Source organism: Dipodomys merriami, unplaced genomic scaffold (assembly GCF_024711535.1).
Source record: "Dipodomys merriami isolate MVZ:Mamm:240054 unplaced genomic scaffold, mDipMer1.0.p SCAF_51, whole genome shotgun sequence".
Classification (NCBI taxonomy): Eukaryota; Metazoa; Chordata; class Mammalia; order Rodentia; family Heteromyidae; genus Dipodomys; species Dipodomys merriami.
This window is the reverse complement of record NW_027206080.1, coordinates 8,060,705-8,349,062: the sequence shown is the minus strand read 5'-3', so window position 1 is coordinate 8,349,062 and position 288,358 is coordinate 8,060,705. Positions and strand designations below refer to the sequence as shown.

At 39.2% G+C, this 288,358-nt stretch overlaps 1 protein-coding gene and 1 long non-coding RNA gene across 14 annotated transcripts; both read left to right on the top strand.

Moving 5' to 3' along the window:
• The first annotated feature begins 93,938 nt into the window (after nt 1–93,938).
• Nucleotides 93,939–240,511, top strand: Znf438 (zinc finger protein 438). Of its 13 annotated transcripts, none has more exons than XM_069998241.1 (9): nt 93,939–94,042; nt 121,146–121,199; nt 155,721–155,797; nt 156,311–156,441; nt 187,386–187,481; nt 194,309–194,397; nt 208,726–208,793; nt 235,417–237,262; nt 239,733–240,511. In XM_069998241.1, exons 7-9 carry the CDS (start codon nt 208,757–208,759, stop codon nt 240,322–240,324), a joined length of 2,475 nt encoding a protein of 824 aa, XP_069854342.1. In that variant the 5' UTR covers nt 93,939–94,042; nt 121,146–121,199; nt 155,721–155,797; nt 156,311–156,441; nt 187,386–187,481; nt 194,309–194,397; nt 208,726–208,756; the 3' UTR covers nt 240,325–240,511. The 13 variants fall into 13 exon arrangements, with proteins under 13 accessions (XP_069854342.1, XP_069854347.1, XP_069854341.1 ...); XM_069998246.1 differs by lacking the exon at nt 187,386–187,481 and adding an exon at nt 205,487–205,576 and having other exon boundaries at nt 156,311–156,463; XM_069998240.1 differs by having other exon boundaries at nt 156,311–156,463.
• Nucleotides 240,512–268,775: 28,264 nt separating this feature from the next.
• LOC138810911 (uncharacterized) lies at nt 268,776–280,058 on the top strand. Its single transcript, XR_011367265.1, has 3 exons — nt 268,776–268,836; nt 279,267–279,356; nt 279,912–280,058. It is a non-coding gene; the product is annotated as an uncharacterized lncRNA (long non-coding RNA).
• The last annotated feature ends 8,300 nt before the right edge of the window (nt 280,059–288,358 follow it).

Genomic DNA, 288,358 nt, shown 5'->3' with positions numbered 1-288,358 from the left:
CGTGTTCTAGGATGGACTCATCACACCCAGCGTGGGGCCTTGCCCACCAAGTTCTTTAGTATTTGTTGAACTGATGGATAATCAGATTTTTCTGCAGTTAATAGAAACCCAGCCATACATTTTACATTTGCAGTATGAGGCCAGACTGTGACTGCTCCACTCCAGGTATCAGCAGGAACTACTTGGAAGAAAGTGGTTTAGAATTTTTTATTTTGTGATGTGTCTTCTGCAGAATGAACATGACTTTACTGCTTGTGAGAAAGGGACACCCTGGCAAACAGATTCTTAGCTGCAGCTTTCACAGAGCCCCAAATGCACTCAAATCACTCCATAATGTCTAAACATAGTTTTGTGTTCAAGTAGCTGGGGATATGTATAGGCTAAATAGTCATGTTGCCTCCCCAATTCTCTCAATTCCTCCCGGATTCTGGATGGAACTTGTAGGAAAGAGTTCAGTAAAACCTATTGGCCAGAAAGTTGGCTCTCTCCTCCTCAGTTTCTGTTACACAGTGGGACACTATTTTTTTTAACAATAAGAATGAGTAGAGGGTATAGGTTGAGGAGGCATTGTTGACAACAGTAGCCCCCCTTTTCTCCATAGGGAATCCATTTCAAGCCCCCTTCCCCCCACCGTGGATGCTTAAAAATCTGACAGTACCAAACCCTATATGTGCTAAGTCTTTTCCTATGCCCAATACCTATGATAATATTCAAGATTCAGTAAAAATTATTAGTAACTCATAATAGACTAGAACAATTGTAATGCTATACTTAATAAATATTGTTCAAAACTTATGGACTGTTTACTTCTGGAATTTCCCATTTAGTAACATAACCAGACTGGAATTAACTGAAAGGGAAGAAAGAGAAGGCTTGGAAAAGGCCCGACATTTTGATGTTGTCTGAGTTTGAATCTAACTCTACCACTTCTTAGCTTAAATATTTTGAAGGAGCTCCTTAGCTTCTCTGGAATTTAGGGACTTTGTGCATAGAGATGATTGAATCTTGGGGTAGGGATGTAGCACAGTGGTAGAGTGCTTGTCTAGCATGGATGTAACTCTGGGTTCAATCCCAGCATAGCAAATGGAGGGGGGAGGAATAATAGGATCAAACTTACAGTGTAAGCATTTTTTCAAATTCTTGTATCTAATTAGAATTCACATGATAATTATAAATGTTATTTAAATGCCAATAATTGGTTAATTAATTAAAATTAAATACCCAGCCTTTAATAGGTTAATTTATCTAATTAAGTCTGACAGTCATAGAGAGGCATTGCAGAGGACTATGGCCAGAGGATTAGTTTTCCTCTGCTTGCTGCTTTTGAGTTCCAAAGAGGTATTCTGTATCTTTCATATTCATGGTTTTTCCAGCTAACAGGATTCCAATTCTTTAACAGCATTTTGGAACTCTTCCTCTCAATGTAGGTTGGGAGTGCAGCAGCTATATATCAAGATTTAAAGAGAGAAAGACAGACAGACAGAGAGAAAGAGAGAGAGAGAGAGAGAGAGAGAGAGGGAGAGGGAGAGGGAGAGAGAGAGAGAGAGAGAGAGAGAGAGAGAGAGAGAGAGAGAGAGAGAGAGAGAGAGAGAGAATGTCTCTTTTCAATCATTTTCCCAAGACTGGTTTAGTAGCCAGGGTGTCTCCTCAGTAACAGGTTTATGATCCAGAAGGCCATATTATTTTAAACAATAGAGACCTGCTTTCAATGAAAGAGTGTATTAGAAGGAAAACCTCATTTGCCACAGCTTATTTTAACTATAAAAGAATATATAGTGGTACAACTACTTAAAGAAAAGAAAACATATAATTTATAAAAGAAGTAATAGTAGACTTACAGGAAAGAAAATTTTCAGAAGCTTCCTGTTAGAGCGCAGTGTAAAAAATTCATATTGCTTCATGTAAACTACTCTACATGAAAGAAAACAGTTGGAAATGAGTATGGAAATTATTTCTTACCCATGGCATAGAAGTTTCATTTCTTTATTTTGTGCATAAGGCTTCAACTTGGGCAGAGTTTGCTAGAGTAGATACTGAGACTAAATCCATTTTCAGACATAATCTCCAATCATACTTTGTCAAAAGAAGCAAATAACACACTTTAAAATGTCAGCAGTCTTCATGTGTAGATTGAATGTCCAGGACAACACTTGGCACAAGTAATTCTGATATCATTTAACCCTTATAGGGCATTGGTATTCAGAGATCAACCATTTACTATTATCTGAAGATTCTAAAAAAATAAGATGCTTTTACAGCAACAAACAATTTTCCACCTGATCATGCATCGGGCACCTCTTGGGTACCACCTGGGTGACTTTGGGCATCCTTATCACTTAGTCCAATCTCTGATACAGACTCTCGGTAGCCTTCTATAGGTGCAGCCCATTAGGACCGTGCCTGGTATCCATGCCTCACACCCTTGCTGGAAACTCCAGAATCCCCGCTGGAACTTCTTTGAACCCTATGGACTCAGTGTGTTGTTCATCCTAGAAGTGTGAGGGTAAGTTCAGGGACAGACGTTTGACTGATAGAGAATAAATACTCATGGATAAATGTTTTTCTCACTCCTCCCAGACAGACAGTCCTGAAACAATTCATACAATAGCTCAGGCAGTCTGAAAGGAGCCAGGAGCCATTCGCCAGGAGCTATGGCCAACTTCATAACTCATTCTCATATTGGTTTTCCATCCTTCTGTGCTTCATCTTTTTTTTCTATTCATCCTGCTTGCTGGATCACACTTCCCAGTAAATATTTGCACTCAAGCTTTTGTCTCAACATCTGCTGTCTGAGATGGGAGGTGGAGGTTAGGCTAAGTCCGAGTAATTTTGACTGTTTACAAAAAAAAACAAAAAACAACAAAAAAAAAAACACCAAAGAACACCTAAAGGGAATTGGAGTGTCTAAGCTGTCTTCATACCCCCTCATCTAAGTCAGTTTTCTAAACGCAAAAGAATTCACCCTTCTTTTCCTTGTGAATCCCCACCTAGTTCTGCGTATGAAACCACTTATAGGGTGTGTTATTCAGTTTCTGATTGCTGTAATGAAGTTATTGAGGTCATTGATTTATAGGGGAGAAAGGATTTTCTTTTTTACTCTTGGTGTTGGAGATTGCAGTCTATGATCAGAAGACATTACTTTTAGGACTGTGGAAAGAACACTTCATAGTGGAAGTGTGTGGTGAAGCAAAGCTATTCACCTCATGGCCAGGAATTAAATGAGAGGAAGAGGGAAAGACTGGGGTCCCATAGTCCCTTTGAGGACATGCTCCCCCCACCAATGACCAAAAGACCTTGCTCTAGGCCCCACCTCATAAAAGTTCCACCATCTTCTAATAGGGCCTTTAAACATAGGCTTTAGGGGATCTTTAAGATCCAAACTATAGCATAAAACTTATTATCTCTTGGTAGACCTTAGTAAGAGAGACAAATCATGAAGTGTTTCAGTTACAGAGAGACTTGTGAGTGTGCAGTACAGATCTGGCAACAGGTTCAAACTTTGGCCCCGAGCTTTTGTCTGTTGACTTTGATTTGGTTTCATTTTACCAAGCCATATTTTTAGGTTCTTAAGTTTTTATTCATTCATTTTGTCCTGCTCTGTTTATGTATTTGAAGGGTATGAAAAAGCAAAAATTTGTGTGAGTAGGCATTTCAAAATAAACGTATTTAATGACACATAAGTAAGTATTCCTTTTAAATAAATCATAAAGCCTAAATCATAAATCCCCAGTCACATATAATACCTTTGCCATGTGACAAAGCCATAAAAAATGATTAGACCATTATGAGTTTTAAAAACAACAGTATTAAACCTTTATTATCTTCATTTGGAGACCATTGATTAAATTTCTGAATTCAATAATGAATTTATGAATTCAGAGGCTCTCTGGATGTGTCTGTGAATTTATTACTATTTTCTTGATATTAAAGAGGTAGGCAAGAAATGGAGAAGATAAAAAAAAACCATAACAAAACACGCCTGCCATAAATCTACAGTTTGAGTTTAGGCTGGTAAATTCATCTTTTTATCTCTCTCTTTTTATTTTCAACTGAAACATAAGATTGTGATTAGGGATGTAGTTCAGTGATAGAACACTTAACTAGTATGAACAAGGTCTTAGGTTCCATCTCGAGCACCACAAAAATGACCAAACAAATAAGTAAATAAAAAAATATGGAGGTTGGTTTGGGCTTGTGTTCATAATAGGCTACCTAATCTGTATTCACAAGTGTGAGACACATAAACTCTTTAAAGGATAATCACATAGACCCATGATTAGTAATAGTAAAAACATTTAATGTAGTAATAGAAGATCAGCCCAAAACAACAAGCAGAAAATAAGAGCTAGATCTTAATTGGTGACCAACTGGGTGACCAATTGGGGAATGAACTGGTGGGCAGCCATAGGATCCAAGAGGAAATGAGAATGGAAGCACTGAGGATTTGGGGGACTGAGAGGGCTGGTTTTCAGAAGGGCTCTGAGCACAGATGAAAGGAAGATGGTGTCACTGTGCAAGTGTAACTGGCTGGCACATAGCATAAAATCTATATTAGGCCTTGGCCAAGGGCTCCTCTCTTGGCTCATCTGTGGCCCTCAAGGATACAATCTGTGAAGGTAATAGGGCACTGGGCTGAGTAAGATCTACTCTAGGGCTGGGTTGGGGCTCATACAGGTAACTGAGCTGCACCACCTTTTTGGTGCTCCTCCATCTTCCAGGATTCTAATTGCCAAAGAACATCAATAGGGAATGCAATGCATTCTTAAAAATAATAGCCTAGAGTTCCATCATACCACTTGGGGTGTCAATAGAGAGGTGATTTCCAAGGAGATTTCCAAGGAGGAGAGAGCTACACTAAGCAAGGGGAATCAAGAGCCAATTTACTGGACTATCTAAATCTCACATCAGGAGAGAAGAGCTTACTCTAGCTTCCAAGAACGCCTTCAACTGTCAATACTCTTTGATAATTGCTTAACAGAGGGAAGTTTTCCTCCTCAAGGCCGGGTCTTCTTCCAGGGACCAGCCACATCCCCTCATATCATAGTACAGTTCTTATGGGTGCCAGGGTTGGGGGCATGCCAGGACCTTATATCCAAAGGTGGCAAATATTGGCATCCGGTACTCTCAGCACAAAAAAAAGGAAATTCAGAACCTCACAGAGACATTAGAGTTCCAGAAACACCATATTCTACACCTGGAAACACTACTTGAATCTGAATGTTGTTTGAAGGTCAGTAGCTTTGAGACCAGACCAAGAAAAGAAGGGTCTATGTCTTTGTAACAAGTCTAGGCTGTGGTGCAAGTGGTCATGCTACTTAGATACTGAGCCTACAGACATTCCAGCATCTGACATATCAGCAATAGGAAAGATGCCATGAAGAATACTTAACCAACCCCAGTGCAGGGAGAAAATCACAATAGAGACAAATTCTGAAGATTCTGAAACAAGACTATATTCTCTGCAGTAGAGAAGTCTACAACCTTGAACACCAGCTCTGTTACACCATGGGTACCTAATAGAGGCAGAATACCTTGTCCTAAACACCAAGTGACCACATGGCCAGAGCAACCCACCATGAACTGAATCCTATCAGAACCCACTGTATCATATTATTGGATAGGTCACAGAACCAGATTAACCTGGAACGGCTGGGACTATTCTAAACCAGACCAAGGGGAGAGATCAAGCTGCACAAAGCTTACGCCTGGCTCTTGATGGGCTAACTCTAAATATGGGTATCCACTGAAAAAGATATGGCCACTGAACTACATCTACATTCAATGGTGGCCTTGAAAACAGAGTGGACAGTGGCCTGGCTTCAAACTGTGATCCTCAGATCTCAGCCTCCTGAGTAGGTAGGATTACAGGTGTGAGCCAATGGCACCTGGAAAGTGTGAATATCTTTGTATTACAAGAGGGGAATACTAAAGATGCAGAAAGATAAGACTGATGGCATGCAGCCTCTGTCATCAGGAACATTAAGGTTGCCATAACAGCATGTGAATAGAATAGCCACAGTGGAAGGGACAGAGGCTATGTAAGGGCCCATTATCACAGCTGCTCAACTACCAGAGCTTTTTCAGCTGGTACTACTGCCAGATGTTTCATATTCCAGCAACAGAGAGTGCTGGAATATACAACCCAATATAGCACTGTCCCTCAAAAACTCACTTTATTGGGCATTTTCCAGTTAATTCTAACATAAATGGATATGCATTCTAGGTATCCATTTATATTTCTTGCTTTGGCCACAAGCTGAGGGCTCTCTAGTGTTAAGTCCACTTTCATGGAGTCTATATGCCATCACATCAGAGCGAGAAAACCACTTTTCAGCACAAGAATTGTTGGAATAGGCAGGTGACCATGAACTCTACTGGTTCTGTCACATGCTTTTACAACCAGCAGCTGCCAGTATGAGAGAGAAATGGCATAGATAGACCTATTGAAGGTCTATCTGGCCGACAGGCCAGCTCAAGGCAATTTGTTTTAAGAATGAAGTACCTTTTCCAGGAGGCAGCATGCACCTTAAATCAAAGACCTTTCTTTATATACTGGGTAGAATATATGAGTATAGGAACCAAGAAGTAGAGCCAGGAGTTTTTTGCTGTCATTTCCAGTATCCTACTGAAATGATCCCTAAAAAACTAAGCTCTTGTGTGGATTCTGAGGTCTTAAATCCTAAGGGATGGGGGAGGAGTAATGGTTATACCTCCATGGAATGGTATAGGAGGCTGATCCACAGGCGTTCCTTGTAATACAAAGCAATAGGAAAACAAAAGTAGCCATCAGTTTTGAAGGGAATCTTTATTGAGATGTTTATTAAGAGTGAAGGAACTCAACAGGCAATGCGGGGGAAGAATATCAGTTGTCACCCCAAACCCAGGTAAAACACTATAGTGTTCCTCTTCTAAATTCCTAGTAGGAACAAAGATTCACTGGTGTCTTAGGAAAACAATCCCTACAACCTACAAGAAGAGGAGGATCTAGGTGCTGCAACAGGTGGACTGTAATGGATGCTTTGCTATACTGTCCAGATTCTTACTCAAGAAAATTCTTGTTTTCATTCCTGTTATTTCCCAGATGTTTGGAATGCTGTCAGAAGATGGCCTTCTGCTGTAAACAGAGGCCGGGGGTTGGTGTCATCTATAGCGTACAATCTGTATAATGGGAAGGTCACATCTCCCAACCATGTGTGCTGAATGGCTGATTGATATGGAAGTGAGAAGTCCTGCCCTCCTTGTTCTAATTTGAAAACACTCTAAAAGGGTGCTTGTGGATTGGCTGGTGTTTTTTTTGGGACTGCATTATGTCTTAATTTCCCCCTCATCCTGCTTGTCCCTTTCCCTTCCACAGGTATTGATTGCGAAGAGCATTCTTTCATCAACTATTTCCTAGGAACATGGCCTGCAGAATCCAGTAAAACTCATCATTACCAAATGAGATAATTTATGTTCATAGGTTGGTGAGGCTTAGGAAAAAAACCCACAACTTTGGTTATTTTTTTAAAGTAGTTCATTTTACTAATGCCAAATACTATCATTAGAAGGATCTTGCTAGTTGTTGATTGATTTTGATCACAGTGTACATATATGTGAGCAAAGTAAAAATTCCTGAATACGTTCCATCTGGGCATATCTCACTTCAGATGACTGATTTCCATTTTCAGGTTGGATCTTGGCCATTTCATGAAAGGAAATATGCTTTCACAAAGCTGAGGAGATACAGACGTGCCTTGGAGTTTTGACGCATGGTCAGAAACTTTATGAGAGCTTGTGGATTCATATATTTGTTTCTAGACTCATAAATGTTTTGTACCTCCTTTTATATGCCTGGCTTGTTTCTCAGCCCAATCAGTTCTTGAAACTGAACCACACTGATAAAACAAATATTTAATAATTAAGATACATGCTGAGATTTTCATGCCATGGTCAACTGCAAAAACTACAAAGCATAATTCAATTTTATCTAACCCTGTGAATCTTTTCTTGAATGATAGACTCCATGTCCACCCAATAGTAGCTCTTTAAACTGGGGAGGTTTGGGGAGCTCCAGAGAAGTCAGAATAAACATGGTCTGTGGGCATATGCTTGCTCACATATCCACTTACATTGGGGGCCTGGACAAGTCACTAATATCAGTCTTCCAGTATTTCTGAGGTAAAGCCAGTCTCATTAATACGTACACACCTTTCTAAGAACCTATGCCATGGAGGGGAAACAAAGAGGTTCTCCTCAGTTCTTTCAGGAGACAAATTTACTGACCTGAAGAGGTAGTTCAGGAAACAACGTCTCCAACAAATGTGTACAAATTCTCCAGCTAAAGCAGTGAAAGTTGGACAGGATCACTTTATCTTTTGACTTGGGTAAATAAGAGATTATTTTTTACCTCCATTTTTGGTGTTTTATTTTTTAATTTTATTTTATTGTAGAGCTGCTGTACAGAGGGGATACAGTTACATGAGTAAGGCAATGAGGACATTTCTTGTCAAGTGTTGCTATCCCTTCCCTTGTTTTCCCACTATCCTTTCCCTTCCCCACCTCCATCACTCCTTCCCTGCCCCTGAAGTTGTAAAGTTCATTTCCAGTATAGTGTCTTGTGAGTATCATTGTTGCAATAGGTTATCCTGTGTCCTTGTTTCAGCAGTTTGTTATTCCTCTTCCCCTCCCCAAATTAGCGTTTGCAATAATTAGTATATATCTAGGCTAATTGTTATCAGATGAGCAGAAAAGCTCAAGAGCTATGTACATATGACCATATAAGATGATGCTAAGTGAAATGAACCCCAAGATATGGACACAAGAGGTCTTTCTTTGTTTTGTTGTTTTAAATGTACTATGTGATTTTTTTTGTTTCATTTGTATGTTCTTTCCCCTATGGTATATCCTCTGTTGTCACTGTACTTGATTTTGGTACCCTGCATCTTGTCTTTACCTCCATTTTTATATGATCCTTCTAAGGCCTGCAAACTAACTTTTCATGTAGATCAAAGCCATCAACACTTTCACTGGACAAGCTAATTCATTTGAGGATGAATTGTCATGGTCCCAGGCAGACCACAACTCAAGTAAGGCTGGCTGTTTTTGAAACTCTGCCCTCACTGTTGGGATAGCCCTATCTGCTTCAGTAAGCCTTGTTTTAAAGAACTGTGATAACAAATACCTTCATTTCTCCAGCCCCTGAAAGTAAGAGATAGTGTGCCATGCTTCTTTCTACCTTAATGATGGAAGGTGGCAGAGGCTGAGAGCATGTGGGTGTGTGGAATAGAGGGGAGATGGAAAATTGGCAGCGAGCGTAAGCAATTTAGCCCTGGCTCTGTCACAATCGCAGTCCGAATTCAGTCTCCTGGGCCCACGTGTTTTCTTAATTAGGTTAGGTAGTCTTCCCTCAGCCTGCCTTTACAATTGATTTAGCCAGCACCAGGGGACATTGTCCGTGGGGATAGTGAGCCAAGCTCTGTGCACCCCATCAATGTGCATTTGGATGCCAAAAGTATTTGCAGAAGTACTTTCTTCTTTCCTTCAAAAAACATTATACATTTCCTTGGACTTTTCTATTGAAAAGGTTACTGCTAAAAAAAAAATCAAAGTAATCAAAATCAAAAATCAAACAATGTCTTAGCGACTGTTTCCATCCATTTTTTGAGGCTATCACAGAATACCTGAGGCTGAGTATACATTTCTTAGGGTTCTGGGGAGGGAGAACCCAAGAGCACTGACATTGGCGTTGGCATCTGGTGAAGATCATCTTACTACTTTATAACATGGTGGAGGGCACCATGTGGTGAGGAAGCATTCAAGACAGAAGAGTTGAGTTCAACTCATCATTTATCAACAGCCCTCTTCTGAATAACTAATCGACTCCAGCCTTAGTTTATTCATGAGATCTGTACTTTCATGATCCACCTATCTCAAAGGTCTGTCTCTTAGTACTGTTACAATAGCCAATAATTTCAGTATGGGTTTTGGAGGGGACTTTTAAACCATAGCAGCAACTTTGTCATTGTCAGCTCTGATTAGTCATTTCATGTCTTGAGGCTTCTTCCTCTTGTCATGCCAGATTTGAAAACTCATTTGTTCACAGATGGAATTAGGTGGAAGGCCCAGGCTTAAGACTCTGACTTCAATTGCAGGCTCTTCCCTTTACTCAGATAAAAAAGAGTCCTCCTTCAATGAGTGCTAGTGGTTTCCATTTGTACTCATAGCTACATAGGAGGCAGAGATCCAGAGAACTGCAATTCAAAGCCAACCCAGACAGAAAAGTCTGGGAGACTCCATCTCCAAAATAATGAGCAAAAAAAAAAAAAAAATGTAGGGCTGTGTTAGGCTCCCAAATGCCTCGACAGGTTCAGATACTGTGCTAAGCTCGGAGCTTACACTAGAAATTCCAGAATGCTGTGCTAGGCATTGGTGCTTGCTTTGTAGATCAGAGTCTAGGGCAGGGATTGGTATTGGACCAGACCATTACTATAAAACATGGCGAATGCTACCAGGGCAAGGGAATCTAGGCTGAGTGTCCAAATCAGGAAAAATGATCCAGAGATGATGCCTTTGTGGAGTCATGGGGACAGAAGGACTTTACCGGTCCATCTCTCCTTTTCAGGCTAATAGCAGGGCCATTTGCCATCTGCTCCCCTTCCTGCTCTTATCTTTTAAATCTAAGTTCTCCTTATTCCCTAGCCAACTAGGCCTTCTGTTTCAGAGAAGCTAATCTGCTTTTTATAACCCCTAAGGACTGGCTAGATTCTGTCTGGCCACTTTTGTCCATGTTAACCCATCTCTGTGAATATATGTTCATTACATCTCAAAAGGTCTGGCTCAGACCCATGCAGTCCAGCCAGTTTTTTGTAATGAATTCTCTTCTGGTGCTTTTATTTCCCTCCTACTTAGAACTTACCCTTTTAGCTTGTACTGTGTGATTCAAAAGGCCCAGATAAATCACACTGACACAGAGCATTATTTGGATGTCTGTAGAGAAAAATAATACAAAGGAAAATGTCAGGATTCTTCTCATGTACTTTTATAAAGACAAAAATGGAGTGCTCACTGCATTGCATGTCGATGGGGAAATCTACTCAGCAGGAGGTATCCACCTGCTCTGCCCTTCCAGGAACCTATCATCCTCACCATCACAATGTCATTGTGGCATGTCACAACTATGTCAAGGTATGGTTCTTGATGTAGATTCAATACTGTTTAGACATAACGTTTGGAGATGGGCACTGAAGGGCAAGAGATTAAAATGAGCATTACAGCCATGGTCACATTCTTCTACTTGACACAAAACTGAGTTGGAAACCTTTTGGGAATGTACTTGGACTCCAAGAGAAAAGTTAAAGAACTAAAACAATACTTTTATAATTATGTATCATGCTTTGAAGTCCACATCTAAAATAAACATGACTTCATCTGAGACATCTTCCTGAATCCCTTATTAGAATCCTTGTCACCTTGCTTGTCAATGCATGAAGTTAACTTAAAACACTTTTTCTGCCAGTGCTGGGGCTTGAACTCAGGACATGACATTGTCCCTTAGCTTTTTCACTCAAGTCTGGCCCTCTATCACTTGAACCACAGTTCTGCTTCTGGCTTTTTGGTGGTTAATTGCCCTGGCTGGCTTTGGATAGTGATTCTCAGATCTCAGCTTCCTCAGTAGCTAGGTTTGAGGGCATGATCTACTGGAACCTAACTAAAAGCACTTAATATACTTAATAAACAAATGACTGATATTTCTGTAGGAACTATTTGATGAAAGCTTGTTACATCACTTTTATTATGATAAAGAAAAATAAAAACATATACCTTTCTAATAAATGGAAAAATACTTTCAGAAATTAAGTTTAAACTTGTGGATGAAATTAGATTTCTAAATTTTTCTAAAATGTCTTGTATCCCTAGAATAGATAATAATGTCAGTTGTATGAATTTGGGCCAGCACTTCTGCAGCGCTGTGAAATTGATTGATGGAACCCTGCCTTTCCTGATGAGTTTGAAAAGAAGTCTGTTCCAAGACTTAGAAAAGTATATAACAAATAGTTACCATGTAAATTATGGAGCATTAGGTAATCCTGAGTATATCCTTCATGCTTAAAAGTTCCATCTCTGAGTTATGCACTGTAATAATAGATCCAACTGAAAATAGTGTTTCTGGCACTAATGTATAAAATATGTGCATGCAATTTGAAGACTGAAAAATGGATCATTCTTTGAGGAGAAGAGAATAGTATGAATGTTACTGCCACTCTAAGGACACAGAACGTGATTATCTACAAGCTTAGCTGATTTTAATACTGATTGCCAAATTGTCCAATAAAATATGAATACTTACTATGGAAGTCCATATCACATGTTACATACCCATTTCAGGGGCAATGGGTACTCTCTTAAAGAAACACACTAAGTAGGTAATGTCAAACGTTATAAAGTGAATGGAAATTGAGACTGAAGTGCTGACTTCCTATTGGTGGCTAAACCAGACTTGAACCTCTAGGAAAAGACTGAAACCATAAACAAAACTCAGTGTCCATAGTAACATGCATTAAGAAGGTGATTATTTTTTCTTTACATTTTCAAATTTTAGAGTTTAATAGCATATTATATGCATTGCCTGAGGCTCACCATTCCCCTAGTTGGTCATTAAGTATCAGGAAATATCCTCTCTACCCGTCATTATTTCTAAAATAAAATGCCACTTACAAGCTCCAGGAACAAAAAAGCCTCAGACAGAGTTGGTGAAGGCAGGAAGGCACACCTTGACTATTGTAGTGATTTGGCTCAGGAACACCTGGCCCAGAAGCTAGGCTAGTATGCTTACAGCACCATTCTATTTTTTTTTTTTTTGCAACTCATTATTTTTTTGAATATATATATTTTTATTGTAAAGATACTGTACAGAGGGGTTATACTTACATGAGCAAGGTAATGAGTCCGTTTCTTATTGAGCATTATTACCTCTCCTTTGTTTTCCCCCTACCATTCCTTTCCTCCCCACCTCTCCAACTCCTCCCTCCCCTGCCTGCAAAGTTGTCAACTTAGTTTTCAACATACTGTCTTGTACGTCTCATTGTTACAATGGGTCATCCTGTATCCTTACTTCAGCATTTTGTTATTTCCCTTGCTCTCCCCAAATTAGAAAAATGTATATAGAAGATGCAGGACACTGGAATCAAATATTGTGAAAGGAGGGGTTATACCATGGGGGAAGAACAGACAAAGAAAAAAAACCCACATAGTACATTATAGATACATTGAAAAGAACAACAAGAAAAATAAAATCTCTTGTGTCCCTATCTTGGGGTTCATTTCACTTAGCATAAGGTTATATAGTCATATGTACATAGCTTTTGACATCTTCTGCTTGTCCTAGACATATACTAATTATTGCAGATAAGGGAAACCATGGGACCTAATTTTTTGGGGTCTGGTTTACTTCACAAGCAAGACCAATAGAAAGCCCATGGGTCAGGAGAAGATCTTCACTAGCCATACAACAGACATACTTAGAACTCAAAAAACTAAACAAGAGGGGCTGGGAAGGTGGCTCAGTGGTAGAGCGCTTGCTTTGCATGCCTGAAGCCCTGGGTTCGATTCCTCAGCACCACATAAGCAAAAAGAAAAAAAGCCAGAAGTGGCACTGTGACTCAAGTGGTAGAGCGCTAGCCTTGAGCTGAAGAGCTGAGGGACTGCGCCCAGGCCCAGAGTTCAGGCCCCATGACCGGACCCCCAAAATCAAATTAAACAAGAAATCCTCAAAGAAACAATCGCCTGATTAAAAAGTGGGCTAAAGACTTAAAGCGAAACTTCTCTGAAGAGGAAATAAGAATGGCCAATAGACACATGAAGAAATGCTTAACTTCTCTAGCTACAAAAGAAATGCAAATCAAAACAAATTCAGATTCCACTTCACTCCAGTTAGAATGCCTATAATCAAGAAATCTAGTAACAACAGATGCTGGAGGGGATGTGGCCAAAAGGGAACCCTACTGCATTGTTGGTGAGAGTGTAAACTTGTTCAATCACTTTGGAAAGCAGTATGGAGGTTCCTCAAAAGACTCCACATAGAGCTCCCCTATGACCCAGCAATCCCACTTTTGGGCATTTACCCAAACAATCACAAACAAGGCCATACTAAAGCTACCAGCACAACTATGTATTGAAGCATTATTTAAGATAGCTAAGATATGGAACCAACCCAGATGCCCCTCAGTAGATGAATGGCTCAAGAAAATGTGGTATATATATATATATATATATATATATATATATATATATATATATATATATGTATATATATATATATATACACACAATGGAATTCTATGCCTCCATCAGAAAGAATGACATTGCCCCATTTGTTAGGAAATGGAAAGACTTAGAGCCCCATTCTTAAAAAAAAAAACCAACAATATTTATTTAAGCATTTAATCACTTAATTATCTTTTATTAAAACATCATTGAGGGTCCATGTGCACCAAGTTTTATACAGAGAACAATTCATTTTAGAAGCTAAATAAATTCTAGCATAAAGAAAACAATTTCTACACCCTATAATTCATGGCCCACATCAATTTTATCTGCATGTCATTCCTGATTCTTCAGGGAACATGGGACATGGGCAAAGTATCAATGACCTTCATGTCATCTCTTACAAAAGCACTTGATGCTATCATATAAATTAATTTTCAGTGTTGTACTGTCCACAGTCTTTACATTGGAATTTCCTATTTCTACTACTCCCCAAATCTTTATATATCCTCAGAATAGAATGGGTGTTGGTGGGAGATAATTGATTCTATATTGTAAGTTTCACTTATATTTGCAATCAGGAGGCATAGGTGTGACTATAAATATTTTGGGGGGGTGAAAGTATTTTATTTATTTATTTATTTTTACATTTATTATTATTATTATCTTTAAGTAGTTGCACAAAGAAGTTCCCATTCTACAAAACAGTATATGAATACTGTTTTGTCTGATAACATTGTCACCCATCGCTCCTAACCCATCCCTTCTCTCACTTTCCTTTTTTTTTTAAATTGAGATTAGGTGATTTCATAAATTTCACATATTTCACAGTATTGTGGAATAGTGATACTTAGTTAAAGTCACAAGCACCTTTTAACCTTCATAAGGCAAATTGTCATTATCATGGATTATAAAGTTGGTGAATTCTATGAGCTTTGAAAATACAATTATTTCTTCCACCAGGTGATGATTACATTTCTTTCCTTTTGCTTAGTGTAAGCTGTTCCCTCTTTCCCTCTCATTCCTCCCTTCCCATCGCTGTCTTAGTTCTTTTTCTTCTATGTCCAGTGCTAGAATCCCATTCTTAAGGAAACCTTCTTACTTATGGTTAATTAGCTCCAAGAACCAGCTGTTTTCTTCAAGTGACTGGACCAGGAGACTCTAAGGCTGTGTCCTCAGATGAACAACCCAGCTTCCATGGGAATTTTGTAGGGGTGAAGAATTGTAAAGAATCCAATACTTATTCATTCCATCTTAGTGTAGAGGACCACTCATGGATGCACCCATTTGGACATCAGGATGGGTAATACTTAGTGTTTTTAAGAAAGACACATTCACAACAGTGTGGAGGATTGAGAAGTTACAGAGGAAGACTTTACTTCTAAAACCAGTCTAATTTTCTTTCTACATGGCAAAAGTGATAATAGCATTGTAATAGCAATGCAGAAAATTAAGCCCAGTGGAAACCCAAACTCTTTCTTACAGAGCTTCCTTTACTGGCCCTAGTACACACCTGGGTGGCTTATATCAGACAGAGTTTGGCCTCATGATTTTGCCTTAACTGCCTCAGGAAAACTGTCCCCAGATGACTTGTGCAAATGAAAGGAAAAATATGTGATGAAAACTAGAGCTAATCTAAGAATTCTAAATTTAGATTGGCTTTTTTTTTCTTCCAAGAGTTTATTTGTAAATCAGTTTCTGGAAGCTGGGAGAAACATTTTTCCCATAGAAACATCACAATAAAGATGACTGAACAAAACCACCCTCTAATAATGATGAAATAGTATACACTAGCAAAAACACTTTTACTGGGTATACCTGATTAAATGAACCTTCATGAGCCGGTCTGGCAACTAGACCACCATATGCAATGGTTTCTGGGAAATTAGGTCCCACCCAAGAACTGCCAAAGTAGCTAGTGGAAAAGAAAGAATTTCCTTGACCATTCGGATGATATCACCCCAAAGCAGAAAGAGCTCCCCTTTCTTTGTAAGGGACATTCATAAATCTGGTGTTCATTTTTTTTCCTTTCTTGTGGAACTGGCAGCACTTTATTTAGAAAGTATGACAACTCTTGAGACTAAAGGTGAACTCTACAGAGCTTAGAGCAGGAAGTTGAATAAGAAAAACATAAACAGTAAAACAAAATTAGAATCAAGATTTGTACAGAGATAGAGACTGGAACTAAGAACTTCATAGCAGGGCTATGAGCAAGACCAGCATTTCAATCCCAAACAAGGCAATGCAAATGATTCTTTACTAGAAAAAATAAAGGAAGTCAAAGAAAGAGAAGCAGAGGCTTGTGATGCCAATCATGTGAAAGAAATATGAGCCATGCTCACATATATACACACACCACATTCACATATACACACATACATGCACACACATGCATGCACACATGCCAAGCTTCTAAGCAGCAATAGCTCTCCTTTTAGACAATCCCTCTAACTGTTTTTTATCCCCAAATGCCAAGAGAGATAGAGAATTGTTTTTCATCCAGAATGAGGGTTAAGGTAGGGGAGTAGATGTAATCATGAGCCAGGAGAAAAAGTAGAGAGGTTGGTGGAGGCAAGAGTCCTTTGGGAAGAGAGAAAGCATAGATGATTCCTATAGAAAGGAATAATGCACAAGGCCAGGAGAAAGGCAGAGAAATGAGACTTGGAACTTCCCATGAAAAACCCAAAGCAAGCAAGCAAACAACAAAAACCACCAGAAAGTGAACATATAAGTATGTTAAGGCAGTTAAATCTCTTGTTTCTAGCCGGGAGTAGCAGCAAAGTTTCTAACCAAAGACTTGCTCAGATTGCCCAAACTGCAAGTCCATGCCCAGTTTTTCTAATTTCCAAGGCCCAGGGAAGTCTCCATGGCTCTTTGAACTACTCAGGCATCACTTGACATTTTGTTCTCCTTGCCCTCCCAAACTCTATCCCTGACCATGAAGAACTGCACTGACTGGGGGAAAGTGTCTAAATCTCCTTTTATCATTGAGACAAGAGACTTATAACTTAAATCTCATTGAATTATAGGGATTCAAACACTACAACCTCATCATCACCTGTGGCCTGCCATTAGGAATTATGTGTTCCACTTGCTACCAAACAAAATGGCAGAAGGGAGAGGATTTTCTTTTTCAAAGCTGTATGCAAAGCACTTCTCAGGAGCAGCTAAGAAAATGCACCATACTAGGTAGAGACTGTTATTTCTACTGCACCAAAACACTGAAGTGGCAAGGTATAGGGATGTTACTGGAAGAGAAACGGTAATTTGATGATTGGAGTAGATTGAAAACAGGAAGTAAAATTATATCAACAAGAAGAGCTTGAGCAATTGCTGGACTATTTCTATCTAATTTCTCAGCACTCAATATAGAGCTTAGTTCATTGAGATATGTTAATTTCAAAAAAAAAAGCTGCATGGGGGCTGGGAAGGTGGCTCAGTGGTAGAGCACTTGCTTTGCATGCATGAGGCCCTGGGTTCGATTCCTCAGCACCACATAAGCAGAAAGAAAAAAGCCCGAAGTGGCGCTGTGGCTCAAGTGGTAGAGCACTAGCCTTGAGCTGAAGAGCTGAGGGACAGCGCTCAGGCCCAGAGTTCAGGCCCCACGACCGACCTCCCCCCCCCCCAAAAAAGCTGCATGCTCCTTAGATCTAATTACTCTTTGAATTAACAAAGTAAATAGGAATAAGACAGGTAATTATTTTAAAAAAGATACATTCCAATCTAATGAGATTGTTGGATGTCTGACTGGCTGGGAAACCCTAGTCCCCTGGAATGTGGGCCGTGAAGCTATGCCCTTGTGGCACAGTGACCTTTCAGCTCATCATGTTTGGAAAGTATGGTTTGGACAACATGTTTCATAAAAAAACAAAATCAGTTTCTGGAATGCTCAGGCCAGAAAGGTCATGCTCAGGTGAACACTGCCTTTGCCATCCATATTAGAATACTAACATTTGTTGGTTATGTCCTACCTAGCTCATTTCAAAACAGAATTTGAGCTGGTAAATAGGAATGTATATATTATCTCGTAGTTCCCTAAACTTAATATTATTGATTCATGTACATTATTAGGCTGTTTATTTATTTGTTTGTTTTGTTTTGGCGGTCGTGGGTCTTGAACTCTGGGCCTGGGCACTGTCCCTCAGCTCTTCAGCTCAAGGCTAGCACTCTACTAATTGAGACATAGCACCACTTCCAGTTTTCTGAGTAGTTTACTGGAGATAAGAGTCTCATGGATTTTCTTGCCTTGGCTGGCTTTGAACTTCAATCCCCAGATCTCAGCCTCCTTAGTAGATAGGATTACAGGTGTGAGCTACCGGCGCCCAGCTTAGGTTGATTTTTGTTGTTGTTGTTGTTGTTTTGGTTTTTAAAATAAACCTCACTGAGGTGTAATAAACCTCCCTGAGATTGGACATATTATTAAGAACATGATTTAGAGCAACCATGATGCTTGGTTGTTTTTAAGTAGTTCCTCTTGAAAGAAAATCTGTTAGAAATACCCAAGCAATAGTCATCAAGAGAGTAGCTTCAACTAAATAATGCCACAAATGGGTCTTGGCTCACCCATCATTTGCTGCTAAGCCTTGAACTTTGCCTCTGAGAATCATAGACCAGCAAAAGGTGGAAAGATAGGGAAGTTATCTTCAACCAAATAACTTGACAAACTTTTCTGTAAAGGGCAAAAAAAGAAATCAGTATTTCAGCCTCTTCAGGCTACCTGGTCTCACAACTCAACTTCCATGGGAGCAAGAAAATGCCATAGTTAATACAGGGACAAGTAAATGTGGCAAAGTTCCATCAAACTTTTGTTTACAAAATTGGGCTACCAACTGGATTTGGATGTCAGGTTGCAGTGAGTTAACCTGACCTTTGATCTAATCCAACTTCCTCTTTTTTTCCCATAAGGAAAAATAAGCTCTAGATGATTAGGAATTTCCCGGAGATGGTTAGCAACAAGGTCGCCTTGAGTCTACTTAAAGTGAGGCAGGAGAAGAGAGATTTCCTCCTGTATTCAAACCCAAGGGAGACTGGCATATGATAAGTATTCTGAAAACCCTACCTATAGGTCCCAATAGGTGTTAGGGAAAAGTTCAGGGTTCTGGGTAGGACAATTTGCTCCCCATTCTCCTACTTGCTTCTTCCTTCCAGGATTGTTACCCCCACTCCCACCCCCCACAGTGGTCTCAGCTTTAGCACCACCCCAGCTCTGGCTTAGCCATACCCTAGAGACACTTTTCATAGTCAAACAGGAAGTAGGTCCCTCCTGCCTTGGTGACTATTCTTCAAGATTCTTTTGAGAGGCTCTTGGTGAATAGAAGAGCATTATGAGAAGCATGTTTGCTATAGGAGTCCTGAAACGACTTGATTTGGAGGATGGAGATAAGCTTTTGCACAAACCCATGACTCAGAGAACCCCAGGAAGCTGAAGTTCATGCAGAGACTAGGGCAGTGCATACTAATGGCTAAAACAAGTAATACCAAGAGCTCCATAATGGTACAGTGGCTTCTTTGTAGACAGGGCATGCCTTGACTTCAGAGTGGCCTGGCTACCAGGTGACATTGAAATGCCCTCTACTTCCCATGCTTGTCCAGCATATCTCCTGACTCAGCTGACTCAGCGGTACAAGCTGATTCTAGGACATAATAAGGACCTTTGTTACCTTAAATTATGTGTACCATCCAATTCCTTACATAAAGCAGTCTTGATTAATAAAGTAGCCTTGATTTCCATAAGTATGCCATACATCATCACAATAATGATTTTATTAAGCCACTGGGAGGTCCCCTTAGAGACTGTTAAAAGGTTGACACCATTGATGTCGATTTAGTAGGGAAGGCTGAAGTCTTCTTTCCTGTCAGAAAGTACAATCTTGACTCTAGATGTTTAAATAGGTCTTTGCATTAACTGACATCTCAAGGCCAAATTTGGTGTCAAGATATTCTGTGTGTGTGTGTGTGTGTGTGTGTGTGTGTGTGTGTGTGTGTGTGTGTGTGTGTGTGTGTGTGTGTGTGTGTGCTAGCGCACGTGTGTGTGCGTGCTATTGGAAATTGAACCCAGGGCCTCATGCCTCATGCCTCATGCCTTATATGGGTTAGGTCAGTATTATGCCACTTGAATTATGCCCTTAGCCACACACTCCCAGTTTTTGATAGGTTCTATCAAAAAATACCAGTGCAGTGTAGTATTTTAGGTAGTATCTTAGCTTCTCCCTGCCTCAGTTTCCTCTTAAGAAGTTGGATAGCTAGTAGCTAGCAGCTCACATCTGTAATCCTAGCTTCTCAGGAGGCTGAGATCTGAAGATAGGATGTCAAAGCTAGCTCAGGCAGGAAAGTTCAAAAGATTCATATTTTCAATTAAAAGGTGAGAAATAGAGCTATAGCTCAACTGGTATGGTACAACTTTGAGCGAACAAGCTAAAGGACAGTACCCAGGGTCTGAGTTCAAGCCCCAGTGTTTGCACAAACATACACACACAACACTTGTACTTGAGGGGATCTTGTACCGTGACTATCTTCACCTCCTAAGTTCCTAGGATTTACAGGTGTGTAAACCACATCGGTGTGCCAACCATACTTGGCTAAGCTATTCTTTATTATGATCCAGAGTTAAAGTCCAAAGGACCCCAATACCCTTTGCTAAAGAAGCCACTTCCAGCAAAGAATTATGGGGGAAAAAGATTTCCCTTTGGAATTTGTTCCTTTGTTAAAAGTCACAAGTGAGACAAAGGCTTATTTCAATTCCTCATAAAGCAGACCTGATATATTTGAGGTCTGTCTTGTCGTTTTAATGCATGCACATTGCACATGTTCTGAGGCCTTCCCGTGTCCAGATCACGTGAGGCTGGGAGGGTGGAGGGAGTGCAAATCCTTTTCTGTCAAGTGCTTTGTAGGGAGGCCAGAGCAAGGACAGCCACAAAGAACTGCATCCCAGTTATGCCATTAATCAGCCGTGTGACCCTGGGCCCAACATTTAACCTTTCTGTGTGCTGGTCTCTTCTGTGAAATGAAGATAATAACAGGTGCTCTCATAAAGTTCTTTGGAGGATCAATGTATAAGACCTGTAAAATGCTTACCTTGGAATAAGCTAACTTTCAGCTAAGGGAACCTTTTTCTTCCATTTCCAGGGTAAGTATATAATATTAAATCCCTAAGAAATGAATGCCTCATAAATTCCTAGTGCATAAAAGTCCTTTTATGGTGATGTGGTTGCTGGGGAAGATACAGACATTCTCAGGAATGCTTGGGCATAACTGAAAGAATATATTTTTATTAAATAAAATATACCTCAGGGGTAGCATATTTGTCTAGCATGCGTAAGGCTCTGGGTTAGATTTCCAGCACTGAAAAAACAGAGGACTTCATGGGCAAAGTTTCAGATGGAGACGATTTAGTCTCCTTGGGTGCAGGCTTTTCTGACACGTGAAGGTAGGAACTAGCACCTAGCTCATAGAGTTACTGGAGAATTCAGTAAAATAACCCATGTCAAAGTGATTAGAGCAGGAGTTGGAACAAGGCTCACCAAGCATTGGCTGCACATGTGCCTAAAGCTCTCCTACACAGCATCCTGTGTACAGCTTACCTGGATCCACTGTGTGTCTTGAGGGTGAGAAATCAGGACAAATTAAAGATGACCTATACAGTAAGTGTTGGAGTCAGGACTGGATCCAAGGCTAGCGAGTGCCATGGCTCATCTGTCTACAGTATACCTCTCTGCTTCTCACACCTTGCTATTTTGAGAGCCTCCTAAATTCTTCATAAGACTTGATAACCTTATAGGGTCAAGAATTTTCCAGTCTGCTGGAGTGAACCATAAGCAAGGTGCCCAGTATTTAGCCGAGCGACTTCTCCCTCCACAGCTTCAGTGATGCTATACAAGGGACCCCAACAAGAAAGTGATCCCATACATGAGTCCCGCAGGCTCTCACCCCAGAAGCACCTTGTAATCAGAGTGAGCTCAACTCTTTCTATAAACTTTTTATATTAATTATTCAAAAGGGTTTCTTTATGATAGATCCATACATGCATATAATGTGTGCATATTATGTACTTTGATCAAAGTCATTCCTTTTCTACTCTTTTAGATCACCATTTTTTCTAATTTGTTGTGTATCTGTGTGTGTGTGAAATTGAGAGAGAGAGAGATAGAGAGAGAGATAGATAGAGAGAGAGAGTGAGTGAGTGAGAGAGAGAGAGAGAGAGAGAGAGAGTACTGTGGCTTGACTTTAGAGCTAAAACAATGTCCTTTACCTTTTTCACTCAAAGATGCCACCCTACCACTGAAGGCAAAATTCCACCTCTGCCTTTTTCAACTGAAGATAAGTCTCATGGACTTTCCTCTTTTGGCTAGGCTATCTTTCAACTGTGATCCTAAAATCTCAGCCTTCTAAGTAGCTAGGATTATACGCCTGAGCAGCTGACTAGCTCTTTTTTTTAATCCTCTAACTTTTAATGGATTCTATTATTCTGTTTTCACACTTGCATATAAAGTACATCCATCATATTCACCCTCCCTCATAGCTTTCTCCTTTAAAAACAGTATGAAATGTTTTTAAACACACTAATTAGAGGGCAATAAAATTTCACATAGCAGTCATTTTCTATAGCATTGTTTATTCAGGTTTTAACTAGAGTTTTTTCCCTCCTTTTTCTCACTTGCTTCTAATCTATGGAATTCATTAGGTCCTATTCACTATTGCAAATGACAGTTGTGACCTGGTGACCTGTGACACAGTGTTTCTCATTTAAGTTTACTGAAATACCTGGATGAGCAATATGACCCATGAACTTGGCTTTCTTATGTTTATATACAAATAAATATAAGCAGGAGGAGAAGGTAGGGAAGGCCCAAAAAAGTTCATAATATTTAATCTGCCCTTGTATCTCAGAATTTCTATGTGAAGATGGATCAACTTTCTAAACTGCTGATTGACATTGCTTCACTCTGGTGTCTTACCCATATGACTCAATCACAACCTTGTGAAGTAAATAGGATATTTTCCAGATAGGGAAACTGTACTGAGTGGGTTAGCAACTTGCTTTAATCATAGAGCCCAGTGGGTCAGATGCCCACTCTACACTGTAGCTAGTGGAAAATGCAGCTAACTATGGGCCCAAGCCGACTCTGAAAAGCTTCTGTGAGAGTCTGGGCAGATTATTAGAACATAGTAATTGAAACAGCTTGATGGGATTTAATTGTTTGGAAGGTATTCTGGACAGCATTGCCAGACATTGACAGAGAGAGAGCTAGAGACCATTTTCCCAGATAATGATGCTACCTTAATTTTGGGAAGTTTTTCCATGTTTACAAAGCAGTTTCACAATTTTCTTATTTGATCCTGGATCCAATCTGGGGCTGATATGAATGGTTTCATTTCCATTCGTGAGGGTGATAATACTTTGGAAAGAGAAAGAAAGAAAGAAAAAGAAAGAAAGAAAGAAAGAAAAAAAGAAAGAAAGAAAGAAAGAAAGAAAGAAAGAAAAAAGAAAGAAAGAGGAAGGAGGGAGGGAAAGAGGGAGGGAGGGAAGGAAGGAAGGAAGGAAGGAAATGATGGTGTTGAAGAACAAAGGGTACTAAGAGGCCACCTTTTTTTCCCCGCCTACCAGTGACCTGTGTGCCTGGGGTGTCCCTTGATCTGAGTTCTCCCTGCCTTTTAGGCTTCTTCCATTTGACTTTCTTGCCAAATGAGCTTTCTGACCTCAGAGGGACACCCCTTTTACTGCCTGCAAAGGTGTTTTACTGACTTGAGTTCATGTCTACAGGGACTCATTGGAACGCAAACTTATGGGTAAGCCAAATAGTACAAAAAGCAGCTGCTAAGAATTGGACTGGAAAAAGCATTACAGGCCTGGAAGGGGTTTAAGGCACTGTGAGGCTGGACCCTCTCCCAAGTGTGGATTGAAATAACCCACAGGTGAAAAATCAAGCCTGTTGTTTATAAAACAATTCTGGCCAAATGGATGCCCTGCCAGGGCTTGATGACCTATTCACTCTTGAGTGGGTTTGGCTTCAAACAGCTGTGAAGATTGTATCAGACAAGCAGGGAGAGAAGAGATCAGGATGAGGCCAAATGACAATGTTCAAAGGAGCATAGAAACTTGGGGGTGACCTTGGGAATGGGAATTAGCACTTCACCTCTAGGTTATTGACTGGGTTTTCTGAATAACCTCCCAGCTTCCCACCCCCCTTGCTGTCCACAAGCTACCCTTACTGTATGGCCACAGAGATCCTAGGACAACCGATCTGCCACACTTCAGCTCCAAACCCCTCTGAGGGCTCATGTGTCAACCAGTGCACGCCCAAATCTCTCTCAAACTCTCTGTGATTCACCATCTTCTGGTATTAGCTAATGGCTTTATCCCCTTACCATACTTCTCTCATAGCTTACAATCTTTAGCCACAGAGGCCCCCTATGCATTCCTCAGCACCCTTTGGGCTTTGACATTTGCCATACCCTCTTAAGAATACTCTCCTTCCACCTCAGAAACCTTCACATGTGGCATTTCCAGCTGCTTCAGATCTAAGGTCTTTTTCCTTCCTAATGCAAACAGCCCACCAGTCCTCCCAGTCTCCCTTTCCCAGCCCTCTCGAGCTCCTTTTTCTAGCCCCTAGCCCTTCTAGTCTCCCTTTCCCTGCTTCTGCTTTCCCCATAGCTTTCTTCATTTTCTAACCCTGAAATTTACTCATTTATCACACTCATTGTCTTCTCTCCAGAGGCAGTGACATCTTTATCTTGCTCCCTAATGTGTCCCCAGTGCCCATAGAATACCTGGCACATGGTTTGTGCTCAGTTCAAGGTAGCTAAGCCAACAGATGACTCAGAAAGATTTTGCTCCAGCTGGCTGGGCACAGAAGCAATGGTCTCAAGTCCAGACCATGGCTGCTTCGAGGTACCTATTGTCCTGTTCCTGTTGGGAAAAGATTCCACTGGAAACTACAAACGCTCATGCCAATGTCCAGGCTTATGGAAGAGGGGCTGGGCATGGCAGACAGGGGGTCTGGTTTCAGCTAAGAGGGTGCTCATTTCTCAAACCTGAGGAAGAAATCACTCCTGCAGGCTGCTGGCAAGGGATGGGGTGAGGCAGGCACTCCAAGAGCCCAGGATGGTAGCAGAAAAGCTCAATCTGAATTCCTCCACTACCCTACCTGAGACATGGGACCCAAATCTTACTATCTCTAGTACAAATTGGCTCAGGCACTCCACACATTATTTCAGTTTAAGGTTATCAGGGCCAGCCAGAAAAGTTCAAGGGCCATAACCATGTGACTGGTGAGCTCTAATGAAAAATAAAAGTATAGGGTCCCTTGTTAGAAAGTTATTAAGATGTTCACGGGGAACCAGTAACTCATCCCTGTGCTCCAGTGACTTGGGCGGCAGAGATCTAGAGGACTACAGTGTAAGGCCAGTCTGAGCAAGATGTTCTTGAAACCTTATCTCAATCAATAGCTGGGCCTGGTGGCTTGCACCTGTCATTGGAAGTGGAAATAGAAGGACTGTGGTACAGGAAAACGTGGATTGAAAGTTGAGGACCTAGCTCTAAAATAACCAGAGAAAAAGAACTGGGAATGCGGCTCAAATGGTAAAGTGCCCGCCTAGCAAGTATGAGATCAAGTTCACTTATAAGAATATATTAAGAATTTCAAGATGACAGGTCCTTTAGACAGTCCTTTCTGAGCCTGGTGAACCATGTGACTGCACAGAAGACGGCCATACCCAAGAAGATGCCACACCGATGAAGCCAGTTCTGGCAAGCACTGACCATGCTAATGGCATTTCATAGACATTTCTGCTGGAATATTTCCCATAACAAATCCAGATCTCTTATGCCCAAACATGTAGCAGGTTTCTCCTTAGGAAAGAAGCCTTTAGATGGAGTTGGGGGGGGCAATCCCAAAGAAAACACAAAGGCACCCAAAACTATGTCCTTGCAACCATCAGAGTCATGTTCTGTTATACATGGAATGGGAGTAGAAGAACAGGTAAAAATCAAGGTCACGTCAGAGTCCATAGAAATGAGCAGCCAAGACTCTGGCACATTTTCCAGTGGGAAAGTGGCCTGTGATCACCAACAGGCAAAAAGAGAGAAGGGGACATTAGAAATCACAGCTAGAAGAAATAAGGCTGGATTGAGTCATTTGGTTATGGCTTATTATACTGGGAAGACCTGTGAATCAGCTATGGGGGGGTGCTTGCTTACGTTACTGACAACACTTAGCAGGTATTCGTGGATATCATGTTGGGAGGTAGGTACTACTGCATTTCACTTGTATGGCACTTTACAGTTTAAACACATAATGATTTCAGTTGATCCTTTCAATAGCCCTATGAGGTTAGCAGAATGTTGTGTGATCTGTAGGCAGGTGCACTGACTCGCCCAGGGCTAAGAGAGATCTGGATTACAATCTAGAAGAATCTGGATTCAAATTTATTCTTCGCCTCCATGATGCCCCTGTCCTCAGTAGCTACTATCAACTCAGAGTTCATGGTCTGAGCTCATAAGTGTATCACAAGTAAATGGTAACAAGTAGACTAATATTCCAAAATTCCACCATTTTTCCAGCAAAGCCAAAAGGATATGTGAGCCTCTGGGGATGCAAAGAACCAGTTTTATCTCTGGCTTGAGGGAGACTGAGTATATCTTCCCCACAGACATGAAATTAGTTACTTCAGGGGTCATCAGAGAAATGCAAACTACAGATGAAATAAAGATGAATGAAGGCCACAATCCTCCATGTGTACACCTTCTGAAATGGCTCTTAATCTTTTTGCACAGGATTCCTTTGAAGCATTGGGGGAGGATGCCTTCTATGCAGACAACTTGCCAAATCGCATTATTATGCACAGCTAACTGCTTTGAGAAAACTGAAAGCTGCAGATGTAGTCAGTAGGTTTGAGTTAAATACCTTGGTCATTAACATTTTCTCTAAAAATTAACAAGGACAATTAACCCACATTAATGAAATAATCTCTTGAGGAATTAATTTTTTTATAAAAACCAAAGCTCCATTTGAGTCTCTCTCTCTCTCTCTCTCTCTCTCTCTCTCTCTCTCTCTCTCTCTCTCTCTCACACACACACACACACACACACACACACACACACACACATACACACACTGCATCTTAAAATCATTTCCAAATTAGTACCAGAAAATGTTAAAAACAGCTGAACTTATTTTTCCCTCTTCAAATTCTGCAAAAATTCACTCCCAGGTTTCCTTTCTATGCCAAGTTTCAGCACTGAGCAAATTTTTATGGTCTAGTTATAAACCCTAGAAAAAACAAGGTTTATAGGAAATGTTGACACAATCGTAACTAAAGTGGTGTGAGCTGACACCTCTATATTTTCAATTTGGGGTATTTCTACTGGGAAAATATAAATGCTAATTCAGCAAAGGAAACCAACTATCATAAAAATGTTGTAGTCTTCCTGTTCACCCTGTGAAGTTCTACTTCAAAAGATGCCAGTGTAACATAGAGGTGAGTGAGGATGAGAATGCTCAGTATGTAAGACACCTGCAAACAGCTCAGCCTCCTGGTTACCCATAAATGCTGCCTGGGAATGCATGACCTCACCCTGAGTCATGGCTGCCTGCTGTAGTCCCAGAGGAGAGACGGTGGAAGATTCCAGATCTTGAGTGTCTACCATTGACTTACTGAATACCAAACCAACCCTACTTAGAAACAAAAGCAGAGTTTCCATGGACTGAAAAAGCAAACCAGGGAGACAGAGAGATGCTAAGAAAAGAGTCCACCTTGGAAGGTTCACTTTGAAAGCATTGACTCAGGCTGTGGCCTTAGCAGTGTCAATGCGACCCTGGTGTAAGTGTGCACAGAAACATTGAGAGAAAGAGCCAATGACAATTCTCATTTCCCCAAACCTTCGAAACAGCCCAGATGAGAAGCATATGTGTTCCACATTTAGACTTTGAATTTTTTTCTTCTTCTTCTGAAACAAGATGAGGTGAGAGAAAGGATAAGGTTTGATTCAGGTCCAGAGATAAAGACTGACACTTGCAAATGGACCATAATGGGTGGCAATATGAGTTAAGCTGAAGTAAATGTTTTAAAATCCTCAGCCAGATAGACTAAACAGCATTGGCCTAGGAGTCCAGAGACCAGCTGTCTCCTCAGGCATTCCATTTAGGGAACATGGAGAAGGCAAGCTGTTTGGCTTTCCAATATCCTGTCCCTACCTTGTCGCTGGGGATTTGGAGGCCAGTGTCATAGTGAGGAGGAGCATGTAGCGTCAGTCAGGTCCCTGAAAGGGCCTTAGTGCATTGTAAACTACAAAAGAAATCTATCACAATAAGGGGCATTCAAAACATCCTATATGCACAGAAATGAAGGGGGAAAGGGTGAACAAATGCAGCAGTGGTACTCACTAGACACTAGGTTGAAAATGAACTATATAATTTGTGGATGGGGAGTGGGAGTGAAAAACTGGGAGAGGCTGAAAGAGGGGGGTGACATTGTCCAAAAAGAAATGTACTCATTACCTGACTTACAAAACTGTAATACCTCTGTACATCGCCTTTATAATAAACATTTTTTAAATCCTATATGGCATTGCTCTTAGTTTATCCTTAAACTGATTTTGGAAGGGAATAAATACATTACTGACAACTTTGCAGTTGTGTTAAGTCTAACAGTCTACCAATAGGCCACTTGGGTTACACCTCAACTGCTGTCAAGTAAGTCTGACCTACTCTAGCTTATAAGGAACCACTAAGTTACTTATCTTCATGAGCAAAAAAGTATTTCAGATGATCATTTTTTCCCTCCCAGTTCTCTAAGCCCATTGGCAGTATTTTTCTCCAGTCTTTGCAAACAATTTCACAGACAGATATCCTCATATGGCTGGTAAGATAATATATAGATGGAGCATGCTTTAAGGCTAATGCTTAACTTCTGCAAGTCCAGAGGGTTTTTTTTTCCAGCTTGAAAAGGAAGACAGTGAGTTTCTGGATGTACCTGTCAAGACTAAATGATTGTTCATTTCCTGTGAATTGGGAATACGTAATAGCATGCAGCTGGGAAGCAAGGCTGTTTCTTGCTTTTTCCTCTTCCAGGAGCCAGGTCTCTTACCAGCTGGGAAATATTACTGTATAAACGTGCTGAAAAACTTAGAGGAAATGAAAAGAACAACAACATCCTAGATGTCAGCAGTCACTCTGATGGTCCTACCTGCACCAACCTGAGAATATTTTAATAGCAAATGTCAACAAAGACTGATTAAATTTAAAACAAGTTCTTTAGTGGAGGAGAGAAGAAGGATTACAGAGCCTTCAAACTCTCCATAAAACTGAGGTGATTAGAATTAATTCTGCCAGGATTATACATGTTAATGACTGGGTGAGTAAAACAATTTAATGTAATAAAAGTATTTTCACCTGAGAGAAACAAATCTATACCAAAGTGTCCAAAATCTTGGCTAATACCATTCCAACAAAAAAAAAGCATAAATTCAATACTGAATTTAAAATGGGAAATTCAGCAAAATATAATCCCAGGCACTTACTTTAAATGCATGCATATATCTTTTTAGTATAATAAATTTTGTCAATGTTTCATTAGCCATCATACCATATATTGTGATTATATCAGATAGTAGTGGCTGAGAGTTGGAGCCAATTTTTCACTTCGGATAGCTTCCATTCCAAACCATCACAATTCATTAGAGAAAGGAGAGAATGCAGGCAGAAATGGTGCTGGATATTCAGGACTCTTTCTTCTCCTGGAAAGGCAAAGGAAGGAGAGGCCAAGGCAGTGGCTATGTCTCTGTACAATGGAATCTTAAAGCCCATGTGTCAAAGGCAGGATCTTGGGGATCTGGTGGGAATGGATGGTTCAAACCACTTCTCTGCATCACCACCTACCTGTGTTTGCCAACCTTGCCTAGGCATCAGACAACCTGGCAGAATTAAAAGACAGATAACTGGGTCCCATAAAGACCTGGGGAAAAGCTTGAACAACTGAAAAAAAAATCAAGAACTACAACTGGTGTTAAATGCTGATATGGGTTGAAAGCAATGAATAGGCAGTAGTTGGAACTAAACTATAAAGTTTGTTTGATAATAACTATAAAGCATGTTTGACAATATGACCTTTTGTTTCCTTTAAAAGGCTATATCAAAAGGCTATATATTCCTCTTTCTGGTATCTTGTTTGAAACCAAAGAAAGAGCTGCAGATCCTAAAGTGTGTCAGATAAATGTAAGCTGATGAGGATGATAACAATGAAGTCACAACCTAATGCACCATGGCTCTTGGGGAACTCGCCCTAACTGACAAAGCACTTATACGTTTCATTCCCTCCCTTCATTTCCTTAGGGCTAGGAGGCAGGTGGTATGAGAATCCCCACCACACTACAGATGAGAAAATGTGCCACATCCCCGCAAAGTCCCTAAATGTTAGGCTTATCCCATTTCATGTTCTTTCCCTAGATGCAATTCCTGATGTCTGCCAGCTGTTCCCACATCTCACCAGGGCCAGGAAGCAGTGGATTCTACTCCCACGTGATTTCATGGTCACACAGCAGAGGAATTAGAACTCAGCAGTCCATGACTTAGCTCGACAGTTCAGTGCAAATGGAGAGAAGATGTGTTTTCTTATATCCTGGCACGCATAATAGGTTTTTGGTTTTCCATTGTACACAAACCCTTTCTTAAAGTTAACACACTTTGTCTCCCATGTCTAGTTTGTTGCTTCTTGGGGTTCACTGGAGAAGAGAGGACAGAGAATGTGATATGACTGGTTCCCTCAGCAGGCCTCTTGAAGCAATCACCACCTATCGAGGACTCTTGACTACCAGCTTCTTTAATAGCCCAAAGAGCATAGAGTCCCACGGTAAGGATATAAGAAAGGATGAAGAAACCTTACAGTTATGTTTAGGTTAATTTTCTACCTCCTGAATAAGCTTTTTTGTTTTGTTTTGTTTTGTTTTGTCAGCCGTGGGGCCTGAACTCTGGGTCTGGGCGCTGTCCCTCAGCTCTTCAGCTCAAGGCTAGCGCTCTACCACTTTGAGCCACAGTGCCACTTCTGGCTTTTTCTGGTTATGTGGTGCTGAAGAATTGAACCCAGGGCCTCATGCATGCAAGGCAAGCACTCTACCACTGAGCCACCTTCCCAGCCTCCCCCTCCCCAGTAAGCTTTGAGTAATATCAGCCTTATTACTCAACCATTATGAAGAAAAGAAATAATAATTATAGTTTTGGGGACTGATGGCTTTTCAGAGCTGGAAGTCACCCAGCTCTGAGAAATACCTCCTTGGGAATACACTTACAGATAAGGGTATTACAAAGCCTGGTACTGGAAATTCACCCTTTGGCTGGTACAATTAATGTAATCAATCAAATCACTTCACATTTTCAAAATTTAAATTTTCATTGTAAAGGTAATGTACAGAGGCTGAGCACAGTCACATAAGTCAGGGAATGTATACATTTCATTTTGAACAGTGTCACCTCTTGCCTCATTTTCTCCCAGTTTTTTCCCTCCCACCCCCCCCACAAGTTGTACAGTTAGTTCCCAACATAGTATCTAGTAAGTATTGCTGTTGAATTAGTTCACCCTTTGTCCCACTAATTCTATGCTTCCTCTTACCCTCTCCCAAACACAGAAGCTTACATACAAAAGATACAGAAATCAAAAGCAGCAACAAAGGAGATAAAAATAGTAAAATAACAAAAATACCTCATTTCCATTTCTTAGAGTTCATTTCAAAAAACATCATTTTATATAATCATATGCATATAGCTATTGAGCCTTTGTGATCCTCTCCTAAGAACATCCTCATGTTGTCTCACTGTGTGAGTCGAGTCCTGTATAATTTATCCTGTCCAAGTGTATTTTTTAAAAATTTACCATCCAGTTTGTTTACTTGTAGATTTATAGGCACATTATAGTTACCATAAATGAGGGAAAGCATACAGCCTATATTTCTTTGGGTCTGGCTTACTTAATTTTTTTCCAAGTCTTTGCATTTCCTTATGAATGGTGCAATATCATTCTTTCTAATGGAAGTATAGAATTCTATTGTGTATGTTCTATACTTCCATCAGGTAGGTTTTCTTTTTCTTAGCTCATTCACTATGTGAATGGTTAGAGTCCTGCATAATTAATCCAAGTGTAATTTTTTGTCTTTTGCATTCCATTATGTTACACTGTTGGTTGAAATATAAACTTGTTCAATTACTCTGGAAAGCAGTATGGAGGTTCGTCAAAAGACTAAACATAGAGCTTCACTATGACCCAGAAATTCTACCCCTGGGCAAGGCCACACTAAAGCTACCAGCACAACCACATCATTGCAGCATTGTTCATCACAGCCAAAATATGGAATCAGCCCAGATTCCCCTCAGTGGACAAAATGTAGTATTTATACACAATGAAATTCTATGCTTCCATCAGAGAGAATGATATTGCCCCATTCATAAGGAAATGGAAAGTCTTGGGGAAAAATTATGTTAATCTAAGTAAGACAGACCTAAAGAAACATAGGTTGCATGTTTTCCCTCAGTTGTGGTAATCAGAATGTACCTATAAATCTACAAGTAAACACAATGGATGGAAAAAGGCAAAAAAAATCATTTCACATTTTATGTTAACTTGTTTCCTTGCTAATGTTGTACCAATTGAATCACATTTCCAGCTAGATTTTTTTTTAGCTTTTTGGAGATAGAGCCTTGCAAAGTTTCCTGCCTAGTCTGGCTTGTGTAATGGTCTTTCAGTCTCAGCCTTTTAGCTGAATAGCTATTATTACATAAGTGAGATACCAGCTCCCAGATTTATGTTAATTTTAAAACACTCAACTTCTGGGGCTAGGGTGGAATATAGCTTAGTTGTAGAATGATTGTTTAGCATAGACAAGGTTTGATCCCTTTCCTTGAAGAGAAAAATGACTTAATATTTTTTTGTATTTTTTTAATTGTATTTTATTTTATTTGAGAACATACTGTACAGAGGGGCTACAATTACATGGGCAGGATAATGCATACATTTCTTACCAAGCATTGCAGCCTCCTCCTTTGTTTACCCTTCACTTCCCTTCCCCGCCTCCCCCCTCCCCCCACCCAATTTTACCCCCCTCCCCCCACCCAATTGGAGGCATGATGTGTATTAGCTACCACTGTCACCCAACGTGCATGTTAAAATTCAATAAACTTCCCTCCTCTCAGAGATGGATGTCACACATCTCAATGAACCTGATTATACATATTGGTTAGCCCCATCATACAAAAATATATATACAAGCATTGTAACAAAGATGATATATAAATAGCATAAGAAGTTGACCATTCATTTCATTGGATTTTCTCTTTTTACCTTCTATTCGAGTTTAAAATGTTATGGTGTTATAGTCATGATAAAATCACAACTGAGTTCATAATGTCCAACTGAGACACGTATTTTCAATGTAATAAAAAGCAATTTTATGAAGAGTTGAATATATGAAACATAGCTAACCTTTGAAAGCAGGTGTGAAGAGCTTCTTTTGGAGACCAGAAGGGCACATCGATTTCCCCTGAGCACCTGTCCATGGCAGCTCACTGAAGTGTTATCTTGAGAAAGCTGGGCTGGGCTCAGCAAAAAGTGTGCCAAGACCGATCAGTGAGGCCTGTTGTGGAAGGTGGACCAGAGTCTGGTGATGTGTGCACTGTTAGTTGCCATCTCAGCCATGGGAGGAAAGAGAAATGCACACTTGTTCTACTAGCAAACACTGTTTGGTAAGTGTGAAGAATTCCATTGATGGTATAGTTTTTGCCAGAGCAAAGACTTGATTGATCATTTCAGATAGTCATAGACTTATGAGCATTATTCAAAATGTTTAAAGCGTACTGGAGTGTCTAAAATAGGAAAGATTATTCATTATTTTTCTCAACAGGCTTACACTGAAATGGAGTCTGTCATTGTTACCCTAGTGAATGTCAATCAGGCTGGCCCAATTATGTAAGCTGCTCACAAATAAGACCTTTCTCTTGAATTCCTTCAGCATTCGGATGAATTTCAGCCCAGTCATTTTTATTAATGTAGTTTTTGTGATACAGTACTTGAAACCAGGGAATGGCATCATTTACACTAGTGATTATGGTGCCCAGGGGAGCATCATAAAGCCTGCCATATTTCTAGATTCCATCTTAGAGAATTAGTGAGGACACAGCTCTAGCAGAGTTATGTTTCCTTTTAAAGGTCAGATAAAATGGAAAGACACGGTGTGGGTTATCCCTCAGAAAAACCATGAGTTAAGATGATTCATGTTGCAAAGAAGCACCTTTCTTATCCAGTAAGAAACAAGTAATGTCCTTTTTCATCTTTTAAATGGCAAAATTTAATTTCAGACGAAATGCTCTGTTATAGTATCCTGTGAACAATGCTGCATTAAAACATATCATTTGATGCTCGATACCAAGGATTTATCATTTGTAGATCATTCTCATTGTGAACTTCTTGTTGCAGACTTTTTATTACCTATTGCCTGGATCCCCAAAGACATGGTTTGACCAGGGAGGATTTGGGTTCTGCTTATTTTATACAGCAAAGCAAATAAATAGTCCTGAATAAAACCCTCAGAGAATTTCTTATTTGTTTCTATTACTTCCATTCTCCTTTAGCTGACAAATCTATTCTCTGGGACTCTCAGCAAAGCCATAGTCCTATGTTTTTAACTACTGTCTAAACATAATACCACTGTCTTGCTACCTCCTCCAAACCCGAATGAGACCAATTTAAAGTCTGCTTTTTTTTTCTCCTGGTTTTTTTTTTGGGGGGGGTGGGGGGAGTTGGGGGAAGTACATCTCTATTTGTAGCTCAAGTTGGCCTGAAACGCATGATCTTCCTGTCTCAGCCTCCTGATTGCTGGATTGCAGGAACGTGCCACCAGCTCTGAAGTTTCTTCTAATTTGTGCTCTTTCTCTCTCCATATGCATCCTGCACATGTTGTTTGTTTTTCACTTTCTGCTTTAAATTATGACAATGGCATGCTTGAGTTATGGGAAGGAAGCAGGACGTGACTCTTGAATTCTTACATTGCCCTTGTAAAGGGACGTGTTATCTCCCTTGCTTCCATATGTCATTTATCTTCAGTTATCTCTAGGACAAAAAGCTGGACCCTTCCCTATGGCTACATGGGAGGTGCAGTTCCTGCTGTGGGATCATTGTTTTAGAGGTGGTTGTACAGACCAAAGTGGAAAATTTCAACACGCAGAATCTCTTGGAGAAGAGATGCCGAAAATAATTGGCCTTTATTCAACCCTAATGGCTAACACAAAAGATATATACCATTGCCCACTAAAGACTAAAACTGAAAATAAACAAACAGGCCGGATATTGGTGACTCACATCTGTAATGCTAACCACTCAGGAGGCTGAGAACTGAGGATCACAGTTCAAAGCCAGCCTGGGCAGGTAAGTCTGTGAGACTCTTGTCTCTGATTAACCACCCAAAAAAGCCCAAATGGGACTGTGGCTCAAGTAATACAGGGTTAGTTTTGAGCAAAAAACCTCAGGGGCAATGTTGAGGCCTTGAGTTCAAACCCCAGGATCCACACAAAAACAAACCAACAAAACAAATACAGAGGAATGTAAGGTGATAATCAAATGGGAAAGACGCTCAACAAAATAAGCAACCAGAGTGGAAATGTACAGCACTAGCTGTGTACTGCTCAGCCTCAGAGTACATTATTTTCATGGACTGTGGTATAAATGGTGCCACAATAAAAAGCAGGACATATGCAACTATCTAGTGGTGTCGCTTCAAACTATTTTTGAAACTGTGCTAAATAAGTGGTGATGTACTGTGCCCATGCCATGTGAGCACACAGAAACACTCCCTGGCCTGGCATAGTTGGTAGTTTCATGGAGTAACTGACACGTGGCTGAGGTTTAGTCATTGGTCTGTTATTCAGGCTGAAAGTAAAGTTGTTCAGGTAAAGGAAATTGCATGTTAAAAAGCCAAGAACAAAGAGTACTGAGGCTGAGCTAACCTAGAAATGAATATGAGAGCCATCTTGGCAGCTCAGTTCTGCTGGCCACTAGAGGAATTCAATTTTCCTAACTTTACAAAGTCAGGTGAACTGTACCCAAACTTGATGGATCTTAAGCACTTTCCTAATTAAGCCTCAGCAACATTTCCCTCTGATAGTGGATTGGATTCAAAGCTTTGGCTTCTCAGAGAAGATCCCCTGTCTTTGGACAGATGGCTCCAAATGGCGAGCTCTGGTTCTTGCCATCTGATCAACATGATCAAATGTCGAGCACTTAGATTCAGACAAACTCAGTCAATTGGATTGTGGCACTCTTCTGTGTGAAAGCTTTTAATATAATACTTTGGGGATTAAAAGACAAGAGAAGACAGAAGTGACTTTTGAAATAAAATTGCAGCTTCTTCCTGTAGTTCACAGGGTACACTAATCTACCAGAAAATACAAGCTCTATGTTGCTACTTATCACAGCGGATTGGACAGAGCAGCATTATGGAAGGATTGAATGAATGATTTAGTGAATAACAGATAATGGATGAATAGTTGGTTAATCACATCCTGCCTCCTTCTATCTATTCCAAGAAGGGGTGACTAGTATCCACATAGGACAAGTCTCCATCATGTTTCTCAAGTCTCAGTAAGTTCTTGAGTCCTGGCATATTGAAGTGGAGCATTTCAGGAACATTCAGCCTAGAGGTATCACTTCTAAATCCCTGCAACTTGACACTTAGCAAATTGTGGTGTATTATCTTAAAGAGAAAGTCACACAAGTGTGAAAAGATATTATGTACACATACATTTGTTACACCATTGTTTACCTTAAGGAAAAAAGTGGAATGACCTACATGACCAATAATTGAGGGATGAACATATAAATTACAAACTGCAACACACAGTGGAATATAAAGGAACCTTAAGATAAAGGACAGAGATCCCATCTGAGATACTATCACTTTAAGAAACATCATTATTTATGACAGTAAGAAAGAGAATGAAATGCTATCAATGAAATGATACAAGTTTCTCCATGACTTAGAACTTTTAATGTTCAATTTATTAGCTCTTCACTATTATTATTAAGTAGTTGTACCAAGAGATTTCAATTCCATGTATCAGGTTATGAGTACAATACATTTTGACCAATATCATCCCTTCTGATATACCAGCCCATTTCCCCTTCTAATACCTACATTCAAATTACATAGTTCAGTTTTCACATAATGTACTCTGAATATAATGACTGTATTTGCTCATCCTTTCCCTTCTGTTCATGTGTCTCCTCTTCTCATTGCCCTCCCTCCTAAAAATAGGTTTCTACTTCCTGATATTCATTTTGTAAAACAGTCCATTAGTTATTAACTCTTTTAAAATTAGGCAGATTTAAACTGTATGTCACTCTTGTGTATACATGTGAGAAAAATATAAGCCTAATAAATTGGTTAATATGTCCTTGAAACTTTTTAACCTTTAGATTCCAACTCTTCTGAATCATATTATGATAGCCAATTCCCATGTGCTTATTAGTGTATATTAGTTGCACAAAATAATGGCTTTCATTGTGATAGTTTCAAATCTGTACTTTGGTCATATGCATCTCCCATTTCCCTTATTTTTTCCCCTCTCTCTGATTTCCTTTTTCTTTCCTAGTTGTTTCCTCAGTTTAATTTCATGTAATTTTCCCCCTAGATGCTGTATATGAGTCTTTCAGAATCTAGTTTAATGTGATGAAATCCTGTTACTTTCATGTTCCTACAAATGAAATAATTTTCTTCTTTACGGCTAAATAGTACTCCATCGCATGCATACATATTATATAGTGGCTGTACTAATTTACCCTACATTCCTACCAACAATGGATAGGGTTCTTTTCTCCACATCTTCACCAGCATTTGTTCTTTGTTTTCTTGATGAGCTTCATTATGGCTGGGATGAGATAGAAAGCCCAATGTCTTTTTGATTTGTGTTTCTCTGATGGGTAAAGATACTGAACATTTTTAAATGGATTCACTGGTTGCTTGTACTTCTTTTGAAAATTGCTTGTTCAGTCCATTTGCTCGTTTATTGATTGACTTATTTGATCTTCTGATGTTTAATTTTTTGAGTCTTTATATAGTCCAAATATCGATCTCCTGTCAGATATATAGCTGGTGAGAGTTTTCTCCCAATCTAGTAGTTGTTTCCTTAATTGAACTGAAGCTTTTCTTTAATTTCTGTGTGTGTATGTGTATGTGTGCACTCACACGTCAGCAGGGGTGTAACTTAGGGCCTGGGCACTGTCCTCTTTAACTTTGTTTTTGTCAGTCATGGGGCCTGGATTCTGGGCCTGGGTGCTGTCCCTCAGCTCTTCAGCTCAAGGCTAACATTCTACCACTTGAGCCACAGTGCCACTTCCGGCTTTGTCTGCTTATGTGCTACTGAGGAATTGAACCCAGGGCCTCATGTATGCAAGACAAGCACTCTACCATTGAGCCACCTTCCCAGCCCTCTCAACATTTTCATTCAAAACTGATGCTCTACTGCTTGAGCCACATTATCACTTTTGGCTTTTGGTGAATTTCAGGTAAGGGTCTCATGGACTTTCCTGCCTAGGCTGACTTCAAACTGTGATCTTTAGATCTCAGCCTCCTGAATAGCTAGAATGAAAGATGTGAGCCACTGGTGGCCAGCTTGAACTGAAGCTTTTTAATGTTATGTGCTCCCATCAATGCCCATTATACATTAGTGTCTTCCATGACACCATAGGTGTTTGGAGGCTGACTTCCTAAAAGTGCAAGCCACTGGCTATTGGCTGACTTTGCAGTTATGTAGAATAGGCCAACACTGGGCTCCTGCTTGGAGAATGTTAATAAACAATGTCAGATTCACCTCTAGCAAACTTCTGTGCATACTTTTTGCTCAGTAATTTTATCCCTCGGCATTGAATGAGAACTCACCTCTTGCTTCTGGATTTTCTCCTGTGATATTAATAGTCCTTCTGGGCATTTTGATGCTTTTGCCAAGGTGTCTACAATGACCATTGCCTGGGGAGACATTGCTCTAATATGTATCTCGGTTCTGGGTGGAAAATGTTCCTTAAAAATCCAAACATTTAGCCAGGTGCTGGTGGCTCACACCTGTAATCCTAGCTACTCAGGAGGCTCAGGATCTCTGTTCAAAGCCACCCAGGCAGAAAAGTCCCTGTGAGACTCTTATCTCCAATTAATCACAGAAAAGCTGGAAGTGGTGCTCTGGCTCAAATGGTAGATAGCTAACCTTGAGCACAGAGGCTCAGGGACAGTGCCCAGGCCCCACCACTGACAAAAATAAATCCATTAAATGTGTCTTTAAATCCAGGTCATATGAAGAAGTGATTTACCAAAACAGCAAACAAGTTTCAGAGTAGTGTAGATAGCATATACATATGAAACTGTGTGTTCATATTCATATTAGTATGAAATTCACCATGTTTGGCTTGGTGGTACATGCCTACAATTCCAACTAGTAAAGAAGTAGAGGCAGAAAGACTGCAAGTTTGAGGCTAATCATATGAAACAAAAATAGCAAGGCCCTTTTCCCAAAACAAAATAAGTAGTAGAGCACTTACCTTGCATGTTCAGGGCACTGTGTTTAATTCATAGTACTACAAAAAAGTATGGAGGTTCATTCAACAATATTGTAAAGTGAGACTTGAAATAAAAATCTATTTTTTTCTTTGTGCTTTTCAGTATATTTAGCACATTTCCTTTAAAGAAGGGAGATACTTGTGGAAACCTCTATAACTCTATGTCTACATATGTCTATATACCATGGAAAAATTCAAAGAGGTGATTAAGGCCTCTAAAGTTATACCTACACTTTTCAATTCCTCATCACGCTAAGAATAAAATCTGAATTTCTCTCCAGGGCTGACACAGCCTCACTGCTGTTCACTCAGTCTTCTCTGTCTCCTGTGAGCTCACAGATGTTAGCTTAATAAACAAGGCCATCCCAACCTCTGGCCAGGCTTTTCCTCCATTTTCATCCCATAACCCTGTTTTGCTTCCTTCAGGTACTAAATGCATTTGTAGCCTTGTTTGTGGTCCATCTCTCCATGGGAGTACATGCCTGGCTGTCATGGTAACCACTGAATGCTCAGTATGTGTTGCTTAGTTTGTCTCCTTGGGATAAATAAAAAGGAAAAGAGATTTCCTGGGAAGTACACCTGTGAGGAACAAAAGAGGGGGCTGGGAGGAGCTACAATGCAGGTCGGAAACCTATGAAGGGAGAAAGGGAAGAGAGGAAAATCAGTTGGGAAGGATCTCAGACAGCAGCACAGTTCTTAAAAAGTTTGGATAGTCTTATGGGGGAGCCAGTTGTCCCAGCTGAGAACTTTTCTCTCTACAAGAACATCTTGGCTCCACCACCTGTACTGTACTCAGTCATTGACTGGAGCTGGGAAGCCCTGGATATAGTGGAGCTGGTGCCAACATGGCAGTGGATCCCAAAAAGCATGACTGGGATTACCTGCAGTAATGGAAAGTAGCTCCTACATATATTTTGTATTATTTACATAAATACTAATTTTAGACTAATCTTACTAGTATATTGATCTTATTTTGGCAGTTTCTCAACATGCTATCTTTTACTTTCTCTTCTTGTACTATGCATAATATTATATGTAATATTATAACATATATAATATAAGTATACAGTTGGATGTTGGTAGCTCATGCCTGTGATTCTTGCTATGCAGGAGGTTAAGATTTGAGCATCATGGTTTGAAGCCAGCCCAGTCAGATCCATGAGACTCTTGTCTCCAATTTATTCACCAAAAGCTGGAAGTGGAACTGAGGATCAAGTTGTACAGTGCTAGTTTTGAGTAAAACAATCTTAGGAACAGTATGCCCAAGCCTTGAGTTCAAGCCCCATGACTGGCACAGAGAGAGAGAGACAGACAGACAGACAGACAGACAGACAGACAGACAGACAGACAGAGAGACAGAGAGACACACAGAGAGACACACAGAGAGAATATAAATACTCAAGAATATAATACAAGAAGCTCATACATATTATATATGTATATGTTAAATATTAAATATACATATATAATATATATTCTATCTTACACATTTTAGAATATGATAGAATATAAATAAATTCATTGTGTTGTTATCAAATACTGAGCCATGGCAATACTGAGCCATGATTTAGCCCCAGCCTTCTCCCACTCACCATTCTCTCCATCATCGTTCTTTGATTTCTTCTTGAATCTCTGTCAGAATACACATCCTAGTTTATCAGAAAGATTTTCCTGGGGGCCTGCCCTGCCCCGAAGCAGAGCATTTTGATTCAACCATGCCAATTTAGCCAGGACAACAGCAAAATCACTATTAATTACCATGTATCCAAACTCAGCTAAATCCTCTAATTCCATCCTTCACAATCCTCCACTGTTGAATGGTGAGAACTTTCATTTTCTGTTTTATTCCATTTTAAATTGCTTCTAACGTTATGGGTATAAATATTTTATCATCAAAGGGCAAAGGGGAAAGATATATTAAAGTTCATATCTGTTCATCACTAAGAGATTCTAATGTTTCCCCACTAGCCACTATTACAATGGAATTTCAGAATACAAACTAAGATGAATGTATGCTACAGAGATGACCAAAGAATAGTTAGAATTTATTTTACTGTAGAGATGAGAAAATAATATTATGGACAAAACTCTCCCTGACTCTAATATTATATATAGCACTATATCGATATTGAGTCAGTCAGAAAACCAAATCAGAAAAAATAGCAAATATTTTTGTTCTTATCAAAAACAAAATGGTTTTCATCACTAAACAGCAAAACCTATTTATTACAAGAAAGTAAATCAGTTTGGCCCCTGCGATGTTTAGGAAGAATTAAGAGCAACTGATATGGAGACTATTCAAGATTCATGTGAAATTAGAAGAATGAGCAGACATCTTATTTAGAATGATTGATGGCCCCTGCAGAGATGAGCAAGTGTGAAAAACATATGCCGTCTGGTTTTATATGTTTGGGCTGCCAGATGGTGCCTCACCCCACCCACCCCTGAGCCCACCCTCCTTCTCACCCTGTCATCCCCTGCCTTGTCCCAATCCCTTACATTCCCCATATGCATCTCTAGTAAGGGTGGAGGTGGGGGCAGTGATGTATGAAGCCCAAGTATCTTTTGCATGTTATTGGATAAAACTAAAAGCTTCAATTAGAATGATTTATTTTCAAGGATATATGGTGACAGCATCTAGATGGAATATTATATATCTATCTACTTATACATCTTCTATGAATATTATATATTTATATGTCTTCTACTAGAAACTTACCTTGCTTACTTTCTTGTCAAGACATTTACTGGAACAGTGGTTCTATAATAAGGGTTTGTTGTATAAATGAATAAGTTAAAAGTGAATACATGATCCCATAGCAACTCAACCCAAAAAAGGGGAAGGAAATAAATTTGGCACAGTCTGTTTTCTATGAATCAATCTTTTCCCCAGTGACCATGAGTCATCTATGTCATAGGTGGTTGAAGAATTTGCTGGATAGTCAGATAAACCTTCTAACTTCATTATTTCTGAACAATATTCTTTCCCCTCTTGTCCTCCACAGGACTCTTTTTTTTTTTCTAAAAGAAAGTCACCTAGTGGAACTGTGATTATGTTTGTAATCACTTTTCATTATCCAGATTCGAATTCATCTGGTTTTATAGGCCAGGTTCTCTGCAGGCGATCTACATTTACTTGGCATAAAATTATCTATCCATCTATGCATTTATCTGTCCCTCTCTCTCTCTCTCTCTCTCTCTCTCTCTCTCTCTCTCTCTCTCTCTCTCTCTCTCTCAATACATGTACTTACTTTAATAGTAAGTCTAGAAAGTAGGCAATAGGGTTAGTGTAGAACAGCAAGTGTAGAACACTTGCTTAGCATGTGCAAGGCCTGAGTTCCATTCCCAGCACTAAAAAAAGAAAGTGGGTGATATGAGAAAAAAAAACATCTCCCCTAAGCCTAATATCATGTCTAATACAATCACTTACTAAAATATTGGTAAATTTCCTCCTAATCTTTTTTATTCGTGGTTGTATTCTACGTGCATACACTTTTATTTCCTGAATTTTTCTTTTTAGCCAGTCAGAAAAATCAAAGCCCCACCATTTATTTGGCAGAAAGAATTTAATATAATAATTAATTAAGCAGGTATTGGGGATATTTCAGGAAAACCTGAAATAAAACATTCACAATAGCTATCAGAAGTAGCTTCCATCTCCTAGGCCTGGAGGATCAAAAGGAAGAAATGGACATCTTCAGAATTTTGGTGGGGAGAGGCTGGCTGGGCTGGGACCCAGATCTCTGCGGAGAACTCCCTAGCTGATATTTTCTGAGGGGAGAAATGATGAGAATAGTTCTGAAACCAACTACTGGTAAAACCAACTACATTGTCCAGGGTGAGTGGAAAAACTGACTAGCCAGAAAGCAGACAGCAAGGGGCATGTTCATCTCCTTCCTTCCTACTTCTTCCACCACCTCCTATGGGTAGAAACTAACAAGGAGCCAGCCCCAAAGAAACTTGGTTAGCTGAGTTCAAGTTCAGCACTACAGGTGATATGGATCCCAAGATGGAAGAGGGCAACTCACCCCAATCAACTTTTATCTTAAGCTCTGTTTTGTAAGTCACCATACAGTCTGACCGTATCATATTTCCTATAGTGGTTGAACTTCTTTTGCTTAACTCATTCTTGGTAGATGTTCCAGTTTATGCTCAAGAGGTTACTTTTGGGAAATAAAAATGTCATGGAAGCCAATGTACCTTTGTTTCTCCATTCCCTTAGGATAAATTTTCAGAAGATCAATCTCTGTGTGGAAAGGCATGAAATTGTTATGAGACTTACTTTGGATTGCCAAATTACTTTTCAAACCAGTTGTTTCCTTTTGTGCTAGCTCCATCAGCTAGCTAGGGCTAAAAGAGAGAATAGAGCTAGCACTAGAATAGAATAGAGCTAGAGCTAGAAGTAAGGTCTACTACATCTACCAACACTGTTGTGCCCTTGGAAGTCCTGAGTATTGCTTTTAATACTAAAAGCTTCCTGTTCTGGTTTTATAAATAGACACACTTTCTTTGTATATCCCTCCAAGCAATTTAGACCTACAGCAACATTTGTGCTGACTTTCTAGACTAATGATTTGAATGGCAACATTTTGGTATGGTTCAAAAGCCATCCCTTCTATTTAGACAAATAGGTGGAAGAAACCTTTTCCTTTCTCTTTTCATCTTCAAGTGTTCCTTCAGTTCATGTACCCCAAAGGTTCAGCTGGTAATAAAAGTGGAACTGATTCAAAGGATTCCTACTAAATCTTTGACTAATGGCCCCAAATTTCTAAATCCATATGAGTAAATAGGTAGATTGAAAACTATCAGTTAATAAGTTTGAAGATAAGAAATAAAGCATGCATTACATATTTCATGAAAAAATGTTTACAAAAGACCATATTAAAAGCATACTTGTTTTCTGAATCGTTTGAGGCAGCATAGGGACTCATTGCATTGGAGTTCATATTCTTATCTTTTTATCTTCAAATACTAAAACATCTGATTTTGCTGTATTTGTTTTATTTTCTCTGTTGCAGTAATAGGGATTGAACCTAGGGCATTGCATGCTAGACAAATTCTCTGCCACTTGAATCACACTACCAGTATTTTTGTTTTATTTCTATTTTTTAAATTTGTTGTGAGATTGGGTCTTACTAACTTTGCTCAGTTGGGCCTCAAACTTGCAATCCTCCTGCTCATCTTTCATTCTAAATAGCGAAATTATATAGTATTTTGCCATTCCTGGATTATACTGGATTTTAAAAAATGATACTATTAATCTGGAAAACAAGTTTACAATGGATTTATTTGTTTACTGTGATGCTGGGGACAGAAATTAGGTCTTGTATAAGCAAGGCAAACATTCTACCACTGAGCTACAACTGTAGTCCATCTTGAATGTCTCTGGATAGTAACCTTTTTCAATAATGTGCTACATTGATTGTCCAGGAAAGGGTAGAATCTATCATACTGTAAAACAGATATACTCTGTGTGAATGTGTGTCAATTGTTTTATTATAGGAAAACATTTATAACAGTGTTTTCTTTACAGGGATTATTTCTATAGTTTGTTACTAAAATATCAGTTGGTTTTATACTTATAAATGTTTTGCATGCATAAATTCACAAACCAGAAAAGAAAAGAAAATTCTTTGGACTATATGATTTGAATCAGAAGCTATTGTACATAAATACAGACACACATTTTATAACTCCATTGATAATAGCCATCTCTATCTACAAGTGGATTTATATTCACAAAATCTTCATTGGAGAGCTAGATTCTGTTTAATAGATGACTATTTCCACTTCCCTTAATTAACTTTAATAAGACAGATTTCACCTAGCAGTTTGTTCTATTAAATCTATGGCATCTACTATTGACTCCCAAATTTATGACCTCTAATTTCAGAGCACCTCATATTTATCAAGCCCATGAAAATGTTCACATGCATTTCATGTTTGTTTTGTCCTTTGGCACTGCCAGTTTCATAGATATGTGTTTTTCTTGTTTTCTCAAAGAGAAGAGGGGGAAGGAAGAAGAAGGAAGAGGAAAAACAGGAACTTCTGTCTGTAATTTCCATGTGGCCCACAGACCTTCATCAGTGTGAGGAGAGTGTCTGGGTGCAACAAGCAACATTTTATGTTCATGCTCAATTGACAAGTTATTCAGCAGTGAGGCAGAGAGAGGAGAGGAGTCTGTGGCCAGCATCAGGTTTCAGGACTGGTGACCTTCCTCCTTAAAGACAAACAAATCACAGGAGCCACACATTTGGAGCCAATTTTGAGGGACAATCACAATGCTGCAAATATGTAGTTGGAGATAAAAGTAGCATAGTAAGAGAAAACAGAGTAAGTTTACAGGCAAGTACCTGGAAAGTTTAAGAAAATGCACAAATACTACAAGCAGGGTACTTGAGAGAAGTACTTGAGGGTACAGAAAAATGTAAGAGAAAACTGAACAGTATGTATACCCCCTGACAAAAGGGATACATGTTGGTGACATATTTGGTTCACAAACAAAGTGGAAAAATATAACCTAAGAATGCATTTTGGGATGGAAATGAAGATACGCAGGGCATGCAAACATTCTAAACTGCTTAAGGAAAGAGTGTGGCTGATTGGACAGTCAAAGTATAAGTGTATGCTGTTCCTCTTACTGGCAGTAATACCTGAACCGGGGGGGGGGGGGGGGGAAGCAGGAGGAGAAGAAGGAGGAGGAGGAGGAGGAGGAGGAGGAGGAGGAGGAGGAGGAGGAGGAGGAGGAGGAGGACGGATAGATAGGTTAAGGTGGAAAGACAGAGGTGGGCATCATATGTAACACTTCAATTCAAGCATTTAGCTGTGTGGATCACCGGGATTCCAGGCCACAGGGCAACTTGATAAGGTTGATCAAATACGTGTGGTACGTGTGCAGGTTCTGAAAATAGGTTTGGCGGGAAGCCCGGGTAGCTGGCCTGGTCTTTCTCCCAGATCTCTCCAGAGCGGGGTAAGGGAGAGCCTATTGACCTTCCTCAGGTCATAATCCAAACTGAAGCATTTTGGGCATTAAATACAATTTCACTCGCTTTGTCCCCTGGCCTCTCTCTCCTGCTACTTTTGTCCTTTTCATTTGAATCTCAATTTGTTTTTTGGTTGCAGTTGAGTAAATTCTGAGAATAATAATATCTTGACTAGCATTTATTGGGTATGATGAGGTCATCAGGCCCTGTAATTTTTTTTTTCAGCACTAGGGATTGAACTCAGGTCATCACACTTGCTAGACAATTGGCCAAGCACTAGAGCCACAAGCCCTGCCCACTTTGTACTTTTAGTTTATTGTTTTTTTTTTCAAATGGGGTTTGTTCTAAATCTGCCAGGGCTGGCCTTGGACCTCAATTCTACCTTCACCTCTTTATTAGCTTGGATGATAGGCAAGTGCCACTATGTTTGGCTGGAATTCTTATTAGAACCTTAGTGAGGTGGTTACATGTGTAGGCTTTGGTGTCAAAGAGACTTGGACTTCATTCCCAGATTTGCTCATTGTGATTTTGTCAAATGACCTTGGGCAAGTTACTTAATCTTCTTTATATACAAAAGGAGGATGATAATGATACCTACCTTTGGGAATTGGTGCAAGAATTAAGTCATGTCTAATAGGTAAAAGTGTGCACTCATACTAAATCTCAATGTAGCTATTGCTGTTAAGGTCTCTACAGGAGGAAAGGATAAGGATGCAGTGAAGATGGTAATTTGACATAAGGTCATGCTAAGTTCAGCTTTGTGCAGTGGAGCCCTTGTGATGCTAGCACACCGGACAACTAGCCACTCAGTCCTCACCAAGGCCATTAAAAAAAATACTTTATTGTGAAAATACTGTACAGAGGGGTTACAATTACGTGGGCAAGGCAATGAGTACATTTCTTATCAAGCATTGTTGCCTCCTCCTTTGTTTCCCTTTCCCATCCCTTCCCATCTCCCACCCCACCCCTCAGCCTAACTTTACTTTCTAGGAATTTTTCCCTAGAGGCATCATCAAGTGAAATATTGAGACTCAGAAAAGGGAAGAAGCTGGGCGTCGGTGGCTCAAGACTGTAATCCTAGCTACTCAGGAGGCTGAGATCTGAAGATCGCCATTCAAAGCCAGCCCAGGTAAGAAAGTCCTTGAGATTCCCATCTCCAATAAACCACCAGAAAACCAGAAGTGTTGCTGTGGCTCAAGTGGTAGAGCACTAGCCTTGAACTGAAGGGCGGAGGGACAGCACCCAAGCCCAGAGTTCAAGTCCCATGACCGATTAAAAAAAAGAAAAGAAAAAGAGAGATATTGGTGTTCACCCTCATGACTGCTCACTTGTATTCCAAATTTCAAAAGATCTATGTGAAATTTTTGAAGAACTCCCTGATAAGTTACATAATTCAAAGATAGAAAAAAATGTACCTCAGAAGGACTTAGAAAAGTAATTTGCAAATATCTTTAAGCTAGAAAGGCATTCCCATACCTCATAGGCAAGACATCCACATCCTGAAATATTTTTCTCAGTCCATCTTGCAGACTTCTTCCCTTCCCCACCTGTTCCTGATTGCCTGAGGCCATGGCCCTGGCCCTGTTTCCTGTCCCTCTGATCTGCAGGCCAGTACTGTTTCCATCAAGCTGACCTCTGGCTTCCCTCTTCAGCTCACTTTTCATTGCCCCTTGACCACATGGCTTTGTGGTTGTTCTGAATGGGAGCCGAAGAGGGATGGGGGGGTGGGGGACCAGACCACTTCCTGGTCCCAGATCTCCTGTCAGAGGGTCCTTCAAGTTTCTCCTGCCTTCAGGAATGGATCACAGCTCCACAGTGCCTTTTATTCTATAAGAAATGAATTTAAGCCACTTTCTTCGTCAGTTGAGGGGTTTGAACTCAAGGTCACTGTCCCTGAGCATTTTGCTCAAGGCTATCACTCCACCACTTGGAGCCACAGGTCTACTTTCAGTTTTCTGGTGGTTAGTTGGAGAAAAGAGTCTCATGGACTTTCCTGCCTGGGCTGGCTTCAAACTACAACCCTCAGATCTCAGCCTCATGAGTGGCTAAGATTACAGATGTGAGCCATTTTAAAATACCAATAATGTGTTGGGTACTGGTGGCTCATGTGTCTGATCCTAACTACTCAGGAGGCTGCTATCTGAGGATGGCAGTTCGAAGCCAGACCAGGCAGGAAAGTCCCCGAGACTCTTATCTCCAATTAGGTACCAAAAAGACAGTAGAGGAGCTGTGATTTAAGTGGTAGAATAGTAGCCTTGAGCAAAAAATCTCAGGGACAGTGCTCAGGTCCTGAGTTCAAGCTACAGAACCAACACACACACACACACACACACACACACACACACACACACACACACACACACACACACACACACTAAACTGTCTCATATTAACACTTAAGAATTAGTCATCCATAAGAACATTGAAAATGGGTTGTGTACTCAAAAGGCCATGTACACCTGAGACTTGGCCTTCTCTAGGTGTACACCTGGTAAAAATCAAACCTCACTTATGCATAATTAATAAATGGTAATAAATAGAGCTTTTCATGTACAGGGATCAATCAGAGAGAAAATCATCATTATTGGCTGATTAGAAAAAGGCAAAATATGATTTCACTGACTTCATATCAGTGTCACAGTGTTCTAGCTTTGCCTTGTACTGACTCTCCAGGTACTCAGTCCATAAACCAGAAGGCACAACATTCTCCTCTTCTACAGATGAGGAAAACAAAAAGTGTTCATTTTACAGACAAAGTGAGGCACAGACATTAAATACTTGCCCACTATCACTGCTTTTAAATGAGAGAGAACCTCTGGAATCCAACTCCAAATCCCATGCTTTCAACACCTATGAAAAGAACAATTTCATTGAAACATATTTCCACTGTAATTTTTAATATATGCTTGAATAGGATTCTTTAAGGTGGGGTTAAACTTATTGGATAAAAGAGCCTGTCTACTCCATGTGACTGACAGCTTCAAATGCTAAAAAGGAATGAAGCATTAGTGAACCAAAAATATAGGGAAGTGAGCTCTTCTCATCACTTTGTCAAAGCTTAGTACCTGCAAGACAAGAAACAGTTACATCAAATGTTCAATAGTTTCAGGATTCCAACCTTATTCATGTTATTCTAATCTTATACATGTTTAAGCACCCTAGAAAAAACTTAGAATTATCTACTCCTGGCTTACAAGAATCCTCAAATCATTGGATTTTTATTTCTTTAACTTCATAAAGCAATTACTCCTAACAACAAAATTCATTTTGTGTCTCCTGTCTTTCCTCTCCTCTCTTCTCCTCTCTCCCTCTTCCTCTCCCTCTCCCTCTTCTTCTCTCTTTTCCTCTCCTTCTCTTTCTTGTTTTTAGAGTAGCTTTTAATGGTTGCCTTAAATTAGTTTTGCTACTATAGTTGCTACTATAACCCAATCATCTGTATCCAAATGATCTTAGAGACAATTAGATGTTCCCACAGCTTTCAATTTATCCTTTGGATTGTTTTTACCAAGGGAGGGAAGCAGAAATGTATGTCTGACAGATTCCTCCAAAGCATTAATAAGGAAAAAAATCAAGACACTCTGTATTTGCAGAAATGTCTAGTAAAATACAGTTTTACTGTTGCTCAAAATTGTATTTTAGTTTTTACAATACTTTTTTTGTACTTTCTCTATATTGAGTGTCAACTGGACACATGTGTTCATGGATGTCACCTCCATTCATTAACTATTCAAAGTCATACAGGCTAAGGGGCAGGGATTGTGGCTTAGTGGTAGAGTGCTTGCCTAGCATGCATGAAGCCTTAGGTTTGATTCCTCAGTACCACATAAACAGAAAAAGCTAGAAGTGGTGCTGTGGCTCAAGTGATAGAATTCTAGCCTTGAGTGAAAGATGCTCAGGGACAATTCCCAGACTCTGAGTTCAAGCCCCAGGACTGGTAAGAAAAAGTCACACAGGTTAGAAGCACTTGACTAAGGTCAATTGGATGCTGTTCTTATTTTTGGCAGTATGAAGATTTGAACTCAGGGCTTCACACTTGTTAGCAAGAGTTCTATCATTTGAGCTCGGTGCTAGTAGCTCACACCTGTAATCCTAACTACTCAAAAGGCTGAGATCTAAGGAATTGTGGTTCAAAGCCAACCCAAGCAAGAAGGTCTGTGAGACTCTTATCTCCAATTAACTATCCAAAAAGCTGAGCTGTGGCTCAAGTGGTAAGAACATGAGCCTTGAGCAAAAGAAACTCAGGGACAGCATGAGGCCTAAAGTTCAAGCCTCAGGACCAACACACACACACACACACACACACACACACACACACACACACACACACACACACACACACACACACACACACACACACACACTAAGTTCTATCATTTGAGACATGCCTTCATTTCTGGTTAATGTCAGTTGAATTATAAATCTATTGAGTCCCCTTCAGAAAAAAAAAAAAAAAAACAAAACCTGGCTGGGTTAGGTGACATGAGTGAATCAAAACTGTGTAAAATACAACCTAGGTGACTATAACATAAAACAAACTAAAGAGATATACCACCTGAGAACTCAGAAGTGACAGAGTAATGTAATACAATGCCATACCCAACCTCATATTCAGGGCACACAATGCTAATCAATCAGGCATTTTTCTGCAGATCCCAGAACTAGCTTTGAACAATAATAATGCGTACAAAAATACTGCACTCATTTGCTGATTTTTTTGAGAGAAGGCTGAGGATTGAACTTAGATGCTTGCATGTGCAAATATTGTGCTCTAATACTGAATTAATATCCACTATCTAGCCCCTGCTCTGTGTGTGTGTGTGTGCGCGCACACGCGCACATGCATGTGTATGCATGGGTGTGTGTGCTGGCATGTGATGGTCTTAGAACTTGAACTCAGGGCTTGAGCTCTGTCCCTGAGCTCTTCTGTTCAAGGATAGCACTCTATCACTTGAACCACACCTCCACTTCCAGCTTTTTGCTTTAATTGGTGATGAATCTCACAGACTTTCCTGCCTGGGCTCTTTTCAAACTGTAATTCTCAGATCTCAGCCTCCTGAGTGGCTAGGGCTACAAGCATGAGTCATCAGCATTCAGCTATACTTTTTGAATAAAATGGAAAAGGAGTGGCGTTATAGCTATGAAGCTAGAAACATCCTGGATTATGTGTGTAAATACATGAAGACCAACTATCATAAATATCAGAAAACAGAAAAATGGAGATTATTTTGTGGGAAGAGGGTTATTTTTAAGTATTTATATTTTCATTTTATACATTAAAATGAGGGTGGATTCACTTGCACACTCATAGATCTAAATTATTAACAAGAAATTATAGTTTCCCTCACATTGTGTGCCAATACATTGGTTGCTTGGGGCATCTCTTGTTTTTCCTTCAATTGTGGGGCTTGAACTCAGGACCTAGGTGCTGTTCCTGAACTCTTTTGCTCACTGTACCACTTTGAGCCACAGTTTTACTTCTGGATTTTGAGTAGTTAATTGAGATAAGAACCTCACAAGCCTATGCTGGCTTCAAATGGAGATCCTCAGATCTCAGCCTCCTAAGTGGCTAAGATTACAGGCATGAGCCACCAGTGCCAGGTGGTACATCTGAGAACCACTGCTCTGGTGGCTTCAGCTCCAAAGACTGCTCCTGATGATGGTGAAAGAAGATGCTAATTAAACCACTACCACATTGAGAAGGGACTAACTCAATCCAAAGCAAATCACTCCATCCCTCCACATTCCTGAGCAACTACGCATGTTCTTCCTACAGTTAGATGCTTACAGTTCTTGGTCATGGAGTCAATTATGACAAGTAAGAGCCAATATGTTGGGTTTTTCCTTTTCAGACAGCCCTTCTGAAATGTGAGTAACACAGGTGTGGCTGTCCTGCTGGCAACCTCCTATATTCTAACACTCTGCCAGTCTTGGCGAGTATCAGAGTATTTCTCTACCTTCTCCAAGAGAAAAATCCAGTCCAGGAGGTGTCAGTGAAAAGTGGGATACCTTACTGAGGATGCCATAAGGTTGATGGTACTTTCTCTCCAGCACTTAGTGCATACCCTGGCACAAAGAAAGCACTAGGTAGCTGTGTTGGAATGAATGAATGAATGGAAAAATCAACACAAGTCCCCATTGAACAACTCTGTTACCCTTCTCAGAGCTTTTCTTCATTCATGGGCAGCCTCACCTCACTCTCCTGTCCTGTTCATTGCTTCTCCATCAATCTATCCTGATCCCAGGGCCTCATTATCCAGTACTTCTGTCCCCTATGCAGAGCTACTAGCCCTTTCTCCAGGTATTCCCAGTCTACCACTTTTGTACTCATCACTTGACACTGCAAAAGACCCTCTTCAGGATCCTCCCTCTTCCAGGAGCAGCAAAAGGTCATAAATAACAATTTCCCCTCTCACAAACAAAACTTGCCTGTCATTTGCTTTTCTCATTTGTCTGTTCCCAATAAAATGTAAATCCATTTAAGAAAGAGCAAAAGACATGCCTTTACTTGCAATCCAGCATGGAAGAGTTTCCAAATCTACTCCATTTCTTGCTTTGGTCCATTTTCTATTGCTAAAAACACAATGGTATTGACTGGTTATATTTGAAAGAAAAGAGTTTTGTTTTGGCTCATGGTTCTAGTCCAAGATGAAGATGTCACCTTTGGTAATGGCTTTCTTATTGGTGAAATCCAAAACTATGGTGAAGCATTGCATGGTGAGACATGGGAAATAACTGATCTTGACATACTGACTTTTATAGAAAACCTATTATTCCTTTTTTTTTTTTTGTCTATTATGGGTCTTAAACTTTGGCCCCTGGGCGCTGTCCCTGAGCTCTTCAGCTCAAGGCTAGTGCCCTACCACTTGAGCCACAGTACCTCTTCTTGTTTTATGGTGGTTAATTGGAGGTTAAAGTCTCACAGACATTCCTGCCCAGACTGGCTTTGAACTGCAATCCTCAGCCACCTGAGTAGCTAGGATTATAGGTGTGAACCACTAGCGCTAATCCATTATTTGAACAAATTCATCAATCCATTCATGAAAGCACCTCTTCAATCACCTCTTTAAATCCCACCAGATCCCACTTCTTAATATCTCATAATGAATATTAAATTTCAACATGAGTTTTAGTGGGACAAGCCATATTGAAATGATAGTCTGTTAATATAATACTCTGCCTGGTGAGGGTTCTTCAGACATTCTGTGATTCAGAATCTAACAACAAAACCATAGAATTATTGAAACTTTGTCTAAATATGGAAGAGCTGGAAATCAGAGCCAGTTAATTTCTTCCATTTTTTCCCCCATTAAACAAAGTCTTTTAGAAGAAGTAGAATTTCATGGACTTTGAGATTTCCTTAAGATAATATTCTAGCACGTATAAACAGATTAATTTAGGTAGACTTTACAAAAACTCTGTTTTTTAGTAACATGCAATCAGAAGAATTCCTATGTTTCTAGCTCTTTTTTCTCTCACTTCTAAACTTCCTCTATTTCTAACCCCTTCCAGGCTACAAACACAAACACACACATACACACACATGCACACAGAGAAACATAGTAGAGGTACTTTAAAAGTTGTCTGAGTATTCAACATTCAAAATTACATGATTTATTGTTGCATATCTATTTTTTGTAACAAATTTCTACTTTAAAAGCCAGTTCCAATAGCTCAGCTCCTTCTCAAATGCACTTTCTATGGTAATATTGCAAATCTCCATTCTCTTCCTTGGAACTTTATTTTTATTTGATTTTATTGGCGCTGTTCTATTGGAATGTGTATTGCTTGGGCCCCCATGGAGAACTGAGCAGGTGTGAGTAAAGCAAAACATCTTTTGTTAATAGAAGTACACCCTGGGAGTTCATAAAAACACTGTAATTTCAATTGCTTTTATGAAAATTTTGTAAATTCCCATGTTATGAATTTTGAGCAGAACTTGGGAGACTAACAGTCCTTAATACAAGCCAAAGATATGGTGACTGCTATGACTGAAATAAATGTTCTGCTTTCTTTCTTCCAAAAAAACAAATTCAGGTATATAATTAGAACAGTTAAAGTGTAGAAAATCGTATTTATGTGGTGTTTGGCTCTTCTAATTAAAATAGACTCTTATTGTGATCAATCTATAGAAGATGACATGAGTCCCCCCCCCCTTCATTTGGGTCCAAAATGGCTTCATAACATCATTGCCTATTCCCAGCCTAAGTTCTTGTACATATTTTCACTTTAAAACCAAGGGAATGAGAACAGTTCCCCCAAACCTCTCAGCGTAAGAGGGTGATGTATTAATTTTCTGTCTCTGCCTTGGCTCCTTGAATCAGCTGCCACAGAAAACTGGTGGTGAGGCCAAGCTCAACTTTTTTCCTGGTATGGGGCCAGAGATGTATGATGTTGCACTATCCTCAAATTGGAAGGAAAGACGTAAGCTTGGTATATTACAAAATTGCATGTGTCATTAGAAAAAGATGTCAGAACGCTTTATTTAAAACTTTGTTTTCTCAGGTTGTATTGCTCAAGTGTATCTTGGCATAGACAACTTTGAATTCAAAAATTCCAAGACGTACAAAGAGTTTCACATAGCTGAGGCTATTATATTTGGTTGTATGCCACTAACACCTTTCCCTCTTCTTGCTTACTAAGAAGTGAAGTGATGACTGAATTTTTGCTAAAAATTTTGTTCACTTCTCCTTGAAAGCCACCGGGCTTATTTCTGACAGATTCATCTGTCTGCTCCAAAGTGAAAAATGTAGAGTTGCCAACAGAGTTAGACCTATAGATTACTTAGATAAGGCCTTTAGATTCAAATTTGTTATCACTCTTGGACTACTTTTGGGAGAATGATTTTGCAGACTTCTCTGATAAACTCACCAAATTCTTCATATTCCTGTGGAATAATCAAGGATCTTTCAATAGGAGCTTAATATCTGTTCCCTTTCTGTAGGAAGTTTTTCAGGCTGAAGGTAAACTCTTATAAAGATATATTTTGTTAGAATTGACAACCAGTCTTCTTCATATCCACATGGGTGTGCTGAAATAAAGTTCACTTCTACAGAAGACACTGATCTCAACTAGTTTGAGAAATAATAGGACTTTTGTCCCCTCTCCCCACACATATCTGCCCAACTTCTCCATAAGACCTTCTGAGGAATTTATATTCAAGTCTTAACAAGTTTGAACCGACTTAAACCCATGTTCTGTCCAGTTTATGGATGTGTCTAGCAATGTAGTCCTGATGGGAGGAATTAAGTCTGGTCTCCCAGGAAATTTCTAGCCCTTGCCAGTTACCTCAGCTCACAGAAACGGAACCGGCTTGGCCCAAGTGTCGTCATTCCTGTCCCCAGAGACCTTGTCTTATGTCTACAGTTACATGACTTCAGCCTTTCAAAGTTTCCACAAGCAATGTTGGAATTTAATTTGGGTCTCCTTGGCCAGGGTGTGTAAGGATGTTTGCTCAAAACAAATGACAGTCATAAAAAGTGATATTCGGCACTCAATGGCTGCATGAAATCAACAGAGTAAATGACGCAGCACTCTTTCTGCGCATATCAATAACTGCTCACGATGGCTACCCACTACGCCCCCATTCCAGGCAGGTCATGGGAGGGGAATAGCAGGGACATTATAAATTCTACTATGAGTGTGTTGAGTCTTTCTGGAAAGGAATTGGGAGACCAGAGCTTTGCAATGAACACTCACATGGAAGAGGAAAGCCAGGATTGGTAAGTAGCTCCACCTGCTACCCAGTGAGAGAAGCAGTTATCTCATTTCTCCATCAGCTTATCAACAGGAAACAGCATCACAAAGTGTCCAGATCTAGACCAGGAGAAGCTGATAGTTTGGGGATTTTCTTTTTTGTGTGTATGCCAGTTGTGAGGATTGAACTCAGGGCTTAGACACTGTCCCCGAGCTTCTTTGTGCTCAAGGCTAATGCTCTACTGTTTGCACCACTTCTCACTTTTTCTGAGTAGTTTATTGGAGATAAGAGTTGCATTGGCCAGGCACTGGTGGTTTGTGCCTGTAATCCTAGTTACTCAAGAGACTGAGATCTGAGGATCATGGTTCAAAGCCAGTCTGGGCAGGAAAGTTTGTGAGAATCTTATCTCTAATTAACCACCAGAAAACCATGAATGGCACTGTGGCTCAAGAGGTAGAGTGCTCACCTTGAGCTGAAGAGCTGAGAGACAGCATCCAAGCCCAGAGTTAAAGCTCCACAACCACCAACAACAACAAAAAAGAGTCTCATGGACTTTCCCACCCAGGCTGGCCTCAAGCTGTAATCCTCAGATCTCAGCCTCCTGAGTAGTTAGAATTACAGGTATGAGCCACCAGCACCAAGTGGAATTGATGTTTTTGTAGCTCTGTCCTTGCTGGTTCTTGTCTCTCTCTCCTGTGGACAGGGAAGTTAAATTCCTTTAAAGTAACATGCATGCAATTGTTTAGGTAAACTGGTTTGCTTCTATGCCTAGTTATACACACTCAAAAGTGATTATATGTGCTAAACACACTGGTTTTAGAATAGCACTTGAAATACTATGGCCTGTTTGGTCTCCATAGTTTTTTAGGTGAATTGGATTGTTGTTCTATTTAATATCTGGGCATACAAATTTGTAGATAAGAAATAATAAAACCTAAACCAGAGATGATTTGCCACTATTAATTTGGAGAGGAAAATTGAGATTTTGGAGTATTTGTTAAAGCAAAACTTTCTGAGTCATACTACACAAATTCTGGTTGGAGGGTTTGGGAGGAACTTAGGAGTCTACCCTGTTAACTTGCCTACTAGATGCTAATGCTCATGGTGGTAGAAGGGGATGTCGCTGAGAGACACCAACCTAAACTCTGCACCTGTGCCAGTTCCTATTACTTAAAAGCCTATCTCCCATTTTAAACTGTAACTGCTTTTTCTGAAACCAAACACATCTCCTTCCTGTCTCCCATCTTCAAATTTAGCCAACATGACCTTCTTAGGTCTCAAACCTGGATTCATACTTCTTATCAGCCCTTGTGGCTCAAGAATTATTTCCCATTAATCTGAGTTCCAGTCTTTCTTATTCTGTCCCCTCTATTCCCTATATACCTTTTTATTTACTCATATTAGCTAAAAATTGCTTCCCCCCGCACAATGTTTCTACTTGCTACAATGCATTTATGTACACTATTATTTCTATTGGAAAATGTCTTCCAGTTCCAAACATGGGATTTCAGAATCACTTCCCAATCATCTCCACACATTTCCTAGACAGTATAATAGAACCTCTCGCTTTTCGTCCCAAGTGAGTAGGTCCTAGAATAGGACTTACTCAGGAATGGGGAGGTCTGGCAAAGTGGGGCTCAGCCTGCAGATGTCCCATCCTCCCTCAGGGGTTGCTTCTTTGCCTTAGATTAATTCATTCTTTTTCTTCCAAGAATTCTTGCGTTTGCCCCATGGCTTTGATTTCCACTGTACCCACCTGTTCCTTGGGATCACAATTTCTTTTCTTCTCTGGCTCCTAAGCCTGGGATCAGCCATAAATCCCTCCTACTCTCTGAATCCTGAAGTAAGCCACAATGTTTTAATCCTTTTGAAGTTGGAAACAGCTGGAAACAGGCTGAGGGTTGAGAGAGCAAACAGAGATGCACAGATGTTAAGTACAAATGTTCCCTGTCCAGTTCTTTCCACCAGGAGTGTCAGCATGTAACTGGAGCTAGGTGTGATGCTTCTCCAGATATGCTGTGTTCTGGAGAAGCCCTCCCAGATTCACCCACCTTGAATCCCTCTTCTGCACTGTGTGTCTCTTCCACAGATCTTCCTATTTTATTCTGATATTGATTTCATTTCATGTCCCTCCCACCTTCTCAGGAGAGAAGGAAATTGGAATGATGCTCATGATGGACCTCCCAAATACCCCAATTAAGATCTCAGGGGAAATAGACTGTTGTTTCAACATTGATTTTTTAATGTTTAAAACCAACAAAAGACCACCTGTTCTTTCTCCCAGAAGCCAAGGCTAGTGTGAAAGCATGACAATATGTTGGGCCTGGCATTTGTGAGGAAAAAGAGAAGTGTCAGATGAGGGTCCACATGGGTATGTGGGGTGGTCAGGAAGCCATATGTGTATTGGTCCAGCATGCGTTTCCTTCTTGTCGGCTTTGAGTCACAGAGACTCTCTAATTGGTCTTAACTCGTGTCTTCATCTGTGCTTGGTGGGGAGATTGTCTGCCTAATTCAGAGACTTGTGTTGAGCCCACAGCAGAATCATATCCATCCAGGCAGCCACTGAAAAGTCACAAAACCAACATCTGGGATTTTTCCACATAGCAGTTCCACGTGGAATCTTGGGAGCTGCAAATCTTTAAAGCCCAGTTGATAAGTTGTATGACTTTCATCAAGTGATTTAACCATCCTGGGCCTTGAGTTCCTCATTTGTAAATTTTTCAAAAAGATTGTAAAAATCTGAATTAGAGAGAGTTTTGTGAGGACAAAGGATGTTAATCCACACAAGGCATTGTGGTAGCAGAGTGTTAAAGGTTCATTGCATGTTGTTTAGAAATAACTCATCCTATTATTATTTGGCATCTATCTATGTGCTGTCTTTGCTCAGCTTAATTCCCTGGAAATCCTCAATGGTTTAATTCAAATTGTAATTCTCTTGCACATAGCCAAAAGCAAAATAATATTTAAGAAGTGTCTTTGTACATTTTCTAAATGTGTAGAAATTTTTAACCCCAATGTGATCATAATAGATAGCCCCACATGCAAAACAACTTATGCATGACTGAATAGTAGGTGGTGTGGTTAGTAATACCAAGAAATTCAAGGAGTTCTAGGAAAGTTCCTGTTATAACAGCAATAGAACTAAGACTTCCTAGCAGTAGTTGGGGGAAACTGAGCTCACCATAGTGCGTCCCATATATGGTCTGTTTAAGAAAATAAATTTTTTGGTCTCTGGGACATCTTCCCCAGGGAAATGAAGCCCAGACTGGAGAGCTCCCACCTAAAGCTGATAGCAGCTCTTAGTACCCACCTTAACAAATGTCTGCAATCCTCTCGCCTGGATGCCCACAGCTTTGTGCTCATAAAAAACATAGGCAGTACTGCCTTTGTTCCACTATGGCATTTCTAGCAGCACTGAGCTATGGAATTAGGCTCTTGAGGTTCTTGTTTTTATACTGCTCCAATTACACAAGTTGCATAGTTTTGAGTGTCCTGCTCTAACCTTTTTTTCCCTAAACTCAGTTACTAAAGTAACTGTGTGTATACCCTGCATGCATGTGTGGATGTTTAGGGTTTGTGGTATGTTTTTTATTGTAAGAATACTATACAGAGGGGTTATAGTTACATGAGCAAGGTAATGAGTACATTTCCTATCGAGCATTGTTGCCTCTGCCTTTGTTTTTTTCCCTACCATCCCTTCCCTCCATGGATTTTATTTTTACAGAGCAGAGCTTCCTAAGCAAATACATATCAAATTAAGAGCAGAAAGAACCTGCATCAGCATCTTACCTTAAAGTCATATATACCTAAAGACCTGAAAGACAAGATTTCTGCATTGTAATTTTGTGATTTCCTCTTGAAATGACCAAAAATGTATGTGGCTGTTCGTTCCCAAATGAGAGGGTATGTTCTAAATTCTCCCCTAGGTAGTGTTGATCCAGAGTTGACTGGCTGAAGAAACCATTTAGGCTTCAGTTTCTGAGCTATATATTTGTGTTAGGTTTCCATCACTATGACATATTCAATAGATTTGAAGGTTTCAGTTTATGATCATTTGTCTCTGCTGCTTTTGTGTCTGTGGAGAGGAAATGCATCGTGCTTGAGAGAACGTGGTGGAGCTCACCTTATGACCTTATGACCATAAGAAGGAAGACACAAAGTCTGCTAATTGCCGTTAATGGTATACTACCAGTGACCTAACTTACTCCCCTTAGGGCTCACTTCTTAAAGTTTCTACCACCTCCCAGTTGAAACACTCCTGGGGACCAACTCTTTAACACATGAACATTTGTAGGTAAATTAAGACACATATAGCAATACTGGTAATATTTTTGTAAACCAAATTATATTTATGACCTGTACATTTACTCTTATAGATTTTTCTCTCTCTTGCCCACTTTCTCTCTCCTTCCTTTTCTTTCTAATTTTATTAAATACAGTGTCTTAGTGACTGTTATGTGTTCAGTGTTGTCAATATGATCCATCATGGTAAGATAAAAGAATAATTTATATTCCTTGAGAAAGAAATGTTATAATGTGAATGTTGAGAGATCACTTATTTGTTCGCATATTTCACATACAAGTCTGCTATTACCTTGTGCTTGTGATTTATTGTCCAAAACGATGACATCAAATAAACAAAGTTAGCCAGCAATCATATAGGACATAGTCCTTGCTATGAAATATATAAAGATAATATTTTTGTTGTAGTATTTGCTATAGTTATCACTTTCTTTACATACATTATTTAATCTAAAATCACAATTATATACATATGTATGTATATAATTTGTAGCCAATGTTCTTTGAATGCTTCAGTGTGGCAAGTGCTTTTAGAAGCTTCTTAATAGTATTCAGTCTTCAATGCTTGTAGAAGATTAGTACTTTGTTATGCTCTTTCAAAAATAACTGAAGAACTGAGCAAGTTAATATACCTAAAGTCACACAGTTAGTATATATCAAAGTTAATATTGAAAGTCAGAAATTCTGACTGTAGAGCCCCTTACCACCATGCTGTCCTGTGGAGATAATCATTTCCATTAGACAGCTGAAGAGACTGAAGTCAGAAAGAACAAGAACTTTATCCAATGTTATAGACATTAAGCGGGCAGCGGAGGGATTTTAACTATAATCATAAGCAGTTGATTTCTTGGGTCCCCTCTGAATTTTTACACTTGTCTGTCCCTGCGGGCTCCTTAAAATACCTCATCCAATCCCTTTGTCTCTCAAACTTATTTCTGAGGATCCAGGTAGGAAAATTTCAATAAGTTTTATGTATGACATTTAAATTTGAATATTTGTTATTTAGAAATATGAATATCTGGTTTGCCCAGAAAGTCTTTTTACTAAAGACATCCATTTAAAATGAATTCTCAAAAAAATGTTCTCAAATATGTGATGATTTTTCCTTTTAATTTCCATTTTAAACCCTTTCTGAATGAACTTGAAAGAGTGGCCAGTCCTGATAGCTTTGAGCTTCCTCCCAGTTTCTTTTTAAATTCCCTGGGAAGATAAACAAAAAAAATTAAAAATGGAAAATAAAGCTAAGAGGATCAAATGCAAAAGACCTGCCAGATTCTTCACTACCAATGTCATTCAGCAGTGTGTACAGAGGAACATATTTTTTGAATTAAAAATTGCATACTTCCCAGCCTGAACCAGATCCGGACAGATGTACCCAAAGGAGACAAGACCTGCTTTTGATTCATCCATCTTGTTACAATGAAGCATCAGAGTAGCACTAACCAGAATAAACAGACATATTCCCAGCTCCTGAGCCATAAAAGCCAGATTTCTGCCTTCCACCAAACCAATCAACATCTCCTTTCTGCTTGTGGCAGTCTCTTTAGCTATTCATCTCTGGTCAGGCTGGTAGTAGAAAGTGAAGTGGAGGAAGATGAAGTGGAGGAAAATGAGGAGTTGCCTAGAAGTACTTAAACAGCTTCTGTTAGAAAAAGCCAAACGAAAGCACATCCTGTTCTCAGGAAGGAAAAAAAAAAAAAGATCAAACCTAACTTTCTAGTCCAGGATATCTACCCTAGATACATGTTAGAATACAGCATAGGTTGAATTAATCCTCTAAGACTGAGGAGGATACAGAAAGCCAACATTTGGGGCCAGGCCCAGGGTGCATCCATTCTTCAGGTGCTATGAAACCAACCCTTCTCTAGAATGGGTAGGCATTGAATTACCTGGAAATGCAGGGAAGATCATACCCTCTCTTGAGAGATGACCTTCAGTGACCTTCCTGTATGAAGGTGGGAAAAGGTTGTGGAACTGTTCACACTCCAGAACCCCACAAGGGCTGAGGCTCAGACTAGATTTCAGTTGAATGTATGTTTTCATCCACGTGCCTCTGCCCCGTGCTTCATTCCTTTCTCCTACAGGTTTTACCTACAAGCATTGTTTCATAAACCACATTACAAGAATCCTTGTTTCAGTCTGTTTCTCAGGACATCAACCTGAGACAACATACCAAACTAAAAGCAGTAGTAGCATTTCATAGCTTATAAATAACGGCAGTACAAAATCTTTACATCTATAATGTTTCTTCTTATTCTATAAATTTCAAATTAATTTCTAGAAAATACAAAGCCAGGATTCTTTGTGGTTCAAGAAGTGCAATGCCAAGTTATTTTTCTACTGAGACGATCCCAATTGTACTGCTTCCAGCAATGTTTCAGAGTTCACATTACAAGAAAGCAACCAGCACTAGAAATCATTAGCCCAAACTAGTAAGGTTATGTTATTACTGCTTTTATTTGTATATCTTGGATTGCTAATGAGGTTGAACATTTCTCCAGATTTGTCCCCTAACTACACATCTTTCTTATGTGGATTTCAAATCTAAGAAGAAAATTCCATGCCAGGTTTCCAGAAATTTCAACACCATGAGATTAATCTCAATGTGTGTGAGGGCCTTTCAGGTCCATGGAAGACAATTCCAAGTTTAAAAACTGGGCAAAGTCATCAGAGCTGTTTTTCCTGTGTAGAAAGGTTAACATAAAGCAGATGTGAGACTAGCCCCAACCCTCTTTCTTCAGATGGAATTATTTGTCAGGGGATGTTAACTCTTAAATATACATGTACAAGAAGAAGGGTGAAGAAATAACTTAGTAGTCATTAAACTTACTTTTCATGTCCTTACATTAATAAAAATAAATGTACTAAGTGAATTGCTTGAGCATAATTATGACAAATGATCTCCTTGGCCTCTTCCTCTCTTCAGCTTCATAGCAAACTTCCCTTGTTATACTGTTTCCCTTTTCTCTCTCTTCTCTCCTCTCTTGTTCCTCAAGTGCTAAGCTAGATGTTTCCCACATTTCTATCTTTAGGTCTTTCCTTATATTCCCCTTATATTCTCTGTAGTGACTTTTTTTGGGTGCTGATCCTGGGGCTACAGCTCAGGGCCTGGGTGCTGTCCCTGAGCTTTTGTGCTCAAGGCTAACCCTCTTACCACCTGAGCCACAGCTCCACTTGTTTTGGTAGTTAATTGGAGAGGAGTCTCAAGGACTTGTCTGCCCATGCTGGCTTTGAACTGCAATCCTCAGATCTCAACCTACTGATTCCCTAGGATTACAGGTATGAGCTACTGGCACCTGGCATGTTAGTGGTTCTTTAAAGTATGATATTAAACTATCTGGAATGATTATTTTTCCAGATTTTTATAAGTATAAATTTCTTAGGGTTCTGCACAAATTAACCTGTATTAATTAACATTAACCCTCTTGGTGATGGTTAATGTTCTCAATGGGGACACAGTCTCCAATGCACCATTCACTAGGAAATACCACAGACACAAAATTAATGCTTTTACCCAAATGATCACCAACAACACCATACTAAAGCTACCAGCACAATTATGTTTATTGTAGCATTATTTATCATAGCTAAGATATGGAACCAACCCAGATGCCCCTCAGTAGATAAATGTGGTATATATATATATATATATATATATATATATATATATATATATATATATATATATACATATATATACATATGTATATATATGAATTCTATGCCTCCATCAGAAAAAATGACATCGCCCCATTTGTTAGGAAATGGAAAGACTTAGAAAAAAATTATATTAAGTGAAGTAAGCCAGACCCAAAGAAACATAAGTCCCATGGTTTCCCTTACTTGCAATAACTAGTATATGTCTGGGACAAGCAGAAAAGATCAGATAAGATGATGTTAAGTGAAATGAACCCCAAGATAGGGACACAAGTTGTTTTTTCTTTCTTGATATTGTTTCTAATGTATTTATAAGGTACCATGTGATTTTTTTGTTGCTTTGTATGTCCCCTCCCACCTCACAGTATAACTCATGTTTTCACTGTATTTCATGTTGGTATAATTTGGGGAGGGGAAGGGAAAAACCAAATTGTTTAAATAGGGATACAGGTTGACCCATTACATCAATGAGATGTATAAGACACTATGGTGAAAAATGAACTTTACAATTTGGGTCAGGGGGTGGAGGGAGAGTGTAGTAGAGGAGGTGTGAGGGAATGGATGGTAGGAGAAAAACAAAGGAGGAGGAGGCAACAATGCTTGATAAGAAATGTACTCATTACCTTGCTCATGTAACTATAACCCCTCTGTACAGTATTTTCACAATAAAAAACAACGTTTAATTTTACATTCCCACCAACAATGCAGTAGGGTTTCCTTCTGGCCACATCCCCTCCAGCATCTATTGTTATTAGAGTTCTTGATTATAGACATTCTAACTGGGGTGAGGTGGTATCTGAGTATTGTTTTGATTTGCATTTCTTTTATGGCTAGGGAGGTTGAGCATTTCTTCATGTGTCTATTAGCCATCCTTCTTTCCTCTTCAGAGAAGTTTCTCTGTGAGTCTTTAGCCCACTTATTTATTGGACAGTTGTTTCTTTGTGGATTTGTTACTGGGAGATTTAATTTTTTGAGTTCCAGGTATATTTTAGATATGAGACCCTTGTCTGTTGTATGCCTAGTGAAAAATCTTCTCCAAATCCATGAGCTTTCTATTGATCTTGCTAGTAAACTTGTTCAACCACTTTGGAAAGTAGTATGGAGTTTCCTCAAAAGACTCCACATAGAGCTCCCCTATGACCCAGCAATCCCACTTTTGGGCATTTACCCAAATGATCACAAACAAAACCATACTAAAGCTACCAGCACAACTATGTTTATTACAACATTATTTACCATAGCTAAGATATGGAATTAACCCAGATGCCACTCAGTAGATGAATGGATTAAGAAAATGTGATATATATATGTATTTATATATATATATATATATGTATGGAATTCTATGCCTCCATCAAAACAAATGACATCAACCCATTTGTTAGGAAATGGAAAGACTTGGAAAAATTTATATTAAGTGAAGTAAGCCAGGCCCAAAGAAACATAGGTCCCATAGTTTCCCTTATTTGCAATAACTAGTATATGTCTGAGACAAGCAGAAACGGTCAGAGAAGTTGATGTTAGGCGAAATGAACCCCAAGATAAGGATTCAAATGGTTTTTCTTTCTTGCAATTGTTTCTAACATATTTATAAGATAATTTCTATGTTGCTTTGTATGTCCCTCCCCTACAATATAACCCCTTCTTTCACTGTGTTTGATGCTGGTATAATTTGTGGAGGGGAAGGGAAAAAACAAAATATTTAAATAGAGATACAGGTGGACCCATTGCAGCAATGAGATGTACAAGACAATGAACTTTACAACTTTGGTTGGGAGGGGGACTGGGAGGGCAGGGATGGTAAGGGTAAACTAAGGAGGAGGCAACAATGCTTGATAAGAAATGTACTCATTACTTTGCTCATGTAATTGTAATCCTTCTGTACAGTATTTTCACAATAAAAACTTATTAATAAAAAACTTATTTAAAAATATAAAAAATAAAAAGATCTGATAGCTGGACATCGGTGGCTCATACCTGTAATCCTAGCTACTTAGGAGGCTGAGATTTAGAGATCACAGTTTGAAGCCAGCCCGGGCAAGAAAGTCCATGAGACTCTAATCAATTAGCCACCAAAATTCTGGAAGTGGAGCTGTGGCTAAAATGGTTGAGCACTAGCATTGAGCAAAAAAGCTCAGGGACAGGACTGGGAATGTGTCTTAGTGGTAAAGTGCTTGCCTAGCATGCATGAAGCCCTGGGTTCAATTCCTCAGTACCACATAAACAGAATAAGTTGGAAGTGGTGCTGTGGCTCAAGTGGTAGAGTGTTAGACTAGCCTTAAGCACAGAGAGGCTCAGGGACAGTGCCCAGGCTGAGTTCAAATTCAAGCCCTAGGACTGGCAAAACAAAAAACAAAAAACGCTCAGGGACAGCTCCCAGGCCCTGCGTTCAAACTCCAGGATGTGCACAAAAATAAAAAAAGAAAAGATATGATAATATTCCCCTCCAAATTTCCACATGACAAACTATTGAGCCCCTTTTTAAATGAGTCATGCACTATGGTTTGCTTACTAGGTCTCCACTGATGTATATCTCCATACCCTTCTTTTCTCATTACTCTTCCCTCTCTTCCTTACTATGCATATTCTTTCACCAGTTGTGATTCTCTTCCTTCCTGTTTCCTTCAATTTATCCCTCTACATAGCATCGTTTATTCAGTTAGGATCTTATTTAGTGTCAACCATTATGTATAGTCACTCTTGAATGCCCATTCTCACTACAGTGGGCATGTAAAAGAGATTACACACAAAAGATATACAAAGCCTGTACAGAAGGAATCAAGTAAACATTGCTTCTTCTCTACTTACACTCTGTGACATGCATATTGTATGTAGTTATCTATAAATATTGGACATCTCATGAGTGTTGAGAGACAATCATGCAAGTAGAAACTCAGTAAGACATTTCACATATAAAATCAAATACAAATGATATTGGGCAGCATGGAGTACAGTTTGTGGGAAATGATACTCTAACAGGTTGAATGAGCCACAATGGGAACCTAGAGGAAAGGCCACTCCATCATAACCAAGCTTCCTGGAATCAATGACTCACTGGATCTGAGGCTGGAAGGACAGGGAGAAATTAGCTCACCTCTTAAATTGAGGAAAACTGAATTTCAGGGAAAGAGGCAATGGCTGAGAAGGCACTGAAGCATAAAGCAGTATGCATGGGGAATTGCAATCAGCTCTATGTAGCTACAGAGAAGGTACATTCCCTGAAGCATTAAAAAAAAAAAAAGAGGAGCCATGACTCATTCTAACCACACTCTTTCTTTAAAACCTTGATTTCCTTGGATTGTATCTGAAACTGCAAGAAAAATGAAGTATCACATCTAAAATAAATAAAAGCAATTCTCCTTTAGAAGATATAACTTTAACCTTCAGAGAGATTGTTATGGTTTGGGTAAGAAGATCCCTTCTCCCTGCTCCCAGTACAAAGCTGAAGGAATGGTCCCAGGCTGGTAGATCCAGTCATTGAGGTGATTAAATAATGAGGGCACTGATGTCAGCAATGGATTAGTCTATTGATGAGTTCAAATAGAATGGGCTATTAGAAGATAGGGCCTGGCTGGAGATAGTAGGTCACTTGGGAGAGGAGGTGTTGCAGTGAATATCTTACCAAGTCTACTTACTGTTTGCCTCTCTCTTGTTTCATGTCCACCATGAGATGAACTGCTTTGCTTTTTTACAGGCTCCCTACCATTATGCTCAACTTTATAATAATGCACAGAAGCAACACAGACAAGTGACCATGTACTAAAACCTCTGACAGTATGAGACAAAGTAAGTCATATCTTGTTTAAACTGTTTCTCTCAGGTATTTGTCATAGTGATGGAAAGTCCAAACAAACACATATATTTTAAGCTTTATTCGGATGATACTATGTGCATATTGAGCCTACCACTAAGCTTTCTTAGGGCTTTCTTGGCAAATATAAAATGTAAATGAGTAAAAATTTCATCCTAGTCTTCTAGTGGGATTTTCTGCCATGCCAGATAAACATTGCCTGAATTTATCTTTCATGCAGACTAAGTAAGAGTTTACATTTTAGCTTGAAAATGCTTTTCAGAATTAAGTCAGAAAGAGAAAGGATCAATTTTAGCATCAATTTACTTTCCTATACTGTAGATATAAATACTTGAATATACATAATTCAAATTAGTTGGTATTTGCTTCCTAGAGTTCAGGTCCCATGCACAAAATTCCAATTATAATCTTCCAAACACCAATGAAAAGTATTCGTTTTGCAAGTCTGGAATAATTGGTAGTTTCCTTGATGTTCTGAAAATCGGCCCCTGCATTTTTTAGTCAAATATCTTTCCTTCTCATCAATAACAAACTTTAGAATAGAATATAAAAACATTTTCATAAGCATTCAAATCCTCACAAAGAAAGGCACATACATTAGGACTTCCTTTGGGATTGATTATCTTGATTATAATATGCATACCTCTCAGACATTGCTGGGCAGGGATATTCATATCAGGTTTGTTTAAGCTCATTTGTTCAGAAAAATTTAGAAAGAATGTCTAAGATATTAGTTGTAGTTGTGGTACCAAAGGCTTAAGAAAACAGCTGTTTCTTCCCGACCATTTTAACCACAGTCATGCAGAAACACATAGGGTAGTACCAACTTCTTGAGGCAATCTAAACATGTATCAAAATACTAATCAAATACTATGCTTTAATTTTTTTATTTTAATAAAACTGAAAGTGTGATATCAGGTATGAGGAAAAATTCTTGAATAGTTGGAGAATTTCTCCAAGATTGTGAGGGTTCACCCCAGTGACTAAAATGTCTACTAGACTAAGAATGTAACTCATCGATAGAGTGTTTGCTTTGCAAACACAAGCCTCTTGGTTCAATCCCCAACATCATAAATAAATAAATAAATAAATAAATAATAAAGTGCCAGTGGCTCATACCATAAATTTTAGCTACTTGACAAATGAACAGCTGAAGGATCAAGTTTCCTGCCTAGCTTGGGCAAAAGAAGTTCATTAGACCCCCCCCCCCCATCTTAACAGGAAAAGTTAGGTATGGTGATGCATGCTTGTCATTCCAGCTATTGTATGAAATATAAAAATGAGGAACTTGTCTATGGCTAGAACTCTGAATGTGTCTGATCTCATATGATCTCTGAAGCTAAGCAGGATTGGGCCTGGTTAGTCCTTGGATGGGAGAACATCTGGGACTATAGGGTACTGTAGAAAATGAAGGAAGAAGTGACTGTTCACAAAGAAATGTACTCATTACCTGACTTATGCAACTGTAATTCCTCTGTAAATCACCTTCACAGTAAAAATAAATTTAAAAAAGAAAGACAGTGCCAAATAAAAAAAGAGTCCTTGAGTTCAAACCCCAGTACTGCTAAGGAAAAATTAACGAACGGGTCAATCAATCAGTAAGATGAAAAAAGTGTTACTTTATACAAAATATTTTCAGACATTTATATTTCTTCTTAATATAGTTCTGTATCACTAAATAGCATATGCTATAGGATATTGTACTCTGTAACAATGAAGTCTACCTACTTAAAAGTAAGGGAAGTATGACTTTGGTTTAAATTTATTAAACTTGAGTTAAGTCTATAGGGTTACTTTGATTGGTCTTTTTTTGTTGTTGTTTTAGACATAAAGTGGACTGAAACAGCTGAACCCCTCTTGTTTGTAATATATATGAATCTAACCTTGATCCATAAGTGAACATCTGTGAGGAGTCTTTTGAAGAGTGTCCATCTGGCTTTGAAGAGCAATGAGCAATGGTGATGACATTAAGTCTATGACTGCTTAGCTTCACCCTCATTGCTGAGCCCTGTTAGTGAACTATTTTTTCATTCCATAAGCACATACACTTAGGCCAGCATTCTAAAGCATGTCATCTTTTAATGGAAACTTAGACAAGCCTTAAAGTATTTTTAGGATTCTCTGATTTCCTACTTACTTTTGTAGTGAACTGTACTGTCACAAAATATTATGATACATAAAGAAAAAAGAATTGTATTTCTATAAACATAATTCTCTGAAGCATGCTTCTCTCAATTTGGGTCATCACTGTGACGGTCAATCAGTGGACATGAAAGTAAGTTAATCCAAGTAGAAGTTTCAGATTCATTTGTGTAATTATGAACATCTGCTTGCTCTGCGATATGAAAATGCCCATGTAGGGGCTGATCCTTCATTCTGAGAGCTGAGAATGAGAACATATGTGAAGCAGACTTACAGCTGACCTATAGCTTGAAGCATAGCAGCAGCCAACTGTCAAAAACTGTGAAGAGTCTCATACTCTATCTTGCATTCAAGGTAACATAGTAAATTGCTAGATTCAAGAACACTGACAGGAGACATTTGGGTTGAATATGCAAGTCTTTAGAATAGCAAAATGGCTGCTGCCATTGCACCAGAATATTTGAATCAGCTTCCCAAGTCTCCATTCAAACCACAGCAAGTGAATAGGCCCAGATGAATGTCTAGACAAATAGTGAGTTGACTTGTAAGAATTGAAAAGAACATTAGGCTTGAAATTCCATTAATTCATAGAAAGTCGTGAGCAAGTCTGCTTTTTTTCCAGAGGTAGAAATTGCTTTCTTCCTCAAGGTTCTTCCCTGTGAACCAAATCCTGAGAAAATGATGGGTAGAAAACAATAAGACATTTAGGGACACAAGAAGCTCATGTAGGAATGGGTGACTTCTGACACCAAATCTCTGTTTTTATGTGATATTAACATGGACTAAACGTTTGCTATTGAAAATCACTGTGAAAATTAGTTGTTTTCTGTACGATGACATTGCAGTTAATACAAAGGAAATCCATTGATACTTGTGTATGTATCTTACATCTTGACACTTTACCTAATTCTCCTATTTAAAATTGTTTTAATATAATTTTGGGGGGTTCTATGTAACATTTCTCCAACTAATGTAAATTGCCTATTATTTTCCACTATTCATTATTAAATTGTATGCCTTTTGTATGAGCTTAAATTTCCAAAATCAATTTCAAATAATAAAGACATTAGGACATATGTCATTTATTGTTATTATATCTTAGCTTTAAACTTCCTTTTTGTGGTATTGGGTTTTGAACTCAGAACTTTGTTCTTACTAGGTAGGAGCTCTACTGCTAGAACCACATCTCAAGTTTTCAAGCATATTTTTTTTATATTGTGCTTGTAATATATGGTCTAGAAATCTGGAAAAATCATATTTTTGTTCATCAGTTTGGTTCTCCATTATACTGTTGATAAAGGTACTACAGGGACCACAGGTTAGATGTTGGTATAAAGACAAAAAAAAATAAGAAATATTACTTGGGATGTGATCGAGTGACCTATTTCAGGGCATTAAAATGGCAACCTGAAGGAATTTGTTTTTCCTTTCATTGAGTTTGATGACATTAAAACACAAACAAAATAAAAACAAACTTGCCAGCCATGGTGACAGACATCCAAGCTTTCAAATCAGGAGACTGAGGCAGGAGGATCGTAAGTTTGATGGCATCCTTAGCTACATAACAAAATCTTGTCTCTAAAAAAAGTATCAAATGGAGTTGCTTTCCTAATTTCAGCCACACTTTTCTCATTGTTGGCTACAGAAAAGACATTGATTTTGGGGGGTTAATTTTATAACCTGCTACTTTGCCAAAGTTTTGAATCAGCTTGAGTAATTTGGGAGTGGAGTCTATGGGATTCTTTAAATACAAGATCATGTCATCTGCAAAGAGGGAGAGTTTTATTTCTTCTTTCCCTATTTGGATCCCTTTTATGTCTGCATCTTGTCTTATTGCTGTAGCTAGGCATTCTAATACTAGATTGAAGAGAAGTGGAGAGAGTGGGCATCCTTGTCTTGTTCCTGAGTTAAGAGGAAATGGCTTTAGTTTTTCACTATTGATTATAATCTGGCTGTAGGTTTGTCATATACAGCCTTTATTGTATTGAGGAATGTTCCATGGATTCCTAATTTTTCCAAAACCTTCATCATGAAGGGGTGTTGGATCTTGTCGAATGCTTTTTCTGCATCTATTGAGATAACCATGTGGTTCTTATTCTTGCTCCTGTTGATGTGATGAATAATATTAATTGATTTGCGTATATTGAACCAGCTTTGCATCCCTGAAATGAATCCTGTTTGATCGTAGTGTATGATTTTTTGGATGAATTGTTGAAGTCGATTGGCCAAAATTTTGTTGAGAAGTTTTGCATCAATATTCATCAAAGAAATGGGTCTATAGTTCTCTTTCTTTGATGAGTCCCTGCCTGGTTTTGGGATGAGGGTTATGATGGCTTCATAGAATGTGTTCGGTAGTGAGCTTTCTCTTTCAATTTCATTGAAGAGTTGGAGGAGTATTGGTGTGAGGTCTGCTTTGAAGGCCTTGTAAAATTCCGCTGTAAAACCATCTGGTCCTGGACTTTTCTTAGCTGGGAGGTCTCTTATTGCTGTTTCTATTTCAGTGCTTGATATGGGCCTTTTAAGATAGTTTAACTCATCTTGGTTTAGTTTTGGCATGTCAATATTTGCTAGGAAAAGGTCCATTTCTGTCAAGTTCTCAAACTTATTAGCATAAAGTTTTGAGAAGTATTCCCTTATAATGTTCTGAATTTTGGTTGTTTCCGTGGTGATGTTTCCATTCTCATCTCTGAGTTTATTAATTTGGGTGTGTTCTCTTCTTTTTCTGATAAGATTTGCTAAGGGTCTGTCAATTTTGTTAAGTTTTTCGAAGAACCAACTCTTTGTTTTGTTGATTCTTTCTATAGTTTTTTTGGATTCTAATTCATTTAATTCTGATTTAATTTTGATTATTTCTTTCCGTCTACTGGATTGCAAAACGCTCCTCAATGGAAAGAACACTGCTGGAGGAATATCAATACCAAATTTCAAACTCTACTATAAAGCCATAGTAATCAAAACAGCTTGGTATTGGCATAAGAACAGACCTCAGGACCAATGGAATAGAATTGAAAACCCAGAAATAAACCTACAGACCTATAGCCATCTAATCTTCGATAAGGGAGCTAAAACAATAGAATGGAAGAAAGACAGCCTCTTCAGTAAATGGTGCTGGCAAAATTGGTTAACTACATGTAGAAAACTAAAGCTAGATCCTTATATATCACCCTGCACCAGAATCAACTCCAAATGGATCAAAGACCTTGAATTCAAAGCAGACACTCTGAAAACATTACAGGACGGAATAGGAGAAACCCTAGGTCTCCTTGGCTCAGGCTGAAATTTTTTGAATAGAGATCCGGAAACACAACAAATCAAAGAAAGGTTGGACAAATGGGATTGCATAAAGTTGCAGAGCTTCTGCAGGGCAAATGACATAGCTAGCAAGATCAATAGAAAGCCCACGGATTGGGAGAAGATCTTTACTAGCCATACAACGGACAAGGGTCTCATATCTAAAATATACTTGGAACTCAAAAAATTAAACCACCCAACAACAAATCCTCAAAGAAACAACTGCCCAATAAATAAGTGGGCGAAAGACTTAAAGAGAAACTTCTCTGAAGAAGAAAGAAGGATGGCCAATAGACACATGAAGAAATGTTCAACATCCCTAGCCATAAAAGAAATGCAAATCAAAACAACATTGAGATATCACCTCACCCCAGTTAGAACGGCAAAAATCAAGAACTCTAACAACAACAGATGCTGGAGGGGATGTGGACAGAAAGGACCCTTACTTCATTGTTGGTGGGAATGCAAACTTGTTCAACCACTTTGGAAAGCAGTATGGAGGTTCCTCAAAAGACTTCACATAGAATTCCCCTATGACCCAGAAATCCCACTTTTGGGCATTTACCTAAATGTTTACAAACAAGACCACACTAAAGCTACCAGCACAACAATGTTTATTGCAGCATTATTTACCATAGCTAAGATATGGAACCAACCCAGATGCCCCTCAGTAGATGAATGGATCAAGAAAATGTGGTATATATACACAATGGAATTCTATGCCTCCATCAGAAAGAATGACATTGCCCCATTTGTTAGGAAATGAAAAACTTGGAAAAAATTATATTAAGTGAAGTAAGCCAGGCCCAAAGAAATATAGGTCCCATGGTTTCCCTTATTTGCAATATCTAGTATATGTATGAGTCAAGCGGAAAAGGTCAGATAATGTGATGTCAGGAAAATGAACCCTTAGATATGTATTTTAATGTTTTTTTCTTTCATGCATGTGTTTCTAATGCATTTATAAGATTATCTCTTTGTTGCTTTGTATGTCCCTCCCCCACAGTATAACCCCTGCTTTCACTATATTTGATGTCAGTATAAGTTGTGGAGGAGATGGGGAAAAACCAGTTGTTTAAGGATCCAGGTGGACCTGTTGCAACAATGAGAAGTACAAGTTGTCATGTCCAAAACGAGCTTTACAACGTCGGTGGGGGGGGGGGGGAGGGAGGGGAAGGAGAAGGATTGGGATTGGGGGGGAGGGGGGAGGCTGGGAAGGGATGTGAAGGGTAAACCAAAGGAGGAGGCTGCAATGCTTGGTAAGAAATGGAAGCATTATCCTGCCCATGTAATTGTAACCCCTCTGTACAGTATGTTCACAAATAAAATTAAATTAAATAAAAAAAAAGTATCAAGTAAAGCTGGGTGCTGGTGGCTCACGCCTGTAATCCTAGCTATTCAGGAGGCTGAGATCTGAGATCGCGGTTCTAAACCAGCTTGGGCAGGAAAGCCCATGAGACTCTTAGCTCCAATAAACCACCAGAAAACCGAAACTAACACTGTGGCTCAAGAGGCTATAGCCTTGAGCTGAAGAGCTGAGGGACAGTGCACAGGCTCTGACTTCTACCCATGACCGACAAAAAACAAAAACAAACAAAAGAGTACAAAGTAAAAAAAAGTGCACATTAATTTTTTCATCAACTCAATTATACAATGGATAAAAATACTAGGAAGTTGGAGAGTTAAAATCTTATTTAAAGGTTGTTCGAACTGTTCCACTCTGGAACAGTTCTTTGGAACGCCAACCAAAGGAATAACACCTGAACTATATGTCTTCCATTGTGAATATGGTGTTAGCAGCTCCTTTGTTGTGTAACTGAAGGACCATTCCTTGGAAAGTTTTTATCTTCTGTTAGGAGAAAAATGAGGGAGGGGGTAACAGGTTTGACAAGAATGTAGTTATTATTTTACTTATGCAACTGAAACCCCTTTGTATGTCACCTTGCCAATAAATAATAATAATAAAGATAAAATGTTTTTGCTATTTCCGTACACAGAGAAAAGGTGTAGGCCAAAGGAATATCAAACAATATTACTGCAAAATAGGATATTTTTCCGGGTTTAAAATGAAGTCTGGCACCTTATAATTATGGACTTTGGAGAAATTGAGAACTTTTTGCTTATTTTGGTCAAATTTTGAAAATTTATGAGGATCGCTGAAATCTAGAGAAGGTCTTAAATGGAAAAAGGAAAAAAAGAAGGGGGAGGGAAAGGAACAGAGCAATGGGAAAACTTCAGCAAGGGCTTCAGTTCTGTGGTAGAAATCTTTTCTGTTTTGAAAATAGTCTTTGGGGGTGTTTTCCTGTCTTGATTTCTTGTTCAAGAATGTTTATCATGTTCTGAATTTACCAGCAAGTAGTGTGTACAGATGGCTCATTTATTTCTTGCAAAAATGTCACTCACTCCTGTCCTCTTAAATTGAAAACAGCTGCCACCCCTTTGGGATCTAAATCTTCACAGAGTCCTAGCTTCTGTATGTCTGTATTACACTACTTGTAATAACAGTCTCTGACTGTCATGGTGGCTAGAAGACAGTATGCTTCAAGACACATATTTTCTGTGTCCATATGAGAAGCTCCAGCTTTCATTTTGTTAATGGAAACACAAGTCAATAAAATATCACTAATTATTGGTGTCATTTGAAACAATATAATTTAGTTTTGCTGGAAGAACCACATCTTCCATTGGTATTTCCTTTCTATGGAGCTATTTGTGAAATGAATCAGTCACTCATTTCTTGAAAGAATGTAGTAGAGATGTCCAACTGAAATGTTAAGAAACAAAGCAAATTTGAAAAAAAGAAATACTCTCGAATTTTCAATTGGATTATGCTATTACCTTCAGATTAAGTTTTCACCAATTATAATTCATAATGTTCTTAGCATTTGTTTCTAAGTAAGACAATTTCAACTTTTTCAACAAATGCTTCATTAGCGCATAAGAAAATATGAATTTTGAAACAATCATTAAATCCTTAGATTTTTCATTTTACCTTGTTTGTGCAGGTATGTTACCAAAAGAAGTGATTATATCCTTCTTTCCCTCAGACCTTCTTGCAGAAAACATTCAGTTTCTATAAAGACAGATTTCTCTGTTTTGAAAAATACTAATATTTTCATGCATGAGATAAATGACTAGAACAGAGTTCAAGAATGTGGAAGGTTCTTCATGTAAAAACCAAATCATTCTCCTCCATAGTGAATTCATGGCCCCTACAAGATAAGATCTTGTCTTAGTAAGGACATCAGCTCTGAAGAAAAGGAACATAATTTCTCTAGAGAAGCCTAGTATCATGATTCATAAAATCAAATATATCAATAAGAACAGCCCTTAGAATCACTCAAAGCTCTTGCAGCTAGAGACGGAAACTATTGATATTATGTTGCAACAGTCTATAATAATATAAATATGTAGAAGTAAAAACTAATTGTATAGCTATTAAAAAGTTTCATTTTGATGAATAAAATTAAAATGCCCAGTAATCCTTAATTAATACCTTCTGAATCCATTCCTTGGTGATGAGAATTAACTTTGAGTTTAATTTGACACTTTACAGTGTGAAAAAGTAAGATAAAAAAATAAGCCTCTTGGAACTGAGAAGAATATTTTCTGTCTCTCACCAGCCAATCCTATTTAATCAGGTCTTTCTTTAAAAAATATTCTGAAGTTATTAGTGTTTCCAAACACAGCAATATTCATTTTTGTAATAAAGAGAATGAGATCTGGGGTTTGGATTTTGTTTTATTTGGACCCAAATTTGTCATTGGTCAACATGGTAATTAAAAATTCAGAAACATTTTTTAATGTAGGCTCTGTTAAAGAAGATACATAGTCTCATAAATAGAAGATTCCAGGAATGAAATGGTGTATACATTTTCAAAGGTTTAATGTTTTCAACACTGCTCAGCTTGTCTTGACATTTGTTCATTCAGTTATTCATTTACATCCTGTCTCATAGCACTCCAATTTTTCAGTGTTAGATGGCAAAATCTTATATAAAAAGTTATATAATCCTGGGCTGGGAAGGTGGCTCAGTGGTAGAGCGCTTGCCTTGCATGCTCAAGGCCCTGGGTTCGATTCCTCAGCACCACATAAGCAAAAAGAAAAAAGCCGGAAGTGGCGCTGTGGCTCAAGTGGTAGAGCACTAGCCTTGAGCTGAAGAGCTGAGGGACAGTGCCCAGGCCCAGAGTTCAGGCCCCACGACCGGACCCAAAAAAAAAAAAAAAAAAAAAAAAAAGTTATATAATCCTATTGGGAAGAAAACAATGAGAAAACTTACCAGAGGTAATAGCATCTGACTCATGGCTTTAACAAAGAACAGAAAGTTACCTGCAAAGAAATGGGCATGGGGGAAGTGGGAAATATGGATCTGGGAGGTTATCTGAAGGACAATAAGGATTGAGAGAGCTGTAGAAGGATACCTGGATGGAAGCCAGCCATCCAACGGCTTACCATGCCCAACCCAGGAGCTAATACTTGACTCTGTTGGCAAGGGATTTTATGCACAGAAAAGACATAATCAGCTTTGTGATTATGGCAGGTCAGAGTCTCTAAGAAACTGTCTTTAAAACTGAGGTTTGCCTACAACAATTCATCTGAGGAATAATTTGGGGAAAGCACCTATAAGACAGTGAGGAGAAGCTGGAAGGGAAGTGGGAATATCAAGTGGCTATGTGTTTACATCACAGGCTGCATCTGATCGAATGGGGGCATTCTGAAGCTCAAACTGCTAGCAAAATTGCTCTATCTTGAATTCAAGGGGCCAACACTCATATTTAAAGTCACTGGCAAGAGATGTCTCCACAGAAAGGGGGAGTCATTTTGAGCAAGATAGACTCCTATAAGCAAAGGCAATGTTTACATAGTCAAAAAAATTTAATAGGTACAACTGAATAAAAGGACAAATTGAGTGAACCTACTTGCTTCAAGTTGACTTCAAAAAATGACTGGTTTTAGAGGCTGCCAAGCTGAGTAATACATTATTTGTCATGCATTTGTTGCCTGTGGATAACACCTCTGATGTGTGAGTTATGATCATAGTTGCCTATGTCCATTTTAGAGACTTGAAGGTACTTTTGTCAAAACTACTGGCTCTCAATTTTGGCCTAACCAGAAATTCAATGAGTATGTTTTCAAAGTCAGGTCTCAAAATCTGCTTTTGCTCACGTCAACACTGACACTTTCTGAACATGTATCCCATGAGAACTTGTGATTACACACATATAGACCTTGGGTTATTCACCTCAAATAACCTTTCCCAACTTTTTTTTCTTTTTTCTTGTCTTCATTTTATTTATTTTTTATTTTTCAAAATTTTTATAGTGATTAAGTGGTTACATAATTTCCCAAATTTCACAGTATTGTGGGATTGTGATGTTCAGTTAAAGCCACAAACACATTCTAACTTTCCTGGAGCAAATTGTCTATCACAGTTTATAACATTTATGAGTTCTATGAGCTTTGTGATACAGTTATTTCTTCTACATTGGGTGGTATGTACATTTCTTTTGTTTTGCATAGCATCAGCTGTTCCCTCTTTCCCACTTGTTCCCTCCCTCCCATCGCTGCCATTGAGTTGCTTAGTTCATTTTGGTCAATGTCCAGTGCAGCTGATGGGTCCCACTGTTATATGTTTTTCCTTGATTCCCTCTAGTTCTGTGTCGTCTTCCTGGTTTCTCTCCGGTGTACACATATATACCATACATGTGACCAGCAGCATGGGGTTATTTAGTAGTGATTCGACCAGATGAGTGGAAGTCCTTTGTTTCTTAAGTCCTGTTAATATTGTTGTATCACCTAACATTTTGGATTTAACATCCACTTATCAGGGAGACCATGTACCGTTTGTCTCTTTGCTCTTGGCTTACCTCGCTCAACATGATTTCTTCTAGCTTCTTCCATTTCCCTGTAAATGCCATTATTTTGTCATTTCTAATGGCTGCATAATATTCCATTGTGTGTAGATACCGCAATTTTCGGATCCATTCATCTGTGGTGGGACATCTAGGTTGTTTCCATATTCTGGCTATTGTGAACAGTGCTGCAATAAATATGGAGGTGCATGTGTCCTCGTATACTGGTCCCTGTTGTTCAGGATAGATGCCTAGAAGTGGTATGACTGGGTCATAAGGGAGGTCAATATTTAGCTTTCTGAGGACCCTTCAGACTGCTTTCCAAAGTGGTTGTATAAGTGTACATTCCCACCAGCAGTGTAATAGTGTTCCTCTTTCTTCTCATCCCCTCCAGCATTTGTTGTTGGCTCACTTGAGGATGTGCTTTCCCAACTTTTTAAATGATCCTGCTTCTTCATAATGTAAATATCCCCAAATCCTCTTCTTGGGGAGGCTGATTTGAAACGTGGTTTACTAACTCTACTCTTGGCTGCTTTGCAAATAAACTGTATTCCTTGTGCAGAAGTCAGTATTATTGGCATACTGTATGGTGGTAAAAAATAAAAAATAAAAAACAAAAAAACAGAAACCTAGCCTGGTTCAGCAATAAAACTATAAAACTTATACTAGAAATTAAAGAAGTAATCTGTGGGGGCTGGGAAGATGGCTCAGTGGTAGAGCGCTTGCCTTGCATGCATGAGGCCCTGGATATGATTCCTCAGTACCACATAAGCAAAAGGAAAAAAAGCCAGAAGTGGCGTTGTGGCTCAAGTGGTAGAGTGCTAGCCTTGAGGGACAGGCCCAGGCCCAGAGTTCAAGCCCCATGACCGGACCCGCCCCCCCAAAAAAGAAGTAATCTGTGATCACCTTGCTCTAAGCTTTTTCAGAAAGGAACTTTGAAAATCAGCACAGTAAGAGCTGAAAGATTGGCTAGACTTACATATTGATGAGAACATGGAGGAACTAGAATCCTGTCTTCTTTTGGTGCCTTTCCTGGGGCTTGAACTCAGGGACCTTGAGGCCTGGACACTGTCCCTGAGCTTTTTTGTTTGTTTGTTTGTTTGTTTCTCAAAGTAGAACTCTTGAGGGCTCTTTGAGTGTTAGCCCTCAAAGCTAACACTTGAGCCACAGCTATTTTGCTTTTTGGGGCTTTTTTGCTAGTTAAGTGGGGATGAGAGTCTCATAGTCTTTCCTGCCTGGGCTAGCTTCAAACCATAGTCCTCAGATCTCAGCCTCTTGAGTAGGTAGGATTACAGGTGTGAGCCTCTGGCACTGGTTTTGGAACTCTTGCATTTTAATGATGAGAAGGTAAAATTGTAGAACCATTTTGATTCCTTTATCCAAGAGAAATGGACACATCAAGTTGCACTCTAACATACATTGCAGTTTAATTTATAATGGACAAGAAATAGAAAAAAAAGTCTGTCAAGAGGCGAATAGGTAGTGATATATTCCCAATATTGCATGCCACTCAGAAATAAGAAAGATTTGAAGTACCGATTTACTATCTCTAAGATATTTTGATAAAAATGCCAGACACAAAAGACTATGATTATGTGACTATTTCTATGAAAGCAAAGGAGTGGGGAGGGAAAGGAGTATCAAGGAACATTTTACTTGATGGAAATATGCTACAATGTACATCATAGTTTTGTGATGAGTACATGGATATTTATTGGTTATAAATCAATTACACACTAATAATTGGTTAATTTTACTGTATATATAGAGTAATATATGTGTATATATATATATATATATATATATATATATATATATATATATATTTGTCAGTCCTGGGGCTTCAATTCAGGACCTGGGAGCTGTCCCTGAACTTCTTTGTGCTCAAGGCTAGTGCTCTACCACTTGTGCCCCTGCTTTTCTGAGTAGTTCATGGAGATGACAGTCTCACAAACTAGACTTTCCTGCCCTAGCTGGCTATGAACCATCATTCTCAGAACTCAGCCTCCTGAGTAGCTAGGATTATAGGTGTAAGCCATTGGCACCTAGCTTTGTGTGTGTGTGTGTGTGTGTGTGTGTGTGTGTGTGTGTGTGTGTGTGTGTATTTAATTTAGTGAGACAAAATAAATGAGTAGCTCATAATGGTCAGGTTTTATTTTCTTCAGTTCTAACGTCTTAAAGAAGGGTTTTGTTTTTTTTTCCTGTAAAACCTTTGTATTCATTTATCAACTGAGTACTGACAGTATACCAGTCTATGCTTTTGATAAATGGCCCAAATTTTATTTCAGAAGGGAGATCTATGTAGTTTAATGCTTTAGCTACTAGTGAATTGATGACTAGGCCCACTTTAAGAAACTGATCTACTTTATGTATCAGGATAGTATTTTAGATAGTAATAAAAGTGAGAGCCTTTATTATCTACAGGAAAAATTAAAAGCAACTTAGGAGAAAAATGGGCATGCCTTTAATTGAATAGCATGCATATGCACATATGGAAATGTAAGTTAAGTGCCCACTTTATTTAACAGGTAAAATAGGAATATTTTTTTTTTGTTGGTTGTGGGGCTTGTGTGCTGTCTGTGTGCTATTCAACTCAAGGCAAGAGCTGTACCCCTTATGCCACAGCACCACTTTGGGTTTTCTAGTGGTTTATTGGAGATAAGAGTCTCACGGAGTTTCCTGCCCAGGCTGGCTTTGAACTGTGATCCTCAGATCTCAGCTTCCTGAGTAGCTAGGATGACAGGTGTGAGCCACCAGCGCCTGGCTAGGGATAAAAATTTTTAAGTGAATATAAAAGCACATTTACTTTTATAAACAAGAAAAAATCCTAACAGCAAGGAAAATGTCTAGCTAGGAAAATGGCATTTTTCTCAACTATATACGTAAAGGTACCCCTTTTCCTTTTCATCTACCTTTAATCCCAGTGAAGAGTCAGAAATGCAAATATCTCTGAGCAAGAATTTCACTATCTATGTCTGGGAATCTTCAGATACCATGGTAAATTTCTGCTGACATTTCTCTAACTTCGTGCTTTGTGTTTACTCTCAAGGATCACTTTGTAGTTAAAAATCAGATAAGTCGAGCTTATGTCTCATTCTATTTGGGCTGCTATAGCGAATAGTACAAGGTATGTATTTATTACATAACTCATAGAAATTTATGTATAATTGTTCTGGAGGCTGGGAAGACAAAAGTCAAGTTATAGCAGATGTGATGTGTGTTTATACTTGATTCAGGACACCTACCTACATTCTCACATTGACAAAGAACCTTCTGAGGCCTTTGTTATAAAATCACTAATCTCATTCATGAGGGCTCAACTCTCTTGACCTAATGACTTCAGAAAGGCCCCACCTTCTACCACCAGCACTTTACCTGGTAGAATTAAACATATGAATATTGTGAGGTCACAAATATTCAAGCCATAGCAGCATGAAGATTTATTTATTCATAAAGTGTTACTTCACACATAAGATATTTTCCTAGCCGGGCGCTGGTGGCTCACACCTGTAATCCTAGCTACTCAGGAGGCTGAGATCTGAGGATTGCGGTTCAAAGCCAGCTGGGACAAGAAAGTCCATGAAATTCTTATCTCCAATAAACCACCAGAAAACTGAAAGTGGCGCTGTAGCTCAAGTGATAGAGCGCCAGCCTTGAGCTGAAGAGCTGAGGGACAGTGCTCAGGCCCAGAGTTCAAGCCCCATGACCAACAACAACAACAAAAAAGATATTTTCCTACACATAGATTAGGTTTTGTCATAGTTGCAATTTCATTCCCTGACACTGGAGTCACTAAAATGATTGTATGTGTATATGTGAGTGTGTGTGTGTGCATGCCGGAACTAAGGCTTGAAGTCAGGGCCTGAGCACTGTCCCTGGGCTTTTTTGCTCAAGACTAGTACTCTACTACTTGAGCCACAGCTCCACTCCTGAATATTTGGTGGTTAATTGGAGATAAGAATCTCATGGACATTAACTGCCCAGCTGGTTTCATACTGAGACTCTTATATCTTAGCCTCCTGAGTAACTAGGCTCACAGGCATGAACTACCACTGCTGGGCTAAATTTAAAAAAATTTAAATTAAATCCAGTATGACTCAGCTTCTATACACTAAAGAGGTAAACGAGTATAATATATTTTTATTTCTTTCTTGGCTTGATTCCTTTCTTTGGAATTGTACCAAACCCCCAAAATAATGGGAAAACTTTCAGTCTTCCATGTCCAGTGGCTGGCATATATAGATCATTATTGAGCTTTATGTCTCCAGGCACTGGCCTCAGGACTATAGGTTGAGATCCTATATTGTGCTTCTTATGATCTAGCTTCCCTGACCATACCTACTCCTTAGGACCCTATGTACAAATGATATATTAGAGGCTGTATATGAATTGCATTCCACCCTTTGTCAGTCCCTATTTCACCTTTGCAGTGGTTCTCAAGTATGAATCCTGCATCAGTGGCATTTTCTGAGAATTGCTTCTCATTTTAAAGTTGTCAGGTAACTATTGTGTTATTGGAGCTGAGAACATTATTCTAGATTTAAGAACAATGAATAATGATAATAGAAATTTTGAGAATAGGCAGAATATAAATGTATTATAATGGCATGTGTGATATAAAGGCAATTTGATGTACTTAAATTATTGAAGCCTACTGTAAGTAAGTTTTAAGGAAATTTCTAAGAGAAATAACAAGGAAAGGATGAAATTGGAAAGGGTGAAACAGTACATACTGAAAAATCTTTTGGCCCTTCTCCTTCTTGCTAACTTGGAAATGACAGGAATTAGGCTGCCATCTTTAACTATGATGTGATGTGGGGAATGTAGGTCATGTATGATGAAGCAACAAGAGATAAAGAGCCTGATACTTGGTGCTAAAAGATTTGAGCTATCTGGGTGCAGGTGGCTCATACCTGTAATCCTAGCTACTCAGAAGGCTGAGATCTGAGGATGATCATTCAAAGCCAGCTTGGGCAGGAAAGTCCATAGGAGTCTTATAGCCAGTCAACTCCTACAAAACCAGAAGTGGAGCTGTAGTTAAAAGTGTACAGCTCTAGCCTTGAGCAGAAAAGCTCAGGGACATTGCCCAGGCCCTAAGTTAAAGCCCCATGACAAAAAAAGAAGAACAGATTTGAAGTAGTATAACCTCTGAAATGTAGAGCTAGGTCATTTGGGAGATGTCTTTAAAGGGTCTTTTGGGATCTTGGTTCCTCCTCTTCTCCTTTGTGTTTCCTGGCAACTACCATGAGGTCAGTTTCTTCTACCACAAGCTCCTGCCACCATATTCTGCTTTTCCACAGGCCCTAAAGCAGAAAGGCTAACCATGGACTGGAATCCTCCAAACTGAGGCACATTTAAAACCCTTCCTCTTTTTAAGTTGATTATTTCAATATTTTGTTGCAATGGTAGAAAGCTGATTAATATAGTTCCAACACTATCTGGGCAAACTGGGTCTGGGATACTTATGTTCAAAAATTCTTTACCTGCAAACATGATAAACTTTAATCATTTTAAACTTGTTATTTTGGTTTTTCTTTACCTTACAGTCCAGCTAACCTTAATCCCAACTAATATAAATAGCAACACCTATTATATGTCTAGATAATCTCATCAAAACAATAGATTGATTAGATACCCATATTATATGTCACTTTACAGTGTACATTTAAATGAAATTGAGAAGTGACTGTGACAACCATTTGTGGTATAGAAATAAGACATGACCATGATAAATAGTAGACACTCACTTCCTTGTTCCATGCATTATATGAGAAGAAAGAGAACTAGGGAAAAATCTGTGTTACTCTCTGTAGAGTAAAAGTGTATGTGTTTGAGCTGTGCACCAGTGGCTCAAGCCTGTAATCGTAATCCTTTCTACTCAGGAAGTTGAGATCTGAGGATCAAACCCAGCCTAGGCAAAAAAGTTGTGAGACTCTTATTTCCAATTAACCACCAAAAGGTCAGAAATGGACTTGGTGGCTCAAGTGGTAGAGCACCAGCCTTGAGTGAAAAAAGCTCAGAGACAGTGTCCAGGCTCTGAATTCAAGCCCTGGTACCAGCATTAACTAAAAAGCATGTTTTGTTAATACTATCAGCAGAGTAGTTAAATATTATCAGGCCATACTGGTAACCCAGACTTCTATTTTACAGTTCAATTCTTCTTAAGTTTTTTTTCTTTTATCTTAATTCACTCAGAGATGACATTAGGGGATTATTCCTAAAGCACACACAATTTCCTTCTCCAGATGATAAATTGTGAAAAATCTATTTGTAGGGGGGAAATGTAACTATTTAGCATTATTGATTTTCTGGGAAAGCTATTCATTATGCAGGTTTTATGATCCTTCTTAAGCTAGAAGCTTAAATGATCAAGTCTCTCAGTTGAAGATCCATCAGAGCAATCAAGTACCTTCAGAGGCCAAGCAAGTAGGATGAAAAATACCCCGGTGGGGCTATGAGAAAATGGAGAATATCCATGCCTCTGAACCCAACAACCTGGTCCAAGAATGAATGTTCTGAGTGAGTCAGTGGCAAATACTACTAGAGTTTCTGATATTCTCAAAGTAGCTAAAACACTTGCTTTTTAAATGTGTTATCTTCTGATACCCAATTTCAACTCTTAAAGCAAAATACGAACTCAAATCAATACCTTGTGACCTGCTATCTCCAATTTAATGTTTACATGCAACTGGATCTCAGTTTTCACAATTAGATTCAGAACTCTATTTCAATGTTGTCAAACAGAAGTCTTTGTATTTATTTATTTGGGGGGGATATATAGGGGTTTAAACTCAACGGCTTGTGCTTGCTCAGCTAGCACTATACCATTTGAGCAACATCTTTTAGATTATTTTTCAGATAGATTCTCATGCTTTTAGTCCAGGGATAGCCTCACACTGTGATCTTCCTAACGACACCTCCTCATGTAGTTGGCATTACAGGCCTGAGCTATCGCAACGGACCCCAGAACTATTAATTTATTTTTAAGAAAACACACATGAATCCAACATGAAGGTTTACAAATAATATGTGACATTCATCAAGTAAAGAAGTACTAAGCTTAATTAATTACTAAGGGGAAAATAACATAGATCTTTAGTGACAAAAGGAACTTAACTTGGATAATACTGGGAGAAGCTATGTATTTCCCCGGGCCTTGGAAACAATCAAGAGGTTTGGTGACAACACTAAATTGTACAACTTGTCTTCTTGTCAAATGTTTCTCATGTGACAGGAACTATGTTCGTTGCTAAGGACAAAAAGGTGCATAAACAGTCTCTGTCTTCAAAGAGTTCATAGCTTAGTGTGAAAGAAAGAGACATAAACAATGAAGGTACAATGTGTTATATGTTTTTAGATCTAAGATGTTTTTAATAAGGCATATTATGGTTTATCCTTTAAAAATTAAATTATGATAACCTTTCAGTTTTAAGATGCATTTTGATTTCAGAGAATTTAATTTTTAAAACAAATTTAATATTTTTTAAACAAATACTGATAAATACTACCTGTGCATGTTGGCCCATGCCTGTACTGCTGATACCCAGGAGATGAAGCAGAAGAATCACTTGACTGCAGGAGTTCAAAACCAATCTGGACAACATAGAAAGCCCCTGTCTCAAAATAAATAAATAAAATTAAATTTCATATGTGCTGTAGGAGAAGTTATGCAAAGGAATAGATAAGAGATTATCTAACCATCTGAGCAAAGCAGGGGGATACAATGACTTTCCCAAAGCTGAGGCTGTCCGATTACTTTAATTGATATGATGCTCTTATTCTGATCTGGCTGCCATAAAATTTCACAGATTTTGTGGCTTACATAATAGAAATCTAATTGTCACAGCTGTGGATATTGCAGAGTCTACTACTGAAGTCCAGCAGATTTGTGTGCTGGTGAAGGCCCTCTTCCTGGCTAGCAGATGACTGTTTTCTTCTAGTATCTTCACAAGGGGATAGAAAGTGCTTGTGTGATTCTTCTAAGGACATCAATCTTGTTGGATTAGATGGCTTCATGATGGTCCAATCATCTTGTTGGATCATGACTTATGACTCAATTCATGCCTTCTAAATATCCTAGCTGTAAATACAGTGACAGTGGGAGTTAAACTTTCAACATGTGAATTTGGTAGTAGGGTGATGGGGTGGAGTCCAATTTAGTCCATAGCAATGACTTAATGCAAGTCACTCAATCTCTCTTTTTCTTCTGTAAAATAATGCAATACTAGTAGTTATCCCACTGAGTTCTTATGAAGGTTAAATACAAGAGTTCACACGGAGTGCCTAAGTATACCTTAGAATTACTAAGTGCTTAGTTTAAGTTTGCTGTTATCAGCAGGAAATTAATGATATATGTTGGACTCAGAGATGAGTAGGTCTTTTCCAAGTGGAGCAGGGGAAAAGATTCCCAAGGAGACTAGACAAAGACCTTGAGGCCTATTTCTGGAACATTCTACTTATTATAGTCTATTGTTTCACAGTATAGAAGGTTTTTTTTTCTCTTGAGGAATTCCAAATCCTTTTGATATTCTATTTTTTCACCATTGTTTCCATCTCTCAATCCCCAAACACCCACAGAGGTACCTTTTTGTTGTTGTTTCAGTATTATACTCAAATGTGTGAACTTGACCCTGTACTTGATCATGAGCCTGGCTCCTCAGAAGGCCACAGTTCCTTGTCTTCTCATTTCCCATTTCATTCCTCCCAACTCCCCCTTTGTTACTGGGGGTAGCCTTTGTCCAGTATTCTTTGTTTGAGAGAATTAATTGCTATGCTGCAGTGCCTGTCCAGCTCTTTTAGGAAACATGCAAATGAGGCTCCAGGTGGCCCTGATTCCCTAGAGTTCCCAGAAAGGTAACGCTCCACTAAGATATTCATCAAGAATAACATTTAGTAAGTATTGGCCCCTTTAAAAAGGAAAGAAGTTATTACATTTGTACGAAAGTCCCCAGATAATAACAGACCACATCTCATTCAGTGTTTTGCAGTATTATGCCGTACAGTTATTCAAATGTTTTTCTTCATAAAGAAATTTTATTCTCAGTATTAATTCTCTCCATACAGTGTCCCCTTTCTGAAAGCAACTAGTATCTTAAGGAATCTATAATCTTTGGCTCATCCTCTTCTCTGTCTGTCTGTCTGTCTGTCTGTCTATCTGTCTCTGTCTCTGTCTCTGTCTCTGTCTCTGTCTCTGTCTCTGTCTCTCTCTGGTGGGGAGGGAGGAAAGAATAGAGGGATAGGGTCTCAATATGCTATTGCTCCAGTCTCCGGATGCTGGAATTGTAGGCACACTGCCATACTGGCCAGGCTTTAAATCTGGTTTTATCCATCCATTCATTTCTACACACGTACTTAAGGCATATTATTCAGCTATAAATAGAGGACATGAGGTTTATTTAGACCAACATTTTTCCTGTTCTCACAGAGTTACAGTATAGCAGAGGAGGCAATTATAAAGGCACAGACAGCCAAGTGCCAGTGGTTAACACCTGTAATCCTAGGTACTTAGGAGGCTGAGATCTGGAGATTGAGATGGTTCACGATCAGAGCAGGGAAGGAAAGTCTATGAGACTCTTATCTCCAATTAATCACCAAAAAAGCTAGAAGTGAGCAGTGGTTCAAGCAGTAGAGTGTTAGCCTTGAGTAAAAAAATCTCAGGGACAGTGTCAAGGTCTCAAGTTCAAGCCTTGGGACAGGTGCGCATACACACACACACACACACACACACACACACACACACACACACACACACACACACACACACACACACACACACACACACACACACACACACACACACACACACACACACACACACACACACACACACCAAAGCAAAGACACCCTAGGGAAGGCTCCTCAGAGCAAATTAAGGTAGTGACCTGAAATATGAGAATTAGCAAAGTAAAGAATGGGGAAAGAGAAGTGATCAAAGGAGATACAAAGTACTTTGTAAATGTAGCTGAAGACATGAATAAGATGGTGTGGTCATTAAACCTGTATCTTCCCTAGCTCTCCAGTCTCTGCCCAAGAAATTTTTCTTTCTTTTTTATTTTTACCAGCAAACTCTCACTGCTTGTCAAAATGACCTTCCTCTTCCTCTGTGTAACTCTTGTTTCATAAGTGTTTATCGTATTATTTGGACTCATATGGATTCCAGCTAGAGACAAGATGCATTCTCTCAGAAGGAAAAACATGATTATTATGGTTATTATGTTCCCAGATAATCAAGCTGGGAACACCAGATCCTGGTTAGTTGAGAAGGCTGCGAAGGGAGCACAGAGATGGATTTTGTTTCTGTTGGTTTTGATTTTAGATGACCAATGCATAGAAGTAAATAAAAGGTAGTTCGTTAGTAAGCTTTTCATCACTGTCATAAAATACCTCAGATAATCAACTTAGAAGGAGGGAAAGTTTATTCTGGATGATGGTTTCAGAGGCCTCAGTCGAAAAGGCCCCATTAGCCTTGGGAACACATGGAAGCGGAAGAGGAGGCTGCTCATTTGTGGCAGCAAAAAGCAAAGGAGAAAGAAAGACATCCCCTTTGACGCCCGTCACTAGTGACCAAACTGCAACAGTAGTTACAATAGTTTATAATAGTAGTTCTTTCCATTTTTTTTTGGTGGTAATTGTGGTACAATCAGATTTTAAAGGCCTCTATCACTTAGACCATGCTTTCAGCCCTTTAGCTTTTGATTATTTTTTTCAGATAAAGTCTCCTACTGTTTCCCAGAGCTGATCCTTCTACCTATGCCGAGCATAATTAAGATTACAGATTCAAACTTTTGTTTTTCGTTTTGTGCTGGGACTTGTCTCAAATTGATTCTCCTAATTTCTGCCTCTCCAGAAAGTTGGGATTACTGAAGCCACCAAACCCAGCCTTGAACTTTTTTTTAAAGATACATAGTAAGAAATATGTTTAATATCACAACACAGAATATGCACTTTATTCAAACATCTGTTTTCTCACATTTGTGTTTTAGGAAATTACTCTTGGTAAATGTAATTTCATCTTATATTTTACATTTCAGATCCTGAATAGTGTTTTTCAGGGTGGCAATGCATTACTGGGTTATAAGATCAACTTGTTGGGTCATAATGAGCACCTTAAAAATTAAAAACCAGTGGAAATAGGATGAGAACTAGTGAAGAACAACACTAATATACTGTGGGGGCATCTTTTGGAGCTAAATTTTACATAACTTACACTGAACTTTTAAAGTTCTTGCATGCTTTGTGTTTCATTACATGAAATGTGATACAGATCAGTGATTATAGCTGTTGGTTCTGCAGTATGGGTTCAAATCTTGACTTTTACTCAGCAGCTGTATGACATGGCACTTAATTTCCCACACCTGCTTGCCTGGTGTGTAAGATGGAGTATCAGGACTTGTTGAAAGAACTAAGTAACAGCCAATGGTGTATAAAGATACTTAATATATATTAACATATATATATATATATATAAATTATGTATTCCCACCTCCCAGTACTTCCCTCCCACCCTCCTTCTGTCTTTAGCTTTTCTCAGCTTGGTGAGTAGGGCCAAAGGACAATTTATGCGTATAGAAGTCTCCAGAGGTGTTGAGTCTTTGACCGTCCCGCAGAGGATGGATGGGGTCCAAGGAAAGGTAAGTGTGCTGCTCACCGGTTCCCCAGCCTCTCTTACAGTCAGACCCGCAGCAGGGAGTCAAGTCAAGCAGGAACTCATTTATTACCACACAGCAAGCACTTTTTAAAGCAAAAAACCACATGGCATGGAAGGGGAGGAAAAGGAACCAACTTATCACTGTAGAGGTTACCCTATCATGCGCCTAAGCTTTCTATACTTTCCCTGCTGTCCATGCACTGATGTCACTTCACCTGGTTGTGGTATACAATCAGATTTTAACATAAACAACTCGGGCTCTGTCCACTCAACTTCCTCTCAGTGCCATCTTTGCTGCCCATGTGCCCCACACAGAGGCAGATTGCTAGGAGCATGGGAACAGTGGATGTAAAAATGATCACAAGGGTAAATTCAAAGTCTATAGTCACAATGGGGAAAGTGTCAGTCTTCCAGTACTAAACCTAGAAAGTCCAGGGTTTTATTTCCTTAAAGAAAGCAGCTCTTCTTATAGTTCCTAATACCAATACTTTGACCCTAGCTTTTCATTATATTCCAGTGTGTTATAGAAACTTGACTGAATCTTATTGTGCATATGCATGAAATACTCTGCAATACATCTTTCAAATGGTATCCTATGCTAAAAAAACTTCAATATATTTGCTTCATACTAATTAGCTATTTGCTGAAAATTATTTTTAATTTCTGTGTGTGTGTGTGTGTGTGTGTGTGTGTGTGTGTGTGTGTGTATGCGTGTGCTGGTTCTGGGGCTTGAATTCAGGACCTGGGAGTTGTTCCTTACCTTTTTTACACAAAGCTAGTACCACTTGAACCACAGCTCTATTGCCATACATTGTACTACAACTTCTCTTTTTTATTTTTCCATTTCCTGCAAATCTCTACTGCATATTCCCAGAATTCCATTCTTTGCTTGAGTACTGTCCATTTTTTTCAACCAACTTACTTCTTTCCTACAATGAATAATACAGTCTTTTAGAAAGACTTCAGATATCAAGAAAAAATGCTTAACAATGAGTATACACTCTACCATCTTTCAGAAGTAAAGGTATCCTATACTAATTTTTTTTCATACATTTGGTGTACTTCTTAGCTATTTCCATCTTAGAAAATGACAGATGACATTTAACTATGGAACAACTTCAGGTGTATCTAACATCTTATTTAGAAAAAATTCTGGTAGGCAGGGAGAATGATGAAAGGGGTGACATTGATTAATATTGTATGAAAAACTACATGTTGAGTTGAAACCCCTTTGTACAATTACTTAGATAATAATTACAGTAGGAAAGAATCCTATTTTGGGATATGGCCTAGAGTATTTAATTGTAAAAGTAAGGCGATGACAACATAAATATATCTTAAAATTATTTTTGTAAGGATAAATATAAACATCAGTATTTTAAATATACGTGGAACTTTTAAAGAAGTTGATTTTGTATACATCTGCTGCACAGAAAACCTTACTGTTAAATTACCAGACTTCATAATGTCATTTTACATCACTTGATAAACTACAGAAAAAACATACAACATGGCTCACAACATTCCTCATCAAAACTCTTTGTCGAGAGTGGAAACAGTGCATTAGTTGAAGTTTTATATAACTGGTCCTGCTTTGCAAAACTCCTAAGCTATTTGCCAAGTAAGTTTTGACATGTGTGTGTTTTTTTTTTAATACTTTCTCCTTAAGATCTGTTTTTTTCCCCAGGTTTTTCCTACTCTTTAACAATGATAATGAAAATAATAATAATAATAACTTGAATGGCAACACTTTTGCATAACTAAAGTTAAAAATTTAAATCTAATAAAATAAATTAGCAAAATAATAGTGGCTAAAATTTGCCCCAAGACCGGCTTGAGCCACTTTTTACCATAATGTTTTTCTCTGCTTTTGAGTAACAGGAGCATCCTACAAACCAGAAACCAGGTTACCACGTTGCTCTGTTCGTCACGCTTTCATTTTGCATTCTTCAGTCATTTTTAATCAGACCTCGCTATTTCTAAAAGCAGAAAAGCAGAGCTCGACTTGGACCCAGGAAGGTATTACAGGTGAGCGAAGGAAGGCTAGGAAGTTTTCAGTGGCGAAGGATACCCGCGTGTCTACTCAGATCACGATTTGTTGCACTGAACAGGTGAACAGAGACGTCACCGAGTTCAAACGGGAAATCCAGAGAAAGAACTGGAGGCGTAGCGCCCGGCCTGGTGCGAGCCAGCAGCCGGAGCCGGAAGGGCGTGCCACAGGGGGCGGGGCCTCGGCCGAAGGGGCGGGGCCAAGTCCTGACAGGGAAAGCCGGGGCGGGGCCGGGCGGAGCAAGGGCCGATGGGAGAGCTGAGTCCCTGTGATTGGGGGCCCGGCTGGCGGACCCGCCGGACCCTCGAGGGACGCAGGTAGCTGTTTCCAACACGTGTGGAACTTTTAACGAACACGTGAGGGAAGACAACGTGTGTGGAAAACTACCTCAGAATCTTGTCCACACCTTCCCCGCCCCCACCTGTGGTTTGGTGGTTTGTCTTCCTGGAGGGTGCCGTGCAGTGGTCTCGGCCCCCTTCTATTGACACCTTATCCCGGCTACTGTCTACCGACTTAGTTCTGGAGCAAGCGCCACCTCTGCATCCCGGCTCGCGACCCCCCCCCTCCCCCCCGCGCACGCGGCGGCCCGCGCCGTCTGCGCCTGCGCACAGGGCTCCCTCCGGGGCGGGGCGGGGCTCCGGGCGAGCGCGGGGCGCCAGGAGAGGGCGTTTCCTCGCTGTGCGCGGGCGGGGCGGGGAGCTGTGGGGCCGAGCGCTGAGCCCGCGGCCTGACCTCCCCAAACGCCGGGCCCCGTGACGTCACCTCGCCGTGACGCGCCCGCAGTGAGAAAAACTGTAAGTTTGCGAGGATTCCTGCAGCTCCTTGGGCTTGCGGGTGTGTGCTGGCAGTGGCCGCCGCGGCGGTGGTGGCTGTGGGGGCGTTTGGTTCCCTGAAAGATCCGGGGAGCCGCCGAACGTGGCGAAGGCACAGGTGCCCGCCCAGACGGGGAGCGCGCCCTCGTAGGCGGGAGGGACCCGGGGTGCGGAGGCGAGGCCGTGCCCTGCGGGGCCGGGCCTGCAACTTCATCCCTGGGGCCGGAACAGACTGGGGAGCCGGCGGTCCCGGCGGTGGAAGGGGGACGGTCCCACTGGACAGTTCCTTTAAAAATTATTCGATAAAGGGGGGGTCGATGCCTCTATTTAAGACAGAAATATGCTACCCCTCACCCCCCCCCTGCGGATTTCTTCAGAGATTTGGAATCCTAGGTCGAGACATCCTTTGAGACCCTGTAACTGCCCAAATCGCACTACACAAGCGATAAGATATCCACCTGCTGCCCCAGTTTCCGTTTTGTGTACAACCGAGGGAGGGTAACCTCTGGCCTCCCTAGCTGTCAGTCCCACCAGGAACATTGTGATAAGGTGAGATAACAACCAGTTACTCCCTGGAGGGAGGTGGCCTGTGGCCATTTGTAGGGTAAGAATCTTTCTCATCCAAGTTAACCTCCTGTGTTACCCGTGTTACCTCCTCAACCTATCACAACCTCAGTGATCTTAACGTTTCAGCCTGGTAGGTGATCCCGGCTCTTGTCCTGGAACTTGGTGGACCAGGGATTAGAAATAACCTTTATCATTGTCTCAATTATCTTGGCAGTATAATCCTTCCCTGCGGGGTTTTGCTGAGAAAGCTTTTAAGCATGCTGATACTTGCGTGCTACACTCAACACGAGCACCCTGAAATGTAGATTTGTTGATGTACACTTGGAATATTGAGTCATCTTATCTGATGGCTTGAATAATTCCGCTTACTCTTGCTAAGATTAGGACATTATTGATGTAGTAAAATACTATTCAGGAATTTTGAAGGATATTGTGCCCACCACAAAGTGTAGTTACACAGTAGATAAGTGATCATATTTATGTAAATTTAGTTCTGATGTTTAGCAACATCCTTTAATGCTAGTAGCCTCTAAATAAAAATGTGAGCCTTCTATTTTTAGCTACTAGTTACTAGTTTTGTTTCCAAAGACAAGTCATCTCAATTTGGCACTTTCTTACCTCTAAAATGTTACTACTCTTTTAAGAGTCAAATAGGATCATGAGTACAATACTGAGAGCCTTTCCAAAGACAGTATTGTTAAGAGATTTGCATTAGTCACTACCCTGGAGAGATGTGTGCATTCTCAAGTGAAGCTTTGAGTCAGAACTAGAAAAAGTACAGCAGAGAAGATGGTCTCCAGTTTAGCAGAGCTGACATTACAGTTGGGAAACAAAGAATGAGGGCATAAAATAATTTTAGATTGGGATAAGTTTGAAACAAAGAAAGTAAGAAGACAGTGGAGAAACAGGGAGGGTTGTTTTAAGATAGGTCTGTCAAGGCAGTCCTTTCAGAGGAGGGCTGCTGAAAGGGGAAGAGCTTGAAAAGAATATCTCAGAGGAGATAATAATAGCAAGGCCCCGAGGTAAACACTTTAAGTTCTCATAACAGCCTGATGAGGTAACTAGTAATACCATTGTTTTTATAAATGAGGAAACTGACACACAGAAAGAGGTTTGCTCAAACCCCTTTGGACAGTAACTTTAGAGCTCACATTCCACATAAGTATGTCCTTAGAGCACAGGATGGGGCTTAGGGGTGGTAACAAGCCTGAATTGTTCAAGACACAGTAAGTGAGAGTGTTCAGAATACAATAAGGAAGGGAAAAAGTGACAGATGATGGTGGTGGGTCCTTATAGTCTGTAGTCAAGTAAAGATGTTACTCCAAGAGTAGTAGAAGGTTTGCATTGAAGAAATTCTGGCATCTGATTTCTCTTAATTACACTGTGGGGAATGAACTATAGAGTCATGGGTGAAATGAAAATGGGAAGGTGTGAGGCTATTACTGTATCCTAGAGGAACCAAGGTGGTACTTTGGGTTAGAGAAAGTAGATGTGGAATTGTGTGTGGTAGAGTGAAGACTCTTTTGCTTCCAGTTCCATATCTGTCCAATCTGTTAGTGATGGAGCTGGCACTCACACTATACAATTAATCTCTGTAACTATCTCTACTTGGGTACATTGAGTATGCATGAATATGGAAATGGAGCTTTGGAACAGTGCGGTCAGAGACATGAACTTATATTTCTGGAAAGACAGTTTTTGTTCCTCATCTAAACCTTGGTTGGCAGTGAGAGGAAAGAACATAGGCAGTAGAGTTCTACTATCAGGTTTTTCATTTGATTGGTTCATGCAACAGATACCCATTCATCCCTGTCCTTTCCTCTCAGTAACTTTCATGAGGATGAGGTTTCTATCTCCTTTATTCCTCTGTCTGTTGCCTGCCATATAGTGATGGAGAAATAAATAAACATATCTCTCTTCCTGGGGGAGCAGAGTGTGAAGAGTGGGAATGAACTTAGAGAACACCAAATGCATAAATGCATGCTGACTAGCTCCTGTTTTCCTACACCTGCTCTCTTGCAGCCCCATGACTGGAGAGAAGGGCCTGGAAAGGATAAGGAACAACAACAAAAATTCCAATCCTAAGCAATTGCAGGATGAATATGAGGCACTCCAAGAATCCTTTTCAACAGCAAAATTAACCAGTCTGGCATACTTTACTGCAATTGCATTTAGTTTTATTTGGCACTGATAACATTTTTTACCAAATCAAATCAATTCGGATATTTGACTATTGTTGTAGTGATGAGTTTTCCCAGTTCTATTACCTCAGTGTTGACAAGGCTCACCAGTGAAGTCAGGGAGTTGGCTTGAATTGTTGCATCTTGCAGGATAAAAGGTAATAGAGAGACTTTGTGGGAAGTGTTTGGGCAAGTTGCCACCCATTTTAGTGTGTCATGCCAAAGTTCCACATATTAGCCAACTTGAATTTCTTTATTGATCAGGTCTTTAACATCAATATATATGTGCATATATGCATATATATGCATATATATGCATATATGCGCATACATATCTATACAGTGATAGCTAAATACAGTTGTGGATTTAAGTGTATTTGAATATATATTTAACATATACATGTAATATATATTATAATTTACATAATTTACACAAACAGCACTTAAACTGACTCATTTCTAATTGCCTATAAATTAAAATATTTAGATTTGATTTTTTCCTACGTAAATAGTGATGGCTAATAATAACAAATACTAATACTAACTTACTAATTAGTAAGTCTGTTGGAGACTAAGCTTTAGTGACAGATCAACCAAGTTGTCACCCCCCAAAACATACCCAAATGAAGTTCTTAGGATAAAGCATAAACAGCCTGTTGATATAATGGTTGATCACAACCATTATAGCTATTGTTCTCTTCAAGTTGTTACCCTCTCACAGGCAGCCTTCTTTCATTAATATTCTTACATTTCAAGACTAATAATTTCAGGTTCCATTCTAGATCATCCATCTGTGGAGAGATAAATATGAGACAAACATTAGAATATATGGATTTTGACCTACTTGATCTCAACTTGGATAATTTTGTCATGCCCAACTGACCCTAGGGATATTTGGCAATGAAGATACATTTTAGGTGTCACACAGTGTGACATCCATGGGTGGATTGTTACTGAACATCTTAAGATGTTTAGACAAGTTTACAAGGGGCATGGGGAGATAAACATGTCTCAAACTGTCATATTGCTGACATTGAGAAACTATGTAATTGCTTGCTTTCATTTATTTCATTCATTTACGTCCCTCTCCTTCTTGCTTCCTTCTTTATTTTCTTCTTTTCATACTTTCTGTGTTAGTTTCTGTTGCTGGGGTAAAAAAATAAACCACTTACAAGGAGGAAAAATTTGTTCTGGCTCATAATTTCAACAGCTTTAGCCCATAATTGCTTGGCTCCATTGCTTTACAACTGTAGTATCCCAGTACATCATAGTAGGTAATGTGTGCTGAAGATGAGGAGCCATGGAGGCTGGGAAACAGACAGAGAATGAAAAGAAGTGATTGCACAGCATAAAGATCCAACTTCTTTCCATTAGGCCCAACCTCCTAAAGATCCTACCTCTTCCCAATAGAGCCACAGGCTGGTAGCCAAACCTTTAGCATATGAGCCTATTAGGGACATGTAAGATACATAGCATAATACCTTTTCTTTCTCTTTCTCTCCCTTCCTCCTTTTCTCTCTCTTTCCCTTTCTTTCTTTCTTTCTTTCTTTCTTTCTTTCTTTCTTTCTTTCTTTCTTTCTTTCTTTCTTTCTTTCTTTCTTTCTTTCTTTCTTTTCTCCCTTCCTTTCTCCCTTCCCTCCTTCCTTCCCTCCTTCCTTCCCCTTCCTTCCTTTCTTTCCCTTCTTTCCTTCCTTCCCTTTCTTTTCCTTCCTTCCCATCGTTCATTCCCCTTTCTTCCTCCCTGCCCCCACCCCCACCTCTTTTAATGCTTTAGCAATGGAGGTAAGTAGTTTTAACTGGCCGATGCCTGAGATTGTGTTTTATTGCTTTTAGTTTGTTGCATAGCTGAACTAAATTTGGTATTTATAACAAGGAAAAGAGATTTTTTTTTTATTGTGAAAATACCGTTCAGAGGGGTTACAATTACATGGGCAAGATAATGAGTACATTTCTTATCAAGCATTGTTGCCTCCTCTTTTGTTTTGCCTTCCCATCCCTTCCCAATACTAGAGTGAAGAGAAGTGGAGAGAGTTGACATCCTTTTCTCGTTCCTGAGTTAAGAGGAAATGGCTTTAGTTTTTCACCATTAAGTATAATGCAGAAAAGAGATTCTTGCAACTAACTAGGATTGAATTTTTCCAGCGTGTCTACTGCTTTTGTGTTTGTTTTTAGCTATGACTTATTTTTTTTTACTAAATTTAATTTGGACATTATATAATCCTGGCAAATTTCCTTTATTTTTCATACATATTGATTTAGTTATCTCACAGTTTTATCTTCCAAAAGTCCTTTCCATATGCTAGTGTGTGATTACCACACACTAAAAAGTATACATTATTCTTATTATTTGGTAGATAGAGAAATAAGCTTAGGTAAAATGACATGTATTAAAGCAAGTTAGTGACAACATCAGATGTAGGATTAATCACTGTTACATACTAAAATCTACTTAAAAGCCCTTGGAAACAGTAAGCATTCCCATTGTATGGATAAGGAACTGTTTTAGAAATACTACATAACCTAGTCAGAGACACCCAACTCAAAATATAGTTTTGACTGTTTCCATCAAGGTAGCTGTGCTATCTTCCTGATATTCTCCAGTAAGCAAATGTTACAATTTCTGTATACATTTGTTACCAAATTGATGATTAAGTAGGTCTTTTGGCACATGGTCTATTGTTCATGTTGCTACTTGAGTCAGTTGGTAAATTCAGCAGTATGAAATCCTACCCAGATTTAAGTTGAGTGGAAATTTACTGAATTTTGGTAAATAACAGTGGTAGCACACCTGCCTATTTTGAATGTAACTTTTTGAGAACATAAAGTCCAAAAGCAGCCCAGAGATAGATCTCAGCTGTACAGAGTATAATTGAGTGAAGCAGCCCATGTAATAGTATTCATATTTGAAATAAGACTATCATTTCTGAACTTTTCTATGATGTAGCCATTATTTTATGCGAAGCTCACAAAGGTTTGTTTTTCTTTCTGCTCACCTCTACTTCAAACCAACTTGACTTTCACAGTAGACAAAATGACCACCTTATATTCATTTTATTTTCCTTCTGAAATATTATTTACAGAGTTCATTCTAGTTTAAAATAGTACATCTTTTTTGTGAGGTTATAGAAGCTAGTGATAGTCACTATATTTCCTACATGGGAAACCTAAGAGTTTGCCCAAATAAATCAAAGATCAGTTAAAGGGCTTGAACTCAGTGCCTGGGTACTGTTAGTGAGATTTTCTGCTCAAGACTAGTATTTTCTGATGGTTAATTAGCGATAAGTCTTATGAACTTTCCTGCCTGGGCTGGCTTTGAACCAAGATCCTCAGATCTCAGCCTCCTGAGTAGCCAGGATTACAGGCTTGAGTGACCAACACCTGGCAAATATCAGATTTTTAATTAAGTTTTTAGACTTCATAAAACTAAATTATAGTTGCTAGTAGATCAAAAAGAATACTTAAATATTTGAGTGATTATTTTGTCTGATGACTTATTTGATAGTCAATACTTGGCATAATAGTCGGATATTTTAATGTTTTTGTATAATACATCCATTAGCTATATGCGATCATTGATAGTATGACATTGTGGATCTTGAGGAGGGAGGGATGAGGGTGGGGAAAAGAGGGAGGAGGACATGGGAGGGAAGAGAAAGAGAGAGAAAGGGACTAAGACAGAGGGATGTCCTTGGCTAATGCAGTCACATTTTGTGCAAGAAGGATTATAATTGTATTTAAATAGTGAAGATTCCCAAACATTACAACCAATATTTTTCTGCCCTCTATGAAGAAAAAAATGTTAATTCCTAAATAATCATAATATTACCTAGTTAAGGAAGAGATTGTCACTCAATTATAGCAGAAAAAAGTTGAATTGCATACTTGCGATTCACTCTTCCAAACAGACAGAAATATTATTATACAAGGTTTTGAGGAAGCACTGACTGATTTTCAAGAGTGAAACAATTTAAGTATTGATCGACTTTTCAACTTAAGAGTTTAAGAGATGGCTTTGAGGGAGCTACGGAAGCATGGCAGTTGCTGATTTTCTTGGCTGACTACTTATGTGGAAATGCTGAGTAGACTTTAAAGATTGATTGATTGTGGATTTGAAGCCTGTTTCTTGGTTAGGGACAAGAACCACAGAATAATCTTTTCCTTTCTTGAGGTTGAAGAATAGGAAACAAATGTTTTTCGGTTTATTATATTTAGAATGAAATCACTGCTAATTATAACTACTGGAACAGTATAGTAGATCTCTATATTAATATTGCAGTAATATTTTAGTTAAAAATATTTTCCTACGTAGACATTGGAACAAACTCAGAGCATTTGTTTATTACCTTAGGTATTAGAGAAGGCAAGATGAGTTTTTTATTAATTATTTTATGTTGAAATTTTGTTTTAAAAATTCTAAGTGCTGGGGCTGGGAAGGTGGCTCAGTGGTAGAGTGCTTACCTTACATGCAGAAGGCCCTGGGTTCTGTTCGACATAAGCAGAAAAATCCAGAAGTGGCACTGTGGCTCAAGTGGTAGAGCACTAGCTTTGAGCAGAAGAGCTGAGGGACAGTGCCCAGGCCCAGAGTTCAGGCCCCACAACCGGCAAAATAAATAAATAAACAAATAAATAAATAAAATTCTAAGTGCTATATTTATATTATTTACAGAATCATAAACTCAGAATACTTAATATTTATTCTGTTGTCTAGGAAGCCTTTATTTTTTCCTTGATTTACAACTTTTATGCCATACATGTTGTCTTTCAGATAGGTAGTATCCAGTAATAAAATTGTATCTGTTGTTTAAATAAGGCAGTTTTTATGATAAAGCCTGAATCTTAACCTTTCTTTACATACTAAATTTATGACCTGTGAAGATTTATAGCTTTAAGAGCTTATTCTTGCACCAGTATTAAAAATAATATAAAATAGTGAAATAATAGATTTGAAGTATATCTTTTCTCTGCACATAGTTGGCCATTGCTGCTTAATGTTATGATTTAAAAATGAATCCTATGTTAGGTTGTCTTTTATAGTAACTTGGAAAAGCAAGAGGTGTTTTTTGCTGTTGTTGTTTTTGCAGGAAAGTACTGAGGTTTGAATTCAGGGCCTTGCATCACACCCTCAGCCTTTTTTTTTTTTTTAAGCTTAGTTGCTTTTCAGATAGGGCCTCAGCTTTTTTCTGGGACTGACCACAATCCCACTATCTCTGTCATCCTATGGCTAGAATTACAGGAATTTAGCATCTCTCTAGGCTTCTTTTTCGAAATGGGGTCATTCTAACTTTTTGTCCACATTATCCTTGAACTGCAGTTGTCTTATCTCTTCCTCCCAATTGTATGATTTTAAATAAAAGCCTTATTTTCTAGTCTGTAGTAAATGGCAAAATGGTATTTCCCATTTAATTTGCATTTCTTGACTACTAGTGAGACTACATGTTAGCTACAATTTCACTACAGTTGCCAGTTTAACAAACAAAAATCAACTAATAATTTTTCAGTGCAAGTATGTGGCATGCAGTATTTGTGATACACTAGCAAAGTATGCATATATCAAATTCACATTTAATGGAGTATCTTAAACTTTATTGGGAAATGCAATACAATTTTTGTGAATTATCTGTTTCTATCTCAGAATTTTAGTTCTACTTTCTGTTTCCTTGTTTTCACAAGAGCTCTTAGCATGTGCTAGATATTAATCCCTTGTCTTCTTTAGCTGTTATAAACAGATGATTCCAGTTTTGCCAGTCTTCTAGTTCAATGTGTCCTTGTTGAAAAAGCAAGGCCTTGGTTTGATAGTCAGTTCCATCAAAATTTTTCCATGTTGTTTATAATTTTAAGAAATTTAAGAGATCTTTTAACACCCAAGGTTGCAAGTACATAATCCTACTTTTCTTTCAGGAGGTTTTGATGCATGATAGCCAGACTTATGATGGTTTACATTAATCTCCGGTAGTGAGGGGGGAGGGGTGGCCTTCCCTCCTCTGCTCCCTGAGAAGGAGTGAGGATGTCAGGCTTCTACTCACACCAGAGTCTTGGTTCCTGGGTCGTCTCTGGTCTGTGAACTGCAGGCTGAAGATATCTGCTCCTTGTCAGTTCTTGCTGGTGTTGAGTAGAATCCGTTCGCCTGCTGTGTCTGGCGCTTTTGTCCCGGACTTTCTGTGTTGCAGTATGGCAGCTATGGCTGCTGGCAAATGATCAGATCTGTCTCCTTGCCTAGATTTTCCCTCTCTGGCCTAACATCTGTACTGTGATGGCACACTTGGTGTGATTCTCTGGTTTAGGACTGTTCACTGGAACACTAAAACTGCTTTTTATGTGAGAACTTGTTTAGCCTCCAGCTTCTCCTCCGCCATCTTCCCGGAACTTCTACATTAATGATGTTTTATATGCTGTGAACATGATATATGGTCAGTATAAATAGTATGAGAATTTGGAGTTTAGTTCTTTTCCCACGCTATCCTCATGTAGCGTGATATTCTTTTGTAATACTGAAGAGTGTCAGTTAATTGGAGATCCCAGTCAGCTACCTGGTAATGATAACCAACTGATAAACTCTACCATGTGTTATGTCTAAACTGCGATGCTAAGCTATGACATTTTAAACTCACCATTTGTCTATTGAGACTTAATATAGGATTGTAAATTGAGATGAGTTTAGAGAGCTAATGAGAAGAGCAGATGTGAAAAAGCTTTTAGGTTCTTGTACTGAGAAAAATAGGAAGCCAATGGAGGGTTTGAATAGAGGTTCTAGAATCTGAAACATGTTTTAAAAGTGATGTTCTGATGACTATTGAGAGGAGATCATGTGAGGTCACAGCAAGATGGTTAATTCTCCAATGTTGTTCCTCTTCTTTTTTCTAGAATTAGAATTCCTGTGATTTAGCTGGCTACAGAGTTACTTGTTTACAGACTGCGTTTCTTAACTTTTGTCACTAGCTAGGGCTATGTGATTAGGTGTGGCCCATTAGAACTGAAGAAACATTGATTATCTTTTTAAAGATATGATGTTGTCTTCTACTTGTGTGCCCCACCTCTTCATCATCTCAGGGACTAGAAAACAGAAAACTGTAATTATAACACCTGCCTTGAACCCACAGGTAGAAGCCCTGATATGAGATTATCGAAGCCATTCTCACTTGCCTGGGTGAGATAGGCTGTAGAGAAAAATCAACTATTACTCTCCCTGTAGCCACCTACATATCTCCCTAGAAGAGAATACACTTCTTTCTTTTTGAGCCACTGTGTTTTGGCATCATTTTTAGCACACCAGCATAGCCCATACCTTACGTAATGCTAAAATCAGTATCTGAAATGGGATATTCTGTAATTGAAAGTTAAAATGCATGGCATTGACTAAGGGGTTGGTTAGCATTCAGTAGAAAATGTTATAAGCTAGAAGATGGGTAATCTTTATTATGTGGTGGTACAATGTTTGGTGGAAGTATCACCTTTGATAACTTGTAAGGCAGTTTGTCTACCTACCCTGTATCTCCTGGGAAGTTGTTAGAAAAAAAAAACACATTGATAATATGAGTTAAATTGCTGCTTTTGAGAGGAACAATAGGGCATCAAATGTGGGAATAATTAGCCAGTTTGTAATTAGATTTAAAAGGAATATAGCTTATAGGATATAGTATATAGATAATGGAATTTCTCTTTCCTCATGTCATGTGGTGTGAATTGGCAGAGAGGACAGTCATGTGGATAGAGCAGGATTGGAACAAATTGCTTCTGTGTGCAAAATGATAAGAGGCGACACTGGCATTCTCAGGAAGCTACTGCTGTGGTTCCTGTTTTTTTGTTTTTGTTTTTGGCTCAACAATGGAACTTTGTCCAGACAAGAATTAAATTAAGAATTTACTTTTTTACCTGAATCAGTCCCTTGAACTATGTAAAAGCTACAGTTTCACATTGTGTTTACTTCAATAACAAAGGTTTATTTCCTACATGATAAATATTAACTGTGACTAGGTTTCATATCTTGTGTTACTTTTAAGATTTATTTTATTTTTATTTATTTATTTTTTTGGGTCCAGTCATGGGCCTGAACTCTGGACCTGGGCGCTGTCCCTCAGCTCTTCAGCTCAAGGCTAGCACTCTACCACTTGAGCCACAGCGCCACTTCTGGCTTTTTTCTTTTTTGCTTTATGTGGTGCTGAGGAATCGAACCCAGGGCCTCATGCATGCAAGGCAAGCTCTCTACCACTGAGCCACCTTCCCAGCCTACTTTTAAGATTTAAAGCAAAAAGATAGTGCCTTTTTTTTTTTTTTTTTGCAGTAATGCATTGCTGTTTGTGAGAAGTAAGAAAGGTGGCAGAACCTGCTTAGAAGTGTCTACATTTTATTTCATTTTCTGATTTGTCCTCCAGTGCTTATGAATCACTTCAAAAACAGTCCATCTTTTTATATAAAATCAACATAGTATACTTCATTGGTGTACAACACTTACTTTTTAACTGGCTATTATTAGGAACAATAAATTCATCAAAACCCTTGGCTGAATCAAAAAAAAAAAAAAAATAGGCCTATGGCTCAGGCCTATAATCTTAGCTACTTGGGAGGAACAGATTAGGAGGATTGATCTTCCAGGTCAGCCTAGGCAAAAAGTTTATGAGACTCCATTTCAGCCAGGTACAGGTGGATGTATCTGTCATCCCACCTATGGTGGGAAATATAAATAGAAATATGTGGTCTAGGCTGGTCTAAGCAAAAGAGTTACCCTGTCTTCAAAATAATCTGAGCAAAAATTGCTTGGGAGTGTGGCTCAAATTGTAGAGTGCTTGCATAGGAAATAGAAATTTGAGTTCAAACCTTGAGGGTTTGAAGAAGGGGGGAAAGAAAGGGAAGGAGGGAGGGAAGGAGATCTATCTGGGTGGTCTGGCAGCAGAAACATGCTGTCTCATGCTGTTCTGGAGGACAGGAAGCTAAGATCAAAGTGCTAGCTTGGTTAGTTTTTTGAGGTCCCTTTTTCTGAGTTTCTGACAGTCACCTTCTCCCAGTGTCCTTATGTAGCAGACAAAGAGAAGACCAACTCTGTGTTCATTCGCACAAGGTCACTAATCCCATCATGAGTATCCTCATGTCTTCATATGAACAGACTTCTCTACAAAAGGATCCATCACCAAATGCTACTAAACTAAGCCTTAGGGACTTAATGTATGAATTTTTTCAATCAGTCCACAGCACACTCTGTAGGTACCAAAGCCTGTCTGGAATATAGACCAGCTATGGAAAAGGTATTCTGTCACTCAGTGCCTCATTGTTAGGAGGGGAGGATGAGATAACAGAGCTGGCTCTCTAGGTTGTAAGGACATTATTGTAAGTAAGGATACAGTGTTGCAAGCCAGGGAGTGGGCCTCAGCAGAACTTGACAATGTTAACTCCTGGTGGTCATCTTCCAGCTTTCAGAACTGTGAGAAAACTGCAGTTGCTAGCACAGCCCGTACAGTGGCATTTAGATTCCTGTCAAATTTTCCTTTTATAAATGATGCTGTATGTTCATAAAAAGTATTTCTTGGTGCTTGGAAGGTGGCTCAGTGGTAGAGTAGTTGCTTACATGCATGAGGCCCTGGGTTCGATTCCTCAGCACCATATAAACAAAAAGTCGGAAGTGCCTTAACTGGTAGAGCACTAGCCTTGAGCTTAAGAGCTGAGGGACAGTACCCAGGCCCAGAGTTCAAGCCCCATGACCGACAAAAAAAAAAAGTATTTCTTTTGCTAACTTCTTTTAGATAGGACTCCAGGTCAGGATGATTTTATTGTTGTGCTAATAATGACAGGAACAATGTTGATAATAGCAGCGTTAAAACAATCATAAGAAAATAATAGTAACAATAATGATTCCTATTGATCCAAAGCTTCCTTTGCACCTGGCACTGCCTGAAGGGCTTTATAACTTATATTTGGTTCTAATTTTTGTAACAGCCTCATGGGGTAAGTGCTGTTATTCCTGCTTTGTAGGTGAGACAAGTGAGGCCCTCCCTGGGCAGTTGAATATCTTCTCCATAGTTACAATTCTGGGCTCTAGACAGGCTTACTGCAGACCCTACTGTGAACTGACTGTGTCCCCACAAAATTCATACACTAGTCCTAGATACTCAAAGGGCTGAGATCTGAGGATAGAAGTTCAAAGCCAGCCTAGGCAGAAAAGTTCATGAGACGCTTACCTCCAACTAACCAGCAAAAAAGCTAGAAGTAGAGGTATAACTTCACCTAGAATGAAAAAGCTAAGGCAGAGCACTCCTGACCCTGAGTTCGTACCCCAGTTCTGGTTCACACACACTCACATACACACACACACACACACACACAATTCATAATCCCCAGGGCATTTGAGAGAGACCAATGGTGTAATCACTGTGACAGAATTATGACCCATGTGGAAAGGAATACCTGAGAGAGCCTGTCTTGTTCTTTCTCTGCCATGTAAGAATATTAAGAGAAGATGGCTGTCTTCAAGTCAGGAAAGGACCCATTCTGGGGACTTCAGGCCTTCCAGCTTCCAGAAGTGTGAGACAATATATTTTCTGGTGCTTAGGCTTCCCCAATACATTTCTATTTCTGTAGTGACTTAAACTGACTAAGAAAGAGCCTGGCTTTTAACTCCTACAGCCCGAGAGATCTCAGATCTCACAGGCATATTAGACTGAGAAGAAGAGGCCAAAAAAGAACCTAAAAAGAGATAATGTTCTGGAAGCCAAGAGACAGTAGGTTTTTTGTATATTTTTTATTGTAAAGATACTGTACAGAGGGTTTACAGTTACACGAATAAGGTAATGGGTACATTTCCTCTCGAGATTAAAGATGTCTGAATTCAGTTGATGAAGTCTAGTAACTTGTGAATGAATTTTTTGGTGAGATCCTGTTTGTATTTTGGGGAGAACAATTTTGTTTGGAGGCAGCATCCAGATTCAGAGAGCCAAGGTAGTGAACAGGGAGGCAGGAAAAAAATAAGCACTCTTTTCAAGTCCCTTGGCTGTGAAAAGAAAAGTGGGTAGTAGACAGTGGCAGTTGAGAGATGGAAAGTAGGGGGTACATTAGTATTTTTGTTGTGTGTGTATGTGTGCGTGTGTGCATACACACACACATGTCCCAATGCTAGGGCTTGAACTCAGGACCTGGGCCCTGTTCTTTAGCTTTTGTGCTCAAGTCTAATGCACTACCACTTGAGAAAGCTCCATGTCTGGCTTTTTGCTTATTAATTAGAGATAAGAGTCTTGAAGATTTTCCTGCTTAGGCTGGCTCTTGAACTGCAATCATCAGATCTCAGTCTCCTAAATAGCTAGGATTACAGGTGTGAGCCACTGGTACTTGGCTTGTTCATTCATTTTTTTAAGTATATTTAAGCATTTCCATACAGTTGGGGAAAAGAATAGAGAAATCAAAGACATCAAGCTGATAAGTGGATAAATGATGACATCAGATTACTCAGAAGGCAGACATCTTGGGTTCCAGAACACTGGTTAACTTTGGGCAGGAAGAGGGACACCCTTCCTCCTCATTGCCAGGAAGGGGATGAGACTGCCTGTGTAAGGAAACTGAGAGAATCTGATCTACTGACCTCTCTTTTGTTTCTGGGGAGGTGATGTCATTTGCTGAATGAAAAGGGAGTAGGAATCTGGAAGAGTGGTGGGAGTTTGGAATTGATTCTGTGGGAAGTAGGAGAGGGAGCTGATTCCAAAAAGGGTTGATGGGCAGCAGCAAGAAGCCCCTTCTGAGACAGGAGCATTTGTATTTGCATTTCCCAGTCCTTAACTCTGGGTGTGAGAATAAACGAGATCCTTAGGTAGGTCCTTAGGCATGTAGTAGAAGAACAAGCCCACCAGGAAGTTGAGAAGTTAAGGCCAAAAAAATGGACAAAGCTGAGCGAGCAGATCTTGTTACACTAGATAAGAAGTGAAGCTTGAAAAAAAAAAAAGAAGTGAATAGTTAATTGGAGAATAGTTAATGGCAAAAATCTAGAGGGAAGTAGAAAAAAAACTGATATATTAAGCAGATTTAAGATCAGGTGTCATTCATTCATTAAATATTCATTGAGCATGTATACTCAGATACTGTGCTAGGTGTTTTGACTACTTAGAGTATAAAAATGACCAAAACAGTTTTCTCCTGTAGACCTTAATTTTAGTGAGGAGGTATATAACAGACTATGTGTTTGCATGTGTGTGCATTACGTGCATGTGTGTATGTGACAACTGAAAGGATCCTTCACATCCATCCCAGGGGAACACACAGAGGCAAGCAGGCACAGGAGAATGATTATTATAAAGTTTATTAGAGGAGCCATATTTCCCCCAGGTACCTATCCCTATCCAGGTAGCAGGAGGGTCTGGGGGCCCGAAGTAGGTGGGAACTAGGTAGGTGGGAGCTCAGGTGGGTCTGGGTGGAGAGAGGGAGTGGCCAGCTGTAGGGCAGGGCGGAGCTCAGGTTTAGTTGGAGCTGAGGACCAAAGGTGGGCATAATGCTTACAACAACTATATATATATATATATATATATATATATATATATATATATATATATACATATATATATATATGTCACACATATTTTTCTGTATACACATAAGTTTAGATAATTAAGTGACAACAAAAATAATGAGGAACAAGAGACAGTAATATAGATGCTGTTTTTTATAATGTGATCAGGGAAGAGTTCTTACTAATGAAGATACCTAGGGAAAGGCATTCCAGGGTGGGGAAACAGGCTTTGTGCAAAGCCTTAGGAGCTTGTTAGAGACACAGCTGTGGCTCTGAGGAGTGTGAAGAGAGTGGTAATCAATTTGGGCTACTGGAAGTACGTGTGGTGAAAGCTGTTGGAAAATTTGAATCTGGGAAGTGACAGGATCTGTCCTACTTTTCTGATGGCCGCTACTGGTTGCTTTTGATTGACTATAGAGGTAGGAAATCCAGAGAACTAGGAAGACAAGAGATTGTGGTCCATACATGGCATATTGGTATTCAGCTTTCAACAGTCCAGCCCTTCTGGGTGAGGGATCAGTTGCTGCTCCTTTAAGCCAGAGGCACCCACTCTACAATAGGCATTCTTCTCTGTGGATAAAGGCTTGACCTAGACCCTTGGCTCATGCCGCACCCTTTCCTGTTTTTAACTCTGCTTCTCACTCCATTATTCTTTCTCCCATCTTGTCCTATGTGTCTTTCAGATCTGATATACATTATTGTCTTCCTGGCCAAGACTTCCTCCATATCTGTTTTCTGACCCTTTTGCTCAGTGTTTGAATTTGCTTACTTGGAACCTCAGTGTGTAAACCAGGTGAAAGTAAGAGAAGTGGGGGTTGGGAGTACAGTGCTCTGCTTTTTTGCAGTTGTCATTTGACCCCTGAAGCAACTCTTAAGACATCTCCAGTTGCTCCACTTCTTAGTGTGCAAGAACCTTGTGCTGAACTGGGACATAGCTTTCTTTGCAGCAAGCCATCCTAGGATAGCCTCTGGTCCTGCTTCCAGCTCAGCCAGTGCTTTCTTAATCCTTAAGGCGCTTGCCTTGCCACAATGACATGGGCACCCTCTAGTTCCAGCATGGCATGCTGAGGGCACATAGAGCCATGAGGGTTCTTCAGTATTAGCTTTACTCCCTGTCCCTTATTTAATTTACTAAGTTCTTATAATATGAATGAACATAATGCTATGGGAATAGGACATCTCACCTTTTCAGCAGATTTTTTAGTTAGCACTAATTAAGGCTGTTCAATATTTTATAACAAATCTAGTTTAGAAACTACTATTTGTATGGGATTTTTAAGAAACCAAAGTCCAACAAGGAGAACTGAAGCTTTCATGGTTCCTTATTGTTTTGCCTTCAGATTACTGGGTATTCTGCCTTGTGTTAGGAATTCCTTAAGTATCGGAAAGACAAATTGTTAAATTACCAGATTTGTAATTCTGTATTTTTCTTTTTATGTTTAATAAAGCTATTGTAGCTTAAAAAAAAAAAACTAAGCATGGAATAGGACCTGGTCATGATTTAGGTTCTGAATCATCAGGCTTTTCTGGTAAAAGGTAAAGTATTTTCTGCTTTCAAAAGAAGGAGGTTTAAGTGAAATAAGCCAGGCCCAAAGAAACATAGATCCCATGGCTTCCCTTATTTGCAATATCTAGTATATGTCTGAGTCAAGCAGAAAAGGTCAGATAAGGTGATGTTAGGGATATGAACCCTAAGATATGTACTCAAATGTTTTTTTTTCTTTCTTGCGATTGTTTCTAACACATTTATAAGATTATTTCTTTGTTGCTTCATATGTCCCTCCCCCACAGTATAACCCCTGCTTTCACTGTATTTAATGTCGGTATAATTTGTAGAGGGGAAGGGGAAAAACAAATCGTTTAAATAGGGATACAGGTGGACCCATTGCAACAATGAGATGTACAAGTCGTTATGTAGAAAACGAACTTTACAACTTTGGTGTGTGTATGGGGGGAGAGCGGGGGAGGGGGGAGGATCTGGTGGGGGGGCAGGGGGGAAGATGGGAAGGGATGGGAAGGGGAAACAAAGGAGGAGGCTACAATGCTTGATAAGAAATGTACTCATTATCTTGCCTATGTAATTGTAACCCCTCTGTACAGTATTTTCACAATTAAAAAAAAAACATGTAAAAAAAAAAGGAGGAGGTTTAATCTTGATGAATGCCCTTAGGGTAATCATCTCTACATTATAAAAGGGCTTTAAAAAAAAAAGCAGTGACAGCTTAGGAATTGAAGCAATCCATAAACAAGCTGTGTCCTGGGTCACAAAACAAATTTGATGCTTTGGACTCTTAAAAGATAGGATATGGTTTACACTAAAATCTTTAATATTTCCTGAGTTGAGGAATATAATACCTTTACTTACTAGGATTAAAAATTTCTTTGTCAGGACTGTTTACCACTAAGAAAATTGAAGCTACAGATTTTGCATACACTCAAATTCTCAAGCTAAATAAGGACACGTACTTGGTCATGTCTATGAGGAGTATAGCATGTCACACCTTTCATTACTTTTTCATTGAGTGAATGAACCATTTTTGACACAACTGTGGAAATGCTATTGTCTGGTTATACATACAGGATAACTACAAGATCTAAGGAATAAGCCTTCCTCAGTAGGATATTACAAAGTTGACATCACTAAATTAATGGAAAGAGTAAATTTTCTTAAGAGTCTGCCAGTTGTCAAGTCTGTTTGGTCATAGGTCATGCCAATTCTATCTGCAAGATGGGTATGGCAATACCGAATTTATTTAGTGCTGGTTTAAGATTAGAAGAGGTACATAGACCACACAGGCATATTTGCAAATCATGTACCTATAAATTTTGGGTACAGAATTTTTTAAGATCTCTCACAACTCGGTAATAAAAAGGCAAATACTCTAGCAAAGATGTACAAAAACATTTGAATAGATATTGCTCCAAGGAAGATTTACAAGTGGCTAATAGGCACATAGAAATTTGTTATTATTATTCATAGGGAAAATCAAACTAAAATTATCCATACCCACTCACTGGCCATTTAAGAAAACCTGGTAACAAGTATTGGAAAGGATGTTAGAGAAATTGGAACCTTCATTCATTGCTGGTAGAACATAATGTTAGCAGACACTTTAGAAATCAGCTTGGTAATTCTTCAAAAGGTTAACACATCAAGTTACATCAAGTTATCTAGCAATTTCATTACTAGGTATTGACTCTGAATAAATAAAAACATAAAACTGTACAAAACTTGTACTCATAGTGATGTTATCCCTGATAGTTAAGTAGATTCATGCCTCCCAACTGATGAGTGATTAAATGTGTTACATTTATATAATGGAATATTATTAAACATTGAAAAGGATTGGAGCACTGATACATGGTATGTAGTGGGGGAATCTCAAACCATTATATTAAGTGAAGAAACAAGCTAGACATAATGTGCCATGTATTGTGTTTCTAATCCATGGGGGAGCACATTGTTTGTTTGTTTGTTTGTTTGTTTTACTAAGCATGAAATAGCACACATTATCTTGATTAATCTAGACCAATCCATGGGGGAGCACAATAGTGAGTTGCAAGAATGAGAATGGGGAGATGGGAGTAGCTGTTAATGGGTAAGGAGTTCTTCTTTTCCTTGATCTCAGGGTCTCATGCTTGCTAGGCAAGTACTATATCACCTAAGCCATGTCCCCTGGTTTTTCACTCTTTACATTTATTTTTCAGGTAAGGTTTCATACTTTTACTTGGGCGTACCTAGGGTTGTGACCCTCCTACCTCAACCTTCTTAAGTAACTGTTATTATAATCAGGAATTTTGGTGTTGATGAAAGTGTTTTAAAATTGTGATGATGGTATAGGGCTCTGAGTAAAGTAAAACTATTGCATTGTATAATTTAAAACAATAAATTGTATGGTATATGAATTATATCTGAATAAAGCAAAAGCTGTTAAAAGAATAAATGAAGTAATATGTGGGAATATACTTTGAGTTATTTGAGAAGAGTCTGTTATTATTTTAGTTTGACTGTGAGACCTTTAAATAGTAGTAAGATGACTTAAATATTTTTCCTTGCTTGTAGGCCTGTGATTTTTAAGCTATGACTCAACTTTATAAGGCTGTAACTCAGCAGTATAAAATATTGAAGGTGTTAAAACATAAAATGAAAACTGCTTGGTCTACTATTTTTATAGGATTTTCTGAATCAATTAGCAATAAGTAGAATGTCATTAAAGAATTTGGTTTAAAATCATAAAATTTTAGAGCTAGGAAGAACTTCAGAAGTTATCTATTCTAAGGTGCTCATTTTGTTTTGTGAGAGAACAGAATCCTGTAAATGTTAAGGTATCCTACATCACAAAGTAGAGTAGGTTCTAGGACTGAGTCAGTCTTCTTTCTGTTGACTAGTTTGGGTGGTATTAATGATGTTAGAACTAATATTACCAATAACAGATACTTAAATGTTTATTCTAGGCACTCTGTTAGGTACTTGATACACATTATCTTTATTAACCAGCATGATAACATTAAGATAATGTGTTTTTTTTCTATATATGTTTCATACGCATATGTTTAGTGAAATGATTTTACTCTATTGATCATTTTACTGTGAACCTTTTTGTTATTTGTGCCAAGATTATTTAAAATCTCATTTGGTAGAAATAGTAAATGTAATACAATATTAACTGTAGCCCTCATGCTGTCCATTATATCTCTAGACTTGTCTATCCTACATGTCCAATAATCAGTGTCTCTACATCTTTCCTCTTTATTTTCTCTTAATGTGTTCAACATTTTTTCTTTTCACATACTCAGTGAGGTGGTGCAGTATATTTCCTTCTGTGCTTGGCAAGTTTCACTTCGCCTCATGACCTCCAGGTATATCTGTACTATAACAAATGACAGCATCTCCTTTTTAAAAAAAGATTGATGTCTTTAGTAATGCTAGTCTTGTCTGTTTCCATATAGGACTGACACTTAGGATCCCTGGTATTCCAGATTAGCAATAGTGTGCTCCCACGCTGAGCCTCTAAATAATGCCCCTTCCTTCACCTCTATACACTTTAAAGATTTAGAGGGTATCCACCAACTCCTTAAAACTAATACTGCTTCTTCTTGCTGAAGTACCTTGTGTTTTTGCCCATGCTATATACTTTAATATATATATATATATGTATATATATATATATTTAATCCAGTTATATAAGATGTATATGTCTCAAGGCCATCTCTAAAGATAATGCAAAGGATACATATTTCAGCTGCTCTTTTCCCAATGTTGTTATGTGTGGGAACTTGAATTAAAACACATGTGGGGTTTGGATGAAAGGGAATTCCCTGGCTGTACTTTATTTAGCAAAGGATGTGGGAGTAGTATTGGAAGAGACAGGACAATAGCTAGCATGTGAGTGTTTATGCACACAAGAATTTTATCAGATCTGTTATCAAGAGCCTAATGTTTTTAAAATCCATTTTTAAAAAGTAGTGGACAATAGAACATAATGTTCATTAGATTTGTTTGAAAACTCAGCATTGGAGCAATGGAAAACTTAAAGGAAAAATTTTGAATGTATAGTATATTTAAAAGCTTTACAATGAAAAGCCCATATCCTTGGCTCTTCATGAAGCCTGATGTATACTGTGTTCATGTGATGAATACAAGGCATAGGGAATAGAGAAGAGGGTGTGTAGTTGCTTACCAGTGGAGAATATTGAGATGAAATGATTCTTGTCTAGTGAGATAATGCTTTAAATATTTTCCTAGGAGTTAGGCAGCAGCATCTGGCTCATGTCTGTAATCTTAGCAACTCAGGTGGCTGAGATCTGAGGTAATGGTATGAGCTAGCCTGGACAGAAAAGTCTGTGAGACTGTTATCATCAATTAATCAGCAAAAAGCCAAAAGTGGAGCTGTGGCTCAAGTGATACTAGCCTTGAGCAAAGAAAGCTTAGGGGCAGCACCCAGATTCTGATTTCAAGCTCTAGGACCAGCACCTGAAAAAAGAAAACCAACAAACTTTATTTTTTGCCAGAAAGAGGCAAAGCAGAGGACAAACATGAGCAGACAGAGAGGTATAGAGGTATAGAAGCACATGATATATTCAGAAGCCACTGAAAGATTTTAGTGGGGAATATGATGTCTTCAGGCTTATTTTTTGGGGAAAGGAAATTGAAGGGGGTATGGAGAATCATTAAACAGTATGAAGAGTGATCTCAATCTCAATCTTTCTGTTATACTTATTTTTTAAAAAAAATTTGGTGGCAATATGAGTAGAGTGGTGGAGAAACTAGGGATGGATGGAATCCAGGACCTGACTTATACAAGTACTCTACCAGATTTTTCTTTGCATCATATTAAAGACAAGCTTTCTGTTTCCTATAGTTCTAGCTATGTATGAGTACCTCTTCTGGTTGAAAGCCAGTGAATTAAAGGAATGAGACCCGTTGAGAAACCATTGCAGTATTTCTCTGTTTTTACCTGCGTACACTTGATGTCAGTGTATAGAAAGAAAAAGGAATTACAATTCAAAGTTTCTTGAATATTAGTATGTATATAAATTGTGTGGGGAGTTGTTAGGAGGTAGATTTTGATTTAGTAGCTTTGGGGTGGAAGGTAAGGTCTACATTTCTAATAGGCTCCTAGTGATGCTAACATGAATCAGTGTTTAAGCACTCAGGCTAACATAACTCATGCTTAAGGTTCTAGTGTATATATGGTAATGTTATCTGAAATGGGGAGCACAGGAAAAAAGAATGGTTGGAGAGAATCTAGAGAATATATATTTAGATATGAAATGGATAACACCTGAAAAGTTGGATATTAAGCTCAATGGGAAAAAATCAGGTGTTTTGATATAAGCTTAGAAATCAGCATTTCATGGCTTATAGTAAGATCCATGTAAATAAATTTTTACATAACCAGCAAGAAAGAATTAAAATTAACATTAGGAAATACACTTAAATACACTTACTTCCACTTGCTAGAACCTTAATACTCCATTTAATGACAGGAAGCCAGCATTAGAGAAGAAATTAGACAGCCTCTTTTCTGTGAATATCTCCAGGAATAAGTTTGGGAGTAGAAACATCTTTGGAAAACCTCCTTCTTTCTTACTAACAAATATTAGGTTAAATATTCTGTAGATCAGGTTAAAATTCACTGAAGAATCTTTTCTTAAGAAAATATTTTATATGAACAAAAATACTTTAAGTATCTTCAAAATGCCAAATACCCTTACAAATTCTGGGCTAAAGTACTAGCGAATAAGATGATTCCTTGGCATAATGGAGCTTAGAGAAGAGGTTGATAAGGCAGATAAATGTGGTAGTAGGGAAGTATAGTATGATGAGAGAGTTCCCCAGTGAGGGACATGTGACTTAATGTGGAGACATGGATGGCCTTCTGGTGGAGATGACATTTCAGCCAAGGCCAGATGGCTGAGTACAATGACCTAAAAAAAGAGGAAGGGAAGGGTAAGAGCAGTCAGTGTCTAACCCAGGAAAGGCCCTGTAGTTTGCAGAAGTTCATTGTGGCTGACACACAAGTGCAGGGGACAGATGAATGAGTGGTAGACTTGAAGAAGTAAACAGATACTGTCACCTGTGGCTTGGTGGGGTGTGAAAGCTGGGGGAAAATAATCTTATTTCCCAAAGGAACAAACACTATGCTCCCTTGATGTAGTTGAAACAATCGTTCTATGCATATAGCTTTACAAGGCTTTTATGGACTGGCCTAGTTTTGAAATGACTCATAGTTCACATTGTTTCTATAGAAAAAATGGTTTATACTTCAAAAGCTGTCATATAATTTAAGTTTCTTTTTTTTTTTAGCCATTTGGGTGCTGCTTGGGTAAGCACACACAGAACTTTTTGCTATTTACACTAAAATTCTGTTGTTGTTGTTGTTTCTTTTGCTGGTGTTTACCTATGTGGCTACAGTGTTTATTTTTCTAACTCTGATATATATCAAATGTGTCATTCCACAAATGTGATTGAACTTTTATTCCATGATCATATTTTGAAAACAAATAGAAAACTATTGTAACAGATCATTAGGTTTTCAAAATGCTTGTTCTTAAGAGTTAAGGATCTTGTCTGTTAAGTCTATAATGGTATGTTTTATATATCATGGAAGCAGGAAGCATGAAACAACATGAAAATGATTATAAATTGAAAGTAAATGATTGGCATGGCTTCACTATTGGAATGAATGCAGAAAGTAAATAATAAAAGGATAAAATGGCAAGCTTTTAAAAATACTCTGGTAAGTTAGTGCTCACTATCATCAGCATCACCAGGTATTGATAACATTAGAAGCACTCAATTTTTTAAAACAACAAAGAGCTCTTAAAGCTAGTTCCTTTGTAAAAATAAGTTTAAAGAGCTTCATTTTACTTAATAAACTAAACTCCAGGAAGAAACTCTTTAATTCCCCTATCTATATAGTTAGTATCTTTGACCTCCATCTCTGTATTGGTGCAAATGCCTTCAGCTGGCAAGTAACAAAGGCCCCAATAGAAAATAGCTTCATTGATAAGTATATTTTATTGTCATTTAACTAGAAAATCTGGTTTTATACTTTGTTAGCAGCTAACTGTGATCATCAGACTGATTCTTTCTGTCTTTCAATTCTATAATCCTGGAGATAGTTGCCTTCTGTCCTGAGACTTTCCTCCTTGTGGTATCAATATGGCAGCTTTTGTTCTTAGAAATTTTATATCAAAAGTTCTTAAGTTTGTAGGAAAAGAAGATGTGTCTTTTTTGTCTTACCTGAGAGTGATGAAGATATTTTCAGAAGCCTCTTAGAAGACTTCACTAGCCAAAATTGCATCTTATACCCATTTCTAAGTGGTTGGGGGTATAGAAATCCTATGTTTGGCTTAGCCTACTTGAGATTCATCATCCTTCACCCTTCCCAGGGTGGACAAAATTAGTTCTCTTACCCTGATACATGCCAAAGCCATTTTGGGGGGAGGGGGACTGAACTCTTACCCCTTATCCATTTCTTCTTGCCTTTCTTTTCAGTCTCTTACCCTCTTCTTGTACAAGCTTACTTTCTTTTTCTTTTTTTTCTTTTTTTTGGGGGGGGGTCTGGTCGTGGGGCCTGAACTCTGGGCCTGGGCACTGTCCCTCAGCTCTTCAGCTCAAGGCTAGCACTCTACCACTTGAGCCACAGCGCCACTTCCGGCCTTTTTCTTTTTGCTTATGTGGTGCTGAGGAATCGAACCCAGGGCCTCAGGCATGCAAGGCAAGCACTCTACCACTGAGCCACCTTCCCAGCCCCTTACTTTCTTATTGAAAGGACAGGACTGTTACTTTCTTCATCCTCCCCTCTCAGCTGTTACTTACAACTTTCAGTTTTCAAGGACATAATGATAGAATTAGAAAATATCACTATCTCAGACAGGCAGCAGCATCAGACACTAACAGTACTGAAAACATTAAAAGACATATAATGTATTCGTTGGCCCTTTTTGGGATGGAAATGTCTGGCTCATCTAACATTACTGCAGAGCATCTTCTCTGTGTGACTTCCCTGTTGGGAAGGAGATGCAGAGAGGAGGAAGACACATCACTGCTCTCTAAATGCCAGGAGTCAGCGTTACTGGTTCTGTAGTGGCCTTCTGCTATACAAACCTGTGCTTCTAGATCTGCGGCTCTATTTTTCTTTTTAAAATGTGAATGCTTTTGAGTGTATGCTTCCTAAAATGAAACTCTTTCTCTCACTTTCCTCCTCTGATCAGGGAGCAACTTTGTTTTGGTGGATGGAGCTCTTTGATACTTCCTGCTCTCCTTTCCTAATGTGTTAGGATTCCTCCAGAGAAAATGATGACAGTGAAAGGGCAGGGGCGGGGGTAGGGGGGGGTGGGGGTGGTGAGGTGATGGGCGGGGGGTGGAAGATTGTGCTTTTTTAAAGAATGGCTCAAATGGTTATGGGAATTGACAGGTCTAAAATACATAGGACAAACTGACTTTTGTGGTCTATGTAGTGCCATGGTTTTGTGTTTTTATGCCTTTTGATAGTGGTTTTACTATATTTTAAATCATTACTTGTAGAGAACTAATATGCTCTATAGTTTTCCTAAGTGCAGAAAGTTTGTAATGTACCTTACAGAGAAAATAATGTGCTATGGTAAGCGTCATTTTGACTTGAGTCACATTGCTGTAGATTATGTATTAAATGTTTGTGAATCAACAGTATATATGTTTAATAAGGCATATCAAAACAGAAACATGCATAAAATAAGGGTATGTTTGATTTGTTGATGAAAATGTAACCTAGAGCTCCTAGGAACCTGGTCCTGTGTCCACTAGGAGCAGTAGTTTGGTACACAGTAGGCTTCTGGTATTGTTGGGTGTATGGCTCTAAGAGACTACTGTTAAGGAAAAAAGGCACACTTAGGCTGCAGAGCAGAACTATACTGGAGATTTTCACTTTGTCTTTTTAATTAAGCTACTGTTTACCTTGCCTTGTGGGCCCCATTTGTTTTGGGGGAGGCATAGTTTTGTTTTAAAGGGCAGATCACGCAACTATCTAAACACAACTGACAATACAGCAAGAATTGATTGAGAGCTTCTTCACATACCTGTGTAGAAATTTCAATTTTTTTTGAATTTCTCTTGATTTTTAAAAAATATATTAATTTTTGACCATGTAATAAATAAGGTGGGCTTCTGTATTCACTAATTCAGTGTTGATGATGACTTTATAGACCTAACTGCTTGTGAGTAATGAGAGGCAACTGAAATTTTGCCTTGTTTGAATTTTTTAGAGGTTAAATTGCAATTTTAATAATATGACATTTTCAGATTATATGTATTAAACTTCCAAAACCTTTGATTTTATGAATTAGATGAAACAATCAAGCCATTATTGGAATTGACTGATCTTTCTGACACCGATAGGAAGCTGCCATCATTAAACTGTGAATTTTTTCTAGTAAAGGAGCCAAAAAAATAATGTTTATTTCTTGACTTTAATTATGTACAGAAGATAATTTTGAATCAGAATCAAAGGAAATTTTTAAGTCATTTCATCTAGACAAAAAAGTCATGGTTTATAGAGTAAAATGTATGTAAAACATCTTTTTCCATCTGTGTTTTTTTAAATTGCTGTCTTCAAGAAAGTCATAAGAAACAGCAGCAGCAGCAGCATTGGATATTTCTTGTATAATGCTTTGGCAGGTGGGCTGGGTATGGTCTGAGCATGAGGTGTCTGTTACAGTACTTACAGAGGTGGGCCAGCTGTTTGTCAGACTTAACCACATGTTGACAACTGGCTTCACTGCCTATATCTCTCACATATGGCTGTATAGGATCATGGCAGAACCTGAAAGTAAATCATAAATAAGTGCCAGTTATTTCTAGTACAACCAGAAAAATCACTGGAAAATGAAAAGTCTAAGACAATTGGTAAATTGAGTGTGACATTGGGCATAAATTAGGACTATCTCAAGCAAACTGGCCCACATGGTTACTTTATCTAGTTTTGTGTCCCTCCCCAAAACTACTGTCAAGCTCTTAATTACTATTTCTTCATGAAAAAGCCTGTGTCCTCAGTCTGATTCACTTGTTTATGACCATTTAGCAATTCTCACAGCATTAGGCACACAGAAAAGAATGTGGAGCATTTTTCCCAAGCCAATTTTACTCATTGTGACATTTTTTCCCTTTTCCAGAATATTTTCTATTCATCTTAAAAGTTATTAAATTTTGCATGCTTTCACTTTTAAACTATGCAATTATTGTCACTTAAATTAGTTCTTTTGTCATCTTACTACAAATATCATACAGTAATTAAAATGAAAGTGGGTTTTATATATTTGATAAAAGCAGATTATCTGAATATGATTATAATACAACTTTATATTCTATTTACAGAATTAATTTTAAAAGATGTACTGTATAAATGACTACACGAACCTTGAGAAATAGGTAAGTGACAAGTATATTTTGAAGTAGATATTTCTGGAACATTAAGTAATTTGTCCTTATAGGTCCTTGCAAAATATGCAGTGAAGTATAACTTACCTTAGTGATTTATTTCTTTTTTTTCTCTCTCTCTTTTTTGTTGGTCATGGAGCTTGAACTCAGGGGTTGGGCTTTTTTGTGCAAGTCAGCACTCTATAGCTTTGTGCCACATCACTACTTCAGTTTTCTACTAGTTAATTGGACATGGACTTTCCTGCCTGGGCTAGTTTCAAACTGCAGTCCTCAGATTTCAGACTCCTGATTAATAAATTAGTAAAAATATGTCAATAAGACATAGAAATGAAGCATGTTCCCAGTTTACAGCACTTGAATTATTAAATGCAATATAGTACTCTGGGTTATCCCGAGGATCTGAAAAAAATAGATAAAATATAAATGAAGTCTATATTTTGTTCGTATTAATATATCAGTTCTTAGGTTCTTAGTTTTTGTGCCATGATTTTGTAAGATATTAGTTTTATGAGTAACTGAAGGTATACAGAAACTCTGGATTATCTTTGAAACTAACTCTTTGAAAAATCTAAAATAAGTTTATTTAAATCACAGTCAGTGTATACTGGTTTGATAATTACAATTTAGATGTACCTTTTATGTGCTTAAGTATTCTGTGTAACAGTTTGAAAAAATCAAAATTACTAATGATCTTAAAAATTCCAGACTCTATGCCATAGAAATGGAGAGAAATAGATGGTCCAGAAATTTTGTTTTTCACATTGTAGGTGAATATTTCAGGTTTCTGACATTAGCATGAGATCATGAGTGTCTGCTTGTGCTTTTTTTTCAGGCTTTTTCTTTGACTTCCTTAAGCCTTGTGTGTTCTTTGGTGGTTTTTTGCAGCATTTCCTATTAATGCCACAGGCTCTTTAGATGGTTCCTAGTGCATTTCCTCTTTGTTACCTCTATTTCTTCTTGCTAGTATACTGCTCGGAGACAGAAAAGGGCAAGGATAGGACTTACTAGTTTGGAATTGAGATATTATTAGTGTAGCTTTGTCCAGTCACACTTACTTGAACTTCTAGGTCAAATGACGTGATTGACCTATAGTTAGTATGAATAGATCAGTTATATAGTCAAATTCTGAGACTGAGCTAAGCTAAAATTGCTGTCAGATAATAGTGATTACCAGTTTCCAAAATTGTCTCTAGCATAAATTTCTATAAATATTAAAAGACTGTAAGAAGGGAGTTCTATAATTTACTGAAATTATTATATAACTTATAATTTGTAAAGTTAAAATAGCTGTGCTGGTATTATGAATTGTTGGCTGCTTCTGTTTCCAACTTTAATAATTTTAGTTAAATTTCATAAATAGAAATAAAAGTATATTATACTAAAAAGACATAGATGTTTAAAACAACAAGCTCAGTTTTGAATGACTCTAGCAGGACAGTTGTTAGTTTGGAGATTTTTGTTTTGCTTGATAACTTTTATTTAGAATTTTATTTAGAATTAGTATTATCAGTATGATATGAATAGATTTTAGAACTCTGCTTCTTAGTTATTAACATGATTTCTAATGTTAATAGGAAAAAAAGGAAGAATATTTTTCTCAGGCCAAACTTAGATTCCATTGATCATACAATATTCATACAAAATGAACAAACAAAATAACAAGGTCCCAGGCAATTCTGATGCTGCCAATCTATGGATCTCAATATGAATAGTAAGAAGTTTCAGTACCTCATTTTACATAATTGTTAAGAACAAGAGAGAGACTAGAGTACCTGAGATACCTTATTCATTATTTCCTGTTCTGATCCCTGGTAAAGAGTCATAGTTTAGCCAAGTACTGGTGGCTCACGCCTGTAATCCTAGCTACTCACGAGGCTGAGATCTATGGATTGCGGTTCAAAGCCAGCCCGGGCAGGAAAGACTGGGGAGACTCCTATCTCCAATAAACCACTAGAAAACCGGAAGTGGCGCTGTAGCTAAGGAGTAGAGCACTCGCCTTGAGCTGAAGAGCTGAGGGACAGCGCCCAAGCCCAGAGTTCAAGCCTCATGACTAACCAAAAAAGAAGTCATATTTTTAAAGACACTCAGTAGACACTTACGTTGTACTTATAATACAGTTAAAAGGAAATTGAAAATGCTGTTTTCCCTCTTATCCCATTTGAAGAGATATAGACAACAAAGTGTGTGTGAAGATGTGTACACATATACATGTATGTGTATGTATTCTTAGCCAAAATAAGGCATGCCAAATGTTAGAAGTTGTTACCTTCTAAGTGATAGCTTTACAGGTAGCATTTTTTCATCTCTATGTTTTTAGCAGATTTTTCATGTTTTGAGAGTGAGCCTACATAATTTTTGAGATTCAGTTATGATTATTAAAACATTTAGAAAGTTCTTTATTCAAACTTGCTTCATGACAGCTTAATCTTGGTGGAAACCAATACTTCCTGTCATTCACTTTTCTCTCTCTAGTCTCCCCAGTAAACACCTATTTTATTTTCCTTAGTAAATATGTAAGCCATTTAGTAGTTTAGTGGGAACTTCAGCTGGGGGAAGTACAAGTAGTTTTAAGAAAAAAGATAATGAAATAAAGATTTTAATAAATAATTTGTGTTAAAGATAAAAAATGTTTCAATGTTTCAAATATTTATTGATATTATTTTTTCACCAGAAGTTTATTTAGGTGCAGAAAGGTTGTATTCTTTTCATTTCGCAAGAATGTGGCAAGGGCAATTTGTGACAAGAGGAAAACTGCCCAGTAGGACAAACCTGGCCCCCAAATTAGCCTCAAAATAGGAGTTCAAAACCAGGGATCTTTTACTTCCATTTCCTGCACAGGGAGCAGGAAAATTTCTCTCTTTTTCTATTTCTACCTAGTTTAACCCTACTAAAATAAATCCTAGTTAAAACTTTTTAAAAAAGGAGTTTAAAACTAAGTCTCAATAGAATCAGATTAATCCATAAACAACTGCCTGCCAGAAGTCTAGAACTCTTTAAACAAATATGGCAAAAATCTAATACTCATCAACATAAAGTTCATAGATAAATGCATTCAATCAAACATTCACAGATAACAAAGCAGGGGTGGGCGGGGGAAATCAAATCAATAAAAAAATGACCCTGAAATGATATAGTTGTTGGAATTAGCAGGCAAACATATGAAAACAGCTATTATAAATGTGATACATGTATAGAAGCTTAATTAAGGAAACTTTAGAGAAGTAGAAATATTAGAACATTAAAAATGTAAAAATAGGGTTATATAACAAATTTAAATACAACCAATACTATGTTGCCAAAATGCACAAAAGAAGAAATTGACAAATTTTCATTTAGAGTTGGAAGTTCAGTATACCTCTGAGTATTCAATGGAGCAAGAAAGAATATAGATATGCTTATCTACACTATGAGCTACCACCTAACTTGACATTTATAGAATGTTCCACTCAACAAGAGAAGAATATACACGTTTTTCAAGTACACATGGAAAATTCCCCAAGTAGACAAACACATAAGTACAAAAGACAAGTCTCATTAAATTTAAGATGATGGAAATTATGCAAGCTATGTCTTCTGACCACAAAAAGATGAAATTAGAACCAGTACTGGAAAGATATTGGGAAAATTGTCAACCTTTACCATTAAACCACATACTTCTGACTAATACATTGGTCATAACAAAACAAGCCACACATGGAAGTTAAGAGGCTTTTTGAAGTATAAAGGAAAACTTAAAAAAAAATGTGGGATGAAGCTATACAAGTATTTAACTTGCCATGCACACATTAGAAAAGAAAACAGATAAAAGATAAATGATATCTACTTAGGAAGTTAGATGAAAAGAATGAATTAAAACTTAAAAAAGTAGAAAGAAGAAAATGAGAGTAAAAATGAATGAAATATAATAAAGATAAATGCAGAGATAAGAGGTGAAACAAACGTTTCTTTTAAAAATGAATAAGCCTCTAGTTTAATGAAGAAAAATAAAGATAACTCATATTGCTAACTACAGTATTCAAATTCATAGAAAGGGCATCACTACCACTTCTACAGAACTTAAAAAAAAAAAAACCCAGGCTGGGAATGTGGCTCAGTGGTAGAGCGCTTGCCTTGCATGCATGAGGCCCTGTGTTCGATTCCTCAGTACCACATAAGCAGAAAAAGCTGGAAGTGGTGCTGTGGCTCAAGTAGAAGAACGCTAGCCTTGAGCTGAAGAGCTGAGGGACAGCGCCCAGGCCTAGAGTTCAGGCCCCACAACCAGCAAAAACAAAACAAAAAAAACAACAGGTTTGGCATGGGTAGGTCACACCTGTAACCTAGCTACTCAGGAGGTAGAGATCTGAGAATAGCAATTGAAGCCAGCCTGAGGAGAAAAGTCGGTCAGACTCTTGCCTCCAATTAACCACCAAAAAGTGGGAAGTGGAGCTCACAGATAGTGCCCAGGCTTTGAGTTCAAGCCCTAGGACCCCCACCAAAAAACAAAAACAGAAAACCTCACATAGAAAGTATATTACAAACATCATGTAGAAATAAATTTGACAATTTTGATTAAATGAATGAATTCCTTGAAAGACAAAGAAATGAATCTGACTCTAGAAGAAATATGAGGCTTAAATGGCATTAAATGTATATTAAAGTGTATTCCTTGTTTAAAAACCCACATAAATAACAAAAATAAGAACAAAAACATCAAACCTGTGTATGTTTTACCTGTTGAGTTCTATCAAACACTTAAAGTAGAGTGGAGGAAAAAAAGAACATCTCTTAGTTCATTTTAGGTGACCTGCATTATTCTAATACTACATCACATAAATTTATTACAAGAAGCAAAATTTTGAGCAAGTCATTAGGAAATCAAACTGAGCAAAAAGTATAAAGTGGGTTTATTGAAGGGTTGCTTTAGCACCAGAAATTCAACAGCATGAGTTACAACATTAACAGGAAAGAGAAAAAAAATTGGAATAATTCTATCAATACTTAGAGAAAAGTCATCAACTAAGTTCAACAATCATTTATGACAAAAACTCTCAGGAAACTAGAAATAGAAGAGAACTTTCTCAACATGTATACCAAACTTCCAGCTTAAATCTCATTTTTAAGAAGACTGCCAAAAAGACTGCTTTCTTCCTAAGGTGCCAGCAAAGGAAATATGCCTACTTTTCCTATGTCCATCTGATTTTTAGAGAAGGCCACCGTAGTGTAGTAAGCTGGCAAGATGAAACTAGTATGTACAGACAAGTATTCTTTATTTGCAGACAGCATGATCATGTTCAGAGAAAACACAGAAATCTCTAAAAGCCACTAGAATTTATATTTGAATTTAGTAAGATTGTAGGACACCAAGTACATGTACAGAATCAGTTGGAGGTGTACTTTCTAGTCATAGAAAACTGTAAATTGAAATTTCAAATATATGTGAAAATACAAAGACAAAAATAAGACAATACAGTGAAAAAAGAAAACAAAGAAAGAAAAATGACAGTGTTGGAAAATATATGTTATTACTGAATTTCAAGACATTCACTTCAGTTACAATTGTAGAGACAGTGTTGGCCTAAGGGTAAACATAGAGGTCAGTGAAACAAAATATAGAATCTAAAAATAGAACCAAGTATCTATTAATTTGTGAAACAAGTGTCAAGGTATTTCAATGAGGAAAAGATAATCTTTTAAACAAATGGTACCTGGAACATGTGGATATCCATATGTAGAAAATTAACCTCAGCATTTACTTCCATATGCAAAAATAACATGAAAGAAATTATGGACCTACATATAAAAGACTGAAACTATAAAAGTTTTAAGATGAAATCGTAGGAGAAAATATCCAGTACTCGTGAATAGGCAAGGACTTCCTGATATTAAAGCCTGAAAAACTTGATAAATGAGATGCCATAAAAATTTTAAAACTTACAGTCTTCAAAAGACATTGTTAAGAGATGAAAAGGCATTATTTAAAACATGTTCACAGTACATGTACCTGACAAATGACCTGTGACCAAAATATATTTTTTAAAACCTCTTGCATTAATAACAAGAAAAACTAGTTCAAAAATAGTAAGTAGCCAGTGTATCAAAGGAAAAGGTGTTTACTGTAATTAGACATCAGGAAAATTCAATTCATTAGAATTACTAAGATTGACAACAGAGGGCCTCATCAGCTGCATTGGACATGGATGAAATTGAACTAAGCAACTCAACGGCAGCTATGGGAGGGAGGGAGGGAATGAAAGAGAAAAAGGGAACATCTTACACTAAGCAAAGGAAAGAAATGTACGTATCACTCAATTTGGAAAAATAGCTGTAGTGTCAAAGTTTGTAGAGTTCATAAGCTTTATTGACCATGATGATGACAATGTGCCTCGTGAAGGTTAAAATGTATGTGTGACTTTAACTATGTATCACTATCCCACAGTAGTTTGTGAAATTTATGTAATCACTTAATCTCAATAAAGAAAAGAATAAAAATAATAATAAATAAAAAAGAATTACTAAGATTATACATTTTTAAAGGGTGTTGACTGGGATGTGGACTAAATGGAACTTATTTTCAACCATTTGTATAGGCTTCACCATAAATCTGAAAAATCCAATATCCATATGGCTCTAAAATATTAAACTTTTGGAAGTTTTTAAGTTGAAACACAATCTACACAAGAGCACAAATTCTGAGTCAAATGAACTATGAATATGATATATGTGTAACAACCACTAAGGAAAAAGAAAAGAATTATTTCCAGCACCCCAAAGAACCCATAGAACCTTCCCACCAAAAAATAAGAAGCTTCTAGAGCATTGTATTAGTTTTCAAAATTTTTGAAAGTGTCTGGGTGCCCATGGCTCAGTCTTGTAATCTTAGTTATTCAGGAGGCTGAAATCTGGGGATTTCCACAGTTGAGGCCACAAGCAGAAAAGTTCACTAAATTCTGTCTTCATAATAACCAACAAATGTCAGCTAAAGATGTGGCTCAAGTGGTATAGTACTAGTTTACTAAATATAATGGCTCTTTGTTTCAAATCCCAAAACTGTAAAAACAAAACAAAAACAAAAACAAAAACAAAAGTTCTGAATTTGGAGCTCTGGAATTGTAGTAGAATGTTAGATTAGGAATTTCCATCAACTAGCAAATTATGTCTGTGTATAATGGAATACTACTTAGTAGTAAAAGAAACTAAAGTAGGTATGTGTTATGCTGAGTAAAAAGATATAAAAGACTACTATGACTTAACTTACTGTAACGATTAGTACATTAGTGGCAGAATGTAGACAATTGTTGTCTGTAGCTAAGGATAGGCTGTGATTGACTTGAATGCAGTGAAGAGAACTTTTGGGGGTGATGGATGTGTTCTAGATCTTTCTTACGGAAGTGATTATATGAATATATAAATTTGTCCAAACGCATTGAAAAGTACACATAAAAAGATGGGATCTGTTAAATGTTTGGCTGAACCAACTTTCAAATTGGATCCTCCTGATCTCAGTCTCTCAAGTAGCTGGAATTACAGGAATATGCCACCACACCCAGGTTCCATTTTATTAAAATATTTAGTGGTAACCCATGGTACTCAGAAGCAGCAAGCTAAGCTGAAATAATTACAAATAATCATTTCTTGGTTTGATTGTTCTTTTCCTAACTTCTTGAGTTGAATTTCATTTCATTTTTAAAACTACAAAGAATACATGGGAACAAACATTAGTGTCCCTTAGATCTATTCTTTCCTATAGATATAGAATACTTAAATTTTAACACTGTGTAGTTACCCATCCAGAATCTAGGCTTATCGGCTTCCCTTGCAGCAAGGTTTGGCTGTGTCACCAAGGAGGAGCGAATAATAATGTGAGCACCATCACCACCTAAAAGTAGGTCAGGTGCCTGGACTTTCTCTTTTCCCTTTCTGCTGGCCAGGGATGTTACATTAGTAATGGGAGTAGATTTTATGGAATCATTTCCATTGTTTTTAATAAACTTTTAAGCTTGTTTTCTAAGATGTTCCCCCCAGTTACTATACCAGATAATATAGAGTCTGCCATTAGCTTCTCACTGATATATTTTCAATGACAAAACTGTCCCCTTATTGATCTAACAGATTGATCTTGAAAGTGCCTACTGTTCTGTCTCTTACAAATGGACATAACTTTCAATCAGTATCTATAATAAAGAATTTGAATGGGGCTTTTCCAGTTTTGTTGGTACAAATTTGAGGTAACTTATGGGAGCAAGGTCTTAGAGGACACCCAGCCTTGCCTTGGAAACAGTGGGGAAGGAGGCCATCTGTGGCCCTTGTTACTGCTGTGATTTTTTTTCTAGAGCTATGTGGCTTGTCTTTGTTATATATTTTTAAATTAATTTACTTTATTGTTACTATAGAAGTGATGTACAGAGGGATTACAATTACATGAGTCCAGTAATGAGTACATTTCCTTTCTCATACAGTATCTTCTGTTCTCTCACTCTCTCCCATTCCTTCCCTCCCATCTCCACCCACGAGTTGTATATTTTCATCACTATCCAATGAGCACCTCTGCTGCACTTTCTCACCCATTTTCTCTCTAGTTCTGTACTCTCCCCCCCAGCCCTTCTGAAGATGTTGTCTTGAATATATCATACATAAGGTAAAGAAGAGAGGCTCACCAGAAACTAAAAGCTAAAAAAGAAGGAAAGAAAGAAAGAAAAAGAGAGAGAAAGAAAAGGGATGAAAGAAAATAGTCTTTTGTTTCCATATCTTAGAGTTTCCATATCATTTCAATATGTATATTATTTTATGTAACTATGAAGAGACACATAGGCATTGTACATTTGTGTTTCTCTCTTTGGTCTCATTGTATGTCAGCATCTAGAATACTGTATAATTTGTCATATGCCAGTTCATTTTAGATCTAACTTCTGTATATCAGAGAGAACACACACCATTTGTCTCCCTGACCTTGGCTTACCTTACTTAACATGATTTGTTCTGATTCCATCCATTTCCCTGCAAATGACATTATTTTATTCTTTCTAATGGCTGTGTAAAATTCCATTATGTATAGGTACCACATTGTTTGGATCATTCTTTAATAGCAAGACTACCAAGGTGTAAGGAGTGAGGCAAAGCTGAGAACAGCCTTGCTAGGATTGCTGGCTCAGGGTGAGGCTTCTGGCAAGAGACTTGGTTTGGCTTGTACTTTGGAAAGCTGTGGAGGCAGGAAAACCTTTTTTCTAGTTTTGCCTGTTTTCTTTGTGACCATAACAAGCCATTCAGCTTTTCAAGGGTCTCAGACTGGATCCATTAAATAAAGAAGTTGACTCTCTAACTTTAAAATTCTTTGATTGGCCTGGGCACTAGAGATAGCAGAGATTTCCACTAGAATGTTCTTTTTCTTTTAAATTTTCAAATTAAGCAATGAAGCAAGCTTAGTTTCATCTTGTAAAGTTGAGGGTAATAAGTCATTTATCTTACTACTTTGAATATGGAGGGCTAGAAGAAGGAATTGTGTGTGACCTGGTATTTATGCTGACTTCATATTAGGTAAGTGACACAAGTTATAGTTGATTGTGCCATTTGTAACACCTGCAAGTAATCTAGTCCTACAATGACTCAGAGGAATATGAACTCACCATTTTTCCCTGTAAAAAGGGAAAAGATATTTGTCTAGATTTCCAGAAGGTCATCATCACCTTTTCCACTGGGAAGGCTATGGCTGTGTCTTAAGCTTGAGGATGCTGGGAGGTGAGCCCACTGTGATAACAGATACCAGACTGCATGTCACTTGGAATATTCTTCATTGATAAGCTCTTGAGTGGTGAAAAGGCTTCTAGCACTGAAGTCATGTTTCACAAGCACCAACAGAATGCTGCCCGAGCTCATTTCATGTCATAAGTTGAGCTAAGCATGGCCACGAGAAGGATAGGCAGAGAAAGGTTTCAAATAATGAACATGTCATAATTACAAAGAATTGGGAAACAGCTCAGATTGAAGGGATCTCCACAGAAGTTCTAGGCTGACTTTTTCTTTTGAGAAAGGCTTTGTTCTGGTTAGATTTTTTTCAGCAAGAGCCACCAGCAAAGGACCTGCCCAGAACAGCACAGAAGTGGTTGTGCAAAGCCAGACACTCGTGGCTCACACCTGTAATCCTTGCTACTCAGGAGGCTAAAATCTGAGGATTGCTGTTTGAAGCTAGCTCAGGCAGGAAAGTCCATGAGACTCTTACCTCCAGTTAACCTCAGAAAACCAGAAGTGAAGCTGTGGCTCAAAGTGGTAGAGTGCTAGCCTTGAGCAAAAAAGCTCAGGGAGAGAGCCCAGAGTTCAAGCCCTACTACCAACAAAAAGTCAAAAATAACAACAAAAAAACCTTGTAGAACCAAGGAAGTCAACTGCTAGAAGAAATCTTGTCTCTTTTTGGAGGTGTAGTTGCTTCATGTTAATGGGCTCATAACTTAGTGTCTGGAAGAAAAAAAGAAGAATCCATGTATTATTCATATACTAGAAAAAGAACTGCTGATGAAGATGGATTGAATTGTTCTGTGCTTGCCACAAATAATGTCTACACTTTTTATTTGAAATTATAGGAAGATAACTTTGGATCCATTACTGTTTTTATTAGTTTACAGAAAAGGGTTTCCTTGAATTTTAAATATATCTAAAAGAGATTGTACAACCTCTTATCACCATTGCATCTCCTGTAGCTCTTTGGGTGAGGACTTCCTATTCAGCTCAGTGTCTGTCCAAGTTAGAGGCTACTTCTTCTAGCTTTCCTCTGTTGAAATGTTGGTGTCTTTTTGTAACACTAAAAGTTGGACTTGTACATTAAAGGGCTCAGTCTGCTCCCATCCTCTGGAGCATGTTGCTTTTCTCTACGCTAGAGCCATAAGAGCACCACTGTTTGCTGCACTTGGGTAGTTAATGGGAACCTTTGTGATCTACTTCACACACACTTTGTTGGGTAGAATGTAGTTGATCTGAAGGAAAAGTGAATGATGTGGGATGAAAATATTAGTTGTGATGGTGAAATAGAAGTTAGAATTACAAAAACCAGGACAACGATGAGAAGTTTGGAAGAACCTAGGAGACAAGATATATTTATTTATTTATTATTCTATTTTTTGAAGTACTGGTTTGAACTCAGACCCTTGAGCTTGCTAAGCTGGCCCTTTACCACTTGAGCCCTGCTTCTAACCCTGCTTTTTTGCTGTTTATTTTGGAAATGGAGTCTAGTGACCTTTATCCAGACTAGCCTTAGACCAGACATAAGAGGAAAGGTTTCTAATTACAGCAATCCTTAAGATATTTGAAATTGTTATGATGGTTTTAAGTAGGCAATCCTGGGCCTTAAGGAAATCAAGGATTTGACTTTCTGTGTGTGGTTTATTAAATGTAAACACATACAAATTTAAAGGGAAAAGGTAATCTTTTATATAAAACTTGATTTATAGCTTCCTGGACTTTGAAACCCTCCTGTGCTTTGATTTAATTCATTCAGTTGTTTTAAAACCTAATAAAATTGAAGGAGGGGGCTTTTTTATATAAGCAGGTATTTTTACTATAGCAATTAGGGGACATTATTAGGAAGATTATTGGAAGCAGGATATAAAGTTTGAATAGATTTACTAAAAAAATTAAGTTTTAGAAACTTGGATGAATTAAATAAAAACAGAAATAAACTTTCCATGTAATACTGAAATTCACAACAGAATCAAATCTTTCTCTAAGATATCGTTTTTGTGTAAATACATTTTCTTTAAAAAAAAATACTTAGTTGAGCATGGTGGCTAATGCCTGTTAGCCTAGCAGAGAGGCTAGAGATCCAGAAGATTGTGGTCCCAGGACTGTCTGATCTCAACTGATAGCTGGGTAGAGTGACGTGGGTTTATCATCCTAGCTGTATGCAAGACTGAGATCAAGAGGATCACTGTTCCAGGCTAGTCTAGGCACTGAAACGCCATCTCAATGGAAGAAGAAGCTGGGAGTAGTTATACCTGCCTATCATCTCAACTGTGGTGGAAAAAAATTAGGACTGAGGTTCAGTTGCTAGTCCAGGAAAAAAGCAAGACTCTGTCTCAAAAATAACCAGAATAAAAAAGGACTATATCAGGTAACTCGGAGGTAGAGCTTCTGACAAGCATATGTGAGTTCCTAAGTTCCCATCCCAAGTATGGCCAATTTAAAAAAAGTATTATTTGTAAAGAAATACATGAAGCTGGGCACCGGTGGCTCAGGCCTGGCCTGTAATCCTAGCTATGCAGGAAGCTGAGATCTGAGGATCACGGTTCATAGCCAGCCAGGGCAGGAAAGTCCATGAGACTCTTACCTCTAATAAACTACCAGAAAACTGGAAGTGGCGCTGTGGCTCAAGTGGTAGAATGCTCCCCCCCCCCTCCAAATTTTTTTTTGGTTGGTCGTGGGTCTTGAACTCTGGACCTGGGTGCTGTCCCTCAGCTCTTCAGTTCAGGGCTTGGGCTGTACACTTGAGCCACAGTGCCACTTTCAGCTTTTTCTGCTTATGTGGTGCTGAGGAATTGAATCCCTTCCCTTCCCTTCCTTTTTCTTTCCACATTAGATGACTGGTTTCTGGAAGCTCATGCCTGTAATCCTAGCTGTTTAGGGGACAGTGATGAAAAAGTTCATGGACAGGTCAACCCTCACAAATGTTCACAAGTCTATCCTAACCAATGGCCAGGTATGGAGGAGTACACAAGTTGAGGAGCCACTTGGGAGGCTGAGAACTGCAATTCCAGGGCAGCCCTGGCAAGAAAGTTCACAAGATTACATTTTATCAGAAAAAGCCAAGCAGAGTGGTGTACACCTGGTACCCAGTTACCGTGGGAAGCATAGATCATGGTCCAGGCCAGCCCAGGCAAAGAGCACAAATTTACCTAAAATACAACCAAAGCAAACATGGGCTAGTGGAGTGGCTCCAGTGGTAGAGCACCTTCCTTGACAAGCTCAGTGCTCTGAACACAAACCCTAGTCCCACCAAAAGAAAAAAAAAAAAAAAGCATTGAAGACCAAGTCCCCCATGTCTTACTACCCTCCCATTTTCCCAGGAATTTTGCTATTTATCCTTCCAAGCCTTCTAAATATTTACACTTACACACACACACACACACACACACGCATGCACATGCACGCACGCACACACAGTTGCAATTGAATTTTTGCATATATATTTTTTTGGGGGGGTCTGGTTGTGGGGTCTGAACTCTGGGCCTGGGTGCTGTCCCTCAGCTCTTCAGCTCAAGGCTAGCGCTCTACCACTTGAGCCACAGCGCCACTTCCGGCTTTTTTCTTTTTTGCTTATGTGGTGGTAGAAGAATCGAACCCAGGGCCTCAGGCATGCAAGGCAAGCACTCTACCACTGAGCCACCTTCCTAGCTCCTGCATATATTTTTCAAACATCAGACCATGTTGATTGCTGGTTGATTTTAAGTAAGATCTTCTATTGTATTTATAGCTTTAGTATTCCCTCAATATTACTATAATAACAGACATTCATTGAGTAGTTACTGTGTGCTAGACAGGATGCTTAGTGTTTTTTAATATTATATGGACTCCAAATCTTCATAAAAACCTTTATAGGTGAGTAAAATAGTTGAAGAAAATCCCACTTTTATTATATGTCTGTTCCTTCATATTTAATTTTTTTTGGGTCAGTTGTGGAGCTTGAACTCTGGGCCTGGGCACTGTCCTTGAGCTCTTCAGCTTAAAGCTAGTGCTCTATCACTTGAGCCACAGCACCACTTCCAGTTTTCTGGTGGTTAATTGGAGATAAGAGTCTCACAGATTTTCCTGCCAGGCTGGCTTTGAACTGTGATCCTCAGATCTCAGCCCCCTAAGTAGCTAGGATTACAGGTGTGAGTGACTGGTGCCTGGCTATATTATATTTCTAAAGTAATTTAATGTTCCTTAATAAACTTCAAAACTAAACATTTTCTTTCTTTTTTTTTCTGGAACCAAAGCTTGAACTCAGAGCCTAGAGCTTTGAACTCAGAGCTTAGAGCTTGCTTGGTTTGCTTGCTAATGGCTATCACTCTACCACTTGAGTCACATCTCCAGCCTAAATTTAGAATTTTTTAAGTTGATAAGAATATAACATAGTCTTGTTAGTTTTGTCTTGCTTGTACAGCTGGCCTTTATCAGGTCCCTACAGGCAGGTGTTTGCTTACTAGGCCAGAGCCTCAACTATGTGCTCTCTCCATTCACTCTGAGCAAGGATCACACTACCCCATCCATCTCCTCAGTAGGTGGTGATATCCTTACTTTGGACACAGTGACAGAATCATGCAAGTGTGAAGGAAGTTTGATTTTTGAAGATGTCCTTCTTATGCCCTTGATCATACTGTTGTGAGAAACAAATTCTGCTATACTGGAAACTCTTGGAGTTTTTATGGGACTTGGTAGAAGGAGCGTTGTATTTGCTGAGTTAAGAGGGAGAAAAGTTATGCTGATTATATGTTTGAAAAATTGAGATGAGGTTTTTGTAATATTCTGTCATCAAGTAAGGAACTTTCAGTGAGTGGGATAGCTGTCAGAAAAGTTGAAGTCCCCTCTGTTGCTTCTTAAGCTTGCGAAAGCCTCTTTACACTGTTTTAACCAGATGGTAAGAATCCTGTCCACTTTATTATTACTCTAAGTTTTTTATGCATTGTGCAGTGCTGTTGCAATGTACCAGAATTAGATGTTATTCGTACTTACTGTTTTTGTCATTGTGGTTGTTATCAAGACCTTTTGTAGTTTTCTTCTGTGCTAGTGCCTCTGTAACAGGGCCCCTGAGCCTGCTTGTTTCTGTTTTTTAACAAATGAAAGAGTTCACTATATGAAGGCACTGTTGTTTTCAGAATAAAGAGATACTATTGCTGAGTCACTTAACAGACATGGGAGGCCTTGTATGTATCAATCAGCTTTTCTTCTTGCTGAATGCTAGGGGAAAAATAAAGATCATTTACAACAAATCTCAAGGAGAAGAAAAGTATCCTCTGAAGGTCCCAGTAAGTATCATTTCACTGCCAGCCATATATTAATGTTTATAGGCACTTTTAATCATTTGTCTTCAGGATTGGAAAAGTGGTAATGTCCATCTATTTGTGCAAGTACCTGTTAATAGATCAGGTTATAGTGGCATGAACAATGATCATACTATGTAGCTTCGGTTTCTTTCTGGTTATAATTCTTAATTTATTTTGAAGTCTTAAAGAGCATTCAAGGAGGGCATAGTTTAAAAATATTTTTTAATTATCTTTAAATAATTGTGTAAAAAGAGTTGCCATTTAACAAAGAAGTTTATGAAACAACTCATCTTGATCAATGTGACTCCTTTCAACATTCTCACTCATCCCTCTCTCCCCATCCCTTCCCTCATTCTTAATTTTGTAAGACATACATTTGATTCTTGGCTGCATTTTTCCCCTTCTTCATTCCTCTACCCTTTCCCCTTGTCCTCACCTGACCCCTTGGAGAACGCACTGCCTGGTGTTTTATTTTGCTGAACTTGGCCTATACCTTCCTAAGGAATTACTCTATTTGAATTCTCCCTGGAATCTACCATATCTCAGTTAATACATTTGTGTATACGTACATAATACCCAATGTATTTACTTATAAGTTTTAAGCTCAAATTAACTTTCATAACTAAGGGAAAACATGCCCTGTCTCTAGTCTGCCATCTTGGATCTGCCATCTTGGATCCTTCCACCCGGTATGAGATTTTATGTTTCATAGACTAGCACATGCACTAAGGGTGGCTGTTAAGAGCCACAACAGAGCCGAGTGGAGAAGTAGAGCCTCCTGAGCCTGCATTTTCTGCATTTCAAGGTCCACATGGGGAATGGAAGCTCCAGCAGAAGTCTGGTGTATTATTCAGGTTTGTTTATTGCTTTCCTCCCTTCCAAATTCTGGTATTTTCCTAACCAAAGTATAGTAGCAATTCAGAATCCCATAGCTTCTTATAGTCCTAAGTCTGTCTACCTCTGAATCCAGTGCTACAGAAATTAGGTATCAATTGTTTAAGACAATGAAGAAGCCTATGGTTTCAGTCTCATTGTGCCACTTATTGTAGGAAAACAATATGGATATTATGTGTTCTTGGAGAAGTCACTTTTGCTCTGGTATACATTGTTCCTCCTCCTGGATAGTTCAGAAAAACTAAGCCTTTTCCCTTTCATTGGTAGCTTGCTTCACCATCTCTGTGTTTACTTTCACTTATGTATGTATTTTTTATGCCAAACCATGTCTGTCCTAAAGTTATACCAGTGGAAAATTTAAATTTTTTTAAAAAGGCATCTCTGAAATTCCATTCCATATTTAATCTTACTTAACTGGAAATAGCACTTTGTTCCATTGTATTTTGTTAGCTCCATTCATGCCCTCCCTGTCCAAAGACTGTGTATTAATTAATAATCTCTCAAAGACACCTGCTCATGAAAAGTGTTTTCCCCTTTTCTAAGAGGTAGATGCAGTAAGACTGCTCTGTTTTCTTGAAATGCCAGAGTTTCTAAAGATCTCTTGTATGTGCAATCACATCTACTTTTCCAAATTAGCAACTAGAAATATTTTAACCGATGACTATAAACTACTCTTTATTAAAAAAAAGTTTATAGTCAGCTGAACCGTCTATGCATCTGGTTTAGAATACTGAAAAAAACTTTTACATAGTGAAGTATGGAATAGCATCATTTCTGATTCTATTTCATATTATTTCTTATGGAAAGAATGCTTTCCCCACAGACTTCCTGGGGACAAGATGTTTAAATGCAAGCCAGGGTCGAGACCTCTTTTTTTGGTCAGCTAGGAGCCACTTTTCCCTGCTTTTGCTGAGTTTGCCAAGTACTCCATCTCTCCCACCCCTTCTGATTCTTCACATGTCTTTGGAATTTTTACTTTGGGCTGTGTTGGATAAGGCATTGATATGATGCATATGTAGCAGATAAAATGAAAAGTTAAAGGCTGTTTTCTCAAGTAGCATGATTCTGTCATGTCAGTGTGAATATATGTTGCTCTATGTGTGTACATGTGTGTGTATGAGTGTGTGTGTGTGTGTGTGTGTGTGTGTGTGTGTGTGTGTGTGTGTGTGTATATGATGTGTATAAAATGTCTTTCTTTCTTTGCCCCCATCCCTCTCTGCTCTTGGCTCATGTAGTCACTTTACTGCAAGGCAGCAGGACTCCATTTATCACAGGCACTCGGAGGAGGTCCAAAGATCTGAAAGGGTTACTGTTCACATTTCCTGTGTAATTCCCTCTGATCTTACTGAGCTGTAATTCCTTTCTTGATGTTAAACGTTCCCAGGCTCCTTTAACTTTTGGCCTGTTTGCGTGGGCCAAGTTTGTCCCAGGTGATTATGTAGGCGAACCTCCTGTTTTTATAAGAGTAGAAATCACTCCTTCACCCATGAGATAGCCTACATGCTTCTTCCTTTGCAGTCTTGAGAAGGAAGCCCTTTGGTTTAAAACAGCAGAGCAATAACATTACTTTTGAAATTGGTATTTAGTAACCAAGTTTATGGTCAGATTAATTGTATGGACTTTGAGTATACTGATTCTCGATTTAGTGAATTTCTGGTTGAATGGAATCCTATAGATCTCTTCAAGTTTATATTCTTTCTAAAGATACACCAGAGAAACACAAAGATGTTTAGCTAAAACAGCAACATTTCTGATTCTTCTATAGTTAGTTTACAGGATTTATAGTTGAACATTAGAGGAAATACCTATTTCCTATTTTTTAAAATCTGGTTTTAAAAGTATTTAGCAACTCATTTTGGTTCTGCAGTTTAAAATACATACATTTTTGTGATTGGCAAAGGGTTTCTAGTTTTTGCCTTTCCCCTATAAGTTTTAAGAAAACAAAAAAACCAGTATGCTATGAAGCAAAATAAAGTGTCTGTAGCTGTTTATGAATTGAGGTGGATGGAGTACCTGTGCCATACCAGCTAACAGGGTTTATTTAGGTGTACATTTGTTCATGCTGCTCATAGCACATCTCTCTCCTCAGTTAGCAACTTGGGACTCTAGAAATTTAGGGTCAGAAGTGAAACTGTCTATGAAGACAAGACATCTTGTTGGTGCTTGGGCAAAATAAACTTTTTTCTGATTTAAACAATAAGATTGTTTTTCTGATAGTCCTGGGATTTGAACGCAGGGCTTTACATTTGTTAGATGTTTTCAGCTTGAGATACATTTCTAGTTTTTTTTTTTGTTTTGGTTGTTTTGAGTTAGAGTCTTGCTTTTTGCTTTTTGTCTGGGTCAGCCTTGATCATGACTCTTCTATTTATACTTCCTGAGGTACCTGGATGGCAAGGGCCTAATACCACATCCATCATAAACTGGTATCTTATGAGCATCTTACTCCCCCCTCCTCCCCAGCTGACTTGGAATTGTAGTCTTCCCACTCTCAGCCTCCTGTGGAGCTGGGATGACAGACATGTGGCACTACACTGAACTATTGGTTGAAATAAGGTCCTGGGTATTTTTTTTTTTTTTTGGCCTGGTATAATCTTGATCTAGGAGTCTCTTGATCTCTATTCAGAGTAGTTACGATTACAGGCATGATCCACCATGCCTGGCTGAGATAAGGAACTAAATGCTCCTTAACCACATCTAATACAATTTTACTCGAACATAAGTAGGAAAATCTTGAAATTTATTCCATTTAAGTCTTCAGAGGACCAACATGGATGGTTGCTATTTTTTATTCACCTTTAGTTCTCAAGTGTAATGCAGGACCCTATGCATAATAAGCTTTCAGTAATGGTTTGTTAAATGACTGAATGAATGGCACTGTCAAATTACTTTTGCAGATTCTTTATTGTTCCATATGTACACGATGGTATTCATATATGTAAATATGCTATATTCATACTTCCTGTAGCCTCTAATATTAGCTACTACTTAAAATCCCTTTGTCATTAAGCAGTTGGTTCCTTCATAGCTTTCCACAGCAAGTCCTTAGATGGTCTAGAGCTAAGGCTAAACCATACTACTGCCCTGTCACAGGTTAAAAAAAAAAGACATCTAGTCATCAATTATGTAAATTATAGATAATCTGTGAACATTTTCTAAAACTAATAAGGAAGTCCATTGTTTCCTGAGTAGAAAACCATATTTCTCTCAAGGATTAAATATTCCTGGGAAAAACATTGAATTGTATTATCAGTCAGTCAACAAATAGTACCAATGCAAACAGAATTGTGCCTGGCATTGTAGTCTCTCTTGTAGATTCCTGCCATCTACTGTTTGACTCATCAAGTCAAATAGTAATTTCAAGTCTATTAAATGTACTAAGTGAGAGGCTTGAGCAAGAATCAGGAGGCTTAGGAAGGGGAAAAGTCATCTAGGCTTGAGTTAGAGTGGGGGCAGATTTGAATATGGCATTGAACAAGCAGTTTGTCTATAAAGAAGTGAGGAGACCACCTGCATTTATAAATAAGGGGAACAGTTAGTACATGCACTGTTCCTAGTAGCCATGAAGAAAACAAACAACAACAATCTTAAGCGGATGGTGGAAACATCTTTCCAACACTTAGTTATTCCTTATATTATTCTGGAGTGGAATTTTAGGGAAGCTTTTGCCCAGGCCTTACAGCAGCTCTTTTAGGCTACCACAAGAATCAGTTCAGTAGAATATCTCACAGATGGCTCTGCCAACTAAAATTTCCACAGAAAGGAAGGGAGGGAGGAAGGGGAAAAAGAAAGAAGCCTGAAAAGTTACCATTCATGACTACAAAAGGCCCCATTCTATCCCAATGGCAAGTTTAGCTGCTTATTGTCAAGTGATATCTTGGTGTGAACTCTAACTTAAAAGGAGAAACTCCAAATCCATTGTTTTGTGTTTATCTATAGGCAGCTGTAGGCACTAAATATAAATATAGCTTCATAGTGTTCAGTGCCTCTTAAAGCATTTTTTGTAATGAATCAATTCTTGTATTAACCATGAAAATTATTTTAAGCCTAGTTTTAGGTTTTGTAAAGCACATTCAAGTTGAGCGGAATTTATGCTAAGATACTTTTACTGTGTTTACCTTTTAAAAATACTGTTAATGATGTAATTTTAGAGTTGAACTTTGTCTCTAGTTTTCTTCTTTTATTGTCTAAAGGAAAAATAACAAAGCAGAACAGAAGTGAAACCAGGTTTTCCAGCCCTGTACAGATAGAATCTTAAGACAGCCTGCTGACTGTTTCCTAGTCTTTTAGCCAATGGTAGTGTTTGCAACCCTCTGCGTGTTTCTGAATGTCCACATGGGTTCAACTGTATGGATTGCTGCCAGTGTAACAGTGGAGGAGAAACTCTTAACAGCTGGCTTCTCACATTGTGATTTGTGAAGATCTAGACTTTCAAGATATTACTCGGTAATTTACAGTTAAAGGGTTTGGTAGTCAGCAAATTTTAGGCAAGTTGAAAACAGTCACAGTGTAAGATATATTGGGATTTTACTTAACCCAGAATTTTCCAGTTTTTCTTGAATTTGGAAATGCCCACTCTTTCTTCTAATTTACTTCTTGTCCCCTTTAAGTAAGTTCATTAATATTTCTTGTAGAACCATTGTCAGCAATTGTCACTATGAAGTCTTACACATATGCACACACTCAGAACACATGTTCACGTGCACGCACGTGTCCCCCCCCCACACACAAGTCAGTTGCTTGTTACTTGGGATGATCAGGAATTCACCAAGCATAACAGGAGTTGTGAGGGAAATGAAGGGTGAGGTAGAGGTAAGACATTCCATTTTTACTATAAAGACTTATGTTTTGTGTGATTTTTTTCTGTGGGTCTAAATTCCTTTCGTAATCTGAAGAACAAAAAGCGAATGAAAAGACTTAAACTAGTTGAGAGAACCTGTGCTTTACAGAAGTATTGCTTATCACAAGCTTTTATAAGTACTAAGTTCTATGGCTTTTTGAAACTCACTCTCTTTTTTTTTTTTTTTTTTTTTCAGAAAAATACCAGAAATTTGTCACCTACTTTTTCAGGAACAAGCTTATATTAAGTAAGGGAAATCCTGATTAGATGAAGTAAATAGGCCTTGCCTTGCTTACTATTGGTGTGTCCACATTATTGTCATTGCTATGGATGCACTGTACCCTCACTCCCTTCTGTGTGATGAGTGAGCACTGAGTCTTACTAGTCTCTGTATCTTTAGCATGGAAGCTTGTACATGTCTGGTCTGTCTTAAGCATTCATTTAATAATGTTTGTGGCTCTCACTTTCATAGCTTAAGAGGACTCTTTTTTGCAAGGTCACTTTAAACTATGGCTTATTTAATTTTTATATTTATATCTTGTTTTGCCCAAGAAAAGGTTTAAGATTATATCCATTACTGCACATGATAAACTACAATCAAATGAAATCTAAAAGAAACAGCTACAGAATAAAATTGGGGACTTAAATTTCCTAATTCTAGTACTAAGTCTAGTAGAGGCAGCACAGTCCTGGCACAAAACTAAGCATGGAGATCAGGGGGGTCCAGGTGAAAAACCAGAAATAAACTTAAACTCCTGGTCTATTAATTTCAGAAGAGCTGCTAAGACAATTAAATACAAAAGGATTATCTTTCCAACAGATGTCACACATTCAGAATTGGACATCCATATGATAAAACCGCCTTAGAAAAATCAACCACACACAAAAATCAACTCAACAGGAATTGTGGACTTTAACATTCAGAGTGAAAAACTTTGAACTTCTAATAGAAGAAGAAACTTTGAGTTGTACAGAGTTGTGTGTGATTTTCAAAGTATTGTCTTTGAGGATAAAAATGATGAATTTGACTTCTTTAAAATGAAAACCTTCATGAGTCAAAAGACATTTTTTTGTTTTTTGTTTGTTTGTTTGTTTGTTTTTATCAATCCTGGGGCTTAAACTCAGGGCTTGAGTGCTGTTCCTGAGCTTCTTTATGTTCAAGGCTAGTGCTTTACTACTTTAACAACAGCACCATTGCCTTTTTTTTCCTGAGTAGTTCATTGAGATTAGAGTCTCATGGACTTTCCTTCCTGGGCTGGTTTCAAATTGTGATCTGCAGATCTCAGCCTCCTGAGTAGCTAGGATTACAGGCATGTCAAAAGACATTCTTGAGAAGCTAAAAATACAAGTTACAACCTGAGAGAGAAGCTATTTTCAAATTCTATGTGGTAAAGTACACAGAGTACACAGAAAACCCCTGTAATCAGTAAGAATACAGTCCTATGGGAGAGATAAAAAGCAATAGCACCCAGTAAACATTTCCCCCCCAAAAGACCTAACAATGGCTAATAAACACATGAAAATATCATTATATGAGTTAGTAGGAAGGCAACAATTTTTTTAAAAAATCAGTACGTTTAGGATGGATGCCTGTTGCTGATGCCTACAATCCTAACTACTTAGAAGGCAGAAATGTGGAGGATCACAGTTCAATACCCAGGGTAAAAATTCTTGACTTCTTACCTGAGTATAGTAGTATGGACCTGTCCTCCCAGTTATGTGGGGGTTTAGATCAGGAAGATCAAGTTTCTAGGCCAGCTCAGGCAAAACTTTTTATAAGATCTCAAGAGGAAAAAACTAGATGTGGTGGTATGTATCTGCCATACCATCTGTGGTGGGAAATGTAAATTATGGAAGTGAGAATTATGGTCCAGACCAGCTGGACAAAAAGTGAGATCCAGGGGCTGGGAAGGTGGTTCAATGGTAGAGTGCTTGCCTTGTATGCATGAGGCCTTGGGTTTGATTCCTTAGCACCACACAAGCAGAAAAAGCTGGAAGTGGTGCTGTGGTTCAAGTAGTAGGATGCTAGCCTTGAGCTGAAGAGCTGAGGGACAGTGCCTGGGCCCAGAGTTCAAGCCCCATGACCAGCAAAAAAAAAAAAAAGTGAGATCCAATCTCAAAATTATCTGGAGCAAAAAGGGCTGTGGGTATGTATCGATAGTATATACCTAACAAGTATGAAGCTCTGCGTTAAAATCCCAGGACCACCAAAAAGAGAAAAAAGAAAGAAAAAGTGAAAAGAGAAGACCAAAAGTAATGAGGTAGTGGTGTAAGCGATGAGGTATGATGTATGCCTACTAGGATGGTTGTACTCAAAAAGGCATATAATACAATCTAGAACCTGGTCAAACAAGAATTCATAGGCATCCATGTAAAATGATAAAATTGCTTTGAAAAATTAGTTGGTTCTTTCTTGGAAAATTATATCAGTTTACCTTGTTTTTATTTGGGCCTCTAGAGAAGCAGAAGCAGTAAGGTGTGTATGTATATAGGAAAAAACTTTTAAAGAATAGACTCTCACAGTTACAGAGGCTCAAGGAGCCAGCAGGCCACAGACTCCAAACAGTTGCAGCATGGGCCCACAGCAGTCTGCTGGAAACTGGTGTTACAGGTGAAATCTGAAGGTAGTCAGGAAGTTCAGACTTTTATCCAAGCCTTCAACAGATTGGATGAAGCACACCCACATAGTGGAAGACAAGCCACTTTACAAAAGTCTACAAATTAATCTCATCCAAAAATACTCAACAAAACATACAGACTAATATTTGACAAAATTCTGTGTACTATGACCCACCCAAACTGACACATGTAATTAATTCTTCAACATATTAGAGTGAAACATTTTAGAAATGAAAACATATTGATACAAAGACATGTATTTCATAGCAGTACTCATAATGGACAAGAACAAGAAAGTATTCAAATATCCATTAACTGGTGAATAGATAAGCAGAATGTGGTATGTCAATAAAAAAAGGGAAATAATTCTGACATGGATGATGCTCAGAAATATTGTCTAAGTAACAATTCACACTCAAAAGGACTACATGTTATGTGCTTCCACTTGTATGAACTATTTAGAAATGAGAAATCGATGGACATAGAAAGCACAGAATGGTTCAAAGAGTAGAGGCCAACTTTGTCTATATGTCAACTTAAAGAAATTCAGAGGACGAAGTGTTCTAAAACTAGATTATAATGATACTGCACACCATGTAATTGACATATCATTAGCTCTCCACTTTCAAATAGGTGGATTTAGTGATATGTAAATTATACTTCAATACTGTAAAAAAATGTGGTAAAAATGGGACTGATGGAATAAGGGTAAGGCACACAATTATATCAATGCTCCTTTACAGGATATGGATCACGAATTTTTCCCTAAGCTCTCTAAGGAAACGTTTACAAAACTAGTTACATTTTCTAGTGTTTGTAAGATCAAAATTTTCTAAGCCTTTTGGAAGCCTTATAAGCTATAAGAGAGATGTTTCCTTTTTGTCATCATGCATCATAATCAACTTTGTACTCTTCAGCATCCTCAGAGTAAATCCTAAAGCCTGTCTTTTGCAGGCTGGTTTCTAGAGCTTCCTCCAGGAAAGCATGGTGGCTTTTCTGTCAGACACCACAGTAAATACCGTGCTGCTGAAGGGAAGCAGTAAGAGGGGGGCTGGGAATGCTTCTCTTGGGTGCTTTAACTTAATCCAGAGATAGACATTTAGAATAGAGAATGGTTGTACTAAAAGCCATCAGCTGAAGCTGTCATAAATGTACTCTTTTCTTTCCAGGAAGGTAACTTGTATATTGCTTTCTCAGTTACAGGTTAGAGATGGAGCCATGCCATAAAGCAAGGCCTGGGTAGGATTGGGGAGCCCAAGGAGGAGAAGTATTTGAGAAGAGAATTTACCACTTCTAATGTGGATGGGGTGAAGTTTCTCCTTAGGAAGTAATTCATTCTGGCTGTTCTCCTGTGCTTGGGTCAAGGTGATTATTCAGGACAATGTGTTCATCTTGGAATGGTGCAATCCAGATTATTTATAAATTTTCATAAGTGATACATACTTGTCAGAAAACATTTCTAAAAACTCACTTCATGTGTCAAGTATAAAATATGATAGACTAAGCCAGGTGCAGGAGGCTAATCTGAGCTACTCAAGAGGCTGAGATAGACAAAAAAATTAGTCTCCATCTTTTTCTCTAGTCTATCTTAGCTATTCATGTGTATTTTTGTTACATCCAGATTTTAACTGTGTAATGCTGTGATGGTGCATGCATCCCCTTCACATACCTCTACACCCACATACATCACAGAACAGTTTTGTAATAGATGTTATTTGCTATACACTTCACAGTTTATCTCAGTAATGGGTATTTTAAAATACTGTCTTTGAAGCTTGCTGCTTCAGACTACTGTAAATGGTCTTAATTATGCATTTGTAATCCTACTCTTGCTTCAATCATGGGAAAGTATCTAAATAGCCATTTGTTAACTGAACGAAAGGAGAGCCTGAGCATGAATATTTTGGCTTGATTATATATGTACAATAATTTGTTTAGTAAGAAGAATATGAATGTAAATGCACTTAGGTTGAACCTCATGCTGTTTGGAAAGTTGTTGGTTTTATAATGTCTCAGGGAAATTTGACTTTTTGTCTATAAAAATATGAACTCTGCAGATTATGAACTTTGCAGATTATTTGTGAAAAGTAACTAGGATTGAGCTTCTGCCTCCCCCTTATCTTGCAGAAAGTAGTAGCAGGACATGTGACCCTGATAACAGCTCAAAAGACAAAACAGATGAATTACCAAATCATGTTACAGTAAAACTTTATCATCAATACTTAGTAATTTTATTTATTTTCATAAAGGTGATGTACAGAGAGGTTACAGTTACATAAGTCAGGTAATCAGTACATTACAAGAACTGTTTTATATAACTCATGATTCTTCAGGTTGAGAATTCAAGCAGGTCTCAACTGGGTGATCTTTCTATGATGTTGTATTGACTAAGATCACTGGATGGTTCTCAGCTAATGGGTGAATTACTCTGGAGTAATCGCAATGCACATATACGGTACCTGTGCAGAGATAGAAGTCGGGGTTCATGTGGCCTTTGTTGCATGATAGTATCAAGTTAGACTTCTTCCTCATTTGTAGCTTGGCTCTCTCTTAGCAGAGATAATCTTAAGGCCTAAAAGTGGAAACTGGTACAAGATGAAGCATTTATGATATTCTTTTGGTCAGATGAGTCACAGAGCCCTGTATGTTGCAGGGAGAGTAAATAGGAATGAATTCTCACTGGGAGAAATATCCTAGAGTACGTCACCATCTTTAATTCACCATAGTTCATTTTCTGTTTGCAGTACTTTCACACTCTTCCAAGAATCCCCATTTTTTTCCTAGCATGGCATTAACCTCAAGCTTAAAGACAAAGATCTGTTTTAATTGGGCCTAAATTTACAGGAAGTATCTACAGTATAGTTCTTCATAAGGTAAAAGCTATCTACGCAACATACAATGGATAGTCAGGCACAGTTTAACTCTACAAGACACTCACATTCAAAAATGGAGAAACAAGAAGCCTATAGTTTTCATTGTTCCCTGTAAATTCATGGCGGGTGGGTAGTAATGATTGGACACAGGGCCTCAGCACTATGAGCTTTTTATTTTTTATTTTATTTTTTTCGGTTGTGGGGCCTGAACTCTGGGCCTGGACACTGTCTCTCAGTTCTTAGCTCAAGGCTAGTGCTATACCACTTAAGCCACAGTGCCACTTCTGGCTTTTTCTGCTTATGTAGTGCAGAGGAATCGAACCCAGGGCCTCATGCATGCAAGGCAACACTCTACCATGGAGCCACCTTCCCAGCCCCACTATGAGCTTTTTTGCTTAAGCTAGTGCCCTATCACTTGAGCCACAGCTCTAGTTACAGATTTTTTTTTTTCCGGTACAGTCGTGGGGCCTGAACTCTGGGCCTGGGCGCTGTCCTTCAGCTCTTCAGCTCAAGGCTAGCGCTCAACCACTTGAGCCACAGCGCCACTTCCGGCTGTTTTCTTTTTGCTTATGTGGTACTAGGAATCAAACTCAGGGCCTCATGCATGCAAGGCAAGCGCTCTACCACTGAGCCACCTTCCCAGTCCCCTAGTTACAGATTTTTAATTGGAAATAATAGTCTCGAGGATTTTCCTGCCTGGGTTGATTTCAAGCCACAATCTTTAGAGCTCAGCCACTTGAGTAGTTAGGATTACAGGTGTGAGCCACCAGTGCCCAACCCTAGAAACTTTTAAATCTGGTGTTACTAGTTCATTAGTACTGGAAATGATTCCCACTGGCATCAGGCTTCATCCTCTCAATTTTTAGTTACCTGTCTTAATTCTTAAGAAATGATTATGTTTGCAACTAGGTAGCCTTTCCCTCCTGTCTGTTGCTTCTTGTCTGTAAGAGTTGCAGAGTCCAAAGGTCTATTTTTCATTTTGTACTTATTTCTGTATGTTTTAGTTCAAGCTGACATAATGCCTTTAAAAACATTGTGGACTTCCTGTCTTTCAAATTATAATCCACTCCAATAGACAGAGGCCACACCCACATTTATTTTTGGCATAGGCTTTTTTTTTTTTTTTTTCCTACTTCACAGTAAGAGGCAAGGTGTTATAAAATAATGCCCGTAAGAAACTTCTCTGTCTCTTTTGGAAAGTCTAAAACTGGCACGATCAAGATTCATAGAGACCATTTGTCCGTAAAAGATGATCTCAGGTTCTTAGGACTTTTAGGACTGAGCTATATACAATTTAAAATCATTTTCAGATTCAAGACAGTCTATTGCAGCACATTCTAGATGGTTTTAGTTTGAAACCATGTTTCATTTTAGACCCCCAGGCCCTAATAACTATATAGCGTTGAGACTAGTACTTAACCTTTCTATTTGGAGAAATGGGAATAGAAGGATATTTTATTTTTAATAAGAGTCTTTTATTTTTGATAAGAGCATGTTAATTTTTGAAAAGAATTCTGGCTTCTTTAAATTTCTTCTTAGTCTTCTAAAAATGAGTCAGAGAGAGTGGAGTCCACACCTGTATTTTCCCAGCACTGGGGATGCTGTGGCAGGAAAAACGGGAATCGCAGTCCTAGCTTGTGTCAAGAAAACAAAAACAATACTTTGAAAATTTTACCTTTCTCATACATAATTTATCATGCAAGGGTAAAAGATACCAACAATTTCAACCTTGTGACTAGAACATTCCTTAGCCAAACCTATTTTGAATTTTTTTTTCAAGGAACAGTATCATAAACTTTGAACTATGGCATGAGAGAGGTTAACATTTCTCTGTCATCCATTAACAATAATGTCATTCAAGCCTTCACCTGTAGTCTTAAGACTTTTCCCTTCCTGCTCCCAAACCCAAGGACTCACAGTGTTATAAGACTTTCTTTTAGAAAAAAAAGTCTTATCATTTTATCTTTTCCGGAAGTATAAATAGGAAAATTATGGTCTAGGTTGGCTTGGGCAGAAACATTGAAGAAATAGCTAAAGCAAAAAGGGTTGGGATCATGGCCCAAGTGCTAAAGTGTCTGTCAAACAAGTTTGAGGGCCTGGGAATGCGATCTAGTGGTAGAGTGCTTACTTAGCATGCATGAAGCCCTGGGTTCAATTCCTCAGTACCACAAGAACAGAGAAGGCCAGAAGTGGCGCTGTGGATCAAGTAGTAGAGTGCTAGCCTTGAGTAAATGAAGCTTAGGGACAGTGCCCAGGCCCTGAGTTCAAGCCCCAGGACTGGCAAAAAAACCAAAAACAAAAACAAAAAAACCAACCCAAATCAAAGAAACAAAACAAGTTTTAGGACTTAAGTTCAAACCTCAGTACCACCCCCCCACCCCCAAAAAAAGTATATTTAATAAGTTAACAGTGGACAAGCCATGGAAAGTGAAAATGAGAATAAGGGACTACTGTACGCTTTATCCATCTGAAATCCTCTTCAAACAGAAACAACTGGACAAGATAAATCATGTAAACACCAAGCTTGGAAACTAGAGTGATGGATACTAAATCCAACAACGTTGTCTCAAAATGAATATTACCAGCTATATTAGGAAATGTTTTTTTTTTTTTATTTTTTTTATTTTTTTGGTGCGGTCGTGGGGCCTGAACTCTGGGCCTGGGCGCTGTCCCTCAGCCTCTTCAGCTCAAAGCTAGCGCTCTACCACTTGAGCCACAGTGCCACTTCCGGCTTTTTTCTTTTTGCTTATGTGGTGCTGAGGAATAGAACCCAGGGCCTTGAGCATGCAAGGCAAGCGCTCTACCACTGAGCCACCTTCCCAGCCCTTAGGAAATGTTTTTAAAAGACATAATATTAAGTGTCTGCTTACCTAATAACAGAGCTTAAAATATATGAAGCAAAACCTGTCATAACAAGAGAGAAGAATATATAAATCTACCATAACAGTTACATATTTTAATATTTATGTCACAGCAGCACATAAAATGATGAAGCAGAGTATCAGTGAAAATAAATAGAAATGTGGAGCATCACTATTAACCAGTTAGCCTCATTTTTAACACTTGTGCAATGCTGAACTCTACAATAGCTCAAGTACATATAGATGATTCATCACAAGGAGTTGTATGCTAGATCATAAGTGTCATAGATTTTAAGGGATTTATATTCCCTCCCCATAACCAAGTTGAATTAGAGACCAAGAGCAGTGGAACATCTAGAACCACACCCTGAAATGCTTTAAGAGAAAAATCAAGAAAATTTGAAAATATTTTTGAATGGAATGAAAATGTAAACATCATTATTTATGGAATACAGCTACACAGGTAGTTAGAGGAAAAATATACATAGCTTTAAAACAACATTAGAAAAGAAGAAAGGTCTCAAGTAAGCTATCTAAACTTTCATTTTAAATTGGAAGAAACAAGCAAAACAAATCCAAAGTAAGTAGAAAACAAAAATTATATGTAGAAATAAATAAAATTTAAATACACAGATAATATAATAGAAAAAGAAGATTAATCCAAAACCTTTAAAAACAAACCAAAAATAAAAGATCAAGTTTAGCCTCTTTTGTGGTAGCTCAGTGCTGTTAGTATATTTCAGAACAAGAGGTGAAAGCTCTCCCACAGTGAAGGAAAGGGTGGTACATACATGTCCTCTTGTATTTGGGAAAACTGTCCTAATATCAAAGTGACAACCTTCAAATCCACCCCAATCATGTTTTGCATGGAGATCTATAAAAGTGAAGAGAATAGACAAACACATTTCAGAGAAGCCCACATGTGTTGAAATGATAGCAACCATTTCTCCTGGGGAATTTGCTCAGTGCAGTTTTCTATGAAAGTGAGACTCTCCTAAGGGAAGGAAAGATGGTTCGAGTTTTGATGATCACATAGTCTAGTGGGCTAAACAGGACTTAAGAGTCATGAACACATAGCTAGTTTTCCCCTTGGGATGGTTGCTGAGCCTGGGGCAGTTGGGGAGTCTGGGAAGTTGACCTGCAAATGTACAAGGAAATCTCTGCAGTCTTGGAGGGTGTGGGGGGGCAGGGTCCATATATGTGGCAGCAAATCCAGCTGCAGCACACTGCAGGATACCTTAGAGACATTTTACATTAGAGGAGACTGGTTTGGATTGAGGTCAACAGCTGCTGACTCTGCTTGCCTAATACAGGGAAGCATGGGAGGGACCTTGCTAGGAGAAAGTAAGAAACCTTGGTTTTTACTGTATTATATGCAGAACAGAACCACACCCTGACCAACTGGACTAAAATACAGATCCCAGCCATAGAACCAATGCATCAACAGCCAACAGAGTCCCAACACAAGCACCGAAAACTTACATTGGAGAAAGGGTCAACCTCTTTAATGCCTGGTGGTAGGAAAATTGCATGTCCATACGCAGAAGGCTGAAACTTAACCCTTAAGACTCCCTTGCACACAATGAACCCTGCTCAAAATGAATTTAAGACCTTAATGTAAGACCTGAAATTCTCAAACTGTTAGAAAAGAAACATAGGGGAAGCACTTCAAAACATTTATATATACAATGAGTTTTTGAACATGATTCCCAAAGCACAGAAAACCAGCAAGAAAAAAAAAAAAGACAAATAGGATTCTATCAAATGAAGACTTCTGCTCAGCCAAGGAGGTGATGGAGTGAAGACGCAGCCACACATGGGAGAAAATCTTTGCCTGATCAGACGGAAGAGTGACATCTACAATATATATAAAAATGCAAAGAATTTTTAAAAAAGTAATCAATGTAATTTTAAAGTGGGCAAATGATCTCAGTAGACACTTGTCAAAAGAAGAAATACAGATGGCCAACAAATATATGACAACATTCAACATCATTACAAGGACAAAGAGTGAGCTTAGGTGTGCATGCAGTCTTCCTCATTTCACATTGATCAGACCCAGCCTGTCCTATTGAGTTTACTACATGGATGGTCAGAATGCATGCACGTTTTGTTCAGGCAAGTTCTGAGTCAGACACTGCTTTCACATATGGTCAGGAAACAGTTGAATAAAAGACACACACACACACACACACACACACACACACCCCTACAGAATACAGTAGACACACACACACACACACACACACACACACACACACACACACACATACACTACAGAATACAGTAGTCTACAGCTGACCTACTTCCCATTTCAATATCATGTTGATCTTGTTGTAAGGTAAATCATCCGATTTACCTTAATCATTGATTAACATCCACATTTTAAAATATAAAATATTGGAGTCTTTATTATACAGTGAACAGGCTGCAGGCCTCCAGTTGTTACACAAGCCTGAAGCACGCAAATACACATAACACAGCTAGGAAACATGCTAAAGAGGAAAGAAATAACAAAAACAAGAATTGGGACTCCATGATGACTGGAGACAGCCAGGAGACAGGACACAGGACATGATCACAGAGACATGCGTGGAATGGTGATGTCCTGGCTGCTAAGCTGGTCTGGGCCTAAATAGGTGGGCCCTGGGGGCAGATCCTCAGGAAATTCCCAGTCCCAGGCACTGGACTGACAGATTCAGTAACCTAACAGCCAAATGCCTGCCGCTGCCTCTGGGGATCCTGGCACACCCATTACCTGGGAGGCAGGTGTTGGAGGGATGGGGAATTTCTTCCCTCAGCATGAAGACAAGATGCCAGACCCTACCCAGCCACCATATGGCCAATAGGGCACTGGCCAGACCTGACCTCCTTACTTCAATCTTTTTGCTTTATTTTGAAAAAGTTCTGAGAAGATTGATCCTTTTCTCTAACTCTTCTTTCCCTTGTCTAGAGACTTATACCTAGTTTTCTTTTTCATTTTTTTCATAATTGTCTTAGGAGAAAGCATGAAATTTAAAACATTCGGGATGAGAAAAGAGGGCTAGTGTGTCTTTTTGCTCCCTTCTGTGAATTCAAGGATCAGTGTGCCACCTTGACCCATTGGTTCCTAGTCTTCTAATTCTTCTCTCCTTCCTAGTTTCTCTTACTGGTTGATTTCTGGGATGCTTTTCCCATTTCCCCAATGGCATCAGCACTGGGCTTGATGCTAGCACCTCTACCCCTTACCATGTGATTACTCCACATCTATCTCCAAGTTCATTTCTAAGTTTTCATACTTGGAATTCATTTAGTAACTTCATCATTTCTATCAGCCAGAATTTTTTGCAGGATCTCAAATACTGAAAGGCCTCTCTTTTTCCCTCCTTTCCTCTTAAATTGTTAAATTCAAATATTCTTTCATCCATATGATATCTCCCCACCTCTCTCTCTTCCCTGCCTCTCCCACTTCAGTAGATGGCATTGCCATTAGATCTGAACTTTTTCAGCTTTACTCCCTCTCTCACACCCTTGTTATCTATATCTGTCATCCATCCTTGGCTTGCTTTTGATTGTAAAGACCTGTTTTTCCTTTTTAACAAAGTAAACTCCAGCATTCCTGTCCCTGTCTTCTCTTAGATATGTTCCATATATAGGCTCTTTCCTTTGATTTCTTCTTTTTACTAGCATTACAGATGATTTGGAAAGTGATCAATAACATTTTAGGATGCTTACTAAGGAGTTAGCTTCCCTTTCAGACTATGCCAGGTTTCTTAGAAGAGTACAAGCTTACTAGATAATTCCACTTCCTTATATTTTTCTGTTTATTTTTGTTTTGTTTTGTTTGTGTTTTGTTTTGGTAGAACTAGAGTGTATGTTTGCTAGGAAGGCACTCTACCACATGAGCCATTCCCTTAGCCCCTTCTGCTTTAGTTATATTTTGAATAGGTTCTGATGTTTATACCTAGGCTGACTGGACTACGATCCACTTACTTCTACTTCTGATATTGTTAGAGTAACAGGCACACATTGCCTTGCCCAGCTTTTACTGGTTAAGATTGTACCTAATGAAAGTTTTTGCTGTGGCTGGATTTGAAACATGAGCCTCCGGATCTCTATCTTCTGAGCTAGGATTATTGTTCTTTTATTACTGTACTGATATATCTCTCTAAGGTCATTGGTGACTTAAGTTTTCAGCCTCCTTCTGTCCTACAGAGAGGACAGGACAGGATTCCTTTTCCTTTTACTCTTCCTCTCTGACTTCAAAAATGGGTATCAATCTTTTGTGGAAAGTCTCTCCTCAAATAAACCATTTAGATGAGCAAACTGTTGCATTGACTTTGTGTAGTGAGAGAGACTACAGAGATGAGGTGGAGCAAATGAGGTGGAGTTTTTATGGATTACAGAGTAGACTCTGAAGTTTTAAGACTGGATAGAGGAAATGAAGTGAGACATTGGATTAGTTGGTTTCTTCAGGGTATGGTTGATGAAAACAGCACATGATTCCCTGCTTAAAAAGAAAATTCTTTGGAAGTTCAGGATGTTCTATTTACTATTATAACTGAAGCTTGATGATTGTGCTAGTTCTCAGTGTTGCATAATTGATCCAGTGTTTATTCTGGTCCTCACATCAATGAAGTTTTAGCCATTTATTTCCATTGCAGTTGCCCTGGTTTCTTCTCATTTTGATTATTATTACAATATATTTTCTGGCTAATGAATATTCTCACAGTAACTCATACCCCAAAACAAGAGCCACATTTAAAAATATAAATTTGAGTGTGTTTTCTAATGAAAACACCTGATGTTTTCAAGTGAAAATACACTTGATGACTCATTTTATGTATAAAAAAAAATCAGTGAGCTGGATCTAATGTTAAACTCTTGCAATATGATTTCATCCTAAAACTCCACTGTCAAGACCCTCTTCTCCTTCTCTACATTTAGTATACCAAGCCTTCTCCCACACATTCCCTGTACTAATTAATTTTCTCCCAAATACCATTGACCCCTGTGTCACTGATAACACTTGTTATATCTGCCTTAAATAAGGGCTTATTCACATTTGTATTTTTTGGAGATTGGGTGCCTTGAGAACAAGAACTGTTTCCTACTCAACTTCTTACCTCCTTACTCATTGGAATAGTGATTAAGATGCAAGTGTTGGCTGAATTTTAAATCATTTAAGCCAAGTTTAAACATCAAATAATGTATTTCCCAAAATTTTTAGGAGATTGACATTAAATATATGAGAGGAAATATTGTATCTTCTATTTTAGAAGTCTTTGAGTGCGACTTGAGATTTTTATTTTAGGTTCTTAAATTATACATAGTATAAGTAATGTCAATTTTACAGTACTTCATATAACTCTTTTATGGTCTTTCAAGTGTAATCATCTAATTGGTTTCTCTAAGCTACATATCAATTCTTTTAATTTCATTACTTCCTTTCCATTTGCTTTCAGATAAAGATGAATGCCATGTGTCATCCCATGTGGAAGTTTTGAAGTTAGAAAACATTTGCTAGCACAGATCATCTCAAGTAAGTCTGTGTTCACATCTATCTGCATTAGCATCAGCTAACTCAACGTTGATGTCAGATTTCTTGGACTATCTCAAAATCATCTTGAATATGGAATCATTGGTCTCAGAAAATGGTGGAAAATAATTTGTTAAATTCCATATGCTTAATAAGATGTAGCATTTAAACTCATGGTTGTATTTTAAAGTTGAGACTAATACCTCAGAATCATCCTTCTATTTGAAATAAGTCTAATTATGAAGTCTTAATTATGTGCTTTCAATTTTTTTTCCTTTCTAGCTAATATTTTATTTTTCAATTTTTTAAAGTTTTCTTTTTTCTGTACTGGGATTCAACTCAAGGTCTTGCTATCTAGATGTTCTAGCACTTGAGTCATTTCCTCTAGCCCTTTGGCGTTTTTGTTTCATTTTTTGTGTATTGTTCTGCTTTAATTATTTTGGGGGAGCACAATGTCTCACATTTTTTACCTGGCCATCCTGACATGTAATCCTCCTATTTATGCCTCCCATGTAGATGGGCTGACGGATGTGTGCCACCACACTCTACTGTTGGTTGAGATGGAGTCTCCTGACTTTTTGTCTACTTGGCCTTGAACCACAATCCTTCAGCTCTCTACCTAAAAATTACATGGCTATTATCACACGGTGAACTACCACAACCAGTCAGGTTTTGTTTTCATATAGTGTTTCTAAATTATTTATATGTTCATATTAAAGAGAATAATTTATTAATTAAGACAAGCTTTAAATATTTGCTAACGGTTCAAAAAAAAAAAAAACCTTGGCTTTGAAAAGTCATCATAAGTAACCTCAGTTGTTACTGGGTATTCTACATTCATTCTGTCTTCTCCATCTAATCTGCTGCCACATAAATCTTCGCATAGAACCACTTTGGTAATTTTAAAACCTCAGGGTTTCTGGTCTCTGCTGGATGGAATCCATGTTCCTTTTACTGGCATTCAAATCCTCATCATACTCCCCAAACATCCCCACCTTGTGACAGCTGGACTCTCCCTGAATTTGCATTATCTTCCATGCATCTGTCTTCTGCTGTTTTGCTGTTTGTACTCCTTGTATCCCCTCCTTTTCTGTTTTCTCTGTGCCTTGAAACACCTTGTAATCCTCTGCATGAAACTTTCCCTGATTACACCAGCTGGAAGCAGTAGCTCTTTCTATTCTTTGTGGTGACTGCATCTAAAAAATTTGTTAGTCTCTGTAATGGCACTGTTTTCATGCAACCTTATCATTTGTGTTTGTGTCTATCATGGCCAGCCTAGGTTGTAAGGATATAAATCCAAAGGTCTTGTCTGACTAAATTTTTCCCCACAACACTCACTACAGCTTTTTTAATAGTGCTCAGTAAATAATTGTAATTAAGAATGTATTTGGCTTTTTCTCCCACCCTCTCCTCTATCTTTCATCCTCATAGTCACATACAGCTTATATTCATGGTAACTGTTCTTTCTTATCCAAGGAAAATACCAACCCTGGTGTCCTTAACAAGATGCAGTTACTCCCCAGCCTAGAAACAATCTGTATCTCAGAAATTAATGTCTAGTTCTATTGTTTGGAATGCAGAAAGCATTTTTCCACAAAAACAAGGTTATAAATAGTATTTGGATTCTTTGTCCTCCTTCCCAAGACTATTTAACTCACAAGTATCAGTGCTATTTTAACCACAGACAGCCACCATGTACAACCCTGTTTTGTGGAGAAATTACAGTTTTGCACATGGAAGAATATCTCTCATGTTCTAGATATGCGACAGCAACTTTCTGTGCTTAGCTGTAGCTCTAGTGGTGACTCATATTGGCTATTCTCCTACCAGTAGCTTTGTAACTTTCAGTACTTGGATCACAATACCTATAGGTTACTGATTCTCTCATGTCATCTAAATTAAGGGAAAACAAACACTGTCTCTCTAGTTCTTCTCTCAGTGGACAAGGATGAGATTTTAGACATCCTTTTCACGTTAAAGAGGGCAGTGGTTTTTTTGTAAGCCAGATGTTGACAAAGTAGGAACTGGTTTACTATTTCCTCCTTTCTTCACTTCCACAAATAGCAGCATGTGGATACATGGAAAATATGCAATCGTAGAAAATAGTTCTAACTATAGAAAAAACATATTTATAGGTATCTTCCCTTTATTTGACATCACATCAGTTTTTGTGAATAAGTGATTATCATTTCCACACAGGTATAATGATGTGTCTAGGGAAAAACATGTCAGTGTGTGCATAAACAGCACTCAAAGCTGACAGTTTGGGTTGTCAGGCTGTAAGAAAAAAACACTTCTTAAATTTCAGATATTTAATTTATTCAGTCATCATAGTTATCAAGCACATGGATATCTTTGCTTTTAATACTGTTGTCTGTTAGTGCTAGAGGCTAGGGAATGGGAACAAAAGATCTTACAAAAAGTTTACTTCCCTCACAAGCCTGAAATACAGGAAGCAAACTATTAAAAAAAATTCACAGTGGAAACAATGTCATTAATTACCATAAAATATTTTATGGCAGTTCAGGATTAGCACAATGGCAATGTATCACCATCAATATTATCATAATTACATTGGATCCAAAGATAGTGGGGGCATCCCACTTCATTGTGAACAGTGGTGAAGTTGTAAATAAAGAGCTGGAGAGTAATGACAGTTCCAGGTTGGATTACTGGCATGAATGGAGGCCTGGAGAACACAAACAGACAAATACTCTTATTGGCTGGAACAGAAGAGTTACTTCATGTTGAGCAAAGTAATGGGTGGGAAAATTAGATCTGTGGCACAACCCTGGCAGGGCTGTAAGAGTCATTCAGATAGTTGAAAGCTACAAGTCCCTGGATCTTACCCCAGAACTACTATGTAGAACTTGTGTGGCATGGAGCATGCGCCTATTTATTTTGTAGAGCTCCCACACAGGTTCTGATATTCAGCCAATGTTGAAAACTCCTAGCTTAGAAGAATGGGCCAAATTTAGGAAAGCTGAGTGACCTCCTGAGGAGTTGGATTTCTGTCCTTGAGCAGTTGGGAGCCTCTGGAGGTTTGTTAGTTGACTGACACAATGCTTTAACTACATATAAATGGAGAAGAAATAAGAAACTACTTGAATATCAGAGCAGTATTAGTGTTAAAAAAAAAAAAAAAGGAGACTTACGTTTTTAAGTGCACTTAAATGTGTGGGAGCTGATGATGTCAGCCTTGACCTCAGCATAATTTCTTTTAGAAACTGATTATACAACTTCACCCTCATTACTTTGATCTCTTTTCTCTTATGACCTGGCAACTTAAACAGTAATTTCATCCTGTTTGCATTTAATGGAAGGAGACCATTGTCTATTCATGTACATGTCTAACTCCTAATAGCAAGTGAAGTTATGTGTATGAGGAATATGACCTTTGACATGATTGTAAAGCATTTAATAATCTCTCACATATGCATAACACAATCCCAGTCCTGCAGGATCTTGCCAAGAGCCACTCAGGTATAAGGTTGGCACACACTTCTCTAGCATTAAGTTGAAACTTGAGAAAATGTTATAAACCAAATGGTACATTGTAATAATTTTGCATCATACTTGATAATTGCTTAATTTCCTGGTGGCAGACTATGCATTCCTTTTAAATATAGCTTCTCTCCATACATTGTACTTCTCCATCTCCCTGCCCCAATTCTGTGATCAGGGCAGCCTCTTACCTTCCATTCAGTCTCCAGGTCTACTGGTCTCCATCCATAAGTGCCTTAGATTTGTTCTCATCCAAGCAGCACAGCAGGGTCTTTCAGGAACCAGGTTCCAGTTCTCTTGTGGTGCTAATCCTGCCTGTCTTTTGTTCCTAGGAACAAAGTGGGACATGATAGCTACTTTAGTACCTTACTCAGGAGTCCCAAAACAATGCCACATGTTGAAGAAATAATCCGTAGCTCTTTCATGTGATTTAAATTATTTATCTTTGGAGACAAATATATTCATTAGATACCAGAGAATAAGTTCAAAGCCTGAAGTTTTGATGTAACCCATCTCATTTTAAGGCTGAAAATCAGTGAATTTTTAAAGAATAATTATTTGTAGCTGAGCCTGAGCATCACACACCGTAATCTAGCTACTTAGGAGTTCTGCGGATCAAGGATCCAAGTCAGACCAGCCAGAAGAGTTTGAGAAACTCTGTTTCTAATTAAACAGGAAAAAAAAAACTGAACTAAAGCCATGTCTCAAGTGGTAGAACACCAATTGTGAATGAAAAAGCTGAGCAAGAGCACTTGTATCAGGAATAAACAATCTTCTTTTTTTAGCTATTTAATAGTACACACTTGAGAACAATTTGTACTATAATCACTTTTGCCTATGACACTGAATTTTTTTTATCATTTCATCAGTAATGAAATAACTTTTGGGGGTATTTAAGTTGGGTATTAAATGTTTATGTACATCGTGAATGGTTTGTTTAGAATTAAAGGACCAGGTAGAAGGAAAGAGTAGGGAACTCCTTTCGCGTTCCCACTTCTGTATCCATTGCCATTCTAACTCTATTTTGTAAATGAGTATATTGGGATTTTGAGAGGTTTGGAACACTTACCTGAGACCAAACATGAGGTAAGCAATGTAAACAGCATAAATGGGTTGTGGTTTCAAGTCTGTCTAAACAGCCTGCTATTGTATGTCTGCATGATTTCACTTGGTGGGAAACAAACTGAGGAAGTTTGAGTTCAAGCTTTACCTCTGTCACTTAGCAGATTATTTCATCCTCTGAGTGTCAGTTTCCTGGTCTAGAATAAAGGTATTAAAAGTTTTCTTCACCAAAAGGTCAATAAATGGCTTGTGTGAAAATGAGCTAGTGAAAGATTCAGTATAATTCAGTGGAAGTTTAGGAGATACTTAATTCAGAAAGAGAGAGAGAGAGAGAGAGAGAGAGAGAGAGAGAGAGAGAGAGAGAGAGAGAGAGAGAGAGAGAGAGAGAGAGAGAGAGAGCACAAACAAATGAAATGACTTGGAGAGGTTTTGTGGTATTTCACTTCTTAGCATTTCTACAAACTTTCCAAAAAGAATGTTGGTCAGTTTTGCAAATCCCAAACACTGTGGTGTGCCAAAGTGCATCAGTGTGCATTTAATATTTTGGCATAGCACAGTGTCCTGGCCACATACCAAATACCTCCTTTCCCTTACCAGAAGCAATCATTAGATTCTTTGCCATACTAAATAGGTCTGAACTCTGGAAGATGCATCTTGCCAGTGGGGATTGTAATGCAATCCTCGTGGCAATGTGACTTATTGGACTAAAGTCGATGTTAATGTTCTCAGAACAGTGTTTTCCCCCCACATTTTGGAAGTTTTAGAACAAACCTGAAGGATAAAGTCTCATTTGTAAGACTGTTTTCACAAAGTTGCTTTTCAAAAATGTTTTCAGGTTTCTGGACAACTTTGAACTCATGCTTTCCTAGGCTGTGAGTTATAACATACTGAAAGATAATCATAGGTTATTGGAAGCCACTTGTGCTCCCCTCCCCAGGGTACATATAAGAAATAAGAAATTTTGGGAGTTCATTAAACAATGAGGAGAGTATTATGAATGCCATGGTAGTAAGACTTATGCAAAATCACTAACCTGTTAAAAATTACAAGCCACTACCTAAAAGATACTTGCTGGAAAAATAGAGACGTAGCATTAATTAGACCTCAGATGTGGATCCAGATAAATGTGCCCTCTGTTTTGGGTATATGTGACTCCTAGCCATATGCCACACACAGCATCCCAAAGAGGGTTCTCTAGTCTTGAGTTATGACTTCACCATGACCCACAGAGCCATGGTTGTGCCTGCTTCCTAGATCTGGTAGATAGATGACCCCAGTTAGGACCAGGTCATGTGAAGTATAAAGAGACACAGACATAGAAAATAAACACATAAAGCAGAGATGGCCAAAGTTGGTCCATAAATGTTATCTTTGACCTACCCTTTTGTTTTATTTTGAAAACATCAGTTAGTTATAAAGTAGTGTAGTATTAACTAGTAGCTAATTTGCTATTAATTAATTCAGTGTACCAATCTAGATTGGTACATTCTCAGGAAAACAGGAAGATTTGGCAACTTTGGTTCCATCCTTCCATGGGCTGAGTAGAAATAGCCTTTATTAGAAGGATGTCTGTGCCTTTTGATTATCATAGCCCCTTCTTTTTTTCTTTTTTTCTTTTCTTTTTTTTTTTTTTTTTTTTTTTGTCGGTCATGGGGCCTGAACTCTGGGCCTGGGCGCTGTCCCTCAGCTCTTCAGCTCAAGGCTAGTGCTCTACCACTTGAGCCATAGCACCACTTTCGGCTTTTTCTGCTTAAGTGGTGCTGAGGAATCAAATCCAGGGCTTCATGCTTTCAAGGCAAACACTCTACCACTAAGTTACCTTCCCAGCCCTCCGCTGTTGTTTTCTTTAGGTAGGATTAAGAGTAAAGTTAAATTTTAATTACATTTCTAGGCACTGATGGCTCAGGTCTGTAAACATAACTACTGTGGAAACTGAGATCTGAGAATCGGGGTTTAAAGCCAGCCTGGACAGGAAAGTCCATGAGACTTTTATCTCCAGGTAATTAGCAAAAAGCCAGAAAGTAGATTTGTGGCTCGAGTGATAGAGTGCTAGCCTTAAGCAAGAAAGCTCAGTGATAGCACCCAGGCCCCAGCTTAAGCTCAGGTTAGGCACATGTACACGCGCGTGTGCGCACGTGTGTGTGTGTGTGTGTGTGTGAATATGAGTGCATGCGCACACACACGTGCACATGCGCGTGCACGCGCACACACACACACACACACACACACACGCACACACACCAGTTTGATTGATGGCATATTTTAGTATAAATGATAGATGGTACTAATTCCCAAGAGTTGCCCTAAAACAGTACCACAAATCAAGTGATTTTCGACAGTAGATATTTTTTTCCCTTATAGTTCTCAGACTTAAAAGTCTGAAATTAGGTGTGGACAGGCCCATGCTGCCTCTCCACAGGGGGAAAATCCTTCTCCCCTGTTTTAATTTTTGGAAGGCCATGCATTCCTTGCCATCTGGCAGCATAAATCCAGTCTCTGATTCTGTCTTCCTATGTTTGTATTTCCTCTGTGTCTCTCCACATCCAGATTTTCCTCTTATAAAGAACCAGTCTTATTGGATTAGGATATACTCTAATCTGGTTGACTTCATCTTAATCTGATTTGTTTTACAAAGACTATTTTCAAATAAGGTACTCCTATTCATATGTCTAGGGACCAGACTTAAACCTGTCATTTAGGGGGACAGAATTCAGCCCATTTCAGACAGCATATTTCTCTGTGGAATGCAGAGTAGTGGTTCAAGATCAGTAGTCTTTCAAGTAGTACCTGCATTCAAAGTTGTAATTTATTTACTATGTAATTTTAGATAAGCTGATTTCTCAATGTCCTGAATTATAAATTTGGGGGAAAGGGACTTATCTTACACGTTTACTTTGAGGATAAAGTGAGCTAATATATATGAAGCACTTAGAAAAGTGCCTGGAACGTACTGTATGCTAAACAAACTAGGCTTTTGTCATTATTATTAGTTCTTATTCTTATATAAGTTAAATGTGTTTGGGGCTGGGGTTTAGCTCAGTGGAAGGGCGCCCGCCTGGCGCACGCAAAGGCCTGGGTTCGGTCCTCGGCCCTGGAAAAAAAAGGAAAAAAAAAAAAGTTAAATGTGTACATGGAGTATCTGTGGCAAAAATCATGATTTAGGATAACATGATGAAATAACTCATAAACTAAGGATAGGTAGAAATGATGAATGGGATTTGGAAAAAACTTGAAATTACCCCCTAAAGGGAATGAAATTTTAATCAGATTTGTATCTAATGCAAGTAATTTTAATGCATCAAAAACATTTAGCCTGCTCGCTCTTTTAGATTAGCTACACGTGGTCCCTATGTTTACTTGAAGTTGACTGAATGCAGATCTTTGGGAAGGAAAGAACTTCAAACCCAGAAGCACAGACATTGACTATGGAGTTGGTGAATACAAGGCTATATAAATAACAATGAGGAAGCTAAGGAAGGCAGACATTTAATCATTCCTATCTGTCTCCTTGCAAGCTCATCATTACCCTCTACTTCCTTCCCACAGTCTTTACATTGAAGTTACTCTGGTCCTCATTGCAGTGTCAGAGTTTGAGACGGTCCCAAATTTAAATTCTATTTCTGTTTTGATGCATATTATTTCACTTTTTCACATAGACTTTATGTATGACAATCATGCAACTTGAGTTTTATTAAAAAAAACAATAGAGAAATTTCAGAGAAACATCAAGAAATGGAGTGAAGGTTAAATATAATCCAAGTGCTTTACTTTCATATATAAAAATATTATTATAAACCAATTAATTTGTACAATTACTATACTAAATTGTAGTAAAATAAAATTATATAAATGGTAAAAAAAAAAAAAACAGAAATACCAGGAAGAATATTGCTTTGTGGATAAGTGACTGTTGGGGTTGTATTCAACCCTACATTTCATTCACAAAGGGGCTGCTATCTGAAAACATCAAAGTATATCAAGTAAGAGTATCTTACCTGAGTGATAGAAGCAGCATGTGTGTGTGTGTATTATTTCCATATTATTTCTGAATTGTAATTTTATTTGAATCAAAGAAGTTAGATAACTTAATTTTGGACAGAGAAACTCTTGTAGTCTAAGAATTAATAATCAGAATATGTAGGTATGATTACGTTTAATAAGCGAAAGAAAGCCAGTTTAAAACAGCTTATGAAAATAAGGGAACTTAATTGTTTATGTAACTATGGTGTCCAGAGGTGCATCTGGCTTCAGGCATGGTTTTGGCCAGAAACTCCAATGATCTCATCTGGAATCTCTTTTAGCTTTATGGGTTCCTTTATTTCATTCTTCAAATAAGAATGTGGTTAGAAAGATGGCTATAATGACTTGAGATTATTGTTCTTCTAGTCTAGTAATCACCGCCCAAGGAGAATCCAGCTGTATTCCTACAGAAGATACACATTATCTCTATTGACTCTTTTTAGTATAGCTCCTTAAACAATCTGTGTGGCCTGGGAATGCTGTACACTAGTGGGCCAGCTTAGGCTGTTTTCCAGGGCTCTGGTAGACAGAAGCTGACCAGTGACTGTGAGCTCCACTGGGATCTCATGGAGTTGAAGTCTTCCTCCAAAGCAAACAGAATGTGTTCTTTGCATTCCCAAACTGTCATGACTTCAAAGTCATTAAAAATGGTATGAGTGAGGATGTCCATGTCTCTGTAATCTTTGTTACTTGAAAGGCTGAAACCTGGAGGATCACAGTTCAAAGCTAGTTCAGGGAGAAAAGTCTGTGACACTCCCATTTCCAATTTAACCAGCAAAATTCTGGAATGGAGGTTTGGTTCAAGTAGTAGGATAAATGAAGATCTTGAGGCCTTGAGTTTAAGATCTGGTACCACAATTTTTTTAAAAAGGTGTATGAAATAATTCAGACTTTTGGTGTCAAGTGGGAAATTAAGCCATTTCTGCCTTCTATTAAAGAAATATTATAGGGCTGGGAAGGTGGCTCAGTGGTAGAGCGCTTGCCTTGCATGCCTGAGGCCCTGGGTTCGATTCCTCAGCACCACATAAGCAAAAAGAAAAAATCCGGAAGTGGCGCTGTGGCTCAAGTGGCAGGCTCCACGACTGGACCCTCCCCCCCCCCCCCCCAAAAAAAAAGAAAGAAATATTATAAAGCAAAGGTAATGGAAACAAAAGAAGTAGGTGATATTAGTAGTTTCGGTCCCTAATATTTGAAGACAGAAAATATATGACACCACAATTTAGTTGAACAGAGAAAAACTTCAACATTGTAGAGACACAGACTGTGTTTTTAGAAGATAGGATCATAAGGCAATTGCTAAAATCATGTGACTGTTGGAGGACCCAGTGGACTCCCAGGCCCTCACTTTACCCAAGCCAAACAACTGTCTTCTCCGAACCACAGGGTTGGGAGATTTCTTCTTTGGATAAATCTGAACTACAGAGACTATACAAGGACGCGGAGATAAGTGGAACAGAGAGGTTGGTTAAGTGAATGTCTTCTTGGTAGAGCTCCAGTAAACGTAAATGTCATACACAGAATATTGTGAATAAGAATAAATGAGAGACTTCTCAACATCTGTTCTCAGTGGAAATATCACAATGTGATACCAGGATTTGCAAAGTATTTGCCATATTTTCTTTATCTCAACAATAGAAATTTGAATGGACAGTGTTTGAGTCATTTCTCTTAAAATGGTTGGCTTTTGGCTTTGGGTCTAGGGGTGTTGCTCAGTGGTAGAGCTCTTGCCTAGTATGCTCAGGGCCCTGGACTAGATCCCGGAACTGCAAAATAAGTAAATAAATAGATAAAATAAAGTTTAAAATGTTTCTCTTATTTTTATGCATATATAGGCCTGGATAATTTTCAGTAACAAAGAATCAGTATATCAATGAGGAAGACAGAATTCTCCTGTTGTTTACTTCTAAATATTGGAAGTACCAGAAGTTGAAATTTAGTGGACATGTTTTTCAGATTTTAATTGCCTAAAAAGTACTGTTTTAGGACTTGATGAATATTATTCTTGACTAGTAGCTAATAAAATAGGCTATTATGGTATTTTTAGATTAGAAATCTTCTCCAAATTGCAATTGGGGTTTTTTTTAAACATTCTAAAATTTAGTCTGTAAATATTATAAAAAGTATTTTGAGTTGGGATGGAGTTTCTTCCTTTCTTTTTGGATTCGTGTCTAAAGCTTAATGAAACAGAAGGCAAATGTCTTTCCCTACTTAAAAATGATATATTATTCCTTAGTATATCTGAATGAGGCCAAAGTAATACAGAAAAATTAAAAAAGAAATAGGGCCAGAATTTTTCCTGCCAATATAACTTCTTAAAGTTGTGCTGACTTTGCTTCTGCTGGAAAACCAGACCCACTAGTCTATTGTGATTCTTCAGGCAGTGACATTTTATAGAGGATTTTTTGTAGTTTTCTTTTGGCTCAGTGAAGTCAAGAATTTTAAATTAGAATTATAGAGCTGGAAGTCATCCCTTTTATTCATTGTATAAATGAAGGAACTGAAGTCCTGGGAAGTCTTGATTTATCCAGGGTCATGCAGCTAATTGTCCAGGTCATGTGAGAATCAGGGCCTCTTAGCCATCAGTTTAATAATCTTCATAAGAGGGTTTTCAAGTTTCTTTTCAACACCATCACTGTATGTGCAATGTTCATAATTTATTGTATTAGGTCCAGTTAGCAAATTACAAGTTGTTGTTTAATTTTCTAAAGCTAAGCAAACTTCTAGGATTAGGAATATGCACAGTGATAAAAAGCATGAATGGCAGGAAACATTTTGAAGAACCTTTGGCTAGAGAAGAAGGCGTCTCTTGATTAGACACTGATTCTGCTCTCTAGGGGGAACTATTGTTTATTGTTCTCTAAGACCTGATTTCTTCCTCTGGAAGAAGAATCTTCCTTGCTCAGACACTGGAGAATCTGCCCTTTGTGGAGGCAGTAGCCTTTATTTCCTACTTTCTGTTCATGTACTTGGAAGGCCTTGAACATTGTTTTAAGGGTCAAAGTCAAAGCCAAGGTGACAGCCCTGGTGGGGCTTGTATAAATACTCTTCCCATAAAACTTAGCTGGCTTTTGATCTAACTTCTTGGAGTAAATCCAAGTGCTAGTAATAGAGTGACTACATTTCCTTGGTTGGAAGGGACAGTCTTAATTTACATCTCTTTTCTTGCCATATAAAGTAATAATGCCCCTTTTCACTCTGAAAACTGCCACAGTTTGAGTACGAATTATATAGTCATACTAGCCAATAAGCATCCTCATAAGCCATAAGCATCAAGAATTCCAGACCTCCATCCTTCTTACCCCTCTCTTATTACATGTGCTGCTACAACCATCTTGAAAGAGGTTTTATCTAAAGTTGACATGCTTAGTCTGATCTGCAGGAAGACTGTCTCCTTTTACCTGAGGAAATGTAACAGCCTGTTGCGTTCAAAGTCTTTTCCATTCTTCTTTCCTATGGGAAATTCAGAAGCAGTCAGTGTTTATAATCTGGGGAGTTCCCCAGATTTCTCAAATCTGTTTTCTTTGTTTACTTTCAAACTTTTAGTGCTTATCTATTCACATTTCTTTCTCATAAATTTTAATAAAAGTACAAAATAGGACTTTGTTACTCTAATATTCTTTTTTTCTATCTCTTTCTCTGCAGGCATATGCTTGGTAGACACATTAAAAAAATACATGTACAACTGTCTGAAGATCTCCACAGATAATTGATTCCAGTAATTGATTCCAGTACTCCAAAAGATAGGAAAAATCATCATGTATTATATAAAATAGCATTGTATTCACATCCACATCCTATATTACCCTATTGTGTCCACATCCTATATTGCCTAGAATGTCTAACACAATATAAATGCTATGTAAGTAGCTTATCATAATACTGTATTGTTCAGGGAATCATAAGAAGAAAATTTGTCCCTATAGGTTCAGCCCAGATGCAGATTTTTCCAGCTAGTTTTTATCTGAAGTTAACTGAATTCAAAGATGCAAACCTCACAAATACAGAAGATGAACTAAAGTGTTCAGTTCAGTGATTTGGGGCACTTGTATATCCATGGACCCCATAACTCACAATAGGATATGGAATATTTTCATTGTGCCAGATGATGTCCTTTTCTATTTAGTACCCCTTTTGTATTATTTTTGCAAGTGATATTTGTATAATATGTATGTTTTTTGCTGTATACCATAGCTATCTTGCAGGGTTTTAAAATTTTATTTTCTTCATCTCCTGAGGCCTGGCTATAAACAGTTGCTTTGCATTTTAGATTTTTACTTAAGTTTTGATTAGCACCTCCCTTGAAGATACTGTTTTGTGTGTGTGTGTGTGTGTGTGTGTGTGTGTGTGTGTGTGTGTGTGTGTGTGTGTGAGGGAAAGATGTAATAAAGCCCCAGATGTTCATACTGCTAAAGTAACAATGTACTAGAGACATTTTTATTGGCATGTGACCTTCTGGAACTAGAGCCTATGATGCTTCCAGCAAGTGGGAAAAACAAACAAACAAACAAAAACAATGATCATGGCTCCTCTGCTTCTATAAAACCTCCACCTATGAGATAGTACCTAGTCTTTTCACTGGCATTTTTAAAAGGATGTCTACTGTCAAGTTTCCATATAAGTTGCTGTAGGTGAATGCTTGGGGTGGGAAAATGATTGGGAATGCAAAGTCTGATTGGACAGTCCCTTCCCAGTGACATTTCTTATATTTTACAGAGGAAAGTAAAATTGAGTCAGGTTAATGTCACCGCTTTTATAGTAGTATAATACTCTATTTTATTTCTTTTTGTTTTTGTATTACATATTCTTTCATGCTTTCTTTGTATTGTATAGTCTTTCATTTCAGTATTGAAACTAAAAATAGTATTACTGTTTCTATGGTAGTAATGTCCAAAGCAAAGGCATCTTATTTTCTCTGAGCTAGTCTAATGAAATTAAAATTAGCTCAGGCCATCAACATATATAATTCAACTCTTAGCATACAAAGATATCTAAATAGTACCACTTTTGGCCAGCAAAATAAGTTAAGAGACTAAAAGAAAAAGTGTAGGAATACAAAGAAAGAAAAAAAGTCATTATTGGCAAAGGATATAACTCTGTCTAAGTAGAAAACTTTGAGAACTATTCAACTGAATTATTAGTTAATAAATAAATTTAACATGTTCTTTTATATATAAATTCAATATAGGAAAGTCAGTTGCATTTCTGTAGCCTAGCAAATAGAGACTGTGATGATAACTAACATGCTACATGGCCATCAAAACTAAAAAAATAGGGCTGGGAAGGTGGCTCAGTGGTAGAGCGCTTGCCTTGCATGCATGAGGCCTTAGGTTCAATTCCTCAGCACCACATAAGCAAAAAAAGAAAAAAGCCAGAAGTGACACTGAAGAGCTGAGGGACAGCGCCCAGGCTCAGAGTTCAGGCCCCATGACCGGACCTCCCCCCCGCAAAAAAAAAAAACACTAAAAAAATAAAATTTATATAATAGTGCTTTCTAAACTATAGCCTCCTTTTCTCATTTTCTTAGTTTTTCTATGATGTCCTTTTGTTTATGTCAAAGAGCTAATTCCACACAGAAGTTATTTCTTTAGTCTGTTCCAACTTATTCGGTTTCTTGGTTTCTTCTTTTCCTTGTGGACATGACACTCCTTGCTTGTGTGTGCAAGTAAGTCCTAGAGCTCGAACTCTGGGGGTCTGTGGGCTGGCCCCTGAGCATTTTTTGCTCAAGGCTGGTGTTCTGCCACTTGGGCTACAAACCTGCTTCCAGCTTTTTGGTGATTAATTGTAGATAAGAATCTCACGAACTTTCCTGCCTAGGCTGGCCTCAAACCATGGTCCTTAGATCTCAGCCTCCTGAGTCACTATGATTATTATAGGTATAAGTCATCATCGCCCATCAACATGACACTTTTGAAGAGTGCAAGTCATGTCTTTTATACAATTGGCCTCAATTTGGATTTGTCAAGTGTTTTTTATATAGCACATCTGATCAGGTGGTAAATTACATCAGCATGATTCATTGCTTGTGGTGTTAGCCCTGATCTTTTGGTTACGGGCCAGATTTTTTTCTTCACGACGAAATTACTACGGTAGCAAAAGTCCTTATCCCTTGGGGATATGTTCCAAACTTCCAGTGAATGTTGAAGCTGCAGGTAGTACTGAACCCTGTGTTTACCGTGTTCTTTCTACTATAATAAGTTTCATTTAGAAAATTATGTATTGCATGAGATTAACAATAGTAGCTAATGATAAAAATAGCACAATTATAGAGTCACTAATAAAAATTACATAGATCTGGTGTCTCTCCCAATATACAGTTTTTGTTTTTGAGAGTTTGTGGTTTCTTTCCTCCATGTACTATACTTGATTGTCTACCCTGAAGCATTGCACACAGTAGCAGATCTGATCTCTCCTCTGTGTTTTATGCCTTAGAGCCTCCTTGCATTTTCATGAATGTAGCTTCTGTAGAATATCTTCATTCAGAAGAATCTGGTTTCTTTACAACTTGAGACTTGTCTTTGGTAGTTTCCTGTTTCTTTGATTAACTTCAATTCTGCTAGAAATGAGACAGTAGCTTCTTTATCTATGGACAGATCTAGATAAAGTCTAAACCTATAACTGAGTCTATAAAACACTCTACATGATACCACTGTTTGGTGACATGGAGTTGGTTTCATGGAATCCTTGCTTATATCTATCTTCATATAAGACCAATGTTTTCTGGTACTTCCGCCCACACATCTAATGACTTTTCTTAACTAAGTATTTATCATTCTTTGACTATGGACATATTTTTTGCAGTGTTAGCAAAATTTGCATGAATGTCTTTTGGAGATTTTTTTCTCATAGACCTTAGCAAGCTCATCACAACACACAGGACAACATGGGATTTTGTTATACTGTTGAGCATGGTGTACAATTTAAAACTTATGAATTCTCGGGGCTGGGAAGGTAGCTCAGTGGTAGAGTGCTTGCTTTGCATGCATGAGGCCCTAGGTTCGATTCCTCAGCACCATATAAGCAGAAAAAAAAGCCGGAAGTGATTCTGTGGCTCAAGTGGTAGAGCGCTAGCCTTGAGCTGAAGAGCTGAGGGACGGCGCCCAGGCCCAGAGTTCAAGCCCTACAACTGACAAAAAACAAAACAAAACAAAACAACTTACGAATTCTCAGCATGATAAAGAAGATTAAGTACTGTCAAAATAGACTACTTGTAATTATTAAAATGGATCAAGGGCTTGGCACTGGTGGCTGAAGCCTGAATCCTTGCTACTGAGGAGGCTGAGATCTGAGTATCATGATTTGAAGCCAGCCTGGACAGGAAAGTCCACGAGACTCTTACCTTTAGTGAACCACCCCAAAGCACCAGAAGTAGAGGTGTGGCTCAAATGGTAGAGCACTGGTCTTGAGCAATAAAGCTCGAGGACAGTGCTCAGGCCCTGAGTTCAAGCCTCAGAACTAGCACAAAAAGAGAGGGGGGAGGGAGAAAGAAATGAAAGAAAAGAGAACGAAAGAAAGAAAGAAAGAAAGAAAGAAAGAAAGAAAGAAAGAAAGAAAGAAAGAAAGAAAGAAAGTTAGAAAGAAGAAAGAAAGAAAGACACCAGAAAACTTCTTGAGAATGCTAATTCTAGAGGGAAGGGCACAAGTATGATAAAGAGGGTGACATTGATTGGAATATAATGAAAACTTGTGAAGAGATGTAACAATGAACTCCCCCTATATAACTGATGTAAGCCAATGATAGTAATAATAAACGTAAGTACTCAAAGAAAAAAAGCTTATGAAATCCTTATCTCTGAAAATTCCTGTGAAATAATTTGGACCATAGTTGACCTCAAGTAACTGAATACATGGAAAGCAAGATCACAGATTGTGGGGAGGGGTTGTTGTTTACAGAAAGTATAATTTTAAAAGACAATTTACATAGTAACACAATATAAATAATCTGTGAATAATGTAATGATTTAGAACTTTATTGAGAAAGCTATGAACCAGAGACACTAAATATAATTTAATTGGATGTAGAGAATATATTATGTTAACGGATTCAAAGATTTAATGTTGTAAAATAATCATTGTTATTGCACATAGAATCAAATCTTTAATAGATTTTGGAGGAAGTTTTTATCATGTTATTAATACTTTGGTGAAAATTGATATCATAATTTTGAAGTCATAAGAACAGACATCTAGAAATTATAAATATAGACCTACAGAAACAAGATGGTTTTCTTGATGTGTATCAAGGATCTGGTTCTGTGCCTTCATATCATAACTAAATATGAAACCATGAAGCCAATGCGTGGTGTAAAGATATAAAATGACCAATGGAAAGGATCAAGAATTCGGAAAAAGCTTCATCTATATGTGGAAACTTGGTTTGTAACAAAACTCAACAAAAATTGTCTTGTAGATCAGTGGGGAAAGGGTGGACAGGGCTTTCGTTATGTGGTGCTGAGGCAATACATTGATACATGAAAGATCACAGGATGCCTTCATACAATGGAGAACTGCTTAAATGTTATACATTAATAATTATAATTAAATTTGATTATGAAATTGAGAACTTTAATCAAAAACAGAACTGATTGGAAGACACTGAATAAGAAAAAAAAATGCCAAAAGAAATGAGAGCAAAATTGAAAGTTATTTGAGAGAAAAGTGATGATATGGAAGAAACAGGGAGTGGTAGGGATTAGAACAGAGTGAGGTGAGAAGAGCTAAGTCTGCATTTCAGAGTTGTGAAATACCAGTGTGGCAGAGCAGTGACTGCATCCTTTGTTTAACTTTGCTCAGCCTTCTGAGTTATTTACCAAAAATTATAAAGGGGTCTATGAATTAAATTATTTTAATGATCATTTAACTGATAACTCTGTCCCTTGTAGAAAGTGAAAGAAATCATTTGATTTGTAACAGGATTGCTATTACTTTCTCAGTTTGGGGATGTTTATCAAATACGGTTTGGCAAAGATTTATCAAAGGATAGTTAAATTTATTTCTCTTTCACATAAAGGCATCTTATCTGATATACCAAGAAATAGTTATAAGAATATTAATTTTAACATGCATTTTTCCAATATATGATTTTAGAGAATTTTTGAGTATATATCTTAAGTATATTTTTATCCAGGTCTGGAAGCTATTAAATGTAGATCATTGTTTAAGGAAAATGCTTGCCAATTAATCTGACATAGCTAATCTTCATTTTTTTACATATATCTTTCAAATCAGTCATCCTCCTTTCAGTGAAAGTCCAAATTGATTTTTAAACTCAAATAAATATGTTAATATTATGCCGTCATGACAACCATCACATGACTGAATTCTAATCCTAATATAGATAAATAGATAAGGTACAGAGCCTTGTCTTGTGTTGCCTGGATACAATAAGGTACCACTGCTTCGTTTCTTTTCTTGAGCATGAAGAAAAGAAATGCTTCTTTAATAATATTAAGGCTATGAAGAAGTAAAGTTCTGAAGTAAATGTCTTTACTTGCTGCTTCATTTTAGTATGTTTCTGCTTTACAGTATAATAATATGGACCCAAATATTGTATTTCTTAATAAAACATACATGAGATAGTGAAAGAAGGCCAAGCCTTCTTAGTACATTAATTAAAAGGGGATTCACAGATAAAATTACTTTAGTTTGTCCCTATTTTGGCATCTTAGAGGATTTTATATGGCAAGAGGTATATGTCTCTTATATAAAGTGGTAAAAAGAATTGTGAGATGGGGAAAGTGGCTGGCATGATACCTTAGCTGCCAGAACATTCCCAACTACTAGGAAGAATGAAAGTAGAGAACCTGTGTCTACGTTATCTCTTAGATCACCTTCATGCAGACCCAAATGTAGCTCCAGACACAATGGATTGGTAAGAAAACTCCATCATATGTATAATTATTAACACACATGGAAAACTAAGAGTGAAAAAATCCAACATTTTGAGATTAAACTCGAATAAATGACAACTTGACACTCAATATTGAAAGGGCATGTTGGGTGCCTTGTCTTTATGAAGTTGCTGGACCTCAAAGAGAATTTGCCAGAGGAATTAGGCAGATATGTTGCAATATTTATAAAGGGAGAAATTATATTAGCTTCAGATTTCATTCAATGCAAAAATGTGAAGAATAGCATGTGTGCAAAAGGAAGTTCTGAAGGTTACCTGTGTTATGGGTGATCCTCACCCATTTTACCACCCAGAACCACTGTCTAGTGGTTGGGGGTTGCTCTACTGCCATGACCTAGCTCATAACAGCTGCTGTTTTGAATCCTTAACTCCAGTTTGTTTTTTCTCTTTCTATCTCTCCCTACTGTAACCCTGTTATATTACCATAAATCCTAATTCAAACACTAAAAAAGATTTTAAAGTAAAGAACCGGGTAACTTAAATATTTTTTATCTGTCCAAATTGTCTTTACAATATGTCAACAAAGAGTTTCGTACTTAAAAGAATTTTTAAAAAATATTTCTTTAAGACTTTATTGAACGTACACTTAGAAGACAGACTTTTTAGACCTAGCTTTGCAAGGTAAAGATTTGTAGCGACCATAAAAACTTGTTTTTGTAGTGAACTATTGCAAATGAACTTTGTGTTCCAATAATATTCCCTAAGAGAGAACTGACAAAATTCTCAGGTCTTTAAGGTGTCCAAAAACTAGAAAAAGTCACAACTTCCTAGCAGTCTAATTTTGAAAGAAAAGATTTGAACAAGAAGATTGAGACCATCAATCAGATAAACACAGTAGTTTGCATACAGGGTCAACTTTCTGAACAAACATAATGCAGCTACAAGTTTTCATAGCAATCTCTAAAGGTTAGTTCATGGTAAAGTTGAAGATGTTCACTAAAATTCATTGAAGAAGAGTATTCTATTTCTTTTCCCCATTGTAAAGAGATTGGTATCTAAACAACTTTTCTGCTCTACTTTGCTGTTGCTATCCTTGACCCTCGTAGTGATAGCAGCAGATGAGAAAAACAGTTTATTTGAGAGAGAGCTGCAGTGTTCTTTGCTGCTAACATTGCAGCCAGAATAATCCAAGCCATGAATTGAGTTCTTCAGTTTGATTACCCAGAAATGTGAACTCACTCATAGAGCAGATAGAGCTACACAGCAAAAAGAGATTGGTACTTGCATACTTTATTAATTACCCTCCCTTGGATAGAAAAAGAATAATACAACAACTTCTTTAGAAGAGAGCACCTCTGAAAGAAACAAAATAATTGTAGAAAAACTTTGAGTCACAGATTGAATTAAATGAAAGACCTCAAATTTATTCTTTTTCCTCTGTGTTAGTCCATCTAATGAAGGGTGAATAAGTATTTGGATTAAATGTGTTACTTCTTCCTGAATATGCCCTATCTTGTGGTCTTGCTATAACACCTTAGAAGTCCAGTGCGCTATCCATTGTGTAACAGAGCCACTTGCTATTTTCAGAAAATGTAGAAAGAACTAATCAAAAAAATTATAAATGAGCCTACGGCTCTATCCTGCCCCACTGACTAAATGAAAGAATTTAGAACAATGAGAAAACAAGACCTGCATTAGAATAAATATTGCAAAAGAAGACCCTCAAGAAGAGAGAAAATTTAATCAAGGAAATTGTAGAAGAAAGTTAAAAGGCAAAGCAAAAAAAGAAAAGTCTTCAAAAGAGGAGAGATTGAAGAGAAGCCAAGAGGCAAAGGCCAAAGATAAGAGTAGACTCAGCTGTTACTGCCACACCTGGAATTCCAGCTCTGTGAAGGCTGGGGCTAGAGGTAGTATGTTCAGAGTTATTCTAGGCAAGAGAGAGGGCAGGGGGAGAGGGAGGAAGGAGTATAATATGACATCAACAAATTGCAATGGAAAGAAGTTTTACTAGGAAATCTTAAGAGTGTTAGATGAAGACCTGTCTTTAGCAGAAAACAGAGACTTGTGAAGTGAAACTTAAATACTTCCTGCTTTTATCTTCCCTTTGAAATTCCTGATCATGGCTATGTGGGCCAGAAATAATAATAATTTGGGGAAGTGAGCAAGGACCTTGGATCAGTTGGGTAATATAAGCCCCATGCCTAAAGGTTCAATGCACCTGCAGATCAAAGTGATTATATATCTAATGCATTTTCTGTCTCAGAATATAGTTAAAATGAGAGCAGACTATAAAAACTTTGTTCTTATTTCCAGCATATATATTGTTATACTTTATCTGCTTCTTCATTTTATTGCCAAGTATTCGAGTCCTTGTCCCTTTCATTTTACTTTATATTTTTACTTATTGAAGCCAAGTACTAATCCAAGCTATTTGGGAGGTTGAATGCCAGAACAGGCATATACTTGAGATCCCCTTCTTAGTATCTGGGTATGGTGCTGCATGCCAGACATCCCAGCTGTGTGGGAAACTGAGACAAGAGGGGAACACAGTTCCAAGCCATATAGATTTACAAAAAATTTCAGGAGATTTCATCATTTTCTTCTCTGTGGGAAGAATTGGCACAGTAGCACATGGCTGTTGTCTTAGCTACATTGGAAGTATAAAATAAGAGGACTGTGGTCCAAACACAAGCCTAGCCAAAAAGCAAAACCCTGTATCCAAATAACCATTGCAAATAAAGGGCTGGAGGCATAGCTCAGAAGTAGAATGCTTTTCTAGCAAGCGTGAAGCCCTGAGTTAAAAACTGTGTGTGTGTATATGTGTGTGTGTGTGTGTGTGTGTGTGTGTGTGTGTTACATATGTTTATTATGTTATATGTATATGTGTGTATTTTATATTATAATATAATTAAAATTGTTTACAAGTTTCATGTATTAATATTTTCAGAAATAGAGCAATCTTAAGCATTTTAAAAAATTTTAGCTATCAATACTATACCCTTCTTTACATTTAATAAAATGGATATATTACCAAAAAAAGAACAGACAGTACTGAGCAAAGTTAGGGACGATCTAAACAAAAGGAAAGATGCTTTATTCGTCGATTGGAAACTGAATTAAATTACATCCTTCCCAAAAAATTGATCTATAAATTCAACATAATTCCTATTATAATCCACTTTTTGTAAAATTTGCAAGCTCATTCTTTAAGTTTTATGAAATATAAAAGACCAATAATATACATCATCTTCAAAACATGGCTAAAAAACTTGACTTTTACCATGATTTTAAAATTGTAATAGTGAAAGCATATGTTATTGCCATATACATTAACAAATAGATGGATGCAACTAAAAGACCAGAATATACCCCCCCCACACACATATATATATATATGAATTTTTAATCAAGATCCAAAGCAACTCAGCTGGGAAAGAAAACATTTTCATTAAGGGGTGCTAGAACAGCTAGATGTTCAAGGGGATGGAATCTTAGTTCTTACCTGCACCAACTACAATAACCAATTCAAAATGGTTCAAATGTAAAAGTTAAAACCATAAAAATTTGTGCAGAAACATCTGAGAATATCCTTATAGTTGGGGGGTAGACAGACATTTCTTATGTGGTATAAAGCAGTCATCAAACACAAGAAAATATATTTTGACTTGAAGATAGAAAATACTTACCTCTGAGTAGTTGTACATGTCAGTGTAGAAGTGCAGTGCATCTTGATCAGTGTCACCCTTCCTTCCCTCCATTTCACCTCCATTTATCTCGACACCACCAGTCCCCTCAATTTAACTATTTCCATTTTCACGTGTGTACATTTAGTATTATAACTGTATTCACTGCCATTCCTTTCTGCATTTATCCACTGGAAAGTATTTTCTAAGAAATATTTGAAAAAATATTAAAAGTTTTAAAGAAATTTTCTGAAGGTTTGAAAAGAGAATGATTTAAATAGAAAAAAAAGAGACTTTATCAGGATAAAATCTTATGCTCATCAAAAGAGCTACATGAACACAAAGACAAACATATTTATCTGAGGACTACATAAAGAACTTATATAACTCAGCATCTAAGTGTGAAGAAAAGGATCAGAGCAATGGTGGCTTCTGAAGGAGAGGGAAGAGGTTGACTGAGGTTACAGGTATATACATTGAAAAAATTCACAGAATGGTGTATTTAAGAGTTATGTATATCTTTTAGTTTAAAATTTACAAGAAAGAACAAGCTTTTAACATTATCACAAGAAGATACTTCTTTATGTCCACCAGATTGGCAAAAAAAAAAAAAATCCCCCAAAACAAAGCATTAGCCATTATATAAATTAGGTCAACTGTCTAAAAAAGGTTGTCATTATCTAACTAGTTGAGTTTATGGCAGTTCAGTAATACTTTGATGCATAGAAACTGTGAAATGTAAGTGGAAAATATGTATAAGAAGTTTCCAGAAAAGTGGAAATAGCTCAGATTTCCATCAATGAGATACGTCACTAAAGCATATCCAAATACATCATCTTGGATGAATCTCATGCACATTATGTTAAGTGATTAAAGACAGGAGACATAAGAATACTCCTTAGGAATGATTCCAGATGATAAAAGGTCCATCCAAAATCTTGCCAAAATGAAACAATAAATTGATCAACTGAAACATATGGTAACATTGGAAATACAAAAATTAGAATAGTTGGGCAAAGGCATGGAAAGGACAAGAATTGGAGTGGGAAAAGCCATAAAGTAGACTTCAAAGTTAACAGTAATGTTCTGTTCCCTAAGCTGGCCAGCAGGGAAAACAGGTGTTCATTGTGTTGTTGTCTTTATTAGACAGCTGGTGGGAGTATCATTTGGTGTGTATTCAAGATTCAATAGTATTGTCTCCACAAAAAATACATTTGAATAATCATTCAGGACGCTTCATTACCAATAATACACAACAATGTGCAGAATCTAGGGAGCAAGATTCCCTTTGTCAGTGATTCAGTCATTCACTCAAATGTGGTCAGATGCCTGTACACAGCCTAATGTGGTTAAGGCTGTATTAGCGGACTTCAGTTTTGGTAACTACATCCTAAAAATGAACTAGAAAAGTTACTGAAATACTGAATGATTATATGGTTTGTCTAAGTGTAGAGTAAATCTGAGATTGTTTCTCAGAAGTTGTGTCACTACTGCTTTCAGAAAGGAAAGGAGAATTATGGATTTTCACTTATGTGAAGGGCAAATGAAACAATCAAGAAAGACAGAAGTAATATTTTGACCTTTCAAATGAATTTCCTTTGATAGAACTCCTGTAAAATAGATGGGCCAGACAATCAGGAGGCCTAGCTTTGACCTTCTTCTTCTAGACAGATCTAGCTGACTTCTGAATACATGCTTTTATGAAATGAATTTAATTTATACTATATAGCCAGGTCATGGAGAATGTATCCTATCATTTATTTTCTTGAAACTTAACTGTGATAAAAATTATCAGAATACTCTAGCTAGCACCTAGGCTGCCATTCTGTTGAACCCTAATCATTTTCAAGGTTATGGTTTTTATCTCAGCATTTCTTACAAAAACTGTGAAATTTTTTTTGTTAAATAAACGTGCCAGATACACAGGTTGAAAGCTCTGTCTATAATGTGGTCCTAAACTTGGAGCTTAAAATTAAAAGGACTTACCCTTTGTAAGTACTCCAACATTCCTTTGAATATCAAATAATAAATTCATAGTGCTGGATATCCCAACAGGATGACAGTCTGGTTGCTTATATGAAGTACTTAAATTTACACAATTGCAATTCCAAAGCCTTATTGCTTCATTTATCACCATAAGTGCCAGACTTCTGCCGTATTTTGTAAGAAAAGCTGTTCTGCTTGTATGAATTCCCATAGGAACAGACACAAATATTATGTCAATTTAATCGTTAAGTATTGAAGTCAGGGGTCCAAATCATATTTAATAGCATGATTTATTTTCTATCTTTAGTTTTATAGGATACACAACAAGATTCTATCCTTAAATATTGCTTTTTATTTTTAAAGTCTGATGATAAAAACCTAAGCTTAAGAACTGTCAAGTGATTTATGATATTTCATTTATTTTTCAAAGGATTGGGGTGTCACCAGTAAGCCTATTAGAATCATAGGTTTAAAGTTGCTCCATTTTTAAAAGACCAGCTGCATAAACAAGTGTACAAGCTTTGTAATTTAATTCTATGTGATTTTTTTAATACTTCAAAGTCCCTAAAGAGGAAGCAGTTTTTCTTAGGACATGTCATAAATAGTTGTTTATGTCATTACGATCTCAAACTTTCAAATACATTCAAGATGTACTTTATAGATATTAACACTTGTTTATTGTACTCATTACAACCTCAAGATGTTTTTCCTTTTGTCTACATAAATTTCCATTTCTTCATGAGCTGATGTCCACATGGATAGAATGTGGTCAAATGGAGGAAGACTACTTTTAACTAAACTGGAAGGGTGGGTGGTCTAATAACCATTTTTTATACAGTATAAACACTTTAATGCTGTCTATTTATCTGATTCTTTGTAGTGCTGGGCAGAGAACCCAGGGCCTCATACGAGGCAGGTGCTCTTTTTCTCGTGAGATAGAGTCTCACAAACTTTTTGCCCAGGCTATCCTGGAACCACAATCTTTCTGATCTTAGCCTACCTTTCTGGTACCCTACTCCAGTATGTAGCTTGTTCTGCATACCACAGTCAAGACAGACTTCTCTTTATGGGAATTCTCTTTAAAAGGGCCCTTTGACCACCACATTTACTCTCCCACTTCTCCACCTCCATCCCTATGCCCTGGAGATAATTGGTTGGTTGTCTGTTTTCATAATTTTTCATTTCAATAATGCATAGATTGAATTCTGGGAGTTTATAACCTTTGGGGATTGATTTTTTTCATTCAGTATAATTTTTTGAGATTGATTCAAGTTGTTGAATGTATTTTAGGACAGTCTTTATGGATATAAGATATCCATATAAGAAAATTGAAAGCACTCCTGTATTCTTTCATACCACAGTAGAATAAAACTAGAACTCAAAACAAGAGAAACTGCAAAAGATACCCAGATATATGGAGATTGAACAGTACATTGTTGTACAAACCATTGAGTCACTGAAGAAATGAGTGGGGTTAGATTTTTAAACTTTTAAATATAATAAAAACAGTATTTGCCAGAAACTATGAGACACAGCAGAGGCAAGGCCAAGATGAAAGGTCATAGCTGTAAGTACCTACATCCAAAAGAGAGAGGTGAGCAGAGCTTTCTCAAATAAACAGCCTAATGATGCACCTCAGACTCTTGGAAAAACAAGAACAGCCAAGTCCCAAATTAGCAGATGGAATGAGATTATAAAGATTAGGGCAGAAATTAATGGAATGAAGTCTACAATATAATAATCAATAAGACAAAAAATGATTTCTATAAGAAAGAAAAAAATATAAAACCTCCATAGTAAAGGAACAATTTAACTTTTTTGCTTTTTAAATAAGTTAGGGTATAGAGTAGTCTTTTTTTTTTCTACTCAAAAAACAGCCAAACTGACTCCCCCAAAAGAAAGAAAAGACCCAAATTAAATTTAGAGATGCAACAAATACCCAAGAAATGTAGAGGCTCATTAAGTAATACTTTAAAAATCTATAGTCTAATGAACTGGAAAATGTAGAGGGAATGTATACTTTTCTATATAAATTTACCTCTAATATGCTACAGGATTGAAGCAGTAATAAAAGTCTAATGACAGTGGGTGCCAGTGGCTCATGCCTGTAATCCTAGCTACTAAGGAGGCTGAGATCTGAGGATCATGGTTCAAAGCTAGCCCGGGCAGGAAAGGCCATGCTCTTATCTCCAGTAAACCACCAGAAAACCATAAGTGGCATTGTGGCTTAAGTGGTAGAGTGCTAGCCTTGAGCTAAAGAGTTGAGGGACAGCACCCAGGCCCAGAGTTCAAGCCCCACGACCACCCCCCCCCCAAAAAGAGAGAGAATCTAACAAAGGAAAGTCCAGAGCCAGATGGATTCATGTCAATTTATATCAGAACTTTAAGGAACTAATACCAGTGTTCCTCAAGCTCTTCCATGAAATACAAAGGGAACGATTACAATCAAACTCAGTCTGTGAAACCAATATTATCCTGATACCAAACCTGACAAGGATACAATGATTAAAAGAAAATGATAAAAAAAATACCCTTTTTTCCTTATTGTTTAGTAGAATCTTATCTATATATTTTTACTCTGTTTACATATACACACATAAAACATGAAATTATGTAGATTTACAGATTTAAAATGTTGAAATTAACCTATTAATTAAAGCACACATTCATTTTATTTTGTCATTTAGATTGAATTTGTCTATATCCTAGCATACCAAATACAGAAAAATTATCGCCTTTATACTGAAAATATATTTCCATAGAAAAAAAATTAAAGATCATTGTACTCCCTAATTCAGTCTAATAAACCACTGCAGGGTTGGAGATCAAAATATTTCTTTGTTCTGATTCCAGCAGATTTGCTGTTGAGGATTTTTTCCCCTTACATAGCCAATGATGACTCAACTCTCTTCATTAGCTGATGGTTATCTGAGTACATCTCCTTACCCACTGCCTAGTGCTTGCTTTTTCTCTTGGCAGTGATTATCTTCTTTAAATTTCTGACTGACTGAAAGTTTCCTTTGCTCTTCTTTTCTAATGCCCCTCCCCTTCCTCTGTCCTAAAGGAAAAGCCTGGAGCATTCAGAACCAACAGTAAAAGTGGCTTCATGGAAGGCTTCCTTCAGGAAGGTCATTTAAGTAGCAATCTAAAGGATAAAAAAGATTTAACTAGAAGAGCAGGAGGAAAAAGCACTTGAAACAGAGGAAAGAGCATAGGCAAAGACCTTTGGTGAAAAGGAGCAAGGCATGGATGAGGAGTGGGGTAAAGCTAGTTAGGAATACAGAGATGTAGCCATATTAAGAGTCTTGCCCAAAGGCAGATACTAAGAAGAAAAGATAGGATCAGAATTCAAGAAATCCACCTCTGAGACCAAGCAGGTTCACAGTGGGTACACACCCCGGAAGACAGATAAGGAGAGTCCTATGATGTAGGAGCACAGAGAAGAGGTTATAGGGCTTGTTTTTAATCTAAGAGTATGGTTTAAATAAAAATGCTGCAGATAAGATACCCTAGGGAGAGAATATAAAGTAAGACTTGATGTTTACCTAGAAAGGCTCCAGCAGTCAATGGCCAAGGATGGCCAGGAAAGCAGAAGTCCGAAACAAGGCTTTCTAGTTCATGTAGGCTAAGAGACAAGAAACCCCTAAGGAGGATATTAGGAAAGTTGTTTTGCTGCTAAGAGGTCAGGTAAAATGAGGACTGAACGGCCTCTGTGTATGGCTTTGGCAGAGGCAATCTTGGAGGAGGTGTGGTAGGGCTCAGAGGACAGGGAGCATGGACAGGAGATGAGGAAATGGCGTGAGAACACTTGGGCAGTTTTATACAGAAGCTTATTTGAAACAAGGAAAATCCTAGATAGGCCTGTGGCTACAGCTGCACAGAGATGTGAAACCAAATGATGTTTTTCTTGTTTTATTGGAAGAGATTTGGGTTTGCTTAAAAGTCAGCATAAGAAATGTGCTTAAAGGAACAGATTGAGAGAGAGAAATAATGCTTCTGTGTGGCAAAACAAGAGAGAAGAAATCCCAGGCCTGGCCTTGGGAAGGATGAGGGGCACCCCTCCTTTGGATCAGCTCTGAAGGTAGGGATTGAGTTTCTTGTGAAGGTGTGGGTATTATTGGAGAGTACCTTCTCTTTGGGCAACAGGAAATCAGAGAGCAGTGCTATGGGAAGAGCATTGTAATTTCAGAAAGTTTAACGAGCTCAGGGGAGAAGGGTCAGTATTGATCATCCAGGAGCCTGACTCTTGTGTTTCTAAACCTGAGCTGGGCAATGGATTTCCTACTTGACCAAAAACACCTTTTTCTCACTACTTGTGACTTTTGAGAAGAGTGTTCATAGGACACCATTAGAGTGATTTGGGTGGTTCTGAGTTTAGGTTATCTGCCAGTTTGTTTCTGCTAAGAATGAGGTCAACATTAAAGAAGATATGAGGAAGAGTTTGGAATTTTTTTAGGCACATTAAAAAAAACATTTGCAGCAATTTATTTATTGATTGATTTCAAACTGCAATCTTCAGATCTCAGTCTCCTGAGTAGCTAGGATTATAGGCATGTGCCACCTGTGCCCAACTGGGATATTGATTTTTAACAAAGGTCAAGACAATTCAATGAGAAAGAAGAGTATTTTTAGCCAGTAGTATTGGGACAAGTGGATATTCACATGCAAGAGAATAAAAGATGAACTCAATATAAAGATGAACTCAAACCAGATCAATGAACCTGAAGATAAGAGATAAAACTTGTAGAGAAAAACATGGGCTGACATCTTTATGACTTTGGATTAGGTCACAAAAGCATAAGCTACAGCAACAGAAAATAGATAAGTTGGCCTAAGCTAATAACTATTAGGCTTCAAAATATAGAAGCCAGGGGAAGACAATAGTGCTATTACAGAATGGTGGGAAATTTTTACTAGTTACCTGTTTGACCAGACTTACATTCACAATATAGGAAAAATTCTTGAAAACTCAGCAATGAAAAGTTTTAAAAAACTGGACAAAGGAATTGAATACATTCTTAAATGCAGAAATTTCCAGTGAACACTTAAAAAAGACAATATCATTAGTCAGTAGAGAGTAAATACAATGAAATACCATTTAATCAAGTAATGGAAAAAGCAAGTGTTAGTGGAAATATGTAGAAATGGGAAACTGTGCATTACTGAAGTGAAGGATATGGAAAGCTTCTTTGGAAAAGTTTAGCTTCATAAAATGAAGTATAGATTAAGCTAATGACCTTATCTGTATGGAATATACCTATTATGTTCCTAGATATAATCATTTAAATGATGGAATTTATGCCATGTACATTACATCCATTGTATTATGAATAAATGCTAATTATGCTAAATGTATATGGTACTATGTGAACACAAAGGGATGTGAACCCTTCCCTATGTCAAGGGTACTAAGCATCATCTTAAGTAAAATCAAGTAAAAGCAAGTATTACAAAAAAAAAGATTCAAGAATTACTAAGTCTATTAGCATGAATATCTGAACCAGACTAGGTCAGGACCATTCTCCTAAGATTTTTTTTTTTTTTTTTGGGTCCAGTCGTGGGGCCTGAACTCTGGGCCTGGGCCCTGTCCTTCAGCTCTTCAGTTCAAGGCTAGTGTTATCACTTGAGCCACAGCACCACTTCCGACTTTTTTTCTTTTTGCTTATATGGTGCTGAGGAATCGAACCCAGGGCCTCAGGCATGCAAGGCAAGCGCTCTACCACTGAGCCAACCTTCCCAGCCTCTCCTAAGATTTTGCCTTGAGATCTGGTTATGGTTTGTATCTTAAATATCTCCCAAAGGCTTATATGCTACAGGCTTTCTTGCAAGCCTGTAATTCTTCTGGGAGTTGGTGGACCCTTACAGGTGAAAGCTAGCAGAGGGAAGTTAGGTCATAGAGGGAAGTTACCCTTGAAAGGGACACTGGCCCCTTCTCACTGCCATGTTCTCCTATCACCATGATATACTGCCTGACCACAGGCTCAAAAGTAACTGAACCATCCATGATCTTAATCCTCAGAAACCATAAGCTAAAACAAACAATCCTTCCTCCTTTTGAGTTGATTTTCTCAGGTGATTTGTCACAGCAACAGAAAGCTGACTATAATTCAGATCCGAAGGATCATCCAGATTATCAGAGCAAAAAGTGAGAGGCAATCCAACATGTAGAAATACATACTTAGAAAGCTGCATTATGTTCAGGAAACTAAAGAAAGCTAGTGTGGCCAGGACACAAAGTTTAGGGCAAGGAATACAGAATGAAGCAGGTCAAGTTTCCATAGATGTGTTATGGCTTTGAGAGATAGTCATTGTGAGAAGGAGTGTTCTAATTAGTGTTTTGAAAACTTTACTTTGGCTATGTTAGTTAAAGGGGCAAGAATGGAGCACTGAGTACCAATTGAAATTACTCACTGATCTGGATTGGTCGTGATACAGCTATTCACACTAGAGAGTTAAGCCATACAAGGAAACAAATGGATGTATCTACAAGCTATTTAGGAGACGAAATTGGAATAATTTGCTGACCACCAAGATGGATAGGTAAGCAATAAAGGGCAAGACTCTTCTACATGCTATATTTTTGGAGGTAGGAGGCTGGATGTTAGTTCTGAGCCAGAGCTGTTCCCTTGGTATATACAACTTCAGTTAACATGACTGGATTTTTTTTCTGCCAAAAATACCTTCTTGTTACAAAAGCAGTCACATATAATATAGAGTCATGCCATTTAGTGATAGAAAATATTTTGGAAAAGTACAAATTGAGAAAATCAAGCAAACAAAATTTTTAATATTTGCCAGATGAATTGTGCTCAGGGAGTCTCTTTTGTCTTAGCTAACAACCTCTGTGTTTTATTAGAAGGTACTTGGCACAGTGTTGTAGAGATCACCTGTCATTTAAGTTTCCTCATTTGATGAAAGTAATGCAAGTAGACACTGAAATAATTTTCTGGCATGTTACTCCCTTCCAACGAGAAATATCTGGAATGAATTCAGTTTTAGCAATTTCTTAACTTCCTTGGCCAGCCCAAGTTCTAAAATGTCAACTTAGTTCTTAAATGATGTTTCTATTCCACAGTTACATGGAATAGAATAATGTTTTGTTCTCTTAAAACTTCAAAAAGCCACTTGGGTGACTTAACACTAGACTGAGAGCCAGGTGCCAGTGACTCATGTCTGTAATCCTAGCTATTCAAGAGGCTGAGATCTGAGGATCTCAGTTCAAAACCACTTCAAATAAGAAAGTCCCAGAGACTCTTCAAATTAACCACCCAGAAATCAGAAGTGGGAGAATTCTAGCCATGAGCAGAAAAGAGGCAGCACTCCGGCCCTAAGTTCAAGCCTCAGTACTGGCGCGCACACACACACACACACACACACACACACACACACACACACACACATGCACGCACACACACATACATGTACACACAACTACAATGAAATTAATTTTAATTTATACCATACCCTTTCTTTTGAATGACTCTTGCAGAGTTAGTTATGGGCATGCATACAGTTGGATTTAAAAGCAGTGCACAGAGGCAACAGGTGAACCCTGTGAAGAAAACAAGATACACATGGATGGGATGTAAGTAAAACAGACTATTTAAGAAAAGCACCTCTGTACAGTATTTTTACAATAAAAAAAAACATAAAAAAAGAAAAGCATCTTCCTGGCCACTAGTACTTTATTTCTGATGTAGTACTAACGGAAAAATATTAGAAACACATTTAAAACATTGTGAATATTTTGTACACAATAAAGCTTGAAGGAATTGTGTGTTTGTGTGTGTGTCCGTCTTGAGGCATGAACTGAGGGCCCAAGTGTTGTCTCGAAACGTCTGTGCTCAAGACTAGTGCTATTTCTTGCTTTTTGGTAGTAAATCAGATATAAGAGTCTCAGAGATTCTCAGAAATTTTTCTTCCTAGCCTGGTTTTGAGCCAAGATCCTCCAATCTCAGCCTCCTGAGTAACTCAGATTACAAGCATGAGCCACTGGCTCCCAGTTTTGAAGGAAATTTAAGCTAAGAAAATAAAAAAAATCCATTTAGAGAAGATACTAGTATATATTTTAAAGATTATTATCTTTAAGTAGTTATACAAAGAGGTTAGCATTCAACAAATTAGTTTATAAGTATATTGCATCTTGACCGATGTCACCCTTTCATCATTCTCCATGGTTTGACTTTGACAAGACTTGAACTCAGAGCCTGAGTGCTGTACCTGAACTTCTTCTGCTCAAGGCTAGTGCTGTACCTCTTGAGCCAAAGTGCCACTTCCAACTTTTTCTGAGTAGTTTATTAGAGATAAAAGTTAACAGTTTTTCTACTGGTTTTGAACCATGATCCTCAGATTGCAGCCTCCTTAATAGCTAGGATTATAGGTGTGAGCTACCTGCACCCGGCTTCATTGACATTTTTAACAATACTGTTCACACGAACTTGCATGAGCAAGAAAGGAGCAAGAACTGTGGTTACTTATTTTTCCCATGAAAATAATGTAGTTCCCCTCTATTTGAATTGTCTCCATATTTGTTACTGTCAATATAGACTCAGTCTAAAGACTAACTCCTTACTGTTGATAAGCATGAACACATTTTCCAAATGTGCTTATTCTATTATATATTTTAATTTCAGAGAATTGTTTGTCATTTGAAATGGAAACTTTATGAGTGGAGTGTTGTCGAAGTTTAAAGATAAAGCCTGTCCCAAGTCCTCAAGGACACGTTCACTGGCTGTGTGAGATTGGATAATTCGCAACCCCTTTGTGCCTAAATTTCCTTATACACAAAATGGGGGAGGTCATAAAATGCCCATCCCATATAATAAAAATAAGCTGGGACACACTGAAAACATTTAGAATATTGTTTGAAACATAGCAATCTCAAAAATAAATGTAAGTTTCTGGTTCTATTGTTACACTAAGAGCATTTTCCTCTCTAACCCCCACCTGAAAATTAACTTAATCTTCTGTTGCTGTTTATTGTGGTTTTCTTTGTTGTATGGAGGTTTGGGCAGCATTAAGGACAAATTAATAACTGGTAAGTTGTATGAATTAGATTTACCTAAAACTAGGTTATTTGCTATCCTATAATTCCTTCCAGAGATTTTTGCAATGCAATGAAATCCAAAACATTCACATTAAGAAGTAGTAATTTTTCAATGATAACATACAGTAACTTTCAGAAGTTACTTGTTATTTTTTAAAAGTCTTTGACTATATGAATTGGAGGTTAATATTTATAAGGTAGCCAAAATTGGAGGCATTTGGTAATTGTGCTTAGAGAACACATGTTTTAATTTTGTCACACCAATCATTTCTTTCTTTCTTCCATCCATACACTATTTTTAACTATGTATACCTTTTTGTTCTGTTGGTTGGTTACATAATCTTTATTAGGAAATACTTTTCCTTGAACAGCTGTAAAATATTACATTTCCTTTGGTTTAAATTTATATCTTTTAAATTCAAGTCCACTTGTCAAAGACTTTGAAAATTTCTTCTCCAAGGCATTTGGGCTAGTAGGAACAATATAGATGTGGACCCCACCCTTGTAGTTTTGAGTATGTCAGGAAAGATAGGTGAAGCCAGTGTTAGGAAAGAAGAATTAAATTATACAAATTGAGTGTAGAATAACAGGACATTAGCTAATTGAAGTATACTGTTGCTTTTATTTTTTTACTTTTGTGCTAATATTTTAGTTTGCTAGTAAGTTCAAATTACTTTCAGGTTAGAAAAAGTGTTTATGAATTTTAAGAATTTACATTTAATTTTTTAATCAATTTAGGTACAGTAGATCCTTTTATTAAATAGCTAATGGGTAGACTTTGAGCATTTGATTTTTCTAAATTATTTGTTGACTGTAATGTTTGTTGTGAAGTTGAAATGAGGAAAATGCAAAAAATGATAAAGAGGACCAGACATAGTGGTGCATGCCTCTGATCCCAGCTACTCATGAGATAGAGGTAGGAGGATCAGTGTCCAAAGCTAGCACTGGTCAAAACAAGATCCTACTGAAAGGGGCTGGGAAGGTGGCTCAGTGGTAGAGCGCTTGCCTTGCATGCCTGAGGCCCTGGGTTCGATTCGTCAGCACCACATAAGCAGAAAAAGCCGGAAGTAGCGTTGTGGCTCAAGTGGTAGAATGCTAGCCTTGAGCTGAAGAGCTGAGGGACAGCACTCAGGCCCAGAGTTCAGGCCCCAAGACTGGACCCAAAAAAAAAAAAAAAAAAAAAAGATCCTACTGAAACTAAGTTTAAAAAAAAAAAAAAAAAGGCTGGAGATACGGCTTAAGTAGTAAAGCCACCTGCCTAGGAAGTATAATACTTTGAGTTCACATCCTACTACCACTGAAAGAAAAAAAAAAAAATGTATGCCTAAGTTTGTGTGACCACTTGTGTGTAGACTCCCAATACAGATTGAACAGTCTCAAACCCAAGTTCTGGGTACTGAGGGGCCAAGTGGTCACACTACAGGGTCATTGTTCTTGTTCATATATATGCTCACTTGGGAAGGGCTCTATCCATGCATGGATCCCTGGCTATCACAACATGGCACTAGCTTGTATGACTCACAGATATGTTACCAGCATCTTTATGGCACTCTAGGAGAGATCATTTTGAGGTCTTGGGCAATCTTGTTCATATCCTGAGCCTGCTGGTGGCTCTGGTAGTTCTGTCTGTCTGCCTCATATAACAGCTATGATGTCATTAGGAATTTTTTAATATCTGTTATAATCATGGAACTGTAGTGGCTAATTTGGTTTCAAGCTTGCTAGGTAGGTACTCTATCTATTGAGCCATGCCTCCAACCATTTTTCTTTTTCAGTTATTTTTCATGTAGGGTTTTGTCATTTTTTACCCAGGCTAACCACCAACCTTGATCCTCCCAATCTCTGCTTCCCAAAGAGTTGGATTACAGGAGAAGATACTGTCCCCAGACTCACGATTATTAATCTTAATTGTCAACTTGATTAGATTGAGAAACTCTTGGGAGATTAGTAAAACTCATCTCTGGATGTCTTAGGCCATTTGCTGATACAATTCGATTTTGAGGGATCTTACATAATGAATAGATCTATTTCTTGATGGATTCATATGATGACAATTTGGGGAGGTGGAGGAAAGCTAGTCAGTGAAGCTTAGCTGGAGAAAGTAAGTTATTTGTGTGTGTCCTTGGAGATATATCTTACTCTGTCCCCTTTCTATATTTCCTTTTCCTTCTTCCTGTCTACCATGTGAGCTTCCCTGCTTATACCATGCCCTTTTCTATAATAAACTGACATCTGACATCTCTCTAAAATCATAATCCAAAATAAACCACTTTTCTCTGAAGTTACTTCTGTCAAGTATATAACTTAGTTTTGAGTTTTGCAGGGTCTCACAGCTAAGAATTAGTCTAGAGTCTCAAAGGAGAGTTTAAATGTGAACATTTAAGAACTATTAAAACTTCAAAGACTCTTGGAAATGGACTAAATACATTTTGCATTGTTAAATCACCGTGAGACTTTGTGGGAGCAAGGTTGGAATGTTATGGTAAAAAGAGATGTATTTGGGAGTCAAATTGATGAAGTATAGACTTGTGATGATTTTGTCAGTTTGAGAAACACTAGGATTGAGAGAATATCTAGGATATCAGTGAACACTTCAGGGTGTATCTGAAAGGCATATCCAGCCACAGATGCTGAAATCTCTGATGGAATGAATAGATTAATCCTTTGATGGAGTTGTTGGGATGTGGTGGAAGGTGGGGCTTAGCAGGGGAAGTAAGTCACTTAGGACTTACCTTTAGAAATTTATCCTTTTCCCTGGCCTGATTCTGTATTCCCTTTTTTTTTTTTTTTTTTTTTGCCTTCTGGCTACCATGATGTGAACTTCCTTGCTCTACCATGCACTCCCTACCATGATGAAGTGACATTGCTAAAAATATTGAACAAAATAGAAGTTCTTTTAGTTATTTCTGTCAGTAATATGAAAGTTAATCACACAGAACCAACCACTCTTATATACATACTCTACTGTTGGCCAAAATTTCATTATACAGTACATGATTACACATGTTATACAATTATATCTTAGTTAAGTATATATACATATATAGCATATATCCATACATATATGCATGTATATATGTATATTGTACCCAGAAAGCTAGCCACAACCCTAGAGTAACCATTGTTGATAACTTCATGCTTCTTTATGGAAATACATCTTTTTTTAATTTTGTATACAAATTGGATTAAAACACACCCATTATTGTGTATTTCCTTTACTTAAGATTGTTGTATAGGCATCTTTCCCTACCCATGTTTATTATTTATTATTATTACCATTATTATAGAGTTCTACTTAATTCTTATTTTTCTTATTGATAATGTTAAGTTGTAAGTTTTACAGAAGAATGTATATAGGGGCATCTTTATTTCCATTCCTTGTATGAGGAACAGGGAATGTTTCTTCTCTATTTCTGGCTACTGTATCCTGATATAGTAAACTACTTTTTTGGGGGGAGAGAGAAGGGAAGGGAAGAGTACATAGTAGAAAACTACTTTCTACCTGAACTGTGCCTCCCAGTTCTTCCCTTCTCAGAAGCTATCATTCTTAGCATACACTTTATCTTTTGAAATTATCATTTTATTTTTATATGCTTTTACTTACTTAGTCTGAAATTAATCCTCCTACCCAGTCATTGATAGAGATATCAAATGCTCAGTGAATGTGTTGCCATAGCCAACTGATTTTCTAATATTGGTGTTAGAGATTATATACTAGCATGAGAAGGGAATTCTTGTTGGTGGTGTTTCAATTTCAGGTTTTATTCCTTGTGATTCTTAGTGGATGTAAAACATAGTGGATGATCTACATTTTATTTCATTTTTTGTCAGTTGTGGGACTTGAACTCTGGTCCTGGGTGCTGTCCCTCAGCTCTTCAGCTCAAGGCTAGCACTCTACCACTTGAGCCACAGCACCCACTTCCACTTTTCTGGTGATTTATTGGAGATTAGAGTATCACGGACTTTCCTGCCCAGGCTGGCTTTGAACCGAGATCCTCAGATCTCAGCCTCCTGAGTAGCTAGGAATACAGGCATGAGCCACCGGTGCCCAGCTGCATTTTATTTTTTAAAATTTTATTTTATTATAAAGATGCTATACAGAAGGGTTACAGTTACATTAGTTACATTAGTAAGATAATGAGTATATTTCTTGTTGAACATTGTTACCCCCTCCTTTGTTTTTTCCTACTATCCCTTCCCTTCCCCACCTTCCCCACTCCTCTTCTCACCCCCCAAAGTTGTAAAGTTCATTTCCAGCATAGTATCTTGTGAGTATCATTGTTGCAATGGGTCATCCTGTGTCTGTTTCAGCATTTTATTATTCCCCTTCCCCTCCCCAAATTAGATAAATGTATATCCAAGATGCAGGGTACCAAAATCAAATACAGTGACAACAGGAGATATACCATATGGAGAAGAACATACAAAAGAAACAAAAAAATCACATACTACATTAAAAATAACAACAAAGAAAAACCTCTTGTGTCCATATCTTGGGGTTCATTTAGCTTAGCATCATCTTATATAGTCATATGTACATAGCTTTTGACCTTTTCTGCTCATCTGATAAGATTACCCTAGATGTATACTAATTATTGCAAATACGAGAAACCATGGGACCTATGTTTTTTGGGTCTGACGTACTTCACTTAATATGATTTTTTTCCAAGTTTTTCCATTTCCTAACAAATGAGAAGTGTCATTCTTTCTGATGGAGGCATGGAATTCATGTGTGTTTGTGTGTGTGTGTGTGTGTGTGTGTGTGTGTGTGTGTGTGTATCACATTTTCTTGATCCATTCATCTACTGAGAAGTGTCACTGGATGCTCCAAGAGAAGTCACACAAGTCCCAGGGGGGCATAGAACACATTTAAGTTGTAGGTAACATTGAAGTTTCAAGCAGCAAATACTCTCACAGAATAGGTCAGATGGCTTCCTGTCCTGCTTGGTGCTCAGACTAAGTGCTGGGAAGGTGGGTGGAACCTGGACTATCATTCACCTTAGATGTAAGTTCTCTAAATGCACAAAGTAGTTTGGTTCTTAAAAGCTTTAAGCACAGAGCCACCGGTGGCACATGCCTGTAATACTAGCTACTCAAGAGGCTGAGATCTGAGGATCATTGTTCAAAGTCAGCCCTGGCAAGTAAGTCCATGAGACTCTTATCTCCAATAAACCAATAGAAAACTGGAAGTGGCGCTGTGGCTTAAGCGGTAGAGCTCACACCTTGAGCTGAAGAGCCCAGGAACAGCGGCCAAGCCCAGAGTTCAAGCCCCATGACCAAACAAACAAAAACAAACAAGAAAAAAACTTTAAGCACAGAAAGAAGCTACTGAGATATTGAGATATTTTCTCCCTGTTTTCTTTCAGGTTGAAATAAATAGTAATGGTTACAAGCAAATCTTCATTTGACATCAGAGAAGAAGCATATGACAACATAAAATAAGAGAAAACTGTCTGTAAGTAGGCTATTAAGCATGACAGATAAAGACTCTTGATTCAGTGTTATACCCAGTGAATTTGAAGTTTTTACCTCTTGAATAAAGCTTTGAAATGAGCCCAGGTAAACCATTTTGTTCTATGCAAGACTATAGTAATCCTATTTGAGAAGTTACATTCATTAGCAAAATATACCCAAATAAATTTAGCTAGGGACACAGTGTTTAATTTAATACTATTATGATAATAACTATCATAATTAGTTTCAGATTTGCCTTCGTTCCCAAAGGACAGTCTTCTTTTTCTTTTTGATGCATGCTTAAAGCATGAGAATGACAACAAAATTAATGTCATGACCTTTATGGCCTATTTATGGTTTTTCCATATTGTACCCTAAAGGACTTTTGGAGTAGCTACACATCTAAAATAAATCACTTAGTATGGGCAAGTTAAAAAATTGGGTTAATTGGGTTCACCTGATCCTCAGCCAGTAGCACCTCAGTCAATATAACATTTCATATTAGACAACAGAGCCCAATTTTTGTTATACATTATCTCAAAGCCTCACCTGTGTGTTCTGTAATGTCTAGGGGGAAAGTGTCCTTAGTAGCTACTTTCTAAATATGTGCTGTTTTCTCTGGCTTGTCTTTTTTTCAGTGAGGAAGTCACTGATTTCATATTCATAGCAAGAATGTGCTAGTACCAGCTAGTGGGTCTTTCTACATGAACACTAACAGCATCACTGTCTCTTCAAATGGACTCTTTCCCTTTGCCAATTTCTCAGATTTTCCATAAGCAATCATACTTCTAACATAGTCTTTGGGTTGTGAATCTTGGTTCTCATTTCCTTTTCAAGGGTTTGTATATTTCAGTGAAAATCAATGTTTGCATCCCAACCATATGTAGATACATTGGAATTTTTAAATCTTCACATTCAGTTGAAGAAAATCTGTAGCAGTTTTCACAAATAGTTTTTAAGTCATTTTCATATGTTGGGTAAATTCATAAAAATACTTTGAAGCCAGGCACAGGTGGCTCATGCCTATGGGGACTGAGATCTGAGGAACATGATTCAAAACTAGCCCCAGGCAGGAAAGGCCATGAAGTAGTGATATGGCTCAAAGTGGTAGAGCATTAGCCTTGAGCAGAAGAGCTCAGGGACGCTCCACCACTGACCGAAAAAAAAAATAAAAAAGAAAGAAAGAAAAGAAAGGGCTTTGAGTAATAATTTACCAATATCTATAAAAATTTTAAACCAACCCAGAAATTTCTGGTTGTGAATTTATCCTACAGAAATTATCCTATTTTGTACAAAGTTATATGTATACAATTGCACATTATACAAATTGGAGGTTTATAGTCCAGGCTGGCCTAGACATGATAACCTCTCTCAAAAATAACCAGTTCAGCTAGGCGCCAGTGGCTCAAACCCTGTATTCCTAGCTACTCAGGAGACTGAAATCTGAAGATTACAGTTTGAAGCCAGCTGGGACAGGAAGATTTGTGAGACTCCTATCTCTAATAAAATATAAGCTGTGACTCAAGTAGTAAGAGTTCTGGCCTTGAGCAAAAGAAGCTCAGGGACAATGTCCAGACCTTTTGTTCAAGCCCCAAGACCCCTCCCCCCCAAAAAAGCGGGAGGTGGGGGAGATTGATAGAATAGCTCAAGTGGCAAAGTCCTTGCTTAGCAAGCAGGAGACGCTGACTCAAACCAGTACCACTAAGTACACACACACACACACACACACACACACACACACACACACACACACACACACACACACACACACACACACACACACACACACACACACACACACACACACACACACACACACACACACACACACACACACACACACACACACACACACACACACACGCATGCACTCTCACCAGTTTATATACTCCACAAGAATATGAGAAAAGCTATAAAGCATGGTTGAAGTTAGTGGGAAATGAAGCAGAGCAGTGAAGGTTTGTTTGTTAATTACATATTATAAAGATAATTGATGAGATTTAAATTTAATGCTGAAATTTGTAGAAAAGGAAAAAACTAGACATGGCAACTGAGAGATAAATGTGCTAAACTGGCCACAGTGAGAGTCTGAATGGAAGGGAGGTGAGGGGCAGAAATGGAATGTGTTGATAGCCCACCAGGTGGTCCACAGAGAGGTAACCAGCAGGTGAAGGAGAAGAGAGAAAGGGGATGTGAGGAATTTGAAATGCTCTTACAAAAATTACATCAACTTTCTGTAAACCCGCTTAGTTTAAAGACGATTTTGTCCCTGTGCAGATAAGAGAAGAGCTAAAGTAGTGGAAATGTGATCATGTCTAAAATAATAAATTAAATCCATTCAACCAGCTAAACTGATTGACAGGAACAAGATAATGAACTGTTTCATAACAGATACCCTTGGCAAATGACAACCTGCTTCTCCTGTGGTATTTATTTCACTGCTTAGTGTTCTTTATTACCAGATGATATTATCTATTCCTTTGTGAAATGTTTTCTTCTTCATCAGTGGTAACCTTGTTGGCCTGAAGGACTTCTCATTCTGTTAGAATTGGAAGCCAGACTAGAAAGTCCAAGGATGTTCTGTTTGATATAAAAAGACCTAAATCAAAAAGCTAGGCACCAATGTCTCAAGATAGTAATCCTAGCTACTTAGGAAGCTGAGATCTAAGGATCTTGGTTCAAAGCCTGCTCAGGGAGGAAAGCCCCTGAGAATTTTGTCTCCAGTTAACCACCAGAAAGCCAGAACTAGATCTGTGGCACAAATGGTAGAGCACTAGCCTTCAGCAGAAAAGCCTAGGGACAGAACTTAGGCCCTGAGTTCAAGTCCAGAACTATCATCAAACAAACAAAAAAGATCCAAGTATTTCTAACATCTGTCTTAGATATTCAAACACATAAGAAATGGAAGGATAGTTTAAAGTCATCAAGCATGAAATGTATTGTATTTATAGAAAAAGCAGCCTTATTAACATACTACATAGATAGATGATGTTGGAAATTTTTGTTTCTTAGGACTTATATCTGTGAGTAATGGAACTTTAAACTTTAAACAATGGTATTATATCTGAAAATCTCTCTAACTTGATACCAGAAAAATTGAAGTAGTGAGGACTGGTTTGTTTGTTTGTTTGAGACAGTTCTCAATGTGTATATAGCCTGACCTGGCCTCTGGACCCTCTTGTCTCAGCCTCTTGGGTGGGGTGGTAGGATTGCAAGCATCGTTACCTCTCCCAACAACATGAGGACTTCTTTTACATTTACATAAAATAACATTTAAATCATGTCAGGATTGGTGCAGTCCAAAAACACCAGACAATTGTATAAATTATAGGAAATTTATATTTAGTTATCTGTCAGTTTTAATTATGGAACAATATTAAACATATAACTAGGAAGTAAAGTTAAAATGTTGGAAAATTAAGAATTTTTTTTTTCTGAATGGCAACATCAGATCAATACAACATAGGAAACAGAGCAAAAAAGTTATAACTCTCTAGGGAAGATAACATCTGATTAACAGTTGTTGACAGAGAACATCTCAGAAAACAGGAAATCTCCCAGGAGCTGAAACACATAGGTTTCCAGATAGAAAGGGCCACTAAGCATTTGGCAAATGGATGAAAGTAGGCTGAGATGCTTTTTTTGTATATGTGTGTGCTGATTCTGGGGCTTGAATTCAAGACCTGGGCGCTGTCCCTGAAGTTCTTTTGCTCAAGGCTAGAGTTCTACCACTTGAACCACAACTCCCTTTCTGGTTTTTTGGTAGTTTTAGTGGAGATAGAGTTTCACAGATTTTCCTGACTGGATTGGCTTTGAACTGTGATTCTCAGATCTCAGCCTCCCAAATGACTAGGATTATAGGTGTGAACCACTGACACCAGGCCTGAGATGTTTTTTAAACATTTTCTGTAAGCAAAAGATTACTTGCAAAGAACCACAAATCACAGTATTTCTGAATGTCTTCACATTAACATTCGCAACCAGATGCCACTGAAACAATGCCCTTAAATTTCAACCTGAAATTCTGTACTTAGAAACATTATTAGTTAACACTTTTTGTCAATTAAGAGATAAATTTTAAAATTCTATGGGGAGACGTCAATAAATAATGTCTAAAACTGAAACAATCAAAAAATAAGATTTAGGGGCTGGGAAGGTGGCTCAGTGGTAGAGTGCTTGCCTCGCATGCATGAGGCCCTGGGTTCAATTCCTCAGCACCACATAAGCAGAAAAAGCTGGAAGTGGCGCTGTGGCTCAAGTGATAGAGTGCTAGCCTTGAGCTGAAGAGATGAGGGACAGTGCCCAGGCCTAGAGTTTAAGCCCCTCGACCAACAGAAAAAAAGAAAGAAAGAAAGAAAGAAAGAAAGAAAGAAAGAAAGAAAGAAAGAAAGAAAGAAAGAAAGAAAGAAAGAAAGAAAGAAAGAAAGAAGGAAAGAAAGAAGGAAAGAAAGAAGGAAAGAAAGAAAGAAAGAAAGAAAGAAAGAAAGAAAGAAGATTTAGGCTTGAGCATAGTAGCTCACACCAATCATTTCAGCTACTTTTAAGCAGAGAATGGGAGGATTGAGGTTCAAGGGAAACTCAGGCAAAATTGTTGCCAAGACTTCATCTCACAGTGGTGGTGTGCACCTGTCATCTCAGCTGTACAGGAAGTGTAAGCATGAGGATCAGGGTCTCAGACTGGAAAAAGTGTGAGACCCTATAAAAAACTAATTAGAGCCGGGCGCCGGTGGCTCACGCCTGTAATCCTAGCTACTCAGGAGGCTGAGATCTGAGGATCGTGGTTCAAAGCCAGCCTGGGCAGGAGAGACCATGAGACTCCTACCTCCAATAAACCACCAGAAAACCGGAAGTGGCGCTGTAGCTCAAGTGGTAGAGCACTCGCCTTGAGCTGAAGAGCTGAGGGACAGCACCCAAGCCCAGAGTTCAAGCCCCATGACCGACAAAAAAAAAAAAACAAACTAATTAGAGCAAAAAAAAAAAAAAGACTAGGATGTAGCCCAAGTGGTAGAGCACCTGTCTAGCAAGCATGAGGCCCACATTCAAAGCCAAGTAACCACTGTAAGATGAAATAAGATTAGAACTATAGTCTGAGGAAAAGGACATCATGGCTACATTTTTTAAAAATATAAGGTATATACATATATTTAAAGTAGCTTTTCTTTACATTTTTAATTGTGAAAAAATTGTTCTATTTATACAGAAATCATAGATTGGAAAGAGGTAAGACAGGAGGCGTGGATACTAGCAAGTAGCTGAGTACCTACCCTGAAGCAGTGATGGTGGTGATAGAACAGAATAATTGTTTTGAAAAATACTTCTCAGGAGCTTAGTGTGCAGGCAGGAGATGCACTGAGTTTGGAGGTAGCCAACTGGAATATGTTGACACCATCTAATCACACAATACTGTGATCTGGAACCTGAAGACTAGAAATTAAATTATAAAATTCTAGGTAGAGCCATCAAAGTTGGAAGAAAATTTATAGAAAATCTGTGAAAGGGAAAGAAATTGGGCCTGGACTACAATATATTTTCCTAAATAGATTTGTATTGAGGCAGAAAACGACTTTTAAAACATTATTAGCCTCCCTAGATCAGTTGTACATATAGCACAAAGACCTCTGCATGAGGTGAATAATTAGATCTTATGTTTGGAAATAATGTCATTTGTCTTCTAAGTATATTATACTGCATTTCTCTATATTTTTAATGCCAACAATTAAAATTAATTTCTTTTTTAAAAATACTAGAGAATTTTATGAACATGTATACCCTGTTTTTCAACAGTATTTTTGTAAATTATTTTCAATTTACAGAATCTAGGTAACTCTTCTCTTGGACAAATTATCTGTCCCCTCCTAAGCTGTGGGAACTAAGATGACGGAATGTGGGGTTAAAGATGTAATGGCATATTTGGGAGAGAACTCAAATGGTATAATTACTTAGAAAGGCTAACTCATATTCCAACAAAATAAACACCAGGAAACAGATACTGGAAAGCGGGGTGGTCGCGGGGAGGGGGGACAGATGAATGAAGAGAGGAAGAGAGAGAACACATTCATAAAATTCAATGCATATCCTGCAAAATTAAGAAAATTAGGGAAAGGATGGTATTGGGAGGAATGGGGGAGAATGATGAAAGGAGTGGCATTGATCAGGATGCTTTGCGCTTACTCACAAACAGCTTTTGTTGAATGGCAATGCCTTTGTATAACTACTTAACGTTCATAAAAATATGCTTAAAAATAAATTTAAAAATAAAATATATAAGTTAAAATAAGCAAATTAATTATTTCCAAGTTTTAGGAAAAGCTTTGTTTAATAATTAAACATATGGGTTACTACTCAGAGAAATAAATTTTCATGGTTATTTAGGAATTTAAAAATAACAAAATAAAGCATGGATATGCATTTTTTATACGATGTATTGGTCATTTAGGAAAATAAGTTTGTGTGCTTTTTAAAAATGTGAACCTATAAGCCACTGAATTGCCAACTGTGATATTAAATGGTTGCATAACTAGAATGTTTCTACACATTTTTTATTTCGAGGTAATTAAGTGATTTCATTGCATTCATGAAAGAAAATCATTATGGGGCTTTTGTTTCTCTGTTGTGATAACATTGTCCATAAGGTATCTTCAAAGCAAAGCTGAGAAATTTGATCCCTAAATCTGTGGTTGTTTTATTACTGGAAATGTTCTCATCCTAAAATTCTTTGAAAGAATAAATTATGAAGATCCTCAGAGTATTAGAAGTCTCATTAACAGCACAAGTAGCATATATTTGAAGTCAAATGGGAAAAGTTAAAGTCTTGAATGGTTGTACTGCTTTGATTGCACACCACATGCCAAATCTAATTGTGTGCTAGTTGTCCCATTACTGGGTAATGTGAATGGCATCTATGTAAAATATGAGTCCATTAAAATTACTTCCACAAAAAAAAAACAAACAGAAAAGACAGTAAGTAAGTTGGCTTGAAAATGTACATATTGGTGGGAAGTGTGGCTCAAATAATAGAATGCCTGCCTAACAAACAAGTTCAAACCTAAGTATTGAAAAAAATACTTTGAGGAGGGTGAATGAACATTTTCTCACCCTGCTAGTAACTTTTGGGGAATAGTCATGTGTATCTAAGAAGACCTCCTTAGAGAATGTAAACGTAAGGAATTTAGGACTTCTTCCAAAGATTAAAGATACAGTGCCTCGAAGGGTCTGAAACTAGCCTCCCAGTGACACTCTGAAGTTTTTTTCTTTATCAGTAGCTGGCATTAAACATAGGTGAATTTGAAGTACTTTTATTTTGAACTTACTAATAGCATATGCCTATTTAGGGAAGGAAAAAAATTCTAAACATTAATATTTTATGTCAGTATAAATATGAATATAAGCACTGAGAATTTACTAAGTGGATTAACTTACGTAGATTAAGCCTTAGCTTCTCTGATCCTTTAGCGCCAATTTGAGAATTTAATTTGATTGGTAGGATAGATTGAGATAGAAAGAAGCACTTATTACAGTTGAGTAATGATGAATACTATTATCAGTTGATTTATGTACAGTAAGACTATTATTTTAACAAAATTGAACCTGAAGGTATTTTGATCCTCTTAGTCATAAGAAACATGAACTCCATTTCTTTTTTTATTATTGTAAAAATACTGCACAGAGGGGTTACAATTACATGGGCAAGATAATGAGTACATTTCTTATCAAGCATTGTAGCCTCCTGCTTTGTTTCCCTTTCCCATCCCTTCCCATCCTCTCCCCCCTCCCTCTACCCCCCCCCCACCAAAGTTGTAAAGTTCGCTTTCAACATAAGGACTTGTACATCTCATTGTTGCAATGGGTCCACCTATATCCCTATTTAAATGATTTGTTTTTCCCCTTCCCCTCCACAGATTATACTGACATCAAATACAATGAAAGCAGGGGTTATACTGTGGAGGAGGAACATACAAAGGAACAAAGAAATAATCTTATAAATGTGTTAGAAACAATTGCATGAAAGAAAAAAAAACATTTGAACTCCATTTCTTAAAAGTAGCTTTTTAAGCTGGGCGCTGATGGCTCACGCCTGTAATCCTAGCTACTCAGGAGGCCAAGATCTAAGGATCATGGTTCAAAGCCAGCCCTGGCAGGAAAGTTCATGAGACTCTTCTCGAATTAACCACCAGAAAACTGGAAGTGGATCTGTGGCTCAAGTGGTAGAGTGCCAGCCTTGAGCTGAAGAGCTGAGAGACAGCACCCAGGCCCAGAGTTCAGACCCCACGACAAAAAAAAAAAAAAAAAAAAGTAGCTTTTTAAAGTACCAGACTTGGTGGAACATGCCTATAATCTACTATTACAGCAATTTTGGGAGCAGAGTCAGAAGGATCCAAATTTAAGGCCAGGCTGGGCAAAATTAACAAGACTTTTTCTCAAAAAACAAAACACAAAAGGACTGTGGTTGTAACTGAAGTGGTAGAGTGTTTGAGGCATGTAGAAGGCCCTGGGTTCTACCCTGTAATGAAAATCAAGGCTGATTTTTCTTTTGAAAAAAAATCCATGAACACAACTTCTTTGGAGAACAGACAATTACCACCCCAAATTTCCGCTTAAGTTTTACCCAAGACATATGAAAACACCTTTCTACACAAAAACTAGACACATTTTTATTCATGATAACCCGTAGATGGCAACAACTCAGATGTCCATCAGTTAATGGTTAAATGATTGTGTCACACTTACCTGATAGAACACTACTACCAAACTAGTACCATTTTGCCAAAGGGATGTATAATATCCAGTCTAGAAAAGCTATGATCTATGAATTCACTGACCAATTCTGACCTCACACCTGAAATCTTGTGGGACTATCACCATGTTATCAAATCAAAGGGCACAAAATCATGGTAGAATCAAAACTGGAAGAAAGCCTCGCACAGCAGTAACTACCCAATCAGAGCAGGATAACAATAGCATTATCTCAATGTACCAAGAAGAGCATGCTAAAAATTGCTCATTATAAGACACTGAAAGAATCATTACTGTTTTTGCTAGTTTTGTGGCCAATGTTATTATGTTATTATGGCGTTTATCTGAATGTTCATGGCTATCTGGTGATGTAAGACATATCTATTCCCAGGAAATAGTTTCCTGAAAATAGTTTTCTAGATTGACACCTGCATTGCAATTCTGTGATCAGTGTTCATGCAGACACAGAGAGCAAGCACTCACCACACAACTGTACATGATCTGATGTCTGGAAGGTTTTTGAACTTGGAAGTGATTATCTTTTTTCTCTAAGGTTGTAGATTGAGATTTAGTTTTAGGAACCTTGGCAAAGCAGCATAACAAAGACAAGGCAGTATTTGCCTCAGGCTCCTCAATAAAGAGGAAATGGGGAAATTTCTATTTCCAGCTGTCACTTTCTTAAGTAACAGATTCACCTAATTTTCATTTTTAATGAACCTGCTTAAATATGATATATTAACTAAGCAATCATATGAGTGATTTATAAAGCTCCTTTTACTAGATCTTGCCATAATTGATGATATTTGCTGTTTGCATTCTTTAATTTTTGTTCCTTTTTGATAGATTGTTCTACTTACTATGCTTTTCAGCAATTTAAGAAAGGTCAGATCATAATATTCACAGATTCTTATATACTTCCCAGGACACAGTGCTTACTCCCTGGAGTAAAAGTGCACACTGGCTTTCCTTATGTGTTGTTTGAAAAATACTGATAATTTATATAGCTATTTACCACATCTTTTCCTCTATTATATTTACAATGCATTATGCAATCTGTTTGTCATTTTCAACATTGTGATTATTCATTAGTTTCTTTATTAAGTGATAGGTACATCAATAACACAATATATTAATTTTCCATAATTATAATAAAATTAAATACAGCGCTGCCTTTCATGGTAACAAAAGCCACTGACTTTGAGTTTTCTAATTTAGATACCAAAATACTGGGAGTATAGTTAAAATTATCTTGACCTTGAGTAGCCAATAAAGAATTTGAAGATAAAGAACATAATCTTCCAGCATATACTTGGAAATATTATGCTACATGACTTCAAAATATACTTTAAGACTATAGTATTATACAGGCATGTATAAGAGACCAGTGGAAACAAATTGCATGCCAAGAAATAACCCTGTTCATCTACAGCCAACTGATTTTCAACATAGGTGATCACAGTACACATCAGGAAAAGGAAAATTTTCAATATGTGATATTGGAAAATTGAATCTCTACAGCAGAAGAATGAAACTAGACCCCTATCTCTCACAAGTCACAAAAATCAACTCAAAATGAACGTAAAGACTTACTAGAGAAAACAGGAAGTATTTCAGGAATTTGGAATGGGCAAGGAGTTTTGGACAAGAACCCGAACACACAGGAAACAAAAGCAAAAATAAATCAGATTCCATCGAACTGAAATACTTTGCACAGCAAGAAAACAGTCATTCAGAGCCGTGAAACAAACTGCTAAATAGGAGAAAATACAGCTGTAACTAAATACCTAATAGGAACAATTTAAGGGAGGAAGGATTTATTTGGATTTTTAAAGCTCAGGATTTCAGAGGGTTCAATCCATGACCTCTTGGCTTCAAGCACCTGGAGAGAAAATCATAACTGGACAGTCACCTTCAGAGGATATAACTGAGGACAGCCATTCCCTTAATGGCAGAGGAAGCAGAGAAAGAGATAAGAAGGAGCCAGGGACAAGATAACCCCCAACCACCTGACCTGGTGCCAGTGACCTACTTACTTCCTCCAGCTAGGTCCTTCCTCCTAGTTTCTAGAAGCTCCTAAAATAGTGCCACCAGCTGGGAGCCTAGGCTTTTATATGCAAGCCTGTTGGAGGAATATTTCATATTCAAACTGCAACACTTTTCATACAAACCGTATGCATCATAAGCATTAATAATTTTTTAAGATCTCTAAAATAACTTCATTATAAAAATGTACTAATTTACTTCAGAGTTTTGCAACTTTTTAAAATAACATCCTGAAAGTTCTTTTAAAGGTAACTAGGATAGTGATAATCATGTTGATTTGTAATGTTACATATTACCCCAATTTTTTTTTTAAGATAAATTCCTAGAAGTGGAAGGAAGGTCTGGGCCAAAATAATTGCAGACATTAAGGCACACGTGACTACATACCTCCTCAGCTGTACAGAGTGAGTGGGCATGCCCCTTTCCTCAAACTCTTAGCAGTTGTTTTTTTTTTTTTAACAACTTATATGCCAGTAAAGGTAATTTCATTTTAGTAATTTGCATTTCTTTAATTTTGTCAACCTCAACATTCTTTGTATCAATTGCTAACTTAATGCCTTTCATAAAATTTGGAGTCAACTAGTTTTTATAGTAGGATGTTTTCTTTGTTTATTAATTTATTTTATATCAGACAGGAGCACAAGGTTGATGTATAGCCTGGTGTCAGTGGTTCACAACTAAGCTCCTTGGAACATTAAGATTGAAGGCCATCCTGGACAGACATGTTTTCAAGAACCCTTCTCAATCCATAACTGGGTAGTGATGTGTACCTATAAAGCTATGTGGGACTCTGAGATGGAGAATATTAGAATAGTCCTGAGACTTCATTTCAGCAGAAGAGGCTGGATGTAGTGGCATGTTCCTCTCATCCCATCTACACTGGGAAGTCTAAAATAGGTAGATGGATTGAAGTTCAGGCATATGCCTGGAAGTGAGACCCTAACCCCAAAATAACCAGAACACATAAAAGTATCCGCCTAGCAAGTGTGAGGCCCTAAATTAAAACCCCAGTTCCGAAAAAAAAAAAGAAATTTTAAATCTATATTTAGTATATCCTTTCCAAAATGCATAACAGCATCTCAAATAATAGTATCTGCAAGTGAATAGTCAAATGTCCATATATCTTGTAAGTTTTTAAGTAGTCTAATAATCCTATCTGTTTTATACAATGTAGTTTTCATCTCTGAAATTTTTCATATGGGTCTTTTTTTAAAAAATCATTTTGGCTTTTATTTAGCTTTTTAAGACATCTGAGGTATAATTGTATACATAGTATTCTTAGCTTCTAATATCAGCATCTGTCTGTCCTGAATCAATTTTGACTATTTTCTACATTATGGATCATGTTTTCTAGCTTCTTTGAATGCTTGATAATTTTTAATAGATGCCAAGCATTATGAATTTTACTTCATTAGGTGGTAGATATTTTTGTGTTTCTCCAGGTATACCTGAGCATTATTCTGGAAATAATTGATCCATTCATGTCTTCATTTAAGATTTGCCCTGTGAATTGCTTCTCGGCCTTTTGGCTAGGATCAAGTGAAGATTTTCCCTGTGAAATCAGAAAATTTCTCAGCCTGGGGTTAATTATTCCCCACCTCCACCCCCACAGTCAAGAGCATTTCTGGGAATTACTAGTCCGTCCCAACTGGCTATAGGAACAGGTAGTGTTTCCCTTCTGAAAGCAGAGTACTTTGGAAGTCTCCTTGGCCTGAGGAAGTTTCCATATTTGTTTGGAGAGTTCACAATGAAGACCCTTTCAAGAGCAGCCTGTTTTGTTTTGTTTTGTTTTTGGTGCTTGTCTTGGGGCTTGAACTCAGGCCCTGGGTGCTGTCCATAACCTTTTGTGCTCAAGGCTAGCACTCTATCACTTGAGCTATATGTCCATTTCTGGCTTTTTGGTTGTTAATGGGAAATAAGTGTCTTACAGATTCTCCTGCCCAGACTGGCTTGGAATCATGAACCTCAGATCTCAGCTTCTAGAATATCTAGGAGTATAGACAATAGCCACCAGTCAAGAGCAGCCTTCTTAGATCTAGTACAATGGGAATCTCCACCAAGGTGTTTCTTCCCTATTATATAGCTCTGGGGCTCATCTCAATTGCTTCCAATCTCTCCAGCATTAGTTTTTCAAACACTTATGTCCAGTATTTGAAACATGGTTTCGTACAGGTTTACCTCTACTGTTTTTTTTCAGGCAGAAGGACCAATCTGGTCTCTTAGTGTCTTGGCTAGAAGTGAAAGTCATACCTTTTTCTGGTGCCTAATTTTCTTGTTTTGAAAACACAAAACATTTTAATTCATCAGTCTTTAATGGTTTCTGTTGTTACTGTTTTGCTTAGAAACAGTTCTTGTTTGAAAGCCTATAAAAATACTGTATTTTTCAAAGACTTTTATTGCCATATTTTTATATTTAGATACAATCATCCCTTCTAATCTGTTGTTTTATATCCTCAGATTTTACCAACTATGGATCAGAAATACATTTTTAAAATATTGTACCTACATTGAACATGTACAGATTATTTTCTTGTCATCATATCCCAAACAATGCAGTTTAGCAATTATTTATATAATATTATATTTTAACCTGTACTATAAGCAACCTAGAAATCTTTTAAAGTATACAGGAAGATACATATTGGTTGCATGTAAACATTGCACTATTTTATATAGGGGACTTGAGAAACTTGGAGTTCCGCTATGCAAAGGGAGCCCTAGAACCAATCCTTAGTGGAGCAATTTATAAAAAGGCTAAAATGAGAGAAAAGAGCCTACAATTCTGTAATCAAGCACAGTGTAACATATTTTCTGACATGTGTTTCTTACTGCCTTTGTTTTTCCTATAGTTGTAGTATTAGTGTATATCATTTAGTATGCATATCCATTAAATTGAATCATCAACGTTTCTCATGTTGCTACATAATCCTTCTAATCACATTTCAATGACTGAGTTATATTTCATCAAATGAAAATGTTGCAATTATATTACCCTCACCAACATGTTAAATACTTTAGTTATTTCTTCTTAAATAGAGTATGTGAAAAATATTAGACAGCTGATTTTCAGGTAATGTTTACTTAGATGTGATTCTACTAGAGGGATATCCTTGTGTCCCTCTCCAAGTCTAGTACATAATGTAAAATAAAAACTGTCAGCAGAAAGATGAGAAAACAGGCACTGGTAGCTCACGCTTGTAGTCCTAGCTACTCAGGAGGCTGAGACATAGGAGACTGTAGTTTGAAGCCAGCCTTGGCAGAAGAGTCTGCCAGACTCAATGCATAATAACTAGTAAAAAAGCTAAGCTAGTGGTAGGGTTCTAGCACTAAGACATTAGCAAGCAAGTGAATACAACACCCTGTGTTCAAACCCTACTACCGGCAAAAAAAAAAAAAAAAGAAAAGAAAAGAAAGAAAAAGGCAATAAGAACATCAATTATTATTTATTACTCGTGGAGTTATAAATAGGCTTTTAAAAGAGCTTTTAACATTTAGTATGTATTTAACATAATGCCTTATTTTTTAACTGTTGCTTCTGCTTGGTTATTTTTAGGAACGTTACTATTCAAGTCAAGTACATCATAATGCAGAATTCATTATCAGTACCACCAAAAGATCAAGGTAAGATAAGCCATGCTGAAGAGGACAGTAATGTCTGTGTTATAATAAAATAGTTTTTATTGTTAACATTTAGTGTCATGACCCTCTAATCACAAAATGAATTATTTCCTAGAATTAAAGACAGAAATTATGACCATACATAAAAGTTTGTTTTCTTTGGAATTAACTGAGAGCATGTGGATTCCTGAATTAGAAGATGTGTCTCCTCCTCTAGGCCAAGAGCTCTTGGAGAGCTGGGCTCCCTCATTCCACGCAGAACTAACAGAGCCCCGCCTATTACCTGGCAGTTAGCTGTGCTAATCACCATCAGTGGATTTGGAAATGGCTTTATTGAGGCAGAATCACATGGGTTTTCATGAGTAGACTACATTCACAGATACTAAATTCATTTGTACGTATTTTTTATACACACACCAGAAAGGAAAATTGCTTATACAACTCTTTGGCCTGTTTCTTCCCATGCACGTTTTAAAAGAAGCAGATAAGAAAAACAATTTCCCCATAATGTTATGTTTTGAGACAGCAGCGTCCTCCCACCTCAGCCTTCCCAGTAGATGAGATTACCAGGCATGCATGCCCATGCTTAGCTAATATCATAACTGTTTTAACATAAGCTTGTTTTTTTTCCTATTAGAAAAGAGTTATCAGAGGCCTTTCTTAATATAGAATAACTAAATTGTTCTCACTAAAAAGGGCATTATAACATATAAAACAAATACAAATCTTTCCCCTGTCCCTACCTTCTCTCTTCCATACAGAATGAAGTTTTGACATCATTGCCTCAGTAAAAGATGTACCTTTTAGTGAATGAAGAAAAATTGTTATAAAGAATCTAGATCTGAGTACTGGTGGATCATGCCTGTAAATCCTAGCTAATCAAGAGACAATATATCAGTATCACAACTTGAAGCCAGTCTAGGCAAACAAGTCCTCAAGACTCTATCTATAATTAAGTAGCAAAATGCCAGACTGGAGGAATGGTTCAAGTAGTATAGTAGCAGCTGTGATCAAGAAAGATGAGCAAGAGCATGAGGCCTTGAATTAAAGCCTTAGTACCAACACACACACACACACACACACACACACACACATTCTCTCTCTCTCTCTTTCTCTCTCTCACACACACACATATACACACACCCCAACATTAGTAACTCTTAGTAGTTATTGATCCCTGGGCTTTCTCTTTTTGGGAGGCTAAATGATTACATACATGTGAGGCTGCCTCCTGCTGTAATACCCCATGCCCTTTGAAGGCCAAGCAGGATCTGATCTGAGGAGACCTGTAGCAAGAAATCCACTGGAAACAGACCCTGTGGCTTGAATGTCATTGTAGCATTGGGCAAAAGGGAGAGCACCCTTAACACATAGAATTCAGTGCTGCGCACTGGGGCAAAAATGGAAACAAGAATGGAAGGGCAGGGGAGGGGAACCTTCGGTAGAAGTAAAGAACACACGCTTTCTATGCATGTTCTCTCCCTTGTATCCCTTGAAAGATTAGTGAGGAAGTTGGTAATTGATGAAAGGATTAGGAACTTAATGTCCTAACTTTACTAATACCTTCTTTTGATCTAAACAAAGAAGGATTGGCATAGAAGGAAGACCAATGGGTCATGGGAAAGCTGGACTCCTTTCTCAGACCCCTTCCTACCACAAGTGGAACCTCAGAAAAATTATTTTGCCTCTGAGCTTCATTTTCCCTGTTGGAAAAGCCAAAGTTCTTAGGCATTCCACTCTAGTCCTGAGATATGAGTAATTAGGCAATGACCTGCTTGCTGTCCAGCTAATAAAGGGAAATAAAGCATGTCACCCTCACACCTCTTGCCTGCTTTGCTTCCTGTCAGGGCTCTGTTTTGTTTCCATGCTACCTTGCTAGACTGCTATATAAGTTTGTACCTCCATTGACATGGCTAGAAAATAAGACCCCTGGAGCCTCCTAGAGATTTAATAACCCTAGTAACTTCCTCTCCAGTCTTTTCTAAGACCTTTGATACTTAATCTCTAAACCTGGAATTTGATAGGAAGACATAAGAACTGAGTCAAATGTGTTCGTGTGATAGCCACTCTACCTATAATTTCATGTTTTATTTTTATCTAGACCTTACAGATAGCTGAATGTAACCTTTATTAAAGGTTCAGGGAGATTGTATTCTTTAGCCAAGACCATTAATCAATAAATCGTGAGCCAAGATTTAATTTAAAATCACTTTGCTAGTACTAGAGGTATGGCTCCAATGGTAGAGCACTTGCTAGCAAGCATAAGGCCATGAATCAAAACCCCAGCACCACCAAAAATATAAAAATGATTTTGCTTTAAAAATGCATTGTTGCAAGCGGCTCACACCTATAATCCTAGCTACACAGGAGGCTGAGATCCAAGAATTGAGGTTTGAAGCCAGCCTGGGCAGAAAAGTCCTCATGAGAGTCTTACCTCCAATCAACCATTCAAAAACCAGAAGTGGAACTGTGGTTTAAAGTGGTAGAGCAAGCCGGGCTCCAGTGGCTCATGCCTGTAATCCTAGCTACTCAGGAGGCTGAGATCTGAGGATCGTGGTTCAAAGCCAGCCCAGGCAGGAAATTCTGTGAGACTCTTATCTCCAGTAAACCACTAGAAAACCAGAAGTGGCGCTGTGGCTCAAGCAGTAGAGCACTGGCCTTGAGCTGAAGAGTGAGGGGACGGTGCCCAAGCCCAGAGTTCAAGCCCCATGACTGACAAAAAAAAAAAAAAAGTGGTAGAGCACTAGCCTTGAGCAAAAGAGAGCTCAGGGACAGCACTAAGGTCTGGGGTTCAAGCCCTAGGATGGACCAAAAAAAAAAAAAGCATTATATGCATGGGGTAGCAGCTCTCCTCTATACAACTACTTAAAGATAATAAAAAATATATTAGAAATAAATAAAATTGTTTAAATCAAAATCAGACATTAGTAAAGAAAAGTGGTAGGAAGTGGCATTGTGGCTTATGTGATAGAGTACTTGCCTTGAGCTAAAGAGCTCAAGGACAGCACCCGAGCCCCATGACCAACAAAAAAAAAAAAAAAAAAGGAAAAGAAAGGAAAGAAAAGTAGTAATATAAGTGTACATGAGACCTATACAATGCCCTTGTTCTCATTTTATTCATTCATCTAAATGTTCTTATGTCTGGGAAAATAATATTCTTAGCAAAAAAAAGTGTCTGATTTTTACGATTCTGTTTATTTTTCTGTCACCAAATATAATTTATGTGACATGAGATTTGCTGAGCATGTCATTTTTCAATTAAATGCTAAGTAATTTCTTTCACAACCATCCATGGTTGTTTATAAATGTGGGGCTTTTGCAATTTCTGACTTATTATTACATACTAATTTCATAATGAAATCCACTTCACCAGCCTACCATCTTTATTGAAAATCAAGGTTATTCTTGCCAGGATTATGTCAGATGAAGTGGTAGATGCAAAAATGAATCAGACAGAGCCTGGGCTTTCAGGCAACACAGAATCCTCTTGGCACAATAGGCATGTATGTAATTAATTAGATTAAAGCCTGATACATTCTGTCTTAGAAGTACAACTTATTTTGGAAAGCTAGATGAAAGGACAGTTCCATAAGCCAGTGGCTTTGATGCTGGTCAGAAAACATAACATAAGATATGATATTTGCTTAATATATAAATATGTATGTCATTGTCAACCAGATAGAATGTAGAGGCTAGAGATGTGGGTTTCAACCTCGGAAGAAGTAACTACATACATAGAGAAAAAATGTTTCCTAATTTTACTTAAAGAGATTTAACATTATTGTGCCACTGTACTGAAATTTTTTACTTTTAGCTTTCTACTATAACTTAGTATTATCATTTTCCTTTTGACAAACAGTGGCACATATCTGTAATCCCAGTACTCAGGAGGATAGGGCAGGAGAATCAGACTTTTGAAGTCACCCTGAGCTGTAGAGGAAGACCCTAGGGAGGGAGGGAGGGAGGGAGGGAGAAAAGAAGGGAGGAAGGAAGGAAGGAAGGAAGGAAGGAAGGAAGGAAGGAAGGAAGGAAGGAAGGAAGGAAGGAAGAGGCATGATGTGCACACCAGGTAGTAGTAATAGGAGGACCATAAATAGGACCATAAGCTTAAAGACTACCTAGGCTACATACTCAACTCTGTGTCAAAATATTAAATTAATTTTCTTAATCTTTGCGAGTTCATGAGACATATTTTATTTTCTGTCTTCTGAATTCAGGATTTGGGGATAAGGTATATCATTTTCTTCTTTTCTTTGCTATTTTCAACTGATATAGTAATAGAAATGTGTGTGAATTTTTTTTATGTTGGAAAAGAGTAATTATAGTGGTAAACTGCATTTTCAGAAAAGGCATGGAAACAACATAGGCCAACTGTAGCTCTTTTTCTTAGGTTTGTTGTAGCATAAAACTACTAGTGATGGGAAATTCGGGGGGATTTATTTCCAGGACAGATTTTAAAAGAAAACAAGAAAAACCTTTGCACTGTTGACAGCGTCACCAAATGGCTTTCTGACAGGGACAGTGTGTTTTTATTTGCTGCAAAGAAGTTCACTGTGGTTATATCCACTGAGGATTGAGATTTGTTCATTGGATCTGGCAGGATGAATTGTAAGTCCTTACATAGTTGGTTAAAACAAATCATTCTGCTGTTCCTTAGTCAGGAGATTGTATTGAGTCCAGTTGAGTTTATTGGAGTCACTTAGAATTCTTAGTCATTTTTCTGTTCCACAATTCATTTTACACTTCCCAGGCAAGTTTGCTGTGGGTAGAACAGTCTTCCTGTATGTTTTCTAGCATTTTCCTTCACATGGTATTGCTGAAATAACTATTTTAATGCTGTGAGTGCTTGCTCTATTCATCCTACACAAATGAACTTAAGAAGTGAGCCTTGAGAAGCAAGCATATGCTATGAGGCACAAACACAGAGGTTCTACTTACACCTTCAGGACCACTGCATTTGTCTGAGTACGTGCTGCACAACTGACACTAACTTTCAAAATTTGTACCTTATCTGACTGCTAAGCCATATCCATTAGAGTCTATCATGTAAATTTGTGTCTTTATTAAAAACCTGGAATTTCTGATTCAATAAAACACTTGCAAAATGAACAGTTGTAGCACAACCCCCAAAATACGTTCATGTCTTATATAAACAATTTGGTATTAGTGAATATAGCATTTTAGAACTTAGGAAACATGTAAAGTAGCTAGTTGATATTTACATCTTTTGTAAAGCCAAGGGAAAACTGTTATTTGGGGCAGTTTTATAAATTTACTGATAAATTTTCTATCTTTAGCAAGATGTAAAACACATCAATGGTTTCTTAGGTACATGATGTAGATGTTTTAAACTCTCAAACAATTTTTTATAAGTCATATAAGATGCTGTGAAAATATTTATGTCTTCTTTTGCTTTTTCTTATCTAAACACGAAACTAAAGTTTTAAGGTCAATGAAAGCAAATGTTAATAAATATTTATTGTCTTTGATGGAGTAATGAGCAAGAAGCAAAGAGGGGAAAAGTAAAACCAAAGTAAGCTCTGCTCTCTTCCAGCTGTCTTAATTAATCACACGGGATTGCCTAGCCAAGCATGAGTTTACTTTTATGAGGATTTAACCTAAAAGTATCTTATTATCTTGTTATCAAACCGCAATTTTAGTTTTTTAAACATGGTATGAAAGCTATTTTTTGAAGTCTTCGTTCCTAGATGTTCTTTTCCTCCTCTTCCATTCCTCCTCTCTCCCCTCAGTCTTGTGAAAGAAAATTAAGCTGGACAGCTGAGCTATGCTCATTTTGTTCTTCTTAGTGTTTGTGATCTTTGCTAAATCAGTCCCTACATCTATCCAATGAGGATAATAATGATTGCTCTTGTAACATTTAAGTGAGATTAGCACAGTCTGTTTTTGTTATTCGTAGTATTTACATTTTATAAAGTCATAGGCATCACTGAATTAACTTATACTGAACCACTACTGAACCAAATACTCCTTGTTTCTGGATGATATACAAGATCAAGTTCCTGTGGACCTTTGATCTCAACATTTTTAACACCAATCAATATACACTCTTGCTTGCTGTGTGTTTCAGGTATATACTTAACTCATTATCATTGAATTCACAGGCACAGCACAATAACTCCTGCCTGTGTAAAGCTTATCTAACTTACCTATTTTGTTCATAAGTTATATTCCAGCCTTCTTGTGCTTAGGAACATGAGACCTCATCAGCATTGTGTTTGATGGCCACTCCAGTGAAATAACCAAGAAAAAAACCCACAAAAATGCAAAAAGCAAAAGCAAAACAAAGACCATGAAAACAAATAGACCAACAAAACAAATAGGCCATGAAAAGGACCCTTAGTTACAGCATGGAAGCTAAAACAAGAAAGCAGAGCATCACCTCATTTGACCCCAGCTGGAAACAGTGCACATCAGGTGACTCAGAATGTTCCCTACTTTGCACATGCCCATGAGTGACTGTGAAAACGCCATGAACACTAGATTTGGGGTCATAAATAAATTTAATCAAGTAGGAAATTTTGAATCTTTAAATAATAAAGACAAATAGACCTTGTAAATAGTCTTTCAAAACACAATAGGAATCTCAGAACAAATTTGAGGAATAAAAGTTCTTCTGGATAGCATTTGCACAGAATGTTTTAAGTTAATAAAGTCACAAATAAAGTATTTGAAAGTAGCCACAACTTCCTAGCTTATTAAAGAAAACTACTATTGTAAGTTAGCTCTCTGGTCCTCACATTTAAATGCACAGTAGCAAGGAGACTCACTGTAATTTGATGCTTCGCATTTAGTGGTTAACATTGATTTCTGACCTCGTTACTGGGGGGGAGAGCCATTCTTTATGTATTACCAAAATATTATGTTTCTAAATATATAAAATTCATATGGAAACATTCTGATCTTAACAAGTGGTGTAAATGCTGTTCTTGGACCTTTTTGTACCATTTCATGCTGCAGACCATGTACAAATTGACATTTTTCAAGCTGGTTTTGGTTAACTCTTTAATGCTAGAAATTGGAACTTTCCGATGCAATAACTTGTGGAAAATATAGCTGTGCATTATTAGTGTTCTGCTGTTGACAGAGGAATAAATGGAAACCACACACATATCTAGTGACCTATCCTTATAGAACCAAATGGAAAATGACCTTGGTGATCAAAAACTTACCAAGTACACCAGATATAGAAGCTGCTTTATTTGGAGATTAGAATAATATTCTTATTAGTAAGTTCAGATTAATTTGTTACTTGAAATTACCATATTTTCCCAGCTTAAAAACGCAGGCTGGTAATGAGACCATTTACTTGGACAGGTATTGGTGTCAGTGTGGCTGTTTGGCAGTACAAGCTCTCAGAAATTCCAATTAACCATGTAAATATATTTCATAGCATCACATCTCACTTTATCAGAACTCCTGCTGCCTTTTTATCATTAACATAAATGCAGGTGCAAATAGCACTTATGTACTGTGATAGGAAGCAGTTGGAGACATTTCACTGTGGGACACAACACTTTTAGATTGTGTACATCTGTTCAAATAATGTGTCCAGCCCCAGTGACATGAACATGAAGACGGCAACATCTGCCCCTGAGACCATTTGCCATACAGCAGATGCTTACATCTTTATTCATGCAGATGGCTGGTGTGATGAGCTGAGCAAGGGGTCATTTGACAGGGGTTCAGTTATTATGCAAACCAAGAACAGAGGGTGGGCATTTTTTGTCTTAAAAGTGTAATAGTAATAGTAGCAATTTATAAATCTGCTAGCACTCTAGATAGAGATAATATATGTTCTTGTCTTCAATTAGTTAGCATCAGAACTCTAAAAATATTTACAGAAATTCAAGTAAACAATATTAGAAAGAAAAATTTATGATTACTATGGTTTTGATTAAATTTAAGCCAATTGCAGTTTTTAAAAAATTTAAAAATAGTATTTGCTTTTTTTACAAAAGATTACATATTACATCTAATGATACTATTTCATGGGGAAAATATAAATGTAAACAATGTGAACATAATTTATGATATATTCTATGAATTCAATGCAAATTAAGTGATATGTCTCTGAATTATTTCACAAGATTTTTGTCAAGCATTTTATTATTTAATCTGTGTTCCAACATTGCTAGCTGAATATATATTTTTTGTTTGTTTGTGTGTTTGTTTTACCAGTTCTGGAACTCAAGGCTGGGGCACTGTCCCTGACCTTTTGTCCTCAAGACTAGTGCTCTACCACTTGAACCACAGCTCTACTTTTGACTTTTTGTTGGTTAATTAGAAATAAGAGCCTCATAGACTTTCCTTCCTGGGCTGGATTTGAATCTCAGTCCTTAGATCTCGGCCTCCTGAGTAGCTAGGATTAAACATAGCTCACTGGCACCCAGCTGCTGGTAATATTTTAATAATTAAACTTTTATTAGGATAACTTATCTTTTAACTTTATTATCTGTTGATCTATATGATCTATATTGGTCTATATTCCATAGTCTCAAAGAAACAAAGATTATGGTAATAAAAATTGAACAGAGCTGGGCACTGGTGGCTCATGCCTGTAACCCTAGCTATTTTGGAGGCTGATATATAAGGTATAGTTCAAAGTCCTTGAGACTCTTATCTCAAAAAAAAAAAAAAAAAAAAAAAAAAAGGAAGAAAAAGAAGCCACCACAAGGGGAGTTGTGACTCAGGTGGTAGAGTGCAAGCTCCGGGACAGCACTCAGACCCTGAGTTCAAGCCCCAGGACCAGAAAAACAAAGTAAAACCTAAGTAGAAGCAAAATATTTCCAGAGTTGATTTTCTGTATGCACACACACGCATGAACAGGATCATAGGATCTCAGAAAACCTGAGATATAAGTCTCATCTAAATTAGCAGTTCTAAATTTCTTAACTTCAGGACCCTGTCACTCTCTTAAAAATGATGTAGACTCTAAAGACCATTTTTATTTATCTGAAGACCATTCATATTTATTTCTCATCTTAAGTATTAGAATCAGGAAAATATATATTTATGGGTTCATTTTAAAATAATAATCTCACTATATTGTAACATAAATAATCTAGTTTAATGAAATTATCTGTATTTTCCAAAAGATTAATGAAAAGGCAAACATTAACTTACTTTTTTGTGAATATTTTAAAGTTTCCATTGAAGAGAGTTTTTGAGTTTCACATCTGATCCTTCTTTCAATCTGTTATGGTGTTATTTATGCTGAATTATTTCAAGAAAATCCAGCTTTGTTATCTCCAGAAAAGGAGGAACTATTTTATAGAGCTTTCAGATAATTCAGGACTTTTGCTGATTGGTACAGCAAAATTTGCCATAGAGTAACTTCTTAAATTTAGTTGTATTGTAAAATTTGAAACCATGTCACTATATGTTTTATATTCTGTTACAGGTACTCTGTTTTACACTTAATTAATCATTATATGTGCACTGGTCACGTAAAAAGCATCAGTTCACTGACTTATGCAAATCTTCTTTATTTTTTATTATACAATATTTTTTAAGTCATGTATCCTCCATTGTTACTTAAAAACTCATTAAAAGCAACCTAATTTCAGATTGTTCCTATTGTAGGTTTGGGTTTTGTATGGTGTGAAAGCAGGTACGCATTTAGTGGAAATGTACTTTGATTTTGGATTTTGATTTTTGTTTCCCAAGCTATTGTCATGAAACTCCTCTTCATTGTTCTCAGGGGCCAGTCAGCCATGAAACCACAATGACCACTTGTGTGCTGCCGCCACGTTACAATATTTGGTAGGTTAGGTGGACCAAATGCATTTTCTACTATGATATTTTCAATTTAAAATGGGTTTCTCCAGACATGACCTCATTATAGATCAAAGGGCATCTATATTCAGAAGCTTCAAGTTTCTGGTAGTGAGTTCAAGTTTTCTGATATCCCAGTTGCCTCTTGCAAGTTGATTTTTACCATTGACAACAAATATGGCCTGAAGTTGTTTTCTTATAATGAAACCTCCACTCATTCACTTGTGAAAGTGTCTGCCAGATACCTAAATATGACTAGGTTCTTTTCAACATGTTCTATTTCAACGTGTGTCTTTCAGATCTTCTTTAAAAATCAAACTACTATTTCAGAGAGAAAGAAAACAGCTAGCACAGCTTTATAATTAAAGAGCATGCTTTTCTTCAAGGCACCCACACGAATAGCTGAAGTGTGCTGTGTGAAATGTTTTGTCCCAGAATAGTGAAAAGACAAGGATCAAAATTTAACGTGACAAAAAGTTTGTGCTGCTTTGTTGTAGTTCTGCTGTGAGCATGTGACAGTGACAAGTTTGACTGCTTGGATTCTGAAGCTGTGGTAGTTATTACCTCAATTCATGCTGGGGTGATGAACAGTCTTACTCAGTATCTCTTTTACCCTGGCATGCAATAGCCCAGATGTTAACACAGTGGCAAAGTCAAATGGCAGTTCAGTGTTGGTATAAAAATAGAGTGTTCCCCAATTTCCATTGACCTTACTTCAGAAAACCCTGATCTACTCTAATCTTCTGCTGCTAGAGACAGAAGTCAAAGCCAATAAAGATTAAGGATTACTGTTGTATCCAGGTTTGTTCTTGACCTCTGCTTACCATCTTATATGCAGTTTATCTTTTTTGTCTCAGAGAACCACCACCCTACACATACACATACACATACACACACACACACACACACACACTCTCTCACACACACACACACACACACACACACACACACACACACACACACACACTCATCCATGCATACCAAATTCCCAAGATCAGACCGTACGTCAGAGTCTTGGTGTTTTATCAAGTTCACAGAAAGAGTTAAGACTTGCCATGTGTAAGTGGAACCCCAAAATTCTTTTTTCTTTTTCTTTTTCTTTTTTCTTTTTTTATCGCTTGTGGAGCTTGAACTCTGGGCCTAAGTGCTGGCCCTGAGCTCTTCAGCTCAAGGAGAGCACTCTATCACTTGAGCCACATTGCCACTTTCATTTTTTTTTCTGGTGGTTAATTGGAGTAAGAGTCTCTTGGACTTTCCTGCTTGGGCTGGCTTTGAACCACAATCCTTAGATCTCAGCCTCCTGAGTAGCTAGGGTAATAAGTGTGAGCCACCGGCTCCCAGCACCCAAAATTCTTTGAGCATTCTTACACTGTTTCTTCCAGTCCTAATGTTCTTCAGTGACCTCAGTTTTTAAAGTAGGAATCTTGAAATTACAAAATTGCCCCTCCCTTTCTATTACTTTTTGTTTTGTTTCATGTTTTTGCTAGTCCTGGAGCTTGAACTCAGGGTCTGGGCACTGTCCCTGAACTTCTTTTGCTCAAGACTAGAACTCTACCACTTGAGTCACAGCACTACTTCTGCCTTTTTCTGTTTATGTGGAACTGAGGAATCAAACCCAGGGCTACATACATGTTAGGCAAGCACTCTACCACTAAGCCACTTTCCTAGTCTCTTTCTATTACTTTTTAAATCATAAATATTTTTCCTTTAATGTTTGCTCATAAAAAAAAAAACAGAAACAAAAACCTACTTAGGGCACTGGTGGCTCATGCCTGTAATCCTAGCTACTCAAGAGACAGATCTGAGGATCACTGTTCAAAGCCAGCCTGGATAGGAAAGGCTGTGAGATTCATCTCCAGTTAACCATCAGAAAACCAGAAGTGGCCCTATATCTCAGTAATGGAGCACTAGCCTTCAGTCACAGAGCCCAGGGACAGTGCCCAGGCCCTGAGTTCAAAACAAAACTGCTCAAAACAAACAAAAACAACAACAACAAAAACCCTACTTTGTCAGAGCTTAACAGTATCATGATGCTAGAGGCATGGCTTAAGTATTAAACAAACTTTGTAGGCCTAGCAAGTGCAAAGTCCTAAGTTCAAACTCTAGTAGTACCAAGAAAACGATTTACAAGTGTCATAGAATTTATTGTAAATTTTTTACTTTAAAAATTTATATTCTGAGGCTGGGAAGGTGGCTTAGTGGTAGAGCGCTTGCCTTGGATGCATGAGGCCCTGGGTTCAATTCCTCAGCACCACATAAGCAAAAAGAAAAAAAAAAGCCGGAAGTGGTGCTGTGGCTCAAGTGGTAGAGTGCTAGCCTTGAGCTGAAGAGCTGAGGGACAGCGCCCAGGCCCAGAGTTGAGGCCCCACGACCAGACCCCCCCCCCAAAAATTATATTCTGTATGAGCCTAATGGGTTAGGGTGCTACAACTATTTTGTAAATTCAACTTGCCACCCATCCAGCCACTGTAGTGTAGATTTCTAGTAAAACAGGCCATTCATCATCCCCTAACAAGACACTCTTAATTGGTAAAAAGGTCTTTGTTTTCTCAACACTGGGGTGGATTATGGGGTATTCACCAGCCACTGGAAGACACTGACCCTACAAGTGGATAAATTGTAAAACAGTTTGTTTGAAATAGAAGAACAAACAGCCTTTGCACTGCAAAGATCAGGGTTCAGATCCAGCTCTTTGCAGTTTCATGACCCTACAACAAACATGCAGTTTCCACATCCATAGACTGGTACTGAAGTATCAAAATTTGGGCCCAAGATTATTATTATATATTTATATTTTTGTGTTTGCATTTACTAAATAAATATGATATTCTGTGAGTGGCAGACACTGGTCTAGGGACTGAGGTCCTGGTAGTGAATAAAGCTAGACCCTGCCTCCTGGGAAGAGACAGATAATAGAATACCATTGTACACATCAGTGCCTCAAAGGACAGAAGAAAGCAGTAAGTAGGGTTGAGTAGCAAGTCTTAGACAAGATTGCCAGGAAGGGGTCCCCTGAAAGCTGGAGAAGAGAGTGCAAAGAGACTGGAGAAGAGAGTGGGGTGCAAAAGGGTTAAGAACCCAATCCTCTCAGGAGGCTAAGGTCTGAGGATCCTAGTTCCAGGCCAGCCCAGGCAGAGTCTCTGAAGCCAGAGGTGGAGATGTGACTTATGTGGTAGAACATCTGCCACTTGGCAGTAAAGCTAAGTAAAGACATGATTGCCTGAATTCAAGCCCCAGTGCCAGCACAAGCACAAAAAGGAATCCTCCATCTCTTTATTCTAAGATATGTATATGCTTTTATTGTTTCAAAAGGTGAAGCAGTTGATCATATATTTAGAGTGATAGCTAGTACCTCATCTTCCTTTCTCCATCACAAGAGAGCATTATGTACATGGTATAATGAAACAAACAAACAAAAAAGTAGGGGAAAAAATGTACTCATTATCTGACTTATGTAACTGGAACCCCTCTGTACATCACCTTTATAACAACAATAAAAAACTAGAAGGGAAGTTTAGAAGTAGAAAGAAGGGACAGTGAGTCCCATATAATGACCTCCCCTGCCCCAGGCAATGATGAAAGCTGCTGGCAAAGGAGGCAATGGTGGTAGGTGTGGAGACAGTTGAGTATGCTTTAGAACAATGGAAGGAGCCTGGGTGAGCCCTCACTGAAAGACATCTGGGGATGAAAGTGAATGGATGGTGCCATGGGATTGGAGAAGAATTTTCAAGACAAACATTTTTTTTTTTTTTTTTGGATCCGGTCATGGGGCCTGAACTCTGGGCCTGGGCGCTGTCCCTCAGCTCTTCAGCTCAAGGCTGACGCTCTTCCACTTGAGCCACAGTGCCACTTCCGGCTTTTTTCTTTATGTGGTGCTGAGGAATCGAACCCAGGGCCTCAGGCATGCAAGGCAAGCGCTCTACCACTGAGCCACCTTCCCAGCCCCAAGACAAAAATTTTTTTTAATTTTTTAAAAATTTACTCTTGGCAACATTGTCAAGGGCTTACGGTGAGTGGATTTCTTCAGCACTAGTCAGCAGGCAGCGAGAGTGGAGAACACAGGTGGGGGCCAATTGGAGAAAAACTCTGTAGGAAGAAGACAGCAGTGGGTTGAACTTAGCCTGAGCAGCCATGAAACTAGTTCTGCAGCCAGTACATCTACCTAAGCGTACACACAGACAGGCATAGTCACATAGCCACAGGGCTGGGACAGAACTGGCACTCTGAGCACTCATTCCAACCCTCCTGGTAAATGGAGAGTGAACTCTTACATATTTCCACAGTCAGATGAGACATACTCCTTTCAACTAGGTTTTGTAGTTGTCATCAAAGGAGAATGAAGAATATTGATGAAGGAGAAGCCAGCAGAATTCAAAGGAAAAAAATTCAAATTGGTCAATAAAGCTTTTAAACCTTAATAAGATTACCTTGATGAGAGCTCAGGTCACGAGCTGATTTATATTCACTGTACCTCAGAATTTGCATCTGAGAGCCTGGTCAGCTACTCCAAAGGAAGTGAGGTACTAGTCGGTGCCTGTTACTTTCACTTGCTTCTTTACTTTGCTAAAAAGTATTAGGGTTGCAGTAGATTGTTCATGTTAAAGAAAGGTGTGTCAGAAGTCACCATCCATACATAGTGTTAGGGAATGGTAATCAATGAGAAAAATATCTGGTAATATTTGACTTGTAGCCACATGGACATACTTGACTGCTACAGGCTCATGCCTGTCCAACTTTGTGTGTTTTGAGTGTTTTGAATGAAATGTTGCCTTAAAAGCTGAGATATAGGGGCTGGGAAGGTGGCTCAGTGGTAGAGCACTTACCTTTCATGCCTGAGGCCCTGGGTTCGATTCCTCAGCACCACATAAGCAAAAAGAAAAAAGCCGAAAGTGGCGCTGTGGCTCAAGTGGTAGAGTGCTAGCCTTGAGCTGAAGAACTGAGGGACAGCGCCCAGGCCCAGAGTTCAGGCCCCACAACCGGACCCAAAAAAAAAAAAAAAAAGCCCAGGTATAGTTATAGAAAGGCTTGCATGTAAAAATGTAAAATTACTGTGAGTGAGGGCAACTCAGGAGTGAAGATCAAGCATCTGTACCAATGGAATGACATTTTTTCCATACTAGGGATTGATTCTGGCACATGCCAGACTCTACCACTGAAGTGTGTGTGTGTGTGTGTGTGTGTATGTGTGTGTGTGTGTGTGTGTGTGTGTGTGTGTGTGTGTGTGTGTGTGTGTGTGTGTGTGTGTGTGTGTGTGTATGTGTAGCCCTTTTAAAATGATGACATAAAAATAATCTTTGGGGTCTTGTCCATTGCTTTTAGTAATAACACGTGGACTGTGTTGACGTTTTGTGGGGTTTTTAATGCTTTTAGTTCATTAATAATAATGTAGTGTCCAACAGTAAGGAACTTCCATCTGCGTGTCTCGTTGAATTGTTCTAACTGAATGTGTATTGCAGTGCTGAAACCTTATCTGTCTGTCTCACTAAGGAAAAGATGTTCTTTACCAGCTGTCAATCTTGTGAGTCATCCCAGATACTGAGCTAGGCAACTGCAGTTGAAATATAAGATTAAAAATGAAGGGCGCTATTTTCATTGGCTGGTAGGACGTTTCTGGTTTCATGAGACAGGTGGATGCTTCTTGAAAGCTCTTTTGCAGATGTTTCCAATAGTCCTGGGGAGAAACAACTGACTCAGCAAATGTCGGAATCTGCTGGGAAGGCAACATGCACAGGTATTTGTCATCTGAATTAAAATGTCAGATGCCTTTGTCATGTTAAAGTTATGAGTAAGCTCTAAATTTCAGTGGGAGTTCAAATGCATATTAACAATCCTAGTAATATAACAACAAAAAGAATATTAAGAGAATGGAGTAAAAACATTTCAGAAGTCTGTCTTGCTTAGTGTCTTGGGAGAGTCACTAGCACTTTGTTAAGTTTTTATGCTATGTGTCATTTTTACATTTGGGGAAAGATACTGACTTGACTGTTGTATAATGATGAACAAAACTTTGTGCATGCTACTATCTTTGCCAAAAAGATAAACAAGTTAAAAAAGTGTTTTGTATGGTTTTCAACAGTTTTCCATTTGAAGCACTAGAAATCAAAAACAAATTCTCCTAGAAATAAAAACTACTAAAAAGAGCTTTAATAATTAAGACGATTGGGGCTGGGAAGGTGGCTCAGTGGTAGAGCGCTTGCCTTGCATGCCAGAGGCCCTGGGTTCGATTCCTCAGCACCACATAAGCAAAAAGAAAAAAGCCGGAAGTGGCGCTGTGGCTCAAGTGGTAGAGCGCTAGCCTTGAGCTGAAGAGCTGAGGGACAGCGCCCAGGCCCGGAGTTCAGACCCCACGGCCAGACCCAAAATAATAATAATAATAATAATTAAGATGATGGAAAAATTCATTAAAACAGAATTATCAAAATATATAATTAAATATAAAGCTTTTTAAATTTACTTTTCATTGGGACTCTAATTATATGCCCCCAAAGAATAATTAGTTACTTAATTTAACAAGCCACATTATGGTTTTTTCTTTTATTGCCACTAATATTTAAGGTAATTGCCTTTTAAATTCTTCAACAAAAGCTGCTTGTTTCTTCTTGTTTCATAATACATTTACATATCTCATTTATTCACTTTTATGGACTATAGCTCTCTTTCTGTTGCCCAACTTTTTTTTTTCTGTACTTAAGCTAACTTCACCTCTGTAAACTTAATGATTTGTTCAGTGAAATGCTAAATGTACAAGGAAGTACTTTCAAAACTCAGGTTGTACCGGGCTCTAGTGGCTCATGCCTGTAAGCAGAGCAGGAACTAATTATCAAAGCTGGAAGAGAAGCTGTAGTTCAATTGATAGAGCCTCTAGCCTTGAGCAAAAAATAAAACTCAAGGACAGCACCCAAGCTCCAGTTCAAGCCTTAGTAGGAGCACCAAAAACAAAACAAAAAAAAATCAAAAAAATAATAATAAACCCTTAAGTTGCCCTGCCTCTACCCACTGTAGCAGCCCAAGTGTTCCCACTCCTGAATTCCTGAATTGAGAAATCATAAGTTCTTGTGCCCTCAGTCCTCCAGAGATAAAACCAGTGTCCCAACCCCACCCTACATACCTTCTCTCACAGGGTCCCTGATACTTGGCTTCCTTCCCCCCTTTCTCTCTCTCTCTATCTGTCTCTCTGTCTCTCTCTTTCTGGCTCTCTCTCTCTTCTCTGTCTCTCTCTCCTCTCTGTCTCTGCAAAGATTGGCACCTCTGTTGTATGTAAATAAAAGTTAAGAGTCCCCACAAAACACAGCTTTAAAATGCAGAAATGGTAACTCCTATTCTCACTGCAGGGCTCATCTAATTAACACTTAGTCATCTGCCACCCAGGCCTGCAGTTGAGAGATCCTGACAGGTTGGATAAGATGGTGGGCATGGCTGACCTCTGCCAAAGACTGCGATCATTAGTAACAAGTAGCAGCCATTTCTTCTCCCTTTCTTGCATTTATCTCTCTCTCTCTCTTTCTCTCTCTCTTTCTCTCTCTCTCTCTCTCTCTCTCTCTCTCTCTCTCTCTCTCTCTCTCTCTCTCTCTCTCTCTCACACACACACACACACACACACACACACACACGAAAGAAAGAAAGACAGAAGAAAAACATAGGTTTAAAGATTCTCATCCATACCATGAGCATTCAAGTTCTGTGTCCTTTTTTTAAATCCACTGAAAATAAATGTCAGATTTCATAATGTGCATTGAGCATGTATCTGGCACCTTTGTGCATATTTTTCTCATCTAATTCTGATGTGACCTTTATAGCCAGATCCTGTGGCCCATTTTGTAGGTGACAGCATGCAGGCACAGAGAATGACTTGCTAAGGTCACAAGTACATGACAGAGACAGGCACTGAAACCACAACTATCAGACCCTAATCCCTCCTTGGGGCTGTGACTCAATACTCATGAGCTGTGAGAGGGGTGGAAAGGGCCTATGGAGTCAGAGGGCCTGACCTAGGTTCCAGTACCTTTGCCTCCCAGCCTAGAACTCTGTATCTGTAAAATAGATTTAACAGTAAGGCCTTACGCTGCTTATTTGGGATAAAATGATGCACAGAAAGTATTTTGAACAATACCTGACACCTAATATGGTACTTACTGCTTAAGAAATGGTATTGACAAAGAAACTCAGCTGCTCAGAACATGAGAATTCCCTTTCTGGCTAATGGTGCAGTGATCTCATTGTTGGGCAAGCCAGCTCTCAAAGGCCTGTGGGAAGTGGACAGTGCTTCGTGATTAGGATGTGATTAAGGCAGGGGAGAGAGTCAGCTAAGCACAGAGTTCAGCAGAGCAGACCAGGTGCCAAGGAGAGTGGACAAAACAAGACACATGATTTCCAATTGGAAATGGGCTTGCTTACTTTGAATTGCTTCAAATTTCCTGAAATTTGGGCCCAAGATAGGAGTCCCGCAGGTCCTACAGTGCACATCTGAGAACTAGGAATGAGTTCTTTTCAAACAAAAGGACGCTGTTCCTGTTGCCAGCACGTTTTAACAGCCTGTGCTACACAGCCAGTACTCAATAAATTCTTCCTGCCTCAGCCTGTGGCTGCAGCTCTGGAAGGCAGCGAAGCAAGAGGGTAGGCAAGGGCTAAATGTGTTTATAGTGTTTTGGACAAAATTAACTTAAGGTCCCTTGTGTTATGAGACATTTCTTTTATCCAAGACTTCTCTAGGGATATGCCATATTTATTTTAACCAGAGACCCATCTTGGGAAACAATTTGAACCCCAACTGGAATTTATTATTTGAAAACCAAGTGAGAGGTTAAACAAGAATTCCAGCAAATAAAATAAAATTGAAAATAGGGTTTTTCAGTTTAATAAAATTAAAACCTAAACAGTACCTTAAAATATTGGCTCTTTACTGCTTGATTTGGCTTCACTTTGTTCTGAACCTGGATCCCAGGGGCCCATTTCAAGAGCAGGGCCTCTCTCTCTCTCTCTCTCTCTCTCTCTCCCTCTCTCCCTCCCTCCCTCTCTCTCTCTCTCTCTCTCTCTCTCTCTCTCTCTCTCTCTCTCTCTCTCTTTCTCTCTCTCTCTCTCTCTCTCTCTCTCTCTCTGCCTACTCCCTCACATTTTAGCAGTGGACCTGTGGCCCCAGGAGAGGGAATAATGGAACTTTGCCCAAACCAAGAGGGGACAACTTTGTTTAGAAGCAACAAAGTGAGCCTTCGTTCTGCCAATGGAAATCAGGAAGTGAGTTGTGTCCAGCTGTCTACATAATTGCCCCATGCACTTGTCTTTTAATTACACCAGTTGTGCAGTGAACAGTTTGATAAAACTGGATAGGCATTGGCACCTAGTGCTCTTGAGCCCTCATTCTTTCCTCCCTGCTGCCTACATGTAGAAGGGCCATGTGTCCAGGTGTCCATCCGAGCTAGTCATGTGGTACTAGAGGCTGGAAAGACACCTGTGGCACATCTCCAAACGAATGTTGCCAGGCAGCCTTTAGATTCATCAGCATCCTCAGGGTGGTAAGTGACACATTCAACTATAAAATTCAGCTTTTACTTTCATTTAATTTTCCAGTTCATTCTACTAGCTGGAGTTTTTGAAAGAAAGATCCCTTAATGGTATTTTTTTTTTTAGATACGACAAGCCATTTCTATTTCAATTTTTTTTTCTCCTTAAAATTCAGAAATTAGCTGGATGCCTATGACTCACTCCTGTAATCCTAGCTATGCATGAAGCTGAGATCTAAGACTTATGGTTCAAAGCAAGCCTGGGCAGGAAAACACATGAGACTTTTCTCTCCAGCTAATCACCAAAAAACTGGAACTGTGGTTCAAGTGGTAGATCACCAGCCTTGAGCAAAACAAGCCAAGGAATGGTGCCCAGGCCCTGAATTCAAGCCCCAGTTCCAGTCAAAAAAAATTTTTTAATCAGAAATTACATTGCAGCATGCAATTATTTATGACAGTTTTATAATGTTTCTCCCTTGACAAGAAAACGAAGAACATCATTACTTTAAATGGTTGTGCTTACTCACTTTCTTACTTACTTTCCTCAAGCCTCATTTGAATTGCTAAAAGGGAGAACAAAAATACTTCCTTGCAGAATTTGGGTGAGAGGTCAATGAAAAGGCCTGTGGTAGATTCTAGACCATAGTAAGTACTCAGCACTAACCAGTTCCCCTTTATTCCAGTTAGAACAATGTCTCACTAACTGCAAATGTCACTTTTCAAAATAGTCACTTTAATATGCTTATGATATTAAAAACATCCCACATTTAAGATCCTAATAGTAAGTATTTTCCTTGGATAATTGTGCAAAATTAATTTTATTGAGTGAGCCTTTTATGTTTTCAGTTAATAAAAGTCCATGTGTAGCACCCAAGAGTGCTGTGAGTGTCTTTAACTGTTATGGGTAATTTCTTAGGATTTCCAGAAATTATGAATGTCAGTGGAAATTTCTCCTCATTATTTACTGCACACCTCTGGAAGATATGTAATTTAGTAGGTGCAGGTGAGAGGTTTCAGATCACACCATCTGTGAAAGGTCTTGTAAATGTGGAGAGGAATAAACCACTGTTACAGCTGCAGTGCCTAGAAAGACTTCCCATGCTCATACTTCCTTGCTATTTGAGAATTTAAAAAGATGTACTGATATTTTAATCTTTTCTAAGGACTCCTATTGTTCAAATTAATTTTTTAAAAAAAGCTGTGGTTATTGTAGCATAACTGAACTTTATTGAAAATTACCTTCTTTTATCTAAAAGAGCCAAATGTTTGGCAGAACAATTCTCAGGACTCCACTTGTCCTTAGGAGGTAATGAGCTCCATACTTCCCAGCAGCACTTGACTTCAGAAGGTAGCCATGCACCGCCTGTCAGCTAACTAGATTACTACCCTGGTTAGTAGCAATTCTTGCCATTAAATTGTCAGGAAAAATAAAAGACATAAGCCCTTTTAACTGTGTATATCTATATAGTCAACCATGAAAATCCTAAAAGGGCACCACTTTTAGAAATTGATTCAACAGATACATGTTGAAAACCCTCCATGAGCCAAGCACAGAGGAAGACATGACCCCCACCCCCAGCCCACAGCAGCCTCCACTAATAGCTGCTTTGTTTCCTTAAGAAATGCACCTATACAGGAATATATTTATGCACACCACCACCCAGCTTTTGATCCAAGTGATAGCATACTATAAAGCTGACATATTGGAGGATATCAATCTAGTTTATTCTCTCTCTCTCTCTCTCTCTCTCTCTCTCTCTCTCTCTCTCTCTCTCTCTCTCTCTCTCTCTCTCTCTCCCTCCCTCCCTCCCTCCCTTCCCCCCTTCCCTCCCCCCACCCCTCTCCCTTCCTCCTGTCCTTCTCTCCCTCTGTCTTTCTTTCTCTATGTTGGTCCTAGTGCTTCAACTCAGGGCCTGGGCCCTGTCCTTGAGCTCTTTTATTTTGCTTAAGGCTTGTGCCTTACCATTTGAGCTACAACTCCCCTTCCAGGTTTTTTTGTGGTAGTTAACTGTAGATAAGAATCTCACAAACTTTCCTGCCCAGCCTGACTTCAAACTGTGATCCTTAGGTCTCAGCCTCTTGCATAGCTAGGATTACAGGCATGAGCCACCAGCTCCAGGCTAATTCATTCTTTTCTTGCTGTTACGTTATGTAATTGGATGGTTATTTCATTGGTAACCTTTTGATTAGATATTTAAGTCATTTCTAAGGTTTGTGGGGTTTTCTTCCATTTTTGTGGCCTTGCTCTCTTTTTCCTGCCTTGCATTTCTTCTAATTTACCTGTTTCATTCTTATACTTAATGATGCTGAGAAATAGGACTCAACCTGGAGAATCTTGCTTTATGGGTTCCTCCAGATAGACCAGACAATTACACACAAGGCTTTACCTTCACCCACAAATTAAGTTCAGTTTGTGATTGTTGATCAATAGGCAACTGATATGTCTTTCTACCCCAGCATCCACATTAGGGATCTCGAAGAGAAGTGACTCTATCCTGTGGTACTACCTGTCCTCCAGGCCTCTGTCCAGGCAGGCAGGCTGTTCAGTGGACTTATGCTGGTGATCAGGTTCTCCCTGATGGGGCAGAGGTAGTTACCCTTGGGAATGGGCAGTGTTCTTTGTACTTAACTATGGTTGGCCTCCTTTTCCTTTGAATATCATTGTTCTGCGTGATTTTATTCCCACCATAACACAGAGTTTCAAAGATCAGTTGAAGCACACTCACCTAAACATGTCATGATCCATTCAGTCCTTTTGGTCTGGCTCTGTAAAATATACCTAGTTTCTGAAAATTGTAACTATCAAGTTGCTTTCTTATACTTGGTCATAAAAGAGTAAAAATAGTCCTTTTCCAGTTTTGGTCTTTAGAGAATTTGGTAACCTTGACACTGTCTGATGCTTCTGTGCTTCTAAGTGACATTGTCAATGAGCTTCAGTGTGTCCATATCTGGCTGTTCCTCCTACCACCTGACCCCTATACTTCCCTCTACATATGTCTGTTTGCAAGGCAATTTCTGCTTCTGAACCTGATCATTGAGTGTTCTCTTTTGCCATCTTTCCTGATCATTACTGGACTGGCCACCTCTCTCTTCCTTTGTTTTTAAGGTCTTAATTATAGTATTAGCCTCTCCCCTTATTCTGGCAGTGAATGTAGCTAAATTGAGAAAGTACATATTTGAGAGATGTCTTGTTTAATTTTTGTATTTTCAAATGTTAATGGACAATTTAAAATGCTTTTTCTTTTTTCATTGTTAGAAAATTTCCTAAGCTCCATCTGTAAATTCTTTATTTCCCTCATTGGTCACTTTATCATCACTGAAAAATTCAACAAATATTTACTAATCCCAGCCACATGATTTTCTGGGCCTTGAAGATACAAACTCCCTACCCTCAAGAATCTCATTTCATTAAGAAAAAGCTGATCCCAGATGTAACATGTCAGATGGAACAAGTGTTCAGAGGGATCAAACAGGAAATGGGAGCAGGCAGTTGTATTAGTCTGCTTTTCATTACTGTAATGAAATACCCAAGAAAGGCTGCTTATAAAGAAACAAAGGTTTATTTTGCTCAGAGTTTTGGAGGCTGAAAGTCTCCAAAAAAGATTGGCTGGATGGAGCCAGGCCAAGGCTTCTATAAACAACCCTCCCGTAAGAGCTAACCAGGGTCCCTCCATCCCTCCTCTTTTATTTTTTTTTTTCTTGTCGGTCGTGGGACCTGAACTCTGGGCCTCAGTACTGTCCCTCAAGGCTAGTGCTCTACCACTTGAGCCACAGCGCCACTTCCAGCTTTTTCTGCTTATGTGGTGCTGAGGAATCGAACCAGGGCCTCATGGGTGCAAGGCAAGCACTCTACCACTGAGCCACCTTCCCAGCCCTCATCCCTCCTCTTAAAGTTTCCGCAGGTTAGCTGGGCACTGGTGGCTCATGCCTCTAATCCTAGCTACTCAGGAGGCCAAGATCTGAGGATGGTGGTTCAAAGCCAGCCAGGGCAGGAAAATCTGTGAAACTCTTAATCTCCAGTAAGCAACCAGAAAAACCAGAAGTGGTGCTGTGGCTCAAGTGGTAGAGCACTAACCTTGAGCTGAAGAGCTCAAGGACAGCTCCCAGGCACAGAGTTCAGGCCCCATGACTGACCAAAAACAAAAATAAAAAGGTTCCACAAATTCCCAACAGGTGGACCTTGGGAAATCACATCTAAACCATAGCAGGAATTCAGAATGAGAGTGTAGTTTGAAATAATAAGAGAAGAGCTCACCAGAAGGAAGTTGAACAAAACATTGAGGGAAGTAATGCAGAACACCCTGGGGATTTAAGGAGGGACGAATGCTCAAGGCCTGTGGGAATAGCTGAGGCAAAGACACCTAGGAGGTGCCCCTCTAGCAGAGATCACTGAGGCTGGAGGGAAGCAAGAAGAAATGAGTCAGTGAGGCCCCAGGAACCACTGGTGTGAGGGCTTTTAGGCTATTGTGGGACCTTGCCTTTCATCTGAGATGAAGAGTGGTGGACAGTCATTCATAAGGACAGTCATTCATAAGAAACCATATTAATATGGTTTATACTGTGATGTATTATTGTCACATTTTTCAGGAGGATTTATGACTGAGTGAAATTGCCTTTCTATTCTTTCTTCCTACTATAAATATTTTCAGCTCAATTTGGAATCAGAACTGAATATAAGCAACCCAACATGTTCTCTTCTCACCCTATCTCTGCCCCCATCTGCTGTGTACATGCAAAGAGCAATAATTAATACAATTTTTAATAAGCTTTCTCTTTAAGTAGCCAAACCTAGCAATAATTTTAGCCTCCTGAAAACTCTCTCTCCATCCTGATTTAAAAGATCTATTTAAACATCATTATTTCTTCTAACAAAAAAAGAGAGGTAAGGCATAAAGTGAGATGTGAACTGTGTTTTAGCGAAATTAGCACACTGCAAATAATAAGCAGCATAAAAGGAATAAGTTGACCAACTTCCATTCAAACATGACTTTAGGGTAAAATAAAGGATGTTAAGAGACTTGTACCTTGACTAGAACAGGACTAGTGTGATGGCCTGAGCAATCCAGAGGAGGTGTTATCTGTTGTCTTCTTCTTCATTTATTACCAGGAAGCTCATGGAAAACTAGCTTTATAATGTTCCCAAAGTGAATTTTTACATTTTGCTTTTTTCTCCTCTATACCTTTTTGTGTATGTGCTGGACTTGAACTAAGGGCCTAGGTGCTGTCTTTGAGCTTTTGTGCTCAGGGCTAGCACTTCATCACTCAAGCCACAATTTTACTTGTGTGTGTGTGTGTGTGTGTGTGTGTGTGTGTGTGTGTGTGTGTGTGTGTGTTTGGAGGTAAGTCTCACAAACTGTGTGTGTGTGTGTGTGTGTGTGTGTGTGTGTGTGTGTGTGTGTGTGTGTGTGTGTGTGTGTGTGTGTGTGTTGGAGGTAAGTCTCACAAACTGGCCTGCCTAGGTTGGCTTTGAACCACAATCCTCAGATCTCCGCACCTGGTTGTAATTTTTAAAGTATCATTTTCATAACCTCTCACTTCCCAATTCCTGGGTTTACAGGCATGTTACCTGTACACTCAGCAGTTTTAAATTCTTAATTTTCTCTTCAGCTAGACTGACAGCTACTTTATTTCTCTGATAAACATGAAATGAACAGTTCATCTGTACTTTATACACAACTCTTAACTCTACAAAATTCTGAAAACAGAAAATCTTACCCAAAAAGTGGGTGTTAAACTCAGTGAGAAGCAAAACCTGAACTGAAATAAGACAATTTAAAAATCTGCATTTGTCTGACTGCAGTGAAAACTCACATGCTTTCTCCAGAAGTGTAAGTAAGTTTAATTACACATGCCTGCTGATTCTCTTGGCATGGGTGTTCCATAACATTTGGTGTATACTTCTTAGTATTATCTGAAAGGGCCCCACATGCTTCAGAAGAGGGATTATGAGCTTGCAGTAGCCACTTCCTAGAATAGTGTAGGTGTCGAGAAAATGTGAGTTGAAGTGAGATTTGATTAATATGAGGTACTTAGAAAGGAGAAATGTCTCTATAGCCAGACCTAGTGACCTTGAGGCCTCAAGGAATAAAGTAGATGATTCAGTCCTTAGAAGCTGGACACCAAAATGTTTCTTTAATTGTTCTCTTAAGGTTATAGTAATTGGCCTTTTGTCAGGCTAATAAATCTCGGGTGAATGAAACATCCTATCAGTTAAAATTATCTGTTAGTATCCTAGAAGTTTCATTTTTGTGTGATCCCTATATTTTTTATATCATTTCTGTACCTTATCACTTGCATCTTTCTGTTTTGGTTCAACATTTCTAAAGGTGTCACATCAGCTTTTTGAATACTGGTGATTTAATTGCAAAAGCACACATAAACAGTTTGAAAGGTGTGAAAAGAAATTCACAAGTCACGTAGGGAAATACCAACAAAGCTAGCATTCAGTCTGGAATTCATCCACAGTGCAAAACAAATTGCACTGCCAAGGGGTCAAATAGCATACCCTGAAATTGAGTGAAAAGTGCCTTTGATATATGAAACATTTGTTTCATACCAGAGATACAGTGAATAATACCAAGACAAATTTAGCATAAGCTTCAGCCTCATAGAACTTAAATGTATCCAGAAAACAGGGCATGTATATAAAATAAATGAGATGCACCACAAAAACTGACAGAGGAGAGATTTTGGAGCTCAGGAGATGGAGAAAGGAGGTGAACATGGATCAGAATTGGGCAAACACAGACAGTGGATTTGCAGAATATGAGAATGAGAGCCAGGCTCCAGTGGCTGGCCCTTGTAATTCTAGCTACTCTGTAGGCTGAAATCTAAGAATCACAGTTCCAACCTAGCCCAGGCAGGAAAGTCCATGAGACTCTTATCTCCAATTAACCTCCAAAAAGGTGATAGTGGAGATGTGGTTCAAGTGGTAGAATGTTAACTTTGATCAAAAATGCTCTGGAACAGCACCCAGCCCCTTCCAGTACAGGACCAATGCGCGCACACACACACACACACACACACACACACACGCACGCACACACGCACACACACACACACACACACACACACACACACACGAGGAGAAGAAGACGGAAGTGGAAGGAAGGAGAAGGAAAAGAGAGAAGGAAGAGGATGACTAACCAGGTCTTTCCGGAAGGAAGCTCTGTGCTTAGTGATAGAGTTACAAATAAACACATTTTTATGGCAAATGATCCATACTATAATCTGAGCAATGGAACTGCAGAGAAGAATCATGATCTTTGGGGAATCTGGGAAGCAGATTACTTGAACTCTCAGTTAACTTTTATGTTGTTGTATTGTCATTGCAGGTGAATCAAACATCACTTCTGGAACAGTACAGAGTGGGAAAAGTTTGCAGAATAAGAGTCAGTTTAGGACTATTGCACCAAAAATTGTGCCCAGAGTCCTAACCTCTAGAGTACTGCCATGTCCTGCACCTCCACTGTCTGATCAGGGGAGTCTGGGGTCCCCCCTGGCCTCCAAACCCCTGGCGATGCCCACCCACAACTATGCACTGATGCAGGTGGCTGGCCAGGAGGGGACATTTTCTCTCGTGGCTTTGCCAAATGTTGCCTCAGCCCAGCCAGTTCAGAAACCCAGGATATCCCTGCCTGAAAACCTCAAACTGCCTATTCCTCGATATCAGCCTCCAAGAAATAACAAAGGATTGAGAAAGAAACCCAGCCTGGGTTGTCCTGAAAGTGGATGGAGCAGATTTCCTGTCCCAGCCCAGACATGTCCTCAGATGTGTCCTTCCCCACCTGCCCATCTAGAATTTCCATGCAAACCTAGTCCTCTCAAACAAGCACCATCATTAGACCAAACCCCAAGCAGCATGAGCACCGCTCCACTGACCACCAGTGGTGGCCACAGAGACTCAAGATCCCCAGTGGCCAGCGGCCAACAAGATTGGAGCCCTCCTGCTATGCCATCATTGGCCACTTCAGAGGAACTTTCTGCCATACAGAGCCTCTCAAAGATTTCTGGGAAAACAAGCTTTCTAATCAAGGAAACAGCCAAGAAACCTCCTGCTGTTGCCAGTGAACAACTTGAAGCACAAGCTGATGATACGAAATCCATGACCAATTTATTACCCACCATTTTTAGCAATGCAGTTCAGTTGGTCTCTTCAGTTCCTGCAGGAAAACTACCAGTCTTGCCCTATACCAAGATAAAAACAGAGGTTTGTAAAAGTGAATCAGATACCTGTGCTGCAGATTTTTCTCTGCCTGGACATAAGACAGACTGTGCTCAGAAATCTTCTATTACGGGAGACTTCCATAAAGCTACCAAAAAGGGAAGCAAGGTACCTGTTTCACAGATGTCAAAGCAGAGCCTTTGTGAAAACGACTTTTGTCCAGTCACCAAACCAGATCTCAACCACAAAGCCAAAATGAATGGGGGAACAGCAAAGAAAAGAGGAAGGAAAAGAAAGGTAGCAGATGAAATTTTGGCATTTCAGGGGAAAAAGAGGAGGTGCCGTATTAATAAATGTAGAGATGGAAAAGAAAGAGCAAAAATGGATCCTCAAGAATCTAGAGATCAAAAGCCTGGGACTATGAGAAAGTACCGTAGTATTATGCCCAAACCTGTCATTGTCATGTCTGCTCTGACCTCCCTGGCTTCTCCTACAGCTCTGTTACCATCCCAAACACCCGGCAGCTTACAACAGGACACCTTATTAAGTAGTTCACCCACTCCTAAATACTTCACCTATAAGCAGAATGACAGCCCATCCCCTAGACCCAGCTCTGGACTCAGAAAAGGGTTTTCTGGCATTAAGAAGCCTTGGCACAGATGTCATGTCTGTAACCACCACTTCCAGTTCAAGCAGCATCTTCGAGATCACATGAACACACACACCAACAGACGGCCCTACAGTTGTCGGATTTGTCGCAAGGCCTATGTACATCCGGGCAGCCTGAGCACACACATGAACCTTCATCACAGTGAGAACCGTCTGAAGAAACTGGTGTGCTGTGAGTTCTGTGCAAAAGTGTTTGGTCACATCCGAGTCTATTTTGGCCACCTGAAAGAAGTACACAGGGTTGTGATCAGCACTGAAGCCTCCACCAGTGACCCGCAGTCAGGGGACATGCCAAAGAACAGAGACAGAGATGCTAGTATGCGAGGAATGGAGGGATCCCTGGAGAGGTGAGTGCTCAGTGGGTGCAAACTGGGAAAGAAAGCCATGGAAACTTAGGAAAGAGGGTGAGATTTTAAATTCAGAAAGATTTGACAAACATCATCTCAGATTAAAATTGTATAAGGTAGCTACCCACTCCCCTGAGGTTTGTCAAGAATGACGTCATTCCTCTCTGCTTTCTGATCAGTTATAATATTTCATTTCTAATCCGTTCAGGGCAAAAATGTTGCTTTGAGGTGTGGGTGGGGACAGTTGGGTAAGAGAAGATTATTTTTGCATCTGAAAATAGCAAAAATACAGTTAAGTTAGTATAAGGAGATCCAGGGAGTTTTCACAGGTAGTTTTTCTTGTCTTCAGTATTTATAACTAAGCAGCATCAGCTGTTCTATGGCATGAGTGACCCATGTCAGGTCTTCAGAGGTTTGCACATTGTCCCCGAAGATAGCCAGATCACTCTGTGCTCTATTTTTCCCATCAGGCCAGATTGACTTTTTCCTGTGAAAGCTCTTGCTTCCTAGCATTATAAACAAACAAGCTACATAATTTGGCAGGCTGGAAGGCATGCGTAAGAACAGTCATGAATTTGGGAAATGCCCCTGGTGTGGCCACCAGTGTCTACTTTTTTATTTCATTTTTTTATTAATAAGCTTTTTTATTGTGAAAACACCATACAGAGGGATTATAATTACATGAGCAAGGTAATGAGTACATCTCTTATCAAGCATTGTTGCCTCCTCCTCTGTTTTTCCCCTTCTATCATCCCTGCCCTCCCATCTCCACAACTACACTCTCCCCACCAACCCCTCACCCTATCCCTCCCCCCTCCCCCAAAGTTGTAAAATTCGGTTTTAAACAGCATTTTGTACATCTCATTGTTGCAATAGGTCCACCTCTATCCCTATTTAAACAATTTGTTTTTTTTCCTTCCCCTCCCCAAATTATACCAACATCAAATACAGTGAAAACTGGAGTTATACTGTGGGGGAGGGACATACAAAGCAACAAAACAATCACCTTATAAATATGTTAGAAACAATAGCAAGAAAGAAAAAAACCACTTGTGTCCTTATCTTGGGGTTCATTTCACCTAACATCATCTTAGCTGACCTTTTCTGCTTGACCCAGACATATACTAGTAATTGCAAATAAGGGAAACCATGGGACCTATGTTTCTTTGGGCCTGGCTTACTTCACTTAATAAAATTTTTTCCAAGTCTTTCCATTTCCTAACAAATGTGGCAATGTCCTTCTTTCTGATGGAGGCATAGAATTCTATTGTATATATGTACCACATTTTTTTGATCCATTCATCTACTGAGGGGCATCTGAGTTGGTTCCTGTATCTTAGCTATGGTAAATAATGCTGCAATAAAAGTATTTGTGCTGGTAGCTTTTGTATGGTCTTGTTTGTGATCATTCGGGTAAATGCCCAAAAGTGGGATTGCTGGGTCATAGGGGAGCTCTATATGGAGTCTTTTGAGTAACCTCCATACTACTTGTTGGTGGGAGTATAAACTTGTTTAACCACTATGTCTACTTTTTTCTAAGAAACTAAGAAGTCAGGCATTTTCACCAATCAGGTTGGAAAATCAACCTTTCTGACACTTTCAATTCATGGACCTTATTTGTTTGCTTTTTTTTTTATTGTTGCAGTTGCTTTAAATGTTTTCTGCTTCGGTTTATTCCATCATAATCAGTACAAATGAAGGATACCTCTCTATCCTAGTTCTTCCTTTCCTTTCCTTAGCTTTTTCCTTTTCCATAGGTATCTCTGTTCCCCTTTCTCATCTCTGTGAGAAATCCTCCTTCCCTTCTTACTTTCCTAAATTGTGTGTGCATTTCAGAAAATTGCAAGATTCTAAAAAATTCTAATTCTGGAAAACAAAGATTTTGAGTATGCACACACACGCGCATGTGCACACGCGACAATACTTGGGGCTTAAACTCAGGGCCTGAATGTTGTCCCTTACCTTTTTTATTCAAGGCTGGCACTCTACCACTTGAGGCATAGCTTCATTTCTGACTTTGTGGTAGTTAATTGGAGATAGGACTTTCACAGACTTTTCTGCCCAGGCTAGCTTTGAACCATGATGCTCAGATCTCAGCCTTCTGAATAGCTAGGATTACAGGCATGAGCCACCTGTGCCTTGCTGTTTAAGTAAAATGTCCAAGCAGCACATAGTGCTCAAGGCTAGGGACATGGGATATATGAGAGTGGTCTTAAGGACCCTGCCCTGTGCTAAGCACCTGACTTTGCTGTGCTAACTGCACAGATGCAGATGTACCCTGAGAGCCCTGGGTGGGGGTGATGACCTGAGTTTACTGGTCCTGCCCAGACTTTCTCTGGGTACTCATCCCTTGTACTTCTCCTGGTGTCTTATCGATTCCTGAAGCATCTATAAGATCTGAGCTGAGAGGAAAAAGTTGTTACTGTGTTTTTCCATCAGGGTTCATATACAGTATTTGTGGCCTTTTCAGGGAAAACAAGTCAAGCTTGGAAGAAGACATCCTTCTCAACCAGGCAGAAGAAGTCAAATTGCAGATCAAGTGTGGCCGTTGTCAGATCACTGCTCAGTCGTTTGCTGAAATCAAGTTTCATCTGCTTTGTGTTCATGGGGAGGAAATTCAAGGCAGGCTACAGGAGGGGATCTTGCCAGGCAGCCGAGCTGCTCAGGAAGCACTGGTTAAACACTCAACTCCTGACTGGAAACCACACCCAGAGAGAAGAAAGCAGGTGAAGCCCTGTGCCCCAGAGGCGTTTCCGAGACTGAAAAAGCAGCTCTGCCTCCATCAGAAAGACAGTGTGGAGACACTTCTGGACAACGAAGTGGATCAGCCAGGAACAAGTGAGCCCCAGGCCCCTGACTGCCCCAGCTCCCGTACCCTTCTCCTCTGGTCTGATTCAGGCTTTAACTGTCTCCTCTGTGCCCAGACACTGGAGAGGAAGGAGGATCTGCTCCTCCACTGGGAACACCGCCATAACTGTGAGGATTCCTCCAGACTGTGGGCTATCTTAAGTGCATTCGCTAACCAGGGAAGGATCGAACTTTCCCACGAAGCTGGAAAATGATATCCTGAAGCAAACTGGGCTAAAGAGTTTTCCTAGCACCTTTCTTGCACAGCTTTGGGGTTTCTGGTGGTACTTCATTAGAAGAAGAAAATAAGTTAAGATCAACCTCAATGAACAGAAGTGATTTTTGTACATAGTTTTATTTTCTTATAAAATAAAATATATGCCCTGGATGCACTTTTTTTAACCACAGTCAGTCTCATTTTAAAATTATATGTATGGACTCTTAATATCTTAGGCTTTATTTAAGAATAAGTAGAAAGTAAAAATTTAGAGACTGAAATGTAGAAAATTATAGATGGTTCTTTACATACAATTTTCAGTAAGTGTCAGGGGGAGTTCATAAAGAACACAAAAAGTGTGTGTGTATGTTTTCTGCTTATATAGATCAACAAATATGAAAATTCTTAGGAGAAAATTCCATTTCAGCGGCAACTACAGTGTCAAGTTAGATGATAATGTTGATGTTTATTAAAATATACTTTATTTGAATATGCTACGAGAGAAGTCTTGTTAACACTATTTTTATCTCCTATAACTCAAAATCTTTGTTTTCCAGAATTAGAATTTTTTGTAGTCTTGCGATTTCATTAAATTCACAGTTCCTTGAAGATCAGTTGTTGGCAAATCTTATAGCTGTAGTGTTCCATATGAAAATAATAGGAAAGTTACAGTACTTTAGCTAATGAAAAAAGAAATGTACTTTCTTGATAAAAGAATATTTTCAAGAAGTGTTTGGGGCCAGAAACTTTACAACCTGGAAAGTGAACTTAGATAGTCCAGTCCAGATGTGTAGGTGTCTCAATGCTTTCTCTTACTCTCAAGTAACTTCAGAGGGTTGTCACTAGCTGATCAATTTTAGATACAACTGCGCCTTTCATGCCTAGGTTCTCTTTGAAAGTCAAGAGTAAATGACTGCTTCTTAAATTCCTGGGAAATTACCTAGAATCAGAAGAGTTGCCATTTGAAGTTTCTAGCTATCCTGAGTGCAAAGTCATTTTCTTAGAGGGTGTGTTTGAGCACGCCTGCCTCTAAAATTGCTTCCTTTGGATGAAAGCCCTGTGCATGTGGCTGGCCCTGTTGAGAAAACATGGCCCAGGAATGGCTCTAACATTTTTCTGTACTAAGGAAGCTACCCAGTAGAGGAAGAACTGAAGGAGTAGAGACTCAGAGATAGATGAGAGCAAAGGAAGGCTGAGTGCCAGTGGTTCATGCCTTTATCCTAGCTGCTCAGGAGGCTGAGCTCTGAGGATTGCAATATAAAGCCAGACCAAGTGTGAAAGTCCATGAAACTCTTCGTCTTCATTTCCTATCAAACAGCAAAAATGCAGAAGTGGGGCTGTGGCTCAAGTGGTAGAGCACTGGAAAGAAAGAAAGAATGAATGAATGAATGAATGAATGAAAGAAAAGGAAGGAAGGAAAGAAAGAAAGAAAGAAAGAAAGAAAGAAAGAAAGAAAGAAAGAAAGAAAGAAAGAAAGAAAGAAAGAAGGCAATGCCTAGGCCTTGAATTCAGATCCCAGTATTGGCATACACACACACACACAAAATAAGTAGACAGACAAAACATAGGATTGGCTCATTATTACACTAGTAAGTTTTAAGTCATCTTTTTTAATGTCTAGTTTTAAAAGTAAGTGCTCATAGATATTAAGTGGCTGAAATAGAAAACAAAATTCAGTCCTTGCCTTCTACTACAAGTAGTTTTGGAAATTTGAGAGAACAAGGGTATGTTTAGAATTCTTGAAGGATCTTGCCATGGTTTAGCTAATTGATTACATTTATCACAGCTTCAAAGAAATTGTGAGACTTCCTGCGTGATATTTTTAGACCTCTCAGATGAGTAAGGAAGTATCATGCCCCTCAATAAAGTTGTTAGTTTTTGAAAGACTGGTCTTAAAGATATAAAATGAGAGCTACCAAAAATACTATTTTAAATTCAGACCATGAATTCATACTCTGAAATATATGCACAGTCCTCAGATCCAAAGTGAGTGTGTCAGAAGTACTAGCCAATTGGCTGAGGCCCAAGGGATGAGTCTGGCATGTATGGAGGCCGAGCAGAATGCAGCCCACAAGTAATGAAAAGGCTGATGTCCTTTTGGTTGTGGAGACACTCAAACTATGGCTATAGTTTAACCACATAGTTATAAAACATAGTTTGGAGAGGAGTAGGGACTTAGGTGGGGGAAAAAAGCAAAGGTAGGCAGAAGGTATGATTAGTTCATGATCAAGTACCCAGGCTTTATCTTCTAGAATCCATTCAGAGCAGTGGCCATGGTGACCTGCCTCACTAAGTGAAGGCAGGTCATCAGACTTTTGATCTATAAGGTAGGAAAGAAGACAGGGAGGAGTAGAGGGCAACATTCATCTTTAAGAAAACTTTTCATGAGAGAAGACTTGGCATGGTATATGGAGTCATTCAGAATCTAAGGGAAACACTCCCTGCATGATAGTAGGAGCAGCTCCAATCCTCTCCCAGACCTTAATAGCAGTACTTCTTCCATGACAAGCGTGGGAAGAAGGGCTCATATTGGGACAACATGGGAGGAGAAATAAGAGGAACTAATTTAGCTAAAATAATGGTGGGATAGCTCAAGACCTTCCCTGGATGTGAAAGTGTCATTGGCACAGTCCCAATAAAGTGTTGTAATCCTTCATCACTGTGATCTTAAAATAGTGCCCTTCCCAGGGCTCCATTCCCTGCACACATTGAGAGTGATGGTCCATCCCCACTTCTAGACATTGTTGTGAAGAATCCATGAAACACAAAATGTCTGGATATTTGGATCACATAGTACCAGATAAATGGTACTTACCATGACAGAAAATTTGGGAGGAAAGAAAGGTATATTATACCATACAAAGGTAACTGAAAACAGCTCAGGTAGGCCTTAGGTACAGATTTCCAGGACAAGAAGTCTACTGAGAGACACAGAAATGTATACCTTTTCATTAAAGGTTTCTTTTGATTTTTTTAAAATAGGTAATAAATCTGGGATTTGGAAAGCGTGCGGGTTTGGTAAGTGTCCAGCCAATCAGTGTAGAAAGCAAGGCTCACTAAATGATTTTGTTTCAGCCCTTACTGTGAGATTAACAATGCCCAGGTCTCTCTGTGGCCAAGCCTGTGTTCTCCCTTGGGTCCTGGGTTTGCTGTCCCATAGTACTCAGGTCCCCTAACCAGAAGCTGACTGTGGCCTCGTCTGCTTCCACACTGGACCATAAGCCTCGTGAGGTCAGGGCAGGTACATTATGCCTTTGTTCAGCACTGAATCCTTGATGGACCAACCCCTCTTCCATGGAATAGAGCCCAGTAGATATTTGTTAGGGAAAAAAAATGAATGTGTCAACCAAGTGCATGATTATGCTGTGGCTTTTGGTGAATAAGCCAGCATTAGAAACAACCAAATATGTAGCTAGAAAAGCATGAGACAAATTTGGTCTTCAGTTCAGCACTTTCATTTGACTTAATATCTTTTGCTCCTTGGAAAATTGTCCCAAAGCCAGAAAAACCACGATTGTTTTCTTTTTCTTTTTCCCTCTTTTCTTCTAGTCCTAAATTATTTCTGAAAGTTACAGCATTTTAGATTTGTATTGTTTTATTGCCTGTCATTTTTATTCACCTCCCCTTTTGTTGCACACTCTCTCTCTCTGGATCTCCTCCTAGTTGAGTCGGTCTGTTAAGCTGCTCCTCATATGGAAAGCTGTGTCTTCATCAGCAAACCGTAAATAATCAAACCTGGGTACGTTCCATTGCCTTCTCTGGCTGCAGACTCCTCCCCTCCCCAGCTGCATGGCTCCAGTTTTCTGTGGCCCCAGTGACATGACTGTTGGCAGTAAATGTCCAACTTCATTTATTTATTCGCATTCTCAGATTTGGACTGGCTTGCTCCATTCAAGCTGCTGACATCCTTTGTTAGGTATGTATTTTATAGAGTCTCCGTTTTTACAGAGCTCCTGAGAAAAAAAGAGCCCTGGGAAAGATGAACTAGGATATAAGCAGAGCAGATTTTAGCTTTCAACTTTGGACTGACTTTGCTGATGCTGTATAATCAGCAGCTTATCTAGGCTTGTGGTGTCATCTAATATATATTTTAACTTTCTACTTCCTTGGGAGGCAAAATGTCCCTTGTATTTTGAGCTTGGCCATTAGTCACAGTTATCCCCAGAATAAAACTATAACCACCATTCATCAGGCATATTGTAGGCACACATTGGCTTGGGAGGACATTATATTTTCCATACTGTGAAGTGTGAAAGTATTTCAATATGTTATTTAATCCTAGGAAAAAAAAAGAATTGTATCCATTGAAGAAAACCAAATGTGACAACTCAATGTGATACAAAGACTACTTATTCTAATTTGGATGTGGAGCTAAATAGAGTTTTTCTTAAGCTGAGTACTTAAGAATTCTCCATTTTTAGTACATCCCAAACATGAACACCAAATAATAAGCATTATATTTTTATGAACCAAATATCCTACTTAACAAAAACAATGAGAGACTTTCCCTTCTCTCATTGGGTATGAATTTAATCCACACCTAGAACTTGCAACAAGAACCACCAGGTGTTCTGTAAGCCTTGGCAGAGACAGAACAATGAACATGGTCTGATCACTACTGAGTAGCAGTATAGGTATCATCACACAGACTGGATATGGAAAACATCCAGGTGATTCAAACACAGGCACTACACAACTACCCCAAAGCTCTGGCTATAAAGAACTATGGAAAGGTGTATCCTTTGAAAACTTTTTCCAGTCTAATCCATACTGAAGCATGGCTACATTTTGCATAAGACTTTCATTGAGCAAAGCATTTTTGACAGTAATTAAACCCAAGAAAAGTCAAAATGTCCAAGAAGATGGTATTTTGAACTATGTTTATTTCTACTACCAGGTCCTCAAATATGCTAGGCAAACCCTCTACCACTTGAGCCATGCCCCCAACTCTTTTGCTTTTATAGTCTTTACAATAGGCTTTTACACTTTTGCCTTGTTTAGCCTTGTATGGTAAATTTCCTACCTCTCCCTCTCAATTAGCTGGGATACTAGGTGAACTACCATACCTGGACTGCATTCTTTCTTGAAGTAAAAGCTGAAGAGAGGGTGAAAATGTGGCCTGAGTATTTTTGGCTTATTTGCCAATGGAAGTCCCAACTAGGTACTACACAAGTAGAGAGAATCTGATGCCAGTGTCCAGGCAGAAAAACGTCTTGAATATTTTGGTGCACTCTCAATGGAGAAAAATTGAACAGTATCAGTACACAAACCTTTTGATCTAGGAGCCTTCCCCTCTAGGCATATGGCTTGTAGATATTACTGCACAATTGCATGTTCACTGGAGCATGTTCACTGGAGCCTTGTTTATAACCAGCAAACAACTGGACACAGCTATCATCATTAAAAATATTACAGACCATCAAAAATATCTCCCCCTCTGGAGAGCTTCTAAGCAAGTGGGTGTCACCCCGTCCTTCTCCTCCCAGCCTGGCCTTCCTGCTGAATATCCTGCCATCTGCCAAGCCTGGGGAGTTGCATGGTCAAAGAAGAGGCCTCTTGGACTTCAAAATGATCTCTATTTCTTCAGGGAACCATTCTGAAGTTAGATTGAGTCTTTCACTAACTCCACCAAATGCAGCCTCTTTGCCCAGAGCCACCAGAAAGAGAAAAACTCTCCTTTTCACTCAGCTGTCACTTGGCCCCGGTCTCTCCAAGGTAACACCTAGTTAATTCACATGCTCCTGTGTATATCCCTCAGAGGCCCTTCTTGTTCAGTTTCAGTGTGTTGGCTTAAAGAAAATAGATCTGGTTTCCCTTTTTATTGTAGCTTAAGTCTCTCACGAGTTGCCAAAAAGTATTTATGGAACAACTCACAAGTCCTCCAGGACTTTCTCAAATCTATACACAGCTCCTGACTGATCTCACTCACAGGGAGAAACACTCCCCCAGCATGTCCTCTTGGGAGTCACTATCCTGAAGAGCCAGGCTGGCACACGGGAATTTGGTCCAGAGAAGGCCTTCTAGAGTCCCAGCCCAATGGGTTTACCTGGACATGGGTGCTGCAAAGCTGTACTTTTCCATTTACACAGGACAGGAGAATCGATTTTTAGCTGTTTACAATGATAATAAAAAGTACAAAAGAAGAAGGAACTTAGAAAGTATTTACCAACAATTGGGTGTTTTAATTTTGCTTTGATTTCTATCCATGTGTAGAATTGCCACCTAAACAAATCCATCATCTTATATGGGAAATCATAATTACAGTACTGATAATTGTTATAACTCTAAGGACCTTTATTGTTGAAGAGGACAGGCTTATGCAATTATCACAAAGGATTCAGATGCTTTTCTGGGTCCTGGGGGATTCACTGGGATTTCAATCCTGTTACAATTGGGAAAATTTCCACATCACAAAGTCAATGGCTATAATGGGCACTAATTGGCCTCCTTGACAGTCCCAGAAGAGACAAACCAGGGACACACAGCGACTTGCTAGAGTTGAAATGGTAAATAGGAAATCATGCAGTTGGAACCCAATATGTGTTCTCTGGAGACAAGGAAAACAGTTCTGGGACACAGGCTCTCAATGTCACTGAAAACTCACTCCAGAATAGCAAGAGGCCTTCTAATGTTACCAGGAACTCACAATGCATTCTGCAAGACCCTAAGCACGCTGCACACTCCAGAATTAACAGCCTTTTAGGAAAGAAACTACAGAATTTCAGTTGATGACAAAGCTGATGGGAGAGTGGGGGTAGATGAAAGATTCAGTTCTGATGTGAGACTCTCTGCACAGGGTGGCTGTGAGGTGTGACCTGCAAGGACCACTCTGCTCTTAAGGAAGGTAAGCAGGCTGTGCCACGTTGTGCATGTGAATCAGACTTTTTACACTCCACAGTTCTGCACTCTTGACACATCCAATCATTCGCTGATACCGACCAATTTCCTACCAAGTGTAATCTCACATTGATGCCAGTACAGCATCGGCAAGCTCTGAAATCATCCAAGTGATTTTCTGCCAGATTCGCCAACATCTTTGGGGAAATGTTTTACATGGACAATTCTTCTAAAAGACAAAGGATGACAGAAAAAAATAGACATCTACTGGAAAATCTGTTTATTCTGAAGCATACAGAAAATGGTTTCCTCTCCCCATACCCCATGAGCTGTATTACCCTACCCCCTTAAATCAATATTGATCATGTACCTGGTTTTATAAGCCAGGCCATTCTGATCATGAACCTGCCATGAAATGTGAGAGGTACATGATCAGAATCATCCTTGGAGCTGAGATTTCCCCCCTCTTTTGGAGCTACCCACTCTGTCTTCTCCTCTGAAGAGAGGGGCTGACTCTGTTTCTGCTCAGCTGGCCTTTCCTCCCCTCACTGCCTAACCCAGTTGCTAATTTGTTCTTTCACATGTCCTCCTGAAAGATGGAGCCATTCTTTGGGGGGGGGGGTGGAGAAACGGAAGGGGACTAGAGAGCAGATCCTGGAAAGCCCACATCAACTGCATGGGACAGAGCCCATCCCCCTCCAACAGGGATGTAGCTTTTTATTAAGCCCCTAGTTTGGGGCCTTCAGTTCCCTTCCAATAATCTTCTTTATTCTTTTTCTGCATAAACTTGAGTCAAGTCCCCTGCAGTATGGTGGGAAGGCACTGTGAGCCATGCAACATAGTACCATATAGAATCATTTTTTTGTCAGCAGCCTGCAAGCTCAGTACACAACCTGGCCCATTTGAGGCTGAGCCTTCTGCATCTTCAGCCCCATCCTGGTGTGCCACTACCTGTCATGTTTTCCTCCCAGGCCTGGTCTCATCCTACAGAGCCACGCCCATCCTGCTTCCTGCTCCATAATAGTAGTATCTGTCAGTCTGCAATCATGTCTGCAACACACACACAACACACCACGAAAGTTTATACAACTTTTTGCTCATTAAGGAAATGCAGCAGTGGTACTCTCTAGATATTATGTTGAAAAAGAACTATACAACTTGTGGGTAAGGATGAGGACAGAAGGGAAAACCTGGGAAAGCGAAGGAAGGGTTGACACTGTCCAAAAAGAAATGTACTCATTGCCTGACATGTAATTGTAAACACTTTGTGCATCATCTTTTTTACAAAAAGGAAGAGAGAACCTCTGAGTACTGTTGGCTCGTGCCTGTACTCCTAGCTACTCAGGAGGCTGAGAACTGAGGACTGTAATTCAATGCCAGCCCAGGCAGGAAACTCCATAAGACTCTTAACTCCAATTAACTACCAAAAATCCAAAAGTGTCTCAAGTGGTAGAATATCAGCTTTGAGTGAGAAAGCTAAAGGACAGTGCCCAGGCCTTGCATGGTAGCTCATGCCTATAGTCCCAGGCCACTGGGGCACCTGAGTTAGAAAGATCACTGGAGCCCAAGAATTCAAGATCAGCCTGGACAACACAGCAAGACTCCAGCCCAACAACAATAATTAAAAATTTGAAAAGGAAAACAATGAACCTAAAGAACCTAAACACCCCAGAATGAAAGGAGGACCACTCTGACAGGATACAGCCAAACATCTCTCCAGTTCTTTCCTATATCTAGGCACATTCTACTGAAGAGGCTGAAACAGGTGCATAGCTGCTGTCATTTACAGGAGCATTGGCTCCTGGCTTGTCCACTTCTTCACTCTTCTAGCACATTTGTTTCCATTCTCAAAGCACACATCCTGCCACCAATGGATATCCCTTCACTGTCCCAGAAGAGTTCTGATTTTCTTTTTTTTTTGGCGGGGGGGGGGGTCCGGTCATGGGGCCTAAACTCTGGGCCTGGGCACTGTCCCTCAGCTCTTCAGCTCAAGGCTAGCACTCTACCACTTGAGCCACAGCGCCACTTCTGGCTTTTTTCTTTTTGCTTATATGGTGCTGAGGAATCGAACCTAAGGCCTCAGGCTAGCAAGGCAAGCGCTCTACCACTGAGCCACCTTCCCAGCCCCAGAGTTCTGATTTTCTAAGTAAATCTTCAACCTCAGGGTGCTACGGTACTGTATTTTGCCTTAACACTTAACTACTTAAACAAAAAAAGGAGGAGGAGGAGGAGGAGGAGGAGGAGGAGGAAAAGCAGATCAGATGACAACTTGATCCCTGTTCAGAACAGTTCCTCTTCCTATCTAACCAGGGAAAGCATTTGAATGTGTAAATTATATTTTATAGGATTTCCAGGACTATAAAAGCCATGGGCATGCTGAGGGAGAGAAACACTTCCCTTGAACACAGTGAAGGCCTCATCTGTAAAAACAAACTGGAAACCATCAGCAATTCAAAAGTTAATTCCAGGCCAGGTATCTCTCAGAGGACTGACTCTCCTGGTGGGCGAGGCTGCTCACAAGACACACTGATAATCCTGATGGTGATTTATTAAGGGTTGGGAGGGATAATTTGGAATTGAACTTTTCCACTGGGGTTTACTTGATTTCAAAGCCATGAAGTTAACAGTCCATCTTTCAGCACTGCATGTATTTTCTCCACTTTTCTACCTTCCTGATGAATCAAGTGCTTATGTAAGGTGAGGGATCAAAACATTAGCAGCAGAACCTCTGAGTGGATCTGTTTGCCCGACAGGGCTGGATGAAAAAAGCACAGGAACCAGTGTCACATTGTTCTTCTACCAAGTGGTCTTGGCTGTGCACCATGATGCATGTTGTAGTTCTACAATCAGTGGGGAACATGAGTTCCTTGTCTGCAGTTCTTCAAGCCATTTTGAACAAGGTTGGCTAATCTAATTCACTAATTCACCTTTTTAAATGTTCCTGCTTTGCCAAGAGCAAGAATATATTAAACTCATTTCATCCGTCATCCAGGAAGAATTATAGCCTGCATTTTGATTACCAAATGACTTATGTTCACCTTTATCCCAGACTTATTTTTTTAAATGTTTACAATGTAATTAAAAACAATCTAGTCAAATGATCTATTTGAATTGGTCTCTCTGGGGGGAAGATAAAGGAGGAGAAAGATGCCTAGCATGGCTTTCTATTTTTGCTGAGCATGTCTGCCTTCTCCCACAGAAATGCATCATGTATCTGCTCACCAAGAGCTTTTTTGTCATGTCACTGGTGATTTAACAATTACAAAATATTGTAATTAAATGTTCCAATGCTCCCTTCCCTTTTCCCATTACGAATGATCATGGAACTTGATTAATTTCTGCCATTTAGAAAAGACCTGGCTTCAGTAACACTGTTTCCTGTGATGCACTCCTCCAGGGAAAACCATGAACTGAATGCTGAAGCCAGGACCAATTAAAGTCTGCTGTGTTCTCCCTCCACTGCAGCAGGAGGATGAGCTACATTTTTCAGGCGGGGCTCAAGCAGGCTTGTCAGGTCTCCTGGGCTCAGTGCCTCTGGGCACTTCATGCCTTCTGCCAACTGCAGTAATACAGTGACATGCTAGACAAGGAGAACTGTAAAGCCACAGAGGCAGAGGCCGGGGTGGGTACTTCTTAGGTGCAGTGCTTACTCAGCATTGGGCAGCTTGTTTAGAAGCCCTGACTTCCGGCGGATCTCAGCTTCCATCGGCAGAAAGAGGTAGCTGACAAGTTGTGCAACAGAAAAATAAAACCTCTAGATTTTCTGGGCACATGCTTGTAATCCTAGCAACTCAGCAGGCTGAGATCTGAGGATCACAGTTCAAAGCCAGCCCAGGCAAGAAAGACTTCGAGACTCCAAGGAGCTACAAAAATAAAAATTAAAAAGCCAGAAATAGAGCTATGGCTCAAAATGTTAGCACTGCGTTTGAGCAAAAGATGCTTAGGGATAGCACCCAGAATAAACACACACACACACACACACACACACACACACACACACACACACACACACACACACACACACACACACACACACACAAACTGCCACCACCACCACCAAAAAATAACAAAAATCCTCTAGATTCATAAACATCAAAAAGAGAGAGAGAGGCTGCCAAACAAAATTTGCCTTTGGGCTGATTAAATGCAGAAGCAAATCCTTAGATAAGCTGTCAAATCAGAAATTAGCAAGCAGGGGCCCATGGGGAAGGTTCCTTATTTTTTAAAAGTAGTTTTAACTATTCCCCAGACAGCGCATACAAACAACTGAAAGTCCTGAGTTCCTAACCTCATGAGAGTCAAATGTTCTGTAACTCTGCTCCATCCTGCTTTTTCCCTGACTTTGGTATTAAATAAACAAACGGCCATGACAACAACCCAAGCCTACAGTATAATTAGGATCTAGCAAATGAGTTGTCAAAAGAAAACGGCCTGTTCTTCCCAAGAGGCTTGGTGCCAGTCTGTTTGCTTTGGAGGATTTAAACAGCTGTTCCCTGCTGTGCAATAAATGCAAACCCCAAATTTGCTACACAGATGTGGTTTTCACTAAGGAGCCTTTTTATTTTCCATTTTCCTTTTCAACCTAAAATAAGAGGCTTTTGACATGTAATAGAGAAAGCCAACATCTTTTATCATCCTTAATTTATAAAGCAATCAGACATAGGTTTGTGGTGTCAGAAGCCATTGTAATGAAGTCTTAAGGAGCCTGTTTGACCCTAGCAGCGTGATGACATCCAGCTACCCACTCTGCTGAGAGATTTGTTTACCAGAATTCACTCGAGTAATCTGTTCTTTCTCTTTTCTCCTTTTGCTTCTCATGTGGACATGTGTCCATGTTATTAATGTGTGTGTGTGTGCGTGCATGCGTGCGCACATGCACACGTGTGTTGGTACTGGGCACTGTCCTTTGGCTTTTTCTGAACCATATCAGTTGGAGGTAAGAGTCTCTAGGATTGATCTGCCTGGGTTGGCTTTGAACTGCAGAGGATCCTCAAATCTCAGCTTTGTAGCTAGGATTACAGACTTGAACCACTGTCACCTGGTCTCATATGTTAATAAATATTTCAAATGAGCTCAAATTTGTTTAGACAGTTCCCCGAAGTGCAGCAAATAGCTGGAAGTTTGGGTGTTTTATTCAATTTGAGCAATAATTAGCTATTTTTTTTCCTCGTTCGTTCTGTCTTACCATAGCCAAGCAGACCACAGAAGAGCACCCTTTACATCTACAAAGGGATGTTACCTTTGGTGAATAATCTTCCAGATGTGCACCAGTGCCATGCTTGGAACAGAAGGGGAACATCACCCATGAGGATCCAGAGGATCTCCAGATGCTGGCCATCCTGGGGTCTGAACAGGCCTAGCCATGCTCCCAACATGTCTGACCTATGGAGTAGGAACTTCCTGGAGTGTCCATCAGTCCCAGCAATGTGGTTCCCTCGTGGCCAGATGGCTGAACAGAGCCTGAAATAGCACCCGAAGCCTTGGACAGAACAATGATTGATTGTTCCATCAGGAGGGTCCATGCTTGGGGAAGGGGACAGGAGTTACAGAACCCAGTGCATAATTAGCAGCCCTGGACACACAAGAGACTCTCGGCCTTGCCCTTGCTTACCATTCATTTCCAGACCACAGCATCTCAAAGCATGAAGAGCCCAGGCTGACCCCAAACCTGAGGCTCTTTGGAAGCCTGCTCCCAATTTGCCAGGTCAGCACAAGAGCATCTGGGCAGCGATCCTCAGGCCCAAGGGCACCAACAGGAAGAAATTAAAGTGTGCACATTGCCAACAAAGGGCAAGAGTCTGATGGAAGGAAGGGAGAGAGAGAGACATATGGGTGGAAAAGATGAGTCTCTGAAACAGCTCGGGATGACCTGAAAAGAAAAGCGCAGGTTGAAGGAAAGACCTTGAAAAGCTGACAAGTTGCTTCCACTGATGGGATGGTCCTGGGCAGAGGCTCCTTGACCAGTGCCCCCAGGCTACCTGGCCACTCCCTAGCCTGGGAACGTTGCAAAGACGACTCTGACAGCTTCAGGACTGTTTTCTCCGATGAGCAATATCTGACCCAAACCAGACTTTTCATCATAGTGAAGTTATAATGGGAGGAAAAATCCCATTATAACTTCTGAAGCTGCTGGATTTATGGCTGGAAAGAGCTGTGTCTGTGGGAATTGAGCTGTTCATTATGCCAGGCCCTGCCTGGCTTTCTCAGCACCAGCAGGTTTACTCTTCAAAACCCTGAGCTGGTCTGAAATGCACCGTGCTCCAGACAGAGGAGATAAAACAGGATTTAAAGGCAATGCATTTTCCAAGGCAGCCTTATCTGGATTGACTGTTCCTGGTTTTCAGCTAAGTGTGAATACGAAGGATAATTACCATCATGTGTTACCTGAGATTACAGGGTTGTGTTCCAACTAATGACACCATAAGAACCAAGCAGTTGTTAATATTTAATCAGTCTCTTGGCTTAACAATTGGATAAATGAGGTGTGTAATTACACAATTATAAAAGACATTTCAGATAGAAATGGTAGTGTCATTAATGCTGAAGGTGAACACCTGCTGGTAGAAATTCAGATATTACCAAAGAAGACCATTCAAGGGGAGATCTCTTTGTGAAATAGGAAGAGTAGATCTCAAAATGGTTTTCCAGGATAGACTCTTTGCTTCTTCGGGACAAATGAAACACCAGATTAGATGTTTGGTGGTTGTCCTAGATGTCTCTGGAGTCTTTAAATGAGACAAGTGCCAGAATTTCGTCTTAAGGGTATGCTAAAGGTAAGCCATATTTGTAGTGACACACGTTGGTGGATTTTTCGCTGGTTTGTTATTTCTAATTTTGATTGACATGTCAGTGATTGAGCCAGAACCCAGCCCACTGATTGCCAATGTCACTTCTTAGGTGGTTTCTTTGCCCATTTCTCCCCCATAAGTCACCCAGTCTGTACCACTACCTGCATCTTGGGTAGCATTTGTGTAGCAAGGGAGCAGACATGTGGTCCCTACCGCAGGATGCTCTTGGCAGTCTCAATGCTGTGCCATTTCTGCCAAAGTTTTTGGGCAGGACACACACTTTTCTAATTGAGGGGCCCAGCTACGTGTTCCTCCATGGCCTGTAACTGGAAAAGACAATCTTTAATGTGCCTCGTGTTTTACTTTATGGTTATTATAGAGGTGAGGTACAGAAGGGTTACATTCACAGGAGTCAGGTAATGAGGACATTTCATCTGTTCCCTCGTTCTCTCCCATTGCCTCCTATCTCCACCCACAGGTTGTATAATTCACTTTCATTAATGTCCAGTGCAATCCATTGCTGCACTTTTTCACCTTTTTTCCTTGAGTTCTGTGCCCTCCCCGAAGATATGCACATGAATGTACCATACATAAGTAAAGAATATAGAGTCATCAGAAAAAGAAAAGAAAAAGAAATAAATCTTTTTTAAAAAATCTTTTGTTTCCATATCTGAGGAGTTTGTTTTGGTACACACACACACACACACACACACACACACACACACACACACACACACATGCACTCATATGTGAAAAGCCACTTGCTCATTGCACCTTTGTAATTCTCTCCTAAGGTTATCCTCTTTTGGTCTCACTGTATGTGAGTATCTAGATCCTGTGTAATTTGTCATATCTTAGTGCATTTTAAATCTAATTTCCACATATCAGAGAGAACATGTGCCATTTGTTTCTCTGATCTTGGCTTAGCTCACTTAACATGATTTGTTCTAGTTCCATTTCCCTGCAAATGATGTTATTTTATGATGTTATTTTATTCTTTCTAATACTTGTGTAAAATTGCATTGTACTACATGTTTTGGATCCACAGTCTATTGTGGGCATCTGGGCTGTTGCCATATCTTGGCTATTGTGAATAGTGTAGCAATGAACATGGATATGCAGGTGTCCTTATTGTATCCTGGTTCATGATGCTCAGGGTACATGACTAGAAGTGGTATCGCTGGGTTGTAGGAAAGGTCTATGTTTAGTTTTTTAAGGCACATCCAGACTGCTTTCCAGAGTGGTTGTACTAATTTATATTCCCACCAGCAGTACAGTAGGGTTCCTTTTCCCCCACGTCCATGCCAGCATTTGTTTTTGTCAAATTCAAAATGTTGGCTAATCTAACTGGGGTGAGATGGAATCTCAGAGTTATTTTGATTTGTAGTTCCTTTGTGGATAGGGATGATGAACATTTCTCATGTGTTTCTTTGCCATTCTTACCTCTTCTGAGAACTCTCTTTAGCTCGTTTGCCCATTTAGTGATTAGCTTATTAAGTTTGGGAGAGGTTAGTTTCTTGAGTTCTTTGTGTATATTGGCTTTTGTCTTAGGTATTGCTGGTAAAGACATGAGGCACATTTTAGCTCCCAAATTAGATATGTTATGGGCCAGGTTGAGGATGGCAGTTCTGAGATATGGATCAAAAGTGTGGGATTTATTATGATCAGATCATGTCCCGTTAGTGTCATTTGTCAAAGCTGCAAAGAAGTCTTTCTCCCTTTGCTTGATTCATTGTCCATTTAGAGTCACCTGAGAAATGCATCTCCACATTGCCAGCTGTCTAGCAGCCCTGCAATCACCGCCTCTTGGGCTTGGGACTGGGGCTCATGACCTTCCCTTTCCTCCTGGGCTGGAAGAAGAATTACTTACAGAGCTACTCCTGCACCTCAGCTGTCCATCCGCGCCTCTCTCTCTCTCTCTCTCTCTCTCTCTCTCTCTCTCTCTCTCTCTCTCTCTCTCTCTCTCTCTCTCTCTCTCTCTCTCTCGAGCTTTTTTTTTCCAGGACAGAAAGGCCCCCTTGCTCTGGGAACCCTGACATGTTTTCACAAGACTGAATGGCCCCATGAAAGAATAATGACCCAGGAAACAGAAAGATCGGAGTTTCAATCACAGCTCTACCACTAGCTAAGGGTGCCAATGGGAGGAGAGGGCTGGTTTCCATTTCTTCTGCCATGGATGGGGGTGACTCTACTCCCTACTGAGAAGTCTTGGGAGGAGGATGTGGGAGCCCAGATTCTTAAAGGTGCTCTGTAGTTGGAGCTTTTCTTCTCACTCCAGCTCTCCTTGTTCCAGCCTAGGCCTATTTATTGGCATGTCAGATTACGGGTTCTTCATAGGGAAAAAGCTACACCATCTTTGGGTTTCACAATCCTAATACCATTCAAGCCACCAGAAAGCCCTCGGTGGATGCTTGTAGTAAGTCTAGGCTGTTTTGATTTGCTCTGTTTCACAGTGATCCCTATATTTCTCTTAACAAAGCTTCCCATGTTACTCTGACTTCTTCAAAGCTGAGAGGAAATATGATGCTCTTCTATACTCATAGATTCATTAAGTGAGTAAACTGCCCTAAATGTGTGAGGCCACAGCCCCTCGCTCTTCAGTGTGCTTAAAGCACCACCATCTTGACTGTCTGCAGATCTATGATTCCCAATGTACCTGAGGAAGAGCCCAACCCACAATTTGGTGCCTAATCCAGGTGGTTCCCTACAGACATACATCACTAGCATGTCCCTCCTGCAGACTGCACAGTTCATCAAAGGCTTGTGCTGAGAGCCCTCCAGCTCCTCACAGTTTGCCTTTACATAGGAAAAGAAATACCTTAAACTTCTTTAGAAACTCTGGGGAGGGAGATGGCACTGGATGTTTCTTAATATATTTGTACTTAAATTGTTAGAGGCCTAGAGAAGCATTTGCATCATAGTGATGGCTACTAGCTTTGTGGAGAGAGTGAGCTAGTGAAAGATATTACTGCCTTTTGGAGACTTGTGACTTTTGGATATGTCTGATTATGTAATCTTTTTTTTTTTTTTTTTTTTTTTTTGGTCATGGGGCTTGAACTCTGAGTCTGGGCGCTGTCCCTCAGCTCTTCATCTCAATACTAGCGCTCTACCACTTGAGCCACAGCACCCACTTCCGGTTTTCTGGTGGTCTATTGGAAATAAGAGTTTTACAGCCTTTCCTGCCTGGACTGGCTTTGAACTGCAGTCCTCAGATCTCAGCCTCCTGAGTAGTGAGGATTCCAGGCGTGATCCACCAGTACCCAGCTGTGTAATCTTAAACTCAAATGTGCATTCCCTAGTGTCTCCTGGCCTAAGTTGGAGTACAGACCCAATATGAAATAGATCTGTAATCCCAGCTACTCAGGAAGCTGAGATGCAAGAATTGTAATTTGAAGCCAGTTCAGGAGACTTACCTCAAAGTAACTAACAAAAAAACCATAGCGAAAATATAGAATCAAGCCAGATGCCCCTCAGTAGATGAATGGATCAAGAAAATGTGATAGATATACACAATAGAATCCTATGCCTCCATCAGAAAGAATGGTATTGCCCCATTCATAAGCAAATTGAAAGACTTGGGGAAAGAAATCATAAAAGTGAAGTAAGCTAGCCCCAAAGAAACATATGGCCATATAAAATGATGCTAATTGAAATGATCTCCACAATATGGAAACAAGATTTTTGTTGTTGTTGTTTTGTTTTTCTTTTTTAGTGTACTGTTTGCAGTTATTTCATCTTTTTTGCTCTCCTCTGCTTATTCCTTGTGGTCGCTGTGTCTGATTTCAGTACCGTTTGTCTTGTATGTAAGTTTATCTGATTTGGGGAGGGGATGGGGAATCACAGAAACTGTGGGACAAAGGGTGAGCCAATGCAAAAGCGATACTCACTAGACACCATGTTGGAAATGAACTTTACAACTTGGGGGGCAGGGTGGGGAGTCGGGGAAAAATAGCAGAAGAAAACAAGGGAAGGGGTAACACTGTACAAAAAGAAATGTACTCATTGCCTTACTTATGTAACTCTAACTCCTCTGTACCTTACTTTTACAATAAAATAAAATGATTTTTTAAGCCAGAAGTGACACTGTGGCTCAAGTGGTAGAGTGCCAGCCTTGAGCAAGAGAGCTAAGGTATAGTGCCTAGGCTCTGAGTTCAAGCCCCAGTACTGACACAGAAAGAAAGAAAGAAAGAAAGAAAGAAAGAAAGAAAGAAAGAAAGAAAGAAAGAAAGAAAGAAAGAAAGAAAGAAAGAAAGAAAGAAAGAAAGAAAGAGAAAGAAAGAAAGAGAAGGGAAGGAAGGAAGTAGAAAGAAAGAGAAAGAGAGAAAGAAAGAAAGAAAGAAAGAAAGAAAGAAAGAAAGAAAGAAAGAAAGAAAGAAAAGAAAAGAAAGAAAGAAGGAAGGAAGAAAGGAAAAACTGTTAGCCCAGAAGCCTCTTCTCATAGCTTGGCATGCTCTTTCCCTAGGCAACACTAGGCCCTCGTAGTAAAGTCAGTAAATGATTTGCTCCAAGCCCCTTTCCCTGAGAGAACTCTCCTTTGGCACAGCTATAACCATATAAGGCAGCAAGATCCCCTGCACCTCACAGGTCATATGGGTCACCTGAGAGGGCCTTCCTTTGGGATAGCTATGACCATATAAGGCAGTGAGATCCCCTCCCCCAATATCCCAGAGGTTATAAAAGGTCACCTGAGACAATAGCCGGCACTTCTCACTTCCTCTCCCTTGTGAGAAGAGTCTTGCCGGCCCCTCGGCCCCTTTACCAGCAATAAACCTTTTCTTTGTTCTTTGTACCTGGATGTCCACATGGTTTTCTGGCAAAGTCTAATTTACTCTAACAGAGAGAGAGACAGAGACAGAGACGAGAGAGAAAGTGAGAGAGAGAAAGTGAGAGAGAGAAAGTGAGAAAGGAAGAGGAAGGAAGAAAGAAAAAGAGAAAGCGAGAAAAGAGGGATGTGGGAGGAAGGAGAGAGAGAGAATGAGAGAAAGGAGGGAAGGGGAAAGGAGAGCGGAGTAATGAACAGAGCCAAAGTCTTTATAACATACCCTGGTGTCCCCTTTCCTGAGTTGCGCCTCCCCAGTGCTCAGCCTGGTCTTTCTCACGGAGTTGGTGTTGAAAGGCAGTTCTCAGCTGAGCAAATAAGGTTGGTATGAAGCCAAGGTACTTGGAAGCCAGTTAATCCTTTCTCCATCAAAATCCCCAACAACAATCTGGGTTTGTTTAACCATTTGGTATTGGCATTGCCATGCATTCTCATAAACACTGAGGGAATCACCCACTTTGGCCGGTGTCCAGAGCGGCTGTCACATAGCCAGTAATGTAGTCTCTCTTACTCTCTATGATGGCTGCATGGTGCTCATCAGATCAGAAGTGGCTGATCATTGCTCCACATGGTCCTACAGAGCCATAGATGTAACTTGGCTAGCACCTGAGGCGTGTACAGCCCCTTACCTAAAGCAGGCCCTTCAACTCACCAATCCTAGGAAGTAGGTATTTTTGTTAGGCCCACTATACAGACTTTCAAAGAGATAAAGGCACTAAGAAGGCAAGTCACTAGATGTCTAATACTTGGTACTAGGTTCAAACACAAAATCTTAGTATTTAGATGTGACAGATGCTTTTAATCTCTACTACAAGGATACTCTCTCTCTCTCTCTCTCTCTCTCTCTCTCTCTCTCTCTCGAAGTCATATACTCGTAAGTCTGCAGGAGTTTCCAAAGTCATGGTCTTCAAGCAGCCAGGGGCCCCCTAAAGGGTCCAGGGTGTTCGGTCACTTAGCTATTAGCCCTAGAAGCTCTCCTTCCCCTCCCTCTCCCACTGTCATCTAACCTGAGGTATTCCCAACCTCTTCAATATATAACTAGAGACTGGCCTCCCACAGGTAGTGGCCTGTCATCCTCCTTCCTGTCCCCGGGCTTGCCTCTGCCACCACCCAGAGTAGAGGCAGGGAGTGGGTCACAAAGCTACCTACAGGACTTTGGTTACAGTCTCTCCCTCACATATGATGTATATGACAGAGGCATGATTTGTACTTTAGATTTCTCAACCCTGTCATGTTCTCGTCCTATACTGATTTGGCAAAATGGACTTCTGTACTTCCAAAGCTTCTCTGTACTTTTGGAACTTTCCTATATGGTCCTGAAATTTCTAGAGTGACTTCTGATAGCAGTTGGCATGATTGACAAAGACACCCTGAAGTTTCTGTTCTCTTTCTGTATTTATCTGAGTATTAACTTTTGCTTCGCTCAGATTATTTTCAGTTTCCATTTGCATATTCACCCCCTTTACCAGTCCATGTGATCCTGTGTAGGCATCGCTGTAACCCAATGCCAAGTTGGCACAGGCTAACAGCAAAAAGTGCCCATTAACCAGTTGACTGGGCTTAGGCGAAGTCTCAGATGAATTTGTCAGATAGGAAAGGAGAGGAAAGGGGCTACCACAAGACAGTGAACCACAAGATAGGAAAGACAGGAACTTTCTCTTCTGTAATGTGCAATTTAAAAAGTCAGTCTGAATGGATGGGACATGGTTAAAGGGAGGCAATCCTAGAGGCTGGGCTGGAGAGGAAGGAAAGCCATGGGGTCCATTCGTCTTGATGTGACCAAGATGCATGTGGGTCAGACAAGACACAGACCACCTCTCTCCTGTGCTGGCTCTTTTCTTCCTGGACCAATCAATCCCACCCTGGAGGGAATCAGAAAGTGCATGTGGGTTTTCAGAGCCTAGCAGAGGTTATTTTCTGGCTTAGTAGGGATCAAAGGCTTGCCTTCCACGATGGTCCCATCAGCCATTCTCTTCTTCCAGACTCTGCTCCCAGAAAGCCCTAGGGCTGGCAGATAGGTTGAATGAATGGAAGAAAACCCCTAACAAGCACAGCACAGCCTCAGCTCCTCTCTACTGCTCCCCCTGGGAGGGCAGCAGTCAGCACACAGAAGAACCCTGTCAGCTGAGTGCAGTGGTGTCAAAGACGTGTACAGTCTAGAAGGTGAATGGGGCTCACCATGGTGGAGCACGTGCCTGGCACGTTCCTTGGCCTGTGACACTATGAGGAAGGTAGAGGAAACTTTATGAGGTAGGAACTAGTGAGAGGTTTTAAGTCACCTCTATGTCTTCTCCCTCTTCCTCTTCCTCTTCTTCTCCCCTCTTCTCTTCCTTTATCTCCCTTTCATTTTGGTCACCACAGGAACAGCTTTTCCTGGGCTATACACTCCCCATTGTGATGCATAGGCCTCACCACAGGCCCCAAAGCAATGCATCTTCCGAACCATAGATTAAAACCTCCAAAATTATGAGCCTAAACAGTCTTTCCTTTATTGTAAGTTGATTGCCTCAGGCATTTTTGTTACCCTCATAGAAAGCTGGCCTCCATGATGGAGGAAGACTTTTTTAAGTAGAAACAAGTTCATCTACTTCACCTTATCTCTAACCATACATTTAGGGCAATGGCTCTTTAACAACAGTATGCTGTGATCCTGCTTCTGAACTGGAGAGAATGGAAGGGAAACTGTCCCCTTCATTTCCTGTCAAAGGAGCTAACTGTGTTTTCTGGTTGGCTCTGGTCACTCACCATGGGCATTGCTGTCCCTGTTTTCCAGATGAGGGTAGAGGAGATGTATTTGTCAGGAAGGGATGAAAGATATGTGTGGAACTCCTAGTAGGAATCAATAAGCCACCTTAACCAAGTTAGTCCTAGGCCTTTGGCTTTAAGAGCATCATCCATATTTTCAGTCTAGACCTGACACTTGTGGCTCAGGCCAGTAATCCTAACTACTCAGGAGGTGGGGATCTGAGGATTGTGGCTTGAAGCAAACAGGGCCAAAAGGTTCATGTTACTCTTATCTCCAAGTAATCACTAAAAAGCCAGAAGTGGAGCTGTGGCTCAAGTAGTAGAGCATTAGCCTTCTGACAAAAATTCAAGGACAGTGCCAGGCCCTCCCTGAGTTCAAGTCCTAGTACCAGTACACACACACATACACACACACACACACACACACATTCAGTACAGATTATCCTCAACAAGGAGGTGAGAACTAATGTAATGATTCCCTTTGAAATTCTTCATGATGTGATTAAGGATAATCATAACAATGGCAAGAAATTGCAAAGGAGCTACTTCACTACACTCCTCTGGCCTGTTGGAATTTGTTCCAACAAAAAACCCATAATGTATTTATAGAGACTTGGTTTCTGAACAAGAAGGCCAACCCCAAATTGCTTTTAATCAAAGGTAATCCCTTCCAAGTTTGAGGGCACGCCCAAAGAAGGGAGAAATAGGAAAAGAGAATTAAGTTGGCAGGATCAAGCCATTACTAAACCCATACCATTTCAGCAAAAAACAGGCAAGAGAATGAGAGAAAGCAAATTTTAAAACAATTTCACTCAGCATGACTCAGAGATCATTTCTAATTTCCAATTTGCTCTTATAGATGAGTAGACAGGAGCTCACGACATCTGTCTAATGTCAGAATGAAGAATGAGCCTATGGGATGTATCACATGAACATGGAGCTTGGGGGAGGGGGCTCTTCAGCAAAACCAAGACAAACCCTGTCATGCATTTTTCTGGAAAGGGAGATAAAGTCTCATTAGTCTGTGTGATAATGCGTTTGTATAAGAGGAAAGGGAGAGGAAATGGGATTTAAAAATAAAACCGTTTACTTTGGAGACTTGGGTTATGAAAGCATAGGTTTCTCTTTTAAGGACTCTCTGAAGTTTGAAAGTATGAATTACATATACTCATTAAAACTTTTTATGTTAAATTCAGAAAGTAAAATTAGAAGCCTTGTTCATGATCCAACCATGAGACAACTGGCCAGCAGATGTTGGAGCCTTATGGTTAAGAGATTACATGGTTGGATCTGACAATTTACTGTATGGGTCTCTGGCAGAGATGAGGTGTAACAAACATATTATCAGACACAGAAAATCTGTAGTCCTGGAAGGAAAAAAACCATGCAGATTGGACTGCCTATGAGGCTTCTAGAGTTGTATATTTTGGGACTAACTTGCTATTTCACAGAACTGGGTTTTGTTCTTTTCTTTCTTTAAGAATGAAGAGTTAATCTTATCCAAGTTCAGAGCCAGAAACCTGTCACCTTAAATCCCAATGAAGACTGACATTCTTTCTAGCCTGCTTACTCAAAATATTGCTAGGTATTCCAATGATCACAAGCTAACTAGCTGTCATGCAGAAGGGAACCTTTCTTCTCCAGTGACAGGGGATAGAGTGGTGGGGGTGGGGATAGGGAGTTATCTCTGGGATTCCAAGCTGGGAGTAGCTCACTCTCCTGGGGGAAAGCCAAAGGAGCAGGAGGACAGGAAACTTGGCAGACAGGCCAGGAAGGACTTCAGGAGGGGTTGGGGCAAAGTAAGCGCCCTTCACATGACCTACCCCCCTGTCTCCCCAGAGGATATAGTTTTGGTCACTTGTAAAGGCCCCAAGCCAAGCACCCTGGTAGGGAAAAATTGGCTCAAGCTTCAAGCCTCAGAATTTGACTTCTATCTCTCAAAGCTGCAAGTTGTCAGGAAAAGGGTGACTGCCTGGAGAGCAAGCAAAGGGCAGGGGATCCCTTCTGAGGGAGAGAAATTAGGATCCCTATAAGGGATGAGCCATGTTCCCTAAGATAGCATGGAGGAGAGAGAGGGGGCAGGGAAGGAGGGCCAGTTTTGCTTGTTCTGAGTCTCCAGACTCCTCATTCTTCCTCTTAGGGTCAGGCAGGGCCCTGCTATTTTCTATTTCTGGGGTGTGCCCTGTGGGCTAGCATCCAGACACAATATCCTTGTGCTAACAGTTGGTGGATCTCAAGAAAACAACTACCCGGCAGGATTGGGGATCCCTAACTTCCATGCCAGCACAACTGTAGTTCTCTTCAACACTGGGAATGTGCCTGGAGGGTGTTACCTAGCTCAACCTATGAAGCATCTGATGAATGCCCACCACATGCCAGGCTCTGATCTACACACTGGCAGAGGACATAGGGGCCAGGCCAGGCCCTGCCCTTGAGGAGCTCACAGTCCTGTGCAAAGGTCCATGGATACCAGCAGGGGTGTCTGCTCTGTTCTCTGGGGGAGGTTGGCTCCCCTTCTTCCTTGCTTTCCAAACTTTTACCTGTCCATCTGTGACTGGCAGATTCTTAGTGGCCACTTCTTTTCCAGTGCTGGGGGGTAAAGAACCCTCCCTGGGGGCTTCTGGCTTAGATCCCAATGAGAGAGAACAAAAGCTCTTCTATCACAATGCAGGCTTTCCTACCTAACCACTCTTCTTCTCCCCTTCATACATCTTCCTGAGGTGTGGGCTGGAAACATGAGAGTCTTGAGTTTGTGAATTACTGGGGAAAAGAAGAATCCAGAGATGAAATGACATTGTGAAGTGGGGTATCTCTTTCAATCAGTGGCCTAGGCAGGCCTCATCTAGAAGGTGGCAATTAGAACAGGAATTTGAGGAAACAAGGCACAGGAGCATGGATCAGTGGGCTGGAGGGGTTGAAGTGTTGGGGGTTGGGGAGATCAACTGGAGTGGTGTAACAGGACAAGTTCAGGGTCCTTTTGCTCAGAGCTCAGCTATGAATGGCATGGGACAGGAAGACCAGGGTGGCCATGTAGTACATGGGGATAAGCTCAGTAACAAGGAGGTGTGACAAGGCCCCAGTGCATCACCCCGGCCACTCCAACTCCTCCAGTTCCCTCTTTTGGGGTTCCCTCCCTCTTTTTCAGTGTACAATATTGGGAATGAACTCCTCATGTCCCCATTGTCCTCTCTCTTCTCCCTTCCTCCCAGGTTCCTAGATATTTTCTCCTGAATGCACATAATTCTCATGAATTATCTAAACCCCAATACATCAGAGAGGCTCTAAGATTGCTACATTATTTTAAGACATAGTGTGTGTGTGTGTGTGTGTGTGTGTATGTATGTGTGTGTGTTTGTGTGTGTGTGTGTTGGTATTGTGTGTGTGTGTGTGTGTGTGTGTGTGTGTGTGTATGTGTGTTGGTACTGGGGCTTGAATTCAGGGCCCAAGTGCTGTCTCTTAGCATTTTTGCTCAAGGCTAGTACTCTACCACTCAAGCCACAACTTCATTTCTGGGGTGGGGTGAGGTGGGTGGTGGTTAATTGGCACATACTTTTCTGTCCAGGCTGATTTGAACTGTGATTTTTTTCAGACCTCAACTCCTGAATAGCTACAATTACAGACTCCACCAGTGTCTGGCCTAGGATACTTTTTGATCAGTTCAGTCCATACCAAAAATTACTGTGAAAATCCATGCATCTGGTGTTTCCTTTTGTCTTCTTTTTAACAAACAACTAGAAAGGATACAAGCCCCAAACCTTATGCCTGGGGGATTTGAATCCCAGCTCTACCATCTAAAGCTCCGTGAATTTGAGCATTACTTAACCTCTCTGTGTCTCAGTCTCCTCATCCATTAAATGGACACAAAAACATCTCCTGGCTGTCAGAGTTCCATGAGTTCACAAGAGTTAAGTTCAGAATAGCACTTGATACATTGTAATCTTGGTACTATTATAACTCTGGGTACAACAGTGATAAATGGGCAGAACCATCTTGATGAACCAGGTTGGAGTCAGAATCAGAAAATAGAAAGTTTTACATAATTTAAGCCCAGTCACTTGAATATGCAGAGTCCTATGTCATGTTAATCTGAAGCATTAAGGGGTGAAATGGACACCTTCAAATGGAGAACTATTTTAAGGGGATAAATTGTCTCCTACATTTCAGTTTAAATCATTATCTTCCAAAAAATGTCCTTCAAAGTGGTAGAAATTAAGACGATCTCATCCAGTGAATTAGGCCTAATTCTTAAAGTCTAAAAGGGATCAAAGGCAGGGTAGGAAATTGACTGGGTAAGGAGGAACTGTCCTCAATTCTGTTGCTGGACACAGTCAGCTACACCTTCTTTGAGTGGACCAGATTCATTCTGCAGCCCAGGAGGCAAATCTCCATGAAGTGAGAATATCCCCAAGAATCTGTACTTCCTGCCCCTTTACCTGTTCACACTCCAGCCACGAAGCCAGACACATGTGGGAGTACAGCAGGTTGACCGCACCCGGTTGAACCCAGCCTCTAACAAAGCAAGAACATCTGGGAATACAGGCACTGAGGTGCTAGATCACATTTTTTTGAAGAAATGGTCAAATATATAATGATGAAAATAAAAAGCATGTGTCTGGTGGGCAGACATCCCCCCCCACCCCCTCCAAGCTTACCTCTAATGCATAGCATCACTTAGGCTCAGCTATGTGGGAGGCTTTGACTGTCCAGGAGGGGCCAGCGAACCACCAAATTGCTCCTTGTTTGAGAAATGAGTAAGCAGAGAGTTAAGGAAACTGAACACCAAATCAAGCTTTGTTCTGTCTGAAGAGAACATCCATATCCTGCCTTTTCAGCAAGTCCTCTATCCTCTCTTGCTTTCTTACAGGAACAAAGGGACCCTGCCATCTCCTCTCCATGGCCTCCAGTAGCTCTTCTCAGACTCCAACCCCAGTGAGAGTCTCCTCCATGCTAATTCCCCACATTCAGCCAGACCCACACTTGCAGATGGCCCTTCGTGAGCCCCAGTGGAGACACAGAGAGTGAAACCTGCATATGCAGAACAGGGAAGGGAGGATCCTCAGTAGTTCACCTTTGAGGGGGACTTCTAGCTCAGCTTCTGCACCAAACTTCCAGGGCTGACTCAGAGTCTTAGCCTGGAACTTTCTGGGGTTTGATAGTTTGGAAGAGCCAGCTTATAAGGGCTAGTACTTGCCCAAGTTAAGGAATTGAGTTAGTTGTTTTAGAGCCATGCCTTGAACACTTTTCCCCAGAATTTGGATGCCATGGACTTCTAGTGATCCTAGAAATGTCCAGTGAAAAGTAGGTGTTCCATGACATCAAGGAGGGAATTCCCCCATTGTATCTTTTAGCAGACTGTAAAAGCCCCACCAGGAGAGAGACTTGTTGAACCTCTCTAATGTGTTTGGTCACAAAATTCTTTTCTTCCAGACCATTCAGGTCCTTCCAGTCCAGCTCTAGTATGTTTCTTTTGGTCTGTAGTAACTCCATTCAATGTTTGGGACAAATACTCTGTTGTCCATGGAGGTAACAACTTCATACTTGCAAGTTTGGAAGTGTCCTGCTCTCCCAGAAGAAATTTAAACAAGGAGGATATTCTTAGGAGAGGATCACAAAGGCTCAATAACTATAGGTATATGAACATATGAAATGATGTTTATTGAAATAAACTCCAAGAAAGGGAAACAAGAGGTTTTATGCTATTTTGCTTCTTAATTTTGTTCTTCTTTGTTGCTATTTTTGCTTTCTGTACCTTTTGTCCAGTATGCAAATTAATCTGTTTTGGGGGAGGGTGTGGGAGCACAGAAATGGTGGGATAAAGGATGAACAAATGCAGCAGTGACACTCAGTAGACAATATTGAAAGTGAGCTACACAATTTGTGGGAGGAGGGATTGGAAGGGAAAAACTGGGAGAAAATGAGGGAAGAGATAACACTGTTCCAAAAGAAATGTACTCATTACCTGACTTAGATAATCATCCTTTATATGTCATCTTTACAATAACAATTTAAAAAAGAAATTTAAACATGGGGGAAATTAAAAGACATGTTTCTGACTTCAAATAGAAGTAAATGCCTGGAGCTGATGAGTGCCAAAAGCAAGTGTCCTTTTCTTTGTGTGTGTGTGTGTGTGTGTGTGTGTGTGTGTGTGTGTGTGTGTGTGTATGAGAGAGAGAGAGAGAAAGAGAGAGAGAGAGAGAACAGAGGCTATGTAAATATCATTATTTCTAAGTTGAGAACCTTCTACATTTTCCATTAGGTAGCAGCAGAGAGGTCAATGAGAGGCCAGCTGTCCAAATATGGCTGTCAATTCCCCTGAGTCCGCAGAGTATATGAAAGAATTTTTCTTTCAGGACCAAAATTTCTTACTATCCATACAAGTGAGTGTCTCCAAATGTATGGCATATTTTATTTAGCTGTGCTTTTCAATTTTTTTTTTTATAAAGCAGCAGCAGCAGCAAAAGAAAGAAAAGAAAGAAAGAAAGAAAGGTCAAAACATCCTTCTTCAAGGTAAATTTTACCCAGAATTCCTTCACCCAACCTCCAGGTATCTTGGAAACCCGCAGCCTAATGGCTGCTGCTCAAGGTTCAACCACTGATTAGACTTTGCAGAGCAGTCTGAGAATGCAGACTCTCAGAGCAGCCAAACCTGAACCTCATTTCTAATCATCTTTGGGGATCACAATTTAAAGTGTAGTGTAGGGGTAGTTGCTCTTGACTATTCCCTCCCCTCTTGGCAGGGGATGCAGCCTCTCAAAAGTTAGTCTGGAATTTGAGATTCCAGGGAGGGAGAGGGATGTCTCAGCTTTGGGGCCCTGAATCTGCAAATGAGGACAGCGGTCTCTGCCTACCATTCAGGCTTGGCGCAAAGGTAAAATCAGCAGCCCAGCACCCATCTGAGAGTGAGCTTGGGATCAATGACAGACTCTGAAGAAGAATACCATCTGGACGCAACAGTTGTGTGTCACTAAGCTAGGAGAATACACACTGAAAAATGTGAGCCAATTTCATACAGTGTGATTGCACAAAGTTAGCATGGGTCCTTCCCCCCACAGAGAAGCAGGGACTGGCGATTTGGGCAGGATTGGGGATTGGAACTTAAGGTCTCCTGATTCTTAGGCATATACTCTTTCACCTAAATAATGACCCCAGTTCTTTTGTTTTTCAGATAGGATCTTGTGCTTTTGCCTTGGTTGGCCTTGGACTGTGATCCTCCTATATCCACCTCCTGAGTAGCTGGAATGTGCCATCACACCCAGAACACATGGCCTCTAGATGTCATCAAAAAATGTACACGGAATGCTGACAGTGTGCCACAGCAGAGGTAAGCCTTCCTTCTTGAGAAGTAGAAGAATCTGTGAAGTACAAGTGTCCTAAGTATACTTCTGAGTGACAATAAAACAAGTAGTGTATAAATACACAGATCAGTAACACATCATTTATTATCATAAGGCATTGTGTAAATAGTACTGTACACAATTGTAGGTACATAATTGTAGGTGTTGTACTTTTACACAATTGTCAGTGAAGGACATTTACTTACCAGTATCACCAAAAACAATGAGGAACGTGTTACACTGTTCCCTTACACTACTAGGCATTAAGTACTTTCCAGCTTCATAATCATCTTGTGGGACCTCTGTCATATATGCAACTCATTGTTGATTAAAAACAAACAACAACAGCAACACAAAGATGTTGTTAGCTGAGGCTGGTAGCTCATGCCTATAATCTTAGCTACTCGGGAGGCTGAGATGTGAAGATCGCAGTTCAAAGCCAGCATAGACAGTAAAGTCTGTTAGACTCTTATCCAATAAACGACTCAGAAAAAGTTAGAAGTGGTGCTGTAGCGCAACAGGTAGAACACTAGATTTGAACACAAAGGGGATATGGGCAGCGCCCAAGCCCTGAATTCAAGCCCCAGGACCAGCAAAAATAAATAAATAAATAAATTATGTGGCACATGACTGCAGTTCATGAATCTGAAACATGTTTCATCTATGTGTGTTCAAATAGTGGGGCTTGAACTCAAAGCCTGGAAACTGTTCTCTCAAGGCTGGTGCTCTACCAATTGAGCCATAGATCTACTTCCAGCTTTTTGGTGGCTAGTTAGAGATCAGTACCTCACAGACTTTTCTGCCTGGGCTGGCTTTGAACTACAGTCCTCAGATCTCAGCCTCCTGGGTAACTAGGATAAGAGGGATGAGCCACCAGTAATTAACTCCTCCTCTTCTTTTATTTTCAGCCTATTAGTAGATAAGTATCATTACTTCCAAGATAGAGATAAGGAAAGTGAGAGGTCAAATAAATTACTCCAAAGCTAATCTCAAACCCAGGGTTCATTTCCCAAGATCATGATTCCTTTTCCTTTATTTTCTCCTCTGCTAAATCTAAGTATTCCAATAAACCCCTTCCTTCCCAGACCCTCAGCACCCAATATGCAACCTTCTTACTTCTCAAGGTCTTGAGCAGAAGAAACTATCTAATTGAGCACAGAGCAAACCTTTTACTCTAGTTTCAACTCGTTTATTCAGTGGTACTAGTTTTGAACGTAGGGCCTCACACTTGCTAGGCAAGTGCTCTCTACCACTTGAGCCATACCTTAAACCCTTTTCATTTTAGATTTTTCCCCACCCCACAAGATCAAGACTTGAACTCATTATCTAAGGTTTCCTCTCATTGGCTAGTGTGCTACCATGCCTGCAACCCCTCATTTTACCTAATTTTTAAAATGGATTTCATTTTTATTCCTGGACTGGATTGGACTTTGATCCTCCTGTTTATGCTTCCTGCGTAACTGGAACTTTGTCCTAATTCCTTTTGACCCAATTAAAATACATTCCATTTGCTCCAAGGTATAAATGTGTTTCCCAGGCTTGTAATGGCCTACAGAAAGACACATTGAAAGTAAAATAGGTCTTCAAACAGTGCAGCAGAATGGAAGTCCAACTTCCAGCAGTAGCCTTGTTTTTGCCGGTAAATCCTGGGCTTGCTTGTTCTGTCCTATAAACTTGCTGGCATTAAGATCAAGGAAATGCAAATCCAAGGATGAAGCTCACAGAGGTCTGGGAGGGATGTGTTCCCACTTAAATGTCTTGGCTTAATGTTCTGCATGGGGGAAATCTAGATGCATTGTGTGAAGGGGGTCCAGTGACTTCACTTACTGTAGTAGGATAAAAACCTCCTAGACCCAAAGAATGTCCAACACCCTTCCAATTCAAACAGTCCCCACCTCCGACCCCTGCAAGCCCATGCACCAGCTCCAAAAAGGTGTTCCGGGCTTCCCCAGGCACTCCATACCTGTGCCTTCTTCCCTTCTCCCCAGATGGCCCTTTTGAGGTCTGGCTGTGGTCAGAGGTCACTGAATTAGTCATGCTGAACAGGGTGACCCAATTCTGGATATCTATTTTTCACAACTTTACTATTTTTTCCTCTCTCTTGTTTATATGAGCAAATAGCTGGACGAAGATCAAGCAATTCATGGAGCCAAGAAGCCAGAGAGGCTACAGGGGCTTAGAATGAGGAGGATAAAAGCTTCCTTCACTACCCCACTGAGAGGGTCGCCTTTAGCCCGAGTCCATGGCATCCATGGGGTCAGGCCTATGCATGAACCTAGGAATTTGGCTTAGGAACCCCACCTCTCCTTTGAGGCCTGGTCTGGAGGCTTCTGAAGCCTCAACTGGGCAGAGGATCACTTTCAGCTCAGGTGTGTAGGTGTATAGGGGTGTGTGTGTGTGTGTGTGTGTGTGAGAGAGAGAGAGAGAGAGAGAGAGAGAGAGAGAGAGAGAGAGAGAGAGAGAGAGAGAGAGAGAGAGAGAGAGAGAGAAGGGGGAGGGAGGGGGAGGGGGTGCTCAAGTGACCTTACCTGAAGACTAAAGTGTAGCTGTCCAGCGTGAAGCCTCTGCAGTATGTGGATTCCTGGCTGAGTTATGCCCTGCGGACTGCTCTCATATACTCTTTGATTCTTGCCACAGCTGAACATTTGAAGGGCAAGAGGACCCCCTGTGTGCTCCTTCTCCAGTTCTGTGGATGATGAATCAGAGGCCAGAGGGTAGGGACTAGCTGCCCTTCCAGCTGCCTCTGATGTGAGTGTAGCGCATGCTCCACACGCCCACTCGAGCCCCTGGCCCCCAGGATGCCTGCAGGCTGAGAGCAGAGGGGAGTACTACCCTCTCTCTGGAGGCAAAATGAGATAAATGCTGTAAGGAACTTTCCCAGTCAGAAGCTAGTAAGCGAAGAAGATAGAACAGAAACAGACCTTTCAGACGCTAAATCTAAAAGAAAGTTACCTATAAATCCAAGTTCATATTTGTTCCTTATGTGATGGGACGATTTGAAAGATGCCCATAGCTACTCTTGAGTCCTTACTGGAATGGAGTTAACTCTTACTCACTCAGAAACACTTGATCATCCCAATGATCTGTGCCATTCTCTGCGCTACCTCCTAACTAGGGATTGAACTCAGGGCCTCGCATATGCTAGGCAGGTGCAGTGGAGGTATGTCTCCAGTGCTTTTCTGCTGGTTTTGGTTTTGGGTGTGTGTGTGTGTGTGTGTGTGTGTGTGTGTGTGTGTGTGTGTGTGTGTGTGTGTGTGTGTGTGTGTGTGTGTGTGTGTGTGTCTGTGTGTCTGTGTGTGTCTGTGTGTGTCTGTGTGTGTCTGTGTATGTCTGTGTGTTGTCAGTCATGGGGCTTGAACTTGAGGCCTTGGCGCTATCTGTGAGCTCTTTTGCTCAATGCTAGCACTATACTACTTTGAGCCCCAGAGCCACTTCTGGTTTTCTGGTGGTTAATTGGAGTCTCACTGACTTTCCTGCTGAAGCTGGCTTCAAACTTTGGTCATCAGATCTCAGCCTCCTGAATAGCTAAGATTACAGGCATGAGCCACGGGCATCTGGCCTCTGCTGGTTATTTGGGAGGGGGGTGGTTTGGTGTTTTATTTTATTTTATTGTAAAGGTGATGTACAGAGGGGTTACAGTTCCATAAGTAAGGTGACAAGTACATTATTTATGGAACATTGTTACCCCCTCCCTCGTTTTCTCCCACTTTCCCTCTCCCTTGGCTCCCCTCACTCCACCTCCCAAAGTTGTAAAGTTCATTTCCAACATAGTGTCTAGTGAGTATTGCTGTTGCATCGACTCACCCTTTGTCCTTTGTCAACTTTTTCTGTCAGTTATTTTACCAGGTATGTTCAGGAGTTTTAGCTAAAACCAATCTTGAACAATGATCTTTCTGCTAATGCCTCCCTTGAATCTGGGATGACACTTATGATCCACTAATGGGCTTCATTTGATTCTGATGAGATCTCATTAACATGTAGGCTAGAATGGCTTCAAATGACAATCTTGCTTTCTGTTTCCTAGTTTGGGTTATAGCTACTTAGTCTTGCCTTGACAATTTTCAAGAAGAATCTTTTAGACATATACCTTAGAAGTAATGCTTCCTATAAAAATACTAAAACAAAAAAATACCACTTTTCTTGATCCATTTATCTAATGAGGGGCATTTGGGCTGATTCCATATCTTAACTATGGTAAATAATTCTGCAGTGAATATAGTTGTGCTGATAGCTTTAATGTGGCTTTGTTTGTGGTCATTTGGGTAAGCGCTCAGGAGTGAGATTGCTGGATCATAGGGAAGCTCTATTTTTAGTTTTTTGAGGAACCTCTATGTTGTTTTCTAGAGTGGTTGAGCCAGTTTTCATTCTCACCAACAGTGATCTGCTGGTTATTTTTGATCTTGTTTTATATACAAGCCCCTATGGACTGTGATCCTATTAGTTCTTCCTTGGAAACAGATGACAGGAATGTGGCACTGAACCCAGCCATGGGTAGAGATGAATCTTGTAAAGTTTCTGCCCTGAATGACTTTGAACCATCATTTTCCAAATCACTACCTCCCAAATAGCTAGGATTATAAGTGGAGCCATTGTGTTTGGTGGGTCTCTCCCTGTTGCCTAAGCTGGCTTTAGATGGAAGCTCTTCCATCTTCTCCTAAGTAGCTGGAGTTACAGGGGCTTGCATCACCATGCTCAGCCCAGCGGTGCTCTTATCACTACCACCGCCATTATCATCAACCCCATCCTTATAGACCCATGGGGGTCTAAACCTGGCCTGTGCCAGGTTTCCCAGAGGAGCTAGGGAAGCTTTTGTGTGTTCTCAGTCCCTATTTCATCTACTTGGTTCCTCTGCCTCTTTCCTCTTTCTGTTGCTCTCTCTGTGAAGGGAGAGGGAAGGCCTGGTGTTACCTAGATGATCCATGGTGGATCTTGGCTTTGAATGTGCCTCCATGTGCACTTCACCCTTGTGACTGTAGCACAGCCGATTCCATGTGCCATGGAAATGGTAGACAGGTTTAGGAAGAGGAGTCATAAAATGAATCCCTCATGCACAGCCATCTTCCCTGCTTCTGACTCCTTCCAGTGCTCATCCCCTGGCAAATAGTGAACAGCCCTGACCATGGACTTCAGCCAGGGCAAAAGCAAGCTAGACCTCCAAAAGTCCTTCTCTCGTCCAGAACCATCAATAGATTTGGTTAGACTTTAGATAGGACCGGAAGCTCTTCCAGATTCTTCCCAGTCGCACACTGACCCCCAGTGGGTCCCCAAGACTAGTAAGAAGACCGCAAACTCGACACCTGTACTCAGTGGAGTACCTCTTGGTCACAGTGACATTTCATCAATCACTCCTGAAGTGCCCACTGGACTCCACTTCTTTTAAAGATTCTCAGCTTGAAGAGATTCTTGTCACTATTTTTTTTTTCTGAGGGAAGTTACCTCCATCCAAACACTTCCCTTTCTCCTTGTTTATGGGGCTTTCAGATCAGGCTTCTACAGTATGCTCTTTATGGTTGACGGAAGGAGCACATCCTGTATTCAGAACTTCCTGACTTGCTCTGCTCAGCATCAGATCTGCCCTCCATCTTTGCCAGCTGCAGGACCTACTGAAGTTACCTGCTCACCAAGCCACTGCTGCCTTGTATGCGAAGGAGGGCTACTCTACCTATGGCAGGAAGGGTGAGAGGACGAGGATGCTACAAGCAAAGCATTCCCTGTCCCAAGAGGAGATGGCCTATCTGCAATTGTCCATATGGTATTTCTGAGTCTTCCACAGTTCCTGGAACAGCCAGAAATCCTGAATATGCCATCGGGAAATCCATGAGTCGCTTCCCTTCAAGAATGAGACAAATAAGAATATCAGTGCTAGCTAGATCTTTGTGTTCTGTGGCTGTGTATGAGTAGATGGTAACTTGAGATTGGTTAAGAACCTCTGCAATAACAGAGAGAGAGAGAGAGAGAGAGAGAGAGAGAGAGAGAGAGAGAGAGAGAGAGAGAGAGAGAGAGAGAGAGAGAGAAATCAAAGAGATTTTCCCACCAGTCAATGAATGAGTTGGAAATTAAGTTCATGCCGACACCCAAAGATCATGCCTTTCTGTCACTCAAACTTCCCTCTATTTCTTATAGTTTACCCATTCCATGAATTCAGTTGCATCTGAACCTATTAGGTTTGGGAGAATGGGGAGGGAGGACCAACTGAAGTAGAATGGAAGCTTCTTTTCCTCCTCCTTTGCCTCCTCTTTGTCCCCATTCCTTCTTTCTCTTCAGCTTTTAGCAAAGTACTATTATATATCATGAAGCACACAATAAGCTACACACAGTTACAGTGTAAAGTTTAATAAATCCTGACCCACATAGCACTCAGGCATCCTCTCCTGGACTGTGGAGGTAACAAATGAGGTCCCTCCTGGTCCTGGCCCATACAGAGCAGAGGAGATTGAAAGAGACCAGAGATTGGCCAGGACTCTCTGGGCCCAGCCTTGGAGGATTCTGTAGAAGGGGCCATACGTTTCTCAGTATTCACTTTAAGATTTCTGAGGCATTTTTTTGAAGACTAAAAGGAATGGGTAAGAAGACGAGAGCAGAAACCAAAAGAAGGCTTATTAAAAAAAAAAAAAGAGGAACGATAGAATATGGATTCAATTAAAGCAGAGCTTTAGCTTTGGTCAAATTACAAGGTAATTCCTGCCTCCTAGAATACTTAATTAAAGGCAAATCCCACAGGCCACCTGTTGTTTTAACCATTTGTCTTTCCTGCTGGAGCCATGAACCCAGCAACAGAAAATACTGCAACACCCCATGCTCAGATTTTCCCCAGGGGAAGGAAGGGGTCAGAAGAGTGATAAACAGCTTGTCTTCAGAACATCAGACATTTTTCTCAATACCAGACCCCCAAAAGCATTAGATTTTCATCCTTAATTTGAATGCAAACTACTTGGCAGTACAGCTTTGATTTCCCACATGTGTGTTTTATTTTCTTTAGGGGGTGAAGGAGGAGCAGAGAAGACAGACCTGCCCCTCAGTCTGTTTGCATCTGCACAGTGTAACTGTCAGCTGGTTTTCTTTGATTAAATCATTATCTCCCTCACTTGGCTTCTTTCTCTGCATGAGGGAGAAGCATGGGTCTGCTTTTTAGGCTTATTTATATATGTGCTTTCACAACAATGCTTTGCATTTCCCATCTGGTGTTCATTTCACCAGCCTGGGCCCTGGAGGGAATTTCTCTCCAAGCCAGGATTCCATGTGTGGCCCAGAAGGTGAGTTTCCCAGCTAAAGGGGTGGCCATCCTGTCATCGCCCCCCCTGGGGACCAGGGGACCAGAGGACCAGGACTAATGTTTATGTTGCTTCACTTTGTAATGTCAGCGTTATCCTATTATGGACAAGCAGCTATCAAAGCCTCCAATACCTAGTGTGAACTCTGCTCTGAGTGGCTTGAGTTAAATTCTTGGTCATTCTGTAGGGTGATGATAATTTTGTTTTAAGGTCATTCTATAAAGTGTTGAAGAGTCATTCTAATGGGTGATAGTAATTCCTGTTTTAGTCTCATGACATGCTGGGGGTTCAGAGAAATCAGCTAGCCTCATTAGACTCCAGGGCTCTGTCTTCAGCCTCTTCTTCCCAAAGAAGATGAAATGCCTTCAAGCATCATCATTATTTGTGACCAATACTGGCATTACCATGTTCTGTATAACATTTTTTGCCAGTCACTACCACCTACATTCACTTACTCCTTTTATCTTTAAATTGACTCACATTTTGTTTCAATAAAATTGGCTTATAAGGAGATTTCCTATTACTACACTGACTGAGAAAGCTAATAGCATTTGTCAAACCATAAAACATGCAAGATGGAAAATTCTAGTGGTCTTCTGTACCATATAGTGCCTATAATTAACACTGCACGGTACACACACATTTGCTAATGAGGTACAACTCATAGGTTCTTAGCACAAAAAGCAAACAAAAGCTGTTAGAGCTGGTTCTGGTGGCTCATGCCTGTAATATTAGGTACTCAGAAGGCTGAGGATGACAGTTCAAAGCCAGCTTACGCAGAAGTTTGTGAGTCTCTTAACCAGCCAACCAGTGAGTCGACCAGACAACCAGTAGACATCCAGAAGTACAGCTGTGGTTCAAATGGTAGAACATTACTCTTAAGTGAAAAAGCCAAGGGCATGAGGCCCCGGCCACAGACATAGACAGAAAAATTAAACCCCAAACAAAACCCACAAAACCCAAATAAATCTAGAGATTAAGTGTACAGAATAAGCATAGTTAAGAATGTTACATTATAGAGTAGATTTTCGGTGCTCTTACACTCGTACACACATACATGGCAACTATGAGAGATGATTGACTTGCCTGGAAAAATAATTTCACAAAATATGTATAGCAAAATATCATGTTATATACCATATATATACATATTAATCTATCTGTCTGTCTGTCTGTCTGTCTATCTATCATCACAGCAACTCAAAAAAATAAGGAGGGCCAAAGGAAAGTTTTAGAAGGATAGATGTTTATTACCTTGATCCTGCTGATGCTTTCAGAGGTGTTTGATGAGTCTGAGGACATCAAACTTTACATGATGTGTGCAGCTTTTGTATATCAGCCATCTCTCAGTAAAGCGTCACACACTTCAATGCCAGGGCTCAGTGGTAGAGCATTAGCCCATCTTCCATCTCCAGCACTGGCAAGAAAATTCAACCAAGACAAAATGATGTCATTACAATGTCCTGTGTCTGCCGAAGCTTCAGGTAGGGGTCAGCCCTCTGTTGATCACTCTAGGGTTTGCCGGTAAAGACGCTGTGCTAGGGATGCTCTAACTTGATGCAGAGGTCTGCCTATGCCATCAGAAATCTGGAAGAGAATTGGGAAAGAAGCTTTTTCTCACCAGGAGCTCTGAAACCCTGAAGGCTCACTCTCTGCTCCTAAGGATGGGGACTTTCTTCCAGCCCAGGATTCTGACCCTACCTCTCCACTGAGGTCACTGAGTCGCGCATGGTCTCTGCCCTTCAGGCACCAGCACCTCTTGGTGGCCCATCATCTCCTAGTACTCCCAGTTTTCTTGCAGTGCCAACTGACCTCCCTTTCAGAAACCCCTTTCCTTTGGCTTCTGGCACTGTGGCCCTACCTTCTCAATTGTTCTTTCCATTTGCTCTGAGTCTGGAATTTCTCACTGTCTCCACATTCATGCCAGTGGAAGCAGGTACTCAGACACCAGCAGCCATGTCCTTGGACATTACCAGTAGTACTACGTTCCAAGGTTCCAAGCAGACAGGTGGGACTGGGGGGGGGGCAAGGGTTTCTTGGTCTCAGCCACCCAGTCTCAGCCAGTTGGCCACTAGGGTCTACGTTGGTCATACAGCCTTGCTTTGTTCTAAGTCCTGTCTCATGGTTTCTGCCCACATGACAACCCCTCCTGATGGTCTACCCCCCACACCCATGTGGAGCTAGGCAAGGGAGCTGGCTGTCCACCAGAGGGCCTGCTCCTAGGAGTGGCCACGCCCTTAGGCTGTGACTGGGCCATATGGACTTCCCTGGCCTACTCAAGGTGTTACCCCTGACCCCTCTCCTTCAGGGGTGAGGGACATGCTCTCTAACAAACACACCTGCTCTAAGGTCCTCAGGAGTCTTGTGGTATCTACACCTCCCACTGTTCTCATTAGTGTTTTAACCAAAGATCTTTCTGAAAGAGCTTGATAATTCTCGTGTGAAGATTTCCACTGGCCTAAGGGAAGAGGGTAGGCAGAGGAGAGGCCAGCTTCCCGATCCTGACCTTCCCCTGAGCTGGGAATGGTGGCTCTGCCTCTGTTTAGCTCCTCCTGTCAGCTAAGCCCTGGGCAAGTCAGACTCAGCATGACTTCTGCCCTCTGAGTGCCCCAAGTGTGTCTGCTCCTCCGTCTCCTCTCACTCCCCACCATTAAGGCAAGGTGAGCCACAGGAACGTAGCTTCCCCCAAACTCCCTGCGAGAGGAGAGTCCTTTTCCCCCCTCTGTCACAGCAGCTCTTCTCTGTCAGGGTGACAGGACCTCAGATCACTCAGCAGCCCTGTTGTAACTCAAGGACCCAACCCAGGTCCTGCATCTTCAGGGTGGGACCTCATCAAAAATCCAACTCACTGAGGTCAGCTCTGGCAATTATACACCGCGGGCAGATGTTTCCACAGCGAGCCCACTTCCCACACACCCTATTCCCAGCTGCTCTATGAGCCAGATTGGGGGACAATGAGGTGACTCGTCTCAGCCAAAAGCTGGGGCTCAGCCAGTGCCTCTAATCCCAAACTCCCTGCTCTCCAGCCACGGCAAGTACAAATGAACTCACGAGGAAACTTCACATCTTAACACCCACTGGAATGGGAGTATTCCTCCATTAAGTCATGATGCCAAGGAATTGTACTGACTATTTTTCTTACCTAGGAAGGGTCCTTTTTCTGAGCCATCCTGTATCCCAGTATCCCAGAAAGCCGGCAAGACAAGAATTACAACTCTCCTTTGGATAGTTTAAACGTGAGACTTTTTTTTTTTCAGGTGTTGGGGGAAGGAAATCTTTTCCTATCAGTCTTGGGTCAGTTGTAAATCAAGAGCCTCGGAGGGGAGGAGGGAAGGGGAAGAGGAGGAGAGGACAAAACTGGAAAAGGGTGGTGTCCGAAATCTATGTGTTGAATGTAGTCATTGTATATACCACAACAGGAAGAAAAATAAGGGAAGGGGTGGGTGGAAGAGGGAGGCAGTGGTGAAAATGTTGGGGGGGGGTGACAGAGATCCAGATGCATCGTCTACACAAAATACTTTGTTGAATGGCAAAAAAGGCAATATATAGCCTACAAGATTAAGTGAAGTGAGGAAAGGGGTGGGTTGGGAGGGTTGGGTGAGAATGTTGAAAGGGGTGATATTGATCAAGACCCACTCTATTCATAAACGGCTTTGCTGAATGGCAACTCCTTTGTACAACTACTTAAAGATAAGAAAAATATATATATATATATATATTAAAAAAAGAAATCTATGTGCTGAGTTCAAACTATCTAGGGTGCTTATATCTGCCTCTGTGTATCCTTACAGCCACTGCCTGCCCTAGCCTGTGACAATGCTGCCCTCCGGCTTAGCCTCAAGCAAGGTCCTGGACACATGCAAGGCAGCCCCCAAGACCCTAGGCATGGATTCTGTCCATCTGGAACTTGGAGAGGGCAAAAAAATCACAACTTTCCCCTGGCCTGATTTATAGTGGTACGCCTTTAATAAAGCAGCTCTTTGACACGAAACATCGTAATGGCTCCTTGGACTTATTTCAATTTATCATGTCACCCTTTGCACTTGGAGATGTTACAAAGCTGTAATGGACACGATCCAGAGCCTGGTTTTTACAAGTTTCTTGCTTCAAAATGCAACAGTGTATTGGCACAGCTTGATAACCCAAATCTTGGAGGAGTACAGAGAGAGGGGAAAGAAAGATGAAGGTGATAGGAAACCACAAACTATGTACAAAATGTATCATGGACTTTAATTTGAGGGCTGTTTCCCTCTTTGGCCTAATACAGCTGGACGAAGTGGCTTCCAGAAGAATGTTTGGTTTGCGTTTTAAGCTGCTCTGTAGAAATCCTCGCTTTTCAAACATTCCGTGGGTCCTAAACAAGTGGATCTGAGTCCTGGGGGGGGTCCCAGGTGGAGCTGGAGGATGTGTTCCTCAGGCCCTTCCGTGGAGAATGCAGCCCCACTCAGAGAAGGCTGCATGGGTAGGGATGAGGGGTCAGCCCAAACTCTGAAAATGACACAGGGCTAACTGCACACATCCCTCACCAACTCCCTCTTCAAGTGAAAGAAACTGAGTCCTAGATCTTGGTTTGAGTTCAGCCTAGAAGCTGACCTTTAGATTTCTATGTAACCAGTGGGGCTGCTGTGACTTAGAAGGCAACTATGAGAGTGGACTATCCAGGAGGCCCTAGATTTCTGTCGAAGGTGCCCTGGACTTTCCTTCCTCTCTGTATGGCTGCTGCTTACCCCCTCAGTAGTATGTCTTGCTTCAGCTTTATCAAGTCGCATGCCATCTTTTCTATTTCCTTTGCTTTGCCTTAAATGCTAAGAGGCCTCAGTACACCATCTGGAACCAATTAAAAGTCCAGGACCCAGCGTTCTTGCCTCAGACATCTGGAGCTGGAGGAGGAATGTAAGGAGAGAGGCCAAGTGCCTGCAGAAAGATGCTGCTCTCAAACTTGCCATTTCATTGTGTTCACTAGAAAAGTGTACACTCAGGAGCAACATGGGTCCTTGAAGCCTTCAGTGTGTGCCCCCGGATCTGCCTTCCCCTGCCCTCTATGCTAGGCTTCATGCTTAGGTAAAGGACTTTCAGGACCTGCTTTCAACCACACCTGGGACCTAGACATCCAAGCCCTTTCATTCCAGTCCAAAAACAGGATCGGGTCCCAGAGTTCATTCACCCTGAAACCTCTCAGAGCCACCCATAGGATGCTCAGAGACCTTGGCACTGGGCGAAGCTGGCCTACCTGGGTTCCAGCTGTATTTAAGGGTTAGGGCCACAAAGTACCACAGGCCAAGGCTTCATTAACAAGAATTTCTTTAGCTACTCAGAAGGATGAAATCTGAGGATCATAGTTCAAAGCCAGCTCACGCAGGAAAACTATGAGACTCTTATCTCCAGTTAATCAACATAAAAGCCTGAAGTAAAGCTTTGACTCAAGTGCAAGAATGCTAGCTTTGGGTTTAAAAGGTCAGGGATAACAGGCTCTGAGTTCAAATCTCAGGACTGGGATCATCATGATCATCATCATCATCATAGTAATAACTTCTTATCTCACAGTGCTGGAGACCCCAAGTTCAAAATCAAAGTATCCCCAGGGTTGGTTCCTTCTGAGAGCTGAGAGGGAGACTGTCCACACTGCCTTCCTTGATTGGGGTTGCTGGTCATCTTTGGCTTTCTACAGTTTGCAAATCCATGGACCTCATCTCCACCTTCATGCTCACACAATAGTTCCTGGTGTGTGTGCCTCTGCCCAGGCTCTACCTCCTCTATTTTTGTGCTGGGCATGGGACTTGAACTCAAGGACTAGGCACTATACGTTAGCATTTTTGCTCAAGGCCGTCTCTCTACCACTTCAGTCACAGCTTCACTTCTGGCTTTTTGCTGTTTAATTAGAGATTGTGTTCAGAGGCTTTCCTGTGCGGGCTGTCTTTGAACTGTGATCCTCAGATCTCAGCTAGGATTATAGGTGTGAGCCACTAGGACCCAGAAGCTTCCCCTTCTTCTAAGGACCCTAGTCACATTCAGCCAGGCAATGGGATTAAAGCCTATCCTAATGACTTCAGCCTAACTAATTACGTCTTTAGTGACATTTTCCAAATAAGGCCATGTTTTGAGGAACATGCTGGACTGAAGCCTTCAGCCTGTAAATCACGAGGGACACAGTTCAACCTGTCGCACCACTGCCTGCCTCTCAGACCCTGGCCTCTGCAAGGTAAATACTTCAGCACCACCTTATCTCCAGCTGTGACATTTCTGTTCTTTAATATTTGTGTCTTTAGAGTACGTTGGCCTCTTTCATGTCCTTTGTCAACAATTTTCAAGTCATTCATTGAATGCCAATTTTTTTAAAAAGCACTTTATTCCAGGAAATGGAAACAAGAGGGTTTTTTTTTTTTTGGTTAAAGCACTTTATCCAGGCTTTAGGAAATGTGTTATTCTCTGCCTTTGATGATAATATTAAATATTTGTATAGATCAGTATGTTAGGGGCCTAGCCCATCAAATAGTCACTGGTCATCTGTACTGGGCCCTGCTGGAATCTCAGCCAGATTTTCCTTTTATTTATTTTGATTGTGTGTGTGTGTGTGTGTGTGCGTGCACGCGCGTGTGCACGCATGCACACGCCATACTGAGGACTGAACTCAGATCCTAGGTACTTTCCCTAAGCTTTTTCACTCAAGACTTGTGCTCTACCATTTGAGCCACAGCTCCACTTTGGCTTTTTTTTTTGTTGGTCAATTGGAGATAAGAGTCTCATGGATTTTCCTGTTTGGGATAGCTTTGAACTGGGATCTCAGCCTTCCAAGTAGCTAGGATTATAGGCATGAGCTACCAGCACCTAGCATCTGCTTTTCCTTTAGATTTTACTTCTTTTTTTAAATTATTTTTTCTGATTTTAATTTTTTTCAACACTAGAGATCATATTCAAGGGCTTTTATATACTAAGCACATAATCTACCACTGAAGTACATGCCCGGTATGGCATTTTCCCCCTGATTTTAGAATAAATACGCAATCACACTGGAAAGTTTTAAAGAATAAGATAAAAATAATCTAAAGTAACACTTTAATTATATACTTAGGAGGTGAAGGAGATTTTTTATGTGCTCTGGTTGGTTTTTTTGTTTGTACCTTATCCTAGATATGTTGTCTACACTAAGAGTACTGTTTAGATTTTTAGTTTTGCAAAAGAGTTCTATAATAGGTATGCTCATTTCCACTTTTAATTACTTATTCATTACAAATCATCCTATTTCTACTCAAATCATATCTCTGGCTGCTGAGTATAGAACTGTTGAAAGTCTGTAACTCTGTGTGTGTGTGTGTGTGTGTGTGTGTGTGTGTGTGTGTGTGTGTGTGTGTGTGTGTGTGTGTGTGTTGTGTCCATCCTGGAGCTTGAACTAAGAGCCTGGGCACTATTCCTGAGCTTCATTTGTTCAAAGCTAGTACTCTGCCACTTGAGCCACAGCTCCACTTCTGGCTTTTTCTGAGTAGTTTATTGGAGATAAGAGTCTCATGGACTTTCCTGCCTGGGCTGGCTGCAAACCACAATTCTCAGTAGGACTAAGTAGCTAGAATTATGGGGCTGCACCACCAGCGCCTGGCAGTAATATATTTTTATGAGTATACATTATTTATACAAGGGGGGAGTATTTCATTGTGACATCTCCACATATATTTACAAGTATTCCAACCAACTCCCCCATCACTGTTTTCTTCCCTTCCTAAAACGATTTCAACATATTTCATTGCTCTGTTTTCATATATACACACTGCCTACTTCAAGCACATTCATCCTCTCTCATCCTCCTTGTTAGTGTAACTGATTTTTTTTTTTTTTTTGGTCGACTGTTGTGCTTGAACTCTGGGTCTGGGCGCTGTCCCTCAGCTCTTCAGCTCAAGGCGAGCCCTTTACCACTTGAGCCACAGTGCCACTTCCAGTTTTCTGAGCAGTTTATTGGAGATAAGAGTCTCACAGACTTCCATGCCTGGGCTGGCTTTGAACCGCAATCCTCAGATCTCAGCCTCCTGAGTAGCTAGGATTACAACGTGAGCCACTGGCGCCCAGCAGCGTAACTGATTTTTGACATTACTGTTTGTATTGCAAACTTCCAGAAAAGTGTTGACAAAACTGCTCTCAGCACCTGGGATTGCATCTCTTTCCTATAGGAATGTTGGCTCTTTTCTTATTGATTTGTAAAAACTCTTGTTATATTTAAGATACTCTGTCAATCATTCATGCTGAGAATAGGGATATCAAACTAATTCAAATAAGGACCTATGCTTTAGTATTGTGGGTATCTCCCACAATATTGAGATGTGTGATTTGTGCAGTAAATCACAATAAATATCCACAGACATAAAGGAAGGATTCCAGCCATCAGGAGCTATGTATTTGAACGAAAGGGATATGAACAAATACCAGAAAACCATAATGAAATCAGTGCCATAATGGAGGCACCAGACAAAAGGTGGTGGACCAGGAAAATGTGATTACATGCTTCCAGAAGAACTGGACTCACTATGTGGGGAGGTTAATTTCATTTAGGTGTTGGGTGTGATTTTTTTTTTAAGCAGAGAGAAAGACAGTGTAGGCCTAAGGATGAACATAAATACAGCACATGACATAAAAACATCTGCTGTGTTTGGTTAAGAGGGCAGTTCACTGCCCAGTGCTAGGAGGGTCTTGAAGCCTACAGAGAGTTTAGTAGACCAAAGGGGGACTGGTGGGGTGCAGCCTGCCTTGATCTGTGTTTAAGAGAGAGATTGTGGCAGCTGTGTGAAGGAGGATAGGGAGAGAGAGTGTGAATTTGCTCTGAAAGCAGTTCCGTGGCATTCAGAGCTTGCTTACTGACACCACATCTGGATTATAGGCTACATCTGGACTTCAAAAGCCCTGCTCCTAGGATTGAGGCCTGGCCTCCAGTATCACTGCTTCTCAGTTCACACTTCAGATTACACATGCAGAAAGCCATTGTGCATTTGCAACCCAGTCTCCAAAGCCCATCTCAAACATCATTTTCTTTTTCTTTTTTTTCTTACTTAAAAATTGTTGGCTTGCAATCTAAACCATATACCATACAATTAAACTGGTCCAAGTCTACTTTAGTTCACTTTCCTTATTTCCCAAAACAAACAGCACACCTCTTAGCCAACAGTTCTTCCCAGCCTGGCACCTTCTCACAATCCTAGGAATTCACTGCTCTGTTGTCTGTAGAGATCTACCCACTCTATAGATTTCTCTCTTCAGGATTTCATACAAATGGCAGCATGTGATTGTGGTCCTCTATGTCTGACCTCTTTTACATCCATAAAATTTGTTTAGTTTGTTTTGTGCTAGTCCTGGGGCTTGAACTCAGGGCCTGGGTGCTGCCTCTAAGTTTCTTTTTCTTGAGCCACAGCTCTATATTTTTGGTTGCTAATTGGAGATAAGAGTCTCACAGACTGCCTTGCCCAGGCTGGCTTTTGAACCGTGATCCTCAGATCTCAGTCCCCTGAGTAGCTAGGATTACAGGTATGAGCCTCCTCAGATCTCAGTCCCCTGAGTAGTTAGGATTACAGGCATGAGCCACCAGCACCTAGTTTCACTTCCATAGTGTTTCTAAGATTTTGATGTTTCGTGACATGAATCAGTGCTCCATTCCTGTTAATGATGGAATAATACTCTAGTCTATGGATATGTCACATTTTGATGTTTAATTGTTTCCACTCTAGGTTATGAATATAATAATGCTGCTGGAAACATTTGAAACATCATCTCCCATTAAGGGCTTCAGTCAACCAAACATCATGTGGCCTTTAGTTCTGGGTCCCTCTCCATGATGCTCAGCCAAGCCATTAACCTACACTGCAGCCATCCAGTGCTCTCCTGGGTCCTATGGAACTATGGCCTGGGAGAGAGTGCTTCTTGATCCTGTTGTCACAAGTCACTTTGCCTAGTACCCTGGTGATGATTTAAAATGGTGTTATAACAGGATAGGGCTGTCTTTTAAAGTGTCAAAAAGCTTTATTCCTTGAGACAATTGACGTGTCCTTATAAGAAAAACCAAAGCAAACCCATTGCAAATACCCCCCAATTGTTTCATTCAAATTTTCTCCACCTCCAAGAAAAAAAAATAGACTCGTTCAAATCCAAATCACTGCCATCTGGTATAAAATAACCAGAATATCAAAAGCATAGTCAAATGTAGTTTTAGTTGGTAGCAACATACCATAGTCCAGAGCAGCTGTCCGACACAGTCTGTAAAAAATAGAAAAACTGCTGTTTTTCAGGCAGAATCAAAAATTTTAATGAAGACTTTTTTTCATAGTTAGGCTCCAAAGAAAAATATTCTCTGTTTTGGACAAGTGACTGAAATGGCTAAGTAGGAAATATTCATTTTAAACAAGAGCATCTGCCCTGGCCTCTAATGAAAACTATAGTTGAGAATACCCATAGATCCAGAAAAAAACAAAAACAAAAATGGATTTTGATGAACATCTGTAGTATTTTTTCTTAGTTATTTTGCAGTACTGTTTGCTAGGACAGCATCACTTGAACCATACTCCGCAGCCCTATTTTGCTTTATTTTTATTTTTTTGCCAGTCCTGGGGCTTGAACTCAGGGCTTGAGCACTATCCCTGAGCATGTTTATGCTCAAAGCTATTGCTCTACCACTTGAGCCACAGTGCCACTTCTGGCTTTTTCTGAGTAGTTTTATTAAAGATAAGAGTCTCATAGACTCTGCCCAGGCTGACTTTGAAAGACAATGCTCAGATCTCAGTCTTCTGAGTAGCCAGGATTACAGGTGTGAGCCACTGGCGCCCGTCTTTAGTTTATTTTTTGTAGGGTCTCCTACTTTGTCAGGCCAGCTTCAGATTGCTCTCCTCCAATGACTCAAGTAGTTTGAGTCAGACAGGTACTACCATGCCTGCTCCCAGATTTTCCTTTAGTACTTCTTCCATTCAGCCCCAGGGACACTGCCCTAAAGTGCCTTTCACTCCTCTCCCTCCATACTCCCTTTGCAAAGGGACTGAGAAATACAGACCTGGTTAGATGGGTGCAGTGCTAGGCACAGAGATGCAGCCGGGCAGTGCATCCCCTCTTCTTACCTAAGAGACGGGTAATTAATTACCCTGACATCTCACTTTCTAAGGGCCATGGCATTTCTGCTCCTTTGCATTATTGACTGTTACTCCTTTGGGAAGAAACCCCTTTTCTTCTGACATCTCCATGGCCCATAGGTTCCAGCAAGAGGTCTGAACCTCCTGAGCATGCACAGGGACTAATGCCAACCAGTGACACTGTCCTCTCATCCTCCACCAAAGGGAACCACTGAGCAAGGTCATCGGCTGTGAAGGGCATTTGGACAAAATGCCCAAAGCCATCACCAGAATCAATTATTTTAACACGACTAGCATCTCCACATTCTCTCCCACCCTCCTCTTCTAGCTAGGAGGGCAAAAAAATGCCTTCATTTATCGATGTGCTGTTGCATGCTGCTTTGAGGAGAATAAGGATGCTAAACATGGACTGGTTCTCATGGAATAAATAGCTCTTATAAAGCCACACTGAGTAAGGTGATTTGTAATATGGATTTTCCCTCCCAGTTATTAGAATGGGGACAGTCAGCATGTTGGGCCTGGGTGCCCAGCAACACATTAAATGAACAGCACTCAGCATCAGTCTCCACATTAGGATAGAGCCTACTTTGTCTTGAGAAAGCAGAACGTGGATGGTGGGCTCCATGTGTGGATCCCTGCTCTCGGAACACACAGCCTGTCTGGCAGCAGCCTGAGCAGAGCTGTCTCCCTGGGATTCACCCTGGCTGTGTCGCACGCACCAGAACTTATACATGGTCAGGGCGACTTATCCAGCTTCCCTCTGCCCAGCAGGCATTCTTGGGGGGAGGGGACTCAGTGATGGTGTGGGACCCTGCGGGGATGTTACCCACCCATCATTGACTTGAACAAGGAGGGCAGGGCAAGCAAGGTGTCACAGTGGATTAAAAGTATTGCAGCCAGGCACTAGTGGTTCATACCTGTAATCCTAGGTACTCCATAGACTGAGAACAGAGAATCAGGATTCAAAATCAGACCAGGCAAGGAAGTCTGTAAGACTCTTATCTCCAATTATCCAGCAAAAAAAGTGGGGCTGTGGCTCAAGTGATAGAGCACTAGCCTTGAACAAAGTACTTGAGTACTCAGGCCATGAGTTCAAGTCCCAACACTGGCACAAAAAATGTGATGAATGATAGTTTTTACTATAAATT

Excerpts from the sequence above, each read along its gene's own strand:
- Znf438 (XM_069998250.1), top strand. The coding sequence starts at position 208,757 with ATGCAGAATTCATTATCAGTACCACCAAAAGATCAAG. Across the intron at positions 208,794-235,416 it reads AGTACCACCAAAAGATCAAG|GTGAATCAAACATCACTTCT; the intron begins GTAAGATAAGCC and ends TTGTCATTGCAG. Across the intron at positions 237,263-239,732 it reads ATGGAGGGATCCCTGGAGAG|GGAAAACAAGTCAAGCTTGG; the intron begins GTGAGTGCTCAG and ends TGGCCTTTTCAG.